The following is a 288358-nucleotide window of genomic DNA, read 5'->3' as shown; positions in this document are numbered from 1 at the left end:
AACCACACGGAAGTCCATGGCGCACATCATTTTTGTGATATGTTAAGATGCCAAAAACCTTCTTCTCCACTCTAATTTTTTCAGTATCCTGGCTCCAGACTCCATCGAATGATTTTAAATCTGGTCGTCTTTTTTTTTTTTCCATTGTTTATTCCTGCCGTGCCGTGGTATTTCTCCTTTCACCCTCTTGGTTTTTTTTTTTTAAAACCGTCGTCACCGTCACCATGCTCCTTCAGGCTCGGTCTGTAATGTCCCGAGAGGTTATCTGTCGGACGATGGAGTGAACCCATACGGTGGCTGAGCTATACAGCGACTGGGGTCACCCGAAGCTTGGTGTCGTACGGTGATTAGTCTCCCGTACGGTTGCTGGGAAGGTCGTACAGTGGATACTCGCCCTAGGTCGATGACCTCCGTCGACGGTGGTGCACCGTACAATGTCCCACCTCACGGGGCCTCACTACACAATGGTGCACCGTATGGCCCCTCACCGCACGGCGGTGCACCGTACGGTGTCCCACCGCACGGTCGTCTCCTGTGGTGGTTCCACCATACGGTGGCCCTCCGACGGTGGTTCCACCATGGCCACCGAATTTTTCTTTTTCTTTTTTTTTTTTGTACTTCCCAATTAATTTTTTTATTTACTTTTTTCCAATTTCCTAATCTAATTGTCCAGAGAGTCTTGGCTCGGGTCCTGTGTCTCTATGATCGCCCTTCATCCTTCTTGGTTTGCCTCGCCCGAGAGTCTCCCGCTTTGGTCCTGTGCCTCTAGAGTCGCCTGCCCGGCCTCTCGGGTCCCCCTCCTGACTCTCGGGTGTCCTTCCGGCCTCTCGGGTCCCCTCCACGCTTCTTGTGGTAGGGTTTCAATGATGCTGGGAAACCATTGAAGCGGGACTTTATGCCGCTCAAACCCTCGCACGCACAGGAATTATTTGAACGATGGGGGTTGGACTTTGTCAGACCACTCAAAGTTAGCCGTGCTAGGCGGTGCAGATACATCGTGGTAGCCACGAAATATTTGACTAAGTGGGTGGAAGCACGGGCTCTACCCGATAACTCGGCAGTGAGTACAACCAGATTTATTTATGAGCAAATCATTACTCGTTATGGTATCCCCATGCAGCTGACGAGTGACTGAGGTGGCCATTTTGTTAACCATGTTATTAAGTTGCTCACAACAGAATTTAAGATCTTCCATTCTTTGTCGAGTCCTTACTACCCTTGAGCCAACGGGCAAGCGGAGGCCACGAACAAGATCCTTGTAGGAGTCATTTATAAGTCGTGCAGGGTCGAAGGGGAAGATTGGGAAGAGAAGTTACCCTTCGTGTTGTGGGCTTACCGCACGACGTACAAAGTGACTACAGGACAAACGCCCTTCCAACTCATGTATGGGCAGGAAGCAGTGGTGCCCGCCGAATTCATGGTACCGAGTCTTCGTATTGCAATAGAAAACAGACTTGGCAATATGGAGAGCCTAAGGGAGCGACTTTATGCTCTAAATAAACTTGATGAGAAGCGGATGATGGCTCAGTGGGCAACCGAGACAACGCAGCAGAGGAGGAAGTTGTGGCACGATAAGCATTTAAAGCGAATGAAGTTCACCCCAGGACAACTCGTGTTGAAATATAATGGGCGAAATGAAATTAAACCTGGAAAATTTAAAGTGAGGTGGCTAGGACCTTACAAAGTTCGCAAAGTCGCAGCAAATGGATCGGTTCGACTGTGGACATTGGACGACCGCGAAGTGACCGAAGTCGTGAACGGGTCCAAATCGAAGGTTTACCACGAACGGAGGGAACCTGGACCTTCCAATCAGGGTGTTTGACAGTATTTTGAAAAAAAAAAAAAAAAAAGGAAAAAAAAAAAGTACGAGAAGGGACTGTACGAGAAAAAAAAAGAAAAAAGGGGACGACGGTGGAACCACTGCGCAGTGGCAACACCGGCGGTGGAACCACCGTGCGGTGGCAACACCGTGTGCTCGGACCATTGACGGTGGAACCACCATGCGGTGGATACCACCACCGTCGCAAGGCATAAACGCACCGAAGACACAAACGCAGCCGCATAAAAACACGCAGCCCCATGCTAAAGCACACCCGCATAAAAATGCAGCCCCAACCCACCACACATGCAGTCTGCCCAACAACAAGCACGGGGCAGGCACACGCAAGGCATACACAGCCATACACAGCCATCCAGGAGGTAGTTAAGGTGGTTACGCAGGTATTTCAAGAACATGCGGCTATAACCAGAAATCAGTTACGCGAGAAATTAATGGAGTCAGCTGGGAAACGGAGTTGGAAGAAGCAGTTGCAGCCAGATGAATAGAAATACCAGGGTCCTTTCGTCAGGTGTGCGTGTTGCAGGCAACACAATGGATACCAGCGCAAGTCAGAAGAAAAAGAAAAAGACACCACAACCTGCGACAAGTGGGAAAAATAATTTGACTCCTCAGAATATCACCTTCGAGGGATTAAACGGGTCTGAACGCAGGAAATGGTGGCAGGACACTCCTGACGATGATTTGGTGAAGCTGAACCTTTGTAAGGCAGAAGTGGAGTGGGCTATTTGAATGCCCGTGTTTCCTATCCGCGAGTATGAGGGTGCCTACGGTTCATGGTGGACACCTTTGACAGACACACACAGACGAGTACTTTTGAGTATCTCGGGAGGGATGTCACCATATCCTTCAAAGCTGTGGGCTTTACCAAAGTGTTCGGCATTCCAGGCAGACAGGGCAAGAAAATCGAGTTGAAGGCTAAGAAGATGAAGCGTGAGGAGAAAGAATATTGGATTAAAGTAGTATCCAGAAACTTGACCAGGGCGGAGCTGGACGACGTGGCTGATGCCACGAAGGGACGAGGAATGCGCAAGACCTTTGTTGTAGAGGGCCACTGGCGATGCATAATGGATGTCACTAAGAGCAGGTTGACGGGATCTGGTAGGGTGTCAGACATCACCCTCCCTTAGATTATGCTCATGAACGGGCTTATGAACGGCATTGTGTACGATTGGGTTGCGTTGCTAGCAGAGAGAATGTGTGGGTTCTTAACGATGCAGCATCGCACGTTTTATATGACCCATTATGCCATAGGACTGTTCTTGGAGGCCACGCGGGAAGCAGTGCCGGAGGCAGAGTTGGAGGTACGACCGCAGGGACCGTTGGCAGCAGGTGAACCTCCTATCATGCATTGGAGACACCTTGACATTGGGCACTCTTCCGCAAAGCGAAAACGGATGGTAGATACGGCCTCAGGGGAACTTGATAGTGGGAAGGAGACTTCTAGTAGTACAAAGGCTTCAGAGGCGGAGGATGAGGAAGATGATAGCAGCAGGGCGACGGAGGAGGGGAGGATGGATCCAACTGGGGAGAGGGTCCTTTTTGCCCCACCCTTGCTACCGATGGGCACACCTGTGATGTCATCTGGAGTGGGAGGCAACTCTATTTCGGCATTTGGGCAGAGCTGCACGCCAGTTGCACTTGGCCCCATCCAGCAGCGGGTAGCATCACCTCCGCAGGGTCGAGCACCACCTTCGGGACCGACCCCGACCACGGAGGCACTTACAGAAGACATGGCGGAGTCGTTTCCAGATGGGTCGCCGCATCGAGTAGTGGTAGATGAGGAGCAGGGACTGAGGGAGGTGGTTGATACGGAGCCTTAGGTGCAGTTGGATGTTGTTGGACCTGAGGCAGTGGTGACCATTTCTGCCTCCTTGTTGGAGGAGCTCATGGCTATGGTGACACACACTCCGGTCGTAGAGATGCAGCAAGTCCCGGGGATCCCCAGTACAGACCCGTCAGTAGTGGCCATGGAGAGCTGGCTGACTCAGCGATTTCAGATGACAGTGGTACCACCCGTGGGAGCTGCAGTATTCTCACCTTGTCGAGAGACTCCAGCTGAGGTAGTAGACTTGGACGATTCATTTGGCGAGGCACATGTACTAGCAGTTGGGAATGAGGCAGGAGAGGTCGTCTCTGCCATCCAGGAGCAGGGGGATGCTACACCTCTAGTGGCAGATGAGATGCTACAGGCTTGGATTGTGCGTGAGCCCATTGTGGAGAGTCGGGTGATGGCAATCGTCCGAGAGATTGAGCAGGTCTATCGAGACGCCTACTATGCATTAAGGTGTACGCAGCATGAGTCTGCGGTCCGCGAGGCTGCTCGAGTCGAGTTAGAGAGGGATGTGGCCAGTCAACAGGCCTCGTGGGCAGCAGAGAGGGCACAGTTGTTGGCGCAGCTTAAGATGGCCTGAGCAACAGGAGTTGGATGCAGTCACTGTCGAGTGGAGCCTGTTGCAGGCTCGATTGGTCTGTATGACAGAGACAGCGGATATGAAAGAGGAGTTGCTGGAAGCCGCGCATATGGTGAAGACGGCTTTGGAGAAAGTGTTGGTGGCGGAGCATGATGTGATTGCACGTACTCAACAGGTTTATGAGCTCCGTGCCCGCTTCACGGCCCAGACACCGTCATCTCAGCCTTCTACTTCAGGGACGCTTCCCCAGCCCCCTCCTTAGTCTTGTCTTGGATGTATATTTTGTATGGGTTACATTGTCTCCATTTTGTTGTTAGTCGTCGGAGACGACTTCTTTTTTGGGGGGGATGATGTTGTCGGGAAATATGTATATCTTATGTTTTGGTAGTAATGTTATTTGTTAGTAGTTAGTTAGCCAACGGGTAGGTAGTTGGAGTCGCGACGGTTGTGTCGCACCCCTTCAACTGTTATATATTGTACTACCTGCGGGTATTGAAGTATGTGATGTTTACGATTGACAATACTATGAACATTGGGTACATTCTGAGTTATTAATGGAAAGCTTATTCTCGTATTCATCTTGTACTTGCATGGTTCATTTCTACATTACTTCTGTATTCCTTCTGTTTACACAGTGAGGCAAACATCTGGCGTCGTTGCCTAGACATACTCGGGAAAGGAAGGAGCGGATGGCGTATGGACACGATGGGCCTAACCGTCGGTGAGATTAACCAAGAGGCTGACGACGCACAAACGAAACTCTACGACGGAGAGGACACTGCAACGAGGGAATTCTCAATCTTGCTTCAGGCGGCCATTGAGACCTACGTCTAAAGAGAGGCCACAGAGGCTGAAGTCCCAACAAGTGCCGCGTGGACTGCACTGGAAGTTAGCCCCACACTGAATCGGTTTATGAACCTCCTCCCCTAGTTGCTGGCACAGGCATCACTAGCACAACGAACTCGCCTGGAGGAGATTACCCGGGAGGAGCGACACCAATAACTCCTCCAACACTACGAAGAAAATAGTCATCACTGGGAAGCGGAGCGTGATGGCATGAGGCCAAGGGGAAATTGAACCCTGAACCCAGAAGGAATAAAGAACATTCCATATTATAATAATGGTGTCGTACTATTGACACAAATTGTATCCGACGGGATGAATTAATAAAGAAGTGTTCTATTTTCATGTATTATTGCTATTTATGGGGATGTACGGGAATTAATGCCCAACCTATTAAACAAAGATAGAAAGTAAATGCACAGAACATTATGAGAATATATTTAAGAACCAGTCTATGTATTAATTCAACAGTCCATGTACATCAAGTGCACCCAGATACGACTATCATCATGATACTTCGAAGGAAAGGTATGCAATATATAATACCCAAAGGGGTGCGACCAACCGTCGCGTCCAACTGCCCTTCGGGACGACTAACTAACTGACTGCTGTAACTCATTATTACCGACGACACAAACATAATACGACAATATGACATAATGATTATTCCCGGCAACATAAATGAATGAGGATCAAAGCATATGACTGTACTTTACAAGGTTGAATTCTGAAGTTGTATGTCATTTATTTGACGAAATGTCAGTCCATGATTATATATGTTTTTGAGCTTCAATTGTACTAGTGGCTGTCTATATTCTACATTGGTTATCACACTTCAATTTCAGGTTATTTATAAATGATCTTTATTAAGTTAGCGTTCAATGTCCCTTATAACCAATTGAATTAGGAACAAGAAGCTAAGCACTTGTAAGACAAGTGTTTCACGAAATTCCAAAGGGGTCAAAGACTGAAATTTCATACCAGAATAGGTGAGGGACATTACATAGTCGCTGCCCCATATTATCGATGTCTCTGATATCCTCTTACGATTGAAGTGGAAATAAAATCAATAATAATTCAAATATCTCCTATTGTTTCTAAAGTTGTGAGTAATATTATTTGGAGGGGATATGAACAGCTATCAGCGGCAATTATACTTGAAGTGAAGGGGAATCTACCTATATGGAAGCTTTAGAAATTAATTCATTATGCTTATAATATAATATTAATTTACTTTTAGTTGAATACTTCAAGAACATTATTAGGAATAAATATTAATAAAATAATAATATTAATAAGTAAATAAATTTCAAATAATCATTCGTTGGTAATTATTATATCAATTAATAATAATAATTTAGATATATATATTTATAACGATCAAAGAGGGGACATGACAATCACCAAGAATGTGGGCTGCCTATAGATATGAGGTGATGGTATATGGCACTTTGAACCAATCCTTAGCTTCCCACAAACACTCCCTTCTATCTGCAGCTTAATTATCTATCCTCTAAAGGTGTTGGTGTCCAACATAGCAGTCACTGTCGCCCCTATTCTCACCACCTAATACTACACCCTGCAGATTAGAAGGTAGCAACCAGCTGGAAGGGAAACTCATGTCTAGAAAGAGGAAGAAATACACACCCAACGTAATAAGTAAGAAAGTTCAGGCCCAACACTTATAGTCTAAGTTGCCAGTCCCAGTTCGGGATCGGATTCTGGTTCGAGATTGGGTTCGCAAATTCGTTCCATTTTTTTGGAGGGGGGGGCAGGGGGGTTCGGGTTCGGGTTCGCTTTGGGTTCGTCCGCACAAAAACATATAAAAATAAAAAAATAAAAAATATATACATATATGCAGCAGCAAATATATACAAATGGGATTTGACATCTAAATCTAGATCAAGTTTTGAATATAAATCTATGCAAGCATTGAAATCATTTTCTATTGGATTCAACTCTTCATCTCCTTGTGTCAACTCAACTCTAGGAAAGAATATAGGCTATGTAGGTCCACAATTTTATTTGAGTTACTACCTTCTACTCCATCATTTTGTGTAGATTTGGTGGAATTGTTAGAATTGTTCATGTTTTACAACATTTGAAGAAGTATTTATGTTGTTTGCTCTTGTTGTTGTGCCATTTGTTCCTAGCTATGTGCTATATGTTGTATTTGCATGAAGGCTCTGCAATCCTCATCCCAATCCAAGATCTTCTTACCCCTACCTTCAATTCCAGACCCTAACTATCATGATTCATCTTCTAGCTTCTTTCCAAGGCTCATGCTTAGTTGCATACACAACACACACTCAAAAGGTTGGCAGGTTTGTTGTCTCTAATAGCAATGTAATAACCCTAGGCTTTTGTAATGTCCCCACTTCCTGAGTGATCTACCGAGATGGAGATTCACCTATCATTCATCTCCACAGGTGAATTTAGTGGTTGGAGATGAGTTGCTTACCAAAGGAAGTTCTATAGTTAGTCATTTTTATGACTTTGGTAAGTTAATAAAATAACTTTATAATTTAAAGTTATATAAGTTACTTTGTTCTAAAATTAGAAAAAGTAAATAAGTTATAAGAAGTCATTAAACTTTATGTTTTCACCATGGCACATTTTCCAAAGTTGTTTATTAACCAAAAGTGGCCCCACTTTAATGACTTAACAACCCTCATGGCTGATCGAACTTATTAGAGGAATGGAGATTCTAAAGGAATCTTTGAAAGATGCCAAAAGAGGTCGAATTAGGGTTGAGGATGTATATAGGTGTTGGGAGATGTTTGGAGATTCATTATGTTTTATTTTATTTTGTGAATTTATCCATCTTCAGCAGGTCTGCACGGTTTGCAGAGGTCTGAGATTAGATTGGGGGCGGCAAACTTCAATTTGCAAGTGTTTGGACGGAAACCCATACATCTCTAGTTGGGCGGCATCATTTGGAGCCTCATAATTGGCCATTCAGGGTCATATTTCAGGGGTTTATTGCTTGTGACAGGGGTATATTGGCATTAATAACAGATCTGATCCACTTAAGGGGTTATTACAGCAGAATAATTGCATTTATGGCAGCCGTACCTCTCCAGGTAGCTGGCCATACCACCTAAGGAAGCCTCTAGCTTCCATTAAATAAATTGAGGGGTTTTGACTCCTCCATTTGTGCATGAATTCATTGTTGGGGTATATATAAGTGATCATAGTTGGTTTGGTGTGAAGGAAATATCAAATTTGGGCAGCAACAACAAATCATTGAGGAAAAGAGACATAATTTGGGAATCTTGCTTGGCAAGAATTTGGAATTCCAATTGGGTCTGAATAATTCTTCAATATTAGTTTTTGGTAATTATCCTGGAGTTAAATAAAGTCATTTGCAGACATTAGTAGCAACTGGAGGTGCTTGGTTCAGTCACAACTTCATTCCAGGCTCAAATTCCACCCTCAAATCCCAGGATTGGACTCCTGGTAGGCCTTGAACGGCTTTAATTATATCAAGAATCCTCTTGATTATTTATTTGTACTTGCTGCAATTAATAATCAAAAATCTGGAAACTATTATCAGTTCTATATTTATTGTATTGCATTTATTATTTTCCACGTATTGTCAAAAATCCAAAAAACTACAAAAAAATTGAAAATACAATAAACTTCTTAAAACACTTTTCGCTGGTCAAAGAATTTGAATTTGTAAACAATCAAGAGTTTGGATAAGAATTCTAGTCAGAGATCTTTCAGCTTTCTCTTAATTGCCCTACCCCATTAGAGTTTACATAGCCACACACCCAGTTTGAAGAGAAAATGACATGACAGTGAAGAGCTGTTTGTACTGAATTAAACACACGTGAAACACAACTATGAAAGATTTAAATTATAAACAGTTCAAAATCTGAATCAAATTTGTTATCTATGCACCTAGTATAGGGTGAATGATATCACTATTCTTTTACCTTTGAAAAATACACTCTTTTGAATTTGCAAGACATAAGAATCAAAAAGAAAACTTAAAACGAAACTAAAAAGTGGGTCAAATCACCCAAGTTCTCCTCGGGTTTTGCTGTTGGGGTCAAAATTCTCTGAAAAAGCATCAAAATTCTCCCTGGGTCCTACTGATCGAACCCATAGGGCAAAATACGAACCCTGGGCGAATTTTGGGCGAGCTTCCAACGAACTAACTTGAGAGATTCTCTCAACCACCAAGACTTATTCAATAACTAACTATGACTTATTCCAACTACAGTCCTAACTGAAAACAACTTGTAGTTGCTTTACATGTAATTACAAAAGTGCAAGTAAAGACTTGACTTGCAATTTACAAAAGGTTTTTTACATGTAACTTGCCAAAAGAAAAACTACAACTAAGAGATTACAATCCTGGAAAAATACAACTAAGTGTTGAAAAACACTTAAGCTGCAACATGTGAAGACATGAATCCTTCAAACTTCTGGATGATTATTTGCAGCTCATCAGGATCCGGTTCATTGGTATTTTTGGCCACGATCATGGTTTTCACGATAACATCGCTGCAACGAAGGATTGTGGCATTATCTCTCTCAAAGGAAGACTGAATTTCCTGCAAGTAACCTTGATAAGTCACTAGGGCTTGAATGGATACTACTGAAAATGGTTCACTTCTCCACTCTTGACGAATCTTCAACTGCAGATCAAAAAGAACCTTTTCTTCTACCAACAATTCTCCATCACGACCCATGATGGTGCAAGAAGCTTTTTGACAATGAGAAATCATATCCTGAAAAACTTCCATTCACAGCCTCATAGCATCATCAATGTCTTCAATAAGTGACTTCAGAACAAGGGCTTTGTTCTCCAAGAGCTCCTGATATTCCAAGTACACAACTCTTGAAGGAATTACCTGACGTTCTAGAAGAACACTTAACTTTTGCTGAGGAGTTTTAAGCCAAATAGTCAAGTTGTCTTCTACCTTTTCCAAGTTTCGTTTGAAAGTATCAAAAACTTGGTTCAATTGTTCTTCAATGGTCTTCAACTTGACCATCATTTGGAAAACCTCCTTCAAGACTTGCACACATAGATTATGAAGCTGATCAACCCAAGATTCCAATGCTTGTACCTTTTGAGCAGCTCTCTCAACTCCCTGTATTGATTCTCGCCTTGGTAGAACATGAAGGATTACTCACTTCACCAGTAGATTTTGTGATCTTACGAACAGCTGCAACAAGTTGTCTATCGTCCTCTTCTAGCTTGTCTTTCTTGGCTAGAAGCTCATCATACCGCTGTACTAGTGAAACTACAAAATACTGGGCATCATGATTTACTACCTCATGCATTTGCTTACCCAGTTCTACCCTTGTGACTTTGTAATCAGCAGCTGTCATCTCTTCATGTGGCTTATCTGCACGAGGTTCAACAATTTCAGCCACCTTCATCTTGTTGTTGCCAACGGTTACTCTTGAGATTGTCTTGGCCTTTTTAGCAACCTTGGGCCTAGACTACTTAAGTTGCTGATAATCAAAGGCATCAGGAGAGATTTCTTGCTTCTTCCTCTTTGGGGTAAAAGAACTAAGCCATGGAGGTAAAGCCATCAACTTTCCTTTAGTAGCAGATGTGAGCAAAGGAGAAGTGGTTTCTGTTTGAACAACCGTTGTCACCTTGGGAGAAGTATTTGTCTGGATGGCAACCATGGTTTGCTCGGTAACCAGAGTACATGAAGTTTGTTTCATAAACTCCTCAAAGCTAGAAGCAGAGGTATCAATCTCTGATAGGTGAATGCATGCAAGAGTATTCTCAAAAATTTCGAGTAGAATCTCTTGTTGATGATCAATAGGAGGCTCAACTGTTGAAATAGGGATGGTATTCTGAGGAGACTCCTCCACAACTATGTCAGGAGGAGATAGAGGCAGCTCCATAGAAACTGAGGGAATCTCATGAGGTGACTCTGAAGCTAGTGATCTAGGAGCATCGTCTGATTGCTGTCCTTCTTCTGGATCATCAGGATCAATCACGTGAACGTGAAGCCGAGGCTTTTCTTTTCCACGAATTGTCGCCTCCTCAGGAGGAAGTACTGTTGCCCGACTAACCCGCAATTTGATCCTAGTGCCTGAAGATGATGCACCTTCCTTGTTGTCAACATGAATCTCAGACTTACGTCCAAGAGGCTCCGTAGCAAAGTTCCCAGACTCGGACTCGGCTCGGACTCGGCAAGGCCGACTCGACTCGTGACTCGGCTATGACTCGGCGACGACTCGGCTATGACTTGGCAAAATAAAAAACCCTTGAAATTTAGAGATTTTTAACGATTTAAAACTTGTTTCATGCACCCATTATTGAATAAAGCTTAAAGACACTATAACATCATCAAATAGAAGCTAATTTGATCACATACATAAACATACATCCATCACATGCGTAGAAATGTAAATTGTAGCTGAAGGAAATAGAAAACATAGATATATAGAGTTATCTGAAATAACGAAAAAGAAAAAAAAATCAAACTCATTTCCAACTTTAAGGCTAGATTATAAAATCAAAAATTAAAATGCATAAGCCATAAACTTAAGAATCTTAAGTTTACATATATTTCTACCTGGCTGCAATTGTGTTCGAGCCTCTATGCACATGCTGCTTGAGAAGATTGCCCCTTCTCGATTATTATATTTATCCAGCTGGAGCATTGTACTTGAGGCTGTGCCATCAGTACACAACTTTTGAACCACTGTATACAGCCCACTAAGAACCTCCTCATCTGCCTTGAAGTCATCACGGAATCGAAATGCCGGATTGAGGTAATAGGCTGCTGCATGGATGGGCCTGTGAAGCTGGTTCTGCCATCTCCTATCAATAATTTCCAAAATGGGGCCATACTTATCCTCATCTCCTGCATATATGGACCTAATGGCCTCCTTGGCCCTATCCATACCCTCATATATATAGCCCATAGAGGGCTTCTCCCCATCAACAACTCGTAGGAGAACTATGAGGGGCTAAGTGACCTACACATAATGTTAAACAAAAACAATTAAGTCACAAATTAAATTAAAAAAAAAGAAAAATTGCAAAGTTAAATTGTTAATAAATTAAAATTAAATTACTAAATAGTAGATACTAGATAGTAGATACTAAATGTTAAATTGTAATAAATTTACTTGCACGGTTTCTCCACAGGGGGTCCAAAAATCTGGCTCATCAAAAATGCAATTTACCACATCTATCCCTGCAGTGGTCGTAGCATAGGATGAGGAAGTCCACTCCTCGCCAACAAACATACGCCTCAAAACCGCCTTTGATTTTATCAAGGATTTCAGTGTGAGGAAGTTTGAGGCAAACCTCGTGATACCAGGACGAGCCAACTCCTTTTGCCCCGTGTATTGCCTCATAATGCTAAGGACCAATGCATGATTGTAGATAAACTTGCTGATATTTTTGGCCCTTTCAACTATTGATTTCACCCATTCAAGCTTACCAATATCCTCCAACATGAGGTCAAGGCAATGGGCCGCACAAGGAGACCAAAAAATTTTCGGGTGCCTCTCCATCAAAAGTTTACCTGCAGCAATTTTAAGTTAATTAGAAATTTTGATGTGTTAAGAAAATTTTAAATAATCATAGATGCCTCTCCATCAAGACTTGAAAAGTTCAAAATTTACTTGCAGCAACATAACTTGCTGCATTATTTGTCACCACCTGCACCACATTTTCTTCCCCCACCTCTTGTATGACTTCCTCAATAGCCTCACATAAGTATGTGGCATTTTTCACATGTGAGGAAGCATCAATAGATTTCAAGAACATGGTGGATCCTGAAAATAGAGTTTCAAACTTTCAACAAATCAAAATTTAATTTATTCAATGCATTTAGGGAAGTACAAATTAGAATGAATCATGATCAATCACCTCCGCAGGAAACAAGAAAATTTAGGAGTGTTCTATTCCTCCTATCCGTCCAACCATCTGTCATGATGGTGCAACCCTTTTGGCTCCAAGACTGTTGGTGGTCCTCTAGCTCAACTTTCATATCCTCAACCATTTGTAACAAGAGGGGGCCACTTAACTCAGCATCGGTAGGGGCTTTAAACCCTGCACCACAAATGGTTATGGAATCTACCCTGCCTTGCCAATAAGGAGACCTGTCACAAATAGATTATGATTAGACAAAGTAGAGTTCAACTTCAAACTATAAATTTACTTTTAAACTTAAAGCAATCAAATAAAAAAGAATTACCTGGCTGCAATAAATGGAATGTTGCAAAAGTACCAAAATTTGCAAATTTGTTTTCTTGCAGCATCATGAACCTCCTTGTTCCAACCCATGCCCTCAAGCGAGGGTTGTGCCCCAGGAGTACTACGCGGCACAAAATAACTATCCAACCTGGATTTCTGAACTCTAGGGCCAAAGGTAATAGTGCCACCAGGAGGAGTAGAAGTAGAAGCACTAGCAGAAGCACTAGGGTGAAAGGGAGGCATGGAAGAACCCTCTCCAACATAGCCTACGGATGTGGATGCGGATGCGGATGCGGATGCAGATGCGGATGTGGGTGCATGGGAGCCAATAGCATTTAACTCTTCCAATTGCCTCTTCTTAGTTAACTTTTCTTGTTCATGTGTTTCTAATTGGACATAACAGAAACGTTTTGCCTCAGGAGTTTGTAATTTGCATACCTCAATATCATGGCCAGGTATGCCGGCAATATGGTATTTAAATCTATTGATGCCACCAAAATTAATTTCTTTACAAAAAAAACATTTTGTTTGATTTTTTTGTCTGCCAATAAAGTCTTCAGTATATTTCCAAGCCTCATCCTTTTTAGGCATTGTGAAAAATGAATGTTTTTTAAACATGAAGGCTGCTGCAATAAGAAAATTTAATAAAGTTATAAACTAATAGAAAAAATCAGCAAACCCTACTTTACAAAAAAAAAAAAAAAATTGTAAATACATGTTTACAATTTTTTTCTAAAAAAATGTAGGGTTTGCACTTTGCCATTATTCTACTTCTCTCATTGTAATTAAGCTAAAAAAATAAAAACATTCAAGATTTGGAAAGTTAACTGTTAAACTAAAAAAAAATTAACAAACAAATGAAAAAAATCCATTAACATACTTAAAAAAACAAGCAAAATCTACCTTACCTCTTTCAAATGAGTTGAGAAGTCTTGCTTTGGACTCCTTGATGCTCTCAATGCAAGCCTATGGCCTCCCCAATGTGATTTGTGGTCTCCTTGATGCTCTTCTTCCTTGCTGGTTGCAAACCTATGACCTCTTGTTTTCCTTCCTCTCTCTCACTTTTCCTCTCTTCTTCTCACAACTAACAATTAGAAGACCTTTTAGGGTTATATGAAAGAGAGAGGTAAAAAAAAACAAATGAAAAAGCTTTTATTTTTTTTGTTTTTTAAAATCCGAATTGCCCCTATCGCGCGGCCGAGTCTTGGAGCTCGGACTCGGCGAGTTTTGCCCAAAACTCGCCGAGTCCGAGCGGCGAGTCAGTAAAACTCGCCGAGCTTGGCTCGACTCGCCAACTCGGCGAACTCGCCTGACTCGCGGCGAGTCTGGGAACTCTGCTCCGTAGAGTCCTCTTCTTTTCCAACCTTGATTTTAATAAGTCTAACACCATGTCATAACCCCTCTTTGGACATTGGATTATTGTGATTAAATAAATACGATAATTAAAACATTTATTAACATTTAATAATATTGGAAAATCGTCTCATTTATGAGACTTCAGGATTTTCCTCTAAAGTGAGAGGGTTGTCATAACGCCACATCATGATGATGTAATTAATAATAGATTTTGTGATTCATCATAATAATAAATTATCATTTATTATGTAATTAAAAATTAATAAATATTTATTAAATCACCAAAACAAAGTATTTATTAATTAATTGATAACAATAAGTATTTATTAATTAAAAATTAATAAATGTGTAAATGATTTATAAATCAAAAATAGCATTAATTATTTAGTATGGTAAGATAGCTAGTACTTGATAGACTAAAGAAAAGGTAGAACATCCTAGGTTGGATTCATGTTAAGATAGTTTTGTCTATTAATTGATTTAGTTAAGTTATAAATATATTGGAAATTGATTAATTATGGTTAAAACTGTCCTGAACCAAGTAGGGGAATAATTTGGAAATGAGAAGTGCAGATCTGATTTAAATGATAAGTGCAGATCTGATTATGAGAGGTTGTGTCCCTTTCAAAGGGCGGAAATAATGAAGAGTTGCACTCTTTCAAAGGGTGCTGCTAATGGTGAAAGGGTGTATCTCTTGCCAAAGGGTATACATGATGAAGAGGTGTGACCTCTCCCTCACATTGAGAGATATAAAGGAAAGGAATCAAAAGCATCTAGTAAGATCACCATTGATCAGATTAGATCAGAATTGTTATCAAGTTCAAGGCAGTAACATTTGTGTTCTTGGTGGTATGCATGGGGATGTGCTTAATAAGTATGCTTAATATATGAAGCCCAATAATGTTCTTATGCAGAATTAATAGTAATGCTAATATGGACTGCAATATGTATGACAGTCATACTTAATTTCATATGTATATTCATAATACATAAGAAATATATATACTTACAGTTTAAATCATGTTATTACTTTCCGTATTTAAGAAGATGGGATTGAGATGTTCCAAAGAGGGGCAATCTAAATCCAAGCAAAAGATTAAGTCACAAGATAGGGTGGGGATCAGCGACCCATAAGCCTTGAGGGTATAGACCCAAGATAGGTAAGGGCTTAGATCTGTAAACTTTGAGGGAACCTATTGTAGTTGGTCTCTAAGCGCTTTGGTAACATATGTAAACCCTTCTCCCTTAAAACTGAAGTAGTAGCAAGGTTTGATATCTATATTAAGAACTATGAATAATGAAATTAATCAGCTAATGAGGAAAATAGACAAGCACTTGTTCATAAGTTATCGAAGAAAATCTATCAATTTTAGTATATTAAAATAGATCAGGTAGGGGACATTACAAATGGTATCAGAGCCATGATCTTGCCATCCTGTAGGGTAAGATCCAATCAATGAATTATTCTAGTCAATAAACAAAGGCAAAAACCATGACGGATTAGCAACGAGGGTTCCATGTCGTAAAATGAATTTAAAATATATTATTATCAGCCAAATAGATATTGAATTGGTATGACTTCAGAGTAATTCAAATTAGAATAGTGGATAACTAGGCATATCCATGTGGCATTTAAAATACTTAATATATATATATATATATATATATAATAATAATAATGACAAAAAAATAACAAATAACAAATAAGCTGGCATTTAAATTGAGAATAAATTAATCATAAATTCCATATCGACCATTAGTGAGGAAATGGGGTAGAGCAATGAGGTCAGCAGATGTTAGGCCTCTATCAGGTACATCACCCGCTATGGTGACTGTAGGTCTGCCATTAGTGAGGCCAAGGGGAAGTAAACCACTCTTGGGCCTGATAAGCGCTACGGGCGTCTCATTGCGTCTAAATCCTTTTGATCTCACTGAGGAAGTGAATACGAAGAAGGCTAATGCATACATGAATATTTATTGAAATTACAAGTCAATATTGAATTTCATTATTAATGTGATTTTAAGATAACAAGGATTAGTCCCATAAAGAAACCATGGATTAATTAAGTAATGATGAATGGATAAATTGCATACCCAAACCCAGTAAGATACAAGGGAATAGGGCCATGGGATAGCAGGAACTAGGCCTCTGTCAGGTAGGCAACCCAGTGTGGATGACCGAACATCTGCCACAAGTTGGGCCAAGGGGGAGTGTACCACTCTTGGGCCTAATAAGCGCTACGGGCATCCTATTGCACCTACTTCTCCTTGGTCTCACTAGGGAATGAGTATGGAATTATCTCATTGATAACAGTATAATCTTAAACAAATTGACTAATAATAGATGTATACTTCACATTCACCACTAGTGTGGGAGAGAGATAGAGCAATGAGGTCAACAGAAACTAGGCCTCTGTCAGGTAGGCAACCCGATGTGGATAACTAAAAGTCTCCCATCAATTGGGCCAAGGGGGAGTGTACCGCTCTTGGGCCTGATAAGTGCTACGGGCGTCTCGTTGTGTCTAAATCTTTTCTCTTTCATTAATGGCGAATAGGGGGTTAAGCATAGTCCATTTAATTAATACTTGAAGCAAGTATCCAAACATTGTGCTATCTATCCTCTTTGTCGATATGGCTAATCAGACTCATTATATTTACTCCATTTGAAATTCTTAAATACTCTACCTAAGATCACAAACTAGATTGAGTGTTTATGTTTTTGCATCAAGCTGGTGTTGATTTGTGTTTCTACTCATAACAAGAAAGAAATTTCACAATGTGTGTATTCACATGTATACTCCGTGTTTGCATATATGTATGCTTCGTGTTTTCCATGTGTATGCTCTGTGCCGTCCACGTGTATGCTTCGTGTTTCCCATGTATATGCTTTGTGTTGTTTAACTCATGTTGGTAGATGACTTAGTTGAGGAAATTAAAATAAACATTTGCTTGAGGACAAGCAAATTCGGGAAGGGCGGACTGTCATAACCCCTCTTTGGACATTGGATTATTGTGATCAAATAAATATGATAATTAAAACATTTATTAACATTTAATAATATTGGAAAATCGTCTCATTTATGAGACTTCACGATTTTCCTCTAAAGTGAGAGGGTTGTCATAACCCCACATCATGATGATGTAATTAATAATAGATTTTGTGATTCTTCATCATAATAATAAATTATCATTTATTATGTAATTAAAAATTTATAAATATTTATTAGATCACCAAAACAAAGTATTTATTAATTAAAAATTAATAAATGTGTAAATGATTTATAAATAAAAAATAGGATTAATTATTTAGTATGGTAAGATAGCTAGTACTTGATAGACTAAAGAAAAGGTAGAACATCCTAGGTTGGATTCATGTTAAGATAGTTTTGTCTATTAATCGATTTAGTTAAGTTATAAATATATTGGAAATCGATTAATTATGGTTAAAACTGTCCTGAACCAAGTAGGGGAATAATTTGGAAATGAGAAGTGCAGATCTGATTTAAATGATAAGTGCAGATCTGATTATGAGAGGTTGTGTCCCTTTCAAAGGGCAGAAATAATGAAGAGTTGCACTCTTTCAAAGGGTGGAGCTAATGGTGAAAGGGTGTATCTCTTGCCAAAGGGTACACATGATGAAGAGGTGTGACCTCTCCCTCACATTGAGAGATGTAAAGGAAAGGAATCAAAAGCATCTAGTAAGATCACCATTGATCAGATTAGATCAGAATTGTTATCAAGTTAAAGGTAGTAACATTTGTGTTCTTGGTGGTATGCATGGGGATGTGCTTAATAAGTATGCTTAATATATGAAGCCCAATAATGTTCTTATGCAGAATTAATAGTAATGCTAATATGGACTGCAATATGTATGACAGTCATACTTAATTTCATATATATATTCATAATACATAAGAAATATATATACTTATAGTCTAAATCATGTTATTACTTTCCGTATTTAAGAAGATGGGATTGAGATGTTCCAAAGAGAGGCAATCTAAATCCAAGCAAAAGATTAAGTCCCAAGATAGGGTGGGGATCAGCAACCCATAAGCCTTGAGGGTATAGACCCAAGATAGGTAAGGGCTTAGATCTGTAAACTTTGAGGGAACCTATTGTAGTTGGTCTCTAAGCGCTTTGGTAACATATGTAAACCCTTCTCCCTTAAAACTGAAGTAGTAGCAAGGTTTGATATCTATATTAAGAACTATGAATAATGAAATTAATCAGCTAATGAAGAAAATAGACAAGCACTTGTTAATAACTTATTGAAGAAAATCTATCAATTTTAGTATATTAAAATAGATCAGGTAGGGGACATTACACACCATTACCTTTAAGCCAAGTGTTGGTGTTAAGCCAAGATAGGCTGAAATCTTTCAAGAATGGAAGTGCATTCTTTATGTGACCATTGGATTAAAGGGAGTGGTGCTTCCTCAACCCTTCATGAAATATACTCTGGATCAAGCACATTCCCATCATCAATCATTCCTTGTGGAATGTCCACCAAGTTCAAATCAATAACCTGCTCAACAATAAGCCTGCAATAGTCCATCTTGAGGACCTCCACTTTTGTACGGAGATCTACCCAGATATCCTCAATACGATGCACATGTACGAAGGACTTTTTGATCTTTTCCTTCATACCCCGATAATCAAAATCTGCCCTGGACTTAAACCTTTTGAGCTTAATCTCCTGCATTTCAGTTTCCATAGCTTTGGCTTTGATGGATGTGACAAGAGAATACCGGCCAATCTTTAATGGATTAGTCGTAGAAATCCCCATTCCAACCTTATGTCTGACGGACTGATGAGTGTGTACAACCATGATCTGTCTTCCCAACTCCATAAGAATGATCTTATCGGTCGGGTATCTAGGAAGCATGTATGGTTGCCCACTATAGCATCTGACTCTCATATAAGTAAAGGTCGGGAATTGAAGAAACAAGCACCCATACTCATTCATTCTTTCCCATGCTTCATCTGACACCCTTCTGTTCTTTAGAGTTTTGTCAAACTGGCACACAAAGTAACCAAAGAATGCATATTGAACTCTTTTGAAATGTAATCTGCTGGGTCTCAAAGGCAACCAATCATAATATTCCCACACAGGTATAAGCGAGCGATCACCCTTGGTAGAAAGACCAAGGAAATGTCTAAGTGATGCTGCCAAATACACAAAGTATGAATTCATGTAGAAAGTCATGGTGGTAGGGACTGCTACAAGTTGCTTGCACAAAGTATCACTGATAATCTCTCCCCATGATATATGATGGGACTGCCTTATGAACATGATAAACTGATACATCCAGGGCTCAAAAACATTAGAGTGTTCAAGAACCACCATCCTGCTGAGGAGAGTAATGATGTCTCCAATTTCCCACTTAAAGTCACAACGATACAACTTAGCCCATCTTGTGAAGGCGGCTCGTGGTTCACGAATCCACCTGTAAATATTGTTGAGCATAGAATACCACTGAGAGGGGGGTGAATTAGTGGTTCCTAAATCTTTCCTCTTATCGATCTAACTTTAGACAATCAACTATTTACTTAACCACTAAACAGTCATACCGGTAATGCAAGAGAGAAAACCAAAGAGATCATTCACACACAAGAAATTCACAACACCATATTTACGAGGAAAACCCAATATGGGAAAAACCTCAGTGAGAAGAGTTGTTGGAGACTACTGCTCCAATCCAGCCTCACAGGTAAAACACAAACTTACAAAGATTTTAGGCACCAACCCAAGGAGCACCAACCCTTGCACCAAGCTTCAACTTGGTCATGTATATTGAAATACTATTTGAATACAATTGAGGCTTCTTGTTGCAAATGAATTCTGCAACTCTAGAATCAAATAACTCTCTGTTATCTTTCTCTCCCTTTCACACACAGTCTCTCAACACAATGTGTCACACTAGGATGCTGCTTGCTCTACCACACCACTGTCGGTAGAATCCTCCCACCCGTTTGCTTGCTCACTCACACTGCAACTTGCTCAGAACACCTTCTTAAGTTTTCTCCTTGCTCACTCTCCCTTCTCTTCTCTGCTCAATCTTCATAGCATCAACAACACCTTCTGTCCAAAACTCTCAATTTTTATTCTATGTTTCCCCACCAGAAATTCAATTCAAAAACCTGAGCGGTTAGGGTTTTCTCTTTTCGACACAATCTTCATGAGATCCAATCCCACCTATCTTGGATCAATCACCTGTCCTTGAAGACTGCACTTGCACACGGTTTTCATTACCCAACGCATGTTTTTCTCGGAGTGGCAATCACGAATCAGATCTTCCGTCATGAAGTCAAATGACACAAAGTGTTCCAGAGGTTTCCTTTATGAGAACGTCCTGAATCAGATTTGCTTTGCCTTGATTCAGGTGCCAATGGCTCCTTGATCTTCCTCTGTCATTCCTTCTTCCTCAAGCCGCAATCACTCAGATGCAACCCCGTGATTTGTGGCTTCTTCATTAATGGCGATTATCTGTTTCATTAATCTTGTCGATGAGGCTCCACCGACCACAACACACTTGCCACCTCAGCTCCACATGGCATCACACCGATCAAGACATGGCCTACCAACACACAGTCGGTCCAGCAAACACATACCGGTAAAACCCTTTGCCAGTAAACTGGTGTTCTTCTGTTAACTGATAGAGCATCATGTATCGGTTGCATATCTTCACCTCCGGTGGTGTGAGACAACTTTTAACATTCTGCCTCTTCATCATAAACAAGCAACCATCCTTCAGACCGGTAGACCTTCATTCTTTATGCTCACCCTTATGCGGATCTCCATCATGCCGGTTGACATCAATGACAACTTAGTGCCAAAATGCCAACAAATATGACGTTTGTAGTCTTTTTACCTCTTGACATAGTACTCAACTGCACTATCCTTTGAAATTTCCATATAAACAGGTGCTGGTGGTATTCTAAAGACTTTTTCAATAGTATCTGCATCAAGAAGGATTATCGCCTCACCATCATTATTTCTAATGGTTCTCGTCTCCTTGTCAAAGTGATGAGCGCAAGCAAGAACAAATGCAAGTTCTAGGGCAGCCATTGGAAAAGAAGACACATGATGGATGTGGCTGTCCAACAGCCACTGTGTTGACGTGTCTAGAATCGCATTGCTGCAAACTCCATACGGCCAACGCAAAATAGAATAAACCTGCTGAGTATCCTATCCTCTCTTGAGATAAGGAAGTCCTTAATGCTATTTTCTACGTTTGATCAAAGGGGACAACCTCAAGGTTTCGTTTGTCAGGTCTTGACTGCGGGACTGCTCAGTGGTTTGATGTGTTTATGCTGGAAACACAAGGGGGACTTACGATGAGATAGGCAATTGATAGATGAGTTCCCTGAAATCTTTATGATCTTTCTTATTAAATGATTTCAGTTGAGTTGATACTATTTTCAATGGGACTGCGGATTCTCTTGATAAAAAAAAGGGAAAAGGAGGGAAGGATAGGGAGAGAGAGATACATGAAATATAAATGTTAACTAAGACAGTAGATTCAGTAAACAGACGGACACCTCCAAATAACTAGACTAAGCATCACCAACTATTTAAGCACAATACTTGCATAAATCTAGTGCAATCTTCAAAGGAAAATAGGATTTTCATGTTATCAACTACAACATTAAAACATCTACATTCATAGTGAGTATTCAATAACCGAACTAAGCGTATGAAAGGTTCAGATTAACCATGCAGATAGAAAGGCAATCAGCCATTCCCTAATGGTGTGAACTGCGAGGATTCTATCGGATGTTTATTTGAAAATGCTATATAAAGGAAATAAACATAACTGAAAAATTTCTAAATTAATGAAGGAGACCATGCACTCACAAGGAAATTTGGAAACAGTCTTAACTTTGCATTAAATCCTGTAAATTTTCACCAGAGTTTTTGCAACAATTCAAGAACTTCTTACAAAATGAGGGAAAACCAGTCCCTTAAATAGGCTTCAGAAATGGATGAATGGCCAAGATCTAATCTAAATAAGTGGCCTAGATTCATCCATAAAACATGGCTGCCCATACCCATAAATGGGAGGCAAATATCAACAACCACCCCAAAGGGAGCAATAACTACCCCAAAAAGGTAATTATAACAAATCCAGAAATAATCCAAAAAGGTGCATACATAAAGTTTTAAATTTTAGCTGACTTGGAAGTCAAACATGACCTTTTGGCCAAAAAGTGCATTTTCAACATTTTAAAAGGAAAAAAGCACTTTCTAGGAAATCACTTTTTCTTTTCCATTTGTAGATTCCTTTTCCAAGAACTCATCTTCACCATGCAAATACTCTTGCCAAAGATCACGACCTACTACACGTTCCTCACGAACATACTCCTGGAACCTTATGCATAATTGGAATAGCAGACTGAATGGAGGCATAGGAGGATGACGAATTTTATACTGCATGCCTTCGAGGTACTGGTCCACGTGCTTCAAACCATCCTTCCAGCTGGAACGGTTATGCTCAAAGCACAACATGTCTGAATGGAACTGACCAGCAAAACTCAAGTCTCTGGCAGAATAGGTAATCCTATCCGTTCCCAATCTTTCCTCCTAGTCTGGCCGTATTACATCATCGGACAAATCATTTTTCCATCCTGAAACCATTGATCGGAGGATTGTCTTACAAAGCTCTTGCATGCCTCTCAGAATTGCCTCGCACACATCATTTTCTTTGTCAATGATTTCTCGTGTCATTTTTCATGGTGATAGTCTAGTACCATTCCTTAAGAGTGCTGATGCTATAAGGATCTAGGATGGCTGACAATGTAGGAACCTACGCATGGGTCCAGAAGAGAGCCCTCATGAGGGGGAGAGTTGTGGCAGCCACTTCGTGCATTCTGAGCGATTCGCTTTTTACCTCTAATAGCTTGACCAGAGTGAGCTCTCGATGGTGGGCCATCTCCTTTACTTCCTCAAGGATTTGTTCTCCCCTTCCTTTGATGCCTTGTATCCATTCCCTGACGGCCCTTACGGTATCCCACACTCCTTCAAATTCTGTTGTGGTCCTCTGTCCCAATGCCGTCGGGGAAATATGGGATTCAGAAGCGTTGTGTAATGTTCTCAGGAGCTGATTGATGTATCCCTCGGCCTGCTCAGCACGAGCCTGATACATGTTCTTTTCAGTTGTCATCTCTTCAAGCTGCCTGAGTATGTTCTGCACTAAATCCTTGAATTCTTCTTTTGCTCCTTAGTGGCTCATCCAATGGGGACAGTCATGATGCTATAATCTGCCAGTGTAATCCGATCTGCTAGCTTGTCTACAGGTGGGGTGGCAATGTGAAGAGTGTGGTTCCTTTGATCATCTTTAGACATTCTAGAATATGCTTTGGGCTTTTTCTTCCCCTTAGCTTTAGCTTGGTCTATGCACGAGAAGATGTCCTCCAAATCAATAGGTGGTTTGGTGGTGGCCTTGCGCTGGGCTCTGACAATCAACCATTCTTGAGGTACTGTATGGGCTGATGATATGGTTAAGTCTGCATTCTGTTCTTTGATGTTTTTAGCCGACCCATCACAGATTCGCAACTGTTCTTCTACCGAAGGGGTGGAGGAGGTGCCAAGTTCCTTGCTTGCAGCTGAATTTTCTCCCACTTTACTGAACAACTGTTTGGTGCCCTCGTGTGATGGTTGCTCTTCAGTTCTTTCGAGCTCGCGGGTCTCCTCTGTCCTTTGGTCTCCTTCAACGGTAGAGTCGTCTTTGATCGTATTGTGGAGTAGCAACTCAAGACGGCTCTGTTGCGTGGGTTCATGCACTTTGATCCCTTGAATGGATGGAATCTCTCCTTCCTCTATTTGGTTACCCGGTTCGGTTGATTCAATGGCTCTTAGCTCAGCTTCTAGCATGTTGCGCGCGGGAGGATCATCAACTTCAAACACATCAATGTCACTCTGGGAAGGCGGAGCAGATATATAATCTAATTTTACTACATCGTCGAACGAACTGGGGTCCTTTGATGATGAAGTGACCTCTAGTCTTCTTATAGGAATCTTTTCCCTTGTTCTCTTGAACGTCTGAGTCCCTCTGCAAGCCTTAGCCTTCTTTCTCTTCTCGGGTTTTTCAATTTCTTCCCTGGGTGCACTAGACGTTCCCTCATCTTTGGAGGACTGAGAATCGAGGCTACCCATTAGGTGGTAGGTGAACTGGACTCCATGAATTAGTCTCTCAATTTGCTGATGCAACCATTGGTCTGTATATCTTGCTGGGGCTGCCATGACTGCCTCAAAATCGGTGATCGGGTCCTGGGACCAATCAACGCCTTGCAAAAGATGCCTTACTGCCTCAAATTCCTGGACCTGGAGGCAATTCCCTGAATCTGTGAGTTGATCTGGGACCTGGCGGTATTCAAAGAGCCGCATTTGCTGCACACTCAGCCTAGAATATTCACGTCTCCGGACCTCGTAGTCATCAGAGCAATTCTTCCAATAGTCTTCAATTCATTCCTTTACTCTGTAATGCCGGCCATAGGCTCTCTTTGCCAAATTATCGTGATCAAAATATTTCCTCAGAAAATGCTCTTGTAGGCCATAAGAGGCCAGCTCTGCGAGGGATTCCTCTGCTAGGATGGGGGTTTTCAGGTGGACATCCTGGTTGCCTATAATCATGGGGAACGCGAATCCAGGCTCCTTTCTCTCTCTGAGTAAGATGCCGACCGGACGTGACTGCCTTGTGACCTCCATAAGAACTATTTTGTCGGTTGGGTACCGTGGAAGTCGAAGAGGGGCACCATCAAAGCATGATATTTGGATATAGGAGAACCTTGGGAACTGGATGAACCAGGCTCCGTATCTCTGTACTAGAATAGTAGCTTGCTATGAGAGCCTTATGTGTAATCATCCCTGCATTAGCTTGACCAGGCGCATTGTGAAGGCGTCATTGACGCGCTCATATTGGCCAACTGCATAAGCTGGGCTGCTCTTTTCTCTCTGAGCTATATCTTGGTAGTGCAGCTGCTGGTAACAATCATAGACCTTTACTTGACCAAGACCATTCCCGATTTCACCTTTCATTATCAAACCTGGCAGTGGCTGGTTCTTGACGAACATGTAGAGCAAGTAAGAGGTCATAGTGAAGTACTTTTTGCTCTCGAGTTCAATTAGCTGAGCATGGATGTTGTCGCTTATAATCTGGGCCCAGTCAAACTTAGACGTCCCAGTGAAGACTTGCTCTGTGAAATAAAACATCCACTCTTCAAAGTAGTTGGATTTAGGAAGTCCCATAACCCGGATGAGTAACGTGACCATATCCCCATGCTCATTATGTAAGTCACTTCTTGGGGTCTTTTTCCCAATTCTGGCGCTGGGAAGCCTTCTCTCCTTGTACCACTCTTCGTTGATCAGTGTTCTACATCTGGCCGGATTCATATCATATGCCCCTTGTGCTTCATCTATAGTCGTGGTCGTGGGATTGTTTGGAAAGGGAATGTCGAATGCGTCGCCAATGGCCTCAAGAGTGAAGTTGGCGAGAGTCATATTCTCGACGAGCACCAATCTGGAACCTGGCCGATAATGTCGGGCAGCTTCTACCACTAACTCGTAGTTTTGTACTGCTGGAGGAAATCCTGCCGCTTGGGCGATGCCAGTTTCTACCATTTGTCTAGGTTTGCCATATGCGTTAGGGGAGAAGACCCGATTCCTGAAGTCCTGGATGTCAATATGGCCTAGGTCAGTATCACCGACATTGTCCTAGACGCTCTGAACTTTTGACTCCCTCAATCCCCTTCTTTGATACTGGTACTTCATCCTTTCAACTTTGCGTGGGATATCTGATTTGGATGCTCGCGATGTCTCGGCTGTAGCGGGCGTCTTTGATGATTCCACCACCGATTTAGGCATTTATCATGCACAGCTGGATGAGGATTACGAGGCGATACAAAAGAAGTAAGGCGGGTTAGATAGAGAATACTCCAGCATTCAAGGATTAATTCAAAATTTAGATTGGAAACAGAGTGCTATTGCTAGCTGAGAGCCTGATTGAGCAAAATATTTATTCATGAAGCTTTTGATCGCGAATTTATACTTAAGCATTTTCAGGATTAATTTTCAAAAGGGACAAAACTCGAAAAATTCTCGTAAGTTTGAAAGCAATTTTTGGTTACATCTTAGGAGCAAATTCAAATTTCGATTGCTTTGCATGACACCTTGATAATCGGAAAAAGATGCGAATTTTGAAGACTTAAGCACTCTAATCAATTTTGCACAGGCATGCATCCAATTAAAAAAACATTTCAGATGATCAAGAAAGACAAAGCGTACTTACCTGATGAAAATGGATGGCGAGAAATTGCCCGACTTGCTGCGCAAAGACGAATGGATAGTTCTACAAATTTTGAATTCCAACGGTTATCTCTCTAATTCAAATTTTCGCGGTTTGGATTGGAAAAGAATTTGCAATGTTGTAAAGGACACCCTAGAATGCCCAGAAACTAAACCAACTGCTGATAGGAATTTAGTCAAATAGTTTGCATCCAACTCCTTATTTCTCTGTTTAATGTTTAAATCCCCTTATAGCTTCGGAAATGAAGTGTTTGTTTGTTTTTAAGTCTTTGCATAGATTTGAAATCACATAACATGAACTAGAAGGAAATTACAATAATATGCAACATGAAGATTGAACTACTGCTGATATGATATTATTTCCAGAATTATTAAAATCAAATACATAGCAGATTTTTCAACTCACTAAATACTCTAGCATTTTTGACATAATATTCCAGCAATGACCTCCCATCTTGCTGCTACAGTAACATGAATAGTGTCGCGCTACTGTAACGTGAATAGTGCTGCGCTACAGTGCTGCTACAGTATTAATTAGTCTTCAATCAGTCCAATATCTTCATAAAATCATCCCTTCAGAATGGCATAAGCATTGGTCAAGAAGTGGAGAAGGTATGAGCAAAACACCAAATCTGCCTGTAGCTGGAGATGCACCCAATCTGCTTGTTAATGAAGCTGATAGCAATGGATTCCAAAGGCCAAACCCCAAGGGAATGACGTCTAGAATGTCACAAGAGAGGATAGACGTCCTCTAATGCCAAGAACGGATCTGCAACTCACACATCAATTTCTTCTCATATTCAACATGCTGAATGAAGCCACAAAAGCTTCCTTTTATTCTTTCTCCAAGGGTCGACCCAACTCACTTGAGCAATGTGGGATAAAAGATGTACAATATAAAACAAATTAAAATATTCACTTATGTCTCCCTTGGGTGCCCCTTTGATTTGCACACATCCACATAAAATTAATATTAAAGTAACACTTTAATATTTTACAATTAAATTAAATGTTACTTTAATAACACTTCAGGCATTAAAATATATTAGCAATCAGACTCCGAATAGCGCGAGTGATAGCTCGTCGGAAAGCTCTCGCCGAGGAGTATCGAATCCAATCACCAAAACTAGCCTCCGTTGTGTCTTGCTGACTTACTAAAAATAGTAAGTATGCCTGAAACTAAGTAAATCAACTTCGTTTTGGCCCAACTGGAAATGACTAGGCCAAAACACTCCAGGATCCTCTTAAACCTTTCGTTAGCCCTCGGGACCATGTAGAGATAGGCTAACACACATACACTTGGTCAACTGCTAAAGTGGGGACATTACAGTCTGCCCCCCTTGAAATTGCTTGTCCTCAAGCAATCTCAGTCCAGTCTGCTGTATCACCTGCTCATTCTCCCATGTAGCATCTTCCTCGGGCAAGTCTCTCCATCTGACCAAATACTCCTTCACTATCCTGTTTCTGAGTTTCCTCTCTCTGGTGTCGAGAATAGCCTCAGGTACTAACACGAGCTTCCCCTCCTCATCCAAAGGGGGTAAATCTGCAGAAGGTACTACACTCTGACCAATGGCTTTCTTAAGCCTAGACAGATGAAATACATTGTGTACCCGACTGCCCTCTGGAAGCTCAAGCTCATAGGCGACTTCGCCCACTCTGCGAATCACCCGGTAGGGACCATAAAATCTAGGCTTCAGCTTCTTTGCTCCACTCCTCTTGAGCGATGACTGCCTATATGGCTGTAGCCTCAAATACACCATGTCCCCCACCTCGAAACTGCGCTCTACCCTATGTTGGTCAGCATACAACTTCTGCTGATTTTGAGCCTGCTGTATATTCTCCTTGAGCGCTCTCAAGATATCCTGACTATCCTGCAACTGATCCTTGGCTTTGGGCACTCTGCTGTCCCCCAAAGTCAAATCCATGAAGCTTGGTGCTTCATACCCATACAATGCCATAAATGGAATCATCCTGATGGTCATGTGATATGTGGTATTGTAACAATACTCCCCCATGTGTAACCACCTGACCCAAGCTCTCTGTTGTGCACTCACATAGTTCTGTAAATAACCTTCCACCCATTTATTTACTATCTCCGTCTGCCCATTTGTCTGAGGATGGTAGCTCGTACTAGGTGTAAGATCTGTACCGGACAACCTGAACAACTCCTGCCAAAAGGCTCTCATGAGCTTGCTATCCCTGTCACTAACAATAAATATCGGTAGCCCATGCAACCTAAAAATCTCTCTGAAGAACAAATCTGCCACCTAAGCTGCTGTGTAAGAAGGAATAGCAAAGAAGTGAGCAAACTTCGTCAATCTGTCTACCACCACATAAATGCAATCTCTTCCCTTCACTCGTGGTAAACCAGTGATGAAGTCCATAGAAATGCTTTCCCATTTCCTATCCGGAATGGGCAAGGGCTGTAGTAAACCTACAGGAAACGTGTGCTCTCCCTTATTCTGCTAACAAACTGCACACTCCCTGACATACCTCTGAACATCATCCTTGAGCCCCCTCCATGAGAACCGCTCTCGGATCTGCCTGTAGGTCTTGAATACCCCTGGATGCCCAGCTGTAGGCGCATCATGAAATACCCTCAGTATCGCCTCTCTCAACTATGATGACGGAATCAAATAAACCTTGTCCTGAAATCTAATCAATCCATCTATCACCTCATAGCGATCATCCTGTATAGTACCTGAAATCAACCCAGAAGCCCAAGTATCTCCGACATACTCTGCTATAATCTTATCCCTCCAATCTCCTGTAATCTCTGCAAGAGCACAAATGTGAGGTCTTCTGGATAAGGCATCAGCTGCTACATTCTTCTTCCCCTTGACAAACTCAATGTCAAAGTCATAAGCCTGCAATTTAGTGACCCACTTCTGCTGCCTGTCATTCAAGTCTCGCTGGCTCATGAAATACTTTATGCTGTTGTGATCCGTCTTGATCACAAACTTCCCTCCAACCAAGTAGGATCGAAATTTGGCCAAGGCATGCATGATGGCCAACATCTCACGATCATAAATAGAATAGCTCCTCTCCACACCTCGGAGCTTCCTACTCTCAAAAGTGATGGGGTGCTTCTCCTGCATCAATACTGCTCCAATCCCATCATCTGATGCATCACAATGAAGCTCAAAAGGCTTCGTGAAGTCTGGTAGAGCAAGGACTGGACATGAAGACATCACCTGCTTGAAATGCTCAAAACACCTCTGTGTTGCCCCTATCCACATGAAGGCCCCCTTCTTAGTAAGATCTGTCAAAGGAGCAGCTGACTGAGAAAACCCCTTAACAAACCTCCTATAAAAACCACATAAGCCAAAGAACCCCTTAAGCTGCGTAAGGTTCATAGGCGTGGGCTAATCTACAATAGCTCTAATCTTTTCAGGATCCATCCGAACTCCCTTTGCACTGATAATATGACCAAGGTACAAAAGCTCTATCATCCCGAACTCACACTTAGACTCCTTGGCATACAGTGACTCTCTCTCCAAGATAGATAGCACCTCCTCAAGATGCTGCAAATGCTCCTCCCATGTCCTGCTAAAGACCAAAATATCGTCAAAGAAAATCAAAACGAATCTCCTCAAATGCCCCCTGAACACCTGATTCATGCAACTCTGAAAAGTAGCAGGAGCATTGGTTAGCCCAAATGGCATAACCAGAAACTCGAAATGACCATAGTGACACCGAAAAGCTATCTTCTCGATGTCCTCTGCCCTCATACTGATCTGATGATACCCTGATCTCAAATCTATCTTGGTGAACAAGCATGCCCCATGTAGCTCATCTATCAGCTCATCTATCCTCGAAATGAGGTACCTGTTCTTAATGGTTTTCTTGTTCAAGGCACTGTAGTCAATGCACATGCGCATTGTTCCATCCTTCTTCTTAACCAAAACAACTGCTGAAGCAAAAGGGCTTTTGCTTGGCCTAATGTGCCCCATCTCCAACAACTCCTTGATGGCTTTCTCTATCTCATCCTTGTGTTTTTTTGGATGACGATACGGCGTGATCATAATGGGCTTATCCCCCTCTTCTAACTAAATGACGTGCTCTATCCCCCTATCTGGAGGAACGCCATGTGGAATACTGCCAAATACCTTGGCATGTCTATCAAGGATGTCCTGCATATCAAGCGGATGACTCTTAACCTGTGACTTTGGCGATGTTGGCATAATCAAGCACTCCGCTGCTTACTCAACATCATCATGTCTGAACAACCTCTCCATCCTCCTCAAAGAAACTACCCTACAACTGCCATCTGATAATCCTCTGAGTACCACAGTCCTGCCCTCATGCTGGAACCTCATCTCTACTCTCTCCTGGTTAAGAGTAAACTCTCTCAACGATGCCATCCAAGTCATCCCTAAGCTAACGTCATAATCACCCATGTCCAGAATATAGAACTCATCCCGAAGCTTATAACCATCTCCCAATTTGATGCGAAGATTTGTAATCTTCTGTGTGCATAGTAACTTGTGACCACTAGCTACCATGACTCGGAATCCTGAATGTTCTTCAGTTTGCCACCCTCTCCTAGCCACAAACTGTGAATCTATGAAATTATGTGTGGCCCTAGTGTCCAACAAAGCAACCACCTTCTGTCCCTGTATGGTGCCACGCACCTTAAAAGTAATTGCCTTTTGAGCACCTGTCAATCTAGCTAGGGACTTCTCATTCCCTGAACCCTCCTCAGTGGCACTGCTCTCACCATCAGACTCTGACTGCTGCTCCTCATCCTCTGACTGTGACTCCTCAGCAGAGAAGTACTCCATCTGGTTGGCCTTAGCCTTCAGAGGACACTTGTGAGATAAATCCCATGGTTCCCTACATTGAAAACATAATTTTTTCCGCCTCAACTCGTTCAGTGTCTCATTGTCTAACCTCTTTGATTCTTTATTCTGAGGCTGAGAATCCCTATGTAGAGGGTTATTATCCTTATCCTTCTTGAAGTGTGGATCCTTAGGAGTGAACTTACTCCTAGAAGCGGAAGGTGCAAGATCTCTCGCCTTCGGAATGGCATCCTCCAATGTGAGGGGATCATGTCCCTTCACCCAACCATGAAGAGGCTCTAACAATCCATCCACGAACAGTACAATCAACCTCCTCTCCGAAATGTCTGTAACCAACACTGATAGTCTCTAGAAATCTGAGATGTAACTGTCAATAGGACCCCACTATCTCAACTGAGCTAACTCCTTGAAATGGAGTTCTGGATCCTTCGTATCAAACCTGTCAATCAACCTCTCAGTGAACTCTGCGTATGTGTCTATCTGATTATGGCCCAATGTGACCATACCATGGTGCCACCACTCATGTGCACTCCCATCCAAGTGCAATGCAGCATACTTAATCGCATCCTCCTCAAGCATGGGATTAAGCTGGAAATAAGTATCTAATTTCTCGACCCATGTCCGTGCTGAAGCCTTCCCTGTACCATCATAGTATGGAATAGACAACTTTCCCAACTTCTTCCTCATCTCATAATTCTGTTGTCGGTTTCCTCTCATGGGCATATTCTTGAGTCTAACATCCATATATTCCCTGAATGTCATCTCAGCCTGTAACTCAGGGCTAGAGTCCCTCCAATCATCCATAATCATATCTTGAATCTCTTGCTGTGTAGGACCGACATTATTCTGGTCATTCTGTCTCGGAGGAAACTCTGGCATGAGTGGTCTCGTAGTAGAAGAAACTGCTCTAGCATATGTCCCAGTTCCCCTGTTAACCTATGCGTCTCCATTACCTCCATTACCTTGTCCACCTCCCTGGTTAGCATTATTACCCTGATTGGTATTATTACCTTGGTTGCCATTATTACCTCGGTTGGCATTATTGCCTTGATCTGCTCTCGTCAAATGTTGTGTAAATGCTATAGCCATCTGCTGCAATGTAGCCTGGAGCTCCCTCTGACCCCTATCAAGATCACTGAGCATCTCCCTAGTGCTAGGTTCTCCCCTTTCCCCATCTCTGTCACCCATGGCTGGTGCTGAAAAAGGGTCACCCTCCTCTTCAATCTCTGGTGAATTCTGTAGGTTTGTGTTTGACTTGTTTCTCCTCAAGTAATATTGATGTGCTAGAAGCATGAAACCCTCACAAGATGGCAAGAAAAACAAGTTCTGATACCACTGTAATGGACACCCAAGAATGCCCAAAAACTAAACCAACTGCTGATAGGAATTTAGTCAAACAGTTTGCATCCAACTCCTTATTTCTCCATTTAATGTTTAAATCCCCTTATAGCTTCGGAAATGAAATGTTTGTTTGTTTTTTACTCTTTGCATAGATTTGAAATCACATAACATGAACTAGAAGGAAATTACAATAATATGCAACATGAAGATTGAACTACTACTGATATGATATTATTTCCAGAATTATTAAAATCAAATACATAGCAGATTTTTCAACTCACTAAATACTCCAGCATTTTTGACATAATATTCCAGCAATGACTTCCCATCTGGCTGCTACAGTAACATGAATAGTGTCATGCTACAGTAACATGAATAGTGCTACGCTGCAGTAGCGTGAATAGTGCTGCGCTACAGTGCTACTACAGTATTAATTAGTCTTCAATCAGTCCAATATCTTCATAAAATCATCCCTTCAGAATGGCATAAGCATTGGTCAAGAAGTGGAGAAGGTATGAGCAAAACACCAAATCTGCCTGTAGCTGGAGATGCACCCAATCTGCTTGTTAATGAAGCTGATAGTAATGGATTCCAAAGGCCAAACCCCAAGGGAATGACGTCTAGAATGTCACAAGAGAGGATAGACGTCCTCTAATGCCAAGAATGGATCTGCAACTCACACATCAATTTCTTCTCATATTCAACATGCTGAATGAAGCCACAAAAGCTTCCTTTTATTCTTTCTCCAAGGGTCGACCCAACTCACTTGAGCAATGTGGGATAAAAGATGTGCAATATAAAAAATATTAAAATATTCACTTATGTCTCCCTTGGGTGCCCCTTTGATTTGCACACATCCCCATAAAATAAATGTTAAAGTAACACTTTAATATTTTACAATTAAATTAAATGTTACTTTAATAAAACTTTAGGCATTAAAATATATTAGCAATCGAACTCTGAATAGCGCGAGTGATAGCTCGTCGGAAAGCTCTCGCCAAGGAGTATCGAATCCAATCACCAAAACTAGCCTCCGTTGTGTCTTGCTGACTTACTAAAAATAGTAAGTATGCCTGAAACTAAGTAAATCAACTCCGTTTTGGCCCAAATTGGAAATGACTAGGCCAAAACACTCTAGGATCCCCTTAAACCCTTCGTTAGCCCTCGTGACCATGTAGAGATAGGCTAACGCACATACACTTGGTCAACTGCTAAAGTAGGGACATTACAAATGTCGAGTTTTAGACTAAGCGATTTTTTTCACCTTAGACGAAACGGCAATCTGAACTTGAATGTTTGGAATGGTTTATGTCAGCATTTTACTTTGGATGCAAATCGCGCGAAATTGCCTCTGCCTTTCAAAACCCTACACGATCCTCCCTCACGCAAACTTCAGGTGCCTCCACGTTTATCGCCTACTTTACTTTCTGTGCAATGATTTTCGGAGAAATGGGAGACTTCGGAGCATTCGAGGTTTTTGCCAGAACTGCCCTTGCTTCTTCGCGGCTATCCTCTAGCTTGCGACTTCGGTGGAATGGAGGTTTTCGGAGCCTAAACTACGTTTTACCTTGAAGGACTTCGTCTCTTTTTTTTTTCCGAACCTTTCATGCCTTTTGCGATTTTCGTTGCTTTCACGTTCTTCGACGACTTAACAAATTTCAGACCATAAGGCACCTTTTGCGAACTTTAAACTTTGAAATTTCAGAGCTTTGAATGCCTTTTGCGAACTTAAAGAAATTTCGGACCTTAAGGCACTTTTTGCAACTTAACAAATTTTGAAATTTCGGCCCCAATGTCCGAAATTAGACAACTTAAGTGAAATTCGGACCTTGGGGGGGGTTTTGCAAACTGAAAGGTAATTTTTGGAGCTTTGAACGCCTTTTGCAAATTTCGGAATTTTGAACGCCTTTTGGCGACTTGAAGTGTTTTCGGAGTTTTCCACACCTTTTGCAACTTAACAAATTTTGAAATTTCGGCCTCAGGGTCTGAAATTAGACAACTTAAGTGAAATTCGGACCTTGGGGGGGTTTTGCAAACTGAAAGGTAAATTCTAAAATTCTATCACCAAGGTCCGAAATTCGGCATTTTGGGCGATTTTGCCAAGTTTTTAACTTTTCTAAAATTTCAACCCCAGGGTCCGAAATTCGGCCCCCTGGGCGATTTTGCAAACCTTGGGGATCAGACCTTAGGCCCATTTTGGCAATTTTTTGTGAATTCCTCTCATTTTGGACAAAAAGTCCGAAATTCGCCCCCTCCTGGGCATTTTGGCATTTTTTAAACTTTTCCTCAAGAAGTGCGAGCTTGGGCACTTGGGCGAGTTTGTTAACTTTGGCATTTTGAAACGAAATTCGCTCCTTCTCCGGCTGTCGAAAATCGTCATTCGTTCAAATCTCGTAAACTCCGCAAAAACAAAAACCTCATGCAATCTATCTCATCGCTCTTACGCGAAAAATGACAATTTTGGGTCGTCATGCGACCTTCAGATGCGCTGCTCTTTGCTTGGCGGGCTTCGCCAACTTCTATCACCTTGCGCCTATTGGAGGCGATTTCATAATTTTGAACAATCTCTTGGAATTCGTGCCCGAGGGCTAGACTAGCCTAATGGAACCATTGGCTATTTTCTTTCATCATCACTTCACGGACCAGTCGCGGACTCGCTTGAAAGGACGCGAGACACTCTACGCGAAACTCAACAGGGCGAAGACGAAAGGCTCAAAAAAAGGGAAGGGGGACCCTGTCGGCGACAGGGAGCGTGTGCAACGCACAACACTCTGCATATTGCTATCCTACGGATCCTCCACCCTCTTAATGAATTCTGACATGTCCACATGCCCTATCTCCGTGTCTTTAATGCGATCTAAAGGAGAGGAAACTTGCGAAGGAACTTCATTCTGGTACTTGTCATATTTATACTTCATCTTCTTCGGAATGGGAGATGATGACAAATCTGACATTGAACGATAACCTCGTATACTGCGATGAAGACTTAAAAATGTTAAGGCAACATCATAATCAACTGCAACTAACATTTTTCCTTCTTCAAATAGGAAGAACTCCAACCCTTGCACTTCACAATTTTGTGAGAGAAAGATGGGAAATAAATAGGAATGATGGGAATTTTGAATTTGACCAATTTCGGATCTTGGGGAAAATTTACAAGTATACAAGTGGGGAAGAACGAACATGCAATCGGATTTTTAAAATCCGAACGCAAGTATACTTGTAAAACGGAAAATGGAGAAATGAGTGAAAAATGATATTTGGACTTGTGGGAAATGACGTGAACGAAAAGTACGGATATGGGCAACATGGATGGATAAAAATGGGAACATCTTGGGAATGTCATTTTCAAGAATATGGGAAGAATCTTCAACATGCAATCCGGTTCTAAAAACACGATTTTAGAAGGCATGGGTGTTTTTCATCTTTGCAACTTGGAATTTCAACAAAAGATGGTTAAATTCTTATAACCATAAGGGAAGATCAATTATTTTCATCCCACTTGTAATCGGGATTTAAAATCCCGAATACAAGTAAAGAGGGAAAATGGGGAAGAACAATGCAATTCACAAATTGCTTTGCAAAGGGGAAAATCTCTCTCACAAAACCGATATTCGGGGCAAAACCAACACATACACAAATTTACAACATAGAATGGAAAAACAAGAAAACAAGAAAATGAAACAAGAAGAAAATAAATCATACCTTGTTTCAATCCGGAATGTTTCTTCAAGGATGAAACACTCTTTGAATGAAGAAAACAATCCCTTAAATAAGCAATGAATGAACTCCCAAAACCCTTGCCACCGTTTTAGAAAAACATCTTCAGCAGCAAAAACGTGGTACAAGATGCAAGTAAATAGGGCCAAATCGCTAAGGAGAAACCACGTTTAAGAGTCCCAAAGCCAAACGCCCAAGGGAGAAGTGAAATCGTGGCACCAAAACCCCAAAATGCAGCTTGGAAGAATCACGTGGAAAACGGTTTTGAAGAAGTAAAATGTAGAAAATGAAGGTTAAACTGTTTACCAAACCAAATGCAACGTGTTCTTAATCTCACAAAAATCGCCTTGCAATAATATCGCCTCCTATTTTAATGCATTAGTAGCTTCTGCAAGATAAAACTTTCCTAACCCTTTAATCTCCTCTATTCTGTTTTGGTTCACTCATCTATGCTATTAGATTATCTGATTTATGCTTTCCGAACCGAATATGTTTATCAGATTGTAACATTGATCATGATTATGATATTGACATTGGATAAATATGGATTAGATTGACGACTTGCTTAACATAGTTAAGCGTCGATCTAAATGCTATCGGGCTAGTAACCCGATAGCATATTAATGTCGATTCATTTATGAATCAGCATTAATATGCTATCGGGGTATTAACCCGATAGCATATGTAATGCTATTTGTTATCGGGATAAACATTTATTCAGGCCATTAACAAAGCATCATAACTAACACCGTTTCAACTGAGTGTTAAGTATTAATGTTAGTTACCAAACATAACCGAAATCGGGATGTGCACCGATCAATAGGTGCCTTGATCGGTCATGTCTAAAAGACATGACCGATCAAGACATCTATTGACCGGTCTTCTAAAACATATAAAGCCCCGACATGAATCATTTGGAGAAGACATAGAAAAATATTAATGATCTCTCTCCTTCTGCCTACAACAAAATAATCAGATTATTAAACAATATAATCATATAAAATTCTCACATATATAATATGTTCTTCTATTGCAATTGAATAAAACTTTACATGGTATCAGAGCCAAGTTGATCGAACTTGAGGCTATTCAATTTTGTGAATAATTTAAGAACAAGGTTATATACTACATCACATTTCTCCAATGGCCAGCGCTATCAGATTCGAAGACAGACACGGAGGTGGCGATGATTTTTCAGCCTGGAAGTTCAGAATCCAGATGATCTTAAAGGAGAACAAAGTGGATTCATTTGTTCAAACTAAAAATGATCAACCTGAAAATGAACCTGACAAAATAGCATGGATTGAGGAAAATGAAAAGGCCATCAAAATAATAGTTGATGGGGTGAGAAACAACATAATGCCCATCATAAGAAAAACATCAGACAGCTTATAAAATGTTCACAGCACTTGAAAGCACATTTGAGATATAAAATGCAAGTCGAACTCTAGCATTAAAACGAGAAATAAATCACATCACCATGAACAAGGGGGAGACAATCAACGCCTACTTTATGCGGATATCAGATCTAAGAGATGAACTAGCAACTCTGGATTACGAGATCAAAAGCAAAGAGTTAACACTCATTGCTCTAGATGGGTTGCCTAGTGGATGGAGTACATTCATCCAAGGCATCAGTGCAAGGTCCAAGTATCCTAAGTTTGAAAGATTAAGGGACAATTGTCTCCGAGAAGAATCAAGATTGAACAAGATGGGAAAAAAACAAAAGAACATAGACGAAGACCTTCAAGTTCTAAACACTAGCACAAATAAGACAACCAAGAAGAAGCAATTTAGGAAGAGGAAGGGCCATCAAGGCAAGAACACTTCAAAAAGAGACCTATCACATATTCAATGCTATAGGTGTGATAAGTTTGGGCACTTTGTTGCAAAATGTCTAGAGAGAGCCAAACAAGCCACATTTGTCAGAGCAGGAAAATCTAAAAGAGAAGATGACTCCCAGAACTATGTCCTCTACTCAGCACTTACAAGCCATGCATCAAATAAGTCTAACTCCTGGGTGATCGACAATGGCTCATCCAGACACATTAAAGGGTTTAGAGAAGTGCTAGACTCCATGACAGAGGATAATGATGAGGAAGTAACCATCGGAGATGATTCCTCACATCCAGTTAGAGGAATTGGTTCCTGCACCATCAGACAAAGACAGGCATATCATTGCAACTCGAAGGAGTACTATATGTCCCTGGCATCAAGAGAAATCTAGTCTCCATATCAGCCCTAAAAGATAATGGATACAGAGTAACCTTCATGGAGAACAAGGTGTTGGCTTGGCCAAGAAATTCTTCCATCAAGAAAGCTAAACTCATTGGTCAAAGACAAGGCTATTTGTATGAGCTGTGCACAGAGCCCAACCTAGCCCTAATTCATGAAGCAACAAATGCAAATGAAGTTTGGCATAGAAGACTAGGCCACCTGAATTATAGAGCTTTATCATCTATGGGAAACCTTGTCACAAGTTTACCTAAGTTGCAGCAATATCATTCAGAGGCATGCAAGGGATGTGCCCTAGGTAAAAATATCAAGGGTGCCTTCCATAATAGTACTAGGAAGACAAGCAAGGTTTTAGAGTTAGTTCATTCTGATGTATGTGGACCCATGTCCGTTCCCTCTCTAGGAGGATGTTTGTAATATGTAATATTTGTTGATGACTACTCTAGGAAAACTTGGATCTACTTTCTGAAGTGTAAAGAATCAGAAGAGATCCTTAGTAGGTTTAAAGAGTTTAAATCCTTGACGGAGAACTACTAAGGAAATAAAATTAAAATCCTAAGGACTGATAATGGGGGGGAATACACATCAGAATTATTTAGAGATTTTTGTAAAAACTCAGGGATTAAGAGGAAGCTAACAATACCTTATAATCCTCAACAAAATGGGGTAGCTAAGAGGAAAAATAGGACAATTGTAGAAGTTGCCAAAGCCATGATTCTTGACCAAAATCTAAATATTAATCTTTGGGCAGAAGCAACTAACACTGCTATGTATATACAAAACAGATGTCCTCACTCACATCTTGAAGATAAAACTCCTTAGGAAGTATTTACTAAACTATAGCCAGATATCAGCCACCTGAGGATATTTGGGTGTCCTATCTATATACATGTACCTAAAAAGAAAAGACTAAAACTAGAACCTTCTGGAAAAAGGGGAATACTTGTAGGATATAGTGAAACATCCAAGGCCTATAGAATATATATACATGGTCAGAGAAATATTGAACTTAGTAGGGATGTAATCTTTGAAGAAGATTTAGCCTTCAAAAGAGCCCTAAGTACAATAGAGCCTAAAATCTATATCCCCACTCCTAACATAAAAGAAGATCCTACTCCTGAGCTTCAGAGGGAGAATTTTGAGGAAACTATAGGGGAAACTCCAATCCCACCTAGAGAAAACCTCAAGAAAAGACCTCTATGGGCCACCAAGACTGTAACAAAAGCTCAGAAGTTTGTTGCTCCTTCAGGAACCTTCAGGGAAAGCAAAAGACCTAATAAATTCACTAGCTATGTTGCTCTTATGAATGATCTCTCTAAAGCTGAACCAAACAATGTATCAGATGCACTTAAACATCAAGTATGGAAGGATGCCATGTCTGAAGAGTATCAGTCCATTATGAAGAATGATGTTTGGGAGATTGTTCCTAGGCCTACTAAAAATCTGTTGTTTCATCTGAATGGCTTTTTAAAATCAAACAAGCTGCAGATGGCAGTATTGAAAAGCACAAGGCCAGATTTGTAGCTAGAGGGTTCTCTCAAAGGGCAGGAACAGATTATGAAGAAACCTTTGCACCTGTAGCCAGATATACCTCAGTAAGAACAGTACTAGCCATTGCAGCAGCAAAAGGGTGGAAGGTGCACCATATGGATGTTAAGACAACATTCCTTAATGGTGAGATCTCAGAAGATGTCTACCTAGAGCAACCTGAAGGATTTGAAATTCAGGGTGCAGAGTCTCATGTGTGCAGACTCAAGACAACTCTCTATGGGCTTAAACAGGCTCCCAGGGCCTCGTATGAAAGAATTGACACCTATCTCTCTAAACTAGGCTTCTCTAAAAATGATGCAAATCCAAATCTCTACTACAAACAAAATAAAGGTGATATGTTAATATTGATTCTATAAGTTGATGACTTACTAATCACAGGAGAAGATCACCTCATAGATCAATGTAAGAAAGATTTATCTAAAGAATTTGATATGAAGGACTTGGGACTCCTTCATTACTTCCTAGGTTTGGAAATATGGCAAAATTCTGAAAATATTATACTAAACTAAGGAAAATATACCTTGGACATTTTGAAGAGATTCGGAATGCATAAATGCAGACCTATGACCTCTCCCATGGAAACAAATTTACGTAAACTTAAGGAAGCATCAGCAGAGTCACAATCCACTGACTCTACTCTCTACAGACAGATGATTGAGTCCTTGATGTATCTGGTGAATACAAGGCCAGATATTTCTTATGCGATCAATGCCTTAAGTAAGTTTATGTGTGAGCCTAAGGAAATCCACTTGATTGCAGTAAAACACATTATGAGATACTTATAAGGTACTCTAAACCTTGGTCTCAAATATGAGAAAATCGATCTAGACCTACACAGATTTACAGACTCAGATTGGGCTGGGAGTGTGACTGATAGGAAAACCACTTTAGGGTGTTGCTTCAGTTTAGGATCGACCATGATATCTTGGATCAGCAGAAAACAGTCTTCTATAGCATAGAGTTCCACCAAGGCCGAGTACATTGCAGCTTCCATGGCTGCTCGAGAGGCAGTATGGCTTAGGAAGTTGCTTGTGGGACTATTTGGTGAACCCTTGAAACCCACTATCATCCACTGTGACAACCAGAGCTGCATAAAGCTTTTATAAATCCAGTATTTCATGACAGATCTAAGCATATTGAGATTCCATACCATTATGTACGAGACATGGTAGACAAAAATGTGATCAAATTGGAATATGTTAGTACAGGAGATCAGACTGTAGACATTCTGACCAAACCACTTTCCAGAGTGAAGGTTGATCACTTCAGAAAAGGTTTAGGTATGATAGAAAGGTAATCTGCTTTGTAAATAAGATGTTTAATTGTAAACTTCTTTTGTCATGTTGGGACATTCTGGGTTTCACCCCCTGTGTTCATATCTAAGAGGTGACGATCTCTTAGATTATGAACACTTGTATGCAGACATCATAAGATGACGATCTTATGATTCTCTAAACCAGTTATCATGTTGGATCTCTGGTATGTCATGGACGTGTCATGATGGTGTTGTGATAAAACATTTGTATAAAATGTTTGTGCACATATCACAACCTGGATAAGATGAGAATCTAACCATCCTCATATGTTTATCCTTAGTATTGCGTGTTTAGGCAATACTGATATCACGTGTTCAGGTGATATCTTGTCCTAATGAGATGATGAATCTTTTATATCACATGGTTAGGTGATACTCTATGTCATATACTTAGAGTGATGTATTATATTTGTATCTTATGTCTTGATGATACTTCATATCATATGTATAGATGATATATATTCTTGGAGACTGACATTATGGAAAAGAAATGTGATGCAGATTACTTTATCTATCTTCCAAAGCTAAGAGGGAGTGTTAATGCATTAGTAGCTTCTGCAAGATAAGACTTTCTTAACCCTTTAATCTCCTCTATTCTGTTTTGGTTCACTCATCTATGCTATTAGATTATCTGATTTACGCTTTCCGAACTGAATATGTTTATCAGATTGTAACATTTATCATGATTATGATATTGACATTGGATAAATATGGATTAGATTGACGACTTGCTTAACATAGTTAAGCGTCGATCTAAATGCTATCGGGCTAGTAACCCGATAGCATATGTAATGCTATTTGTTATTGGGATAAACATTTATTCGGGCCATTAACAAAGCATCATAACTAACACCATTTCAACCGAGCGTTAAGTATTAATGTTAGTTACCAAACATAACCGAAATCGGGATGTGCACCGATCAATAGGTGCCTTGATCGGTCATGTCTAAAAGACATGACCAGTCAAGACATCTATTGACCGGTCTTCTAAAACATATAAAGCCCGACATGAATCATTTGGAGAAGACATAGAAAAATATTAATGATCTCTCTCCTTCTGCCTGCAACAAAATAATCAGATTATTAGACAATATAATCATATAAAATTCTCACATATATAATATGTTCTTCTATTGCAATTGAATAAAACTTTACATCCTGGATCCATTAATCTCTCCACAAAAATAGGGTTCTTGGGAATGAATGACAGGTTTCATTTTACATGTAATAGAGAAAATCGGGTTTTTATTGTCATATTACAAGTTTAAATTTCACTTTTCTTTCAACAAGGCAAAATCGGGTTTTATAAACCCAATTGCAAGTTTAAAATGCCTTCATTTTCACTTTATGGAGCAAATCGGGTTTTTGAGACACAATAGCAAGTTCAAAATGTCACTTTATTCCATTTCTAAGCAAAATCAGGTTTTTTGAGAGAGATAAACAAGTTATAATAACTTGTAAAGGGAAAATAAAATCCCTTCAACAAGTTTTAATAACTTTACACATGCAATAGGGGAATAAAATCCCCATTACAAGCAAAAAACACTAAAATAGGGATTTTATAAAAGAATTACAAGTGACTTTTAAATATGCAAATTAACTTGTAACTTATCAAAAAAAATCCCTATTAAGACTTAAAAAGCCAAAAAGCATCAAGGGGGAAATAAAAAGTAAGTTACAAGTTCTTTTTTCAATAAAGCGCACTTGTAATTAGCCAAAAATTTCCCTACAAAGACTAAAACAAAGGAAAACATTAAAGCTTGCAATTCAAGGAAAATTTCCCACCTACAGTCAGGGAGAAAAAACCCGAAATTGAAGGAAAAGACATAGCAAACGAACCTAGAATGTGATGAAATTTGAAACGTGGTTCGATGATGGACTGAGGATTAAGCCAATCCAAGGGTGAAGAAAAATTATGCCTTGGGAAGCGTGCCATAGAGTAAAATTTTCATTTTTTGACAAAAAAATTATGTAAAGGTCCTTCATTTTTGTTTAACAAAAATGAGGACAACAAGTAAGTCACTTTATTAAAATGAAATATGCAACTTATAAATATAATTAATTAAATACAAATTCCAAAAAATATTAATTTAGACAACTTAATTTAATTAATTAAGGGTTGGGGGCCTAGCTCGGTTGACGAGAACTTCCCCTGGTGAAGCACGAGGTCTAGTCTCCCCCCAGCCCACGTGGTACAAAGGACATGTGATGCCAGCATCACCAGTCACATTAAAAATTTTACCCGACACACTGCAATTTATAGGGGGGTGCTATACCCGATTCTTGCAGTCTCATGCTGCTAGGATCTACTGTCATAATCCAGCCTCACAATCAAAACTCTCATTACACTGTTTAGGGCACCAACCCAAGGAATTTTCTAATCCCCTCTGAGAGCACCAACTCTTTACACATTTACAATTTTCAAACTGAACACCAATTCAATATACTGAAATATCAAGATGTGAATGTCTAAATAATTATCTGAGTTATTCCAATCACTGTATGCTGCAACAAAATTGTCATATACTGACAAAATTATCACCAATACCTTACACCAAGTGATGTATTCAACCTGCAACTTTCAATCTCTGTATAATCAATACAAAATTCAGAGCTTCAAACATCTATATCACCAAGACCATACACCAAATGATGTATTCAACCTGCAACTTTCAATCTCTGTATAATCAATACAAAATTCAGATGAGAATATTCTCACAAGAATTGTCTTGCAATTTTTAAATCTCAGAAAAGATTATTCTCACAAAAATAGTCTTGAAACTCAACGATTCTGTTCACAATCTGAAACTTGAATACCCTGTTCACAAACTCAGAAGATTACTTTCACAAATATCATATGCTCTGAAACTTGATGATACTTTTCACAACTTGCAATTCAAATACCCTGTTCACAAACTTAGAAAAGCTTATCAAAGAATTTATAATAAGTTTCCTCTTCTTTCTTTTAGAATCAATGAATAATGCACCAATACATAGCACAAACTTACAACACTCTTTATGAATCAATCTGCCTCAAACTGTACCACTGCAATCATCTAATTCAATTAAAATTCCATTGGAATACTGCTGCAAACGATATCTCCAACAAACTTCGCAATGAAATATAACGAGTTCGCAATATCGTAAGTTCAATGCCTTTCCAACAATCCTCTTTTTTGTTTTTTACGCTTCAGAGAACACCCTTCCTTAACAGCCAGCAATCATAGAAATAGTTCTCTGAAAATATCAGTCTGGTATAATCGGTTGTGAGGAAGTTATAACAGTTTACTAACAAATCAAAAACTAACTTTTGTATTTAGTGCTTTAAATAAAATGAATATATCTTCTTGCATTGAACTCATTTACAACAGAATAGTTATGTTTCCATAACCAAAGTTAATCAACAACTACTCATAACCGATTCCAACCAACTTATAGTATTTAGACATCTTGATGAAGAAATACGTTTGTTCCAGGATGCTAGATGAAGATCCATATTAAGCACAGAATTCTCTTTATAAACCACTGTTCAAACTAAGGTAATGCTGCCAGTGTTCTGAGACAGAAATAAGGTATTTTACGTTTGCTGTTTCCAAAATAAGATCCGAACATTATAACTAATATTATTGCCTTTGCAGATCATTCTGGATCAAACTCAGATTGCAATGCAAACATATACAGATCAGATCAAGGCCAAATATTGCACAGAGATAGAAAGTCCAGTATTTGACTGGGTTGTGTATTGTCGTTGGAAATGTAAGATTCAATTCACTTGACATCAATGACAAAAATACCAACAGACATCATAATCGTCCCTTCCCAAAGATCGCTTGTTCCCAAGCAATCTGAACCTGTATGCCAATACTAGGATCCCAAATGAATTTGTAGAACGTGTCATAACCCCTCCTTGGACATTGGATTAAATAAATACGATAATTAAAACATTTATTAATTAACATTTAATAATATTGGAAAATCATCTCATTTATGAGACTTCACGATTTTCCTCTAATATATAATTATTAATGTTTATTATTATTTGTTATGATTATTATTTATTATTATTGTTATATATGATTATTATTTATTATATAATAACTTCAACATAATTTATATATTCAATAATAAATAATAATACAATTAAAATACAAAAGAGGAAAAAAAATAATAATAAAAATAAATATATATATATATATATATATATAATAATAATAAAATATAATATAAATGAGTTCGAGATTATTAGTTAAATACAACGAAGACTCATTTAAAGTTGACTATCTAAATAATGGAACATCGATGACACGTAAGATTAGTAAACGCTCATACAAAGATCGTAGGTCACCAAGCATCGTATATTAATATAGTAAGTGCCGCTAAACAAGGGAGGACAAAGATCGATTATTGGCATGACGATAGTGAATGGAAATCGATGGATGAAGAAACGGTAGTGATTACACACATTATGTTCATCGATTGGTTAGCCATGTTCACTGATCATAACAGAATAAAGAAACCATTTACATTCGACAACTCTCACCTATATTATAATCAACAAATAAAATATCGTTTGGACTGACTACACAAGTATAATCGACATTAAGAGTTGATTGGATAGCAATCATGATAAGCCAATATTGATTATGTACAAATCCGATTTGATTATGATCATGGCTGATGGATACGAATTAAAAGGGTAATGACATCGATCAAGTCTTAAAACAAAATTAACAAGTGATGCCACCTTTAAAAGAAGGCTGATTATCAGCTGAAGTTGCCAGCGATCTCTAAGAGCATTATGGGTATAATGAACTGATCCAAATGGGAAAGATATGACTCATCAAAGAGGTGCAACCTTTAAGAGATAGAAGTATAAATGAAGACTCACACATTCAAAAAGGGGGGGAGAAGGAGAAATCGTAGAAGGTCAGAATACACGAACCACAAGAGGAGATATTGGCATTTATAAGAGATGAAATATACAGCAGTTCAATTCAATTCTGTAGTTGTGGTATAGGATACATGACACAATATAGGATGTTCTATATATGCTCTGTCTGATTATTATAACCAGACATTGTTGGTCAAAGGGGGGAGAACTCAGAAAACATATATTAATTCAGCAGCATGATGTGGAAGCAGATTATAAAGGAAGGAATACCATGTGGGGGGGTCTTTGATCTGACAGATATCAGAATTAAAGAAAAAGGACTTCAATAGAAATTCAGATTTATTAGTATTAGAATACACTTGCCAAAGTGCTTCGTTGGCCCCACACAATAATTATAATAAAAGAATCTCCAAACAGCATTTGCAACAATTAGAAGGTTTTGAAGGTTTCACAATTTTTTGTGTTTTTAGCAGCAGCTCCACTAAATGGAATGGGACCCACTTGTAATACTTTGAAAAATTGGTTGTGTTTTTTACTTCAACCCCACTTAAGCTTTCACAAGGAATTTGTAGGTTATTACCAAAAGGGTCAATGAATGTCTAAGAGGAGTCAACAACATGTTGAAGATTTTTGTTTGGGAAAATTACTTGTGTTTTTTACCCATTCTCCACTACTTGTGAGATACCAATCAAATAAAAGCTGTAGTAAATCATGATCAATTGAAGTGTCAACACATGATTTAGAGAGAGTTATATGAAGATTATGGCATGGTATATATAAGGGAGACATATCAAGTACATTCATTAATTTAAGAAGAGGGAGAAAAATACATAAAAGGATAAGTAGGGGAAATTGGAGAAAGACACTTGAAGACTTTTATTTCTTGTTTTCAGATTTGAATCTCTCTAGTAGAGCATATGTTTATGATATAGGAGCACCACTCTCAAGTATATAAATGGAGAAAGCTATCAAGATAAGTTCTACCTTCTTTTAAGTTCTACCTTTTGAATTATTCATAGAAATTTAAGTTAAATATTATAGTGAAATGTCCTCAGATTTGATAATATTTAATTTATAAATGTATTATAATTCTCACTATAAGTTGAAATTGTTGTCTCAGGACTGAATTAGGGAAAATCCCAAGGAGGGACATTACAGAATGCTCCATCATATCTCTGTTGCACAAAGATAATACAACTGAACTCAACAACTCTATCAATCTTTTTATATTGTGAAACAATCTACCAATCATATAAATCCCTAGATCCCAAAGCCATATTAAGAGCTTGCCATTCCCAATACTTGATGGCTTCTGCTCTGCCATTCTGATTACAGCAGGAGAACCAATGTGCCAAGTATCTGTTCCCAATTCCTATAACCTAACATAATATACATCCTTTTCCTCAATGACCAACAATTGATCCTTCAAAATTTGCAATGTACTAGGCCTTAGATCAAACTCAGCCAAGGGATTTGGCTATTCACACAACCACTTTTCTGAATTGTCTTCACTAGCATAATTTTCAAAATCAGCTACCTCTCTATCATCACCTTTGCCATATTTCTACATTTATGTTAGGACAGCTCTATGCTCAATCAACGAGTATTTAAAATATCCATACCTTCGTACTATTGGCACCTGAATTTTTGACTTGCATTGGTTGAGTAGTTTTGTTGAGGTCACTCATGCAAATTCATGTGCCATCTGTATCTTTGATTGTCAAATGTTTTGCCTTTGTTTTCCATCTAATCATTGTTTGAGTAGTGTCATTGGGGGCACTAAAGCAAATTGTTGTCTTCTTTCATCATCCTATTTTCAAAGGAGGTTCTTTAGTTACAACACATAGATATTAGTCATCTTTTGACAGTTGTCTGCCGCTTCTTCGTGCTTTAGTGATGTTCTTCATGTTCCTAATGTTTTTGGGACATTGTTGTGGAGGCTTCTTACTTCATCTTGTTTTTTCTTTTGGAGAGGAGTTTCTCTCTTAGGGTTTCCTCCTTTTCTCCATTTGTGAGGGATGTTTGTACATGGGTACCTCATCAAGCCTTGTTGTTGGGACCCATTTTTCGCATCTTTGCATTAATTCGTTCCTCCCTATGTTGCACTTAAGGGAGGTTGTTGGTGTGAATAAGGTGTTTTACCTAACTAGTTCACCTAGTAGGTCCTATTCACATGTTAAGTTTGCTTAGGTCCTAGGAATCTTTCTAGAAGTCTTAGTTGTCTTGGTAAGATCATATCTTATCTCTTCTTATTTACTTTTTCTGTTCTTGGTCATTTAATATTTTTTTTGTTAGTTGTCTCATGTCATGGGATTAAGACACATGGCATGATCTTGTCTAATCCTATGCCCTACCTTGCCTATATAAGGAAGGTACCTCTTGCATTGTTAATCATGACATCATCTACAAGCTTGGATATTGTATCATATTGTGTTCTTGATTTGGTGGAATAGCATCTCTAGTTGTTGCTTCTCTCGTCTTTGTGAAAGTTATTTGTTGTTGTAGATTAATGATCCTGGGTGCTCACTTCAACATGGTATCAGAACGTCAGTCATTCCAACAATTTCCATGTGGTCAATAATACCTTTTGTGCATAATGAAAAAATTTAAATTCACTATAAATCTCCAAATTCCTACATCCTATCAATGAGACATAATCTCCTTAAATATAGAACGACAGGTGGCAAAATACCTAAAGGAATATTAGTAAGACCTATTCAAAACTACTATTCATAAATAATTATTAATCGAATAGTTTATTATATTATTAATTATTTAAATAACACATAATATGCATAAAGGTTTATAACCTTACATTAGAAAAATATAAATATTATAAAGGTGTGACCACTAATAACATTATGTTCAAACAAAAAATCTAGAAATAAAATCTTACTTTTCATATTTTCGCACCATGTTAATATTCTATTTAGAAGTGCTTCCAATCTTTAACCCAAGCACAATTGACTCTCATTTCCAAACAAAATATTCCACTTTTTGGTCATTTTAGACCCTTGTCACATTTACTCACCCTAATAAAAATAAATTGATCACAAGCAATATGAAAGTTGAGTTTCACATGGGTACCAACACCTTGCTAATTTTAAGAGAGGCTTAAATCATGTCTTGTTTTCGTTTGTGTTGTCTCACAAGAGGCAAATTAAAATGTTAACATCATGTATGGTTTTCTCACTCTTCTCTTCAAATGCCACTTGAAATGATTTTCTATCATTCCATTCTTGGCCTCTTAGACCCATGCTGTAATTTTTGCCTTCCTTAGATCACCTATGTGTTGTGACCTCTTCACACATCACCCCATTGCAAATGGGGACCCCCTTTTTTGCTTGCTTGCTTAGTTGCTTTTGTTGTGTAGGGTTTTGATCCAGCAGCAACTCAGCCTTGAAATAGTCTTGATTGAATAAATTCGCATGATTTAAGCAAACTACCAAAATTCCAAAATGGTAAACTTCACTCTAAACAATTGCCATTCATTGTGCTAAGGATAATAGAGTGCGAATCAACTTAGGTTGATAAGAAGTTTTAAATGAGACCATGCGGATCAACTTAAGTTGATGGGAAGCAAAAACTTGCTGAGTATGGGAACCCGCACATCAACTTAGGTTGATAGGAAGCCAAAAAAATTCGAAGTATGAGACCCTGTGGATCAACTTAGGTTGGTAGGAAGTCTCTAAGTGTGACTACGGATCAACTTAGGTTGATAGAAAAGTGAAGTTGCTTAAGTTCAAGTATCAACCTTCAAGGATAGGGAAAGGGCTGCGAATCAACCTAGGTTGGTAAGAAGGATCAATGAAGAACATTTCAACTTGGACTAATAACAAACCTGCCGCGCACCAACTTAGGTTGGTAAGAAATAAAGTTTTTATTAAGCAAGTTTAGCCATCGACAATGAGAAGGAGATGCAAATCAACTTAAGCTAATAGGAAGGCGATTTTCCTAAGATAAGAGGTGCGCATCAACCTAACTTTATAAGAAGATCGATCTTTCTAAGGCCATGAAAGGTGCGAATCAACCTAGGTTCGTGAGAAGGGTAAATAAAAGAAATTGAATGTAACTTCCAATCATAGAAGGTAAGACCCGACTATGCTTCAAAGGAAGAAAATTACATGTTGGAAGAGAGGAAGTTAATTTGCATTTAATTTAACCCTTTGGTGAATCTCAAAAGGCAAAAAATAAAAATCGGCCCATTAAAAAGATGAAAGATGAGACCTTTAAGTTGCAAAGGTGGAGGTAGAAAATCATTAAGTTTCAAAGTTCAAACCTCTAAGGGAGCAAGTTGGATAAATAACAAAATGAATTGAGGAGGATCCGAACTTAGACGGCTGGAAGTTAAAGCAAAATCGAAAAAATGATTAAAGGCAATTTAAAGTTTAACTTAAAAAATTCTAAATTTGCTTGCTGAAGTCGACCTTAAAAGGGAATACAATTTATTAAGTAATAAAATGTTTTCTTTCCTAGCAAAGTCGGCTTGATGAAACCTTGAAGAAGTGTGATTCTCGTTGGGAATTAAGAATAAATAACAAAAGAAAATTGTTTTAAGTTGCAAGTCGGCTTGCATAGAAAGTGAAGGGGTGCGACTTCTAATCCCAAGCCATATAAGTAAAGGGAGGAAAATCTCTTGGATAACACAAATGTAGATCACAAATTCGCAGAGCAAAGGGTTTGCACAGAAAGTGACTAAGGAAAATCGTTCAAGGTTGATAACATTGCATTAAGGAAGAAGTTCGCTGACTTTGGGTGCACAAATTCGCCTTGAATCAGCATCACGAACTAATTCCTTATAGCTGGAAAGAAAGAGTTTCAAACATCAGTTCGTGGAGGAAAGAATCAAAAGGCTGGTCAAAGACCAAGGCCTAAATCGCCTTGCATTCTAAGTGCTGATTATCTCAGAAATTGGATTATGAAGTCTTATCAAATTTTCCAGAAGTAACGAGAGAAAGATATATTTAATATTTCTGATTTTCTGAACGTAATCAGATTTCTAGATCACAAAACCCAGGTTTTTTTCATGAATTGAATGCATTATTACATTAATTTCAGAACTTAATAAATGATTCTAAGTTTTGCAAATCTGAAAGCATGTAGGTTCATTAATAAAATCAGAACTTAGTTGTATCATTTAAACATACTTCAAATCATCTAACTTCTAGATTCGTGCAGGAACATGTCGGGAGAAGGATCAAGAATGGATCAAATGAAGGCATTACTCAAAGGTTTCTATCCAGAATCTCAAATTACTTCAAGATAAAGGAAAATTGGAGACACCAACCTAGAGCAGTTCGACTTGACCAAGTTCAAGAGGAGAATGTTTGGCACACGTGAGCAAATGCCTTCCATCATGGCAACTAACATGATCAAGAATGGAATATGTCAAGCTGTTGGCTTCCCACCCGCAGTCCAATGCAATGAATTGATGGTGGAATGCGCAAGATACTACCACTCCAAAGAAAGGACAATAGTGGCACCCAATGGAATGGTCTTAGCACACCTTATAGAAGAAGCAATTAGAGAGACATTTGGTATCCCTCATCATAATGGGATGGTCGAATTGACTAAGCAAAAAATCAGAAGCCTTTTTTGAGAAAGCATCCGGAATATGTATGAACCTCATTACTTTAGATTGGATGAGTGCACCGAAGAAACCACAATCCAAAATACCAAAGAAGTTTGTATACTCTAATTTTAAAGAAGAATATGGTGATATGGTGTTCTTGCTGAATAGGATCATGGGGTGTCCACAAGGAGCAACATTTGAGATATGGATGTTTTGTTATGTGGAAGAGGTCTCTCTAGGCCTAAAGATGATAAATTGTGCCAAGTTAATTAGTGACAACTTAGATATCCAATTGAGTGGAAAGAACAAGAGTATTTTACATGAGCTCTTATGTGGTATATGCATTGGCTAGGCATATAAGGTATAAAGAATTGATATGCAAGGGAGAGGTAGGCATCAAGAAGGGACAACTCAAGGATTATGACTGCAATCCCCAGTTACAGCTACATGAGAAGCAACACTTCAGGAGAGTCAATGACGTATTCACGATGTATCTTACTCGGTTGTTGAAGGACTCCACATAAGACTATCAAAAGGAGCTATGGCATTGGTAGAAAAGTTTGGTTCGTGGTTTATCCAATTCCCCACTTTCTCATACATCAGGATTCAAGGATGTTCATATCATCCATATCGTCTTCCACGATATCCCACTGATAGGATGGTACTACTTCAAGTAGTAAGGCAGCTAACAGAGTTTGATTTTATCCAAAAGGAAAAGGAAAGGAAAGGAATTTCATACCCTATCTCAATTGGTGAACTGATGGAGACATGTTATTAAGCTCAAGCCGCCGAGACAACGAACATAGAGTTAGAATTTTATCAACTTGGTGTATACAAACAAAGATCACACTATGATCCTGTTGTGACCTTTTCACACATCACCCCATTGAAAACAGGGACCCCCTCTCTTCCTGCTTTCTGCGTTGGTTAGTTTAGGGTTTTGGCAGCATAGTGGGCAATTTTAGGTTTCCCGTGCCCAAGTCTTGGAATTTTGATCATGCCTATTGTTGTTCAGGGTTTTTGAAGTTATAGGATCACACACGTAAAGTTGAGATTTTAGATGATCCTATTTTTGTCTAAGTGTAGACCTTTTGAGCGTTAACGTGTTTTTGAACGTCCTCGTCGGTGATTTTAAAGTGCTAAGGTATTTTAAAACCTTTTGGAGTTGTTTTCTCGCTTCTAGGAAGTTATTCAAGTTGATTTTGCACTTTATCCCAATAGGTTTCCTTGTGTTTCGCTCAAATTTATGGTGAATTTGCCCAAGTCCAGATGAGTTTTATTGAGTTTTGAAGTTTCCTGGTGATTTTGAGTGGAAAAATCATCATTTTCTAGATGAAAATCCATATTCTAAGGGTTAAAAGGTCAAAATTCCACACTAGAGGTGCTTTTCCCCTCATATTCCTAACTAGCCATGATTTTCCCCACTCAAAATCTAGACTGGACATGGATTTCCCTTGGAATCCAGACATGCCTTGTTTTCCCCCATTCAGAATCCATACTAGGATCAATTTTCCACTAGATGACTGAGAATTTGAATAATTGTTGCGATTTTTCCTGACTACCTTTGTTTTTCCACTGGGAGTGTGGATTGTTAGGTCCCAGAGACAACTAAGAGGGGGGGGGGGGGGGTGAATCAGTTGTCAACTAATTTCAAACCAAAAACAACTTAACCAACTTAATGCTTAATACCGGTAAACCAGTTAAGTATGCCGGTAGACAGGGTTAACAGTTAATAGCTATACCGGTAAAGATTAATGCATGAAACATAAACACAAAGTCATCCACAACACATGACACCAATATTTGTACATGGAAACCCTGTAAGGGGAAAAACCACGGTGGGAAACCTTACCCACAATCAGATGATACTACTGCAGATAGTAAGTGTACATAAATGGGGTCTGCACATGCAGAAAGGCCAACAGCCTAGAGCTCACTGCTCAATCACAAAATGGGAGTCACACTGACTACAGTTGGATGGTTAAATCCAATAAGAATGTACTGCACAAAATAGCATCTTCATATGCTGGATTCAGTACCGGTGTAATGCTGATATGCTTTCACAAAAACCTAACTTCACCTTCAAATGATGTCTTCGTGTATAGCTCTCTTTAATCTCGCATATACCTTCACACAATTCTTTTCCGCATTCCACATTTGATCTTACAAATAAGATCTTACATTTATACCATAACCTAAGACCAATTTTAGTAGGTTGGCTCTACAAGATATTACAATAAAAACATTTTACAAACAATATAATATCCGATGCAATAACCGATTGAACATGTCGGCTTAATGCATTTACAACAATAATTAATCATTTCCTTAGCGTGCCATGCTGATCTGGAAAAGATAAACCTGTCTGTGTAACCCTAGGTAACCCTAGACCTATTTGCTGGTAAAAGCAAATATGAATATACCAATGAACAAAACTCCAGGACAAGATGTCCAAAAGATGTCTTCGACATTACCAAGTGTCTTCCACATAATTCTGAGTGCCAGTGATCATTATATCCTGCCGGTGAACCATATACCAGTAACTGTGCAATAGTTACTTGCTTGCCGGTGAATGCTGTTGGATCTACAAAGTGCTAGTGTTTTAGTAGGTGTTGACATCAATGACAAAACCATACGAAAATACCAACATGGATGAGGTTGCGGATGACTTTTGTGATGATTCCTGACATGGATCGATTTTCCACCAGAGCTTTTGTGACGAGATTTTGTGGATTTTTATGCAGATATTCATTCCAGACCCTAGGCGAATTTCCACTGAGAATGATTTTGATGATTTTGTGTCTAGATGAATGTCCAGACAAGGGTCGATTTTCCCCTAGGAGGATTTTTGTGCTAAGTGACAAAGTTTAAGTTGGAATTTTGATTCCAGACCCAAATCGATTTTCCCCTGGACCCATTTTTGTGCAAGTTGATGAAATTTTTGATAGGTATTTTTATCCCTACTTGGGGCGATTTTCCCCCAAAGGGAATGTTTAATGATTTTTAATGAATTTTGTTGGGATTTTTATCCCAATTAAAATTGATTTTCCCCTATTGGTCATTTTTTATCTAAATTTTAAAATCTTTCAATCAAGTGACTCGCATTTAATTGTTTTTTTTTTTTAAATGCAACGATTATTTAAAAATAAAAGACAATTAAGAAATGATTTGCAATGAACATTTAATGATTTTACCTTCTAGAAGCAAATCGGTTTTTTGCTAGGCAAGTATAAGTACAAGTTTTTTTATCCCACATTGCTTGTGTGGTGAAAGTTCAAGGTGAAAACAAGTTTAAAAAGAGGATGCCAACATTATTCTATTATTATTATTGCCAACTGTGTTGCTGATTTGAGAGATTTTTCCTCCAGTTGGCAATTTTGGTGAAGTGTCAAATTGACACATTGGAGCTTGAAGTTAATTCCTTGCTCATTTTTCCTCATTTCCAGCCCAAGGCGATTTTTATTGGCTGCCATTGGAGTGTGTTGAAGCTTCATTTTCAGACTTGTACGATTTTCCTAGAGGTGGCGCCATTTTTGGAGGAGGGGCGATTTTGGTTTGGAGGTGATTTGCCTTCATTTTTGAGTGATTTCCTTCATCATTTCTGACGCCTTGGCTGCAAAATTGCTGTCAGACACTTTCAGACCTGAGTTGTGATACCATTATTGAAATTTTCTACCTACATTGCTGGCTGGAAAATCAATTTTCAAACATACATTTTATTTCCAGCTCAATTCCAGCCTAGGCGATTTTGTCCAAAGGCTGATTGGAGGCATTTTTAAAGCTTTTCTGAGTTGTTGCAGGTTTGAAACTTCATTATAGGGCGGCTGTCCTCAGAAAAACTCCATTTCCAGCCACTTGTCATTTTTGGTGATCTTGTTTGGAAAGCATTTTTTATCATTTTCAAGGATTTTTACTACTTTGCAAGGTGTTGGTAAGTCTGAAACAATTCATTTTCAGACATGTCCTCAGAAAATATTCTTTTTACCAGCCATACTTACATTCCTGGGATTGATTGTTTTCACCATTGAAATCGGTTTTCATCAAGTTTGTGCACATTTGGGTGATTGCAACATGTTTTTAGAGATTAATTTGTGAAGTTGCAGGTTGTCTTCAGATTTGCTGGCAGCGATTGTTGACCTCGGAAGGTGTCTTCAGACATAGTTTTGTGTGAAAACACAACCTCACACCTTTCCTTAGTCATTGTTTGATCCGGTATACTCCTTTGCACTATAATTTGAATATAATTTCTAAGTATAAGGAGGTGTTTTCAGACTTTGGTCTGAAAATTATTGATTGTAATGAATTTCATGAGGGTTTTATACCCTAACCTTGTCACATTTTGCATTCTATTGTTGAAATCTATTGAGAGTGTGGATTATTTTCCTGATTTCCATACCCAAATTTGTCTAAATCATTAGGAAATCAAAATTTTTGTCAAGAATATTTTCCTAAGTTCTAACTTCTAGCTTCGTATAGGTACGATGTCGAAGTTTGGACTCAAGGAAAGGAGAGAACAACAGAAGATAGTTGAGACTGGATTCTATCCAGAATCCAAGATGTCATCCAGATGGAAGGAGGTTACAGACACGAACATGCATTTTGTTGGTGTTGGAAATAAGCCACACCCAGACCGACGATGGACTGGTCCAAGAGGGGCCAGTAGCTCAGTGGTAGAGCACTCCAGCAGCATATGGAAGGTCCTTGGTTCAAGTCCTAGCTGATCCATGTCTCAACATGGTATCAGAGCCAGGTCCAGGCTAGGAGCCCCAAGCACACGAGAGGTGTGGCTTAAGGGGGGGTGTTGGTGTTGGAAATAAGCCACACCCAGACCGATGATGGACTGGTCCAAGAGGGGCCAATAGCTCAGTGGTAGAGCACTCCAACAATGTATGGAAGGTCCTAGGTTCGAGTCCTAGCTGGTCCATGTCTCAACAAAATATATCTTTATTCGCACATTCAATTATTACAAAGAAGAGACCAAAGATGGTCGGCCAAGGATTACAATAGATCCGACAATAAAATGCCACTTCCTTGACAGTAGACGACATATTTAAAGGACTCGATGGTTGGTGAGAGGTACACAACTGTCAACCAACCGACACATAACTACCCAAGACTGACAACCCACTCAATACAATTAATTAATACCTTGTTAGATAACAAATATTATCAAACATAACAATAGGCAATTTATGCCAACAACATCCACCTTGCAACATTCGCATTATGTACATTGTGAATACATCATTCACTCTCTTATAATCTTCAATTCGATACAAGTTCAGTTGTGGATAGCACTCATAACTCCTGAATTGTCCTTGTCCATTCTTGACTTCACCTCTGCATATCAATCCCTTGTATGCAACAAATCGTGCAAGCAGGTATACCAAATAGAAAGTCATGGCGAATGACCTGGATCGCTCCACATTCCTCAGCTAAAAATCTAGATTGACACTTATGATTCTAGACCAATTTATCAATGTTCCTTTCAAACAATCTTGGATGAAATAGAACATCAATCCATCGTATATTGCACCCTGCGGCATCCCCATCACTCAGTTAAGCAGGAATACTAAATCACTATATTCCTCTTTGAAGTCTGTGCACATGAGTGTCTTGGGAGCCTTGGAATGATGAGTCCTAGGCTCGATCATCCATTCCTTGTTCACTACGGTTTTGCACGCATCCATCTTCTTCTTATATCAGTCTTCATATTCATCCTTAGTTGTATCTTTCATGTCTGCTCCACGTGGAATTCCAAACACCTCAGCAATCACATTCTCAGCAAGGTAGGCAATGATGGCACCCTTAGGAGTCTTGATCATTCGGGAGCGAGGATCATAACATAGTGCACATTCTAGGATAAACTCACTGCACTGTATGGATCGCGGAAATCCAACGGCCTGATAAATGGCACTCTTCATATCATAGAACATGGGGAAGGAATCTAGCTCCTAATTCCGAACATCCGTTGTCGCATCTGGCTCATGTTCAGGAAATGTGTTGTTGTGTAGCTAGGTCGGATCCCTTCTAGGGCTGACCTAGTGCACAAAATGCCAAGTGGCCTGTCGGCCTTGGCATTTGGATATTTCAGTTGTATGAGTCTAATTTGGGGCAGGCCCTATTTGGGCAAACCACTTGTGTGTAACTTGTGATTAAGTTAAATGTAACTTGCAACTAAGGGAGACTCACATGTAACTTGTAATATATAGGTCTGACCCTATCCTTGGCACCAAAAGTATGTGGCCGACTTGAGGTCTATTAGGAGGTATTGATTCATATATATGCAAGGTCATGATTGCATCAATAGATATAAATTGAATAACATGAAGGACATATAGTATGCTCGGGGGTGACGATACGAGCTTATCGTCTATGGTTGGGAAGGCAACAGATCTGATGTTTGCCTGTGGTTAATGAGCACTACCATAAAATCAACAAGGTATCAAAGCAGGTTCCTTCTATAGAGCCTAACCGCTTGAATGTAGATCCTGTGTTCTTCAGAGGGAGCTTGTTTTTCAGCTTCGGAGGGAGCCACATCATCATGAAGATTTGGTTAATGTATTTTTCTTTGTGATGGAGAAATTTGAGGTGAAAGCCCTTGTTAATGAGTTCTTTTCTGTGAGGGAGAAGTTTGAGGTGCAATCCCTTGTTAATGCATTCTTCTCTGGGAGATGTTTGAGGTGAAAGCCCTCGTTCCACCCTCTGCAAGTAGGCATGGTGGAGATGTATTCTTCTCTAGGAGAAGTTTGAGGTTAAGGCCCTCGTTCCACCCTCTGCGAGTAGGTATGGTGGATCCACCCTCTGCAAGTAGGCAAGGTGGAGATGCATTCTTCTCTAGGAGAAGTCTGAGGTTAAAGCCCTCGTTCCACCCTTTGCGAGTAGGCATGGTGGTAATGCGCCCTTCTTTGGGAGAAGGTTGAGGTGAAAGCCCTCTTCCACCCTCTACGAGTAGGCATGGTGAGCCCACCCTCTGCGAGTAGGTATGGTGGGTATCATGGAAGAATTTCCATGATGTGCTTGTTCATCCTCTAGGAGTAGCTATGGTGAACATATTATTCATGGGAGTAGCCATGGTGGTAGTCACTATGTGACTTGGTTATTCAGAAGGAAACCTCCCTAGCTAAGAGGGAGTGTTGTTGTGTAGCTAGGTCGGATCCCTTCTAGGGCCGATCTAGTGCACAAAATGCCAAGTGGCCTGTCGGCCTTGGCATTTGGATATTTCAGTTGTATGAGTCTAATTTGGGATAGGCCCTATTTGGGCAAACGACTTGTGTGTAACTTGTGATTACGTTAAATGTAACTTGCAACTAAGGGAGACTCATATGTAACTTGTAATATATAGGTCTGACCCTATCCTTGGTGCCAAAAGTATATGGCTGACTTGAGGTCTATTAGGAGGTATTGATTCATATATATGCAAGGTCATGATTGCATCAATAGATATGAATTGTATAACATGAAGGACATATAGGGTGCTTGGGGGTGACGATAAGAGCTTATCGTCTATGGTTGGGAAGGCAACAGATCTGATGTTTCCCTGTGGTTAACGAGCACTACCATAAAATCAACATATTTTACTGCTGTGTCTGGTATGCATTGTCATGTACATTATTATTTCCTATATTTAATTTACCAGTTGTAGTGGTAAACATTTTGGCAACGTTGCCTTAAAAGAAATCGGGTCAGCCTTGAGCGATTCATGTCTGTAGATCCCATCAAAGGTGAGAAGAGGCCACAGGGTGGTCAAGACCAAGCGATTAGGTGATCTGCTGACTCTCGGCCGGAGGGAGCACAAAGACGAGTTGAAGCCTGGAAGTACTCGGAGTGTTGGGACGCTGGAGGTGGACATGTAGAGGACGCATACGTGCCTGAGAGTGTAAGGAAAGCATCGAAATGTAGCGGTTGGAACAGTTCACTCAGGTCCAACACACCTGGAAGTACTCGAAGTGTTGGGGACGCTGAAGGTGGACATGTAGAGGACGCCTGCGTGGCCAAGAGTGCACGGAAAGCACCAGAATGTAGCGGTCGAAACAGTCCACCCAGGTCCAGCACACAAGGCAAATACACACGTACCTTCCGAGTGAAAACAATGTTGAACACCCAGGAGAAGCAGAAACTGTCGAAGTTCACCGGAGACGAGTCGGAGGACTCGGTACGACATTGCAAAACATGCATAACCATTTGGGAGGCAAATGGCCAAGATGACAGGGACTACTAGTTGAAGGCATTTCCCACCACCCTTCAGGGTATCGCCATTGACTGGTACACAGACCTCAACACCCAGCACAAGACGAGATGGAGTGATCTGAAGAGGGCGTTCCAGGAGGAATTCAAACTCTTGAGGGATGATAATGAGATCGTGGCCGAAATCTATAATACTAAGCAAGGGAAAAATGAGACTGTACGCGCTTACAACCGTAGGCTCAAAGAACTGTTGAACAAGATGGAAAACCAGCCAGCCCACAGGTTGAAGAAGAAGTGGTTCACGGAGGGATTGATACCCTCACTGTGCAAGAAGATGAAAGTAGTGCCTCCGTCCTCATATGTCGATGCGTACAATCGAGCGATGGACATCGAGAGTGAAAATAAGACCTCCTCCCGAGAGAAGAGGAAGATCGATGATGATGAGAGTACCGAAGGTAGCAGTGATGAAGAATCCAAAACGGTACAAGCCCTTTGACGAGATATGTTCAGAATGATGAAAGAATTGAAGGCTGAGAAAGGAACCAGCAATGAAGGTAATGAACTATGGTGTATTGAGTGCAAAAGGGAGGGGCACACGAAAGGTAATTGTCCTAGATATATGTTTTGTGAAATTTGCCAAGTGCTGGGGCATTCAATCAAGGAGTGCTCGTACAATTTGAAGATGAGAAGTACACAAGTACTCTTCACATAGGGAGAGTCTAGCCCATCGAAATCACATAATGTATCGCCAAGTGGTTATGGAAATCAACGAGGGCGAAACCAAATACAGTACGACTCCAGAGGATGTCCTATCATACAATGTCAACAATGTAGTGAATGGGGACACTTTGCGAGAGACTACCATAACAAGAAAGACAACATACAATTATTGTGCAAATGGTGTGGACCAGGTGACCATGAAGACACCAACTGCCCGAATCAGAAGGGTAATAATATGCTAGACGTGGAGGAACAAGAGGACGTAGTTTTGGCAATCACAAGGGCACAAACAAAGAAGGCGATGTATTCAAACTCTAGTACGGAAAAGGAACAACCCAAAGTAGAACAAGTGTTGGCAAAGGAACGAGTAACTTCCAATGAAACTACAATTATGTCATTGCGGGAGTTAGAGAAGAACATAGTCCGGCAGGTGCTACAAAAAATCGTACCCATCAAGGTGGCAGTCCTTCTTCAAACTATGCCGCAACTGAGAATGGCAATTGCCAACACAGTCAGTGACGACACAATCATCCAGAAACAATGTAAGCCACACGAGGAGGAACTGACGGGAAAACCATCAGCCGAAGGGAATGAGTCCAGTGATCCAATGTTGTTGACGGTGAGCATCGGGAGGAAGTCGACGGTCGTCGAGATGGAAATAATGGGGAAGAATTTGACAAACACCATTGTCGACGGAGGCTCGGGAGTAAATGTACTGCCAGAAGACACATGGAAATGTCTGGGGAAGCCGAAGCTTTGGCCACCAACCTTCCACTTGGTAGGTGCGACCAGCACGACATCCAGCCGTTGGGAACATTGATGGCACAAAAAGTAATGATTGGGACACAACAATTTTTCTTGGACTTTGTAGTCATCCGGATACAGAAGAAGGCGTACAATGCACTCCTTGGGAGGGGATGGTTGATTACTGCCAAGGCGAATCATAACTGGAAGCGAAACACACTCTCAATCGAGAGTGACGGGAGGAAGCACATCATTGACTTGAGGAACCAGGCGGTGAGTGAAGAACTGGCACCCTCGACTTTGAGTCTGAGCGTGGAGAGTTAGGTATGGACGAAGGGAGGAAAGGCATGAAACCCAACAATGAAGTGGTGCTCGAACTGGAAGATTGCTTTGAGGATGAGACGAGTTCTCTTAATGGATTACTTCATTGGCAGATGGAGGATTATGAAGCCTTCCACCCCGACGGTAACATGCTACAGATTGGTGAAATTGAGGAAGTGCAAAGTCCAACAAGCTCAAAGTAATTGTATGGGGTTAGGCCGTATAAGGAGAAAAAAGTTGCAAGAATAATGAAGCACATTATCTGTATGCTATAGGGGGTTGTATGAGAGAAGGCTGTACAAGTTGAAAGCACATCATCCGTACAACAAATCCGTATGGAATTTGGAAGCACACCATTTACCTCAAAAGGATCTATACGCCCTGCAGAATACTACCCAAGAAGAGTTCCATACCACAAATCCGTACAGAGGTGAAATTTAGAAAAGCCACAGACAAACCGTACATTGGCAGGGTCCGGGGTTGGACGAAGGGAATAAGGCTCAACCCGTACGAAGGAGTCCGTACGGAAGAAGACACTAAGGCAAGTAAAGACCAAGATGACATCACATCAAACTGCCAGGATGGAATCACCGTATGGACATCAAACCACCATGAGGTAATCACCACCGTATGGACATCAAACTGCCATGAGGGAATCACCGCCGTATGACCACCTTCTCCTTGCCACGTACATCACCTCAGAACCGTGCGTCCAACTGTACGACATAATTGTGGAATAATCGTATGGACTTCACAACGATCATTGCTTTGTATTGTATGGCTTTCAGCTCATTCCGTACAGCATGGCAAGTTCATCCATCTTGTACGGTATCACAAGTGTATTCCTTTCGTACGACACCTAGTGTATCGTTCCCTACTACCAACGCACATTTCGAAGTTCCAAGGAGTTATTGCCATACATCAATTATGTCACGTACGAATAGATCATATTGCCCACACCGTACCGAGGATACTTCATCTCGTACAGAAAAAGCCTATTGACGACACCATACGGCCAGAGCATTTCTTTTGCATCGTACGACAATGGTTGCATCCTGTACGGGAACACCAATCAGCCATACATCATCAACCTCAGCCTACGTGTGGAGTTCTCATCGTGTCATATATGGTACAATCCTCTCAATGCCACCGTTCCGTACAACAAAGTGGTTTCTTCACGACATGTTGCAAACATTGGTTAAAGCTCTTCTTTGGCTTCATCAACATTGTTTTTGGCGTCTTAAAAAAAAAACGAAAATCATGTGCACCATGGAGTTCCGTGTGGTTTTGAAGGTTGCAATTTGGTGTGTGCGCCAGGGAGCGCGAGGGGCGCTGCCCCAGGACCCTGCGAGGGGCACTGCCCCTTGACTCCGCTGGGGGAGCTGCCCCCAAACCCCCATTTGATTTGGCAGGTACTCTACAAGTTGGGGTTGTCCAGTCGAAGTCGTTAGTCTTCCCGAATATTACTTGATGTTTGCTTGTCATCTGGAAGACGACATTCTTTTTGGGGGGATGATGTTGTCCGCATAAATTACCTATTGTTATGTTTGATAATATTTGTTATCTCACAAGGTATTAATTAATTGTATTGAGTGGGTTGTCAGTCTCGGGTAGTTATGTGTTGGTTGGTTAACGGTTGTGTACCTCTCGGCAACCTCGAGTCCTTTAAATAGGTTGTGTATTGTCAAGGAAGTGGCATGGTATTGTCGGATCTATTGTAATCCTTGGCCGACCATCTTTGGTCTCTTCTCTATAATAATTGAATGTGCGAATAAAGATATATTTTATTGTCGTGTCTAGTACACATTGTCATGTACATTATTATTTCCTGTATTTAATTTACTAGTTGTAGCAATAAACAGTGGAGTCCATAGGAGGTTGTCCAAGGAGGCAACGGAGCTGATAGAGAAATATGGATCGTGGTATATATAGTTTCCCACTTTCACATACCTTAGGATTCATGGATTTCAATCTGAACCCTACAGACTTCCTAGGTATCCTTCTGACAGAGTGATCTTGTTGTAAGTGGTGAGACAACTTCTAGAGTTTGATTCTATCCAGAAGGAAAAGCACACAACGGGCATGTCATTTCCTATTTCAGTTGGGTAGACATTGGAGGTTTGTCAATCCGTCTTAGCAGCTAGCACAACAAGTGAGGAGCTTGCATTCTATCAATTTGCAACATACAAGAGAAGAGAAAGGTTTGATCTAGATGAGAAAGTTGGAAGGATCAGGGGAGAAAAGTTCATCCACAAGGTAGACAGAGAAGATTATTGGGCCAACCTGATGGACGAGCAGGCAATAAAGAGAAGAATGTGGTCCAGAATGTCAGTGGATTTCATGAGGAAGTGTAGACTTTTCCTCAATCCTGACCAAGTGTTAGATGACAAGGATCATACGCATCCACAATATGAAAATGAAATGAAGAAGGTGATTCTATTGCCTAATTGGTCAGAACCAAAAGAAATAGATTTGTATATATTGATGAGAGAGGTCTTGAGTTTCTCCCGAGCATGGGTGGATATTCAGATGAACAAATTAGTTGATATGGGTGTTACCTTCACTTATGAAAAGATGAAACCGGAGGAATCCTCTTCCGAAGATGATCAGAGGACTATCGGTGATATCAAGATTCATGCGGATGAGGAGAGTCAAGCTCCCAAGAGAAGGAAGAACACACCAGGAGAAGTCAAGGATAGAGGGAAGAAGATTAAGGAGGTTAAGAAGAAGAAGCAAAAGATTGTCATTCCTTCGCCTATCATTCCTTCACCACCCCTCAATGTCTCATCAATCAAGGAAGTTGAAGTGCCAGAACAAAACAAGGGGACTGAGCAATGTTCCAACACAATGATACTACCAGAGAATATTCAGGATTTGCATGCCATAGCGACATCTCCCCACCTAATGAGGATGATGATCAACCGAGATCCCCTACTATCCTTTTGGAGGTTAGTTTGGGAAAGAATGTATACGATTTGACCAGGGATAATCCTGATGATGATGATGATGATGATGATGATGATGTTATCTCGGCATTGAGAGGGCTTGATTGAGAGATGTGTCTTGATGAGGGTATGGAGATGGCCGCTATTCCTGATTGGCTAATGAAGAGTATGGAGAAAAGTAAGAAGATGATAGAGGCACATCCTATTGATGACATTGATGACTACTTAGCTAGGAGCAATAAGGAGAGAGAACCTAAGAGGGTTGAGATTTTGTCACACATAGCTAGAGATGAGATAGGAATGCGGATTGCACAAGTGGTTGTTCCTATTGGAGGTGTGACGGAGGACATTGCTACTCCCATGGATTTTCGGATTACTTTAGTTGCCCTTGGTTGTACTACAAGAGAGCAGGAATTTCAGGAGGTTGGTGATAACCTTAAGGCTATCAGTGCAAGATTGGATAGAGAAATTGAAGAAAAAGAGAAGTACAAAGAATAGAATATCAGACTTAGAGAGTACATTGCAGGGATAAGGTGTGAGAATCCCACCCTTATTTCCCCTATTGCAATTGATCGTGGACTACATTCACATTATGAGGTAGCGAGAGACACACTCTCAAAAGTGGAGAAATGGATTGAAAATACAAAGAGACAGGGGAATGATTTCCTTAATTTGTCCAGGCATTTGACAGGACAATCGGGCTCATATTCGGAATACAGTATTTGGAGGGAGTTTGAAAAGAATTTCGACCTATTCAGGAGAAGACTTTTCCACGCCTCAGAGCTTTGAAGAAGATTCCTAAGTCCACATTGGTCAGGGAGAATGTTGTGCACAATGAAGATAGATACGATTTCCATGGCTGGTATTGTTCATTAGCCGTGAAGAAATCAACTTATGAGAGCGCACAACTGAGTTGTGTAGAGATGGAAGGATCAATTCATGATATTCAGTTGAAGATCCTTGCCTCAATTGAGGAGTTATTGGGTGTTGATGTCAGTGAAGCCAATGGTTTACACTTGGCAGAATTAAGAGACAAAATGAAATTAATGTATTTCAATCAGTTAGACTCTTTGAAGAAGAGCCAGATAGATGATTTGGTCTCTTTGTTGATTCATGTTCATAATTTGCAGAAGCTTATGCCAGATTGGGAGAACACTTTGGGTGCTTGCTCGAACGCTTTGGACGTGATTGATTTACAGCAGGATACCTTACCCAACATTTCCATGGAGTTAGATTTTGTATTGGCTAGATACTTGGAGTATGCTAGGAGAGAGAGAGATGCAGGGAGGAATCTTCTATAAGATTCCCTATTTGATGACTAGGTTTCTTTCTATTGGGCCATATGTTGGTGGCTCCTTTTTTGATGTAAACCCTAATGAGGGCAACTCTAGGGTTTTGTTGGCATGATATTGGCCCTTGATTTAGTTTTAATCTTGGCCATCCATTTTGTATGAGACTCTATATATATCTTATTGCTTCTCATTTGTAAGAGAGAGTTTTTGTAGAATTGTTGGTATATGCTGCAGCTTTTGAATATAAATCATTGTTCGAATTGATGATGATTTTGTTTTTCAAGTGTTGTTTTGCATTCAAGGTTCTCAATTCCTCCAAGTTAGAATAGAATTTTAGAAAATGAATTTGTTTTCATCTTTGTTAGATTGAATGAAAGAATTGTTGAGTATATTTGTGTGGAATCTATTAATCCATACCACTAGCCTCTTGCTGATTGTAAGTGCGCCTTGTGTGGTCAACTGGAAATTTATGCAAACTTAACTTCGATTATTACATATCCATTGTTATGCATTAACTTGGATGATCTCAATGCTTGATGGTAATAGTCTGAAAATCTATGAAGTATACCTTAGATGATTGCACTAAGCTCATGTCAAAATCTGTTCGATTTGATGGTGAGACGTTGCCTAGTTTGATTCTACTAAATGTGTTCATTATTTCCTACATTCCTAGGCTTAGAATAGATTTCCTGAACCCTGTTCCTTTTTGCCATTCTTTTTAGTAGGTCTCGAGTCCAGAACTACATTGCTAAATCCTAAGTTATCAGCACACCCATTCCATATCATGATAAATGAAGTTAATTTGAACAATTGTGTAAGTCCCCAAGTGAAAACAACAATTCACATCGACCATTGAGTTACCCACTCGTCAAGACCTGATTGTAGAAACCTTTGAATCATTTTAGTTGATCTTATCCTTAGCATCTAAGGTGATTTTGTTCAAGAGAGGGTAAAGTGCTTTGGTATTTTATTTTGAATGTTATCTGCATAAAACACACATCAACAGATCCTTACAATAGAATACACATTATTGGAGGGAAAAGGTTTAAACAAAGAGTTATTATGGTAGACTATTGGGCAAATCTTGTAGATGAGTTTGAGGTTAGAAAAAAGATGTGGTCCAGGATGTTAGTCGCATCAAGTAGTGTAACATCTTTCCAGTTCTAGATCAAGTTGAAGATGAAGGAGAACGAGTATTACCACAATATGAACAGGAGAAGGATTAACCTATCTTAACCAAAGTTCCCAGACTCGGACTCGGCTCTAGCTCGGCAAGGCTGATTCGGCTCGTGACTCGGCTCGGACTCGGCAATGACTCGGCAAAATAAGAAAACCCTTGAAATTTAGAGATTTTTAACGATTTAAAATTTGTTTCATACACCCATTATTGAATTAAGCTTAAAGACGCTATAACATCATCAAATAGAAGCTAATTTGATCACATACATAAACATACATCCATTACATGCATAGAAATGTAAATTGTAGCTGAAGGTTTCTTGACTCCACCCAAAACAAGACCTTAATTTTTGGTTTTTATAATAAAAATTTCAATCATCACATACTAGCTATTAGAAACAACAAAATACAGCAAGTGTTCCAACAAAGCCAAGAAATTCTTAAGCCTAAGTTGCATGAATCGGGCATAAGCATGCTCTGTGCATGGAAGTTCAAGTGCCCTCATTTAATACCTACTATATTCCTGCAGAGTAGCTACAATTCCCTCCAACCAACAAGGGTGGGGCCATGCTAACCAATTACAGTTTCAATATATCTATGTTAAAAATTCTATTCCACCCTGCACTAAACCAGCTAGTACTGCTAGCACACCAACATTCTGCAGCATAAAATATGACTGGAAACTCATAGCAATCACTAAACTTTTAACTCCATATCTGATGGTAGAATAACACAAAATGGACTGATAATGAAAATTAATATATTCTTGATCCCTGAATAACCTCACAGAACTAGAAACAGTAGATCCCATAAGTGAAAAGCCTTATCATCCCTAAGCAAAATCTACATATCAGATCAAGTTACTTGATTTGGACGGTGCTTCCTCTAACTGAAACTTACCTTCAGCTTTACTCACCAGGAAAGTTCAAAATGTCTAAATGATGATAATAATATATTGGCACCCATTTCACTGTCAAGTATAACCATCTCCAATGTTGACTCTTACTTCATTCCAGTAAGATAGAACTTTGAAACAAAACCATAAATGTGTGTACTTCATAAACATTTAAAGGGGGATGTTTTTGGTACATAGCTGATGAACCATTAAGAGAAACTATATGATCAATAGAAAAAAAGGCACCATTCACGTTAAGGTAATAGATTAATAATCCATTGCTTCTGCTAAAACTAAAGATGCTAGTAAAGAAGCATGATTACAATCAGACGTTGCAGAAAGATCTCCAACAGTCACGTTAAATGTTAAGCCTTTTATAATGAAAGTCATTCTTACAGATTTCAACTATATGCATATAACATCGACAACTAGGAAATTAATTTAATCCTATCATGGAACTAGAACTTTTGAGAAAGCTCACATCATCTTCATCACAACGAGTCACGACCCTGGGACTCGGCGAGTTAGGGAGTGACTCGCTGACTCGGCGAGTCAGGCGAGTCACGCCCCCTGACCCGTCCAAGGCCGGGTCAGGGTCACCATGACCCGACAGGGGTCACCTTTGTTGACGTGTTTTTTATGACAGCGTCTAACACAGAATAAAGTTGCCTAATGGTCACTTCACTCTCTCTTGATTAAAGTACGATTGCAGGCTAAGATTGCAAGAAGTTCAAACAATCGACTCCAAGGTTCCTTTATGCTATGGACGTGACTCAGTTCGCTAATGTGATTGCTGGTAATCCAAGGGGCCTTACGTTTGCATCATTCCTTCACTTCTTTGTTGTGGCTGGAACTCCATCATCGGATATGGCAATTCTGCAATGCTATTGCTTCGAACGGACTAAAATGAACTGAAAGTAAAGGGGAAAGGGTTAGAAGGATCTAAATCTACTCCTAAGGGCAGTGATAACAATGAATAGTGCTCTGGTGGACAAATTTCAAATAAACCAAGCTCTGCTTCGCCAAGTTCAACTACAACTCTGCAAGAACCGGTGCAATCTTCTGAGGATATTGAAGGATTTTCAAATCGAGAAAGTGCATTTGAATACCCAAAACGGCGCAATCCAAACGACTGTCCACAACCGAACTTAGCACAAGTTTAGTGGCTCAAGCTAACTTTATACTGCAACTTACAACCAGCAATATACAAAAAGTATGAACCATGGAAATTCATCAGACACCATTACATTCTCCATTGAAATCAAAGCACTTTACTACTTCTAATCTAAGTGAGGAAGGTGAAACCATGCAAGTTTTGAAAAAATAACTCAAGTGGACACCATCAAAGAACAATGTTTCACTATTATTTTCTCAAAAACTTATCGCAACAATTTCATACAAAGCTCCCTCCTTTTACAAATGAGGGGTCACCCCTTTATATAGGCCTCAGGCCATGATTACATACAAAACCCTAATTAGAGTTTGCCCAAAAGATTCTCCACACATGATGCAACAAGGCGGGAATCTCCAATTAATAAACCATCATGCCCATATACAATTAATTCAAAAGTACCCAAAATAGCATCCATTGCACATTAAATGCACCACCTCTTTCAAATTTGCCCAACATGCGTTGAATATTCATCCATGCAAAAATCACCCCATTATGTCATAAATTCTCCATCATTTCCACATGCGGCGGCTGGATGCAACAGGAATCTGCCATAAATTCAACATGCAATGACCGGGTCGCCATTTGGTCAAATATTCCGGTAATGAATGCACCACTCTACTGCCACGTGTTCAATAGATCCTCGCCATGCAAGTGGACCCCGCCATCGTATATCCGCTCCTGCATATCTAGAATTGTTGGAGAGGGTAAATTCGATTCAGGAAGAATTTTCTTGAAGTCTCCTCAACTTTCCTTTCTTGAAGAAGGTTTTCCATCAATCTTCAACATCTCCTATTTTTTAGGAAAGTTTCCAAATTAGAGTTTTATGTCCAGGAGGGAGAGAATTCTACGAATCCAAATCTGTAAAAAGTTTTGAAATTTGGATGTGATTTGATGCCCAGGAATGGATTTTAAAAACTTTTCCTGGGGGAAATTTCTTGTTTAGTTCATCCCTGATTCCTTCCTTGCCTTAGAAATTTTATCTTCAATTCATCCTTGGATGTGATTTCTTGTTGTGGAGGAATTTTCCTTTGGAAAGAAATTTGTTCCTTACCCTTTCTTGGAATTTCTTCTTCTTGGGTGCAATTCTTCCCCGATGAAGGAATTCATCTCTTTGTGCACTGTCCATGCGAAGATCATTTTAGTGCACTCCTGTGTTCCTAGGCGGCATTTTACACTTGGTGGGGAATTCTTTCAATTCCATGGATTCCTTGCATCCCTCTATCTGGCGCTCCTTCTCTCACTTGGGTGCTCAAAATGCCTTGGTCAAGGATTCTTGCAATTTGCCTGTTTCTCCATGCACTCTTCATTCTGGCGCCCTCCACAAGGCTGGGGCGGAAATTCCTCCTGAGGAAGGAATTCATTGTTTTGTGAATTGTCCATGTCTTCTTTTCAACATCCCTATTTTTTAGGGATCCTCCTAAAATTTAGGATCCAGGTTCACTGGATGGAGAATTCTGCCACAATTCTGAATCTATAACAATTTCCTCATTCCGTCGAGATTTGGTGTCTAAAAATAACAAATTCAAAAATTTGCCCGAGGGGAATTTATTTTCTATTCCTCCTTGACCCCTTGGATTCCATGCCTTAGGCAAAAAATTCAACTTATTAAGTTGGGCGTCGAATTCACTGTGCCTTGGAATTTTTTTTCATTGTCCACGCCTTCCATGGAATGTCCAGTTTGGCGCCTAAGTCCACATTTGGGCGGATTTTTCATCTGGCCAAAGATTCATGGAATTTTCCTTCTATCCATGGGAATCCCATTTTGGTGCCCTTCCTCATGTCCTGGCGCAGATCACACTTAGCCAAGGATTCATGGATTTTTCTGTCTGTCCTTGCCTGACCCATTTTGGCACCCAACTGCATACTTGGGCGGAATTTTGCTTATGCCATGGATTCATGGAATTTTCCGTTTGCCCTTGCCTCCCTCAGTTTGGCGCCCAACTGCATCCTTGGGCGCAATTTTCACTATGCCATGGATTCATGGAATTTTCCATTTCTCCTTGCCTCCCTTAGTTTGACTGCCCAACTGCATCCTTGGGCGCAATTTTCACTATGCCATGGATTCATGGAATTTTCCGTTTGTCCTTACCTCCCTCAGTTTGGCGCCCAACTACATCCTGGGGCGGAATTTTCACTATGTGAAGGATTCATGGAATTTTTTCACAAGTTCCAAGCTCTTCGTCAGGATATGGATATGAAATATAACATTTAAGTATAAGTGGCATCTTAAGTGGCATCTTCAATATGTCTTTTTCCTTTCTTATACTTTTTCATAGCAATGACATAACCACTTGCTCCAAACACAAGAACCAATTACAACTACAAGAGAATGAATGAGGAACCTGGCAAGACTATCACTAGGTAACTTAAATGGTTTCCACGCCCCAGTGGCCAGCTCCACACTTACTAAGTCTGCTGCAGTCACTTGACTCCACGCTGCCAGGACTTGTTAAGCTCTGTCCACATCCAAACTGATTATGTTCATAAAGTCCTTCAACACTTTAATGCCCATGAACTCCTGCCTTAGCACTTAACTCGCCTCCCAACACTCCAAACGAATCTGCCTAAGGTGTTTGTGTGGCTCCTAACTGGCAGTTACACCCTAGTCATTGTGTGCATCAGCAACATTGATTCCTTATGTGAACTTCCAGAGGGGTCAAGTCTTGCTGATTGGTGTTAGCAGTAACACCCTTCCAAATTCGAACAGCTTGTATTACAATCTTCAGCGCCCAGTATAACCAGAAACTTCCATAATGTCCTGCAATTATTCTCTCCAGCAGGACATATATTGTCAAATCTGAAAGGACAAAGCTTCACACTAATTTAATGCTCAAATTTGTGTTTATTGCTGAGTGCCGTTGAAGCCCTGTTATGTGCAGATTTCACAGACCCCAACTCCAAATAACCCACGTCATACTTCTCTGTATTCCACGCCTTATCTAGCTGTAATGTCTGCACATTAAGTAGTCCAAATACTTCAAAATAGAACAATGTATTTCTGGACCTGTCTGCTGGATAGACTCTTCACCCTGTATTCTTCAATCACTGTCATTTGACTTTAAAGAATCTCCCAGGCCTGGTATTTCACAGGTGTGGGAAATGCCACCAATGAGGGATTTCGTCCCCAAAGGCCAAAGAGAATTCCAGTAGTGAATCCAGAATCCCAAACTCCAAGAGTTCATCAATTTCCAGATTTCACAAATTCCAACCTTTCCTCTTTCCAGCCACTTAAGCTCTTATTCATTACTTCACTTAGGCACGATTCCCAGTGCATAAGAAATGTGGGATAAATAACTCCCCTTTTAAAAACTCACTTCCCACTCAAGTGAAATTAACTGTACCTTTTAATTATAAAGTGACTTTATGACTTAATATTGTACTTTATAATATTTAAGTCACTTTTTAAAATTAAACCCCTTTTTTTCCTCTGAAAATGACCTTTCCAAAAATATAATAATATTTTGAGACTAAAGGTCACTGTTTCATGCACCCAAGATTTAAAACTTTTCGCCCCGGTTCCAATAAGCTATAACACTAAGGTTGAAATTGCATATTTTAATTAAATTTAACCAACCTTAGTAAAATAATTAAAATAACTCATTAATGCACCAAATTTGCGAAAACTAGTCAGAACACATCGGAATCAAGTTCCGATCACACCAGAGAGATCTTGATGATGAATAATAGCAAAACGGGGCCGATCAGCCGACTTGCTAAAAATAGACGGCTTCTCCAAGAATCTTGGAGACCAATCCAAAGGCCAAAAATCACTTCAGAAGTGGTGTATTACTCCACTAAATCAACTGAGTTCATCTGAAACATCAGATTACTCATCTGAACAAGCTGACGTGAGCCCAAAGTGTCAGCTACTAAAGCTTGCTAGAGACCCTGAAAAATTGGGGACATTACAAATTAAGACTGTGATACATATTGCAGTCCATATTAATATTACTATTAATTCTGCATAAGAACATCATCGGGCTTCATCTATTAAGCATACTTATTAAACACGTCCCCATGCATACCAACAAGACCAAGGGAGTTACTACTTGTAACTTAATAACAGTTCTGATCTGATCTGATCAATGGTGATGACACTAGATGCTTTGATTCCTTCCTTTTATATCTCTCAATGTGAGGGAGATGTAATGTCCCCAATTTCAGCAGACTTGGATTTTGTGAGATTAGCCTATTATCCTGACCCTCGTAGGCTAATGTGTTGGATAGAGGGTCTTTTGAGGATTGGTATCATCTCCAGTGTTCAGAGTGCTTCAATTTGGTCTTCGTTTGGCATCATTCGGACATCATTTGCTCTACTTCCTATTTTTAGTAAGTCTTGGGATGTTAGAGATGGACCCCTGCTATTTTTAGTAAAGGGGGTATGGTCATATGCAGCTTCATCATGTCAACTCCCAGTTCAGACGGCATTCAAAAATGTTGAATATTAATGGAGATATTAATGTTTATTTAGTTTAAATAAACATTAATGTTTTGAGCTTATATTATTAAGTTATAATATAATTTTATATTATAACTTAAGGAAGGGTCCAAGTATCATTAAAGGGGACCATTTAATTAATTAATTGTGGTTTTTTTTACCAAGGTGAAATATTAAATGACAAAGTGAAAATATTATATCATTAAATGTCATTTAATATCATTAATTGATTTAATGTCTTATTGGAGAAAATCGAACCTTCATGGGAAATATATATAAGGCTTTTGAAAAGAAGAGGAGGGCAATTGATCATTGTGATTTTTGATGAGAAGACTTGTCTCTTGGCTTTGGAGAAGAAGTTGGGGTTTCTGCAGCTTGTCAAGAGTATCGGCATTGGAGAACGTGAAGACTTCATTGCATCAGCAATCTGAGGGTGTGAGATATTCATCTGAAGTTGCTCCTAGGGTTGGCTTCATCCAAAAGTTGACATTGTGCTGATTGGGGATTTATTTTCAGATTTATTGGCATAGCTGAGGGCATATGTATATGGCAGACTGAGAACATCATACAGAGGGTTTATTTGCTGCTACAGTGTTGTGAACAGTGCGCTACAATACCCGTGAATAGCAAATCGCTACAGTACCGCGCTACAGTAAATGCTACAGTACCTTGCCAATTTTGTGGTCTTTGTGGAGACCAAATTGGAGATGTTTGTTCAGATTTATGATGAAGATTGAATAAGGAATCTTTGGCTGCTTCTTCTACATTCTGCAAACCCCTGTAGCCGCCTTCATCACCTACAGATTGGGGTCGATTGATATTCCAGGTGACATTCAACATTGATCAGCCACCTAGCTTTCATGCCAACTATTTGCTTAAATGCCTAATGGCTGTAGGTGTACTTTGGGATGCATGACAAGTGTTTGTCTTAATGTCTACTAGCTGTACTAGTTAATTTCAGTCATTCCATGTGTGTGTAAGGTCTAAAACAGCTAGCATATCATTTCTATAACAACTTTGCATTGTTAGAAGCTTTCCATAACTTCATTTGCAGCCTACAAACCCAAAGAAGACAAATAAAGAATTCACTACAAAGGCTTCAAACATTGTATGCCAAGTGTTTGACAATATTCCTTGGGGTTCAAATAAGCGAAACAAGGTCAGATTAGCCAAGGGATACTATAGGAGAAGTCACACCTCTTCATCATGCATGCCCTTTGGCAAGAGACACACCATTTTACCATTAGCACCTTTTTAAAGAGTGCAAGTATTCATTATTTCTGCCCTTTGAAAGGGACATAACCTTTCATAATCAGATCTACATTACTTATTTAAATCAGATGTGCACTTCTAATTTCCAATTTATCCCCCTCCCAAATGAAGTTCTCTTCTCTCTTTTATATCTCATTGTTGAGGGAGTCACAACTTTTCCTTTCATGTCTTTTGAACATTCATTAACTTAATTTAATTTTAATTAGTTATATTTAATTATATTCTTTTATATTTTAATTTAATTTTTAATATTTAAATTTTATAATTATTATTTATTATTTAATTCTATTTCAAAGTGGGGACATTACAGTCTCAACCTGAGCTCACTGATATCAACACATTAATGAAGGATGTGTTGGATAATTCAAGATGGTGGGTTGATCAATGTTGACAGGAATAATCATTATGTTATGTTGTTATATCATGTTTATGTTGTCGTTGGTAATAATGAGTTACGGCGGTCAGTTAGTTAGCCGACGGGTAGGTAGTTGGAGTCGCGACAGTTGTGTCGTACCCCTTGGGGTATTATATATTGTGTACCTTTTCTTCAAAGTAGGATCATGTTAGTCGTGTCAGATGTAATGTTATAAGCACTTATTGTACATGGACTGTGGAATTAATACAGAGGCTGGTTATTTAATATATTTCCATTATGTTCTGTGCATTTACGTTCTGCATTTAACCGTTTACCTGAGAGGGCAAACATTTGGCGCCGTTGCCTAGACGAACTCAGGAACGGAAGACACGGATGGTGCACAGACACAATGGGCCTACCCGTTGGTGAAGTAAACCCGAAGGCCGACGACGCGCAGGCAGAACTTTACATAGGAGAAGACACGGCAACGCCAGAATTTTCAATTTTGCTCCAGGTAGCCATTCAGACATACGTTCGACGAGAAGCGGCGGAGGCGGAAATCCCACCAAGTGCCGTGTGGACAGTGCTGGAGGTTAGCTCGGCAGTAAACCGGTTGATGAACCACCTCCCCCGGTTGCTTGCAACGCTACCAAGAGAACAGCCGACAGGTAACGGAACGAGATGGCGCCAGGCCAGGAGGAAATTGAACCTTGTAATAATCCCGACACACTGCTGATATAAATTGTGGCCGAAAGGCAAAATAAAAATAAAAATAATAAAAGTTTTTTTGTGTACATGGCGTGTGTTTGCTGTGCATGGAAGTGACCTATGCCCAATAGACTAAATAAGGACAAAAATAAAAAGATACAGAGTGACGAATGGGAAGTGGCAGAAACCGCGTTGAATCTCAGACAGCAGATAGAACGAAGGCGTAGGCTAAGGCAACTTGTCGAGGGACGACCGGCCGAGGGGTTGCCCGAAGGGAACCCAGGAGGTGTCACGGAGGTTGCAGAGGCAGAGATAGACGGAGAGAACTACACTGTCTACACTGTTGTAGGCCTGCCAGAAGGAGTCACGGAGGGTGCCGAAGGAGAACTCTACAGTTCGCCAGAATACCACCACAGGGTAAGAAGCCGCGAAGAGTTGGTGGAACAAACAAGGCGAAGTCTAAACCTGATCGACGCTACCAGAGACTTGCTAAAGAATTTGTCCATTTCAGAGGACAACCGGAGGGAGACAACCAACCGGAGGGAGACACCGGAAGGTGACGGTACGACCGAAGGTGCCGAGGGAGCACAAGGGTACCGTACGGGAGGCAATTTGTTTGGTTCGGTGTCAGCAACTTTTTCCGGAGGACCCACGAGTGGAGGTTCAGTTGCAGGAGGCAGAGGATCGCCAGGTACAAGCACACAAGGAATTAGAGGAGCGAGACCCAGCGGAGGGATGGCGAGTAAACAAAAATTGCCAAAGTTCACAGGGGAGGGCAAGGAAGACCCCTTACGGCACTGCCGTACATGTGAAACCATTTGGTCCACCAACAGAGTAACAGACCAAGATGACTGGGTACAGCAGTTCCCAGCCACGTTACGAGGAGTTGCCATAGATTGGTACTCCAATGTGGACAAGCAAAAAGTGGCCACGTGGGCCAATCTACAGAAGGAATTCACGGGGGAGTTTCGGTTGCTCCGTGATGACAATGAAATTGTAACGGAGATATACAGTACCAAACAAGGTACCAGGGAGACAGTACGGGCATACAGTCGGAGGCTGAAAGAACTCTTGGGTAAAATGGAAAGCCAACCCGCAGATGGATTGAAGAAACGATGGTTCGTTGAAGGGTTGAAATCATCCCTACGGAGGAAGATGAAAATTGTACCCCCGACATCATATGACAACGCTTATAATAGGGCGATGACCTGGAGAGCGAACACAAAACATCAAAGAAGAAGAAAAGTAATAAATCCTCATTCGAGGACGATGACTCTTCAGAGGAAAGCAGCAGCGACGACGAGGCTGGCAAACGGGTGCAAGCGCTCCAGAAAGACATGGAGCGAATGAGAAAGGAATTCAAAATAATGAGAAGCACTGGTCGGAACGAAGGGGACATATGGTGCACTGAGTGCAAAGAGGAAGGGCACACAAAGGGTACTTGCCAAAAGAAGGCATTCTGTGAGATTTGCCAAGTGATGGGACACTCCACCAAGGAGTGCCCATACAACATGAAAACCCGAGGTATGCAAATGAACCAGGTGGTGTTCATGGAGCAGGCCACAACATCCGCACCAGCGGGTACCGGCCAACATACTAACACAACGGCATCATCTGGAGGATACCAGGACAACAGACGCGGCGGCAGAAGGAATAGCAACAATACCAATAATGGAAGCCGTATCCAGTATGACGCCAACGACCGGCCAATTATCCAATGTAGGGCCTGTAATCAGTGGGGGCACTTCGCCCGTGATTGCACGAAGGAAGCCACCCCTCAGCACCTCTGCCGTTGGTGTGGGCCAGGCGACCATGAGGACGCAAATTGCCCGCAGGCAGGGGTTAATCTCCTCAACATTGAGAAGGCTGAGAAGACTCGTGAGAAAGAAGTACTGGCGATCACCCGCGCCCAGACGAAAAAAGCCACTTATCCCGACCCCTGTACAGAGGAGAGATTACGGGAGGCAAAGGCCAATATTGAACATGAGATGACGACCGAACGACGGGACAACGAGGTGGCGAGTACATCATCCCGTACGGAAGCGGAAAATAACATCATTGGGCAAATCTTGTAGATGGAGGTGCCAATAAAGGTAAAAGACCTTCTAGACTCTATGCCACAATTGAGGACTGCCATCCTCACCAATGTGCAAAGCACCGCATCGTCGAGTGCACCACAGGTAGGGGTTCCCGCCACCGTATTGTCGAGTGCACCACAGGTAGGGGTTCCCGCCACCGCTACGAAGAGTACACCACAGGTGGAGGTTTCCGTCAGCCCTTCGACTGACCCGATGTTACTAGCCGTGAGCAGTGGTAGACACCCAGCTGTGGTAGAAATGGGTATCCATGGGACCATTCTGAAGGACACCATTGTAGACGATGGATCTGGGGTGAATGTACTACTAGAAGACACATGGAAGCGGCTGGGGAAGCCCACCCTGTGGCCACCCACACTCAACCTGGTGGGAGCGAACCAACACGGCATTAAGCCACTCGGCCTGTTGATGGCCCAGCAAGTGACGATTGGTACGCAACCATTCTTGTTAGATTTTGTGGTTATTCCCTCGAAGAAGAAAGGCTATGACGCCATCCTGGGGAGAGCGTGGTTGATCAACGCGAGGGTAAACCACAATTGGAAGAAAAATACACTTTCCATGGAGAAGGGAGGGCAGAAATATACCATTGACCTACACACCCAAGATGTCGGCGAAGAACTAGCCTCTTCAGACTCGGACTCAGAGGACTCTAATAAAGGGGAAGGGGGTCCCAATGAAAGCAAGGGCAAGAACGCGATGGAGCCGAACAGTGAAAGGGTGCTCGAATTGGAGGGATGTTCTGAAGATGAGGTATGCTCATTTAACGGGCTCTTCCATTGGCAAATGGAGGATTACGAAATGTTCCAAAGCTATAGGCTTGAAGTAGAGGAACCAGAGCAACCAACAGAGGTGTACCTGCCGGAATACAAAGAATATTGGAAGGGACACGCCCCAAACCCTGGCGACGTAGATAATCCAAAGAGTGTTGGCCACGATTGGAACCCTGTATGGAAGACCGCAGTCTTCAAAATCTTTATTATCCTTCTTCTTCTTATGTACGGGAAGGAGACCGTGGTCCCTGTAGAATTTCTGGTTCCAGGTCTTCCGATGGCCATTGAAAATAAACTTGCCACCAATAGGTCCAAATTGAAACCCTACCACGCGAAGCGCGCAGGGAACCTGAGAGGCCGGACGGACACCCGAGAGCCCGAACAGACACCCAAGAGGATGGAAGGGGACTTGAGAGGCCAGGCAGGCGACTCAAGAGGCACAGGACCACAGCAGGCGACTCTCGGGCGAGGAAAACCGAGAAGGATGAAGGGCGATCCCAGAGACAGGGGACCCAAGCAGACGACTCTCTAAGACAATTAAATTAGGAAATCGAAAAAAAAAAAAGAAACGAAAAAATTTGAAAAAAAAACCGTACAGTCGTATGACAGCGACAGTACGGTCAAAAAATTTTGAAAAAAAAATCACACGGTCGTACGACAGCGACAGTACGGTCAAAAAACAAAAAAAAAAAGAAAAAGGGAAAATGGCCACCGTACGGTGGGACCAAGGTGACACCACCGTGCAGTGGAACCACCAACGGTGGCACCACCGACGGTGACACCACCGACGGTGACACCACCGTGCGGTGGAACCACCGACGGTGACACCATCGTGTGGTGGTCACACCGTGCAGTGGGAGCCACCGAAGGTTGTTGCCGAGACATGAACCCACCACCGCACACCGCACCGCCCGACCACCGCACAACACCGAACACCGCCGCACAGCAAGGGATAAAGGAGGAGGAAGACGCACCGCACGGCCCGACCACGCACCACACGGCCCGATCAACACGCACAGCAAGGGAGCGCACCTGGGGCGCTGCCCCTCGACCCTGCTGGGGCGCTGCCCCTCAACCCCGTTGGGGGCGTTGCCCCCAGACCCCCAGTTTATTTTGAGCTACAAAAGACCACGAGGAGTGTTGTGGTTGTCCATACTGTGAGAAAGAAGCCTGCAGCTAAGCATTGGCGGGGAAGCCATAAGCCGTAGAGGGAGACGGATTTGGAGGTTGCGAACAAACAGAGTTTGAGGGAAGGCATTGCAAGTCCGCGCAGTTGTATGACACCAGGGAGTTATTCAGTTCAGCTTTTAGCCTTTGGGGAGTGTGATGGAGGCTTTGAGGTGTCTCCTAGCATTTGTGCCAGCAGATTGTGGCCACCTCCAGGCATGACTGGTACGCTTTGAGGAACTCGGAGTATGTCTCGGCTGGACGTGAGGTTGCCTTGGTGGATGCACAGAGGGCTCGGGAGGAGCTGACCACCAAGTTGGAGGCAATAGTCGCGTGAGACTTAGTTCAGCGTACCTAGGAGTTGGATGCCGGGAGAGCAGCACGGGTGGCTATCGAGGACAAATTGGCTAGGGAGACAGTATCAATTGCGTAGCAGTTGGTGGAAGCTGAGACTGAAAAACGTGTTTTGCACACAAGTTTGGGTTAGGCACAGGAGGACTGTGATGGCAAAGGAAGCAATATTGGTGAAATCCGCACTTGAGCATCGGATGGTAGCAGAAAAGGGTTTTCAGGCAAGGACGCAGGAAGTGTATAAGATCTGGGCCCGACAGGCGTTAGTAGTTCCTGTCGTTCATCTCTATTTTGTATTAAGTCATCGGAGTCGACTTCTTTTCTTGGGGGGGATGATGTTGACGGGAATAATCATTATGTTATGTTGATATATTATGTTTATGTTGTCGTCGGTAATAATGAGTTACGGCGGTCAGTTAGTTAGCCGACGGGTAGGTAGTTGGAGTCGCGACGGTTGTGTCGTACCCCTTCGGGTATTATATATTGTGTACCTTTTCTTCGAAGTAGGATCATGTTAGTCGTGTCAGATGTAATGTTATAAGCACTTATTGTACATGGACTGTGGAATTAATACAGAGGCTGGTTATTTAATATATTTCCATTATGTTCTGTGCATTTACGTTTTGCATTTAACCGTTTACCCGAGAGGGCAAACAATCAACAAATCAAGAACTTGAGAAGCCAAGGGATATCACTCACATATGGCAAGATGGATGAAGATTCATCCTCCACAAAAGATGAAGCAATGAAGAGAAATGAAGTAAATAGTGAAGGAGAAGTTCCAATCTACAAAGAAAGGAAGAACACAAGTATCATAAAGGAAGTTGCCAGTGCCGAGCCTTGATGGAAGAAGTCAAAGACAAACACCACCTCCTCAATCACAAGCACTTCCTCAGTAGGAGAATTAGAAATGAATCGAATTTCAATTGAAGAAAGCAACTTAGGAAATGAGCAAAGAATAGAGCAACCTACTTGTGTCCAAGATAGAATATCACCAATTCAAAATTGTATGGAAGAAGAAAGGATAATCATGATGGAAGATCTAGAAGGTCATAACCAAAACACAAGCGAGAATCAAGATGAAGATGTCATTTCAGCCTCGAAAGGAATCAATGGAGATAGCAAATTGGAAGAAAGGATGGAGTTGTCTACAATTCCTGATTGGCTAAAAGAGAGGATGAAAAAGAAAGCAGTTGTAGAAGTTCAACCTATTGGAGACATAGATGATTTCTTTGCAAGGATCAATCAAGCTAAAGAACAAAAAAACGCACAAAAGTTCTCCCACATCTCCAGAGATGACTCAGGGTCACGAATATTACAAGTAGTAGTCCCTACTGTTGACAAGCCAAGAGATGAAATCACCACCATGGAGTATGAGGTAAAGACAATCAAAATTGGGTACACAACTAAAGAACAAGAATTTCAAGAATTGGATGATACTTTCACATCAATCCGACAAAGGCTCCACAGGAAAAAAAAAAAAAGACGGATAAGTTGGAAATAGAGAATGCAAGAGTGAAGGAATACATATGAAGGCTAGTGAAGCCAATAATATAAGAAGAGAGACTTGAACAATTGTTGCCATTTTGCTGTTGGATTAATAAAGACATTGAAGTGTGGTGTTTTCTATTCAATCTTTGAAGCATTTGCATGATTATTTATCTTCTCAATTCAGGATTTAAATTTTGTTTAAGTATCTAAGTTGAATGATAGAATGTTGTGTATGATTCATGGGGAAACTCCTAATCTATACCACTAGCAGTTTGTTGATTGCAAATTCACTTTGTGTGGTCAATTGCAATTCTTGAATGAGCTTAAGTTCAATTGTTATTCAATCATTGATATGCGTTTAGTTAATGGTATCTATGCTTGGTAATAATTTGAAAATTTACTTAATTTCCTTATTAGAAGATTGCATTAGCCTTTGTGGAGTTGTTCTTGTAAGTCAAAGGGAAGACTAATAGAGTTTCATCAGAATTGTCCTCTGTCCTTACATTCTTAGGCATAAATTAGTATCTCTCAACCTTCAACTTTTGCAATTTCTTTATCAAACATTTAGTAGTAGTAAGTAGGAGAGTTTTATTGCATATCATCCGAAAGGCATTCCTTGAAATCTAGATGTACATCCCTTAAGAAGTACGTAAGGCCACTTGGATTAACAGCAATCACAAGGACCAATTAAGCTTATCCACGAGTCAAAACCTGGCAGCAGAAACCTTGGAGTTGTCTCATTTGATCGCGAAGCATAGCATTTGAGAGACTTTAATCAAGAGAGGATAAGATACATTGGCATTTTATTCTGCATTCAATTGTGCTAAAAAACACATCAACACTATGTTGCTTCATTGATTAGAATTTTTGCCTTTGTGCACCCCCAGTTGCTTTGTTTATTGTTGGTGCTAGAAGCTTCACCCTATTGCCATATTATGTTTTTTGCTCCACATTTTACAAGGAAATAATGTTGAGAATTTATAAAATAAAAAATTTATGATAAGAGAATTTATAGAGCTGAAAAATGGGCTTTGTCTTCAAATATGTTTTTTCAGGTTCATCCATACAAACCCAAGGCACACCTAGTGGCAACTTGTGCCCGAATCAGCACTTGGACCCATTAAGGAAAAATACAGCCTTGACTTCAAATTAAGCCGGTTACTTAGGTTTTAACTAACACTAAACAACACACAGAAAAAGAACCTTTAATTTGACTTTCTAGTCCGGTGCTTGATTTAGAAATTAACCTTTCTATGGATAATGAAGAAGAATATTTCTTTAAACATTCTTCTCAAACCTTATCACCATTTCCTTCCTCCTTTTCCCTTGTCAACTTATTTGAAAGCTATTTTCCAAACCTTTTCTTGGCATACTTTATTTCCTAACTTCCTTGTTTTCTAGTTTCTTGGCTACTCCTTCGTCAATACCCATTCCAAACCCCTTCCTAAAGTTTATCCACATAGCTTTTCCTAACTCCACAAGGGCACGATTGACATGGGACTCTCCTTTCTCACTTGGATTCATCATTTCTCAACCAATATGCCATGCTAAAGAAGTGTATCTATATTGTTGTACAAATAATGAGCCATGTAGGAAATGAAAATCAGTTTAAACTTCATCTGGATATACTTGCAATCTACATTTCTTTCCTTAGCTCCTATATGGATATCAAATTCATAGGAGATACATTAGAACAGCCACAAAGTTTTAGGAAAGTGGATGCAACATTTAAGGGAACGTGGAACTGCATAGCAGTGGATGAGAATGATGTTATGTATGTCTTTCCTGTCCATGCTGGCAGTCCACACAAGGAGCCATCTAGAAAAGCAACAAAACCCCTACAAATAAATCCCATATTTCATATTCCATTGCCTGGTTAAGCAGCTGTCAAATTCTTTGCAATATCTGCCAAGATCTAGCAAAAAGTCTTCATGTCCTTTCCAAAGCCATAAAGGGTGTTCTGAGCTGTATGTGCAAGTGTTTACATGTTGAAAGCAAACCTTTGAGGACTTAACAAAAGAGAGTAAGGAAAGTGGTAAAGAAGGATGTTGTAGTGATGCACGACCAAATACAAATGCCAATCACTCTTGAGGAGGACAAATAAATTGGAGTTTAAATTTGCAGCAATGAGGCTAAAAAACCTGCATATTCCCCTTATCATGCTTCTCAGCCATCTTTTTACTTGAAAGGGCAGGAAAACTAAACCTTTTGACAGCTCTACATTTTTTGGTCGGTCTTGTTTACACACAAGAAAAGTAAACAATCCTACTGAGTTGTGCTCCCCCACTTCTCTTCCCCTCACTAATATGACCAACCCTCCATCTCTAGTCAGCATTCAGCATTCAAACAGTCAGCCTCAACAAACCCCTTTTTCTTCAGTCTACCCTAACCACTACTACAAGAGTTCCCAACCCATCCAGTAAAAACTTTCCTTTGCTTCCTCTTCTAATACCTTGCTAATTTCTACTTCTTGGAGGGGACAGAGACAGTAGTACCTACCTATCACCTTTGAAAATACGGTGATTTGTCAAAACTCTTACCTTCTGGGAGCATATCCTTTCCTAGCAAGGGGAGAGAGAAGGGATAGGTCATCAGAATAATAAACATCTTATTGGTATATCTAATTTCTTTTAAATGGTATCTATGAATTCAGAAAGAAAGAGTACATTATTGGTAGAACCAAAAAATTTGTAAACAACGTATATGATTTCAGAGAACGTCCTCTTATTAGTACAACCAAAATATCTTACACCGTGTCTATGCTTTCAGGCAACAAATGATACAATTGTTCCTTGGTACATTAATCCCAGCTCAAAAGCTAACCCTCACATCACCAACTATTTCTTGTTGGTGTTGCACATACTAATTTCTAAGTACTACTATTAAAATCTAGAGATGACAAATGTCCATAAAATCCGAAATATTTTAATCCATGATTGTTGATAGCTAAGTTAAAGAAATGGTAAAAAAAAGCAACTAAGAAAAGGGTGTTCAAAATTATAAACCTGTAAATGTGCCGAACGAAGGTCAGCTTCACAAAAGCTACAAGAAATTAAGCAAGCATCTGCAAGATTGAATTAGCAAAGACAAATTTAAGTTTTACAAACCTAAGATAACATACAAGAAATTCTAAAATTCTATCAATGTGCGAAAATTGTAAAAGAAAAATCCTTACATGCTAAGGAGAAAGTTTTGCCAGCCTTAGAAGTGCCATACTATATTATTCACATATTCTATTGGAAATAATAATATTCTATTGGAATGTCTAGTAAACTAAATAAAAAATTCAAAAATCCAAAAAAAATTAGGATTCTAAACATAATGGCATATACATTACCCTAGAGAAAAATAAATACAAAGTGTATTATCTGACATTAAAAAAGATTGATCAAAAGATATCTAACCATCTTAGTTTTGGCCCAACAGCAATAAAACATAAACTGCCTTGTCATTAAATAGCTTAATTGTATAAACCAAACAAAAAGGTCATACTTTTTCTTGGACTACAACTTTGCACTGTCTCCAGATATAGACTCTAGAATATTCTATTACTCAGAGCAAAATGGCCTAAAACAACAAATCGCAAGGACAAATATGAGCTTAGGTAGAGCAGGATGGTAACTCCTAAATAGAACTTCATAGACAGAAAAGGAGACACAAGGAACTTGCTCAAAAAGACTAAGATTTTGTATTCTCTAATAAAGAAAACACGATCCACAGTGTTGTATGAATTTCCTAGAACATCAAGAAAAATTTAGTTAACTTTGCCAAGCAGAAGGTGGGGTTTTGGAGAGGGAGCTGCATGAGAAGTGGGGAAGGTGGGAAATGAGGGAGGGAAGAGGGAGAGGAAGGCGTAGGGGCAGGACAATGTGATGAACCCTTGCTGATTCAATTCTTCAATCTGCTGTAATTTATTATTTTTTTGTGTTTTTGGTTATTAGAGATGGTCTTTCAGATATAGACAGAAGTTGCAAAAGGGGTTTCTTTAATTTTCAATACATATTGAAAGAATACATGAAATTAATCAGCTGAAACAATAAATTGGAGAATTTAGAAGCATACCCGTAGGTCCTAAGCCAATTTATTGAGATTAAAAGATTCAAACCAGCAACTTACAAAGTTCTAATTTTTATTCTGAAAACAATTCAGATCTGCTCTTATTTAATAATAAGACGCCCAAACAGTGAGAAGATGGCACCAATAAATGAGCAAGCTGTGTGTTTGGGAAAAGAGGCTTCCAAACCACATAAAATTATCAGTAATAACAGCAAATAGAAAACCTACAACCAATCTGCCTTGTAAGAAGCCAAATCTGCCCCAATTTGATTCAATTTGACTTCTAAATGAAGCCAACCAAGCTGTAACAATTCGATTGATCTTTCACAATCTCAAAGCTACTGAATTCTGAAGAATGCACGCTCTCCAAAACAGGTCCAAACCCTAGCTGCCATAGCCAAGTGCTCAAAAGAAATGTCAAATGCTCAAAATCAATTAATGAGGTCTAATTTCATCTTGGCTGCCTAAATACCCAAAAGGTGCAATTTTTGGCAATTAGGGTTTTAAAAAATCATAACTTGGTTTTAGGGTTCCCAACTTAACCCTAAAAGGGACGCCCAACTTAGGAGATATCAAATTTTCACTTAAATAAATTCAAGTGATGCACTTTATGATTTTATTTTAATATTTTATTAAAACATTAATTGCCTCCGAGAACCACTTAAAAATTCATATCTCCCTTACTATCGCTCAGAAACAGAATCCGTCAAAAGCTGGGGCCACAGTTCGCCATGCCAATGAAAATAGGACCATGTCTATTTTTGGCAGTTTTTCCCTAAAAAATAGGAACTCAACACTGAACTAGAACAAATAGACTGACCACTCCTCAAGATATTGCATAACCCCCTAATCCATACCCTGTTAGCCTACAACGGTCCAAAAATAGGCTAACTCCTCAAACCACTGTATGTGACTAGGATGGGGACATTACAGACAAGCAACAATTGTTTAATTGTATATATTTTTAATGATTAAACAATGAACAAATAAACAATAAATCTACATAGAAGAATAATGATGTATTATTGTACAAATAAAAAACAAACACAACAAATTTTACTTCTAGCTTCTCAATCCCATCACTTGAGAATAATTAATACTCTATTAAACAAAAATTAAGGTACCGAAAAATTATAATCAAGGTATGGCTGAATCTTGGAAGTGTCCTTCCCTCAATCATTTTTGATGAACAAGGAAGTTTTGTTCAAGGTTAGGAAATGTTTGATGGTGTCATTCTAACTCATGAAATGACATGCTCCTTGAACCTCTCAAAGGATATGGGCATGATTGTAAAACTTCGCAATAGTTGTCATGTCCTTTTTTTAGGTTGTCAATCGGAAAAGACTTAGCTTAATATCATATTTCCCATAGGCTATTGGGGTGATGTAAGGGAAATAATTTGATAAGTTAACTCATGTCCGAAAAATAGCAACAAATTATATTATTAAAAAAAGTTGTTTTAAAAGAGGAAACAAAAAGTATTGTAAGTCACAAGGTACAAAGTGATGTTATTTTGAAAAGTTCTTCTAGAGACTTCTTTTGGAGGGCAAAGGGAAAAATATTAAATTATTTTATTTTGTCAAAAGTGGATATAAAAGAAGGGTTTGGACAAAGGAGAAGGCATTCCAATTTTCATCAAATCTTTATTCTCTAAGGTTGAGATTCATTCATTTTTTCAAGGATGACAACCCTTGTATTCATTTGAGTAATTCCATTTAGGGATTACTAGTGTGCTGCAAATATTAGATTTGAGAAAGAAAACCCTCATCTTTGTTCGCAAAATTTCAATAGGGATTGCTCGTGTGCAAAAAGTTGCAAAAGTATTTCTAGTTTAGTTGATTTGGTGTGAAATTTGAAATGATAATTCGTTATATATTAATTACAAAAGAAACAAAGGCTCCTTATATAGAGATTAGAATCGATGCTTCTAAAACAAAAACAATCATGAACTAAAGCAATAAAAAGAAACTACACTAATTAAAAGACTAAAGGACCATTATAGCATTATAATAATATTACCTTAATACCCTCCCTTAATGGCCATTCTACTAACTACCCTACAGAAGACATGACATAATCTGCAGGTCATTTGGCCATGAATGCAAATAAGGTCAGCCTCTTCTCCTCTGAATGCTTTGCAACATGAGCCCATTGTTAAGACCCTACCTAGTTGGACTTCTAATTAGCCAACGCTTTCTATAGAACTTCTTCATAAGACCAAGAAACAAAAGCCATCCCTCCAACATGATGTTGGGTAACGAAGCCATCCCTCCCACTATCCAAAGACACGGAAACCAAGATCAACTTCTCAAACAACTTCACAATTCTGAAAAACCAAGATTTTGCCAAAAATCGTCAAAAACCTTTTGCAAAAAACATTGTTTGCCCTAGAAACCCTAAGTGCAAACCAAAACAAGCTGCAAGAAACCACAATTTTGTGGAAAAATCGGCAAACCCTCGATGCAATACTGAAATCACACATGATTTTGTGAAAAAATTGATAAAAACCTTCAATTTGTGAAAAAACAGTAAAAACCTTTGTTTTGTGGAAAAATGGTAAAAACCCAAAGAATAGCAACCCCTTTCATGATTTTTTGTGGAAAAAAAATTAGAAAACTCTCCAACTCACAAAGAACCCACAATTTTTCTGTGAAAAATTGTGTAAAAAATGAAAACCCATGATTCTAAAGAAAAAAATCATGCAAAAATAGGTCTGAGATGAAAAATTTTGTGAAAAAAATCATCAAAAAACCTTCACGTGCTGAAACCATAGCCACAGAGCTACTAAACCCATGATTTTTTTTTTTAAATCGTCAAAAACCAAAAAGACGTCGGTCGCCATGTCTAAAACATGAGCAAAAAACCCTAGGTTTGAGTGCAATCACCCATGATTTGCTTAAACCCTTGCCAAGTAAGCCACGATTTTCAGGAAAATCATAAAAATTTTGTAAACCCTCACACGGAATAAACCAGTCTTCACGTGGACAAAACCAAATGAAAAAAAATAGGTAGACAAATAGACCCATCACATCTCATGCACCCACAAACCCAGACCTCCAACAGAAAAAACCAGTCGTGCAGAAAGCAGTGAGTCGTCGCGTGCAAGAAAAGAGATGAAAAAAAACTTTTTGCATCAGAGATCACGGCCTTGCAAGTGTAGCGAATCAAGAGTTTTAAAGCTTAAAAACAAAACATCCGGGTTGCAAAAGAGAATTGATGAAAAAACAACCACTATTCTCTGAAACCCTCACAATCTTCACACGACCCACAATTTTTCAGACCTTAGATTTTAAAAACCCTCAATTGTGCAAATGAACAATCCACAATCTCTAACAGCAAACCACATTTTTTCCTTAAAAAAAGATTCAAAACAGTTCAAGTAGAAGCCACGATTTTTTTTTTTTTAAAAATCGCCAATAAAAACTTGCGACCTCTGCTAATACCATGAAATAATAATTCATATTATATTAATTACAAAGGAGGCGAAGGCTCCTTATATAGAGATTACAAATAATGCTTCTAAAACACAAACAATTGTGAACTAAAGCAGTAAAATGAAACTTACTAAACTAATTAAAATACCAAATGACCATTATAGCAATATAACAATACTACTTGAATAAATTTTTTTGTTTTAATTGTATTCCAGATTTGTGTGTTGTGTGAAGAATTTTCAAATTTTGGTTTGTCTTGAAAGTTATAGATCAAGTATATATTTTGGAAATTTATGAATTAAGTGTTTTCAATTGTTAAATAGATTGTGAAAGTCTACCAGCTGTGTAAGAATTTAATATCATTTTGATTGATAAAAATTATAATACTATCATTATTGTAAACCAACAGCTGCCATATCATTTTAAATAAAGGATTGCGGCATTCTAATGACTATTGTACCTTTCTATATTTATTAAGAGATCCTAGTGGCAGCTGTTTGAAAAGAAGCCGTCACTTTCCTAAAAGCATATTTGCCTTGAAGCACCATAATCTATGCAAAGGGGTGACGACTTAAAGGAAAATCTATGTTACCCCGAGTTTCCGGGACGGGGGGACGCGGGGACGGGGAAACGGGTTTCCGGGACGGATTTTTTTTTTCCTAGGGTAGGGAACAGCAAGGGACGGCGGTGGGGACATGTTGACGTGTATTTTGTACACTATCAAACACAGAATAAAATACCCAAGGGTACCTTATCCTCTCTTGAATAAAGCCTCCGAATGCTGAAGATGTCGCGAAAAGGTTCAATCAGGATGACTTCAAGGTTCTTGTATGTAGGGTCTCTACGTGTGGATAAGCACCAATGGTATGATGTGATTTGTTGGAATCACAAGGGGACTTACATTCCATGACTGAACGTCTGATCTGCTTTGAATATTGCTGGAACACAGGTTCTTACTAGCTTTGATTAAAAAAAGAAAAAAAGATGAGGGCGAGGAAAGGATCTAATCTTAACACTAAGAATGTAAGAGCAATGAATGATCTTTGATGGAATTCTAACTAAGTCTTGTTTTGACATCACAGGACCATCTCCACAAGGTTAGTGCAATCTTCGAAGGAAAGCTTTATGATGTTCAAATCATCACTGCAGGCATAGACACCATCAAGTTGATGCATATCAATGAAGAAGCGACAATTGAAGTTAAGCTTAAGCTAAATGATTCCAGTTGACTACGCAAGGCAAGTCTGCAATCAACAAACTACTAGTAGTATGGATATACGAATTCCACCATCAATCAAGCACATTTCTTCCACTCATCTAATAACATGAAATCAAATATGAGAAGTATAAAGACCATGCAAATTGTCGAATCGACCCATAAATTTCACCATTTCTTCAATGAAGTTACAAGTCTTTTACAACAACATCTTGGCAACAATCTTTGCCTTCTCTCTCTACTCTACTCTAATTGCTATTCTAATCACCTTCTAACTACTCTCTATTCACTAACTCTATTCTATTACTTCCAACTGCTTACTGCCTAATGCCTTTACAAATGAAATGCCAGGGCTTATATAGTGCCCTCAATACAATTCGATGGCTTAGATCAATTCGAGATCAATGGCCAAGATTTTACAATGAAAACCCTAATTAGGGTTTGTTACAACCATTACATAACATTTAATGCTTGACCAATGAAATAATTGTATTGCTTGGACACATGTCTTCTATGGAAAATTCAACCAATGGATAGCTGGGGTAGGTACATCGAAGTTTGTGCCACCTTCCATGAGTTAGGTACATTGAATCTGGACATGCTGAGGTGGACCACACTAACTGGAGAAGTAATGACTAGGATGCCACCTTGTCTGACACTTGTAACTTGGTAGATATTCGACTTGATGTTGTTGAGAAGCTAGCTTTAATTGATTCATCTGCTTCTTCAACGAACCCTTGCTCTGACTTCTTGTGTCCTTGATTTGCAGGATGATTGATGTACCTCACCTTGGAATGTTGGATTGGAAGAGGTCGCCCTTGTTGATGTTTGATCGAAGAAAGCCATCCTTGTCGATGCTAGACTGGAGGAGGTCGCCCTTGTCCTTGCTTGATCTTCTTGGAGGAGACCGTCCTTGATCTGGCTTGATTTTCCAACTTCGGGATCTCCATTTGATGCGTACACAAAATATTAAAGTTAGTCTTTTGAGCATCAAACCTCAAAGCATGAAATTTAAGACCTTTCAAAGGTAAAACTTAAAGATATTAATTTGAAAAAAGTCATGATAAATCAAGAACTATACATTTTCAAATTAATCATGAATGGAAATTGGATTTTCAAGACTTAGATTTTACAAAATTGCAATGGGATCACAATAAGTCTTGAATAAGAACTTCAAAAAAAGTAATTCTTCATACCTTCCCTTGAGTATTTAAGTGCAAAACCTTGAAAAATGAAGGAAGAAGACCGGATTTTGTTGGGCAAGATTTATAGTCCTCCCTTGGATGAAGTACGCCTCCTCTAGCTTGAAAAAGAATAAACTCCACTAGCCTCTTCAAAAATCTGGAAATTCGCCTTCAAATACCTTCAAAAAATCTGGAAATTATCCTCCAATCTAGCAAGAAATTCGCCTCTCCAATAGCCTTCAAGATGAATTTCGCCCTCCTTAGTCTCCACACTTTCACACTTTAGAAGGGATGAATGAATGATTTGAACTTGAAACAATGCCCCCCCTATATAGAGAGCTCACCTTCCACTTACCCATGAGGCCGACCTAGCAAATAAAAGGTGAAATAATAAATAAAACCTCAAAAGGAGTAGGCCGACTTGTCAAATAAAGGCAAAATAATGCCTTGTGCGCTCAACTTTTAATTTTTAATTTCACAAAAATTAATTTTAAATGCCTTTATAATAGAAATTTGATTTTTTGAGGCCCAAAATTAATTTATTAAATGCCAATTTAATTAATTTTTTCAAATATTCCAAAGTTAGCAATTTGGCATCTAATGTGATTTGGAGGATATTAACGCCCAAATATGGTAAAAAAAATAATGAATGCCATTAACTTCGCTCTGGTCCCTTGGAGAGGGACAGGAGCACTTTTTCATTTTTAGGCTAGGATTCTCAATTTTTCGAAGTCAAACCTTTGTTCACCATGCTTTAGAAGATCTTTCCCATCTCACACAACTTTGCCTTAGCATAATCTCGGAGGGAATTTGTCGTTTCATAAAAAGCGCCCTGGTCCTTCAGAGAGGGACAAGAGCACTTTTGAGTCCATTGCATGAATTCTTGATCATATCAACTTCAAATTATCCTCCAGGCGTAGAATATCACATTTCACTCCATCTTGAGCCTTGGTAATAAAAATATCCTTTCAAAATGCAAAGTAAATGGTTATATTTGGAAATTGCGCCCTGGTCCCTTGGTGAGGGACGGGAACACTTTTGCCAATTGTCGTCAAAATTTGCAACTCTCGCATCTCAATTCCACTTCAAGGCATTTTAAACACTTTTTCAAACTTGCGCCTTGGCCTCAATTTGTCCAAAATTGGTGAGAAAGGCTAGATAACATGTTAAGCACTCTGGTCCTTCAGTGAGGGACAGGAGCACTTTTTCAACTTCAAGCTTATCCGTCCTTTGCTAGCTTCCCAAATTATCTTCAATGGGCTAATCATGTCCTCTTCCATTCATTTCAATCACAAACTTGCCTTGTCTTTACAAGAAATTTACACGTTCTTGGAAAATCGCTCTGGACCCTTGGAGAGGGACGGGAGCACTTTTTGGAAAATCGCTCTGGTCCCTTGGAGAGGGACGGGAGCACTTTTTACATCTTGGCATACTTTTTTGTTCTTTAAACCTCTCAATTGCGTCTAAGGCATAAAACATCATTCGTCCTTCCCATCCAAGTCAAGTTTTGCCATAAAATATCAAACAAAGAGGAGAAACTTGAAAAAGTGGCATGGTCCTTCAGTGAGGGATGGGAGCACTTTTTGTCACTTGGGTTGATTTACTCCTTTGTAGACCACTTAAATTATATTCAATGGACAAAACATGCTTCCCTTAACCTCTTCAAATCATAAAATCACCTTAACCTTGCAAAGATAGTGCGAATTTGAAATTCAGTGCTCCGGTCCTTCAGTGAGGGACAGGAGCACTTTTTGCCCTCTTAGCCAAATTGTCTTAGCCAAATTGTCTCACTTTTCGTCTCGAAATTCCTTTGCTAGGGAAGATTTTATCTTACTTCATGCTATGAATAGAAGTTAATGTCCAATAAAGGTCTAAAATTGTGCATATAAAGAAAAGTGCTCTGGTCCTTCAGTGAGGGACGGGAGCACTTTTTACCTTCTAGGCAAAAACTTCATCATTTCATTGTTTTCAATCAAGTCTGGATGCTCTATCATGTTCGTTTCGTCCTTCACTATGCCTTTGATGTTTCAATTTGACCAAACAAGGCCAGGAATGGCTCAAATAAGTCTTTTCGCCCTGGTCCCTTTGTGAGGGACAGGAGCGCTTTGCCTTGGCCCCTTGGAGAGGGATGGGACCACTTTTTCCTTCAACCTTCAAAATTCACCATTTTTGTGCCTTCAAAATCTTCAAAATTATCAAGTCATGTCCAATTATCATTCCGGAAGACCCTGCACAAAACAAAATAGAAAAGTCGGTGACAAATATGCATAAAATAACATTTGTGCTCTGGTCCCTTGGTGAGGGACGGGAGCACTTTCGTCCTTTCTGGCTAAAATATTCAAAATTTAGGTCTCCAATCATTTCACAAGGCAGAGTTAGGTCATCTTCAAGGCCCGGAATCGGTTAGCAAGCTCTCGCAAAATCAGAAATTGCACTTAGAATGAAATTCGCCCTGGGCCTCTAGTGAAGGACAGGAGCACTTTCTCTGTTTCAGGCATCATCTTGCCTCCGAAATTTGATCAAAATTTACCTAGGCAAGAATACACAATTTCATCTTCAAAATGCTAACACTTAGACAAAATTTGAATTTTACCCCAAAAAATTCCCGAATCTAGACCTAACCTGGGACATATCTGACTTCCTAACAGACTCACCTTATCGACTCAATCTCAATCCTCGGGAGGACGCTTAATAACTTTCAAAATTTGACTGGACTCAGCTTGAAAAACATCCAAAAGAAACCCCTAAGGTTTAGCCCTAGCCCAGACAGACAACTCACTCATTCAAAACCCTAAAAGCAGAGAGAAGAACAGGCAAAACAAAAGCGAAAAGAGGGGGTCCCCATTTTAAATGGGGCGATGTGTGAAAACGTCACAACAGGACAGTGTTAGGGGTAAAAACGTATGTTAGTATGAATAATAATTATAAGTGTGTTATGTGTGGTTATGTTTTGTTGTTGCCGAGAGGTTCCCGTCGGGTAGTTGGGAGTTGGTGACAGTTGGCAACTTGGCCAACCGTCGGATCTATATATTGTTTGGTTGGAACCTTGACAGGGGGAGATTGATGTATGGACAATTCTGGACATTGGAATAAAGATATAACTTTCTGGTCTAATTATTAGCATTTGTCATTTATGTTATGATGTACGATTATTCTGTTCCATGAATGCTTGGTACGTGCAAGAACTACTGTGTTATCTGATTACTCACCAACTATACATTTAGGACTAAACATTTTGGCGTCGTTGCCTGAACGAACCTAGGGATAATGGGGCAGAAGCTTACAAACACCATTGTTGATGGTGGGTCCGGAGTCAACGTACTATCGGAGGGAACTTGGCGAAGCCTTGGCAAGCCTACTCTCTGGCCACCAACCTTCCACCTGGTCGGTGCCAACCAACACGGTATCAAACCCCTCAGTACCCTCATGGCACAAAAGGTGGTAATTGGGACGCAGCAGTTCCTCTTGGATTTTGTAGTCATCCCGCTGGAAAGGAAAGCGTACGATGCTCTTCTAGGAAGGGGGTGGCTGATCATGGCCAAAGCTAATCATAATTGGAAAAGGAATATGCTCTCAATCGAGAGTGACGGTCATAAGTATGTAATTGATCTCAGGAACCAGTCCGTCAGCGAAGAGCTCGCGTCATCAGACTCAGACTCAAAAGATTCCAATCGATGGGAGTGGGGCTCTGAAGAAGGCAAAGGAGGGAAAGAGCCCAACGAGGAAGGAGTGTTGGAGTTGGACGAGTGTTCGAAGGATGGAGCCAGTTTGATGGCGGGACTTTTTCATTAGCAAATGGAGGACTATGAGGTCTTCCACCCGGAATGTCCCATGCTACAAATATGTGAGTTAGGAGAATCAAGCGGGGGGATGGAGGAACAATCCTTTCCCCCAGAGTACAGTAGATATCAAGAAGCAATGGCAAGAGTGGATGACAAGCCAGCACACCAGTTTGAAAGGGATAAACCCATCAAGTACGAGGAACGAGATGTGGAGAAGATTAATCTGGGCAACGAAGCGGTACCTCAGGTGATACTAGTAGGAGATGACTGGAACCTGGTGCTGAAGGCAGCAGCCTTCAAGATATTTCTAGAATATAAAGATGTCTTCGCCTGGACCTACAAAGACTTGAAGGGGCTACCGTCGGAGCTGTGCGTGCATCGCATAACCCTCGTACCAGGAGCCCAACCGGTACGAAGGAGGCCGTACAGGATGAACAAAAACTACGCAACCAAAGTCAATGAGGAGATCAACAAAATGCTAGAAGCAGGGATTATATTCAAAGTGGAGACAAGTGATTGCGTCTCCCCAATAGTCATCTCCCTTAAAAAAGAAGCTAATCAGATAAGGATATGTGTGGATTTCAGGTACCTAAATGCAGTAACCATAAATGATCCATTTCCGATCACATTCACTGGCAGTATCCTGGAAGAAGTCGCCGGGCACGAGATGTACACATTCCTAGATGGATTCTCTAGGTACAATCAAATAAGTATCGCGGAAGAGGATAAGCTAAAGACCACATTTGTGGTGGAGGAAGGAGTGTACGCCTATAACCGCATGCCCTTCGGGCTATGCAACGCGCCCGCGACCTTCCAGCGAATAATTCTGCACATTTTTGACAAGATGTCAGTAGGGAATTTCAGAGCATTCCTGGATGATTGGTCGATTTTCAGCGATCAAGACACCCATTTGAAGGCTTTGGGAGAGTGCATGGAAATGTGTCGGAGGGCTAGGCTAGCCCTGAACCCAAAGAAGTGCAGATTTATGGTACCACAAGGGAAACTCCTAGGCCACATCATCTGTAAGGAAGGACTGAAGACAGACCCAGACAAAATAGGAGTAATTGTCAACATGGAAAGTCCAACGAACGTAACATGGAAAGAATTCACGTGCACGTGGACGCCTCCAACTTTACAAGAATTCACCTTCACCATTGTCATACGGCCAGGGAAGTCCCATGTGATAGCAGATTAGCTATCAAGGATCAAATCAAGAGAACCGACCGAGGGAGTAAACGAAGACTTCCCAGATGCACACTTGTTCCAAATTGCAATTCTACCGACCTGATATGAAAAGATAGGCCAGTACCTATCTACTTCCACATTTCCAAGTGAGATGCCTCTAGGGGAACGGAGGAAATTGGCACTAAAGAGCAAAACCTTCCAACTAATTAATGGACTTCTATACAGGATGGGTCCCGACCAAATCTTGAGGAGGTGTGTCATGGAGGAGGAAATTCGCGGTGTACTAAAGGAGGCACACGACGGATTCGCAGATGTACATATGGGACCAGATGCAACCGCCAGGAAAGTGCTTCTGGCAGGGCTATGGTGGCCAACTCTAAATACTGACGCCCGAGAGTGGGTGATCGGATGCGACACCTGTCAACGAGCGGGAAAACCTCTCAAGAGGGACTTCATGCCTCTCTTCCCTTCGCAGCCGCAAGAACTATTCGAACGATGGGGTTTGGACTTTGTAAGACCTCTGAAACCAAGTAGCCTACACCGGTGCAAGTATATTGTAGTTGCCACAGAATACCTCACCAAGTGGGGAGAAGCTAGGGCCTTGCCCGATAACACAGCTCTGAGTACGGCACGGTTCTTGTACAAACAAATTGTCACCAGGTACGGGATACCACTTCGAATCACCAGTGACAGAGGAGTGAACTTTGTCAATCAAGTAATCCGTACCATGACTGTGGAATTTAAAATATTCCACAACCTATCCAGCCCGTACTATCCCCGTGCTAATGGACAGGCAGAAGCAACCAACAAGGTGATGGTATCAATAATCTACAAATCGTGTGGGGTAGAACAAGAGGACTGGGAGGAAAGACTACCAATCGTGCTATGGGCCTACCGTACAACATACAAAGTCACTATCGGGCATACACTGTTTCAGCTCATGTATGGGCAGGAGGCAGTGGTACCAACCGAGTACACCATGCCAAGCCTTCGGGTGGCGGTAGAAAATCGATTAGGGGACATCGAAAGTATGAATGCAAGGCTTGATGGGTTGGTAAAACTGGATGAATGGAGACTGATGGCACAATGGGCGATTGAGGTGGCACAACGTCGGCGAAAGCATTGGCACGACCAGCATCTGCGGAAGGCCAACTTCTGACCGGGACAGTTAGTTTTGAAGTATAACGGTCGGAACGAACTTCGACCAGGGAAGTTCAAGGTCCGTTGGCTCGAGCCCTATAAAATCAGAGAGGTCGGCAGGAACAGATCAGTGAAACTCGCGACTCTGGATAACAATCCGATCAGGGACCCCGTGAACAGTTCCAAGTTAAAAATCTACAAAGAAAGAAATAAACCTATGATTGGGATCAACATGCTAAGATATGCCACGAGAGGACATTGGACCATTGGTCAAAACAAGGAGATCAAGGAAGACCTGGTAGTACAAGGGGAACCCTACTGGAGGGATGATGACTGGGCAAAGCCCTTATCGGCCATGGAAGAACGACTTGTACCAAAAAGGGTGGAAGGTGTAGCAGTGCCCAAGATTCACAAACATCTCACGAATGCTTTTTTCGGAGACCCAGCTGTGTGGGTACGGGTTTCAGGATATTGGAAAAAACGGGCCCCATACGAGGGAGCTTGGGAGGGGTACGTCGCATATGACATTGACGAGGAAGCAGAAGCTCGGAGGAAAACTGAGAACCTGCTTAAAAAGGTAGAGCCGGGGGACCTAGAGGAAGAACTCAACCTGGAAGAATATGGGGCAACCCTAGGACCATGTTTAAAAATGGTACTGAAGGCAAAGGATCTATTTGTCATCGCATCCGAAGTAGGCAAGGTGGAGGCCACACCTAACTCATTATATTGGGTGATTCCCAATTCAGCTGGACCACCGAAGATCGATGGAGAAAGAGTAAAATGGTACCACCAATACGAGGACCGATACATTGACGGCCGCTACAAGGGTGTAGGACCCGCCCCACTGGTGGACAAAATATGGGACCTGGAATACATAGGGACCTACTGCGCACAAGAATGCTACAGACGACTACCACATGTGTGTACATGGTTGCACGACTCGGAAATAAAAATGAGGACTCCCAACAATACATCAGGAGTAAAGAGGAGGAGCAATGAGGAGGGAGACTCCGAACGGGAACTAAACAAGAAATGGAAGGAGGATAAGGCGAGGAACGACGAACCAAGGAATCAAGGGAGGAAAAAGCAAGGTAATAGGCCAGCAAGATGGAAACAAAGGAGACAGGGAAACTCTGCGACCGAAAAAACAAATACAATAACCTGGCCAGTGACTCGCAGAAGGCCAACTAGAGGGCACAATCAGACCAAAAGGTACCTGGGGAAATTAAAGGCGAGGAAGCTAATATTGAAGAAGTCGGGCCAGATGAAAGAAGTAAGACGACTGGAAAAACAAGGGGCTTTGAAGGGTGAGGAGGAGAGGTACTGGAAAAAAGCAAGTAAGTCCAAGTCCCAATCGGCAGGTAGGAATAAATTAAAAAATCAAGCAAGTATAATTAAAAATAATAGAGAAAAAGTAAGACCGCTGAAGAAACAATTATTTTATATTAAATTGATAAGGCATTTTTACCTAACCCTAATTCTGGCAAGAGGAAAAGCTTATAAAAACCCCCACGAAGCCTCATTAGACACAACACAGGAAGATGAACCTGACAGTCAGACAAGACTGGGTGAATGAAAGGAAGTAGTATACCGTACAGATCAGTGGCATGCTGCGAGGACAGAAAACACAGTACGAAGCACGTGTACGGACGCACAAGAGGGGACAATTCCGTATGGTGTACGGAGTGAACGATCAAGAAGGTACGAGCATCTGAGGGCTATACCGTACGGCGTATGGTTTGTAGAGGATTGCCAGATTCTATCGTACAATGCACTGTTTACAGAGGTCATACCTACGACATACGGATTCAAGTTACGAGAGACTGGAGCCACGATACAGTGTACGAAATACACGAAGGGAAAGCATTAGGCTGTCGTACGTGTACGATATACAAAATTCATCTAAGTGGGAGCAAGTGTATGGCATACAGGCTTCGTACGGTGTACGGCACACTGCGATTAGGATTGTGGTACGTGGAAGAGCAGACCATTCGCCGTACGAGTACGGCTTAGGAGAACCAAGGGGGTGTCAATTTGAAGTACCATATGGCGTACGGTGCTACCGTACGACCATAACCCTCGAGTGTATACCCCCACCGTACGGTGCACGGCCCACTCCCGCCAGTACATGCAGAGCAGAGACATCCGTACGACAAACGAGATTAGCCAAACAGACAAAGACATCCGTACGGCCAACAGCATCAGCCAGACAAACAGAGACATCCGTACAGCAAACAGCATCAGCCACACCCACAAGGCAAAGTCCGTACGGCGTACGCATCAATCAGACAGACAGAGATATCCGTACGGCGTAAGGTACCAGGAGGACAGGCAAAGACATCCGTACGGTAGGCACTTGTCAGGACAATCAAGGAGGTCGTAGAGCAGGGAAACGGAGAGTGACACAATGGGCCGTACCAACTGGCGAGACAATCTGTCAGACGGTTATAATAACGTCTCAGGAAGGGGTATGGGCAGAAGAGTAGAGAAAGGCAATTGCAGTATAACCATGATTGCCACAAAGCCTGCCAGCAGCAGGAAAACCAGGAGCAGACCGAAGGCAACAAAGGACTCAAAGGAACTCACAGCAGCAAATGTAGCATTTGAGAGTGTGACTGGCAGTGAATGTCGTACCTGGTGGGAGGAAAACCCTCCAAACCATGTGATGAAGGAATCGCTTAAAAAAGCACAAGTCGACCACGCTGTGCAGATGCCCATATTTAACATTAAAGAGTTTGAGCCAGTCCTACGGACCATGGTATCCGGCTATAACCCACACGAACGAGCTTCGGTCATGCAGTTCCAAGGGTACACAATGCGGGTTTCATTCAAACCTGAGGATTTCAGGCACGTATTTGGCATACCGGATAAAGGAGCATCTGCTGCCAAACCAACCAAAAAACTCACCAGAGAAAAGAAAAAATGGTTGGACCTGGTGTGCAGAGACGACCTCATGGAAGAACAGTGGAAGAGCGTCTGGGTCGATAGCAGAGGAATGAAGCGTAGCTTTATCGCACCAGGAGAATGGAGGATGTTGATGGACCTGGTTAAAAGCCGCCTGATAGGGGCCAGTCGTGCCTCAGACATCGCCATATGGATGATTGGATTAATGAACGGGATCAGATGCGGAAAAGTGTACAACTGGGGGCAACTCCTGGCAAAACGCATCCACGACTTCCTGAGATTGGAACACAAAGCATTCTACATGTGCCATCATGCCATCAGCTTGTTCCTAGATGTCGTACGCCTGCAGGTACCGCTAGAGGGTTGGGGGACGTTTGAACCTCACGGACGGGTTGAACCAAATAAACCCACCATGTACTACTACATTCACCTAGACATCCTTGGCGACACAGCGCAACCCACACGGAAGAGGAGAAAGCTAGACACATCTATGGAAATTGAAGAGATTAGCAGTGCCAAGGATTCGGAGGAAGTGGAAGAAACAGAAGAACAGGAAAGTGGGGATGAAGGGTTCCATCTGTCGGAACACACCGCCATAGAGGAGGAAGAGGAAACACAGTCGTGCCAGCAGGAAGAAGATGAAGAAGAGGAGCAACAAGGGGGATTGTAGGCACAATGGAAGAGTACGAGGGTAAAGTTTACGCCCCCAAAATTAGCCTCGGCACACCTAGTACCCAAGAGGCGCTTGCAGTCGCCAGCCCAGTAGGAGATGTACGACCAGTGGGGGTACTATTACAGAAGATTAGAGAAGGGGAGCCGCTGGCACAATGACAAGTATTGTTGCCACAGATCAGTCTAGCCGTACTGGCAGCAGAAACTGGTACGGCGGCAACAAAAACTAGTACGGCGGTAGAAGAAACCGGTCCGATGGCAGCAGAGACCAATACGGTATCAGCTAACTTAGAGGCAGCCCTGGATACTATGACAGATGAGGATATAGACGCCTCGCTGGATGGATGGCTAGGATAGTTCGCGCTCGCCCCACACCTTCCCCCCTCCCCCACACCACATAACATGGCCATCGAGCCAGGCATGACTTCAGATAGAGAGGTCACTGTCCCAAATGAGGAGAGATCTACTGATAAAAAGCAGCAAGGGAGGGACGAGCAGAGCAGTGGCTCGGAGGGGACTCTCACTGGACTCCATATCACACCACCTGATCCGAATGACCCAGCAGGCTCACTCGGGCGATTCTTGGCGGAGCTACAAGGGCTCTCGGATGTTGCACGTGACATGGCTCAGCTTACTGGATAGGTGGAGGTCGGTAATTCAGCCGACGCTACACAGCTGTGTCATTTTATGGCCCAGGGGTGCAAAGAAGAGTTCACACAGCACTTTGAGCAGCAGGGATGGCCGGATAATAGTACACCTGAGATGATTCAAAACTGGACCCACGGGCACTTGATAGGAGGCTCAGGCACCTTAGGTAACACCTTCCGCAGTATGGAGGTAACTTTTCGAGAGGTGTACTTATAGATGCGGCAGCATCGAGTGGAGAAAGAGGCCCAACAGATGTATATAATAACCCTGGAAAAAGAGAGCAGGAAGCAAACGGAGTTGGCCACAGTAGAGAAGAGCTTGAGGAAGGAGATGGAAATGAAGATGACTACATGTGAGGCCCACTGCAGCATGCAGGAGAAGGAGGCACAAGCATTGGCAACCCAGGTGGCGGCGCTCACTTCACAGTTGGAGCAAAAAGATAAAAAGCTAATGGAAGCGGCTCAAATGGTAAAGAAAGCTCGAGAACGACAGTTAATGGCAAAAAAGAACCTGAAACTTCAGGCTGGACAGCAACCTCCTATGGCCACTACAGTTCTCTTGTCTGAGTTGTCTGGAAGACAACTACGTTTTTTGGGGGGGCTAATGTTAGGGGTAAAAACGTATGTTAGTATGAATAATAATTATAAGTGTGTTATGTGTGGTTTGTTTTGCTGTTGCCGAGAGGTTCCAGTCGGGTAGTTGGGAGTTGGTGACGGTTGGCAACTTGGCCAACCATCCAGTTTATATATTGTTTGGTTGGAACCTCGGCAGGGGGAGATTGATGTATGCACAATTCTGGACATTGGAATAAAGATATAACTTTCTGGTCTAATTATTAGCATTTGTCATTTATGTTATGATGTACGATTGTTCTGTTCCATGAATGCTTGGTACATGCAGGAACTACTGTGTTATCTGATTACTCACCAACTATACATTTAGGACTAAACAGACAGCTATATAAAATATAGGGAAATTTGAAATATTCGTATAAAAACATGGATAAAGCCTGCTTATATACACTATAAAACCTTAACATATAACGTTTGTGTTAAATAATTTAAATTGAGAGTTTGCATGAGAGTGAAAGTAAAACAAATAATCAAAATTCATTCATTAAATTTATGGGAAAGCCAGAGTACAAGTTTCCGAAAGTTTCCGAGTTTTCGGGATGTCCCCATTTCTGGGACAGGTCAAATTATGCCAGAAACGCGTCCCCTGGTAACACTAAGGAAAATAAATGGTGGGCTCCACTGTACCACTCCATCCCAGCCACACCCTACAGAAAAATAAATTTTTATTGTTAGCAGCTGCTTAGAAGGAATCACAGCTTCTAAGGGAGGCCAAATTTGACATAGGAATTAGTTGGTCTGATTTTTAATCAGCTTTTGGGAGCTGACTCGTCTTTTCGCAGCCAACTGTAGCATTCCTTTGATTATTATAAGTCTATATTCTGGTTTGAAGCACCTCATTTTAATATGAAAAAGGAGCAAAATCCTAGTGGTGTGGAGGAATATTTAATTAAGTGCTGCTGTTTCAAGGACTAAAAATGCTGGTTGGACTTCCAACTCTATCCTCAGGGCCAGCCAGACCATTTGAAAGTGATTCTTAATTATTTTTGAAGGTTGTCTCTGTTTCTGAGTTGCATCTGCAGTCTTACAGAAGCCATACAGCTGCAGAAAACAGTAGTAATTTGTAAGCGAATGCTTGTTTTTAGTTTATATCAGATTACCTGCCATCTCTGCTATTAATGCTTCTAAATTGATCAAATAGTTCAGAGCTTGAATGGTTATCTTTCAGTAGCTGGTTACAGTTGTTTAGAGCTGATATAAATCATTTTCAACAGAGTTGTGATAGTTAGAAATATTTTGCAAAAATTCAAAATTCATGCCTATTTGTTTATATTGTACAAATGGATGGTTTTCCATCAGTTTAGAATAATTTTGTAAGTCTGGGTGGCTATACCTTCAAGCCAATAGTTTTAGCATTTTATTTCCATCTTTACATGCAATACATTAGTGTCCCAACCACCATATGCTCTCACCTTGCCCACACTAGGATTTGGGTGATCAAAAAGTATGAGGGTTTGCATCTTTATTATAATATTGTAAAAATCTCAATTTCACCATATCCTCTCACCTTGCCCACATCGGGCTATAGGTGAACAAAAAGTATGAGGTTTATGCATTTCATCATGGATTTGTAAAATTCAAAAAAATTACTTGGAGGCATTACATTAACAAAGCTTAAAACATTCAATCAACTTTTCTTCAAGCAATCTTCAAATATTTTGGTTTCTCAAATGAGTAGTGTGAATAAGAAATAATAAATGATTCATTTAATATATTAACACAAAAGACGAAAGCTCCTTATATAGAGATTACAGACAAAATTTCTAAAATAGAAACAAAAGACAGAAGAGAAACATTCTAAATAAGAACAAATTACGAAAAGGAAATATCCTAAACTAACTAATTGAATGACCATTATAGAAACATTACATAATTACTTTAATGCCCTCTCTTAATGGTCATTCTACTAACTACACTGCAAAAGATTCGACATAATCTATAGGTCATTTGACCACGAATGTATAGAAGGTTGACTCCTCTTCAGAACGCTCTGTGACATGAACCTACTATTGAGACCCTCCCTAGTTGGACTTTTGATCAACCAACCACTCTTTGTGGAACCTCTGTATATGACCAAGTTTACCACAATAGTGACATGTGATATTCTTCTTGAAATTCTTCTCAAAGTTGCTTTGTCCTTTTTGCTAAGTGGACTTGTCTTTGCCTTTGTCCTTAGCAATAAACACCTGTTCTACACTGGCCATGTCACTACTACCACCAAATTGTTGCCTCCACCTGGCTTGCTGCAAGAGCTTATCGCACGGCTCATCAAACTTCAAGTCAACATCAGTGGATGCAATGTTGAGAGTTTTGATAAAGTGATCATAGGATCGTGGTAAGCTTTTCAACGTAATGACCACCATATCCTCTTCTTCCATCTTGTGACCAGTGGCCTCCAATTGATCGAGAATGTCTTTGATCTTCATGAGAAGATCCTACAAAGACATCTTGTTGTTGATCATGATCAAGAACACCATGTTCTTAATGAAGAAAGCTCTGCCTTTATCTGAAGTCTCATAGAAATCCTTCAAGTGTGTAATGTTCTGGACCTGTACGATGCAAATCAACCGTACGGTGACTGGGTGGACATACGGTAGGAGAGGAAGACCGTACGGTAGGGGATGGAGAGCACAGTGTACGGTGTAAATGCCATACGGTGGAGTGAGGGGAGGCATACGATATAATAGCCGTACCGTGATGTCAAGCGGCCGTACGGTGGAGCCCAAAGGGTCATAGGTGGTGAGGAGGGTGTATGGTGTGGCCTTAGAAGGTCGTACGGTGGTGAGGGAGGTGTACGGTGGGGCCAAAGAAGGTTGTACGGTGGTGAGAAGGGGAGGGGTGGTAGTACGGTGTGTGGCTGTGAAGATACAGGGGTACGGTGAACTTCAGCGGTTGTGTGGTGACCTTCCGGAGTAATGGATTCTGAAAATTAGGAGTCCCTATGCATGTAACCAGATTAACAGAGACGCAGAGAAAGTAAACAATGATAAAATTCAAGATTTGCCAGATCCGGAACGAGTACAATGACAAAATAGGGTGAGAGGTGAACCTCACCGAAACTGCAAATACCAAATAGGGAGGGTCTTTCACCTCCGATATGGCGGATAACAGAACTCCAACAGGAATTCGCACAATAGAGAAAAGATACCAAAAATTCGCATACCTACAACAATGAGTAACACGGACATATATATGGACTCCGGGAAACTTCCCGAAGGGTTACAAACGGGCCGACACGACCAACCAAAACTTGTCAAATCTAATTAAATAAAAGGGCCCAAAAGATTTGTTATTAAATTTGGGGCCTTACAACAAAATAATTAGATTTATTATTTAATTATATCGGGGACATCACAAAGTGACTCTAGATCTCTTTAGCAGTCTTGCCTGACGACACTTATGGAAGCATCTCATCGATGATTAATAACTTGACCAACATAACCACTTCACGGTTACACTCATCAAACTTGTCCTAGTCTTTGCCTGTCACTATGGGACGAGTAGTATTACCCAAAACAATTTGGCCTAGACATCGATACTCAAAAATAAAAAGCATCCTCTACTTCCAAGTATTGTAGTTCTTGCTATGATTACCTTCCAACATGATGTTGGTCAACGACGCCATCCCTCCCGTCCTCCAATGCACGAAAAATGAGGTCAAACTCTAGCAACGATCTTTGAAAAAATCAGTCAACCCTTCAGCAAGTGGCTAGCACAAATCTCGGGGCACTACTTAGAAAACAAAAAAACCCTTGATTTTATTGCAAAAATTAGTCAAAAAAGGAACCCACAATTGTTTCAGAAACCCTAGGTTTGCAAAATACAAACAGCAACAAAAATTAGATCCACCTAAGCACAAACACCCATGATTTTTTTGAAAAAATCGTGCAAAACAAGAAACTCCCTTCGAGGAAGTGAAACCTTAGGCGTGGAGAAGAATCTACCATGATTTTTCTCAAACCACGCAATTCTGCAAAGATGAATCACATGAAAAACGTCTTGAAACTTCGTGGAAAAGACAACCCAGGTGTACGGAAAAGAAGGGCCATCTCGAAGCAGAAACTCGTTGCCAAAGCCCTTGATCCATCACGGAAAAGGCGTGTTAAAAAAATCTTCATCACCAACACAACCCTACACGACTCTCATGGCCACAAACTCAAAGAGAAAATATCCGTTGCGTGCAAAGATTGCAAAAAAATAAGTCCAAATCATCACCAAAAAAAAAGCAAAAGATAGTCGCATGAACCAAGCGCTCAAGAAAGAGAATATCAAACCCTTGATTTTTCTTAACCTCTGATTCCATGATTACCAATAAACAAACCTATAATTTTGATGCAGTCAAGGTAGGGAGGTCCAATGAAGGGCAGCCCCACCTTGCAGCCTAAAACATAAATACCATGAAGGATACCGGTAACCGGTTGACACAACACAAGGTAGAACCAGGGAAAACAGAAAAAGAGAAATCTTTATAATAATTTAATGAATTACATATGCCCTCAAGCTTTACAGATGCTAGGCCACAGCCCGAGATAACAAAATGGTTCAAACAACTTGATTTCCTAATCCGATAGATCATCTGCCTTCAACTTTGTCCTCTGCTCTCTATCCGCTGATCCGGACCTCAGTCTGTCAGACCAAAACACCTCAGTGCCTCCAGAATTTACATCTTTTATGATTCTTATCCTTCGCGGATCTCCTCCTCCTTAAATCAATCTCTTTACTTCCCCTTTATACCATCCACAAGCCTCAACAACTTAACCAAGTCGGCCAAAATGCTCTGGTTTATGATGAAACGTGTAAACACAAACAAGTCGGCCAAATCACCAAGAACACATCCAAAAATGCTTAGAACTTTGAGCAGACCCCCACGAACATCGGCCAGGTCCAAAATAACACGCCCATATGATCCACAAGTCACAGAAACCATCCGCAACCCAATTCTTCTTTGCTCCACACACTGCAAGACCAACCAATAAGAACACACCAACACCAGACCAATACCGGAATCGATATCTCACCGGAATCAAATCCAAATGCCATGAATTTCGAATATGTTTAAGTCAAGGATCTCTAGATGCTAAATCCAAATCCGCAGCTTTAAATTCACAAATATGAAGAAACGCAACAATCTCTAAGGTTACCCCCTCGGTAATCAGCAACTCCACGATCAACTGCTCCAACCGGAAGAATTTCCCGGATGCCCCTGCATCAATTTTTTTCATAAAAAACAATTGATTCAAAAAAACTTCTAAAAAAAGATTTAAATAAGAACACGACTTTTAATAAAAAAATCGTAAAGAACTTCTAGAAATAAATTCAAATTACCCACAATTTTTTAAAAAATTCGTCAAAAGACTTAACCCGCTCCGATACCATGAAATAATAAATGATCGGTTGGGTATATTAACACGAGATAAAAGTTCCTTATATAGAGATTACAAACAAAAATTCTAAAATAGAAACAAAAGATAGAAGAGAAACATTCTAAATAAGAACAAACTACGAAAAGGAAATATCCTAAACTAACTAACTAAATGACCATTATAGAAACATTAGATAATTACTTTCATAGAATAAGCTTCAAGTTGTATTTCAAAGCCCTTCTTTTCAATATTGTTAAATGTATGTCCTATTGTTTGTTCTCTAGTTAAAGAAGAATTCACCAAGAAGACCCAATCTTCCCTTATCTTTTTGTCATGGTAGAGGAAGCTTGTCTATAACCAAGGAAGCTTGATGGCTGTGAGCTATCAATTCGGCCTTTGGAACAAACTCTCTTACCACCTCTTTTTGCAGATGACACCATTCTCTTTGAAATGGTTGTGAGGGAGGAAGCAAGGATAATTGAGGACACTCTCTCATCCTATACTAAGGCATCTACCCAACACATCAATTACCAAAAAAAAAAGGTATACTTATTCAACATAAGCCTTCATAATCAACAATCCCTAGCTGCCATACTAGAGGTTGAAATCCCAAGCACATGCCTATGAGTTTGTCTTTTCATAAGAGCAAGCAAAATAATAATGGCCAAACTTTTTGGACAATATTAAGAACAAAGCTGCAGCCTAGAGCAGAAAGTGGCTGAGCTTGGCTAGGCAATTGGTGATAATCAAATTAGTCCTTAAGTCTATACCAATCCAAAAGTACTTGATGTTGAAAGCTCCAAAGGGTTTCCATAAATATCTCAATCAGCTCATGAAAAACTTCACGTGGCAAGCGTTGTTAGAGGACGAAACTTCCTCTCATTGGCTGGTTTGTCTTCTCAAGAAGTCAGGTTATGCCAGAATTAGAGACTTCAAGACTCACAACATATCTTTGGGAACCAATAAAGTTTGGATAATCTATGTCAAAGCCCCAGATTTCTAGAGTAGACTTGTAAGGGCAATGTGCTTGGACAATAATAACCTAGAATGTTTCTTCTCCCTTGAGCCTTTTTCCAAGGGCTCCAATACATGGAACTTTATTTGAGAATACGATAGAATTATTTCACAAAATCTAACTTGGGTGGTAGATGATCACTCAAATTCATGAAATAGAGGATAAGCACACAGTTATAGTAAGGGGAGGTGGGGGGACAGGCGGGTGAATCAAAACAACAACATTTTTTTTCTTTTTCAAACTTAATATCATAAGTGTTAAAGTTTGGATCAGATTTGATATGTAAACAGTTATATATATATATATTTTTATTTTTTTTACTAACTTATATGTCAATGAACTCTTGAATGCAGATTGATGCACATATGAAAGGAATACAACTTAATACATAATTTGTATTAGAGTCTGCTATATGATGCAGAACGATATCTAAAAGACTTGCACTTATGATTACTTTACTTCCCTTATTAAACTCGAATTGCATCATTTCATATACCTTACGGTAAAGGCATTTCAATGGACAGACATGCCTCTACGTACATGGAGACATGTCGCTGAATAGACATGTCTCAACGTACGTGGAGACATGCCTCTTCATTGCGATGTCTCTAACCTAAGGTTTGTGCAAGGCAACAATATCTTTAATCGTTATTTATTCGGTTTAACATACAATCACGATTTCTCTTTATCGTTTAGCATTTAACGATTCCCAGAATCGTTTAATCATTGTTGTTATGTGTAACAACGATTTCCATGATCGTTAGGAGATCGACTTAAGTCGATATGCATGATGTTAATTATATATATCGGATTCTCTATAAGAAAGGTTGATTTATATTGATCAATGAAATGATCAATATAATCGACACTTATGGATGCGGTGCCCATATTCTGATTTGTATAAACAATAATAGATATTCGTACATATAATAATAATGACACTTATTATTATTATTACATATATTAATATATATATATATATACATGTCAACGATAATATACATTACATATATATATGAGACTTCTCCGATCGAAGCTATAAAATATCAACACTTCGTCTTAGCTAGGGAGGAGGATTACAAGTTTTATATGTATGTAGAAAACTACACATCATGTAGTAGAGATGATATCAGGAGCAATGGCCTACAAGTATCAACACTTATGATACTTACCAAAACTCAACATGCCCAATATGATATGTGCACTGGCATCAACCATATGATGTCTACCATAGGGATGTATGGAAATCATGGCACACTCATAGATATTAAGCACTTAATATCCACCATGATATATCTCAACAATTTCAGGATATCAACCTTATGATAAAAATTGTTATAACTAATATGCACTATCAATACATGTTCACAGATATCAACCATATGATATCTATCATGATAGATTTCAGAGTTATTGTAAAGTTGTCACCTTTCAATAACTACGGACAATACAAGTGATTATCATTCAGAGTCGTCACTTCTTAATGATGTACACAGGTGCCCAAAATGACAGAAGGAGTTTATATTAAACATTTTAGAATATATTAGTACAATAATAATGCTGAGACTCAAAACTCAGAATTTTACATTTCAACTATGACAAGCTTACCTTTGAAGTGTTCTACCTTTGTTTTGGCTAGAGGCTTGGTGAGAATGTCTGTTGTTTGATCTTCAATACTAATATATCTCAGCTGAATTTGTAATGTCCCCTTTTTAGCGCAACATGATATGGGGTGTCGTTAGCCTATTCTGACATGGTCCCGAAGGCTAACAAGGACATTGATGGGATCCTGAGGTGTTTTGGCCTAGGTGTTTTCGATTTCAGGCCAATTGGTGCTGCTTTGACAGGGTTTCTAGACACTTACTATTTATAGTAAGTTAGTCTCCAAGCAGTGACTTGAAATTTTTAGTGTTTCCCTGGTTGGCATAACTATCAGTAAAAATATTTGAAGGCGACAATGATTTAAAGGGATTATCAACAATGTTTTAATATTTAACGATAAAGTGTAAAGTTAAATTAAATATTCAACTTTATCGTTATTTTATAAGGTTGAGAATATAAAGTAATGTTTAAAATATTAAAAGTTCCCTTTAATGGTACATTGTGGGAAATAATATTTTATTCTAATTGTATTATCCCACATTTAGGAAATGAAGTGTTTGCATCCAGGGAGAAGATATAAATGGAGGTTGAGAGCTCTCTTTTGGGATATGCTGGGATGAATTAATGTTATGCTGTTGGATTTCGTAGAGATCTGATTATTGGGCTTGGAGGACGGAATCCCTCTTTGCTAGCATTCTCTTCGCTGTTGAAAGACACAGTCAGGAGGATTAATGGTGTTTTCATTCAGGAAACACATTGGGCTTCATTTGGTGCTCTCGCATGATGTTTTTATAGGGGTTTGAAAGTGCAGATTTGAAAATAGTGTTTTTGCTACAGTACCGCATGAATAGTGTTTTTGCCACAGTACTGCGTGAATAGTGTTTTTGCTACAGTACCGCGTGACTAGTGTTTTGCTACAGTGCCGCGTGAATAGTGTTTTGCTACAGTGCCGCGTGAACAGTGCAGCTACAGTGCGTGAACAGTGTTTTCAGCAGGTTCTATACTTGTGGAGTCCAGGTTTGAATTTGTTTATTATCTTATGGTCTGTAATATTCTTCAAATCTGATTTGTATGCTTGGAGTTGGAATTAAATAAATACCATCAGCATTAATCCTCTTGTTTTTGGCATTTGATATGTCTGGTTATTTTTATATTGAATAAACTTTGAAATCTTTACAATAAATATTAGTTTACCAAATTTATCCTATAGCAAAACAAGAACAAAAAAAAAATCCAGTAGTCAGCTTGCACGCCAATTGTTTGACAAAATTACACTAAGTAAAAAGGACATAAATTTAGTACCGAACAGGGGGGTGCCCATTACAGAATTACCTTTCTTTCCACCATGTCTCTAACATAGTGATAAGGTATTTCAATATGTTTGGACCTGTCATGAAATATTGGGTGAACTGAAAGCTTTATACAACTCTGGTTGTCACAATCGATAATGGTTGGGTTTAAGGATTCTCCAAACAATCCTACAAGGAGTTTTCTCAACCATACTGCTTCCCGTGCTCCCATAGATGCTACAATGTATTATGCTTTTGTGGAGCTCTGAGCAACTGAGGATTGCTTTTTGCTAAACCAGGATATCATGGCTGATCCTAAACTGAAGCAACATCCTGATGTGCATTTTCGATCTATCTTACTCCCAGCCCAATCTGAGTTTGTATATCCGTATAAGTTTAGATCTACATTTTTATATTTTAAACCATATCCAATTGTTCCACGAAGATATCTCAAGATGTGTTTTGCTGCGACTATATGTATCTGCTTTGGCTCACACATGAACTAACTGAGTGCATTCACAACATAACAAATATCTAGTCTAGTATTGACCAAGTACATCAATGATCCAATCATTTGCCGATAGAGAGTGGAATCTGTTGGTTCAGAAATTGTAGTTGCTTCTCTTAATTTGTGTAAGTTTGTTTCCATGGGAGTGGACATAGACTTACAATCCATCATTCCAAACATGTTTAGAATGTCAATAGTGTATTTCCCTTGATTTAGAATGATCTCATTAGTTTGCTGCCATACTTCTAATCCGAGGAAATAGTGTAGAGGCCCTAAGTCCTTCATATCAAATTCAGCTACAAGTTCTTGTTTGCATTTGATGATGAGATGCTCTTTGCCTGTTATTAACAAGTCATCAACATAAAGGATAAGAATTAACATATCTCCATTGATTACCTTAAAATAAAGATTCGGATCTGCATTACTCTTTGAGAAGCCAAGTCCGAATAGATAGTGATCTATCCTTTCATACCACGCTCGAGGGGCCTGTTTGAGCCCGTATAAGGCTTTCTTCAATTTGCAAACATGAGAAGTTTGTTCATGTACTATAAATCCTTCAGGTTGTTCCAAATAGACTTCTTCTTCTATCACACCGTTAAGAAATGCAGTCTTTACATCCATTTGATGGATTTTCCATCTTTTAGATGCAACAATAGCAATCACGGCTTTGACAGAAGTGTATCAAGCAACAGGAGCAAAAGTTTCTTCATAATCAATTCCTTCTTTTTGAGAGAAACCTCTGGCTACAAACCTTGCTTTGTATGTTTCAATACTTCCATCTGCAGCATGTTTGATTTTGTAAAACCATTTAGAAAATACTACTAATTTGTTCTTAGGCCTAGGTACAATGTCTCGGACATCATTCTTGATAATAGACTTATACTCTTATGTCATGGCTTCTTTCCAGGCTTGATGTTGGAAAGCTTCCTCCACAGTAGAAGGTTCTGAATTAATGATTTCACTCATTAGAGCAATGTAGCTAGAGAATCTATTAGGTCTTTAACTTTCCCTGAAGGTTCCTTTTGAAGTTGCATAATTTTCAGCCTCCTCAATCATCTTTTTGGCCCATAGTGGTCTTTTCTTTGTCACATTAGTGTCCCTAGGTTCAACCATGTAGTCCATAGGTTCAATGTGAGTGTTGCCTTCAGTTTGTTCGTGAGTCTCATTCTGAATCTCAAAGGAGTGATCCTTTTCACTGTATTGAGGGGGTTCATCTTCTGTTTCATTAACATCCTTAGATCTTTTGAATGCAACATCTTCTTCAAATATTATATCCCTACTTAGTTCAATTTGTTTTTGACCTGGGATATAGACCCTATAAGCTTTAGAAGTTTCACTATACCCAACAAAGATCCCCTTTCTCCCCGAGGAAGAGGGTTCTAATTTAGATCTTTTCTCTTTAGGGATGTGAATGTAAACAGGACAGCCAAAATTTCTTAAGTGACTTATGTTAGGTTTTATTCCTGTGAATGCTTCTTCAAGAGTTTTGTTGTCAAGAAAGGAATGTGAACATCTATTTTGATTATATACAGCAGCACTGGAGGCTTCAGCCCAAAAAGAGGTGTGAAGGTTTTGGTCATGCATCATGGCTTTGGTTGCTTCTACTATAGTTCTTTTTTTCCTTTCTGCAACCCCATTTTGCTGAGGGTTGTAAGGAACAATGAATTCCTTCTTAATCCCAACATTATTACAAAAAAATTTAAAGTTTTCAGAGATGTATTCCCCCCCATTATCTGATCGAAGAGTTTTTATACTTCTACTTGAGGTGTTTTCTACTAAAGCTTTGAATTCCTTAAACCTTTTAAGGACTTCATCTGACTCTTTACACTTTAGAAAATATATCCATGTCTTCCTAGAGTAATCATCTACAAAAATGACATAATACAAAAATCCTCCTAAGAAGGGTACTGACATGGGTCCACATAAATCAAAATGAACAATTTCTAATACATTTTTGGATTTACTTTCACTATTATGAAATGTGCCCTTGGTATTTTTTCCTAAGGCACACCCTTTGCAGATTCCTTCATGTTCTTCAGTTAGCTTAGGTATCCCTGTCACCATTTTCACTATTGAAGGTAAAGCACGAAAGTGAAGATGCCCTAATCTTCTATGCCACAGTTCACAAGTGTTAGAGGATTCATGAATAAGTGCTTGTGAAGGAGAGATGCAAAGTTTGTATAGGCAACCATGTCGAACTCCAATGGTGTGGGCCTTCTTGATGGTTGAGTTCTTAGGCCAGGCTAAGACTTTTCCATCCATGAAGGTGATTCTATATCCTTTATCTTCAAGAGCTGATACTCAAATTAGGTTGTGTTTGATGCCTGGTACAAATAGCACACCTGTCAATTGAAGGGCAATGCCTGATTTTAGTTGAATCGTACAAGTTCCAATACCATTCATTGGGTACATTGAATCATCCCCAATTGTGACTTCCTCACCAGATTTCTCTATCATAGTGTCTAAGTGCTCTTTGAACCCTGTTATATGCCAAGATGCCCCATTGTCTATTACCCAGGTGTTGAGGCTGGTTGATACTTGACTGGATAGAGCAGAGTAGAAAACAAGTCTTTCAAAGTCTATGTTTGGCTCACTGATTTCAGCAATTGAGGCTTGAGGCTTAGGTCTGTCAAGGCACTTTACAGCAATGTGACCATATTTATCACATCTAAAGCATTGTACTTTAGATAGGTCCCTCTTCCTTTTGAAGGATTGCTTCCTCGTTGAGTCTTTGCGTCTCCTCTTCTTGAAGTTATTCTTCTTTCCTCTTTTGTGAGTCTGAGTGTTTAGGACTTGCATTTCTTCATTTTGGGAGTTAATTCCAGTCCATCTAGTAATCAATCTGGACTCTTCTTGTATACAATCAGTCTTTAATCGATCAAATTTGGGGAGTTTGGATCGAGCACTAATTCCTTGAATAAAAGATTCCCAAGAAGTGGAAAGTCCGTTGAGTGCTAGCATAGTCAATTCCTTGCTATCAAATGTGTGACCAATAGTAGATAATTGATTTCTTAGTTCCGTTATCCTCATGAAATATGAAGTGATAGTTTCACTTTGGTTCATTTTGATGTGGTCTAATAGTTGTTTCAGAGCAAGCACCCTGCTAGCATTATTTATCTCAAAGATGTTCTCTAGTGTTGAAAACATTAGATAAGCAGTATCTAGTTTTGAGATAATTGGAACAATGTGATCTTTTACTCCATCCACCAATAATTTCATAGCTTTATCATTATTTCTTGTCCATAGGAGTTTCACGTCTTCTTCATCGGGCATGGGTAAGGCCTTTTCCACAAGAGTGTTTAATTCATGTTCCTTTAATGTGAGCATCATTCTAAACTTCAAAGATACAAAATTTGCAGATCCTTCAAGTTGGTCCTCTGGCCTAACTCCACTACCCATTTTGACGAATATAGAAATCTAGAGATTTAATGAAGTTTGGTTGTTTCCCTCCTATAAATCTGATCGGATCTTTTCTTCAAACTAGCTCTGATACCATGTTAAAGTTTGGATCAGATTTGATATGTAAACAGTTATATATTTTTATTTTTATTTTTTACTAACTTACATGTCAATGAACTCTTGAATGCAGATTGATGCACCTATGAAGGGAATACAACTTAATACATAATTTGTATGAGAGTCTTCTATATGAGGCAGATCGATATCTAAAAGGCTTGCACTTATGATTACTTTACTTGCCTTATTAAACTCGAACTGCATCATATCATATACCTTACGGTAGAGGCATTTCAATGGACAGACATGCCTCTATGTACGTGGAGACATGTCGATGAATAGACATGTCTCCACGTACGTGGAGACATGCCTCTTCATTGCGATGTCTCTAGCCTAAGGTTTGTGCAAGGCAACGATATCTTTAATCGTTATTTATTCGGTTTAACATGCAATCACGATTTCTCTTTATCGTTTAGCATTTAACGATTCCCAGAATCGTTTAATCATTATTGTTATGTGTAACAACAATTTCCATGATCGTTAGGAGATCGACTTAAGTCGATATGCATGATGTTAATTATATATATCGGATTCTCTATAAGAAAGGTCGATTTATATTGATCAATGAAATGATCAATATAATCGACACTTATGGATGCAATGCCCATATTTTGATTTGTATAAACAATAATAGATATTCGTTATTTGTATATATATATTCGTATATATAATAATAATGACACTTATTATTATTACATATATTAATATATATATATATACATGTCAACGATAATATACATTACATATACATATGAGACTTCTTTGATCGAAGCTATAAAACATCAACAATAAGCATAACAATTGCATAACAATAATAACTAAGATTCAACAACTATGCAACACAAGAACACGAGATTTACATGGAAAACCTTGGAGAGGGAACCATGACACAATAATACTTTTACATAAATTCTTCTTACAACTTTGCAGGCACCAACCTATGAGAGTCCCCTTAACTCAATTTGGGAGCACCAACCCCCACAATTGAACACAATTGAATTCGTAGGCACCAACCTACTAGAGAGACACCAATATCTATTTTAGGAAGCACCAAATTCCAAAGCAAAGTACCACCTTCTATGTAGCTCCTTCAATGGATGATGGATATTACAATCTTCATTCTTTCACTCCGTGATTCCCCTCATTCTCATAACATAAATGAACTTATATGATTAAATATGCTATATATATATATATACACAAACACTCCATTATAATTTTCATTCTTCATGCTTCCTAAAATGGTTAGGACTGTTTGTAAACCTGCCTTACAAATCTTCATATATTCTTGCTACCAAATATGCATAAATGTTGGGATTAAGGTGTCTCAACCTTTGCAAATCCTAACATTGATTTTGCTATATTTTATTATTTTAATTTATTAATTGCCCTCAAATGTCTAGTCATATAGTGGGACCCACAAGCTTGCTGGCATCCTACTTGGCAATGACTATATGACACATATGTTGTGCATGTGGAGGTAGGCATCCCACTTTGAGGATCTTGACAAGTGTTAGCATATGACAAATTCTATGACACATTCGACAAGTATCAGGAGATACTTTTTGCATGGAGAAGGTGGGTGCCCAAGTTGGGTTATGACGTGTTGTAAGAGAATCAACTAATAATAGTGAGTTATGACAGATTCTCTTACAACTATAAGTGTTGTAAGTTATGACAGCTATAATATGCCTAAGAGCATCTGTCATACCTCCAAATAGTGAATTTTGGGTGCCCAACTTAGGGACTTTGAATGGGGAGTCCTTTGGAGACATACATGTGTCATTTGCATACTTTTTGGTGGCTGAAAAATAGGGCCAAATGCTTTGCACGACCCCATCTTGTAACTTCATCTAGAAGCTTCCTCTTGAGTAGTATCTCTCTATAAAAGGTAGCCTTGGAGAGTATTAGTCATGTTCTTGTTTGCAAGTGAAGTGTTATGCTGCTGGAATTAATCCAGACTGTGAGTTGTTAGTTGTAGACTCCTATTGAAGAAGCTAAGTGTTGATATTGTATTGTAAGAATTTGTTTATTGGAATACAAAGAACTGTACTTTTGTGTAATGTCCCCACTCTAGTCAGTATTTATACCTTATGTGTATTTATTGGTATTGCTTCATGCATTACTTCATATTTATGTTTCAAGACTTGCATGTATTCATGCAAATGATTTATGCTTTCCATGTGTTTATGACTATGCTTTATGTGTATCCATAAATGAGCTTGTATCTTATGAGACTGCTTCATGTATTTTCAGTATGAATGTGTTTTTTTCTTTGATGCTTCATGTTTCAACGTGATCACTTCATGTGTGTGTGTGCCTTCCTTGAATCTGCTTAGTATGCCTTATTAGTACTTATAAATGTTTAAGGACTATACTCTAAATGGGGTGCATGTTTTAAATCACCCTAATCCCATCTTTTATAAACATGAAGGACAACATAGGTACTGTTGGAAGAATGTGTGCGAGTAAAATTGCTCAAGCCGTGCAATTATAGTATAAGAACTTGATGAATATACGTTCATTCCTTGCCTTGTCTCAAAAAGATATTCGTAGGAATAACCAAAATCATTTTACAATCACCATTGCTAGGGTTAGTTAAGGATCCACACATTGAGAAAATTTAGTTAAAACAATCATTGCTTGAGGACGAGCAATTTTGGGAAGGGTGGACTGTAATGTCTCCACATTGAAATAGAATTTAATAATAAATAATAATAATAAAATTTAAATATTAAAAATTAAATTAAAATATAAAAGAATATAATTAAATATAATTAATTAAAATTTAATTAAGTTCATTAATGGTCAAAAGACAGAAGGAAAAGTTGCGACTCCCTCAACAATGAGATATAAAAGGGAGAAGAGAACCTCGTTTGAGAGGGGGATAATTTAGAAATCAGAAGTGCACATCTGATTTAAATAAGTAGTGCAGATCTGATTATGAAAGGTTATGTCCCTTTCAATGGGCAGAAATAATGAAGAGTCGTAAGGTGCTAATAGTGAAAGGGTGTGTCTCTTGCCAAAGGGCATGCACGATGAAGAGGTGTGATCTCTCCCTCACATTGAGAGATATAAAGGAAAGGAATCAAAGCATCCAGCAACATCACCATGGATTGGATCAGATCAGAACTGTTATTTAAGTTACAGGCAGTAGCATCTTTGTTCTTGGTAGTATACATGGGGATGTGCTGAATATGCATGCTTAATATATGAAACCTGATAATGTTGTTATGCAGAATTTAGTAGCAATATTAATATAGACTGTAATATGTATGACAGTCATACTTAATTTCATATATATTCATAATACATGAGAAGTTAGTATACTTATAGTCTGAATCATGTTATTAATGTCAGTATTTAAGAAGATGAATTGAGTTGTTTCCAAGAGGGGCGGCCTAAATCCAATCAACGGGATGTTTCCCAAGATAGGGTAGGGATTAGCGTCCTGTAAACCTTGAGGGCGTAGTCCCAAACTAGGGTAAGGGCTTAGATCTGTAAACTTTGACGGAGCCTATTGAGTTTGGTATCTAAGTGCTTGGCAACATAGTCATCTCCTCCTTCCTTAAAACTATGGTAGTAACAGGATTGAACTTTGCATTAAGAATGATCCAATTAATTATCTAATAATAGAATTAGTTGCCTAGTATGGTGGATTGACAATTTATTGATGAATAATTCATAAATTATTTAAAACTATGGAATATCACAGATTTGATTTATGTTAAGGAAAGAGCTAAAAATAGAGTTGTCTCCTAATCAATTTTGTTTAAGTCATAAGTAGATTGAAATAAATTAATTACTGTTTGTAATGTCCCCACCTTGAAATAAAATTTAACGGTAAATATAAATAATAAAAATAAAATTAAAAAGAATAAAATTAAAATTAAAATGAAAATATAAAAGAATATAATTAAATATAATTAAAATTTAATTAAGGTAACGAATGGTCAAAAGGCAAGGAATGATAAGTTGTGACTCTCCCGAATATGAGGTATAAAAGGGAGATGAGAACTCATTTGAAGGGAAGAAGAATTTGGTGAATCAGAAGTGCAGATCCGATTTAAATAAGGAGTGCAGTTCTGATCAAGCAAGGTTGTGCCCCTTTCAAAGGGCAGATATAATGAAGAGTTGCACTCTTTCAAGGGGTGCTAATTGTGAAAGGGTGTCTCTTGCCAAAGGGCATATAAGATGAAGAGGTGTGACCTCTCCCTCAAACTGAGAGATATAAAGGAAAGAAATTAAAAGCAATTAAAGGCATCACCATCAATCAGATCAGATCATATGAGAACTGTTATTAAGTTACAGGAAGTAACATCCTTGTTCTTGGTGATATGCATGAGGATGTGCTTTATATTTATGTTTAATATATGAAGTCCGATAATGTTCTTATGCAGAATTTAATAGTAATATTAATATAGACTGCAATATGTATCACAGTTATACTTAATTTCATATACATTCATAATACCGTTAAAATGAGATGAGTAGTCATTACCGTAAGAACAATAATAATTACAAGAAAACCGTTCAATATGAAAAGACACAATTTGATTAACAAATTGGTTTGTTATGAAATGGCATGATTTGCATATGGTAAGATATGCGATTTGGGAAAAGGCATAAGACATGTTCCTTTGAACACAACCAATCCCTTCAATCAGCAAGGTATAAGATAGGGTTTGACATCATTCCAGCAAAAGGGGGATTAGATGGAGCAGATATGTTGATTATTCCAGTATCGATTATTGGAGCATTGACTGGAGCGCACAGCCTGGGTTGTTGTGGTTGAGAAAAGCGATGAAGGAAAGGCAGCGACCTTTCAAAGCGGACGCTGCCTCTAAAGGACATTGACCATTGATGGCAGTCTTACCACCATGATAGAAGAGGTAATCGAGGGAGAAAAAGGAAGAAGTAAGTAGTAAGACAAAAGCCTAATACCTGCTACAAATATATTCAGCCAGATATCCGAATTGGTATGAATTCTTGGAATGATATATAGCAAACTGTAGATGCATATATGCTAATTTTGCATGATAATATCTGTATATTCGCAATATTAATACCTTGAATATTTATGACTGATGTTGATAACATTCTGAATATTTGGTTGGCAATCTATCCATGTTTATGAATCTTGAAATATCCCAAACTAGAATTGGCACAATCTGATTGATTTGCCGATTGGTTTGTTCAATTGAATTCCTTGACCAGCGAGTAGTTGTTTTGGGTTTTGAAGAAGTTTTGAGTTTAATTGTGTTTTTAAGGTATTAGAGCGATAGAATGAATGATGCAACTTGGAAATGCAAGACAAGAATAAATATCAAAAACTGAAATTAAGTTTCAGAATTTCTTATCTCATTGCAGCAACTAATAAATTCAAAGAATGAACAATTTCTAACATTCAAGGCCAAATTGGCATGCCAGGTGTCCAGCGCTAGCCTGGTAGGAGTGGTTTTATTGCTTGAGCTGGTGAATTGGCCAATACATGTGTTTTTATTTGCCACCAATGGCACCAATGAGTTTTATTTGCCTCAATAATAATTACCAAAAACAAATTATGAATGTACAATGCAAATCCTTCAGAATCACCAGGCTAGATTCCCAAATTTTGACAATTTTCCTCAATGAAATGCTCATGTAGACCACCCATGTTCCCATTCTCCTAAAAAACCCTTGGATTTGCTGAAGTTATTTATTAACAATGAATTCTAGAACAAACTGTGCTGCTAAAACCCTCTAATTATTTATTTGACATCACGGGCCATGAATGGATGGTACAGCTCTGCTGTAGATGGTACGGCCAGCAATATTTAGCACTTATTTCACTGGAAATGTCCTCCAAACTGCTCAGATCTGTTGATGATTCTAACAATTTTCCTCAATGAAATGCTCATGTAGACCACACATGTTCCAATTCTCCTAAAAAACCTTTGGATTTGCTGAAGTTATTTATCAACAATGAATTCTGGAACAAACAGTGCTGCTAAAACCCTCTAAATTATTTATTTGACCTCACTGGCCATGAATGGATGGTACGGCCCTGCTGTATATGGTACGACCAGCAATATTTAGCTCTTCTTTCACTGGAAATGTCCTCCAAACTGCTTAGATTTGTTGATGATGTCTCAGACCTGCTGTAAATGTAATATCTCCTCCAAATCTTGACCCCAAACGGCCCGAAAGAGGATCCTTCAATGCTGCAAGTGAGTGGGTTTCCATCCAAACATTGTAGAAGATTGAGAGTTTCCGTTCCCAACCCGAAATTCCAACCGTGGCTTGCTGTTGCAGACCTCTCCAATGCTGAAGCTATGTAAAAATGAATTCAATAATGATGAAAAATGACCTCCAAAAGCCTTTTTAAAAGGCTCCAAACCCTAGGTCGTCACTTTTAGGGTTTCCATATTTTCAACTTATTATTTTTAATAAAATCTATGCCTTTCTTTAAAAATTGACCCCTTAAGCATTATACTTAATTATTATTATGTTTTCCCCTTTTTATTACAACATTTAATGCCTCAAACACCTAGGAAAAAGGGGGCCAACTTTTTGTAAGTTATTTTATTATAAAGTGATTATAATATCACCTTAATATAATTTATTTAAATCCATAACTTAGAAATATTAAAATATTTCCTTATTTATTCATAAAATGAAATCCGGGACTCAGATCTGAATTTCGTCTAAAGCACTGTGATCACTGATGTTGATCTAAGTACTACAGGCCAACTGACAGTTCCTCCTAAAAAGTAGGGACCTGCCCTAAAAAATAGGAACCTCTCTCCAAACACCTGTAATTGCTCAAAAGGATCCTACTCTGCTCCCTGGCCCCCCGGGTGGACATCCAATCAACTGTCAGTTCTCCCTAAAAAATAGGAGACCTACCTAAAAAGTAGGAACTGTCGTCTGAAGGTCCAAAACGGCTCACAGAGCTGCTACAAAGCTCTATGCCCCTCAAAATGAGTCCCCTAACCATCTGGTTGACCTACGGAAACACGAATGATAGGTCAACCCCCTACTCATCTCTTGTCGCCCAGAAAGGGGACATTACAAATCTGATCTTTGATGCTGCTGAAAATTATTTCTAGAGGGAGAACTGCTACTAAGGCACCCTCTCAGATAGAGGGAGAACCGCTATTAAGGCACCCTCACAAAATGACTTGATTAGGGAGAACCGTTATTAAGGCACCCTACATGATGATAATGGTAAGGGGAAATGCTATAAGGCACCCTACATGATAATATTGGGTAGGGAGAACTACTATAAGGCACCCTACATGATAATATTGAGTAGGGGGAACTGTTGAACAAGACACCCTACATAGTTATATTCTCCACGATCATAATTTATGTTTCTATTTCTGATATTGCTAGATGAATCTCTCTTTATGTTATAGCTACTATATAATCATTCCCTAGTGTAATTTGTAATATTTTCTGACTCTATTTTGCAGGTTTGACTACAGCAGAGGTTGAGGTACTTTCTCTTAACCCCCACACTAAGATCTGAAACACCATAACTAGGACATTTTAAGGTCATTTTATTAAGGGACATTACAAGTGGTATCAGAGCATGATCCTGCCATCCTACAAGGTAAACATCAATAAGACATTATATTCAATAAGAAGGAATCTAATAATACATGTATTTGTGTGTATGCTCTGTGTTTGTATACATCCATGTGTATGCTCCGTGCTTTATGTGTATACTCTATGTTTGGTTCATGCCTGCTATGTTTCTAGTATGTTTATTCCATGTGTGTTTTTCAAAGTTGTTTCATATTGGGAATCATTTTGGAACACTACATGATCATTGCTTGAGGACAAGCAATCTTGAGTGGAGCGGGCTGTAATGTCCCCCGCCTTGAAATGAAATTTAACGGTAAATATAAATAATAAAATCAAAATTCAAAAGAATAAAATTAAAATTAAATGAAAATATAAAAGAATATAATTAAATATAATTAAAATTTAATTAAGGCAACGAATGGTGAAAAGGAATGGAATGATAAGTTGTGACTCTCCCGAATATGAGGTACAAAAGGGAGATGAGAACTCATTTGAAGGGGGGAAGAATTTGGGGAATCAGAAGTGCAGATCTGATTTAAATAAGGAGTGCAGTTCTCATCATGAGAGGTTGTGTCCCTTTCAAAGGGCAGATATAATGAAGAGTTGCACTCTTTCAAGGGGTGCTAATTGTGAAAGGGTGTGTCTCTTGTCAAAGGGCATATATGATGAAGAGGTGTGACCTCTCCCTCAAACTGAGAGATATAAAGAAAAGAAATCGAAAGCAATCAGTGACATCACCATCAATCAGATCAGATCAGAACTGTTATTAAGTTACAGGAAGTAACATACTTGTTCTTGGTGATATGCATGAGGATGTGCTTAATATGTATGTTTAATATATGAAGTCTGATAATGTTCTTATGCAGAATTTAATAGTAATATTAATATAGACTACAATATGTATCACAGTCATACTTAATTTCATATACATTCATAATTTCATGTAGTTAGTGTACAATGACTACTATTATGTTTTGGTAATATGGTTTATCTCATTAATTATTAATTGTTGTTAGTTGTGATCCCCATAGCAACTATCAGGTCCTCTAAATAGATTTTGTTTCGTCAAAAAAGCAATATGATCTAGTTGGATCAACTCTGATCCTTGGCAACCATCTCTAATCTACTTTGGTAATGAATTCATGTGCAAATAAAGATATACTTTTACTCCTCTATTTGGTATACATCATTAGTTCTATTCATTATTTCAAGTATTCATTTGATCAGAGAGGAGAGTAAACAGATATCAACGAGATAAACTCAATTAGTAAAACATCAGAGCTTTCAAAATGAAGTCCTAGGTTCAAATGGTCAAGTAGTATTCATTTGATCAGATAGGAGAGTAAACGGATATCAACAAGATAAACTCAAGTAGTAGAACATCAAAGCTTTCAAAATGAAGTCCTAGGTTCAAATGCTCAAGTGAGTCAAATCACAATAAAATATTTCAATTGAGTAAAATACTCCATCTAACTTGTTGGGCATGACATGCCTCAATGGACGATGTAGGATGCAAAAGTTCACATGAATTTGCTGGAAGCAATTTACATCAATTCAGCAACTGTGTCAAAGATTAGCTAAAAGGGAGAATTTACCACATAAAATTAAAAAAATAGAGGCATTACCTTGCAAATTGGCACTTTGCAAATTGGCACCAGCTAGCAAAGCTCCTTGAAGAGTTGCACCAGTGAATTCACACCTACCATGACATGAATCTACAAGGTGTAAGAGAAAGCTCTACCAAAGAGATCATACAAGTAAAAATAACTTAGAACAATCACAAAGAATGAAAATATTATCTCAAATGTTATGCAAGCTTGAGAAATGTATAGGGAATACTTTCGTGGCTCTCAAAGTAAACAATGAAAGATAATGTGAAACTATAAATATATGCCCTTTACTTTCCTTAAACTAGCCAATAATATTCTTCTTTTTCATTTGTTTGTTTTGTTTTTAACTATCTTCACTGTTCAAAAACAAAAGAGACCCGCAACAATGACAATGAACAATTTCGGTGCTTTACAGTCTGCACAATACTGAAAGTATATTTTTTAACAAAAATGGTAACTGGCATAATTGGAAAATTTGCCAACCACTTCTCATTATCAGAAGAATTTACATTATCTAATAAATTGATGACCTTAACAATTGGTACAATGGTTGGTGCCCATGATTTCAGCATTAAGATTATTGATAAGAAAGACATTGTTTTCAAACAATACCATATAAGTCAAAGGTAGCAGTCTCAGATGCAAATTATGTAATTGTTGAGGTACATGATGACTGTTTGGCAGTTTCGTGACTTCGGTAAGATATGACCAACAGTCCTATTTCAGTACAAGTTAATCGGTATGCAAAGATTTGCATGCATGTGTGAATAAGAAGTTGTAGCTATCTGGTTATAAAATTGAGTTGTGAATAATTTTAGGCAAGTCGTAATTTTAAGTTTAAAAATCAAATGCCAAATTCCTAGTCTATTTGCTTACTCCCGCAAGACAGCATTATGAAAGTTGGAACCATCTGCCTCAGCATCCTGCAAAGATGAGCATTTGCAATTCAGCTTTCTCTGGCATATGGCATTGTCAAATTTCAGTTGAAATAGTTTAAACTTGAATTAAACATTTTCAAATGCACAAAGGAAAACAAAAACAAGAAGTATAAGCATAGTTTAAAACGACAAATAGAATGTGTGGAATTGATATGACATCAGCATAGAGAAATTAATAAATGAAAATATAAAATTGATAAATTTTAAAATAATAACCTCCTTAACAGTAAAAACTTACTCGAAATTTGGCAGACTGGAGATTGGTACGAGAAAAAAATACATTTTGAAGACTTGCATAGCTGAAATCAACACCTGACAAATCCTATACAAAAGATTAGGAAATAGGAATGTTAATAAATACCTCAAATAATTTATTTTTCATAGTAACATCAATTAATGAATTCATAATAAAAGCTAAATCTACTAAGAGCTGTAAAATCACATAAACACATTGCATTACAATCATATTCCACAAAAGATAAAGCTTCAGGATATAAGTTGGAATTTCTCAATAAATGGCACTCAGTCACCATTTTGGTTGACTTTTTTCTTCTAGTTGTATTAACGGGCAGGAAAATCATGGTCTAGTGGATTTGGAAGGAGTAGCATGTCCACTATATTTTGCTATATTGACTTGGCCAAAGCTATAGTGAAGAAATGCATGATGGACCAATGGTTTCTTCATTATGGTTGAAATTGGGGCACCTTTATGGACATATCCATTTCCTTTTCCTTATTTGATCAGTTATGAGAATTTCGTTGTGAAAAAAGAGACTAAGAAAATGTTCTTTTTATTTTGGAAGAATGTGAGCTCCCAAACTTTTTCCTTTTTTTTAGGTGTCTGTTGACGTGGCTAAAGTCGGATAACCAACTCCCTCCAGCCAACGCAAAATAGAATGTTGTTGAGTATCCTATCCTCTCTTGAAATAAGGGATCCCTAATGCTGTTTTTAATTGATCAACGGGGATGACCTCAAGGTTCCAATTGTCAATTCATGACTACAGGATAACTCAGTTGTTTGATGTGTTTTGCTCGAAATACAAAGGGGACTTACGTGGTTCGATCGAATCAGTTTCGGTCGTACAGGTTCCCTAAGACTCTATAGCCTTGACTTCATCGAATTTATCTTTATCATGATGCTATTAGAATAATATCTTTCTCTTTGTGTTATTAATGGTCATTTAAGTTGTTTCTAATTTCGCCTCTAGTTAATGATTGTTTCTTTTAGAAACATCATCTTTGTAACTCTATTTAAAGGAGCTTTGTCTCCTTGATTAATTGAACAACATCGATTCTTTGAAATCCATATGCTTTTGCATCTATATTATGGTATCAGAGCCTTGGTTATTTTCGAAATAATTTTTCAATTAAAAATTCGTCATGAATTTCTAACAATTTTTTTCGAAAAATTTATTTGTTTATTCGAAATTGCTACTTTGGCAGTTCATTTTGGCTGTAGCTACTAGGGTTTTCTGGCTATTTTCTGCCCTCTCCCGCAACCCGTCTCTCTTGCATTTCGTGAAACCACACGATGCAATTTTTTTCCCGCCTGCAATTTTTTTTCTACCATTTTTGGATGGAAGTCTGCATTTTCGATTAGGGTTTTTACCCTTTAGATCAAGTCGAAATTTTTTGTAGATTCTTGGTGGGTTTTTCGAGATCTCAATTGGGTCGTCATCAGAATTTTCTGGGTGCCTCGAGATTTTCGTGCATCGATTTTCGAGCCAGCGGATCCAAATTCTGACAGCAAATTCGTTCTGGGTTTTTTGCAAGGATTTCTGGGTTGTCTTCAAATTTTTTTGGGTCAGCCAGAATTTTTTTCTTGAAATTTGTGCCTGTCGTACTTCATTTTTTGAAGTCTACTTGCATCTGCCTCTATTTTTGCATTGGCATTCGAATTTTTTGAATTCCGTGCCAGTGCCTCTTCTCAATTTTTTCGTTTTCCGTGCATTGGGAAATGTTTAAGATGGCGTCATTGACCAACTTGATGTTGGAAGGTAGTCAAGTTTTGTGCACTTAGCATCTTCTTAGTACCTCGTTTTTTGTGCCTCGAAAAGTGTGAAGATGGCTTATGGGCATCGATGTTTGTTTCGGTTTTAAATATTTTTTTAACTGAAAAAAAATTCTGATGTGTTTTAATATTTTTTTCCCTTAAAAAAATTCTCTAGGTTTTTAAATATTTTGTCCCTGTAAAAAAAAATCATGGGAGGGTTTATGATTTTTTCCTCAAAAATTGTACTTTGTTGCAGTCTGTTTTTCGTCGCACCTGGAGTTGTTGTGCGAACATCTGCACTAGTCTCTTGTTTGCAGTCTATTTTCGGGCATCTTGCTCATCTGCAATATTTTGAAGGGTTTGCCGATTTATTCCTCAAAATCGTGACAGTTGTTCTTGGTGTGTCTCTGGTTATAGAGAGGGACAGTTTTCCAACATCAAGTTGGACGGTTGGTGTTGTTTTTGGGTATCTCCAGAAGTTCTGCAGTTTCTGGGAGGGTTGGTGGCAGACTCATCTCAAGTGGCAGAGTTAGTGGCAAGCTCTTGTCTTCTGTTGCAGCGTGTTCTGAGAAGAAGGGGGCAACCTTCTCTGTTATTTCTCTTGGTAGTTAGAACGATGACCATTAAGGGAGGGTATTAGAATAATATCTTTCTCTTTGTGTTATTAATGGTCATTTAAGTTGTTTCTAATTTCGCCTCTAGTTAATGATTGTTTATTTTAGAAACATCATCTTTGTAACTCTATTTAAAGGAGCTTTGTCTCCTTGATTAATTGAACAACATCGATTCTTTGAAATCCATATGCTTTTGCATCTGTATTAGATGCTGCTTTGGACTTCAACTTTCTGATAAAAAAGGAAAAAAAAGGGGAGAAAGAGAGAAAAAGAAGCTAATTAATCTATCTAAAACAGCATATTAGGAAAATAGACTGAAACCTCCTAAAACCAGATTCAACTTTACCAGCTAATAAAGAACAATTATGTAAAATCAGATGCAATCTTCAAGGGGGGTTAGATTTTCACGCTACTAAACATAAATGCAGAACTTTTACATCCATCCATTTAATATCTAATAACCGAACTAAGCATATAAGTTGGTTCAGACTAACCATACAAGGGGAATGGCAATCAGCCAGTCCTTAATGGTATGAACTCCAAGGTTTTTATCAAATACTAACCTGAAAATACTATTTGAAAACAATATACATAACAAAAAATTAAATAATGAAGAAGGAGACCATGCACTCACATAAAATTAAGATAGCTTTAACTTCCATTAATTTTGTATAAAATTCGCCAGAGTTTCAGCAACAATCTTAGAACTTCTTACCAAAATGAGGGAGAACAAGCCCCCTTTTATAGGTTTTCAAAGTGGATGAATGGCCCAGATTTAATTATACAAGTGGCCTAGATTCATCCTTACAAAAATGGCTGACCATACCTATTAATAAGGAACAAATATCTCCCTACCAACTGCTAACTAACTAATAACTACCCATCATAAAGTTACCCCCCAAAAAGTGCACCTACACGGAGCTCAAAATCTGCCATGAACTTGGGTAGTTGGAAAGAAATAACTAACTCTAGGAAAAAGCACTTTTTCTTTGACCAAGGTAGATTCTTTTTCCAAAAAAGTCAATTTCCCCTTTCAAATAATCCTTCCATTTGTCCCGGTTTGTTGCACGCTCTGCCCGAACATATTCTTGGAACCTTATGCATATAGGAAACAATTCCTTACTAGGAGGAATGGGAGTATTATGCATTATGAAATGGATTCCCTCGCAATGGTTGTCTACGACTCGGAGCTGCTCACACCATTCTAGTTGATGAGCCTCAAAATGCAGTACATCTACGTGCAGCCTACTGACGAATTCTATGTCCTTTGTAGAGTATGCGGTCTTATCAGTCCTTAACCTGTCACTCCAGCGTGATATTACATCGTCACCCTCCATACCATATTTCCAGCTGGTGACCAATGCCCTGAGGATATTTCAACCGATATTCTTGACACCAGATAAGGATTTCTTGCATTCCTCTTGCACTTTGTTGATGTTGCCCACCATGTCATTTTTCATGCTAACAATATAGTACCACTCTTTAAAAGTGTTGATATTATGGGGATCAAGGATTGTCTGCAGTGCAGGAATCCGAGCGTGAGTCCAGAATAGAACCTTCATGATGGGTAGAGCCATACCAATCGTCTCCTAGAATTGGAACTATTCTTTCTCGATCTCTATCATCTTTATGCATGTTAACTCTATATTGATTGCCATGTCAAGTACATCCTTGATTATTTTCTCCCCTTTAGCCTTAATGTCCTGGATCCATTTTCCAACTTCCTTGGCGGTGTCGCACACTCCTTCAAACTCAGCTATAGTTTTTTGTGCCAACACCAATGGAGGAATGTGGGACTCAGCAGTATGTTGCAACGACCTTACCAAGTGATCTATGTATCCCTCGACCTGCTCAGCACGAGCTCGATACATGTCTCGTTCAGTGGTTATCTCATCCAGCTGCCTACGTATGTTCTGTACAGAGTCCTTGAACTCTTCTCCCTCATGTTCCTTTGTCGCCTTCCCTAGCAGGATAGACGTGATGCTATAATTAGCCAATGCGACCTGTTCTACTGGTTTGTCCCTGGGCGGAGCAGCAATATGCATCGTCCGATTCCTCTGTTTGTCCCTGGTGATCCTGGACTGGGTTCTTGGCTTCTTCTTTCCTTTGGCCTATGGATCTCCCATCCAAGCAAATATATCCTCCAGGTTAATTGGCAGTTTTACAGCTGCTTTTTGTTGTGCCTGGGCTATCAACCAATCGTGAGGGACAGTTTGTCCTGATGTGACTACCAACTCCCCACCTTGTCCCCTAGATGCCTCCGCGGACTCGCTGCCTATCTATGGCTAATCAAACATAGAAGGTGGATTGGGTGTTGTATCTAGTCCTTTACTCACAGTTGAGTTTTCTCCCACCTCACTGAGCAACTGTTGTGTAGCTTCTAATAGCGGTTGCTCCTTAGTGTCATTGGGTTATGTTATGACGTATTCACACATCGCCCCATTGCAAATGGGGACCCCTACTTTTTTTCTTTCTGGGGTTTGTTTCTAGGTCTTTTAGGGTTTTGTCTATTAGCCTTTGCATGCTGAGTGTTGCCAGAGGGATCACTAAGATAGCAAGCTCTGTTTTAGCTAAAGGTCACTCAATGGATGCTCCGAGGTAGGGTCATCTTTGAAAGTCTTCCTTAGGAAAAAGTTTTGCTCTTGTTGCTAATTGTGTCTTGTTTGAGTTTGAGGAGGTCAATGAAGCTTGGTGAGTGAATATCATCTTTGAAGGTCTGAGTTAAGTCAAATTGGTGAGTGATGAAGTCTAGAATGTCATCCTGACCCTGAAATTTGACTAAGTCTGGAAAATCGAAGAATCCTCCAAAAACTAGATTTTGCATTATAACTCCTAGAGGTCCGAAACCACTCTCAAACATCATGATAGTATATATGGAATATAACTTAAAGTATAATACTTAAATGTTATATTCCATATATGAATCCTGACGGAGAGGCTAAAATGTCAAATTTCGCTCCTAACCCTTCCAAAGGGTCCAGAGCGAAATTTCACAAAGAACCTAAATTCTTCACCTAAATCATTGAGTGGTTGAGCAAAGTTGCAAGGATATGGAAGTAAATGGATCTAGGATCAAATCTAAGACAAAGTCAAGTCAGTTTGAAGGAGAATTGAGCCTAGAATAGGAATTTCACTCCTAACCCTTCCAAAGGGTCCAGAGCGAATTCCTCTATAAGACACTCTACATTGCCCAAAGCCATGAACTAGCTCATTCCCAAGCATTTGTGAAGGCAAACCACTTATTTGGAGTGAAGAAATGTGAAAATGAAGTCAGGATTTGAGCCCAAGGAGGAATTTCGCTCCTGACCCTTCCAAAGGGTCCAGAGCGAAATTCATATAAAACCCTATTTTTCACAAAATCTTGAGCTATGTGTCAACTTAAAGAGAAAATTTGCATGGTCATGATGGAAGGAAGCCTAACAAAGTGTGTCCAAGGCATGAAAAGGAGAAAGGAAGTAAGAAATTAGCTCAAAATGAGAATTTCGCTCCTGACCCTTCCAAAGGGTCCAAAGCGAAATCCTCATTTGACCCTGAATTTTGGCCTAAGGCGTTGAATTAAAGATTTTTGAGCCAAGTGGATGGCAAGTGGACATGAATATGGCGAGAGGAGGGTGAGTCTAATCAATTTTGACGATGGATTCGATGAAAGAGGTGAGAAATCAATCAAGAATGTGAATTTCGCTCCTGACCCTTCCAAAGGGTCTAGAGCGAAATTCTTAGAAGACACATTTTTCTTCCTTGTTTGCACTGAAAGTCTTGTTCTTTGGGCATGGTGAGGGTAGGTTGATATGTTCTTGCCTTAGGAAGTGATTGAAAGTGTTGAAAAGTGAAGATCTTGTCCAAGATTGTGAATTTCGCTCTTGACCCTTCCAAAGGGTCCAGAGCAAAATTCTTCATAAGCCTCATTTGCTTCCTTGTTTAGACTACCAACCTTGTTCCTGTTGATGTGTATTTTGTACACAATCATACACAGAATAAAATACCAATAGGCATCTTATCCTCTCTTGAGAAAAAGTCTCTAACTGCTGAAGATTCGCATAAAGGATCAGTTAGGATGACTCCAAGGTTCTAGTTAGTAGGGTCTCTACGTGTGGACAAGCTTCCAGCAGTATGATGTGATTTGCTGTTTCCTTCAAGGGGTCTTACGCATTCCGAAAGTTCAAGATTTTACTAAAACTAAAGAAACTTTCAAAAAATAACAAAAGAGTAGGGTTTGAAAGAGGTCTAGTCTAATCTAACCCTAAGAATGACTTCGTGTAGACAAGACTTGGCAAGATTCAACCAACTTCAATTTTGCCATAAGATAACAACTCAATTGAAATCGATGCGATCTTCTAAGGTAACAAAATGATATTCAATACATCAAAGATCAAAGACACTACCACGAAGGTACATATCCAAGATACAATAATGATTGAAGATTAAGGGACTCAAAGTATTCTCCAGTCGACCACGCAAGGCGTTCTTACAATCAGCAAGAAGCTAGTGGTTTGGATTACGAATCCTACCAAAGATCAAGTCTCACACAATGTCCTTCAAATTAACACACTACTTTGATTGAGCATGATTCAAGTAGATTAAACAACCATGAAGATAACCAAGAAAGTTGCAACAAAACACCATAACTTCAATATTTCATTGATTTCCAAGTCATCATATACAACAATTGCTTGAATTCCTTTCCTCAAAACTCAATCTTGCTACAAAATAAAATTGCTTCTAACTCTAATCTCTCTAATACAATAAACTCTCTGATATCTAACTATTGACTATTACCAAATGAAATGAAAAATCGGGGTATAAATAGCATCCCCAATTACAATGAAAGGTCCAGATCGAAAGTAGATCAACGGTCAAGATCATGACACCTAAACCCTAATTAGGGTTTGTTACAAATGGCCTCCTTTTTACTGAACAATATTAAATACATAGCCAAATATTAAATTTGGCACAAAAATCTAGGAGACAAACCAATGACAAATAAGATGCCATGTCATCTATAACAACCTTTCATCTAGAACCTTATTCCCTTTCCAATGTTCTTTTTTGGCATATGCAATGAATCTTGTCACGATTCCTTCGATTTCTGCAATTGGAATCTCGGGAAGATTCTTCATACTCTCTTCCAAGTGGATGACCTGATCGAATGCATCTAGAAGAGCTGCGTCCCAAGTAGATTCAAGTTCCTTTGTTCTTTCAATTAGGAGCATGGTGGCAAACATTTGATCATATTGCTCATCTGTAACATTTGCGTCCTTGCAAAAGATGACCTTGATTCTATCCTCTAATTCCTGCATATCCACATCTGTCTCGACCTCGATCCTTCTGCCAAGAATGGTACGAAGTACCTCAAATACTCTGTCCTGGATCGGATTGATCACCTCCTCAACTTGGCCACATCTAACACTGATGTCCTCGAAGAAAACACTCTTCATACGGAGTAAGGTTGACCACTGAAACAAACTGTGAGATTCTCCATCCAAGATCTTCTCTTGCGCTAAAACTTTCCTTGATGTGTGTCTAATTACCTTCAAGACGGGAATGATGACATCTTTGGTATGGGCAAATGCAGCTACTGTTATCATCAAATTGTGGATTATCTCAAGAACTTGGATAGCTTGATGAATAATCTTCATCATCCTTGTTACAAATTCTATGGCCACTGTATGAGATTTATCCATCCAAGTACTTGTACGTTGGACCATGTTCCTGAATCTTTCTGCCTCATTGATTGATTGAAGTGGAAGTGCTTGCACTGGTGATCTAGCTGGATACTGACGTCCCAAAGGTTCATTGATGTGACTGAAATAAGTCCTCCATGCACCGACCTCTCTCTCAAGCTTTCTATTCTTCTCCATTTCTTCTCTAAGCTTGTCTTTCAATGCCTCAAATGAATCGGTGGCATCATCTAAAGTCTGCTCTGCTGTAGATGGTCCTAGCTCAAATGTCTGTATATCATATTCCTCTGCTAGGATCTCACCTTCATATTTGTCTACTGCCGGTGTAGCTATCTACAATTTCCTGGATCCAGTCTCATCTCGAATCATCTTGGACATCTTGGTAGCCTTCCTCTTTTCTGTTACTTTGTGTGAACGTCCAACAAGGCTCTCTAAATCAATTGCATTGTCCTCGTCCTCTACTACGATCACCTTGGTTAGTCTTTCCTTCAACCAATCTGGGATAATCGATCTTGTTTCTTGAACTTGAATCTCTTTATGCACTATTTCTTCTTGTCTGGGAGGAGATGTCATTTCATTGTCTTCTTTATCTTCATCTAACTCATAGTCTTGGAGAGATCCATCTGGTGACCCTTGCTGTGCCTGTCCTTCTTCCTGCCTGTCGTTCTGTACCATCGATTCCATGGATTCTTCCACTTGAATTGTTCTCTTCTCTGGTCTAGAAGAAGTACCGGATGATCGATCTCTGTTAGCCTCTTGTTTCTTCTTGGAAGATTCTCTCTTTCCAGGTCTCTCTTTCCTCTTCGAACCTCTTGGATGGAGATTGCCCTCACTGGCACATCGAAGGTTACCTTCACCTAAATTTCTAGGATTAGGATTGCCTTCACTCACACTAGCTCCACCTTCAGCTGGTTTCTCTTCCAAAGTGAAAGTCATAGCTATGCCTTGTTCTCTCAACTTCTGATGTTGTATGTCAACCCATCTGCGAGTACAAGACAAGACTGGTGCCATCAAAGTATCTAGATCCATGACCTCGGGCTCATTCCAATCTAACCTTATTGTTTTGCTTTCTCGATCATAGGAAGACTGGATATGTCTGCCACTGTCCTGAGCTTGGTCGGCCACTCTATAAATCCGGCATTTCCTGATGAAATCCAAAGGCAATCTAGAATGCATTTTCCGTTTCACTTCAAGATCATCTAAGAGATTCATCATAAAATCTTCTATTTGGTACTCATGCCTAAACTTCCTACCGACTGTCTCCTCTAAATGTCCATGTGGATCAAAGCTTTCTCTCAAAGCAAAAGATGAAAAAGAATACAAGGCTAACTCCTTCTCTGCGTCATCCATGGCTAAAGCATTAGGACATACCTCAACTGAATTGCCCAAAATGATGGGTACTGGAACTCCATTCTGATGTCTGTGTCTGAATGCCTTCGCATATGCTGCCAACTGTCTTGTTACTTCAAGTAACACAATTCTGTCTGTCGGATATCTCGGCAACATGTATGGAGGTAAAGGACATCCATGCACTCTAATATAAGTGAACTTGGGAAACTGAATGAACCAAGCACCGTACCTCTTTATGAATTCTTGTGCATCCTGAGATAATCTGTTGTGAATTCCACCTTGCAACGTCTTGGTGATGTTCATCGTGAAAGTATCATTAACCAACTTATAGTTGCTCCCTGGCGGATGATGCAAGTAGGCATAGGAATCACAAGCTCTGACCTCGCCGGGTCCTCTTCCAATCACTCCTCTGTGAGGTAGTCCTGCGTACTCAACACTCCTAATCAAGGCATAGATGACATATGAACTCATGTAGAAGGACTTAGTAGCCTTGAGTCTCCTCAACTGTACGTCCAAGCAATGGCTAATCATCCTAGCCCAATGTATCGTACCCTTTCCCTGAACAATCACCTGGATGAAGTAGAACATCCACTTCTCAAAATAGAAGGCGTGAGGGGCTCCTGTAACTCGGTTGAGCATGGTAATCAAATCTCTGTACTCCTCCTGGAAATCAATCCTGTGTGGTGTGTTCGGGACCTTGCTCAGACGGGGACGACTCTTGAGTAACCAGTTCTTATTGATTATGCTTAGACAAGCATCTGGATCATCTTCGTACATTGATCTGGCTCCTTCTATGCTCTTGTATATCATGTCCCTGTGCTCTGGAAGATGGAAAGCTTCACTTATAGCTTCCTCTGAAAGGTACGCCAAAGTGTTTCCCTCTTTAGACACGATCGTTCTGGACTGTGGATCATAGTGACGAGCACACTCGATCATCAACTCATGGCACTGAACAGCTGGAGGAAAGCCGGCCGCCTTAATGATGCCACTCTCGATTATTCTCCGGGCGACAGGTGATGGCTTGCCAATGTAAGGGACCTCTCGAAACTTCTTCGTGCTGAAGTTACCCAAGTTGGTATCTCCAATGTTGCTCCACTTCGACACGATCTTGGTCTCCACTTCTTCGGTCTTTTGATCTTCTTTCATGAGAGCTGAACGACTGGTGGATGCTCCCGCCTTCGGGGTTGCCATACCTACACAACATTTCATAATAAGTAACTAGATTTTGCAATAAATAACATAGATTAGAGAGTAGATTTTAGGAAACTTCATGATAAGTCTTTGAGTTATCATTTCCTAAAATAAAACGATTGAGCTAGGAATTCAAAATCCAAAATTTAAGCTATGACGATCTAAAATTAAAACAATAAAACCAATATCGCCATACCTCAATAGAGAGCTAACTCTAGAATGCAAAATGAATAAAAATTCGCCTAGGCAAAATTGACGTTAGATAGCTTCGATGTGATCTTAAAATCAACGTTCCTCTTATCAACTTCGCCACCCTTCAAGTATTTGACGTGATCTCTAATGCATTTGACAAATTCGCCACCTTTGGTATGTCCTTGACGTGATCTCTTCTAAATGATCGATCCTTTGTCAATTCGCCCAAGTGAAAACTAGGTTCGCACTCCTCAAACACAATTCGCACTCCTCAAACACAATTCGCACTTTCTCCTTCAAGATCGCATGTAAGAGATGATAAATGATGATGTGAAAATGACGATCTTCATCTCCCCTTTATAGACGCTTCTCACCATAATTACCTTAGGCCGACTTGTGTAAAAATAAGGCAATTTAAATGATTTTTTAAATAAATAATAAAGGCCGACCTCTAAAACACCAAGCGCTCCTTTTGATTTTTTATTAATTTAATAATTAATTATTAAATGCCTTCATTATTATTTAATAAATTCGATTTTTCTCACAAGGCAAAAAAAAACAATTAATTAATTAATACCATGCGTTATTTTAAATGCTTTTAATTGAATTTTTTAATTTATTGATTTTCCTAGCATTTAAAATAAATTCAAAGAAATGTGTTTGAGCGCTAAAATTTAAAAATGCAAACCTTATCGCCCTGGTCCCTTGGAGAGGGACAGGAGCGATCCATCAACTTGTCTTGATTCTTGCAATTTTTGACGTCCAAAGTCTTCATCTCTACGTTGCATTTGGCATTTAAGTTGGGTCCTTCGAGCTTGAGTGTCTTGCTTGTGTGAACGAGTGCTCTTTGATGTGATATCGCCCTAGTCCCTTGGAGAGGGACAAGGGCGATCCTTGTCTTCTAGCTTGAAATTTATCGTTTTTGATTCTAACTCTTCATTCATTGCCTTCCAAATGGCGTTTTAGACCCTTTGCAACTTGTTTTGTTATGATCTTCAAAGGATAATAGGTATTTTGGCAAATATCGCCCTGGTCCCTTGGAGAGGGACAGGAGCGATCCTCATAATTTCTCCTTGACCTTTGTAAATTCGAGCCTCAATCATCTTTGTGAAGGACAAACAATGCTATTCTTTCATTCCATGCTCATTTCGCTTGAATTCCACAAGACATTTAAACGTTGGAAGGATCATCGCCCTTGTCCCTTGGAGAGGGACTGGAGCGATCTTGAAGCTCTAGCTAAAACGCATCATCCTTCAACCTTGGTTCCTTGTTCATTGCCTTTTAAAGGACGTCCTTGATCTTGCGTGAACTTGCCTTGACATGCATTTGAAGGAAAATGAAGGATCCTATGCAAATCGCTCTGGTCCCTTCCTGAGGGACAGGAGCGATATAGCCTCTTTGTTCAATTTGATGATCATTTAACGTTTAACCCTTTTGCATATCACCTTGTTATGATGCCTTAGACCTTGTGTGATCCGCAAAAACCTTGACCTCACGTGACTTTTGAAGGAATTAGCAAATATAATAGATATCGCTCTGGTCCCTTCCTGAGGGACAGGAGCGAACTTAGGTGTTTTGGTCTCGTCCTTGCCTTCTTCGACTTGCTATCGCCTTCATTGCATAAAACAAAGTCCCTTGATCCTTTCTTGGTCGCTTGATATATGATAAACTTTCAAAATTTATGCCTTTATGGAACTTTCGCTCTGGTCCCTTCCTGAGGGACAGGAGCGAAGTAGGGTATTTTAGTGCAAATTCTTCAATTTGGTGATCTTCGTAACTTTGTGCTTGGTTGAGATGCTTCGAAACGCCCTTGCCACCTTGTTCTTCGCCCTGGAGTGTCTTGAATTTGAAGAGGAGGCAATGTAATCATTATATCGCCCTGGTCCCTTGGAGAGGGACAGGAGCGATCCTGCTCTTGTGGGCTTTATTTCACTTTATCATCTTCGAAAACTATCTTCAACGGATTCGTAATGTTCCATTCCATTCACCCATGCCTTGGGGTCCATTCAAATTGAGCAAGAAAATCATCTAAAGTAAAAATCGCTCTGGTCCCTCCCTGAGGGACAGGTGCGAACTTAGGTATTTAGGTCCCTTGTTGACGTTTCATAATCTTCAATTTGCCTTCAACGAGTTAAAGTCACATCATTTCTTGCCTTCAAACTTATAACTTGCTTGATTTTTGCCCAGAACGTACCTTATGAAGAATTTCGCTCTAGTCCCTGGGAGAGGGACGGGAGCTACAAAGAACTTCGCCCTGGTCCCTGGCTGAGGGACAGGAGCGATTTTGGCATTCTGGGTCATTCTCCTTCATGTCGGCACTTCAAGTTATATTCATTTGGTAAAATGCATCTCCTTGGATCTCTTCAAGACGTCAAGTCGTTAAAATCTTGCAAGGACAAAGCAATATTTGATTTGTAGCTCCGGTCCTTCACTGAGGGACAGGAGCGATTTTGACTCCTGGAGGCACTTCCGTGTTCGTGAAATTCTTCAATTTATATTCAACGGAAAGATCACGCCTTTCTTCACCACTTGCAATTCGAAATTCATCTTGACTCTGCAGGGACAGTAAGATATTTGAAAACGAGCTCCGGTCCTTCACTGAGGGACAGGAGCGATTTTGCTCCTACAGGCCAAAATAACATGATTTCACAAGTTTAATCACTTCACAAGGCGAAAACAAATCATTCCCAATGCCTGGGATCAAAAATCAAAAAAGTCAAAATTTGGTCAAAATTACTCAATTGGACAAAAATTCACACTTCATCTTCAACACTTAGACAAATTTAAGCTCTGCACTCAAAATTCCAATTGAAAATAGACCATTTTGGCGAAATCATTGCATTCAAAATTTGCATTCTACAAAAGGAAGCTCAAAAGCTCTCAAAACTGACTGGATTCTAGCCTGAAAAGACGGCAATTAAAACCCTAAGGCTTGACCCTAAATCCAGACAATTGACTAACTAACAAAACCCTAAAAAACGAAGCGAAAGGCGAGCAAAAAGAGGGGGTCCCCATTTCAAATGGGGCGATGTGTGAAATGGTCACAACAGTTCCTTGGGTGTATTTGTAAGGGAAATGACATGTCTTTGCCTTTTGAAGTGATAGAATGTGAAGAAGTGAAGGATTTTGGCCTAAAACTAGAATTTTGCTACTGACCCTTCCAAAGGGTCCAGAGCAAAATTCCTAAAATCTACCTTTTCCTCTCAATTTTATGTCTAGCCAAGTGTGGATCAAGATTGAAGAGGTCCTTAGGCATGGTTTGAGTTGCTTATGATCACCAAACGTGAATGAATTGACCTAAAACTAGAATTTCGCTCCTGACCCTTCCAAAGGGTCCAGAGCGAAATTCTTGAAGGACACCTATTTTCCCTTGGAGATGGTCAAATCCTTGGTTTTTATGGCATAGATAGGTGTGGAGTAACGAGTCCTTGGCTTTTGAGGTGGTTTGGAGTTGAAAGAGTGAAGAAATGTGCTCAAAACTAGAATTTAGCTCCTAACCCTTCCAAAGGGTCCAGAGCAAAATTCCCAAAATCCCTCTTTTCCTTCCATTTTTGTGTCAAGCTAAGTGTGGAACAAGGTAGATTGAGCTTGGAAGGACCCCTAGGCATGCCTTTGAATTGATTGTGGCCACCAATGATCAAGATTTTGAGCTTAAACTAGGATTTCACTCCTGACCCTTCCAAAGGGTCTAGAGTGAAATCCTAAATAGGTCTTGTCCCTGGCCATGGTTTTTATCGAAATTCTCCTTTCTGGCCATTTTGAGGGTCAAGCAAATGTTGCATGCATGGGAGAAAGATCCAAATAGAGAGTCAAGGTAGATCAAAGTGAGAAGAATGGAGCTAAGTAAGAGAAATCAACCTAAAAGAGAATTTCGCTCCTGACCATTCCAAAGGGTCCAGAGCAAAATTCTTCAAACCACCTATTTTCTCCTTGTGTGAAGCCAAAACATTGATTCCTATGGCATGGTTGAAGGTGGAGTGAGGTATTCTTGCCTTGTAAGGTGAATTGAAGTGAATAAAGTAAAGAAATAAGTCTAAAACTTGAATTTCGCTCCTGACCCTTCCAAAGGGTCGAGAGCAAAATTCTCAATTTCACCTAATTTGCTCTTGACGAAGGTCAACGTATGAATTCCTAAGCTTTGGTGGAGAGAAGGCTAGCATGTGCTTGTCTTGGGAGGCATTTTGGAGTGGAGAAATGATGGAATTTGAGCTTAGTCAAGAATTTCACTCCTGTCCTTGGCCTAGGTCCAGAGCGAAATTCCCTATAGGTCCTGTCCTTGGCCTAGGTCCAGAGCGAAATTCCCAAAATCACCTAATTTGCTCATGATAGAAGCTAAAATATGAATTCCTAGGCTTTGGTGGAGAGAAGGCTAGCATATGCTTGTCTTGGAGGCATTTTGGAGTGAAGAAATGATAGAATTTGAGCCTAATTCAGGAATTTCGCTATTGACCCTTCCAAAGGGTCCAGAGCGAAATCCTTAAAAACTCCATTTTGCTCCAATTTTGCATCAAGCTTGGTATTGGTTGAGATTGAGGCATCCTTAGACATGCATCTGAGCGAGTATGGTCACAAAGTGAGAAGAATTTGAGCCAAGAATGCAAATTTCGCTCCTGACCCTTCCAAAGGGTCCAAAGCGAAATCCCTAAGTGGTCTAATATTTTGCCTAGGTCCTTGAGCAAAACCCATTCCTTGGCAATTTTGGAGGTTAATGACTTGATCTTGGTGAGGTAATGTTGAGAATGAGGTCTGATTGAGCAACTTTGTCAAAATTCGCTCCTGACCCTTCCAAAGGGTCCTGAGCGAAATTCTTATAGGGCATGTCCATGGGAAGGATTCTAAGGCAAATTCTATCTCGATGCCTTCTTGTTAATAATTTAAGGTAAGAAATGCTATGAGTAGGATATATATATCATGTGTACTTGATCATCTTTTGGTTTGTGTTGCAAGTGAAAGAAAATCAGGCCAGGACAAGGACGACCTATTCTAAGCCCATCATCATCAAGGACACTCCAAATGCACGGAGGAAGACTTCAAGTGTTCGAGACAAACATTGGGAGATTTCAAGTGTTCAAGGAATTGCAAGCTATCTCCAAAACCTTCACTTCGCCACAGTAAGGAACCACAAGATGACAAAGAAAGGCTTTGCCAGCACTTCAAGGCGAGATATGCTACCGGATGAAGAAGACTTGACCATAAGCAAGCCTCATCAAGCACAGGGGAGTCAAAGAGGTACATCATTCATCAAATTGAGACAGAAAAGAGATCAACCAAGACACAGACGTCAGACAAGGTGGCATCCGAGTCACTTTTCCTCCAGTCGGATTGGTCCACCTCAGCATGTCTAGATTCAATGTACCTAACTCATCGGAGGCGGCACAAACGTCGGTGTACCTACCCCCACTTCCTATTGGTCCTCACTCCTGGAATGTAATTTTCTAATTGGCTAGGAAGTTTGTTATGACAAACCCTAATTAGGGTTTCTATCTTGTAATCCTAGCCATTGATTCTAAGTCAATCAAAGTCGTCAATCTGTAAAGGGCTCTCTATATAAAGCCCTGGCTCCTCATTTGTAAAGGTTAATAGTTAATAGTCAAAGAATAGGAAATAGTTAGAGAGAATAGTCAATAATTAGTAACATTTTAGAGTAGAGTAGAAAGAGAAGGCAAAGATTGTTGCCAAAACATTGTTGCAAAAGACTTGTAAACTTCATTGAAGAAATGGTGAATTCTATGTGTCGATTCAACAATTTGCATGGTCTCTATACTTCTCAAATTTGATTTCATGTTATTAGATGAGTGGAAGAAATTTGTATGATCAACGATGAAATTTGCATATCCATACTACTAGCGGTTTGTTGATTGCAAACTTGCCTTGTGTAGTCAACTGGAATCATTCAGCTTAAGCTTAACTTCAATTATCGCTTCTTCATTGATATGCATCAACCTCACGGTGTCTATGCTTGTAGCCGTGATCTAAACATCATAAAGCTTTCCTTAGAAGATCGCACTAACCTTGTGGAGATGATCCTAGCATGTTAAAGCAAGACTTAGTTAAAGTTTCATCAAAGGTAATCCATTGCTCCTACATTCTTAGTGTTAGAGTTAGATCCTTCTCCAACCCTTATCCTTTTCCCTTTTTTTAAAAATCAAGGACCAATAAAGACCCACGTTCCAGTGATATCCAAAGTAAATCAGACGCTCAGGTCATCAAATGTAAGTCCCCTTGTGATTCCAACAAAATCACATCATACCGCGAGAGCTTATCCACACGTAGAGACCCTACATACAAGAACCTTGGAGTTACTCCGATTGATCCTTTGGCGAGATCTTCAACAATCGGGAAACTTTGTTCAAGAGAGGATAAGATACCTTGGTATTTTATTCTGTGTTCGCATGTGCATGAAAAACACATCAACGGGTTCCTTGGTTCTTTCTTCCTCCTTTTCTCCTTCAACTGTGGTGTTATCTTTGGTATCAACTTCCTCTTGCTGCGCCTCATGCCTGCTCCCCTGCGTGGGCTCTTGTTTGACAGTCCTCTCATCTAGCATAATTCCTCCATCCTCGACCTGATTTTCAGGCCTATCCAAACTAATGATCCATGTCTCTGCATCCTGTTCATTGGGTTGTTGTGGATCATTTGTCTCTAGTGGCTCATTTGCCTCTGCAGTAACTAGATCATTCTTCGAAGGTGGGGTAGGTAGATGATCAAGCTCAATTACTTCATCGTCCGAGTTGGGGTCCTCAAATGAAGTGGCAGCCTCTGGCCTTCTTATTGGGATCTTTTCCCACACATGGGCCTCGGGTGATTGACTGGGGTTCTTCTTGGTCCTCTTTGATGTTCGGGTTCCCTTGCTGGCCTTTGCTTTCTTTCTTTACTTCTCAGGCTTTTCAACCTCTTCTTCCCTTGCGCACTTGACGCTCCTTCGTCCTCTGAAGATTGCGAATCAAGATTGCCCATCATATTATAGGTGAACTGGGTCCCTTCATGGGTTAGTCTCTCTATCTGTTGGCATAGCTAGCTATCTGTATATCTCCTAGGACCTTCCATTATGGCCTCTAAATCTGTAATCAGATCCTGAGCCCAGTTAATGGATGGTGGGAGGTCTTTGACTGCCACGTAATCCTAAGTCTGCAAGCAATCTCCATAATCAACTATTTAATCCGGGACCCGACAGTACTCGAAAATTCTCATTTGTTGAATATTTAACCTTGAGTATTCTCATCGGCGGACCTCAAAATCATCTAGGCAGTTAGCCCAATAGTCTTCTATGGATACTTTACCCCTGTAATGTCTTCCATAAGCCTTTTTACCTAATCCAACGGGGTCGAAGTATTTCCTGGGGAGGTGTTCTTGCAAACAATATGATGCTAACTCATCGAAGGATTCCTTACCTTGCATAGAGTTTTTTACACATCATTCTTCCCTATGACCATTGGGAATGTGAACCCTGATTGCTTCTTCTCTCTGAGTATGTGTCCTGTTGGGTGCGTCTGTCTGGCAACTTCCAATAGGACCATTCTGTCTGATGGATAACGGGGAAGTCAAAATGGTGCTCCTTCGAAGCGTGAAATTTTGATGTAGGAAAAGCGAGGGAACTAAATGAATCATGCTCCATATTTCCATATCAGTGCGGTAGTCTGCTTTGACAGCCTTATGTGTAATCCCCCCTGCATCATCCTAACCATGCGCATTGTGAATGCATCATTCACGTGCTCATACTGGCCGATTGCATAAGCAATGTTGTTTTTCTCCCTTTGAGCTATGTTGTAATAATGCAGTTGGGGGTAGCAGACGTATACTTTCACCTGATTTGGTCCATTCCCAATTTCACCTTTTCGGATCAACCCTGGCAGTTGCTGATGTCTAGCAAACATGTAGACCAAGTAGAAAGTCATGGTGAAATATTTCTTCTCCTCTAGCTCAACCAGCTGTGTATGAATATTTTCGCTAATGATCTGAGCCCAGTCAAACTTAGTCTTTCCATTGAAGACCTGCTCTACGAAATAAAACATCCACTCCTCAAATAGGTTAGAGAGGGGAAGCCCCATGACTCGGCTAAGCAGTGTGACCATGTCCCCGTATGCGTCATTGAACTCGTTTCTGTAGGTCTTTTTGACAATCCTATTGCTCAGGGCTCTTCTTACTTTAAACCATTCTTCGTTTACTAGTATCTTGCACTTACTGGGATTCATATCAAAAGCGAGTTGCGCCTCATCTATGGTCACTACGGTGGCACCCTTAGGAAGCGGTATGTCAAATGCTTCTCCGATAGCCTCAGGAGTGAAATCAGCCATTACCATTCCCTTTACTACCACCATTCTAGTTTCCGGCTGATAGTGTTTTGCGGCGTCGACCACAAGTTCCTAATTTTGTATTGCCGGTGGGAAACCAGCAGCCTATGCAATGCCGCTTTCTACCATCCACTTGGGCTTTCCGTATGCATTTGGAGCATACACCCTTTCTCTGAAGTTTTGAATGTCTATATGCCCGAGGTTTCTATCCCCAATATTATCCCAGTTGCTCTGGAACTTCGACTCATTTATCACCCCCTGATACTGATATTTCATTTTGTCGAGCTTGCGGGGAATATCTGTCTTAGACGCTAGGAAAGTTCCTGGTGTGTCAAGTACCCTGGAGGATTCAGCATTCTGATTAGGCATCTATCCTGCACACCCAGAAATGAATTACGATATAGGTTAAGGTGAAAAATGCAGGTCAGCAGTCCCTGAAGACTGCATTAGCGCAAAAATTGCTAGACAACGAGATAGTTTAAAAATTGAAAGCACGTTTAAAACAGGCTAATTAAATCATTAATATTTTGCATTCCTTAAATGCAATCTGGACATTGAAGATCAGTTGGCTTCAGTTAGTTGTTGGTTTGAGCAAATTTTCAAAATGTTGCTTTCTATGTTGTTGATGATTGAAAGGTTGCAAATGCTTTGGCTTGCGCGTTTAAGTTTTTAATTTTGTTTGTGTTGATTGTTTTCTAAATGCGCGCTTTTGAAATGATGATTCTATGTTTTGCAATTTCGGCAAGAACCCCTAAATTTGCCTAAGTTTCAATTTTCGGATGGAAGGCCAAATTTGGGAGATGGTGATTATTGTTGATGTTTGCTAGGGTTATAACCTTCAAGATTTGCCTTACATACAAACCCTAGTTTAAAATATGACGATACCTTGCATAAATAAAACCGATTTGGGGAAATTATTGGCATACCTGGCAATACTGGAAATCTTTTCTTGGGTGCCCTTAGAAGGTAAAACTCGGCCCTATCCAAGAATGCGACCTCCTCCTAGCTCAGCTTTCACAATCAAAATTAAAACTCGAGCCCTTCAATTCTTGTGGCCGATTCTTTTGTTGGTCTATCACTTAGTAAAATTTGGCTATCTTAATAAAAAGTGTGACTTGGGTTTTCTTTAGGTCTGCAAGTTCGGGTATATTGAAAAAAATACTCAATCTCTAACTGACATCTCACCCTTAATAAAAATTTTGAGTATTCTGAGGTTTCCGTGCGATTTGGTCTAGCTTTGAACACCTAACTTCCATTTGGATGAAACTTGAGATTGAATCTATAAGTGTGCGATTTGTTCTCCTAAATGCCCCTTTCTCTCTGAGTGCCCTCAAAACAACATTTCAGGTTCTCTACCTAAATCGCACGATTTGGTCCTACAACCAAAATGTCTTCTTGAAACTTCGAGCTAACTGATCAAAATGAGCCATTTCTTGCTTGTTTTCTTTTTCAAGTTTGGACGCCTTGCAATCCTCAGCCTATTTGACCTATATGTGCGAATTTAGCTTAAGTTAAAATGCTTGTTGTATAAATTTCGGGTTGTTTACCGATTTCGGGCCCTTTAGACGTTTTGAGAGATCTCCTTAAAAAATACCTGTTTTAAATTTCGAGCTATTTATGAGAAATGAGAGATGTTCTTTATTTCGAGACTTTAGGGACTCAAAAAATGCCAAGTTCTCTTGTTTGCCCACTCCTTAGTGATTTTTGGGTATCCTGACTAAAATGCGCGATTTTAGATTTTACATTGAAGCGTACTTTGATTAAAAAATGTGAGTATTTTGGGTATTTTGTACGAACTTGTCTTATTCCTTTTTTCAGCCCTTGGGTCCAAATGTGCGACTTAGGTTCTTTTGGCCAATTTTGATCAATATGCGCGACTTTTGGTTGACTTAAGTTTTTCGGCCTTTTGAGCCTTTATGCGCGATTTTCAATTTTTCAAGTTACTTTCGGCCTTTGAGGTTCTTTTGCACGAAGTTTGGCTTATCTAACTTTTCCAGCCAATTTGAACCAAATTACGATTTTAAGTGACTTTTGGCTAAGACTTCCAATTCTCAGGCTATAGAGAGGAATTGTGGTTTTGGCGTGTTGAGTTCCCTTTTAACGAATTTTCACCTTTTGACGCTTATTGCACGGTTTAAGGATTGCGGTGGCGCTGAAGGAAGATTTTGGATTTTTCACTAATCATAGCTTCGCCTGAAAACCATAATGACTCGGAGTTTTATTAGTGTGTTAAGGTATAGTAATCAAAAAATGTCGGCATCAAGACATAGAAAATGATTCCCTTCCAAGTCAAATACAAGTCCTGATCAAATGATAAAGCTGGAGAGGAATAACCTCGGATTCAAAAGCACTTCATGAATAGATATCTAAGAAATGAGTCTAACATAAGATCCAAGATGTTGCTAGTGTGTGAGCAAAACAACACAGACGCCTTTCTCACAAATGGAGGCTCCCACTAATGACCGACTCAAAAGAAAACTGACTAACAAACCAACTCAAAGCAAACCGACCGACTCAAAAGCAAACCAAAAGCCAACGAACTAAACTACCTGAGCCACTAAAGAATCATGAGTCAAATGTCTCAAGGCAAATTAAGAACCAGGCTCAAAAGACCCCTAACTAACACACGAAAAGAAAACCTACTCTAAAGCTACATACAAGACTCATAGACGTTACACAACTCAAAGAAGGGAAGTATATACATGTATTTACATGATTTCTCAGGATATGCAACAGGAGCATGGCAAAGGTGATGGTTCTTAGTTGAGCAAATTCATCCTTAAATACAGAAAAGCAAGCTCTCACCATGCATCTCTCATATTCGGGCAAGGTTTCATGTAAGATGATCAACTGAGGTAACTCATCAGGACCATGATCCAAATGCAAGTTGTTTTTCCAAAACCCCCATAATCAAAATCGTAATAACTATCAAGGCTAGGATTAAGGAAAGAGACAACCTGGCATTCTTCGTGCTCGAATGGAACTGCATTGTTGGAAGTGAGGTCACCAGTTGCTTCAAGAGGTCGCCATTGATGATGAACCATTCCAGGAGCATTCGCAGTGTGTTGATCTTGATTTGGAAGCTCCATTTGAAACAAGCCCAACGCCCCTTCGAATAGCTCAACATTCTTTTCTTTCATAGTGACATCTTGCATAAACCATACATCTCCATGAAATTTTGTGAGCATATCTTCAAAATTTAAGCACTCCTTGATAGATTGAGCTTCAAACATTTCTAATTGATCGAATTCAATCTTTGGTGGCCTTTTATCTTCAAGCATAGTCTCAAGAGGCCGAAGTTGATGATGAATCACATCTCTCACAATAACTTGCTTATCTTGAAAAAATTTGGGCAGTGATTCCATTTGTACTTCTTCTATAAGATCCTTCAAAAGCTCCCTCAAATAACATGAGAGTGAGGAAGTCTCTGAGCGCCCCCTCGAATTGTTCTTCATATCTAAGCTCACTTATGATGGTTTGTATTTCCTCATTCAACATCTCAACTTGATTGTGTTCTTCAAGGGTGTTCTTTGAAACCTCTTGCATTTCATTCTCAAGGATTTCCTTTTGTAGCAAAAATGAGAATTCTTCAAGGAATGAGTCATCTTCATCTTTGATTGCTTGCTCAACGCTTGGATCTTCCCTTATCACTATTTGAGCATTTTCAATTGTTTCTTCAACTTTCGTTTCATGGCATTCTTCTTCAGGTGCAAGGCATAGTGAGCTACCCATTGCAATACATTGATCATCAGGTGCATTTGTATCGTCGACATGCAACTGGCTTCCTTCACAATCAGGTGGTGTAGTGATATCTTGTTCATATGTTCTTCTGAATTCAGCTACGAGATGTGCACTCCACGATCTGTTCACGATGCACTCTTCTTTGGATAAGGTTGGCATTCGAAACTGATATCTGACTTCGTTGATGACCATTTCACACAATGAGCAAGTAAATTCAGAGTGAGGTGCATTGTGAATCCTACACCATAATGGTAGCAATATGCCTTCTAAATGTATTTCGCCATTCAAAATAAGCTGACTCTTGACCATCCACAAAAAGCTTGTAAAAGGATCCTATTTCTCTGGGACACTGAAACTACCTTCTTCTACTTCTGGCCTAGCAGCATCGAAAAAGATCTTTCCTTGCGTTGTCGATTCTATCCTTGATAGGTATTTCAAGCAATGCATCTCATCATGTTCATTTGTCTCATGGATTCGACACTGTCTTGGCCTTGCAAACTCGGACAATCTCCGCAGCTACAACTGTGTATTCAATCTCCACCAAAGTTGAGGAAAATCAACTTGTTGCTCATCATGAGACTGTTGTTGCTCCATTAAGAAATTTTTCATTTTTTGATTTTTTGCTTTTTTTCAATTTTCTGCTTTTCACTTTTTTTGGATTTTTTGGTTTTTTACTTTTTTTGGATTTTCTGGAATAAGAGAGATCTTAAATATCTCAGATTCAACTCGAAAGCTCAACTGGTTCCAACTTGCTTCCTTCTTTTCGCAAGTCCAACTGACGACCTAGCAATCACCTCCTTTCTTTGTACCAGCTCTATTGAGCGTTGAGAAAAGGCTCTACATTGATCTTCCTTGGATTCAAGAGTTCGCATTCGTCTTCATGGCATCCTTTCTGCTTCAATTTTGTTGAGCATGAAAGAGAGGGTAAAAGCTCTGGATAACTCCTCTAAATGTGACTTGATAAAATTTGGATTTCAGTTGCTTAAGTGTTCATCGCAATCAGCCCTCCTAGCGCCAATTCTGTTGATGTGTTTTTTATGCACATGCAAACACAGAATAAAATACCAAGGTATCTTATCCTCTCTTGAACAAAGTTTCCCCAAATGCTGAATATTTCGCCTAAGGATCAATCGAGGCAACTCCAAGGTTCTAGTATGTAGGGTCTCTACGTGTGGATAAGCTCTTGTGGTGTGATGTGATTTTGCTGGATTAACAAGGGGACTTACATTCGACTGCCTGAGCGTTTAATCTGCTGGAACTTGAATCCTATCTACTAGTTGGAAGATAAAGAATGGCAAAAGCATAGGGTTAAGAGAATTTATTCTAAGACCTAGAATGCAAGAAGATGGATGAACAACTAAGTGGAGTCCTACTGGGCTGGGTCTCACCATCAGGTTGAACAATCCGATACCAACTCAGTGCGATCTTCCAAGGGATGCTTCAAATATATTCAAATCGTCCACCATCAGACACTGATCACCATTCATGTTAATGCATGAACAATAGACGCGTAACGACTCGAGATTAAGCTCATTCTATGCCAGTTGACCACGCAGGGCGCCCTTGCAATCAGCAAGAGGCTAGTGGTTTGGACTAGGCGGATTCCATGTGAGTGCATTCAATAACTTCATTCAATCTAATTATTTACCATCTAAAATGAAGATTCAACAAGAAACCATGCATATTGCAAAGAAAAAACACACTTCACCTTAACTTCAATGAAAATGGAGTTCATTTACAATCAAGGCAACAATTCCTTGCATTCTCTTACTAATCTACTCTAATTGCTATTCTATTCACTATTCTAGCTACTAGATCTTAGCTATTCACTATTCTCTATTAGCTAACTATTAACCAACTATTAACCCTTACAAATGAAGAGCCAGAGCTTTATATAGGGAGCTCTTTACAATTAATGGCTCTGATCGATTTACAATCAATGGCTAGGATTACAAGATGAAAACCCTAATTAGGGTTTGATACAACAAACTCCCTTGGGCAATGAGAAAATTTCATTGAAAATTTGAGAACCAATAGGAAGCAAGGGTAGGTGCCTCGAAGTTTGTGCCATCACTGGTGAGTCAGATACATTGAATTTGGACATGCTGATGTGGACCTATCTGACTAAAGGAACAGTGACTGGGATGCCACCTTGTCTCACATTTGCCTAGTCAATGAATGTTGAGCAATATTTCATGATACTCAATGCGGTGATAATGAGAAGCTAACTTCGATTAACTCTTCTGAAACTATCTGCTTCTTCAACGTACCCTTGCACTGACTTTGATTGATCCTCCTTTGTCCTTGATGTACTTGATGGATGACGTACCTCTCCTTGACTCTCTTTCTCTTGATGAGGACTCTTCATGGTCAAGTCACTCCTCTTCTGGTAGTGCACCTCGCCTTGAAGTGTTTATAAGATCTTTCTTCTCTGTCATCCTGTGATTTCTCCGTGTGGTAGAATGAAGTCCTTGAGGATGGTTAGCTTTATTGTTTGCAACTCCTAGAACACTTGAAGTCCTTCAACTTAGAAGCACTTTGAATCCCCTCTCACGCATTTGAAGTGTCCTTGATGGTGATGAAACTTGAAGAGGTCGCCCTTGTCCTGGCCTGATCTTCCTCCGACTTGATTTGATGGACCTGCAAAACAAACAAAAATGGTGTCAACCACTTATGACATATTCATCCTAACATGGTGTTTCTCACTTCAAACCATTAACAAGAAGGCATTAAGATCAATTTCTCTTTAGACCCTCTGGAAGGACAAGACCTATAATTAGATTTTCGCTTGATTTTCCTTCATAAAACTCCATTTCTCATCCTTTTCTCATCAAAAACAAGTCTTTAGCCCTCGAAAATGCTTAGGAATGGGTTAGCTCAAAGGCTTAGGCAAGGAACAAGGCTTCCTAAAGAAATTCGCTCTGGACCCTTCGAAAGGGTCAGGAGCTTAGGTGAATTTCGCTCTGGACCCTTTGGAAGGGTCATTAGCGAAATTTGCATTTTAGTTCAAATTTCATCATCTCTTTGCCTCAAATCACTTCTCAAGGCAAGTATACATCAATCTTCCCTCAACTACGCCATAGGAACCAAGATCTTGGTCTCAAACAAGGACCAAAATAGAGGTTTGGGAAATTTCGCTCGAGACCCTTTGGAAGGGTCAAGAGCGAAATTTGTCTTTTGACATTATTCACCTTCCATTCATCATCATTATGCCTTGAACTTAACTTATCAAACCTCCTCCTATCATGATCAAGTCAATTTGCCATCAATTTAGCTTAAAACAAGGTTCTTTTAGTGCATTAGGCAAAATAGAGTCTTTCTAGAAATTTCACTCTGGACCCTTTGAAAGGGTCATGAGCGAAATTTGCAGTTTTAGGCTCAATTCTCATTCAACTTGCCTAGGACTTGTCCATTCCCCCTTATCTTATCATACTCAAGCCAACTTGCTCTCAAAGTGGTGTCTACTCAATGTTTTTGACAAGAAATTAGGCTATCCTAAGGATTTCGCTCTGGACCCTTTGGAAGGGTCAGGAGCGAAATTTGGTAAATAGGGCTTGTCCTTGATAAATTTTCTCTTAGCTTGCTTGTTTAGCTTCAAACCATCTTAGGAAAATACCTTGAGGGCAAATTGCTTTAAAGTTGTGAGGAAAATGCATGCTTTTGAGAAATTCGCTCTGGACCCTTTGGAAGGGTCAAGAGTTAATTTATTCCTCTAGACCCAATTCTTCCTTCTTTTCACTCATCTTGCTTTAGACTAGTCTTTTTAAATCCTTTCCTTGCCATGTATGTCCACCATTTGATGTCCCTAGTGAAGAAATAAGTCTTTTGGAGGATTTCGCTCTAGACCCTTTGGAAGGGTTAGGAGCTTAGAAAAATTTCACTTTGGACCCTTTGGAAGGGTTAGAAAATTAGAAAATTTTCGCTCTAGACCCTTTGGAAGGGTCAGGAGCAAAAATTGCAATTATGCTCAAATCCTTCACTTTCCATCACTTCACTTTGTTTCACACATCAATACTCTCTCAATTACTCCATAGGGACAAGGTTTATGAGGCAAATTAGGACCAAGAAGGGAGATATAAGGAAATTCGCTCTGGACCCTTTGGAAGGGTTGGGAGCAAATTTGAGGAATTAGTCTTAGACACCATCCAAACACTCAAACTTCACCCTCAATCACATTGTTCTCACCTTAGGACACGCCAACAAATCACCTTAAGGAAGTGCCTAGTCAAAATGTCGAATGAAAAGTGCATCTTAACAATTTCGCTTAGGTACCTTTGGAAGGACAGGACCTATCTAGGAATTTCACTCTGGACCCTCTGGAAGGGTCAAGAGCGAAATTTCTCTTTTTGCACAAATTCCTCACTTTTCCTCGTTTCACTTGGTTGCAAGTCATTCACAAGGCCTTAGCATTCTCACTCAAACCATGGGAAGAAGGTTCATGATCCAAACTGGGGAGCAAAAGAGGATTCTAAGGAAATTCGCTCCCGTCCCTTTGGAAGGGTCAGGAGCAAATTTGGCATTTGTGCTCAAATTCTTCATCACTTCCTTGGCTAAATGCCTTAGGTCTTAAAGGCAAGGCCACCTTTAGATTTTCACTTAGACTTATGGCAAGGTACAAAGATCCCTCTATTCCCAATCAAGACTTAACAAGCTCCCAAGCCTAACCAAGAGGAAACTTTCAATAGAGACCATGACCCGAACCACCTACTGACCAATTTGAACCGAAGCAGACCACCCTATCCTAATGAGCCCTCTGGCGACCCCTCAATGCAAAGACTAATAGCCAAGAACCTAAAAGACCAAGAAAACTAACCCAAGAAAGAAAAATGTAGGGGTCCCCATTTGCAATGGGGCGATGTGTGAATACGTGTTGACGTGTATTTTGTACACAATCATACACAGAATAAAATACCTAAAGGCATCTTATCCTCTCTTGAGAAAATAGTCTCTAACTGCTGAAGATTCGCATAAAGGATCAGTTAGGTAGACTCCAAGGTTCTTTGATGTAGGGTCTCTACGTGTGGACAAGCTCCAGTGGTATGATGTGATTTGCTGGAATCACAAGGGGACTTACATTGAACTTCCGATCTGCTTTGCTGGACACAGGCTCTGACTAACTTAGATTAAAAAATGGAAAAAGGATAAGGGCAAAGAGAGGATCTAATCCTAATACTAAGAATGTAGGAGCAATGACTTGACCTTTTGATGAAACTCTAACTAGGTCTTGTTTTGACATCAATGGAACATCTACACAAGACTAGTGCAATCTTCTAAGGGGAGCTTTATGATGTTCAAATTATCACCGCAGGCATAGATACCATCCAAGTTGATGCATATCAATGAAGAGGCAACAAATTGAAATTGAGCTTAGGCTGAATGATTCCAGTTGACTACACAAGGCAAGTCTGCAATCAACAAACTGCTAGTAGTATGGATGTACGAATTCCACCATTAATCAATCACATTTCCTCCATTCATCTAATCATCTACCATCTAAGATTGAAGACTCAACAAGAAACCATGCAAATTGCAAGAAAACGACATATTTCACCATTACTTCAATGAAAATGGAGTTTGTTTACAATCAATGGCAACAATTTCTTGCCTTGTCCTCCTATTCTACTCTAATTGCTATTCTATCAATTATTTACAACTCTCTCTAATTCTATCTAAAAATCCTTTTTACAAAATGAAATGCCTGGGCTTATATAGTGCCCACAATACAATTTGATGGCTTAGATCAATTCAAGATCAATGGCCAAGATTTTACAATGAAAACCCTAATTAGGGTTTGTTACAACCATTACATAACATTTAATGCTTGACCAATGATAAAATTGTATTGCTTGGACACATGTCCCTTCTAGAAAAATCGACCAATGGATAGCCGGGGTAGGTACATCGAAGTTTGTGCCACCTTCCATGAGTTAAGTACATTGAATCTGGACATGCTGAGGTGGACTTCACTGACTGGAGGAGTGATGACTGGGATGCCACCTCATCTGACACTTGAAGCTTGCTAGATATTCAATTTGATGTCGTTGAGAGGCTATCTTTAATTAACTCTTGTTCTAACTCCTTTTGTCCTTGATGTGCAGGATGATGTACCTCGCCTTGGAACGCTGGATTGGAAGAGGTCGCCCTTGTCTTGGCTTGATCGTCCTGGCGAAGACCGTCCTTGATCCGGCTTGATTTTCCTTGAAGAGACCTCCATTTGATGCCTACACAACATTTCAAAATTAGTAACATGATTTTGCAATGAATAGATAGAGAGCAAATTTTAGGAAACTTAATGATAAGTCCTTTATTAATCATTTCCTAAAAACAACTGAGCTAAGGCAAAACAAAATTTCAAAATCCAAAATTAAGGAAATGACGATCAACGTTCAAAATCAAAACAATAAATCCATATCGTCATACCTCTTTGAGAGCTTAACTCTAAAATGCAAAATAAAGGAATTCGCCTAGGCAAAATTTGAAATTCGATAGTCTTGATGTGATCTTCAAAAGAACGTTCCTCTTATCAACTTCGCCACCCTTCAAGTCTTGGACGTGATTTCCTCTTCAAGTTAGCAATTTCGCCATCTTTGATATGTCTTTGACGTCCTAGGCAACTTCGCTCAAATGGAAACTTCAAGTTCGCCTCTCCTTTGGATAGTAGTTTCGCACCACCTTTGATTGAATTCGCTCCTCTTCTTGAATGATAATTTCGCCCTTCCTTTGTATGAAATTCGCTCCTCTTTTGCCTTCTCCAAGTTGCATATGAGAGATGATAAATGATGATGTGAAAATGAAACAAACACCTTCCTTTATAGGCGCTCACCTTCATATTGACCTTAGGCCGACTTTTTGCAAAATATAGCAATTAAAACGATTTTTAAATAAATAATAAAGGCCGACCTTGACAAAATAAACCCAAGCGCTCCCTTTTGATTTTTATTAAATTAATAATTAATTATTAAATGCCTTTATTTTTAATTAATAAATTTCGATTTTTTACAAAGGCAAAAAATAATTAATAAATACATACCATGCGCTATTTAAATGCTTTTAATTAAATATCGATTTTTTCTAGCATTTAAATAAATTTAAAAAATGTGTTTTAAGCGCCAAAATGAAAAAGTGAGAAGATACGTACCTCATCGCCCTGGTCCCTGACTGAGGGACAGGAGCGATCCATCAATTTGGTCATGATTCTTGCAATTTTTACGTCCAAGGTCTTCATCCTTACGCCCAAATCGCCATTTTAGCTGGGTCCTTTGAGTTAGATTGACTTGCATGTGTGAATGAGTGCCTTTGGATGTAATATCGCCCTGGTCCCTTCCTGAGGGACAGGAGCGATCCTAGTGTCCTGGCTCAAATTTGCAAACTTTTGATCTTTGTTCTTCATTCATTGTCTTCCAAAGGACGTCCTTGACCATGCCTATCTTTGCCTTGTCTTGGTTTTGACGGAACATGAGTGTTTTAGTAAAAATCGCTTTGGTCCTTGTCCAAAGGACAGGAGCGATATAGGCTCTTTGTGCAAATTGGTAGCATTTTAACGTTCAACACTTTGGTATATCACCTTCAAAAGACGCCTTAGACCTTTTACCATCTTGCAAAACCTTGGCTTGACGTAAATTTTGAGAGACTTGGCCAATATAATCAATATCGCTTTGGTCCCTTCCTGAGGGACAGGAGCGAACTTCAAGTTTTTAAGCTTGTCCTTGCGTTCTTCAACTTGCCATTACCTTCAATGCGTGAAATGACGTCCCTTGATTCCTCTTGGTGGCTTGATACTTGTTAAACTTTCAAAATCTTGGTCTTTATGGAAATTTCGCTCTGGTCCCTTCCTGAGGGACAGGAGCGAATTAGGATATTTTAGAGCAAATCCCTCAATGTGGCGATCCTTGTAACTTTGTGCTTGATGGAGATGCTTCGAAACGTCCTTGGTACCTTGTTCTTCGCCTTGGAGTGTCCTGATCTTGGAGGGACGGCAATATAATCATCATATCGCCCTGGTCCCTTGGAGAGGGACAGGAGCGATCTTGGCTTTGTATGCTTCACTTCACTTTGCTAGCTTCCAGATTTATATTCAACGGGTTCATAATGCGTCCTTCCATTCATCCATGCCTTGGAATCGGTCGTAACTTGGCGAGAAAATCATCTATAACAAAAATCGCTCTGGTCCCTTCCTGAGGGACAGGAGCGAACTTAAGCATTTTGGTCCTTTGTTGGCGTTTGATAATCTTCAATTTGTCTTCAACGAGTTCGATTGACCTCCTTTCTTGCCTTCGAACATAAAATTTGCTTGGTCTTTGTCCAGATCGTACCTTATGAAGAATTTCGCTCTGGTCCTTCAGTGAGGGACAGGAGCGAATTTGTCCCTCTAGGCAAAAACTTCATCATTTCATTGTTTTTGATCAAGTCTGGATGCTCTATCATGCTCATTTCGTCCTTCACCATGCCTATGATGTCTCGATTCGTCCAAACAAGGTCAGGGATGGCTCAACTAAGCACTTTCGCTCTGGACCCTTGGTGAGGGACACGAGCGATTCGCCTTGGTCCCTTGGAGAGGGACAGGAGCGCTTTTTCGCTGTGGACCCTTGGAGAAGGACACGAGCGAAATTTGACTTTTCGCACTCTCAATCAGGACAATTTTAATGGAATATAACATTTAAGTATAAGTGACATATACTTTAAGTTATATTCCATATATACTTTCAGGATGTTTGAGAGTGGTTTCAGACCTCCAGGAGTTATATTGCAAAATCTAGTTTTTGGAGGTTTTTTCAGTTTCCAGACTTAGTCAAATTCAGGATCAGGGCATTCCAGACTTAGCCAAATTTCAGGATCAGGACCTCACTCAGGCCGGACTTGCTATCCTATGTGATCCCCTGGGCGACGCTTCAAGTTATATTCATTTGATAAAATGCACCTCTCTGGACCTTTTCACATCGTCAAGACGTTAAAATCTTGCAAGGACAAAGCAAAATTGGATTTGTAGCTCCGGTCCTTCACTGAGGGACAGGAGCGATTTTTCCCCTGGAGGCATTTCTGTGTTCATGAAAATCTTCAATTTATATTCAATGGAAAGATCTCGCCTTTCTCCATCACTTCCAATTCGTAATTCATCTTGACCCTGCAAGAATAGTAAGATATTTGAAAACGAGCTCCCGTCCTTCACTGAGGGACAGGAGCGATTTTGCTCCTACAGGCCAAAATATCATGATTTTACACATTTTATCACTTCACAAGGCGAAAACAAATCATTTGAAATGCCTAGGATCAAAATTCAAAAAAGTCAAAATTTGGTCAAAAATATTCAATTGGACAAAAAATCACATTTCATCTTCAACACTTAGACAAATTTAAGCTCTGCATCAACATTCCAATTGAAAATTAGACCATTCTGGCGAATTCATTGCATTCAAAATTTGCATTCTAGAAAAGGAAAATCAAAAAGCTCCCAAAACCGACTGGATTCTGGTCCGAAAAGATGGTAATTAAAACCCTAAGGCTTGACCCTAAATCCAGACAACTAACAAACTAACAAAACCCTAGAAAAAGCAAAGCGAAAACGAACAAAACGAGCAAAAAAACATGGGTCCCCATTTGCAATGGGGCGATGTGTGAAAACGTCACAACAATACGTCACAACACATGGCTACAACCTCAGCCTCTCTATTTGCTTGGTCGACCCAATCAAGGTCCTCATCACTAAAGATAAGATCCATAGCATAAGTGATCCACACAAGGTGTTAGATGTGAGAAAAACCCAACAATAGAAGGGGTGTGAGGAATGTGCATATAGGCAGTGCATCCAAATACACGAAGATGAGAAATATAAGGCTTTACCCCTGTCCATGCTTCTTCTGGTGTGATGCCATCAAGAGCTTTGGTTGGTGCGCGATTCAAGAGATAAACTATTGTGCGAACAGCTTCAACCCAATATGCACGTTCTAGTTGAGAATCATTCAACATACTTCAGACCATCTCCACAATGATGAGATTTCTTCGTTCAGCAAATCCATTTTGTTGAGGTGTGTATGCTGTAATCAATTGACGCCGAATTCTATTTTCCTTCACGTACGTGGAGAATTTTGCACTGGTGTATTCCCCCCCTCGATCTGAGAGGAGGGCACAAATACAGTGATTCATATCTTTCTCCACCTGAGTGCGAAACTCTTTGAAATAGGAAATAGCTTCATCTTTATGCTACAAACAATATACCCAAAATTTCCGTGTGATCATCAACAAAAAGCTGAAAATATTTGTATCCTTTATGAGTAGGTGTCATAGGGCCACACAGATCGGTATGCACCACCTGCAAGGGTTGGCTTGCACGATGGTCACTGGGATAGAAGGGTGATGTAATGTCCCCGATATAATTAATAATAAATTTAATTACTTTATTGTAAGGCCCCAAATTTAATAACAAATCTTTCGGGCCCTTTATTTAATTAGATTAGGCAAGCCTTAGTTTGGTCGTGTCGGCCCATTTGTAACCCTTCGGGAAGTTTCCCGGAGCCCATATATATGGTCGAGTTAGTCTTTGTCATAGGTATACGAATTTGGTATCTTTTCTTGTTTATGCGAATTCCAATTGGAGTTCTGTTGTCCACCATTTCGGAGGTGAAAGACCCTCCCTACTTGGTATCTGCAGTTTCGGTGGGATTCATCCCTCACCCTATTCTGCTCTGTGTACTTGTTCCAGATCTGGCAAATCTGGAACCTCATCATTGTTGAATCAAATATTAATTCTAGGTGCATATTTAATAATCTAGTATACATGCATGTCAACTAAGTCCAAGGATTCCTAACATTAGACCAACCCCCTTCACGCACACAGGTTGAAGCCCACCGTACACCCCCTTCACCGTAAGATCACACTCTCTCCTCACCACCGTACGGCCTGCCTTGGCACCACCATACGACCTTCTCAACAGTCACCGTATGGCCCCCGAGACACAGGTGACCCCAGTCACCGTACGGCCACCCAACACCGTACAAGTGACTCCTAGTCACCATATGGCCACCCAGCCATCGTACGGTAGATCAGCCCTTCGCACCATACAAGTCCGGAACATTACAGTGGTATCAGAGCTGGTGATTCTGCCAGCCTGTTGGGAGAATCATGGCACCGAGTGAAGGATTGATAGATGCACTGAGGGAGTTAAGCAGTCAGCAAGAGCTCTGCCAGATCCTCGCAAGAAGGCCTGCCATATGTTCTCTATCCCAGATTTCGGCAAATTCGAAGGAACATCTGTTGATTGAATACTCCAAGAATACATTGCATGCGAGCTGATGGATGGTCAAGTGCAGGATGACAGATACAAGGTGGTTGACGATATCATTTATTGCAAGGACAAAATCTATTTGGTGCCCGAGTCCAAGATTAAGGAAAGAATTCTAAAAGAAATGCACGACTCTCCCTTGGCCAGCCACCCGGAATATATGAAGGTCTACAGACAAATCCGCGACAAATTTTCTTGGAAGGGCCTTAAAAATGACGTTCTGCAGTACATGCGTGAATGCTCCACCTACCAGCAAAACAAATCTGAGCACACCTTACCTACTGGACTGTTCCAGCCGTTGCCAATCCTCAACCAAAAGTGGGATAGCATCTCGATGGATTTCATTATTGGGCTTCCCATAGTGCAAGGAAAGGATTGCATCTTTGTCGTGGTAGATCGTTTGACCAAATATGCCCTTTTCTTTGCCATCTCCACCAGATGCCAGGCAGTTCAAGTGGCTGAGTTGTTCTTCCATGAGGAAGAACGGCATCTACATAAGAAGAACCTATTGCAGATGAGTTTTGAGATTCCAGACCATCATTGGGAAAGGACTAATTGGCATGATGGCATGATAGCTTGGGATCCGGGCATCGATGTGTTTGATGATTGGCTTCAAAGGGATCTTGGCGACTCCAGGCATGGCAACAATTATATCAGAGTGGAGCAACGGAAGTTGGAGGGAGATTTACTCTTCTCGCTTACTTACATGTGCGTGCACGTGGTCATGTTGCGGCATGGAGATTTCAAATATGGCTATCGGTGTTCACGCCTGGTTTGGGACCCTGGATCTTTGTAGTGGGCAAACCATTTGATGATGGTTTGCTTGAGGGCAAGCAATCTTTGGGTAGCGAGGATTTGTAATGTCCTCGATATAATTAATAATGAATTTAATTAATTTATTGTAAGGCCCCAAATTTAATAACAAATCTTTCGAGCCCTTTATTTAATTAGATTAGGCAAGTCTTAGTTTGGTCGTGTCAGCCCATTTGTAACCCTTCGGGAAGTTTCCCAGAGCCCATATATATGGCCAAGTTAGTCTTTGTCATAGGTATGCGAATTTGATATCTTTTCTTGTTTATGCGAATTCCAGTTGGAGTTCTATTGTCCACCATTTCAGAGGTGAAAGACCCTCCCTACTTGGTATCCGTAGTTTCGGTGGGATTCATCCCTCACCCTGTTTTGCTCTGTGTACTTGTTCCGGATTTAGCAAATCTGGAACCTCATCATTGTTGAATCAAATATTAATTCTAGTTGCATATTTGATAATCTGGTATACATGCATGTCACCTAAGTCCAAGGATTCCTAACATTAGACCAACCCCCTTCACACACACAGGTTGAAGCCCATCGTACACTCCCTTCACCGTACGATCACACTCTCTCCTCACCACCGTACGGCCTGCCTTGGCACCACCCTACGACCTTCTCAACAGTCACCATACGGCCACCCAGCCACCATACGGTAGATCAGCCCTTCGGCACCGTACAGGTCCAGAACATTACAGGTGCTCTATGTTGTTTTCCAGCTATACAGCTAGAAGAAACAACACTCGACTTCTCAAGTGATGGAAGCCCTTTGACCATGCTTTTCTGATTGAGTTTTAGCAAGTAACTTGTGCTCAAATGACCAAATCTACAATTGTGGTCAAGAAATTGATTAACAGAAAGAAGATTTTTGGTAAGTCCTGGTACGTACAAGACATTAGTAAGCCTACAATGATTTATGCCAAAATTCAAAGAGATGTCACTAATACTTTTAATGTCATGGTCGGTATCATCTCCAAGAGTGACTGTACCATGATGGGATTTCAATATGAGAAATCACTCCTTCTGTCCAGTCATGTGCTTTGTAGCACCTGAGTCCAAATACCATATTGAGGTGGATTGTGATCCATCTTTTGAAGTGTGGGCTGAAAGCACGTATTCCTCGTCCGAAGAATCATCTGCTTCAGCAACATTGCTTTGTTGCTTTTGTTTGTTCTTTTGCTCCCATTGTGGTTTGCCACTTTGAAAGGGCTTCTTTTGATGTGATTTGTCAGATGATCCTTTGTTGAAGGAGTTATACCAACAATCTTCACATCATGTCCAACTCTTTCACATATTGGACACTCTCTGAGGTCTGGATGTTCGTGTCGTCGTGGCATGATCCTCCTCACTATGAACTTGGCTGATAGACTCTTCTCTCTGAAGTAGATTCACTCGCTTCTCAAAAGTGGGTGTTGTCTCAGTGACATTCAAAGTTGTCACAAATACCTTGCATCTAGAGGGTGCTGCTGCATCATCAATTGTTTCAACCAATGCTTGTAGCGACGCTCTCAACTCTGCAATCCTTTTGATCAAGGATTCTAATTGTTCTCCATTCTTCATCTTCAGGCTGTGTAGCTAACTCTACAAATTCGGGATTTTATTCTGATTCTTCACCTCATACACCGTCTTTAGCTTGTCCCATGCATCTTTGGCTATGGACGAATCACGGAGAAAGGGCTGAACATCATCAAACACACTAAACAAAATGATCAATGTTGCCTTTATATCGGCTTGATCAATTTTTTTCAGTTCATAAGCATGTCTTGTGGCAAGTTGTGGTTCCACTCACCACATCCCAAACTTCCTGAAACTCGAGTTGAGTTTTGAGTTAGGTTTTCCACACGGAATAGTTATTCCCGTGTAGTAGCTAAGAATGTGGAAGAAGGAATTTTGGAGAACTTCTTGCCATTGTTGTTAGTGAAAGAAGATGCTCTTTGAAATTATTTTACATCATTCAAATCATTTATTCACCGTAGAGGAGAGGAACAAAATTGAAAAAGAACACCCCTCTAAGTCGTAGAATAACCCATTATGACAAGTTGACATTTTAATTAACACCTTAGTTGAGTTGTAAATATAAAACTCCCTTACGAGTTTATGACAAAAAATAAACTCCACTAAAATATACCACAACTAGAACCAAGAAGATATAACACTAAAATATACCACAAGTGCTATATTTTACATGGTACATAATTAAACCATCTCTAAAAAAAAAGAGGATCCCTTTGAAAGACCAAAACCATGAAACATAATACCTCCTATAGTGCAAGCTGTGAGCGAAACATCAATTACTTCACCAATTTCGTTGTAGGAAAAGAAGAATCTCATTCTACTCTCCCAATCTTGGACATTGACCATTACCCTTGTCATCTACTTGTCATCGTCAACCGGTATACTTTCTATTTTGTACAAGGGCAACCCTTTTGACTCAATTATGTAGTTGACATATCAATCTAGTTACTTCTGATCCGATTAGTAATGATAAGAGGGCTGCTTGTAGAACGAAAATGCGGCTAATAAATCTCGATCTAATCAAGACTGGTAACCTCTACGGATGGAAATAGGGACAGAGTCGGCTTGCAAAAACTTGGACAAGGAGATATAGCCCAATCTGATCAAAACTGGTGGCCTCTGTGGATAAAATTAGGGACAAAGCCGACTTGCAAAGAATTGGACGAGGAGATATAGCCCGATCTGTGGTCTCAAAACGTCGAAACCAAGACAATAACAAAAATGCCACGCAATAGAAGAAAACCCGCCATTTAGCAAGAAGACTCAATTCAATGAAATGCCACAACTTTGCCTTGCAATCACGATTTCCCCAGTCAAAATGGAAAGACAAGAAGTCTAACCAAGATCAAATATTATGCGCTACAATATGGGCATTTTAAAACCCCAATATTCTCTCCTTATCATAAGCGTTGAATATGATCCCTCTCTGATAATAGATACTTGCTCTTTTCCAGCATCACGATGGGATCATAGATATTGTAAGCCGAGAGGATCCAAGGAGGGAGCTTTTGTACAAGCTTCAATAGGAAACACAACCTTTGCACATTCCACTGCGCAATTCAGGCATCCTTCACCCACACATTCTTATGATCCAACCACCACTTCTTAGGAGAATTGATTCAATGCCACGAATGGGCGTGGAGGAAGATAACAGCCTCGTGTCTCTTCCACAGCCACAACCTCCAAACAAATCACAAACCCATACTCCCAATGCAGAAAAAAGTGCCACTATAGAGTCTTCACGAGCACCCACTTTGAATCTGTTGCCAACGGAATTCTCAAGCAATCCACCAGCTACAATGTCAAGGCAAAATGTGTTGCCGAATGTGTTCAAAGATTATGGTCAAGACGACAACAATTCCACACCTACACTTCTCTATTACCACCGTTATGGTTGGGCGCTTCTATTCCATAGCCATCATTATTGGGCCAACTTTGCCTAATTTAACAATGATTGAAAGCTGCCACTCAAGGAGGAGAACAGGCAATTTAAACTCCTAGTATGGTGCCTGCTCTGATACCAGATTGAAGATCATAGGCTCGAATTATAATTCATTACATTGGAAACATATATTTATACAGAAAGATAGGTGAAAACTCGTGTCTCCAGATGTGACAGGTTCAAGAAAATAGTAAAAAATTTCTAAATTATGCTATCAAACAACAACAAACTTATAACAAACAAAACAAACAGATGCAAAAATGATGGAATAAACAACAATAATGTGTCTCTACTTTATCATAGTTTAATTTTATCTATATTCAAATGCTACGATATTTGTCAATACCATCAATATGTTGTCAAACATGGTTTAATTTTGTGTCTACTTAACTATGTCAAATCTGTTAATTTTGTGACTCAGACCAACAATCAAACTTTCAGTATTTAATTATTTGCTAACATTAAGTAAACTATAAACAGGTAAATGAAAGAGAGAAAGCAAGTGCACAAGAGACCAACACAATTACCCTGGGAAAACCTCTAAGGAAGAAAAACCTAGAACTAAAGACCCACATGTCAGATTATGTATTCAATCTTGAATTGTAAGAATACAATACTTAGCTGGAATCTTCAACCTCTTATCAGATCTGCTCCTTTTGTCATATCAGATCTGCACTTCTAATTTCACCAAGTCTGCTCTTTAATGCACTCTCTAACAGAAATTAGGAACACCAAAATAGCTGTCTTCCTTGAATAAGTTCGCCCAGTTCACTTCTTAATTTCGCACACCAAGTAGCAGAAGAATTTCGTTGATTCCATGAATGAATGATTGATTTGGTCTTGGCAAATGATCTTTATTTATATGACAGATAATTTTCAAGTCGGCCTTAATTAGAATTTAAGTTTGGCGCCAAAATGGTTTTAGAGTGGCGTGTCATTGTAGGGCAGGCCCTGTTTAGGGGCACGCTACCCTCTTTAGGTCCAGCCCTACAGGTTAACCTTGAAAGGGGAGGCCCAGTCCTTTAGGGGTTCGGATGTTGCCTTTAGGCAATCCGAACCCCCTTTCCTAGTTACAAACAATACTCCCTCTTAACTAGGGAGGAAGAGAATACATAATTTGAACCTTTAGAGTTCCATCTAGCACACAAGCATAGAATTACATCTTCCACCTAGCACAGGAGCATAGGATGGTTCTAGCACACAAGCATAGAAAGTGTAATACACAAGTGGGTCTTTACATAATTACAATTTTCCATCTAGCACACAACCATAGAATGGATCCTTTCATTCTTGCACACAAGCGAAGAATGAACAAAACTCTGCAGTAGAGAATCACTGAGATTGAAACTCCCTCTCAACCAGGGTTTCATTTTCCACAATACCAAGTTTGTCTCTGAAGTATTCAAACTTCACTCTGGATAAGAGTTTGGTAAGAATATCTGCAACCTGTTCATCTGTGCTAATATACTTCAGCTGAATGGTGCCTCTTTGCACCATATCCCGAATGAAGTGATAATGAGTTTCCACATGTTTGGACATGTCATGGAACACAGGATTTACCGACATCTCTATACAGCTTTGATTATCACAATGAATAGTGGTAGGACCACTAGGTTGACCAAATAATCCAACTAGAAGTTTGTGAAGCCACACTGCTTCTCTAGATGCAACAGATGCTGCAATGTACTTGTTGGTTGAAAATTTTGTACACTCGGGGAAATATACAAAATTATGGTTTCAACCACAACACATGAGTAAAAACTTTCCTAATTAAGGGAAGGCTCCCCCTATCTAACTACAACTTTTGAAAATAAAATAGGATGGGACAGCAATCTTTCTTCTTCTTTCAAGAAAGACAATATCCTTTTCTCTTCACAGAAAAGGATAGCGATTGGATATAAACAGCAGTAACCACTTTCAAATGAAATGAGAGAAAGGGAATGAAGTTTCTTGAAAGTGCAAAGACTTCCGTCACATCCTTCGAGACGGGACGACAATATCAAGCTCAGAGACTTGATTATATGAAGTCCTATCTACCCTTTTCTATACTAATACTATAAAGAACAAGTTATGACAGCTCAAAGACTAAAAAACGCTATTCTTTTCTTCTTTAAAACAATGAGAAGTAGTGTAAGCTCAAAGACTCACAGCTATTTCCCACATAATCTATTCCTAAATTCTCTTAAGAACAAGTGAAAGCACAAAGACTTGCAGCTTCTCTCAACAAAATATTTAATTTAATCTATATTAAACTCAACTACATGCAGCACAAAGACTACAAATCAGATGTGATTAAGCTTTTTAGGAACACTTGCAAGAAAGATAATATAGAACACTAACTCAAGAATGTAGCACAAAGACTCAAAGCTTGAGCGATTTCCTTCTATTCCTTTCAATTCTTGAATTTACACATGAAAGCTCAAAGACTTCTTTGTTGTAAATTTGGCAGAGTTTTTGCTTGCTTTTCCAAAAGATAAAAATTACAATAGACCCCTCAAGTATTTATAGAGGAGGAGTCTTGAGAAAAAGGTGGGAGGACACTAACTAACATGAGAGATTCTCTCAACCACGAAGACTTATTCAATAACTAACTAAAACTTATTCCAACTACAATCCTAATTGGACACAACTTGTAGTTGTCTTACATGTAATTAGAAAAGTGCAAGTAATGTGTAACTTGCGTTTTACAAAAATACTTTTACATGCAACTTGTCGAAAGGAAAACTACAACTAAAGATTACAAAAGTGGAAAATACAACTAAGTGTTGAAAAACACTTAAGTTGCATTACGTGAAGACACGAATCCTTTAAACTTCTGGATGCTCATTTGTAGTTCCTCGGAATTCGGTTCATGGGTGTTCTTGGCAACAACCATGGTCTTTACAATAGTGTCATGACACCGGAGGAGCGCAGAGTTGTTTTTATCCAGGATAGACTAGATTTCATGCAAAAAGGCTTGGTGTTTCAACAATATCTAAATTGAAGCGATCGAGAACTGTTCGCTCCTCCATTCATTATGGATCCTCATCTGTAAATCAGCAAGAACTTCTTCTTCTGGAATCAGCTCTCCATCCTGACTTACTATGTTGCAAGAAGCCCTTTCACAATGTGAGACAATATCTCGGAAAACTTCACCCCGGAATCTCTTTGCATCACCGATCTCCTCAATGAGGGATTTAAGAACAAGGGTCTTGTTTTCCAGGAGTTCTTCAAATTCCAAGTACATGATCCTAGAAGAGATGATGGCATGCTCCTTCAAAACACTCGGCTGTTGTTGGGGCATGGTACGCCAGATTTTCAAGCTTTCTTCAACAATTTCTAGATTCTTTTTGAAAGTATTAGAAGTCTGATCCAGTTTCTCCTCAATGGTCTCTAACTTAGACATCATCTGAAAAATGTCTTTCGTTACCTGTGCACATAGATCATGAAGTTGATCAACCCAGGAATCCAATGCTTGTACCTTCTGAGCAGCCCTTTCCACTCCACAAATTGATTCTTGGGAACCAAAAGAACCTATGGAGTTACTCCCTTCAACAGCAGGTTTTGTAATTTTATGAACGGCTGCTATAAGTTGTCGGTTTTCATCTTCTAGCTTGTCTTTCTTTGCTAGAAGCTCATCACACCTTTGCACCAACGAAGCTACGAAGAACTAAGCATCATGTTTAATGAGCTCATGCGTTTGTTTGCCCAACTCTATCCTTGTAACCTTATAATCAGCAGCTAACATTTCTTCGAGTGGCTTATCTGCAATAGGTTCCACAATTTCAGCTACCTTCATCTTGTTGTTGTCAACAGTTACTCTGGAGATAGTCTTGGCCTTCTTAGCAACTTTGGATCTGGATTGTTTCAGATGCAAGTTTTACTTACTTTGGATCTGGACTGTTTCAGGTGAGATTTCTTGCTTCTTCCTTTTTAGAGTAAAAGAACTGAGCCATGGAGGCAAAGTCATCAACTCGCCTTCAGTAGCAGTTGTAGGCAAAGGAGAAGCAGTTTCTATTTGAATTTTTGTGGTCATTCTGGGAGGAATATTTGTTTGGACAGCGACCACGTTTTGCTCAGTTACCAATGGGCATGAAGATTGCCTCATGAATTCTTCAAAACCAGAAGTGGAAGTATCTATTTCTGATAACTGGATGCAAGTAGGAATATCCTCAGGAACTTCCAACACACTCTCTTGTTGATGATCAGGAGACGGCTCGTATGCTGAAATGGGAATAGCATTCTGAGGAGATTCATCCACAACCAAATCAGGAGGAGAAAGAGGCGTCTCAATGGAAACTGGAGAAATGATCTCATGAGGCCAGCCTGAAACTGGAGACTTAGGAGCATCATCAGATTGCTGCCCTTCTTCTGGATTATCCAGATCGATCACCTGAACATGGAATCATGATTTTTCCTTTCCACGAACTGTCGTCTCCTCAGGAGGAAGCACTACTGCACGACTGACTCGCAACTTGATTCTTGTGCCCGAAGATGATGCACCCTCCTTGTTGTCAACCTGAATCTCAGACTTACGTCCAAGATGCCCCGTAGAATCATCTTCTTTTCCAACCTTGAATTTTATAAATCTAACAGCATTATTTTTGAACCATGCGTTAGAGTTAGCCAAGCTAGGCTGAAATCTCTCAAGGATGGATATGCACTCTTTGTGCGACCATTGGATCAAAGGAAGTGGAGCTTCCTCAACCCTCCGCAAAATGTATTCAGGATCAAGTATGTGCCCATCATCAATCATCCCTTGTGGGATATCCACCAAGTTCAAATCAACAATTTGCTCAACAGTGAGCCTGCAGTAATCCATCTTCAGAACTTGGGCTTTTGTGCGGAGATCTACCCAGATGTCTTCAATGCGATGCACATGCACAAAGGATTTCTTGATCTTCTCCTTCATACCCCTGTAATCAAAATCAGCTCTAGGTTTAAACTTTTTGAGCTTGATTTCCTGCAGTTCAGTCTCCATGGTCATAGCTTTCACAGATGTGACAAGGGAATACCGGCCAATTTTCAATGGATTTGTGGTAGAGATCCCTATTCCAACCTTGTGTCTAGCAGACTGGAAAGTGTGGACAGCCATGATCTGTCTTCCCAACTCCATAAGAATGATTTTATCAGTTGGGTATCTGGGAAGCATATATGGCTGACCACTATAGCATCTGATCCTCATATAGGTGAAGGTGGGAAACTGCAGAAACAAACATCCATATTCACACACCCTTTCCCATGCCTCATCTAATACTCTTTTGTTTTTAAGAGTTTTGTCAAACTGACACATGAAATATCCGAAGAATGCATCTTGGACTCTTCTGAAATGCAATCTGCTGGGTCTCAATGGCAACTGGTCATAATATTCCCAAACTGGTATAAGTGAGCGATCACCCTTGGTAGAAAGACCTGGAAAGTGTCTAAGTGATGCCGCCAAGTATACCAAATACGAATTCATGAAGAAAGTCACGGTGGTAGGGACTGCTGCAAGTTGTTCACACAAGGCATCGCTGATGACTTCTCCCCATGAAATGTGATGAGACTGCCTTATGAACATGATGAACTGGTACATCCATGGCTCAAAGACATTAGAATACTCGAGGCCCATCATCTTGCTGAGAAGGGTTATCGTGTCTCCTATCTCCCATTTGAAATCACAGCAGTACAACTTCGCCCACCTTGATAAGGAGGCTCGTGGCTCTGTTGACGTGTATTTTATACACAATCATACACAGAATGAAATACCAACAGGTATCTTATCCTCTCTTGAGAAAATAGTCTCTAACTGCTGAAGATCTGCAAAAAGGATCAGTTAGATGGACTCCAAGGTTCTTTTAGTGGGGTCTCCACGTGTGGACAAGCTTTTTAGTGGTATGATGTGATTTGCTGTTTCCTCCAAGGGGTCTTACGTATTCAAAGCTCGAAGATTTTACTAAACTAAAAGGAACTTTCAAAAAAAGCAAAAGATAGGGTTTGAGAGGTCTAATCTAGCCTAACCCTATGAACGACTTAGCATGAATGAGATTTGGCAAGACTCAACCAACTTCAATTTTGCCATAAGATAACAACTCAATTGAAATTAGTGCGATCTTCTAAGGTAATAATGATGTTCAATGCATCAAAGACCAAGGACACTACTACGAAGGTACATATCCTAGATACGAAAATGCTTGAAGGTTAAGGACTCAAAATGTTTTCCAGTCGACCACGCAAGGCGTTCCTACAATCAGCAAGAAGCTAGTGGTTTGGATTGCGAATCCTACCAAATATCAAATCTCACACTTAGTCTTTCAAATTAACAAACTACTTTGATTGAGCGTGATTCAAGTACATCCAACAACCATGAAGATAACTCAAGAAATTTGCAACAAAACACCATAACTTCAATATTTTATTGATTTCCAAGTCATCATATACAACAATTGCTTGAATTTCTCTCTTCAAGACTCAATCTTGCTACAAAATTGCTTCTAACTCTAATCTCTCTTACATCAACTATTGACTATTACTCTATTCTTCTATTATACTATTCACTATTATTAAATGAAATGAAAAATGGGGGTATAAATAGCATCCCCAGTTACAATGAAAGGTCCAGATTGAAAGTAAATCAACGGACAAGATCATGACACCTAAACCCTAATTAGGGTTTGTTACAAATGACCTCCTTTTTACTGAACAATATTAAATACATAGCCAAATATTAAATTTGGCACAAAAATCTAGGAGGTATCAACCAATGAGAAATAAGATGTCATGTCATCTGTAACAACCTTTCATCTAGAATCTTATTCCCTTTCCAATTCTCTTTCTTAGCATATGCAATGAATTTTGTCACGATTCCTTCGATTTCTGCGATTGGAATCTCGGGAAGATTCTTGATACTCTCTTCTAAGTGGATGACCTGATCAAATGCATCTAGAAGAGTTGCGTCCCAAGTAGGTTCAAGTTCCTTTGTTCTATCAATCAGGAGCATGGTAGCATACATCTGATCATACTGCTCATCTGTAACATCTGCGTCCTTGCGAAAGATGATCTTGATTCTATCCTCAAATTCCTGGATATCCACATCTGTCTCGACCTCGATCCTTCTGCCAAGAATGGTACGAAGTACCTCAAATACTCTGTCCTGGATCGGATTGATCACCTCCTCAACTTGACCACATCTAACACTGATGTCCTCGAAGAGAACACTCTTTATATGGAGTAAGGTTGACCACTGAAACAAACTGTGAGAATCACCTTCTAAGATCCTCTCCTGCGTTAAAATTCTTCTGGATGTGTGTCTTATTACTTTCAAGACAGGGATGACAACGTCCTTAGTATGGGCAAATGCAGCTACTGTTGCCATCAATCTATGGATAATTTCAAGAACTTGGATAGCCTGATGAATGATCTTCGACATCCTTGTAACAAACTCTATGGCCATTGTATGAGATCTATCCATCCAACTACATGTATGCTGGACCAGGTTCCTGAATCTTTCTGCTTCATTGATCGATTGAAGGGGCAATGCCTGCACCGGTGATCTAACTGGATCCTGACGTCCCAAAGGTTCATTGATGTGACTGAAATATGTCCTCCATGCACCGACCTCTCTCTCAAGCTTTCTATTATTTTCTACTTCTTCTCTAAGCTTGTCCTTCAATGCCTCAAATGTGTCAGTGGCATCATCTAAAGTCTGCTCTGCTGTGGATGGTCCTAACTCAATAGTTTGTATATGATAGTCTTCTGCTAGAATCTCACCCTCATATTTGTCTGCTGCCGATGTAGCTATCTGCAGTTTTCTAGATCCAGTCTCATCTCGAATCATCTTGGACATCTTTGTGGCCTTCTTCTTCTCTGTTGTCATATGTGAACGTCCAACAAGGCTCTCTAAATCAATTGCACTGTCCTCGTCCTCTATTACGATCACCTTAGTCAATCTTTCCTTCAACGAATCTGGGATATTCGATCTTGTCTCTTGAACTTGAATTTCTTTATGTACTATCTCTTCTTGTTTGGGAGGAGATGTTACTTCATTATCATTATCTAAATCATAGTCTTGGAGAGATCCATCTGACGAAACATGTTGTGCCTGTCCTTCCTCTAGTCTGTCATTTTGTACCATCGACTCCATGGACTCTTCCACTCGAACTGTTCTATCTTCTGGTCTGGAAGAAGTACCTGGTGCTTGATCTTTGTTGGCACCTAACTTTTTCTTGGAAGGCTCTTTCTTTTCTGATCTTTCCTTTCTCTTCGAACCTCTCGAATGGAGATTGCCCTCACTGGCACATCGAAGGTTACCTTCACCTGAATTCCTAGGGTTAGGATTGCCTTCACTAACACTGGCTCCACCTTCGGCTGGCTTTTCTTCCAAAGTAAAAGACATGGCTATGCCTTGTTCTCTCAACTTCTGATGTTGAACGTCTACCCATCTGCGAGTACAAGACAAGACTGGTGCCATCAAATCATCTAAATCCACGGCCTCGGGCTCATTCCAATTCAAACTTATTGTTTTGCTTTCTCTATCATATGAAGATTGGATGTGCCTGCCGTTGTCCTGAGCTTGGTCGGCCACTCTGTAAATCTTACATTTCCTGATGAAATCCAAAGGCAATCTAGAATGCATCTTTCGTTTCACTTCGGGATCGTCTAGGAGATTCATCATAAAATCTTCAATTTGGTGCTCATGTCTAAATCTTCTACCGACCGTCTCTTCTAAATGTCCATGTGGATCAAAACTATTCCTCCAAGCAAAAGATGAAAAAGGATACAAGGCTAACTCCTTCTCTGCGTCATCCATGGCTAAGACATTAGGACATACCTCAACTGAATTACCCAAAATAATAGGTACCTGAACTCCATTCTGATGTCTGTGTCTGAATGCCTTCACATATGCTGCCAACTGCCTTGTTACTTCAAGTAACACAATTTTGTCTGTCAGGTACCTCGGCAACATGTATGGAGGTAAAGGACATCCATGCACTCTAATGTAAGTGAACTTGGGAAACTGAATGAACCAAGCACCGTACCTCTTGATGAACTCCTGGGCATCCTGAGATAATCTGTTGTGAATCCCTCCTTGCAACGTCCTTGTGATGTTCATCGTGAAAGTATCATTGATTAACTTGTAGTTCTTCCCTGGCGGATGATGCAAGTAGGTATAGGATTCACAAGCTCTGACCTCACCGGGTCCTCTTCCAATCACTCCTCTGTGAGGTAGTCCTGCGTACTCAACGCTCCTGATTAAGGCATAGATGACGTATGAACTCATGTGGAAGGACTTAGTAGCCCTGAGTCTTCTCAACTGTACGTCTAAGCAATGGCTAATTATCCTAGCCCAATGTATTGTACCCTTTCCTTGAACAATCACCTGGATGAAGTAAAACATCCATTTCTCAAAATAGAAGGCATGAGGTGCTCCTGTAACTCTGTCGAGCATGGTAATCAAATCTCTGTACTCCTCCTGGAAGTCAATCCTGTGTGGTGTGTTCGGTACTTTGCTCAAACGGGGACGACTCTTGAGTAGCCAGTTCTTGTTGATTATGCTTAGGCAAGCATCTGGATCATCATCGTACACTGATCTGGCTCCTTCAATGCTCTTGTATATCATGTCCCTGTGCTCTGGAAGATGGAAGGCTTCACTTATGGCTTCCTCTGAAAGGTACGCCAAAGTGCTTCCCTCATTGGACACAATTGTCCTGGACTGTGGATTGTAGTGACGGGCACACTCGATCATCAACTCGTGGCACTGAATGGCTGGAGGAAAACCGGCCGCCTTGATGATGCCACTCTCTATTATTCTCCGGGCGACAGGTGATGGCTTGCCGATGTAAGGGACCTCCCGGAACTTCTTCGTGCTAAAGTTCCCCAAGTTTGTATCTCCAATGTTGCTCCATTTAGACACGATCTTGGTCTCCACTTCCTCGGTCTTCTGATCTTCTTTCATGAGAGCCGAGCGACTGGTAGATGCTCCCGCCTTTGGGGTCGCCATACCTACACAACATTTCATTATAAGAAATAGATTTTGCAATAAATAACGTAAATAAGAGAGATAAATTTTAGGAAACCTCATGATAAGTCTCTAGAGTTATCATTTCCTAAAAAAAAAACGATTGAGCCAAGAGATTCAAAATTCAAAATTTCAAAATTTGAAATACGACGATGAATGAATAAAGCAATAACAATTAAATCGCCATACCTCGATAGAGAGCTAACTCTAGAATGCAAAAACAAAATTCGCCTAGGCAAAATTTGAGGTATAAGATAATCTTCAATATGATTTCCTCAAAATCGACTTCGCCACCTCTGGGGAGAACGTGATCTTCAAGTATTGTCTTAGACGTGGTCTTAAATGATCTTCAAATTCGCCTTTGGCGTGGTCTTAGATGGATCTCCAAGTTCGCCCTTGGTGTGGTCTTCAAATTCGCACCACCTTTTGATAACTAAGCGCCACCCTTGGATGAATGAAATTCGCACCACCTTTGGTCTTCAACGCAATTCGCACTCCACACAAGATGATACTAGCGCCACCTTTGGTTTGAAATCGCACCACCTTTGAACACACTTCGCACTATATTCGCCTCTTCTTGATTCGCATGAAGAAAGGTAAAAATGATTATGTGAAAACGAACATTTCATTCCCCTTATAAATAGCGCTCATATCCTTTCACCCCTTAGGCCGACTTGACAAATAAAACCATTTTTTAAATGATTTGCAATAAAATAACAAGGCCGACTTGCCTAATTGGGCGCTTCAAATCGATTTTATATTAATTAAATAATTAATTATTAATGCCTTGCGGATTTTAAATGAGAATTTCGATTTTTAATAAAGGCAAAAAAAAATAATTAATAAAAGATAACGCCATATTAAATGCTAAATAAAAATGGATTTTCAATTTTTAAAATCGATTTAGCATTTAAGGAAAATTTGAATTGTTTAATTTGGCGCCAAAACTGGAAAACAAAGGGACGTACCTCATCGCTCTGGTCCCTTGGAGAGGGACAGGAGCGATCCATGATTTTGGTCTTGATTTTGCATTTCTTACGTCTAACCCCTTCATCTCCACGTTGAAAATCAATCATCTTGATGGGTCCTTCGAATTTGATCATCTTGCATGCGTACTTAAAGGCCTCTTGAATGCTCATCGCCCTTGTCCCTTGGAGAGGGACAGGAGCGATCTCCAAATTTCTACGTCCATCTTGCATCTTTTAACTTCGATCTTTATTGTTGGCGAATAACACCCTTTGTTCGTGTCCTTTGCGCTTATTCCATTTGTCTTCATTATGTGTTTGGACGCATTTAAGGGACCATCGCCCTTGTCCCTTGGAGAGGGACAGGAGCGATCCACGTTTTCTCCTTAACCTTGGCAAGTTTGCACTTCGATCTTCATTGTAATATCTTCTAAACGTTGTCCCTTACCTCGCTTAACCTTGCTTCGCTTTGATCTTGAAGGAACGAGAGTGTTTTTAATAGCATCGCCTTGGTCCTTGTCCAAAGGACAGGAGCAATGTGAGGCTTTCACATTATTTGACGATGTTTGGACGTTCAAAACCCTTGCGAATTATCTTCAAACGATGCCTTGGACCATATGCTATCTTAGGACGTCTTGACTTAGCTTGATCTTGAAGCAAAACAAGGAATCCAAAGCAAATCGCCCTGGTCCCTTGGAGAGGGACAGGAGCGATCTAGTCTCCATGCTCAAAATGATGATCATTTCACGTTCAAAACTCTTGTTTATCATCTTTTTACCATACCATGGACCCTCTAAAACATTGCAACGTCTTGTCCTTACGTAAATTTTGCATGAAATGGCCAATGCATCTAACATCGCCCTGGTCCCTTCCTGAGGGACAGGAGCGATCTATGTTATAGGGTGTCAATTTCTTCATTTTAACGTCCCTTGAGTGTTTGCGCATGATGAAGACGCTTTGAAATGTCCCTCGCCACCTTTTCTTGACTTGTGTCGACCTTGAACTTCGGAGGAACGACCTTGAAATTGCGTAGGGAGTATTATCATCATTGTATCGCCCTGGTCCCTTCCTGAGGGACAGGAGCGATCCTTCCCTTGTGGCCACTATCTCACTTTGCCAGGTTCCAAGTTTATATTCAACGGATTCGTCCCTCTTCACTCCATTCGTCCATGCCTTGACATCATCCGTAACCTTGCAAGAAAACCAATTATATCAAAAATCGCTCTGGTCCCTTCCTGAGGGACAGGAGCGAACTAGGCATTTAACACTGTTATGGACGTCCCAAAAATCTTCAATTTATATTCAATGCGTTCATCTCATGTTTTCCCTTGTTTTTGAACGTAAACTTGCCTTGACCCTTGTCTGGATTTTGCATAATGAAGGAAATCGCTTTGGTCCCTGGGAGAGGGACGAGAGCTACAAGGTACCTCGCCCTGGTCCCTTGGAGAGGGACAGGAGCGATTTAGTCAATATAGGTCATTCTCCTTCGTTTTTGCATCTCAAATTATATTCATTTGGCAAAGCATCTTCCTTTGGACGTCCTCAAATCATTAAGTTTTCGAAATCTTGCAAGGACAAGGCGAAATTTGAATTGTAGCTCCGGTCCTTCACTGAGGGACAGGAGCGATTTTCCTCCTGGAGGCATTTCTGTGCTCATGAAAATCTTCAATTTATATTCAATGGAAAGATCTCGCTGTTCTCCATCACTTCCAACTTGAAATTTGTCTGGGCTCTGCAGGGACGATGAGATATTTGAAAATGAGCTCCCGTCCTTCACTGAGGGACAGGAGCGATTTTGCTCCTACAGGCCAAAATAACATGATTTTTCACATTTTAACACTTCACGAGGCGAAAACAAATCAATTCCAATGCCCAGGATCAAAATTCAAAAAAGTCAAAATTTGGTCAAAATATTCAATCGGATAAAAATTCACATTGACGGTCAACACTTAGACAAATTCAAGCTCTGCATTAACATTCCAATTGAAAATTAGACCATTTTGGCTAATTTATTGCATTCAAAATTTGCATCCTAGAAAAGGAATCTCAAAAGCTCTCAAAAACGGCTGGATTTTGGCTTGAAAGGACAAAAATTAAAACCCTAAGGCTTGACCCTAAATCCAGACAACTAACTGACTAACAAAACCCTAAAAACGAAAGCAAAAACGAGCGAAAGACAAGCAAAAAGAGGGGGTCCCCATTTGCGATGGGGCGATGTGTGAAATGGTCACAACAGGCTCTTGGATCCACCTGTTGATATGTCGTTTACAGTCTTTTTCTCTCTTCACGTAATACTCAGCTGCACTTTCTTTGCAGATTTCCATGTAAATAGGTGCAGGAGGTATTCTGAAGACCTTCTCGATCGTATCTGCATCAAGACGGATTATAGCTTCGCCATCATCATTTTTGATGACTCTTGTCTCTTTGTCAAAATGATGGGCGCAGGCGAGAACAAACTCAGGTCCTAGGGCAGCCACCAGGAAAGAAGATGCATGATGGATATGGCTGTCCAACAGCCTCTGTAAGTTATTATCCTGTTGATCTTCTACCCTCTTGACGAATTCCGACATATCAACGTGCCCTATTTTCGTATCTCTGATACAATCCAAAGGGGAAGAAACTTGGGAAGGTGCTACCTCGTTCTGATATTTGTTATATTTGTACTTCATCTTTTTTGAAACTGGAGATGCCGGCAAATTTGACATTGATTGTGAACCTGGAATATTGTGATAAAGACTTAAAAGAGTTGAGGCAACATCATAATCAGCTGCAAATATCATTCTTCCTTCTTCAAATGGGAATTCAAATGGGAAAAACTTCGATTCTTGAACTTCACGATTTTGTGAGAGGAAAAGGGGAAATATATAGAAATGGGAAAATCTTGATTTTGACCAATTTCGGATCTTGGGGAAATTTTTGCAAATATACAAGTTGGAAAGAACATACATGCAATCGAGGTTTTAAAACCCGAATGCAAGTACACTTGTAAATTTGCAAATGGAGAAATGTACAAAAAATGAGAATTTGACTTGTGGAAAATGACAGAAATGAAAAGTACGGATATGGGAAACATGAATGGATAGAAATGGCAAAATCTGGGAATGTCATTTTCATGAAAATGGGAAGAACTTTTCAACATGTAATCCAGTTTTTAAAAACCCGAATTTGAAAGAGGGGGGGTATTTCACACTTTTCAATTTGGAATTTTAACCAAAAATGGTTTAATTCCTTAACCGTAAGGGAAGAACAAGAATTTCCAGCGAACTTGTAATCGGGATTAAAAATCCCGAATACAAGTAAAGAGAGAATATGGGAAGAACAATGCAATTCAAAAATTGCATACCAAGGGGAAGATCTCTCTCACAAAAACCGATTTTTTGGGGGAAGAACAACATATTTACAAAAAAGCAACTAAGAAGTAAAACTAAGAAAACAAGAAAATAATAAAATGAAAAAAAGAAAGAAAAGAGAACATACCTTTCTTCAAACTGAAAATGCTTCTCCAAAAATGCAATCAAACTTGGAATGAAGAAGAATATCCAATAAACAGAAGCAAACCGCAATCCCCAAACCCTTGCCACGTTTTTGGAAAAAAGTCTTTAGTTGCAAAAATGTGGTTATAGATGCAAGAAAATAGGGCCAAATCCTTAGGTAAATACCATGTATGAAAGTGTCAAAGCCAAACGCCCAAGGAGGAGATGAAGAAATGGCATTAAATCCTTCCAACACGCAGCCAAAGGAGGGTCTCGTGGAAAAAACGTGGCAACAAATGCTTCTTGAATGGCTCATTAAATGACGGAAAACTTATCACAAACTCCACGCCTAGGTAAAAGAGGTAAAAACGAACTAGGAGATTGCAGCTTCATGAAGTCTTGATCCCCCAAAATGTGGCATTTTGGAAACACGTGGTTGCTGATTTGGATCAAAAAACCAGTAAATGCAAACCCCAAATGGCGTGATAAGTGTTTACAAATGCATAGGAATAGGGTGAAATCCAAAATGCCTCTCCTTCCTAGAAGATCTCCATAAAAATCGCTTGAAAACTTCAACAAATTTGCTTCCAACTAAAAATCGGATTTTTGGAGAAAAAGACAAGTTCGAATTTGCACGTAGTGCCTCGCATGTATCTCAGAATGTGCTTGGCTGCAACCAGGAGAACAAGTTTAGGCAAGCTCATGAACTGACTGAGGGCATTCACAGATTGACTAGATACATCAAGGATCCAATCAACTACCTGTACTCAGATGGATCTGCAAAATCAGAGTTAGCTGCAGAAACACTTAACTTCTTTAAGTTAGATTCCATAGGAGTAGACATAGGTTTACAGACCATCATTCTAAATCTTTCAGAATATCAATAGTGTACTTTCCTTGACTTAGAAAAATTTCATTGGATTTTTGTCATACTTCTAACCCTAGGAAAAGTAATGCATTAGACCTAAATCCTTCATTTCAAATTCGGGGGCTAATTCTTTCTTACATCTCATGATTAATTTATTTTCACCAATGAGAAATAAATCATCCACATACAAAACCAAAATAAGCATATCATCATTACATATCTTCAAGTAAAGGTTAGCATCAGCATCATTCTTACGAAATCCTAAGCTTAGTAAGTACTTATCAATTCTTTCATACCAAGCACGAGGAGCCTATTTGAGCCCATATAAGGCTTTCTTCAACCTGCAAACATGAGAATCTATTTTATGAATTACATAACCTTCTGGTTGCTCAATATAGACTTCTTCCTCAATAACACCATTGAGGAAGGTTGTCTTAACGTCTATTTGATGCAGCTCCCAAACTTTAGCTGCAACAATAGTTGTTATAGATCTAATAAAAGTATATCTAGCAATAGGAGCGAATGTTTCCTCATAATCTATTCCTTCCTTTTGAGAAAAACCACGAGCTACAAATCTAGCTTTAAATTTTTCAATACTACCATCACCATTATGCTTAATTTTAAATAAGCATTTAGAAGAAACAATAGACTTACCTTTGGGTCTGGGTACAATGTCCCAAACATCATTCTTGATGATAGACTCATACTCTTCATGCATGGCTAATTTCCAAGCATGATGAGTCATAGCTTCTTCGACATCGTGAGGTTCAAACTCAATGATGTTACACATTACAGAAATGTAGTTGGCATGATTTTGAGGCCTCTTGCTATCTCTGAAGGTTCCTCTAGGAGCAGCAAATCCTTCAGCATCTTCAATAGTGTTTCTAACCCAAAGTGGCCTCTTCTTGCTTACCACAATATCCTAAGGTATATCTATAGAGTCCATGCGTTCTGTTGGATCATCCTGAACTTCCTGATCCAGGAGATCAATGGACTCCTTTTGTATCTTAGGGTTAGTATCAACATTTGATTCTTGATTTTCAATCACAATATCATCATTATCAGATAATGAACCTTTAGATCTTTTTGTGAGATTTTGCCAAGATCAAGAGCTCAATGAAAAGTACAATAGAGACAAAATATAGGATAAGAATAAACTGTATTCTCATCAATAGATCAATGATCAAACGTTCCATTACATACAATGTAGATGAGCCTGCTTATATAGGCAAGGCTAGGGATATGTGAGCACACAAACATGACATGTGGCTCAATAAGAAACAAGGGTAGGTAGGAAATAGGTGTGGGTAGGTAGGAGAAACAACACCACTAAATGTGGAGTGTAACAACAAGATCAACACCATAAAAGGTGGAAATTCTTCTACACACACCATCCCAATGTGGCACAAACACCCAAATGTCTCATACCCAAACTACTATGAAATGCATTTCCTAAGTAAACTTAAGTAAGTGTAATAATATCCAAGATGAATAATTATTTACACTAACACCCCCCCTTAAGTGCAAATTAGGGGAATGCACTTAAGTCTACAATGCAACTAAGCAATGCAAGATGGGTTCCAGCTACTAGGCCATGTTAGGTACCCATGTACAAATGCAAATGCATGAAAACCAATGCAATGAAATCTCTCACAAAACGGGGAAAGAAAGAAAAACCCAATGGGAAAAAACCCTCCCCCAAAAGAGAGATGAAAAACTAGATACAAAGAACTCTCATAGAAGTATGTGAAGGACAAAACCCCATGCGAGGAAGAAGTCCCCCCCATATGAGAGAAGAAGAGAAGCTAGGAAGCCCCCCCTCAATGTGGATTCTGCACCAATGATAGAAGCTCGATGTATGAAGAAACTGCTCCACGAACGTCGAACAACATTCCTCCCCTTAGGAAGAAACAAAACCAAAGGTGTATCCATGAAGTCTCCCCAATCATGAAGGGAAGATGTATGAAGAAAACTCATGATGAATGGAGCCTCTGAAAAACGCTCAAGTATCCCCATGTCGATGCTGAAAGATACCCCCTCCAAAGGTGGTAAACTGTGCCACACTGCTGAAAAAGGCACTCCAAGATCTAGTGGAGATGGATGTAGAACATGTCCCAAAGACTCACATGTCTCCTCAAAAAATAAAGAGACCTCCAACTGTTGTACATAAGTATCCACAATCATGTCAACCTCGAAAGAATGATCATGTAGAGAATGAACAAGATGGTCGAAGTGTTCCCTCGCAACAATCGAAGAAGGATCACCTTCATCAAAGAGAAGATGAATGTCATCAATGATGTCTCCCAAATCTGCAATGTAGGATTCCACAAACAAATCTGCAATGTGTGTCAAGTAATCATCCCATGAATCTCAAGCTGGAAGACAATGAATATCCTGTTGCACTGAATCACATGAAGGCAAAACTGTCGCACTATCTGCATTATCAGGTGCAATAGGTGATGTGATATCAATATGAGGAGATGAAATACAAGGCTCAAGAACGGGGTCACATGTGAGAATCCCCATGTTCAAGTGCGCAAAGTTCTCAAAAACTGAACCATCACAAGAAGTGTGATCATCATGTGTAGAATCATCAAATGTGAAATCGTCATCATCAACAAAATCTGAAAAGGAGTATAACCGAGATGCATGATCAACCACCCCAGTCGCAATGATAGCTCTAGTCTCCAAGTCTCTAATGAAAACTGACTTAGGTGTGAACTCCACAACTCTCTTAGTTGCGCCATGTGTGATTTGATAGATGGAAAGGAGATTGTTTGTCAAGTGGGGTACTGTTGACGTGTCTGAAATCGCATTGCTACAAACTCCATACGGCCAATGCAGAATAGAATAGCCGACTGATTATCCTACTCTCTCTTGAGATAAGGAAGTCTCTAATGTTGTTTTCTAAGTTTGATCAAAGGAGACAACCTCAAGGTTTCTTTTGTCAAGTCTTGACTGCGGGATCTCTCAGTGGCTTGATGTGTTTTTGCTGGAAACACAAGGGGACTTACGATTGACTGGCGATTCTATGGATAAGTTCCCTGGAACCTTTTACGATCTCTCCATCAGATGATATTGGTTAATTTGAAGCTGTTTTAGCAGGACTGCAAATTTCCCGAATAGATAAAAAGGGGAGAAAAGAAAGGAAGGATAGGGAGAGAGAGAGAGATGAACTGTAAATTCTAACTAAGACAGCAGATTCAATCAAGCAAACAGACACCTCCAGGAAACTAGATTAGGCATCATCAGCCATTTAGACACAATGCTTGCATAAACTTAGTGCAATCTTCAAAGGAGAAACTAGATTTTCATATTACCAAATACAATATTAGAATTTCTACATTCATGATATATATTTGATAATCGAACTGAGCATGAAATGGTCCAGATTAACCATGCGGAAAGAAAAACAATCAGCTGTTCTCTAATGGTATGGACTATGAAGACTCTATCAGATGCTTGATTAAAAAGCTGCTATGTAAAATGAATAGGCATAATTAAAAGCTTTCAAAATTAAGTGAAGAAGGAGACCATGCACTCACAAGGAAACTTGAAAATAGTCTTAATCCATTGTATTAATTCCTGCAAATTCCTTCAGAGCTTTCGCAACAATCCAAGAACTTCTTACAAAATGAGGGAAAACCAGTCCCTTAAATAGGCCTCAAAAAAGATGAATGGCCTAGATTAAATCTAAATAAGTGGCCCAGATTCATCCATAAAGCAGTGCTGCCCATACCCATAAATGGGAGGCAAATATCAACAACTACCCCAAAATGGGTAATAACTACCCAAAAAGGGATAATTACAACAATTTGGAATAATCCAAAAAGGTGTATAAAAAAGTTTTACAATTTGTTGACCAAAAGTCAACTGTCACCCTTTTGGGACAAAAGTGCACTTTAAGATTTGGGGGGAAAAAAGCACTTTTGAGAAACTACTTTCTCTATTTCGGTTTCACACTCTTTCTTTAGAAACTGGTCCTCGCCATGCAGGTATTCCCGCCATAAATCACGACCTGCTGCTCGTTCCTTGCGAACGTATTCCTGAAATTTGATACATAACTGGAAGAGGAGACTAAAAGGTGGCATGGGAGGGTGGCGAATTTTGTACTGCATGCCCTCGAGATACTGGTCTACGTGCTTTAAACCGTCCTTCCAGCTGGAGCGATTACGCTCGAAGCACAATATGTCTGAATGGAACTGACCAGCAAAACTCAAGTCTCCAACGGAATAAGAAACCTTATCTGCTCCCAACCTTTCTTCCCAGTCTGGCCGGATTACACTGTCGGATAGGTTATTTATCCATCCTGAAACCATTGATCGGATGATGGTCTTACCTAGTTCTTGCATGTTCCCGAGAATTACCTCACATGCGTCGTTTTCTTTGTCAATAATTTCCTGTGCGTCGTTCTTCATGGTGACGGTCCAGTACCATTCCTTGAGAACACTGATGCCATGGGGATCTAGGATGTCAGACAATGTGGGAATTTGCGCATGTGTCCAGAAAAGAGCTCTCATGAGGGGAAGGGTAGAGGCCGCCACCTCGTGCATGTGAAGGGATTCCCTCTTTACCTCCAACAGCCTGACTAGAGTGAGCTCTCGATGGAGAGCCATTTCTTTCACCTCCCTAAGGATCTGTTCTCCCTTTTTCTTGATGTCCTGTATCCATTCCTTGACGGCCTTTGCGGTATCCCGAATTCCTTCAAATTCAGTCGTGGTCCTTTGTGCCAATGCCATTGGGGGAATGTGGGATTCGGAGGGGTTGTGCAATGGCCGTAGGAGCTTATCGATGTATCCCTCGACCTGTTCAACACGGGCCCGATACATATCTTTTTCCGCTGTGATCTCCTCGAGCTGTCTGAGTATGTTCTGCACTGAATCCTTAAATTCTTCCTTTTCCTGCTCTTTTGTAGCTCGTCCGATGGGGACAGTCGTAATGCTATAATCTGCCAGTGTTATCTGATCTGCTGGCTTGTCTACGGGCGGGGTGGCAATATGAAGAGTGCGGTTCCTTTGTTCGTCCCTGGTTACTTTAGAATATGCCCTTGGTTTCTTCTTCCCTTTAGCTTTTGCTTGATCCATTCGTGAGAAGATATCCTCTAGATTGATGGGTGCTTTGGTGGCGGCCCTACGCTGAGCTCTGGCGATCAGCCACTCTTGAGGCACTGTCTGGGTCGATGATAGGGTCAAGTTAGCACCCTGTTCTCCCACGCTCTTAACCGGCTGACCACAAACTCGCAGCTGCCCCGCCATCGGAGGAGTGAAAGAAGGAGGAAGCTCCCTGCTTGTAGCTGAGTTCTCCCCTATTTCACTGAACAATTGTCTGACATCCTCCTGTGAAGGTTGCTCCTCGGTTCTCTCGGGCTCATGAATTTCGTCTATCCTTTGTTCTCCTTCGACGGTCGAGTCGTCCTTGGCTGTATTAAGGAGTAGCAATTCGTGACGGCTCTGCTAGGTAGGTTCATGCACTTCGACCCCCTGGGTGGATGGGATTTCTCCTTCTTTTATTTGGTCACCCAGTTTGGTCAACTTGGGGCCTTTTGGCTCGGTGTCTAGTACATCAGGTGCAAGAGGATCATTGGCCTCGAATGCATCGATGTCGCTCTGGGAAGGCGGAGCAGGTACGCAATCCAACTCTATGGCATCGTCGGACGAACTGGGGTCTTTTGAAGATGAAGTGGCCTCTGGCCTCTTTATGGGAATCTTCTCCCTTCTTGTTCTTTTGGACGTCCGAGTTCCTCTGCAAGCCTTAGCTTTCTTTCTTTTCTCTGGTTTCTCAGTTGATGTCCCTTCGTCCTCGGAAGACTGAGAGTCAAGACTGCCCATCAAATGGTAAGTGAACTGGACCCCTTCATGGACTAGCCTCTCGATCTAATGATGTAACCACTGATCTGTGTATCTTGCTGGGGCTACCATAACTGCTTCGAAATCCGTGATTGGGTCCTGAGACCAATCAACGCCTGGCAAGAGGTGTCTTACTGCTTCGAATTCTCGGACTTGGAGGCAATTTCCTGAGTCCGTGAGCTGATCTAAGACCTGACGGTATTCAAAGAGTCGCATCTGCTGCACACTCAACCTAGAATATTCCCGTCGCCTGACTTCGTAGTCATCGGAGCAATTTTTCCAATAGTCTTCAACTGACTCCTTTGCTCTGTATCTTCGACCATAGGCCCTTTTTGCCAAATTATCTTGATCGAAGTATTTTCTTGGGAAATGGTCTTGGAGGCCATAAGAGGCCAGCTCTGCAAGGGACTCCTCTGCTAGGGTAGGGGTTCTCAATTGGACATCATGGTTGCCTATGATCATAGGAAATGTGAATCCAGCCTGCTTGCTCTCTCGAAGTAAGATGCCGGCGGGGCGTGATTGTCTTGGCACCTCCATAAGGATTACTTTATCGGTTGGGTACCGTGGAAGTCGAAGGGGGGCACCATCGAAGCCAGCTATTCGGATGTAGGAAAACCTTGGGAACTGAATGAACCAGGCTCCATACCTCTCCACTAAAGTGGTAGCTTGCTCCGAGAGCCTTATGTGTAACCCTCCCTGCATTAGCCTGACCAGGCGCATTGTGAAGGCGTCATTGACGCGTTCATACTGACCAACCGCGTAAGCCGGGCTGTTCTTTTCCCTTTGAGCTATATCCTGGTAGTGCAGCTGCGGGTAGCAATCATAGACTTTCACCTGACCGGGCCCATTCCCGATCTCACCTTTCATTATCAATCCTGGCAGTGGCTGGTTCTTTGCGAATATATAGACCAAATAGGAGGTCATGGTGAAGTACTTCTTTGTTTCGAGCTCAATCAGCTGAGCGTGGATGTTATCGCTTATGATCTGGGCCCAGTCAAACTTAGACTTTCCGGCGAAGACCTGCTCTGTAAAATAGAACATCCACTCTTCAAAGTAGCTGGACTTAGGAAGTCCCATGACTCAGCTGAGTAAGGTGACCATATCCCCATGTTCATTATGAAAATCACTTCTGGGGGTCTTTTTCACAATCCTGGTGTTCGGAGGCCTTTTCTCCTTGAACCATTCTTCGTTAATCAGTGCCCTGCATCGGGCCGGATTCATATCATATGCCCCTTGTGCTTCGTCTATGGTTGTAGCTGTGGGATTATTTGGAAAGGGGATATCAAATGCATCACCAATAGCCTCAGGGGAGAAGTCGGCGATAGTCATATTTTCCAGAAGCACTAATCTAGACTTTGGTTCGTAATGCCGAGCAGCTTCTACTACTAATTCATAGTTCTGGATTGCTGGAGGAAAACCTATCGCTTGGGCAATGCCACTTTCCACCATCTGCCTAGGCCTGCCATATGCGTTGGGTGAGAAGACGCGATTCCTGAAGTCCTGAATATCAATATGGCCAAGGTCGGTGTCACCAATGTTGTCCCAGACGCTCTGAACCTTCGACTCCCTTAATCCTCCCCTTTGATATTGATACTTCATCCTTTCAACCTTACGCAGGATGTCTGATTTGGATGCTCGTGAGGTTTCGGCTGCAGCGGGTGTTTTTGATGATTCCACCGCCGATTTAGGCATCTATCCTGCACAGCCGGACGCGGATTACAAGGTGATACAAGAACGGTAATGCGGGTTAGATAACAAAAGAAGTGCTCCAACAGGCCGGGATTAATTTAGAGTTTAGTCCGGGCATGGAGCAATATCATTTTAGCTAACAACTTGATTATCTTTAACCGCAGCATATTCTTGAAGATTTGTGACTACGCATCTATACTTATCACTTTCGGACTTTGGATTAATTTTAACAGAGGCAAAACATGGAAATTTTCTTGAGTTTGAAAAGAGATGCAATTTCTGGCTAAACCTTGGGAGTGAATTCTAAATTTCGAATGCATTGAACAACGCTTTATGAAAAAGAGATGCAGACTTCAAGAATTCAAGCATTGTGATCAAATTTCACGCATTTGTCTACTTGATTTAAGCATTTTCAAATGATCATACGCGATAAAGCGTACTTACATGATGGGAGCAGATGGCGAGAGATTACCCGACCTTGTCGCGTGAAGTGAACGGACGATCCTGCAAAGTTTGAATCCCAGCGGTTATCCCTTTGATTTAAATTTTCGCGGTTTGGCGGATGAAAGAGAATTTATCAATTTTAAATGGTTTTACCCTTGGCAATCTGAATTTAAATGGTCGAGGGGGGGGTTGATGCAGCGTCTTACCTTCCTATTTTCGGACCTTGGAGAGTTCTTTCAAATTTTGAATTGCATTCTCTCTTCAACTTTAGATTTTGACGAATTTGGAGGTTTCGGAATTTAACTTGGCTTCACCCAGCCTGCACGAAATTCGGAGCTTGAACGTTATTTGCAAACTTGGAGATTCTCAACCCGTTGGCGAATTTCGGAAGTCCCTGGGGTTTTAGGCGAGCTGGAGATGTTTTCGAAGCTAGAGACGTTTTTTGGAGCTCTTCAAAAACCTCGGACCTGAGCGCCCTTTTCGCATGCTCCCGCAACTTTGGAACTTCGGAGCTGGAGGCGGATTACAAACTTCGGCAAACCCTGGAGTCACAGCGCCTATTCAAACTTCGGCGATCTGGGAAAAAACTTCGGAGGACTCGCCGCCTACATTGGGTGCTTTCGAAACCTCGGAGAGTTTTTAAAACATCTCGCACTTCAATTTCGCGATTTCGGACCTAGGGTCCGAAAATAGCATTTCGTGATTTAAACTTCGGACCTTGTTGTGACCATTTCACACATCGCCCCATTGCAAATGGGGACCCTTGCTTTTTTGCTTTTAAGGGTTTGTTTTCTAGGTTTTTTAGGGTTTTGTTAGTTAGCCTTTGCATTTTGAGTGCTGTCGGGGAGATCAATAGGGTAGCAAGTCCGGCTTGAGTGAGGTCCTGATCCTGAAATTTGGCTAAGTCTGGAATGTCCTGATCCTGAAATTTGACTAAGTCTGGAAACTGAAAAACCTCAAAAAACTAGATTTTGCAATATAACTCCTGGAGGTCTGAAACCACTCTCAAACATAGAAGGAAATGTCACTTATACTTAAATGTTATATTCCATAAAAATTATCCTGATAGAGAGTTCGAAAAGTCAAATTTCGCTCCTGTCCTTCACTGAGGATCCAGAGCGAATTTCACTCCTGTCCCTCTCAGGAGGACCAAGGCGAAGCGCTCCTGTCCCTCACCAAGGGACCAGGGCGATAATACTTATTTGAGCCATTCCTGACCGTCTTTGGACGAATTGAGACATCAAAGGCATGGTGAAGGACGAAATGAGCATGATAGAGCATCCAGACTTGATCAAAAACAATGAAATGATGAAGTTTTGCCTAGAAGGTCAAATTCGCTCCTGTCCCTCACTGAAGGACCAGAGCGATTTTCTTTATATGCACAATTTTAGACTTTTTTTGGACATTAACTTTTATTCATAGCATGAGACAGGATGATATCTTCCCTAGCAAAGACATTTCATGGTGAAAAGTGAAGCATTTGGGCCTGGAGGACAAAAATCGCTCCTGTCCCTCACTGAAGGACCGGAGCTTGAAATCCAAAATTGCCTTGTCCTTGAAAGATTTGAACGATTTCGCGAATTGAGAAGATCAAAGGAGATACATTTTATCAGTTGAATATAACTTGAAAGCGCAATCATGAGGAAAATTGACCCTAGAAGCAAAATCGCTCCTGTCCCTCTGCCAGGGACCAGGGCGAATTTAAGTGTGAGCTCTCGTCCCTCACTGAAGGACCAGAGCGATTTTCCTTATAAGACAGGTTTTGGGCGAAGATTAAGTAAGTTTTGAGTTTGAGGCAAACAAGGAAGGTGTAACGAACCTGTTGAAGACAAATTGAAGATTGCAAGACGCCTGATGAACTCCATATTGGCCTAGGCGCTCCTGTCCCTCAGTCAGGGACCAGAGCGATTTTTGCCTTAGACCAATTTTTCGCCAAGTTAAAACGAATTCCAGGCCAAGGATGAATGAAAGGGTGCACAACGAGTCTATTGAAGATAATTCTAAGTTGTGGCAAAGTGTGATTGAACCTAGAACATCAAGTTCGCTCCTGTCCCTCAGCCAGGGACCAGGGCGAAATGGTAGTTATCTTGCCTTCCTCCCAAGTTTAAACCACTCCAAGTCAGGATACAAGGAGACAATGATGTTTGAAGTGTCTCGACGAAGAACGAAGTTACAAAGACCGCCAAGGACGAAGAATTTGCACTAAATGTCCAAGATCGCTCCTGTCCCTCAGTCAGGGACCAGGGCGATATTCATTATACTAGCCATTTCTTTCGAAAACTACGTCAGGCCAAGGTCGTACAAGGTTGCAAAGGGTCAAAATGTTCTTAAGAAGACGATGTGCAAAGGAGTTAAATGTCAAAAGGTGATCAAATTGAGCCTAGAGGCTAAATCGCTCTTATCCTTCAGGCAAGGACCAGGGCGATTTTCATTAAAACACTCATGTTCCTTCAAAAATCAGGTCAAAGTCAAGGTTCGCAAGATCAAGGATATCATTTGCAAGGTGATGAACAAGGAGTAAAGCTTGAGAGATAGCAAATGTTGGCCAGAGCATGAAGTTCGCTCCTGTCCCTCACCAAGGGACCAGGGCGATATCCACCTTAGAGGGCATTCATCCACCAAATCAAGACGATCAAGCTCGAGTTTTTTGGCAAACATGCCAGTTTCAACGTGAAGATGGAAGTTTTGAACATAAAAGCAAGAAGAATCAAGATCAAGGTGATAATTCGCTCCTGTCCCTTAGTCAGGGACCAAAGCGATAGGTTTGTGTCCTTACCTCTTCCAAATTTGGCGCTAAAACATTCTTTAGATTTTATCAAATGCTAGGAAAAAATTGATAAATTTGAAATCCAATTAAAGTTAGTATTTAAAATTAGCGCATGGGCCTTTATTAATTAATTTTTGCCTCTTAAAAATCGAGTTTATTTAAAATTATAGGCATTAAATTAATTAATTATAAATAAAATGGGGCGCTTGGGTTTTAATTTTCAATTATTTATAAAAGTCGGCCTTTGTTTTTTATTTAAAATTGGTTTTTAATTGCCTCATTTTGTAAAAGTCGGCCTAGAGGTAAATGAGAGGTGAGCGCTTATAAAGGGAGGGTGAAAATTTCATTTTCAAATCATTATTCAATCATCTCTTACATGCGATTTGGAGAAAGCAAAGGTGGTGCGAAACATCTTCAAAGGGGAGTGCGAGCTTGAAGTTAGAGTTAAGGCGAACTTGCCAAAAATATTGAAGATCACATCAAAGACCCCAAGGGTGACGAAGTTGATAGGAGGGACGTTCGCTTGAAGATCACGTGGAAAAGGCTTCAAACATTAATTTTGCCTAGGCAAATTCCTTGTTTTGCATTCTAGAGTTAGCTCTCAAGTGAGGTATGGCGATATGGATTTATTGTTTTGATTTTGATTGTTGATCGTCATAGCCTTCAAATTTTGAATTTTGAATTTTGAATTGTAAATTGTAATAGCTCAATCGTTTTTTAGGAAATAATAACTCAAGGATTTATTATGAAGTTTCCTAAAAATTAATCTAATCTATGTTATATATTGCAAAATCATGTTTCTAATTTTGAAATGTTGTGTAGGCATCAAATGGAGATCTTCTCAAGGAAAATCAAGCCAGATCAAGAACGATCAAGCAAGGACAAGGACGACCTTCTTCCCTCCAGCCTAGCATCGACAAGGACGGCACTAACGTCATCAAGGGCAACCTCTTCCAATCTAGCGTTCCAGGGCAAGGTACATCAATCATCCTGCACATCAAGGACACAAGAAGTTAGAACAAGGGTTCGTTGAAGAAGCAGATATTTCTAGATGAATTAATTAAAGCTAGCTTCTCAACAACATCAAGTTGAATATTTACCAAGTTACAAGTGTCAGACGAAGTGGCATCCTAGTCATCACTTCTCCAATCAGTGAGGTCCACCTCAGCATGTCCAGATTCAATGTACCTAACTCATGGAAGGTGGCACAAACTCCAATGTACCTACCCCAGCTATCCATTGGTGGAATTTTCTAGAGAGGACATGTGTCCAAGCAATACAATTATTTCATTGGTCAAGCATTAAATGTTATGTAATGGTTGTAACAAACCCTAATTAGGGTTTTCATTGTAAAATCTTGGCCATTGATCTCGAACTGATCTAAGCCATCGAATTGTATTGAGGGCACTATATAAGCCCTGGCATTTCATTTGTAAAGGCATTAGACAAGAGAGTTAGTAGATAGAGAGTAGTTAGAAGTTGATAGAATAGCAATTAGAGTAGAGTAGAGAGAGAAGGCAAAGATTGTTGCCAAGATGTTGTTGTAAAAGACTTGTAACTTCATTGAAGAAATGGTGAAATTTATGGGTCGATTCGACAATTTGCATGGTCTTTATACTTCTCATATTTGATTTCATGTTATTAGATGAGTGGAAGAAATGTGCTTGATTGATGGTGAAATTCGTATATCCATACTACTAGCAGTTTGTTGATTGCAAACTTGCCTTGTGTAGTCAACTGGAATCATTCAACTTAAGCTTAACTTCAATTGTCACCTCTTCATTGATATGCATCAACCTGATGGTGTCTATGCCTGCAGTGATGATTTGAACATCATAAAGCTTTCCTTCGAAGATCGCACTAGCCTTCTGGAGATGGTCCTGCGATGTCAAAACAAGACTTAGTCAGAATTCCATCAAAGATCATTCATTGCTCTTACATTCTTAGTATTAAGATTAGATCCTTTCCTCGCCCTCATCTTTTTTCCTTTTTTCAAGTCAAAGCTAGTAAGAGCCTGTGTTCCAACAGTATTCAAAGCAAATCAGAAGTTCAGGCATCAAATGTAAGTCCCCTTGTGATTCCAGCAAATCACATCGTACCACAGAGAGCTTATCCACACGTAGAGACCCTACATACAAGAACCTTGGAGTCATCCTGATTGATCCTTTTTCGCGATATCTTCAGCAATCAGAGGCTTTATTCAAAAGAGGATAAGGTACCCTTGGGTATTTTATTATGTGTTAGGCAGTGTACAAAATACACGTCAACAGACCTGAGGTCCGAAAATAAGCTTTGCGTTTTACTTTTCTTCTTCTCAAGGGTCCGAAATTCGGACTTAAGTGTTATCGGGCTTTCGGACCGCAACGCGTTTTTAAAAGATTTCACACTTTTTCAAAACCTCGGACCTGGGGTCCGAAAATAACACTTTGCTTCGTTTTATCCTCAGGGGTCCGAAAAGAAGGATTTAAGTGATTTCGGGGGTTGGAGGCGCTTTCGAAAGATTTCGCACTTTAAATCTTATCCCCAGGGGTCCGAAAATCGGGACCTAAGTGCCTTTTCGGACTTTCGGACCTAGTGCATCCGTTTTAAACTTTTCGCCTTTTATTAAAGCTTTTCTTCGGGGGTCCGAAAATCAGGACCTAAGTGCCTTTTCGGACTTTCGGACCTCATGCGTCCATTTTAAACTTTATGCTTTTCTTCTCTTCTGTGTTTTCCTTTTGACGTCTCTTACCCCAGGGGTCCAAAAATAACACTTTTGCCATATTAAGAAGACCTCGGACCATTTGGATGTTTTAGCGAAATCGAGGCACTTCCCAATTTCGGAACAGGGGTCCGAAAATGGACTTTTGAGTGATTTCTGGGTTTGAAGCGCTATCTTCGTAACATTTTAAAAGAACTTTGTATTGCTTTCGAACCGAGCAGGGAGCATCTACTTTGAAATTTTCGCTCCAGGGCCCGAAATCTGCCCCTTAGACAATTTTGGAAACTTGCACGGAACGTCGGACCTCCCACTAGCTTTGCCAGGTTCCACAAATCTGGATTTGGGAGCCATCAGAATACTAAGGCACTCGGCCAGGCAATTCGATCTTTCATCAGCAGGCGAAAATCATCTCTCGCCCAAACCTTGCAAAGGTCAGGTGACAAACTTCATGCAATCGGCCTCATAGCTTTGGCTTGGCGGGATCCGTCAATTCCTACCATCTTACGCCTATCCAAGGCGATTTTCAAAATTTTGGAACAAAGCTCTTGGCGTTCATGCCCGAGAGCTAGACTAGTCAGGAGGACTCATCGGCTCATTACTTCAACGTCAATTAGTTTACGGATTGGTCACGAACTCGCTCGAAGAGACACGAGAAACTCTGCTTGGAACCTCAGAAAAACGATCGAAAGCTCAAAACAGGAAAGGGGACCCTGTCGGCGACAGGGAGCGTGTGCAACGCACAACAGGTACACACAACACATCATTGAAGGAGTTATCCCCAATGTCAATAGATCATTTCCCAATCACATCCATGTATGTATGATTGCCCATCAAAATATGAGGCATGGTGCAAGGCTCAAATGTAGAGAACATAGACTGCGAAGATGCCATATGATGAGAAGCCCCTGAATCTAGAAGCCATCTCTCTGAATCATGACTGATAGTAGCACATAGAGCTTTTCCTTTTCTTGTCCCAAAAGAGTGAGTCTTCCCACTTGTAGAAGCCATGAATGCTTGCCCTTTTCCTTTTGAATGTGAGGAAGTGGAAGTTGATGAATCATCCTTCTTGTAGATATTAGGCAAATCAATGTTATGCTTTTTGATGATATGTGTGAACTCATCAATCTTCTTAGAATGGCAACGACGCTCCTCATGACCAAACTTTTTACAATAGGCACAAGTAGGTCTCTCCCTCTTTGGTGAGTTATCCCTCTTGGAAGAGGATGAATCTCCTTGTTGTGGAGCAGATGGTGCTTTGTCCTTAGGCTTTGATTGCCATTTCTTCTTGTTTGAGTTGTCCTTTCCTTGATTTCCTTTGTTCCCTTGATTTGCCACTAATGCTTGAGACTTAGAAGCCTTAAGAATGCCCATGATTATCAACTTAGTTTGTTCCATCATCAACATTTCATTGAAAGCATCAAATGTAGGCATTGTGTAGCTTGAACCCATTGTCATCCTATGGGTTTGGAAACTAGAAACAAATGCTGCATATTCTTGTGGAAGCTTGCCTATCAAGTTGAAGATCAATTGAGTATCCTTCTTATCAATGCCACAATCTTTGAGTTGTGCCCTCAACTCATTGGCCTTAGTGACATAATCTTGTATAGTATCAAAGTTATTGGGATCTAACATGGTGAGATCACTATCAATTTGATATCCCTTAATCTCATCAACTTGACCATATAAGTCTTGAAACTTTTGCCAAGTTTCCTTGATTAGAGTACATTTCTCAATATGAAAAATGAGATCCTTTGATACATACTTTCTTAAGGTACCAATTGCCATGATATTTTTAGTGAGCCAATCCAAGTGACCAACTAGATCAACCTTAGGATCAGCAGGAGCAACAATAGTTCCATCAATGTAATGAGTTAGTCCTTTTTCCATAAGTTTACTCCATGCATCAATTTTCCAAGTAGCATAATTATGAAGAGTTAAGAGAGGAAACTTAGAAGAACCCATAGCAGCAAAAAGGAAGGAACACAATAGCACAAAAGCACAAGAGACACCCCCCCAAATTCACTCAATCAAAGTACCCCCCAAAAAATGATGATTTTGGCACTTTATATGTAGTGTGTGTACAATAGGCCACTTGCAAACAATGGCAAGGTGGAATTCTGATTTTATTTTACAACTGTCCCAATAAGCTGAGAACTTCAAAGCAAAAGATCAGAAAGATAGATCTATGCAATACAAATGCCAAATTGGCCAAATAAGACCATATGATGAAAGTACAATTTCTATCCACAATTGCTGCAAACTGATAGCATATTCTGAGAGTAGACAAATAAAAAATGCACTTTCAAAAAAAAGGGCACCTGAAAAGGAGTTCGTATGAGCCCGAACGGAGACCTGGAAGTTGCAGAAACACGGATTGGACAGGTACAATCACCAAAAACTAAGAATTCTGAAAAATCGTACCATCAAAATCAGAAAATAATTCCACCACGTGAAAGTACACGAAATTCTAGCCCATTTCAAAAATAATTGCACCAAAAAAGGAGCAATAATGAGCAAGATATGGCCATTTGAAGTTGAACTGCAAAATCAAAAAGCTCAATGAGAGGGGCCTGCAAATTTTTTTTTAAATGATGACGTCAACGGACTGTGGGGTTAAATTTGACGGCCGTATGACCGTCGCCCAAACTTCACGACTGACTAGGCACTGACATGGCGCTGACTGTGCAAGTGATTTGGCAGGTGATGTTGCAGCCAACTAGGTTGCTGACGTGGCAGAGTGATTTGGCAGCCAACTGGACTACTGATTGTACACTGCTGACGTGGCGCTGACTGTGCGCTGCTGACTGGGCAGAAGGTACAGATCCCAAAAATAATTTTCGAAAAAAAAAAAATTTCTCAAAAAAAATTTTCAAACTCAAATAATTTTCAAAAAAATAATATTTTTTTTGAAAAAAAATCCGAAAATTCTGTACCATACCGCCCAAATTGGGCAAAAAATTTCCTCCACACCCAAAAATCGATTTTCGCCAAAATAGGTCAAATTTATACTCAACTTTAATGGAAATGGCCTCTCGGACGCAATGGTGAGGTCGAAAATGCTCTAAGATGCCTCCAAAAAAATGCAGTCCCTCGGATCCGAAAATAGAAGTCTTCCACAATGTGTCCAAAAACCAATCAATGAAGCCCCAATGGCTCTGATACCATGTGAGATTTTGCCAAGATCAAGAGCTCAATGAAAAGTACAATAGAGACAAAATATAGGATAAGAATAAACTATATTCTCATCAATAGATCAATGATCAAATGTTCCATTACATACAATGTAGATGAGCCTGCTTATATAGGCAAGGCTAGGGATATGTGAGCACACAAACATGACATGTGACTCGATAAGAAACAAGGGTAGGTAGGAAATAGGTGTGGGTAGGTAGGAGAAACAATATAATAGTCCACATGAGGTGGATCACCCACTGAATGTGGAGTGTAACAACAAGATCAACACCATAAAAGGTGGAAATTCTCCTACACACACCATCCCAATGTGGCACAAACACCCAAGTGTCTCATACCCAAACTACTATGAAATGCATTTCCTAAGTAAACTTAAGTGTAATAATATCCAAGATGAATAATTATTTACACCAACACTTTTGAATGCAATATCTTCTTCAAAAGTTACATCTCTACTTACCTCAACATACCTTTGACCTAAAATGTAGATCCTGAAGGCTTTGGAAGATTCATTGTATCCTACTAAGATGCCTTTCATTCCATAGGGATCCAACTTGGTTCGTTTTTCTTTAGGCACATGAACATACACAGGGCTCCCGAAGATCCTTAAGTGGCTGATGCCAGGTTTGATTCCTATAAAGGCTTCTTCAGGAGTTACATTCTTTAGAGCACGATGAGGACATCTATTCTTAATGTAAACTGTTGTTTTGGATGCCTCCACCCATAGGAAGGGTTGCAGGTCTTGATCATAAATCATGGCTCTTGCAGCTTCAACAATGGTCCTATTCTTTCTTTCAGCAACTCCATTTTGCTGAGGATTGTAGGGAACACAGAACTCCCTCTTAATTCCTATCTCAATACAGAAATCATAAAAACTACCTGAGGTGTACTCACCTCCATTGTCAAACCTTAAACATTTAATTCGTTTTCCAGTAGTATTTTCAACCAAGGCTTTGAATTCTTTAAATCTATTTAAGACTTCTTCAGACTCTTTAGATTTAATAAAGTAAATCCATGTTTTCTTAGAGAAATCATCTATGAAGATAACATAATAAAGGAAACCGCTAGGAGATGCTACAGACATAGGACCACATAAATCTGAATGAATAAGTTCTAACTTTTCTTTAGCCCTACTATCACTTTTATGAAAAGGGCTCTTCACATTCTTACCCATTGCACAACCTTTACAAGCATCATCATGAGATAAACTAAGTTTAGGCATACCTTTAACCATTTTACCAAGAGTGGGAAGAGCTTGAAAGTGTAGATGTCCAAGTCTTCTATGCCATAGCTCGCATGATTCAGGGGCCTCGTGAATGAGAGCTTAAATTGGATTAGCTGCAAGCTTATACAAACTATCACGTCTATTACCAATAACATGAGCAGTTTTGAAACTAGATTTCTTAGCCCAAGCAAGTACTTTCCCTTCAGAAAATGCTATTTGCAAACCCTTATCTTCTAAAGCAGAAATGGAAATAAGATCTTTTAATTCCAGGTACAAAAAGAATATCACTGAGTTGTAAGGAAATATCATAATCTAGTTTTAAAGAGGTAGTACCAGAACCTTTTACTGAGTATCGAGCATCATCACCAATTACCACATGAAGGTTGGTATCCTTTTCAATTAGATCTGAAAGATGCTTACGGTAACCTGAGATGTGTCTGGAGGCACCACTGTCAATTATCCAAGTATCACTGTCCGTAGGAACGTTGCTTGATAGAACACAAATAAGAAGATAGTCCTCATTTTGTTCAGCAACTTCATTTAAATTGGCTTTTGTTTCCTTAGGATCATTCTGACAATCTCTAGCATATTGACCATACTTATCACATCTGAAACAACGAATATGGGAGGAATTTCTTGACTTCTTCCTTGGATCGTAGGAGGAGGATCTAAAATCTTTGCTTCTCTTTTCTTTCTTCCAATGCCCACTTTCCTAGACTTCGCTGTGAGAACATGATTATCATCTTTGTGAGAGTTCTTGAGTTTTCCTCTTACCTCAATTCGAGATTCCTCTTCAATGCAATCAGATTGAAGACGATCAAAGTTGGGACGTTCATCTCTTCCACCAATGCTACGAATGAATGGTTCCCATTCATCATGTAGACCATTTAATGCAATCATGACAAGATCTTTATCTTAAATTTGGCAATCAAGAGTACTTTGCTTGTCCTTTAGTTCATTGATCTTCATGAAGTAGGCCATGATTGAGTCTTCTGTTGGCGGCATTATTGTACACGGGAATAACATTAGTTAATTATGTGTAATTGTTTTGGTTAGTTGGCAACCGAGGGGTGGAGGTGCGACGGTTGGCGCTCGCACCCCCTCGGTTGCCAACTAACCAAAACAATTACACATAATTAACTAATGTTATTCCCGTGTACAATAATGCCGCCAACATCTTCTTCTTTCATTTTGATGTGAAGTAGTTGCTGCCTTAGAGCAAGAGCCCTGCTGAGGTTGTTGACTTCATACATCCTTTCCAAGTGTTTGATCATTTCCCTGGCAGAAGCAAATTTTGATATGATGGTGACAAGATGGTTCTTGACTAATTCAATTATGATCTTCCTAGCCTTGAGAGAGTCTTTCTTGATCTGCTTCAGTTCTTCAGCATCTTCAAGAGGGGACAGCCTTTCTTCTTCTACAAATTTAAGCAATTCATTCTCTTCAAGAATCAATAAAATATGGACTTTCCAAGCAGCAAAGTCAAGGGCTCCATCAAGTCTATCTTCAGCCCTCAAACCTGACATTTTAATCTGAAAACAAACAGCAACTAGATGCAACAAATAATTTACTGAAATCTGAAGTTAGTAAAACCTTAGCTCTGATACCATGTTAATTTTGTGACTCGGACCAGCAATCAAACTTTCAGTATTTAATTATTTGCTAACATTAAGTAAACTATGAATAGGTAAATGAAAGAGAGAAAGCAAGTGCACAAGAAACCAACACAATTACCCTGGGAAAAACTCTAAGGAAGAAAAACCCAGCACTAAAGACCCAGAGGTTAGATTATGTATTCAATCTTGAATTGTAACAATACAATACTTAGCTGGAATCTTCAACCTCTTATCAGATCTGCTCCTTTTGTCATATCAGATCTGCACTTCTAATTTCACCAAGTTTGCACCAAGTCTGCTCTTTAATGCACTCTCTAACAGAAATTAGGAACACCAAAATAGCTTTGTCTTCCTTGAATAAGTTCGCCCAGTTCACTTCTTAATTTCGCACACCAAGTAGCAGAAGAATTTCGCTGATTGCATGAATGAATGATTGATTTGGTCTTGGCAAATGATCTTTATTTATATGGCAGATAACTTTCAAGTCGGCCTTAATTAGAATTTAAGTTTGGCACCAAAATGGTTTTGGAGTGGCGTGTCATTGTAGGGCAGGCCCTGTTTAGGGGCACGCTACCCTCTTTAGGTCCAGCCCTACACGTTAACCTTGAAAGGGGAAGCCCAGCCCTTTAGGGGTTCGGATGTTGCCTTTAAGCAATCCGAACCCCCTTTCCTAGTTACAGACAATAAAATCTTAAATAAAAATTTCAATGTACACACTACACATCACAAGGATCTTTCAATTCAAATTAACAAGATAAAAAATGTTAAATCTATTTTATTTTCGTGAGGCTTCCATCCAAAGAGAGTATTTTACTGTTATGATAGGTGAATGGTCTATATTTTGAGGTTATATTTTAGCTTGTTGTGTCTACTTCATATTTTATGTCTACTTTATCATGGTTTAATTTTGTGTCTACTTCTTATCTTGACTTTTTGCACAACTAAATTGTTATTGTGAAGATTAGTTGGTTATTTGCTCCAAAAAACATTTGATGGTCCATCTTTTTCTAAAGTGATAGTCTTGTAAATTAGTTCTATTGAAAGAAATAATCCATATTCTTTGCTAAATGGCTTGAATATAATACTAGTTTAGGCTCTCTATCATATCATTGCTTTGCTTGACAAATATGGCAATGCTATAGTTTTATGTTTTTTACAGAGTATCATTACTAGAAGTGAAGAGGTAATGTTATGTGTAGGTCAAGTCTGTCTTTGTAACATTTTATTGTTCTCTCAAGTTGTACAAAAACCCTTGGCTACATAAAAACATCAGCCTAATGTTTATATGTAACCAAGTATTGCACCAAGATGTCCAATCTTTGCGACATCAAAATCTTGGTCATTGTGATTTTGTATGCTTATCATGATATTATGCATATTTATCCTATACCTGTTTCACTCTTTTGTGTCTATCTACTAGTTCTACTTTATATGAGTGAGTTCTTTGACTAAATTTGAAGGTTTGGTTTAATAGCAAAGCCTTTGAATGTGATTTGGTCTTGTACCTAGGGCTAGAATAATTGGAAATGCATAATTCATGCCCATTTGACTCTACCAGTTATTCAAAAATGGTTTCTCTTTCATCAATTTATTACATTCTCATTTGGATGATATATCCTTTGAAGTTTCCTACTTGAAAATTTTGCAGTGATAAAATGTTTTTTCTTTTATCTTTTTGGGATGTAAAAATGTTTATTGTAGTTGTTCTTACTAAGTTTCCGAAGGTTTCAAAGTTTGTTATGATAGTGCAGTCTCTATGATTAAACAGTCTTTTGATATTAATAATAATGTAGAATGCAGTGTTGTTAGTCACATTTTTGTTGTTTGTAACTAGGAAAGAGGGTTCGGATTGCCTAAAGGCAACATCCGAACCCCTATCGGACTGGGGCCTTCCCTTAAGGTAACGTGTAGGACTGGACCTAAAAGGGTAACGTGCCCCTAAACAAGACCAGCCCTATATTAATCACGCCACACTAAATTAACTTGGCGCCAAAATACATATATTCAATCAAGGCCGACTTGGGGTTATCTGTCATATAAATAAAGATCAATTGCCAAACTCAAATCATTCATTCATTTTTCATGCAATCGGCGAAATTCTTTTGCAACTAAGTGTGCGAAATTGAGAAGAGAATTGGGCAAATTTATTCAAGGAGATCAAAGGCATTTGGTGTTCCTAATTTCTGTAAGAGAGCAAGCAGACTTGATGCAGACTTGGTGTAATTAGAAGGGGAGATCTGATATGATAAAAGGAGCAGATCTAATAAGAGGTTGAAGAGTCCAGCTAAGTATTGTATTGGTACAATTAAGATTGAATACATAATCTGACCTGTGGGTCTTTAGTGCTGGGTTTTTCCTCCTTGGAGGTTTTCCCAGGGTAATTGTGTTGGTCTCTTGTGCACTTGCTTTCATTCTTTCATTTACTTGTTTATAGTTTACTTAATGTTAGCAAACAATTAAATACTGAAAATCTGATTACCGATCTGGTTCACAAAACTTAACAATTTTACCATTCACTCACATCATACAACAAGACTAGAGTTTTGATCGCATATCATTCAGTGAACTGTTTTATTGATAACTTAGCAATAACTTTATTAACTTCATACAGAACTTATCAGAGAATCATTTAGTGGCAAAGCTTACATGCTACACTGCATTCTGCTATTTCAGAAAATCTATTTATTTGGACAATTCATGGGCTAAACTCTCTATTTTTATTTTCTCTGAATATCTCTATGCTATGGAAATGCCTTTACAGTTAAAACACAAGTAGTTTTTGTCTCTTTATCAACATTTTTTTACATTTTTTTAAATCCAATTTTTTTCTAATTTTGTGGCTCATTGGCTATGGTTCCATGTATGTTACACAGTAGTTTGAAATGAACAATCATGAATGTAGAATGTAGAACGACACTTTCTAGAATAAACCATTTGCTAGCTATTGACACAACTTGAATGCATGTCCAAATCCAATTAATAACATAATCCTAAAACATGAAAAAACCATCATTTTGTTTGAAAACACAGCTTATTATCAATTTAGAAAGGTCCAACCAGAAATTTTTGTTCCCCAAAGCCTCACTTACTTTAATTATATGCATTTAATAACATAATCATGCATGTGGAACAATACTTTCTAGAAAAAAACAATGTGCTGATTATTGACAGAAGACAAATATATGTTCAAATCCAATTAATAATCCTAAAAGCCAGAAAAAAAATAATAATTTTGTTTGAAACACAGCTTATTACCAATTTAGAAAGGTCCAGTCCAGAAAGTTTTGTCCCCCGAAGCCTCAATCGATTTGATTGTATGCACTTAATAACTTCTTTACGTGTCATTTCAGGTTTCCCCTCATCATCTTCCTTTTTTTTATTCAAAATAATATTTATATCCTCAATTAAACCCTGGGATCAATAAGAGAAATATTTTAGCTACAACAACCTTAAATATATATTGCGTACGTTAAATTATTGAAAGGCCTTCTCATTTCAGTTCAAGTCATTGCCATTTGAATTTAAATGTTTAGAAAAACTGTAAGTTTGAAATGTAATTAACTAATTATAATCTTCAACCAAAGTTGAGGAATGAAAATGCAAAAAGAAATGACTTAATATAGTGATTTAATCTAGATAAGTCTTTCATCTTTACAAGTCCTTTTTGATGACCAGAGTCAACTTTCATTTCTAACATCTCTATGTTGGACATTTAAAAAGTAACTTCAAAAAGATGCATTTGCAGATTATTAAATCTTGACAAACTAACACCCAAGGTGTAGTCAGAATACTTATTTCATTAATTGTCACCTGAAATTTTTAATAATGCAAAACCCACATAAAATTACCACTGCTTAGATTAACTCTCTTTATACTGTAGAGGCCTAATATATCAAATCTATCAGATGATCAGATGACAAGCAATGCTAGATAACATTTACTTTAATCAATATAATTGCCTATTGACAAAAAGAACATATATGTTTATTAGTTCTTACTAGATTGGAATGAACCTCTGTGGATTTCCCATTTTGTTTATAATATTGTATATAATATACTCAGGAGAATAATTAGTTTTTGCATCAGAATTCACCTGGTTATATTTTTTGTTATATCATGGGAGAAACCCTTTGCTCTTATACTTTTGTGGACTTCAGCTAGTAGTAACTTTATTTTTATTAACTTGGTGAAACAATAAACAGTTCTTGATTGCTCTACAGTTTTAGTTGAAATTTTGCACTACAAAATTTGCCCATAAATTTGAACATCTTGTGTTTTTTGATATGCACTAATCCTCCCCATGATTGCTAAATCTTCTCATCAAAACCTAGAAGAGATAATCACTCTTACAAATCTGAATTAGAGCTTCTTCAGCATCCAAAGCCTGCAGGCAATGTTTACTGAGATAGGTCAATAACCGGAGAGGGTACTGTCACTTAGATGATACATGTCGAGATGGAGAAATTAATTGTTACAAAAGCAGAATTCCATACAATGTTTGTGTTATACACTTTCACCTCTTATTCCAAGTGTACAGTCCCTGTGTAAATTCCAGTTCAACCACTGAGTTTCCTGCTCTAACTGAAGAAGGGACTTAGCTGTTCTATTATTCAAACCTAATCCTCCTTTCTTTTCTTCTACAGATCTGATTGTGTTGAAATATCTAATTAGAAATAGGTAAGGAGGGTACACTAACAACTCTAGTATATCTATACAACTATTTTGTTATAATGTCCCCTACTAGGAGGCTGCCAGTTTCCCAATAATTAACACACATCACTATATATTACTAAGCCTTCTATCAGTTCATTAAGCTAGAGAACCATTAGTATTCATTACAAAATCGATAGTTACTATATTTAAGCCCCAACCCTTACTACTTCCTAATCATCAACCCTAACTAAGCATGGGGAATTACTTGTTAGGGCGCTAGGAAACCACCTCCACAAACAGGCCCAAGGGTTTCAGGAACACCTGTCCATACCACCTCTTAAGGCTCACCTATTTTGGGATGGAAGTACTCCGCCTTTCCCTCAACAAAACCAACCTATCCCATGAGGGGCAATAGAGAATGTTTAAGGATTAGGCTATGAATATATTAATACCTTATGTATTATGAATATACATACATATGTTAATTTTAAGCAATCAGATGTTAATTTAACCAATTTGATTATAATCAGACTGTGAATAAACAGTAACAGCAATAAAACACAAGACACAAGACACCAATACCCTGGGAAGACCTCCCTCCTGGAGGTGAAAAACCCAGCCTTTAAATGTGATATGTATTATCTCAAATATAGACAGTTTACAAGGCAATGATTTATATCAGATTGCTGTTCAAGAAATCAGTGATGAATGCAGCCCTTCATTAACAGCAGATGATAAGGAGGAGCAGCAGATGTTTGGATCTGATTTGCACAAGAGACCTTGACATGAACTTTGACAACTTCGCCACAATCAACCTTGAAGAGTTTGCATAATCGCCTTGCACAAGTTCGCATTAGGAAGGATCGCTGCTAGGAGAGCAGATAGCAGAATATAAAATGATTGTGTGTACAAATGACTTCATCTTGGAGTAGTTGTATATCAACCTTAGGCGCTAATCATCCTCAAGTCGGCTTGCATGAATAATGTTATATTGTTATTGTATATTTCCCACGTTGGACATTTGGGTCCAGCCCAATAGTTATTGAAATGCCTTTGCACGTTACATTTTGGGCCCAGCCCAATGACACATTGAATTGCCTTTCCATGCTACATTTTGGGTCCAGCCCAATAACACATTTACATAGAAGATAATACAAGTGTATTTTAATTGTCATTGACAACATTAAAATACAATGGGTATCCGAGCTAGCTACTATTTCAACAACATATACAGATAGAATACAACATGACCAGTATATAAATCTGACTCTTCTACTGTTAACTAATATAACTGCTACAGCATATGTATTAGACCCTACATTGGCCCTTTTATTCTTAATAGAAATCAGATATAACATTCTGTAAATCAGTATTAATTCATGAGTAAGTTACAGCATACCCAAATGGCTGCCACACAATGCTTGCTAGAAAATATTACTTGTTTCTTTGTCGAACACAACTGATGTATATACACACTTATGATCTCTTCGATATTCCTCTCCTTGGAATGGGGATCCCTTTATATCCCTTGGCTCCATTGAAAGAACATGCCTCTTCGTCGTTAAGTCCCACGGGATATATTCCTTCGTTCATGGCTCTTTACCATCGTGGGAGTTCAGTTATGTTTAATCATTCCTTAATGCAACCAATAACAATTCAAGCTTCTATTCTCTTGTAATTGAATGCTAATCCCAGCCTCAACAAATATTACTAACAGATATAATTGATCCAATTTCATTATCAACTGCATATGACCTTAATATCCATTTGACATTTGAAACCAATCAGACTGAATTAATCCATCGCCTAGCATAAATCCATTTCTGGTATTGTTGCTTTGATAGCGATTTGTAGGTGAAATTGTTAAGTATTACTTTGTAAGACAAATTCACTTACAGGCTTATTATCGAGGAAAGATCAAGAGCATGACATTTGTATGGAGATATGTAAAACTAAATATTGACTGTATGAAAATTCCAATTGTTGAAATTCTTGCAAATGGAAGTGGCCAATAATCCACACCAGATTGTTTGATGAGATATGAGAGTATACCTGCATCAATCCCAATGGATCATACTTCTTACTGTTTAGCATAAGAGAGTTTGTTTGTATCCCCAAAGCCCACCATATTTTAGATTTTATCACTCTACCCTCATCATTTTTTGTAGAACAAAACTAAATCTGTGAGAAATCAGCATTTGTTGGGCACACCTACACCTCTTATATTTCATGACAAGATCTGAGTATTTAACTACAATTATAATTTGGATGTAACAATAATCAAATTGAAGATTGTTAATCTCACAACCTCTGCCTATCAAATTTGAGAGAAAAGATTGGATCTTAGAATAAAAGGGATGCTTATCTAGCTGTGATATGGAACCTTATAATTAGAAGTTGTTAATGTCACAAACTCCACATATAAAATGTGAATAAACAGATTGGATATTGAATAAAAGGAGTATGACCAGTTGTGGCATGGGAACTAGGAACAAAAATACAGAATATTGATAGTTAGAAATTGATATGTTGTTTCCCAACACTGTTGACAAATATCGATATGTGCAGCTTAATGTTTGAAAACCTTTTATATTTTTATCTGCTCCCTACTACTACAGTTTTGTTTTACTGTAATAAGAAAACAACAATTCTAACAGATATCTTTCATATCCAATGTGTTGAAGGTAAAAGTAATATTTTCTACTTATAAAACCTTATAATAGCTCGATCAATTTCTCCAATTGTTATGCTACCTGATGAATTAAATTGTATGATTAGAAATACTACTATGTTATTGATCTTCCAAATATTTTGAAACAAAAAAGATAAAGAACAGACATCAAGTCCTTTCCAAGTAACTGGAGACAATAAAGATTGCATACAAGTAGTTGATAGTATTCTGCCTCTCGCAGAAGCTCTTGATATCCACTGGTATCAAGAATGGGAACCACACCATCACGCAACCAATTCAATATATGCCGAAAATGCGTTCCATCCCTATCAATCAATAAAGTCCCCTACAAAGCCTTAAATTTCATCAATAAAAACACACTAGAAATCCAAAGGAAACTTATCTCAACAACCTGATTGAATGCTAAATACAATTTAATTTTAAAACAAGAAAACAAGAATGGCACAAACAGGAATTCAACCACAAAAAACAATATCCAATTGAAACACCATCACAAAATTTTATATCCACAATTTTCACTAGAGACTAATTGAAGCAGACTAGTTTAAAATCAATTTGGAAGAAACTCTACCGTAGTTAAAAAGGCAGATATGAGCAAGCCTTTTTCAAAATTCAATTTTCCAATTATGAGTACATGCCACATGGTAAATTAATTGCTTCTAAATTTTTGTTAACAGAACCAAACTAATTCATCTATAAGGTTCCATATAGTTGTGTAACTTGTGCTAACACCTAGCCAAAATGGACCAGCTAAGCGTCCAACTCAAGACATACAAAAGACTTGTCCAGGTAATACAATTCAGCTATCAATTCTTTGATGGTATGAGATTTCAAGTAAACCTTATGTAAGGTTACTATTTTAAATTGGAAAGCATCAATAAACTAAAATAACCTATGTTCCATGGAGGCACATTCCCCCCCCCCCAAGAAAAAATGACATATAGGGGACATATAGTCATCCCCATGGCAGCCAGGGACATTTGAGGCGTCCCTTGACCATCCTGGGTACACCCAGATGTCCTGATGTCAAAATGACAGTTCACAATATCTTTTTTAAAAAAGAGCTGGCCAAATATTCAGTTTTAAAAGGGGCATGGGACCTTATTCAACATTAATCCATTCAAAATGATATTGTGTATAAATTTTAAAACATTTTTCTATTTTGCCACTGCTGTTGTTGGAGAAGATTTGAGGACCAAGAAACTGGAATGTTTTTCCCATTGAACAGAGTACAAAGCTGGATTCATGCAATTATCATAGACTAGTTCAAGCCTCTAGGTTCATGCATTTACCTGGTCACCACTTCCAACAGTGATTCAATAATTCAGTGATAACAAATATTGGCATACTGTATCCAGTATTATTATTTTCAGTCAATTTGATCAGGTATTTTAATTTATAAATTTAAAATTCTTATTTTATATTAAGATTGCCCCAGCCCCATGCCCCTTCATGCTTCAAACATCTACTAGTATTAAGGTTTTCCTACTCCACTCTGATCAATGTATAATTCTAATAGTAATAACAGTATATATTAATATTACATGTGTATGCACACAACCACATACATATATACAGTGATACAGTTACCTATAACACTTATTGAAGTGGAGCAGGTAAACCTTAATGATAGGTGTTTGAAGCATCATGGGGCTAGGGATAGGGCTGTCCGGTGTCCATGGGACTGGGGTTACAGGCAAGGGCTATTAAACTGCCGTTATAATGTTGTGTTTGATCTTGAACTTGTAGATCTCTCTCTCTCTCTCTCTCTCTCTCTCTCTCTCTCTCTCTCTCTCTCTCAAAACAGGTCCCTTGCCATCCTGCCATCCCCCACACCAGAATGCCGTGGAACTTAGAAAATAACTTATGTATGATATTTTTGGATAGTTGAATTTAAAACCTAACCAAAATGGATTGGCTATAACTCAAAAGCTAATACCTTCAAAATACTCGTTTGGATACTCTACCAAACAAGTTGTCAATGTTTGTTGTTTGATAATTCAAATTAAACCTTTCATGAGGTTAATGTATTAAATTTGTTAGCTTCACACAGCCAAATTATTTTATATATGAACTCCTAGATAGTTGTGTTTAGTAGGTAGAAAAAATGAATCGGCTATGAATCCAACCCAGATCTCCCGAATTTTGATTGTCAATCGGCACACCACATTATGTTTTCTACACATTGGATTTGTAGTTTCTTACTCCTCAATAGGATGTAAGTCCAAAACCTTTAGATCAATTGGTTACTGCTTGTCATTGTGTGAGAAAAACTAATACTTTCTCTTGCACTAGTAAATGAGGGATTTTTATTTGGATGTTCGCACCCTCACCAAACAAATAAAGTGTCCCCATGGACTGTAGCATGACTATGTGGCAATCTAAGTTGTACTAGATAAGCATTACACAATTGACTTATAACCACCAAAATACATAAGTGTTTAAATTTCTAATTGTCACGTATACCAACCAAAAACAACAATACAAATCAGCATATCATACCTTACATGCATACAAAATCAGGATTTCTAGCATCAAAACACAAATCCTAGGAATCAAACGTCCAATCAACAAGGAATAGAAGATGGGGAAGCCAACATGATGTGATTATATCCCTACTTGCCAAAGGAATTTCCACTCCAACCATAATCTTGGACATTTGTATCACAACTTTGCAAAATAACACACCACCCAATTGCATCCCCTTTACAACACAACAGTTTCCATTGAGTCACCAAATTAAGGGAATTATCCCAACAGCAGGATGAACCAATCACTAAATTTGATAAAAGATTCGAAGAGGTAACACGGAGACTGGAAGAACCTCTCAATGACAAGTAGAAAATGGAATGGTTCCTTTCTGCGGTAACACCAGCGTTAAGAATGGCTTTGGAGTAAAGATACTTCACTACATATTCAGAATTAGTGACACAGCCTACTGGACAGAGAACCAATCATGGTACAAGACCAAAAAGGAAAGAGAAAACATAAAATTGGAGCAACTACAGTTAGAGATTGAACAGCTACAGCTGAGACAGGAACTGATGAAGGAGATAGGACCACAAACATATGGCATTCTTACTACAGTCGTAAGGAGATTAGTTAAAAGAAGGCAAATGTGCTAAGATTAGATCTCTGCATAGTCAGAAACCAAATTTTGTATATTGCGGCACTTGTGGACAATGGGACGACCATGAAATGACAAATTGCCCATCCCAAAGATTCCAAGTAAGAGAAGAACCGAATTGTGATAGAGATATGGTGTATGTGAAAGAACTAGTGGAAAGCAAGCTATATGCCCAAGATAGAGGATACAGAGTACTGCCAAGGCAACAAAACTAGAGAAATGTCAACGCAATTCAGAATCCGGAGCCCTACAACAATAATGGATCATTCTGTGGGGGAAGAGGCCAAGACCGAGGAAGAGGAAGGCAATCATATGCTACCTATTTCAATTGCGGCAAAATGGGCCATTATGTAGCCGAGTGTTGGATGGAGACGAGGAATAAAAGTAGATTTTTTGGGCTAGAAAACCATGACATATTCAATTGTGAGAAGGCACGCCAACATTACATGAGTGCAACACCGGCAGCCCAAAGCAATAATCCCAGAGCTCTAATGCAAACAGAGGGGCCAGGCTCCTCCGTAAGGTACCCAAGACCCTTCCAAGAGAAACAAGGAGATTTTGCAGGCTGGTAGAGATGAAGGTTATACTTTAGAGTAAAGCAGCATGGAAGAAGAAGACTACTGCATTTAGCCTAAGCCAAAGAAGAAGAGAAAAGTCACAGTAGTAACCAGACAAGTAACTAATACCGGAAAGCACCTAGCAGTAACAACTAAAGAGAAAAGCTCAGAGGAGGAAGAGTTCCACCCTACCAAGCAACAACATGACCAAATCATCAAACAGACTAGAAGGATAGTATAGAAGGAACAGAATAAAGAGAAGGAGCAAAACAGTTATTTTACTGAACAAGAAGTGAGAATCCCCAAACAGATGGTGCAGATAGCGGGACAGAATGACTTATTGGCGAAATTGAAACAATTCAGCAAGTACTGGAACAAGAAGTCTACACCACAAGTCATAACAATGGGGAAGCGTTGGAAGACCAAACCAATTATGACTGACCTCCAGATTCATCACAAGAAGATCAATAGAGTTATGGTGGATTTAGGGGCGGATGTGAACCTGCTCCGAAAAAGGATATTGGAATACTTGGCGAAACTGGCACTTGAACCAATCCTCTACAACATATTTCTAACAAATGGCACCAGTATGAAGACATTGGGTACCTGGAAACATGTAGAAGTCAATGTTCATGGTATAATAGTATAAAGCAATTTGTAAACTTTGAAGTAGTAACAGTCAAGGAGACTTTCGATTCATTTGATGCACTGTTGGGACTAAGATGGTTTGTTGATTCATGAAGAGTAATAGATGCCAGAAAGGAAGAAATATCACTTGTAGATAATAGGACGATACTACACATTCCTTTGGGAAAGAGTCTTAAAGAATCCTATGTGGAAGAAGTTAATGTGAAAGAATATGAAGATAATGACCGAAATATAAACACTACAACAAAGCTATCCATCGCTGATGTTTGGGAGGAACCTAATTGAGAAGAAGATATAGAAGTTAATGAGACAAATGGGACCACAAATAGCAAGGCAGTACTAGAAGCATGGATAAATGATGAATCAGAAATGTACTCTCACAGGATGTTTGGCTCCCAAAGAGTATTCATGATCAAGAGGTTACTGGAAGAAGAGTCACCCTAGGAGGAGGTACCACAACAAAAATGCGTCAGTGCAGAGAGAAGAAAAGATGAGGTATCTCTTGTTGTGACATTTTCACACATCACCCCATTGCAAATGGGGAGCCCCACTTTTTGTTTTTTAGGTAATCGTTTTGCTTCGTTTGCTTAGCTTGGCAGTGGCTTCTTAGTTTTTAACCTTTGCTCGTGAAAGGGTATGCGTTGTGAGTATAGGATGTTTACCCTCTCGGGTGAATAACTTAAAGTACACAGATAAAACACGTAATGCAGAATAATAATGCCATAGATATCAGATAAAGTATAAGAGATGTTATTCCACTCATAATTGTTGTCCGTCAAAATTGACATCCTGCCAAGTGTCTCAATGGAAGAGTTGGGCCCCATAATGACCAAGTTCATTGAATTTGCTGCCAAGGAAAAGGATAAGGGACACCCACTTCTAGAAGAAAGCTGGATTAATTAGTTGTTCATTTCTCATTAGTCCATTTTGGATAACTATGCTAGTTTTCCCTAATTAGGTCTGTTGTTTAACCTTGGCCATTGCTCTTAAATCAATCCAAGTCGTTGCTTTGTAATAAGGGAGTCTATATAAACCCTCCTTATTTCATTTATTTCATATGAGAGACTTCGGAGAAATTGTTGTAGTGACACTTCTTAAGAGCTCAAACATAATTCATTGTTCAATTGTTGGTGAATCTTGTCTACTTTTGCAAGTAAGCATGGTTTCTTTGCTCTCATTAGAGTAGGTTTTACTTTCAAGTTGTTAGGTTTTATTTCTTCAAGTTGTGGAATGATGTGTTCATACTTTTGATAATTGGATGATTTTCAATTATTGTGCAAAGTTAGCATGAACCAGTAAATGAAATTTAACTTCTATTACTATATTCATTGTTCAGAAAGTTGGTGAATATAAGTCATATGAAAATCTTTTGAATCCCTTAGAAGGTAGCACCTCTCTTGTGTAGTTGTTAAATTTGGCGAAGCAAGAATTGGTTTTAATTCCACGTTTGTAGTTTCCATCTCCCAAGTTCATAGGATTAGCTAGGGTTAGAATTATCTTCTTAAAATCCTCATCTTTTGCCCTTTTTTTTCCCAAGACTAGTGGAAATAGGACTAAGTAGAACTTATTAAAAATCGTTCCAAAAAAAAAGGTCAGGAATCAGTAGAATCTTTAGATTGATATTGTGTAAGTCCCCCTTGAAATAACCAGAATATCACAACGAACCAACTGAGACTATCTACATGAATCTAGAACCTTGGAGTCGTCTTTGTGATCACACAATCCATCCGTTTAGCACATAGAAGATTTTGATCAAGAGAGAATAGGAGACCTAAGTGGTGAGAAAAATTCATTGGTGATTGTCGAGATGACGAAATGATTGAAGGAAAATCATCCAAAGACGAGCAAGCACAATACAATTAATTTTTCTCTTATTGCTAACATTTAGAGTGTTCATGAGCTCCAAGATTTTGCAAAGGCAAAAGGTAAACTTGCACGAGGAAAGGCCATGGAAGTCAAATGTCAAAGTCTTATGAAGAACAAGACTTGGATTCTTCCAGATCTTCCACCAAGGAAGAAACCCATTGGTTGCAAATGTGTGTACAAAGTCAAATATAAATCTGATAGTATGCTTGACAAGTACAAAGCACCATTGGTGCTTAAAGGATTCTCGCAGAGAGAAGTTACTAATTATGAGGAGACCATTGCTCCTACAGAAAAGATAAGCACAATTTGCTTGATTCTAGCCATGGTAGCTTAGTTTCATTGGAAAGTATACATGTCTCAGCCTCAGGGATTTCAGGTTGCAAAAAAGGAGCATCAATTATGCGAATTGACAAAGGCTCTTTATGGCCTGAAATAGTCACCCCAGCCATGTTCCATAAAGATTGATAGGTATTTGGATGAATAGGGGTTCCAAATAAGTCCATCAAATCCTAACCTTTACGTCAAAAGCAAAGATCATGATATCATCCTTCTGGTCATTTATGTGGATTGATATCATCATCGCAAGTAGTGAGACACATTTGATCGAGCAAATCAAATGAAATTTGAGCAAGGCTTCTGACATATACTTAGGCCTCCTACATTATTGCCTAGGTGCGGAAATTTGGCAAATAGGTGGTTGTATTTTCCTTTATTAGTCTAAATATGCTAGGAGTTTGCTATACAAGTTTAGAATGACAGATTGCAAGATCTCATCTACAACTATGGAGAAAGGGTTGAAGCTTTCAGCCAAAACTAACTGAAAAGTGATCAATGAATCTGCATTCAAGCAACTAACGGGCAGCCTTATCTATATTACAGCCACTAGAGCTAACTTGATCAATGTTGAGAGTTACATTTCTAGATTCATGGCACCACCTAAGGTAGAACATTGGATTGCAGCAAAGAGGGTACTGAGATACATGAAAGGGGCACTTGACTTTGGCATTCTATATTGTAGAATCAAAGATCCTAGGTTGGTTGGATACACATATTCAAATTGGATGGGTTCTGCTATACCCAATGTGTGGCTTTGGTGGCCACATATCTGAATGGGGTACTTGAATGCTCAAGTACTTTGGCTAGAATGCCTGTGTGGCCATCCTTAACGCCCATGGGTACCACTCTAGCCATAAGTCCAAGCTTTTGGTGAAGTACCCGAACATTGGAGCACCCCATTCAACACGTGGCCGCCAAGGCCCCACACTAGGCATTCCTACGCTCAAGACATTAAAAAAGAATGGCAAATCCATGGTTCAAGGTGATTTTAGTTTGATATGTTTTGTTTTTAGTGAAGCCTTAAGGTGGAGTATTAGAATAATATTAAATAATTATTAGAAGATAAGGCTAACAATTGTAATAAAGTCAACTTAGTGACAAGTGTGTCTTTTGACTTTTTTTAGTTCGCTTTTTCTAGTGTTGGGTAAGTCATGTCATGTTTATCCTTTTGCATGGTTTCATCCTCCATTCTCTATATAAGAAAATGAAGAACTTTGTAGTCAGCATCATGTTATTTAATAGAATATTAAATATTATGTTTTCTTCATTTTTACAATATTACATGCTTTCGTGATGCAATAACACAATCTAGGGGATATCCTTGGTGAACTTTAATCACCATTATCATGGAGAACCATATCATGCATGCACAAGTCTTGCACATGTGACTGATAACTTAAGTAGATTCATTTGTGGAAATACTATATTGTTGTTATCTTCAAACAAATATGCAAGGATGTTGTTATCAGCTTAATGAGAGATCTTGTAGATAGCTGGTAAGTTCTGCCAATGAAAATTTTCTCACCGACTCATGAGTTATTAGTGAATTTTTATGCACCTTTTGGTCAAGTACTCACCAATAACTCATTTGTGATTTTTTGGCAAGTTACTTGTGTAAGAACTCCTGCAAGGTTCTAACTCCACCCAAGTGCAAACTGATGTAGTTTTGGTTTTGGTTTGCAATTATATACTTTCTATGGTATTTTTTCCAATATATAAAATGCAAGAACAATGCATAAAATAAATTCTGAAGGTAACTAATTGTCTGCAACTTAAATCTAAATGCAAGAAGCTGTAAATTATTCGACAGCAGCAACACATGAAACTTTATTGATTTTTACAAGTTACCACATTACAAAATCATTTCTTGCAAACACTGGGAATAACCGGTAATTAAAAGAACCTGGTAGTGGATGTTGCTGCTCCAATAGCGAAGACTACACCCAAAATGCTATGCAAGATGTCTATGCTGCCCAAGGCGCCCAGCATGGAAGAGAAACATGCATCAAATGGAAAGCGATCTGCTGTCAGCAGTAGCACTCACACATGCTGCTGCTGGGAGCATATTCTCTGTAAAATCCCATTCTATATGCATCAAATCTGCTGCTATTACATAGATGTTGCAAGGGGATGACATTACATGCCTTCTACCCCAAGCGATTTGACACAAATGAGGACCACGACCTAGGCTGGGTGATCCCTGCTGACTGTAGCAGCAAATAAAGCTTGATTTCTGAGTGATAATGGCTGCCAAAGATGGAGCTGAAGGTCTGCAACTAATTATGCTTCAATAATCTCCAAACCCTAGATGAAATTCCTTCTCTTTTGAGCACAATTAGAACTTTTGGATGAAGTCCTCCACAAGCAATGATTTGGTTGATCTCACAACCTCAAAATTGCAAAGACACTGAAGAGTTTTCCTTCTCCAATGTTGGAAATGACTGAAACCCTTGTGTATTTCTACACACAGCTCTCATTATCAAAAAGCACTAGTTTATAATATTCAAGAATGAAAAGGCATTTGCTTTTTGAGTCCTTTTATAACCTCAATCTCCTTAATAGCATTTAAATCCACTTTAGGGTTTGCATAATGACTGTATTTAATATCTTCATAAGTGGGTGCCCAAGACTTGAATTATTAGATGCACATTAATATAATTTAAAATGATATTTTATATTTATCTTTTGACTTTATCAAATGCATCAATAAATAGGCCTCAAATACTAAAAATGATTGATTGCACTTTAAGTCACTTAATTGAGGGTCATGGCCCCATTGCACATAAAATGACTTTAATAACTTTATAATATGCCTTTAATGATTAATTATTAATAAAGTTTTTCTCGATTCCAGAGAGACAACTACTACATCCACTGCACATCCAACTGCCTTACTAAAAATAGGAAGGGTCCCTCTCAAGCAACCACTGACTTACTATAAATAGTAAGTGTGTCAAACTGAACCAAACGAAGAGTAATCCTGAACACTTCTAACCTCCGGAATGGGAATAAGCCTCCTAAACTGCCAACTGGAACCCTCTAGCCGTCGATCTTAGCCTACGAGGGCCAATAATAGGCTAATCCAAACATAAACCATATCATCCCAAAAAGGAGACATTACAACTTGCCAACCTCATTCAGAGTGCAAGTACTCACAAGTCAAATGAATTTTGCTAAATTTTTAATCTATGCTCTCACCAATCAACCCAGTTTTAACTCATCATTTCTTCAATAAAAAGATGAATGTGCCTCAAGCCACCCCCTTAGTGCCTAAGGAATCAAGGGCTTCTCTCCAGATTCTAGTATATCTTGTTCTTTCCTTTCATTGTTCATGAAAGATTATGTCACTTCTTTACTAAGAAAATATCTTGTACACTCCTACATAGTAGTAGAGCGAATTTCTACATTATATGAGGTGATAGTGGTATATTTGTTCAGTAATCATATTAGAACCTGTAACTGTTATCACTTGAACCTGCACCCCTGTTTGCTAAGCTATCAACTCAGCAGGCTTGTGACACATGGGAACCCTCCTAGGCCTGTGGGTTGCCTAAAAAATGGAGTGAACCTCCAGAGTAAGCTGGTTCTTTTCAGATTCTGCACCTAAACTAACAATTTCTTCAGGGAAAAGAGTAAGGAGGAGAAAATGTAAAACTAAAATTTTGAATATAAGGTGATTGCACCAGATGGTATTTTTGAAATCTTACTAAGCAAAAGACACACAGTACAACAATGATAATAAACCCTTTTATACACTAACCAACAACCCATGACCCTTGCATCAATGCTTCATAAGCAGGTTGGATAATCACAGTCCTAAGAGGGAAAAAACCTTTTCACAACCTAAGACTATTAATCATTAATACACAGCTAATGACCTGCAAGTAGTATATATGTTTCTGCATAAGGCATCAAAAGGAAATGTAAATTTTAAGGGGGGCAAAAACCAACCACCAAAGAACTGACTAACCCTGAAGATGCAGTAACAGAGAAAGATGAAGAGTAGAGGAGTAAACCAAGCTATTATCCTTGCCAAACAGGTATCACCAAGCTTTATAAATCCTGAAAATGTGTTACAAAGACATCCCTTCCTGCAGAGAGAACTAAAAAATTACAGTCTGCTCCAAGATGAATGAATCAGAACCCTTACAAAAATGAAGGCTCCCAGTATATATGCCTTTTTCCAAAGTTATCAAGAAGACTCCACCTCCTCATTTTAGGTCGAGCAAACTCAAAAAACCTACTTTTTGGGCCTCAAAAATATCTCAAAAGGGATAAACCTGAGCCAAAAGGCTAAGTCATCCATTCTGCAACCATAAAACCTCATAAATGCAACATAAATGACCCTGAAATGCCTCTGACAGGCCTGCAAGCCCTCATAAATGCAAAAATATCCCTCCCTTTGCCCAAACAAAATATCTAATAAAGTGATTTTTTTTTTTAAAAATTATTATTATCTGGTCAGGCATTTGTTTGACTTTATTTTCATTTATATTTAAAGGTCTTAATAACATAAAAATAATAGAATCGTTTTATTTAAAGTGACAAAATAAATAAATCACTTTAATAACACAATTTTATTATTTTTATTTATTAAATAATAAAATGTAATAAAAAATATATTTAATAAAAGTGTTTGATTAACACTTTAATAAATAAAAAAATTTATTATATTTTATTATTTTTTAAATATAAAATAAAAATAAAATCAAACTTTATGTTTGGTCAGAAAATAATAAATAATAATAAAAAAGAGAACTTTAAAAGCAATATTTGCTTACATTTCCTTGAGGGCGTATTTGAGTTTTTAAATGAAAAAAAAAAAAAAACTTGCTAAGAAATTGCAAGGGGGGACTAAGTGATAGAAGATCACTTAGGAAGCAAAAGATTTTACAAAATGTTTAAAGTGATTAAAATCACTTGGAGGCATATGCGAACCTTGCCATGTGGCTTCCAACAATTAACGTGGCATAGAAGAGAGGAGAAAGAAAGCGAAGGAAACATAGGCGATTTTTTATGAAGATATTTTAGGGAAACAATAACCCTAAAAGCTCATTTTGCTTCTTCACTTTTGTCTTTCGACAATTCTGGAAACTGGCTCTGCATCCTTCTGGGCGCCGCTTAGGGTTTGAGCTGGGCGTGGAAAGAAGAAAAAACGTCGGTTTCTTCTCTGTTCTGGGTGCCGAAATGAGTGTTGGGCGCTCCTTTTGCTTACGGCCGGCTCTTTGACTGCATTTTTGCTAGTTTCGGGCTCATTTTATGGAGCCGCTGGAAATCTGTTGCGTTTCTGAGCGTTTTTTTTTGGGTATTCGAAGTGACTCCTTCCTTGCTGGGCGCGATCCTTCCACTTTGCATCCGTTATTCTGCACAGGTCCGCCATTCTTTACCAATTCTGGAAGGAAAAAATGCTTTTCAACGTAATATGCATGGCTTTCCTCTCTGTGTCTTTCTGAAGTATTTCATGGCATTCGAACCTGCTCGGCATTTGCTTGCATTTTTTTTAAAAATCCATTTATGTGATTTGTTGCACCTTTTGTAAGCTACTTTCCTTGGTACTGCAGGATTATCCTTCCTCTCTTTATCTTAATTATGAGAATAATACTTCGAATTTCTGTGTTTTCCATTTTTCTGAGCACCATATTGAAGTTTTCGATGAGACCCCTTTGTCAGCTCATCCCAATGCGCATTTTTGGTCTATGTGATTCTCAATAGAACAGTGGGGTCGAAGTATATCCTTCGCTGTGACCCACGTACTGACTTCCAGGGATGAATTAACCTGACCTGTGTTCTCAAAATTTGGAGTGCCTCCATCAAAGAAGTTCCATTCTGCAATACATGTTTTAAAGTTGTCAAGAGCATGCAACACTTTTGAAGCTCTTAATGTATGAGCCACTGGCATCAGTCCAGATCTTCTAAACACAAGACTTGAAGGGAACCAGGCTTTATTTTTCTCCTTATACGTAGTAAATTGAACATTTACATAGAAACAATCTTTGGGAAATTTCAAACCATTTTTATGTAGCCAAAACTGTTTCGATTCTTGGAAACCCTTGCTTTATGGGGGCATTTTACTCGAGCCTATTATACAACCTTCTATCAAGGAAGGAAGCACAAAACATTTTATCATTTCGAGGCCTGAAACATCCCACAAGTTACATAACCAATCTGCCAAGTTGACTTCACTATCAAATCTGTCTTCCATTTCCATCGGCAAGAAATCCCTGATTTGCATCATAGCTGAGAAACTTCAACTGCTGGGCTTGGTTGGGTTTCGTTCTGGGACCCTTATGCAATATTGCTGCTTGTTTCTGAACATAAGAGAAATTCCTGAAAACATGAAATAACATATCGGACATCATCCTCTGAGGTCTGGTGATGCGTGACAATTCTGAATCTGGTTTTATTCTTTGAAAAAATAAAAACGCCTTTGTCCTTTAGGCTCTTCCCATTTGTTAAAGATGCTGCAGTTGAATGCAGTGCATTCTTGCTTGAACTAGGTAATTCTGGAAATGAACTTTAGGCAGTGTAACAGGACTATTATCATCTATTGTTAGTTTTGGGGTAGCAAGCCCACTTTCCACATATCGTTCATCTGCTTGGGTTTGTGATTGCAAACCTAAACTCTTAATAATTTCATTTCCACTCTACCTAACATTCTTAATAAAAGGAAAACCAACTTTGTTTATCTCAGCTCTTTCAACTGCTTGATTAATATCATCTGACAAATCTTTCCAAAAATCAAATTCTGAGCTTATACTGCTATCAGTCAATTTCATTGTTCCTTTATTACCAGGACTACTTTTCCCTTTAGAAGATTCATTTTGATCTGAAAACCCTGCATCTCCAACTGATTGCAAGAAAGTGTCGCCTTTCGTACCTTTCTTATGGGATGAGATTGTCTAGCATACTGATCTTTGAAGTCTGAACTGTCTATATCACAATCATAATGATCCTTATGACACAAATTCAGTGATTCTTTTCTTCCTTTCTGTGGCTTGTTTTCCGGAGTTTTACCACCCTTGCAATGAATTTCTTGAGGTTTGGAATGTCTCATGAGAGTAGGATTTGACCACTGCCTTCTATGATTAGACTGCTGAAAATTCTGCTCCACATCTTCATCATTATTTTCAAGGTGATCATTGTTCTTAGGTGATTGAGAGCCATCCAGAGAATGTAAGGTACTATCACCCCTATGCTGCTGTAGCTTATATGGATGCATACCTACAGAACTGGAAGTGTAAGTTTTATCAATTCCATATAGCATATCTTCACCAGAATCATCTAGAGAGTGTAAGGTAGCTTCATCCCCATTCTGGTGTGGCCCAAGTGACCGATCTCTTATAAATCTAGCAAAATGAATTTCCTTGCTCGGATAAAATATCTGTTTCCTAGAACTGTAAGTCCCATTCTACAGTTGATCATTTTCAGATGGCTGGAAGCCATTAGATGTTTCATTAGACCTCTGTTTACCCATATTACTCTTGTCCTTATTACATACTTTCCTGATGTCATGTTCTTCCTCAAATGAACGTTGTTCATTTTCCTTTTCTCTTCTTTGAATGGTTTTCTTACCATGAAGCTGAACATATCCAGGAGATGGACAATCTCTTACCGGATAGATGTTTTGAGGAACGACGGATATTTCAACATCTGAATCTGAATCTGAGTCAATATAAGAATCAATCATATCATATGATGTCCGATGTCCATCTCTTGATACGGATCTGACTTTATCTTCAAACAATGGCTGCCATCACCCGAATATTAGTACCATAATCTGAATATTTTCTGACAGTAACTCCACCCTCTGCTTTGACAAAATCATCAGTATAGAATACCCCTGCTCTATTCTCATTTTTTTATTTTTTATTTTGAAGAGACAGCTTTAAAATGACCTGATCTATTGGGCATAGGAAAAGTACTATCTGCACTATTATTGTAATCAGGATAAAGACTGTTAATTTCAATGGGATAATGACTGGAAATTGAATGTCTTCTCCTTCTTATCACCAGCCCTGACATGATTTGATTGTATGAAACCTTGATTTTCCTCACATGAGCTGGGCTCAAACCTTGTGGGAGCCGCATTCGTCTCCACTCATCTTAGTGAATTTTATGACCAGCAAACTGTCCTTTTTCCTTTTCCTGCACATGAAACAAACCTGTTAGCAAAAAATGCATATGTATGGTGACCTTCATTTTTGTCTGATTTTTTGCCTTTCGAGATTCCTTTGTGATGCGAGCTATATGCATTTGATGTACGTAGGGATCATATATATATATGCGTGCATTAGTACATATGTCAAAAATGCAGCCAGCTATTGCTTAGAACAAAATGTTCTAACACATTGTTTGTTTCAACCTCTTGCAGATATCAGAAAGAAAGCCTCAACGGACCAGGGTGGAGCAGCAAGACAAAGGCGACGACGAGCGTACCTCAACTGTTCCAGTCATTCAGGCAATGACTGGTTCCATTCTTGACATGCCTTTTCCTCATTTTTTCCTTTGTACTTGTGCATGTATATATGTATATTTCCTTTCTGCACTGGATGCACGTAGCTAGTCCCACGGCTCTTTGTGTGGGACGCAATTTTGAATATGAATAAAATACTTTTCTCTTGCAATGAGATGTTTCTCTCTTTGTTGTTACAGAATAGAAGTACTTAGAAACACCATCTTTAAAACACAAAAATAGAGAATAAGTATACACTAGCTTTCTTTTGTTCATGCTAGCATTTCTCAACCTATTTTTCAGCCAGGAGCGAAAAATAGGTAACAGTAACCATATTAGAAAAACAATTCCTTTATTCCTCTTTTCTAGTATCAATAGTAATACTACAAAAGAGGACTAGAAAACCACCTTACAAGCATCAATTGTGAGAGGTGATGAAGATTGGAAAGCATACTTCAAAATTTTAATAGAAATGATGGTTTAGGTTTAAGTAGATTGTGCAGACCTATTATCAAATAATTAAGGTTCCCTCATTTTAGGAGATGGCATTCAATATTTTCAATTTGGTGGGTTACAAAATTAAATATGTTTTTGTTGGTTAACAGATTTAACCTTTCAAAATATAATCAATGACTCACTCCAACCCAAACTAAGACCAATTGCAACCAACAGTTGAGCAAACCGTGATGGTTCCTCTTTGAATTTTGATATGAAGGTACAGCTCCCTTCGTTAGATAAAATGTGTGTTTTCTGGATATGCTTTTGACCGGAAAGCAATAAAGGCAGCTAACATCTGCTCATAGCCATGACACAGATGCGAACAGCAGATTTATAAACGGAGGAAAATAGAAAATGACACAAAGTTCATTCTCTTAATACTTCTAGAAAATGATTCGAAGAGAAGATTTAAAATCCAAACAATTCAGAGTACAAAGGCTCTGTAATAATTGTATGCATAATCAAAGATGACAGGGGAAAACATTAGAGAATAACTACATCTGCTCAAAGACAAATCTGCAGCCAAGAGAAACATATATAAACACACAGTTTTAGAATGCATTCCCTCTTTATCTCTAATGTAAAAGAAATGGTGCTTAGACCATTCTTTCCCTGTACAATAGGATCAGGAAAACCCAAAATACGTTCTTCTCCTCTACCACAATAACCTCCCCCAAAAGACCCCCCCTCTCTTGAAAATCATTCCTTAAAAATAGCACTCGGTGACCTTTCAGTTACTTATAACTGATTCTTGGAAAAAAAATAAAAATCTCTTCCTTGAGTCTTTTTGTTTCCAGCATACATAATATTTAATTCACTATCTTTTAAAAATCATTCATCATGAATCTCTAACTTAAATTACAACAGTATTTTGACCCAGTGGGATAGTGTCCCCACCACTTCGATCTTGGATCTCAACATTCTGATCTAATGCCACAGTGTTACCAACCACTAAATCTTGATACTCAGAAATCTGATCTGGCACAACTCTATGCCCAACTACTAAATCTTGATGCTCCTCATTCTGATCCGGTGCAACAATAATCCTGCCCATTGAATCTTCATGCCCAGCTGTAATAGCTCCAAGTCTAGATGTTCTCCATTTCTTTCCAATCCATGCAATAGAAAATGACTTAACCATAGAGGAAAAACCTTCACAAGCATAAAAGGTCAACTATTTTCTTAAGGTTCTGCTGCATTTGAACAGCATGTGCTGAAGCATGGTCAAGAGCAATCGAGTCATCAGGTGAATTATGCCACATATTGAGCAAAACATGATGGTATGTGTGAAAAACCATTGAAGGCTAGGCTAGCTGACGATCGCAAAAAACCATATTGGCCTTTATAACATGATTGCAAAGATAGCCTTGCATTGACCACGAACAATCACAAAGTGCAACTTCTGATCCAGGATTCCAGACAACATGTGTTTGTGTGGGATCACTTTGGCTGATAACCATTGCAAACCGGAGATCTTGATCATCTAAGATAACATCAGTGTCGGGAATTTGGAGTGCCCTGTACCATGACGTGGGACTTATGTATTGTTATCTTATGCTTCCAAGCAAGCCGCTCTCTTCTGCATACCGATCAAGTCAATAGCAAGAGTGCACTTCAGTAGTTAGTTTGTGTACCAACCAATCAAAGCGCGGACATGCACTCATGTCCAATTCATCAAATAAGCTAGTCTTCAGTCCAATATGGTGTGCTTCAATTGCTCCACATGTCTCCTGACTTGCAATTGGGAGAATTCTCATGGCAGCAAGCCACATCTCTATTTTGGGCATCCACTTCAATTTAAAATATTTCAAAAGACACTTTGGTCTACAAAATCCTGCACAAACTCTGAGATGGCGTCTACAGAATCAACCCCTGTCCAAGGACTATACATGATATGCCCAAGGCGCTTAGACATCTCCCACCGTACCTCTACATTGCTACACTTCTTTGTGATGTTCTTAAGCCATGTTCAATGGACATGCCACATGCAGAGCAATATAGGACACTGAAATACATCTCTGATGGCAGCAATCTCTGTGGTTGCATCATCAACTGTAAATCCATTCAGCTTCCACAAGGGATACTTTGCACGAATTCTATCATTAAGTGCACCCATCCATTTTCGGACATCATCACTAGCAGAACTAGGTGTAATGACCCATGCGACAGGGAGAGCATGTTGGTTTGAATCAAAGACAAGAAGAGTGTACAAAGGATACTTGAGCTTATTGATTCCAAAAGTTGTGTCGGCTACTATAATCCTGTTGTTACCAAAGCAAATCATTTGCTGCAACTGCCACTCTGTTTGAATCCCCAATATGAAGGGATCTGTATCAAAAGAATCCTGGAAGAAAAACAAATAATTCTGACATCTTTTGATCCACTTCCGTATACTCAATAGATCATCTGGATCCAATTCATACGAAGACCTCTAATAACCATCTCTAATTTCTGTACAAACTTGGAAACCAGGTCACCTCCATTAGCAGAACCACCAAATGTCTCTGAATCTTCAATGTGTTTCTGCAATATACTTTCCTCTGAAATTCCCAAATATATCATTGACATGGCTTGTTGGCGAAGCTCATTTGGGACATAGGGATGCGTCATGGTTCGAGGTGCAAGAGCATTCCTGTCAAGGGGTCCATGGCAAACTGAACCTGTACGATTAACATGTTGTTGCTGGTCATATACAATTACAGCAATAGATGGTTGGCTAAACAAGCGTTTAATTATGAAGTCACACATGCAACCTCACATTGCTTGTGGTCGTACAGACCGTTTTCTTCCACCTGTTCTAAACTTTCTGCTAGGCAACGCAATTCCGTCCTTCTCATATCAATATTTCAAATTCTCAACCAGATCCTACACGAAAGAAATTGATACTCCATAACATTGATAAATGCTGCATATAGGATATGGGGGAAGATTAACCCAACAGAAATGAGTCTCCTATAGAATAAAAATCCTGTCTATTAACCCCCTCATTAGGAGCTCGGTACACATATCATTTGCACTTATTTGGGAAACATTTTGGCTGAGCCGCTTCCTGCGAGCTTTGGAAACACACGGTGTGGCAGCGTCTTCATCTTCACTAATCGATTTGCAAGAGTTATCGGAAGCCTTGATGTTTGTTGCAACCGTGTCGGGACTTTTCGAGGGTTGGAAAGTATGGATATCGCCCGACAATGTGTGATGTTTGTGAGTCGAGAGATTTCACAAACTTGAAACCATATGGTTTGGTTCAGGAGTTCGAGGATGGTCCGACATCCCGATTACTCATTGGGAAGTCGCGGCAAACTTTCCACATCCGCTGTTGCAAAAGTGCACCGACACCAACTTCTGAACCTTTACAAGTGCTGATCACATTGATATTTGTGCTTCTTTTGATGTCGGGTTTAAAACATGTTTTGTTTTGTTTTTTCAATTGAGCAAATATGCTGATATAAATCTTACTGCCTCTTACATTAGCGGGAAGTCAGAGAAGACGCATATTCATAATCTAGAGGCATGGTGAAAATGATCGAGAGCGACCAATACAAATAACAGAGGCTTGACTCAAAAGTTTAAATTTGACCGAGTTCAAAAACCGTGGTAACAGTTTTCCAACAGCTAATTTTTGGATTTAAAATTTTCTCATCATTACTAGAGTTATCTATATGGGGAGCTATTGACTACTGTTCTTACTTCTCACACAAGATCTATATGAGGAGCTCTTGACTACTGTTCTAACTTCTTAAACAAGATTTATACAAATGATGAATCAGGAGATGTTATTCCAAACATCAACTAAGAATTTGTGTCCGTTGTTTCCAAAAGTTTTATAAAACTATTACGGAGTACAGAAGCCTTGGAATTTTTCAAATTTTAATATCTTCCAATACTTGTTTTGAAGGTCAAAGATATTAGACATCATACAAGCAAGTAGAAGAATTATATGTCATATACATTTCATTTTCTTAATGGAACACTACTGTATGAGTTAAGAAGGGCAATGCATATTAAATTAAGATTTATGACATAGCCTACAAAAGTAGGCAAAGCACATACACTTTGAGGATCCCTGAGTGAAGGAAGTCGACCACTAATCATTGCAGCCAATGTTGAATTTGGATCTCGCAGTGTCAATGTATCAACTTTAGTTGTAAATTTTCTGCCACCTAGCATGTTAAAAAATAAGTATCCTCTTCACACAAACAAGATATCAGAAAACCAAGTAACAAAAGGAAACAAGATTTCCAGCCATTAAAACTTTAGATTCCTTAAAACATTTTGGAAGAGAATCAATGAAGAAGAAACAAAAAAAATTACCAAAATCCCCATGATAAAATAACTTTTAGGGTGACATATCACCCCTTTGCAAAGGAACCTAAGGACTTGGGGATCAATGCTTTGTAAGAGGAAAAAAATGGAAAATTAACAAGATACGCAGGTATTAAGCATCCAAATAATGTACAAAAAGGAAACATTTAGTAGAGTGTTTCTCGAAGTTTCTGGGATAGAGGAATGTGATTTCAGGGACAGCAAAACAATTCCTTTTGGGGACAGCTATTGAAATTATATAACAATCAATGCTTAAAATAAAACAGCTGATAAAATTTATTTTTAATAATACTGACAACTTGATCCAGAATCAGACATTGAGATTCCATGATTAATGATTGAAATGCATAAACTGAAACTCATACGCATTAAGAAATTTGAATCCAATGATCAATCTGATATAGTGGTACTTATTATTCGTATCATATCATCTCATAAAGTTGAAGATACAAAGTACAAAGTCAAACAGTAATTCATTGCCGTATGCTATTGTCTGAGTTAAAGACTTTGTACCAGTTTATGTATCGTATAGTAAGCAATTATACCATAGTTCAAGTCACAAGTAATTAAAGCTGTACATGAGTCGAACGTTTGCTACTTTCTAGGTTTGTTTTTTTGAATGACTTTTTTAAATCAACTTAAAGCCTGCAGCCAGCAGCCTGCTAATGGATGAGCTTTCATGGCACTAGCAATCTCGTGTCAGCCAAAAACAATGACCATTCAATTTTGGCTTGTTTGTTCCAATTTGTTTGTGTTTTAGGTTTCCTGTCCATTTTTGGTTTCGGCTGATTGGCTTCAACAGTTCCTTGTTGGGGCCCACACACTGGTTGGGCCATTAGAACTCCTTGGAGTGTTGTCTTTATGTGGGATCTAATTAGTTTGCTTGACATTTCCCTGTGGCCATGTGATTCATCTTCTACTCAGTCCAGCTAGAACTGGTTCTGACTTTCCCACCCACGTGGCATTTTTTTCTTAAATCTTTTATTACTGTTGTTGAGCCTACTTGGCAAATGATTCAACCTTTATGTTGGGCAATCCAAGTGTGTTCAAGAGTGTATCACCTGCAGTTGTGACAGCCCCTTTATGCTGGGCATTTTCAAGGAAGTTGTGAGCATTACGATCATGGTAATTTCTAATAGGAATACACCTATTCTTGGTCCATCACTGCAATTTTCTGACAGGCATACGCCTATTACTAGCCATGGGTTTTCTGTCTAGCAGTGCTCATTTTCTGGTTGAGAAATCCTATAACAATATCAAGACAAAGGCAAGGATAATCACAGGTAGTAAGGAGATCATAGAAGTCAATGAGCTGGGAAATCATTTTCTACTGGTCTTTGGGGAACTGCAACAACCAAGAAGGTGTTGACGTGTATTTTGTACACAATCATACACAGAATAAAATACCCAAGGGTACCTTATCCTCTCTTGAATAAAGCCTCTGATTGCTGAAGATGTCGCGAAAAAGGATCAATCAGGATGACTCCAAGGTTCTTTGATGTAGGGTCTCTACGTGTGGATAAGCACCAGTGGTCGTTGTGAATGCTGTTTCATCAAGGGGCCTTACGTTTTCCGGGCTGCAGGAACAAAATTTCCTAAAACTAACAAATTCTCAAAAAGATCAAAAGGTAGGGTTTGCAAGGGATGAATTCTAATCTAATCCTAAGAATAACTCAATGTAGGCTAGACTTGGTAAGATTCTACCAATTTCAATATTGCCAAGACATAACAACTCAACTGAAATTGATGCGATCTTCTAAGGTGACTAATGATTTTCCAATTCATCAAGGATCATAGACACTACCATGAAAGTACATATCAATAGTTCAACGATGATTGAAGGTTTAAGTAATCCAAATATCTCCAGTTGACCACACAAGGCGTTCTTACAATCAGTAAGAAGCTAGTGGTTTGGAACGTGAATCTCACCAAAGATCAAGCCCAACACTTAGTCCCTCAAACTTAAATACTTCTTTGACTGAGAATGATTCAAGAAAGTGAACAACCATGAAAATAGCCACAAGAATTGCAATAAAACACCATGACTTCAATATTTTATTGATCTCAAAGCCAAAATAGACAACAATTGTTTGAAATTCTTTCTTCAAAGCTCAATCTTGCTACAAAATAACTTTCTTCTCTCTAAAGGCTCTAATCTTCTAACTTCTAACTATTTTCTAATTATTTAATTTCTCCTTCTATTACAAAATGAAAATGAGTGAGGGTATATATAGCATCCTCAATTACAATGAACGGCCCAGATCAAAAGAAGATCAACGGCTGAGATTCTGACACCTAAACCCTAATTAGGGTTTATTACAAAAAGTCCCCTTTTTATTGAACAATATCAAATGCATAGCCAAATATTTAATTGGCACAAAAATCTAGGAAACATAGACCAATGATAATTAAGGTGCCACATCATCTACAACAACCTCTCTTCTAGAACCTTATTCCCTTTCCAATGCTCCTTCTTAGCATATGCAATGAATCTGGACACAATTCCTTCAATCTCAGCAATAGGAATCTCGGGAAGATTCCTCATTCATTCTTCCAAGTGGATAACCTGATCAAAGGCCTTGAGAAGAGCTGCATCCCATCCAGGTTCGAGTTCCTTGATTTTCTCAATCGGGAGCATAGTAGCGAACATTCTGTGATAACATTCTCATCTTTGCAAAAGATGACCTTGACCTTTTCTTCCAACTCTTGAAGATCCACAGCTGTCTCAACTTCAATTCTCCTGGCAAGAAAAGTACATAACACCTCAAACACCTTATCCTGAATTGGATGGATGACTTCTTCAACTTGATTGCATTTGGTGCTGATGTCTTCGAAAAGAACTTCCTTCATCTGGAGTAGAGTTGACCACTGGAGTAAATTATGAGCTCCTCCATCCATTATCTTTTCTTGTGCTAGGATTTTCCTTGGTGTTTGCCTGATTACTTGAAGAACAGGAATGATAACATCTTTAGTATGAGCAAAGGCGTCTACTGTTATCATTAGGTTGTGGATGATCTCAAGGACCTGGATAGCTCAATGGATTGTCTGCATCATTCTAGTTGCGAATTCAACGGCAACTGTGTGGGATTTGTCAATCCAAGAGCTCATAAGTTGAACCAAACTCTTGACTCTCTCTGCCTCGCCAACTGATTCAAGGGGAAGTGCCTGCACAGGAGACACTGCGGGATCCTGACGTCCCAAAGGCTGATTGAGATGGCTAAAGTAGCCTCTCCAAGCGCCGACCTCTCTCTCAAGCTTTCTATTCTTTTCCATTTCTTCCTTAAGCTTGTCTTTAAGTGCCTCAAATGAATCGGTTGCCTCATCCAGTGTCTGCTCAGCGGTGAGTGGACTAAGTTCAAATGTTTCTACATCATATTCTTCTGCAAGGATTTCACCTTCATACTTGTCCACTACTGGTGTAGCTATCTGCAACTTCCTGGACCCTGTCTCATCTCTGATCATTTTGGACATCTTGGTGGCCTTCTTCTTCTCTGTTACTTCCTGGGAATTTCCTACAAGGCTCTCTAAATCAATTACATTATCTTCATCCTCAATCACAATCACCCTTGTTAGTCTCTCCTTCAACCAATCTGGAATGGCAGATTTTGTCTCTCTAACTTGTATCTCTTTAGGTAATGGCTCTTCTTTTCGGAGAGGAGATGTCACTTCATCATCATTCTTGTCTTCATGTAGCTCATCGACTTGGGGAGATTGACTTGATGAACATTGAGATGCCTGCCCTTCCTCGTGTTTATCATTCTGTACTATTGATTCCATAGACTCCTCGATTTCAGGTGTCTTCTTTTCTTGTCCTTGACTTGTCCTTTTTTCATGTCGAGAAGATGTACCGGATGAGCGATCTCGATTGGCCTCTTGCTTCTTCTTGGAGGGTTCTTTTTCTCAGGTCTTTCTTTCCTCTTCGCGCCTCTAGGATGAGGATCGCCTTCACTTGCGCTTCTGGGATGAGGATTGCCCTCGCTTGTGCTTCTAGGATGAGGATGGCTTTCACTTATGCTTGCTCCTCCTTCTCCCGACCTTTCCTCCAAAGTAAAAGTCATTGGTATGTTCTGCTCTCTCAACTTTTGATGTTGTACATCTACCCATCTGCGAGTACAAGACAAAATTGGAGCCATCAAAGCCTTCAAGTCCACAACCTCAAGCTCGTTCCAATCTATCTTTACTGCCTTGTCCTCTCTATCATAGGATGACTGGAGATGCCTGCCACTGTCCTGAGCTTGATCGGCCACTCTGTAAACTTTGCATCTCCTGATAAAATCTAAAGGCAATCTGGAATGCATCTTTCTTTTCACTTCTAGATCACTTGAGAGATTCATCCAAAAGTCCTCTAACTGACATTCATGCTTGTACTTTCTACCAACTGTCTCCTCTATATACCCATAAGGATCAAAATTCTCTCTTAAGGAAAAGAATAAAAACGAATATAAGGCCAACTCCCTTTCTGCATCATCTAAGGCCGGAGCATTAGGACATACCTCAACTGAATTCCCTAGTATGATAGGCATAGGAATTCCATTTCCATGCCTGTGTCTGAATGCCTTCGCATAAGCCGCCAACTGCCTAGTCACTTCAAGTAGTACTATCCTATCTGTCGGATATCTCGGCAACATATAGGGAGGTGAAGGACACCCATGAACTCTAATGTATGTAAACTTCTGGAATTGGATGAACCAAGCACCATACCTCTTTACAAGCTCTTGTGCATCTTGAGATAGCCGATTGTGAATCCCGCCTTGCAATGTCCTGGTGATGTTCATCGTGCAGGTATCATTGACTAACTTGAAGTCACTTCCTAGTGGATGATGCAAATGAACATAAGACTCACACACTCTGACTTCCCCGGGTCCTCTTCCGATCACTCCTCTGTGAGGTAGTCCTGCATATTCAAAACTCCTGATCAAGGCATATATGATGTATGAGCTCATGTGGAATGACTTGGTAGCCTTTAGTCTTCTCAACTGCACGTCCAAGCAATGGCTAATAATTCTAGCCCAATGAATTGTTCCTTTTCCTTGAACTATTACTTGGATGAAATAGAACATCCACTTCTCAAAGTAGAAGGCCTGAGGAGCCCCTGTAACTCGATTGAGCAAAGTTATCAAATCTCCGTACTCCTCCTGGAAGTCGATCCTATGTGGTGTGTTAGGAATCTTGCTCAGGCGAGGACGACTTTTGAGTAACCAATTCTTATTAATGATGCTCAAGCAAGTGTCTGGATCATCTTCATACATGGACTTGGCTCCTTCTAAGCTTTTGTAAATCATATCCCTATGTTCTGGAAGATGGAGACCTTCACTTTTAGCCTCCTCTGAAAGGTAAGCCAAAGTGTTCCCCTCCTTGGATACGATCGATCTTGATTGTGGGTCATAATGGCGGGCACACTCGATCATCAGCTCATGGCACTGGACTGCTGGAGGGAAACCGGCCGCCTTGATGATGCCACTTTCAATTACTCTCTTTGCGACAGGTGATGGTTTTCCAATGTAAGGGACCTCTTGAAACTTCTTCACACTGAAGTTTCCCAAGTTGGTATCTCCAATGTTGCTCCATTTTGACACGATCTTGGTCTCCAATTCTTCATTCCTTTGATCTTCCTTCATGAGAGCTGGACGACTAGTGGATGCTCCTGCCTTTGGGGTCGCCATCTTGACACCTACACAACATTTCATAATGAGTAATATATTTTGCAATTTAAACATATAGAGTAGAAAGGAAGATTGAAGCTTTTAATTTAGGAAACTTCATGATAAATCTTTGAATTATCATTTCCTAAATTTAACTACGCAATTTGAAATTCGAAATTCAAAATTTCAGCATGGGACTAGGAAGATCCCGCCATACCTCCACTTGAGGATTATTTCTAAGAAATGATGCAAAATTAGGAAAATTCGCTAGGGAAAAGGTAGATCGAAGTCCTCAAAATGCGCCTCCTTTATCAACTCCACCACCCCTAGCCTTCAACAAAATTCGCTCCAACTTAGACCAGATTTCGCACCTTTTATTGCTTCTCCAAATCGCACTTGAATGAATGATTGAATGATTGATTAAAATGGTTCAAAATACCCATGTTATATAGGCGCTCACCACTTCCTTTTCCCATAGGCCGACTTGGTAAAATAAAACCCAAAATAAACAAAAAAATAATAAAAGAAGAGGCCGACTTTAAAAATATTAAAATGATACCTCAAGCGCTCTATCTTTTAATTTTTTATTTAATAATAATTAATTTCGAATGCCTTAATAATAATAAAAATCGATTCTCCAAGGCTTAAATTAATTATTAAATACCAACGCACCTTTATTAAATGCCAATTTAATTAAAATATTTCAAGGTTTTAGTGAATTTGGCATTTAATACGATTAGTTTGAAGTAAGCGCTCAAGCCTGGGGAAAATAATGGATATCAATATCATCGCTCTGGTCCCTTGGAGAGGGACAGGAGCGCCCATGCATTTTAGACCTTGCATTTCTTTTTTTTACGTTCAAAACCTCACCTTTGGCGTTCAAAATGGCATTTTTATTGGGAACTTTGAGTTTAATTCATTCGTTCTTCAGAAGGAGCGCACCTTAAGACATTTTCGCCCTGGTCCCTTGGTGAGGGACAGGAGCGATCTCACCCTTTGTCCTTGGTCCTTGTCTTCTAAATTGCCAATTCAAGTTTGGGGGTAAGCAATGATCTTCATCGTTCGTTCAGTGCATGTTCAACTCGTTTTTTGCAAGGCAAAATTGACCCTCTTAAGATTTTCGCCCTGGTCCTCCAGTGAAGGACAGGAGCGATTTTTGTATTTGAGCCTAGGATTGTTGATTCTTGGAGGCGATTCCTTGTTCACTATCTTTCAACAAGCATTCCCTGTTTTGTATCACCTTGTCTTGGCGTGGTTTTGGAGGTAAATTGTTGATTTTATAGAAAATCGCCTTGGTCCTTCAGTGGAGGATAGGAGCGCCTTTTAGTTTATTGCACAATCTCTTGACCACATCGACCTTCAGTTACTCCTAAGGCATAAAACATGATCCCCATTCCATCTTGAGTCTTGGAAACAAAAGTAGCATCTCAAAATGTTAGGCGATTAGGCATATTTGAAGATTTCGCTCTGGTCCCTTGGTGAGGGACAGGAGCGCTCTAGCCAATTTTCATTGAATTTTATGGTCTTTGCAACTTCATTCCTCCTTGTAGAACTTTAAATATCATTGCAATCTCGTGCCTTGGCCTAGATTCGTCCCAATTTGGGGAAGAAGGCTTGTTAATGTGTTTTTCGCCCTGGTCCCTTGGAGAGGGACAGGAGCGCCTTGGCAATTATAAGCTCACTTGTGCTTTGCTAGTTTTCAAAATTATCTTCAGTGGACCGATTATGCCTCCCTTCATTCATCTCAAACATGACACTTGCTTTACCTTTGCCAGAAATTTGCCTTGTGAGAAAATCGCTCAGGTTCCTTGCTGAGGGACAGGAGCGCCTATTGCCATTTGGGTTGATTCTCTTCTTTGTGGCCTACTCAAGTTATATTCAACGGGCAAAACATACTTCCCTTGACATCTTCAAATCGCGAAATCACTTTAATCTTGCAAGGAAAATGCAAATTTGGATTTCAAGCTCCGGTCCTTTAGTGAGGGACAGAAGCGCCTTTTGTCTTCAAGGCCAAATCTTTTCGCTTTTCATCTCAAATTTCCTTTGCTGGGGACGATATCACCTTTTTACAATCCATGAACGAGAGCCAAAATCCAGAAAAGGTCCAAGAAGGTGTGTACAAAGAAAATCGCTCTGGTCCCTTGGTGAGGGACAGGAGCGAATTCATCTTGCCAGACAAAAAGTTCAACCTTTCATTGCTTTTAACTAAGTCTGGATACTCCATTATGCTCATTTCATCCTTCATTGTGTCCTTAATGCTTCAACTTGATCAACCAAGGCCAAAAATGACCAAAACAAATCATTTCGCCCTGGTCCTTCAGTGGAGGACAGGAGCGAATTCATCTTAATCCTTCAAATTTCATCATTTTCAAATCTTCAAAATCCTTAAAATCTTCAATTCACGTCCAATCATCTCCCCTGGAGACCCTGCACAAAACAATTAAAGGAAGTTAGAGACAAATATGCACTAAATAACATTTTCGCCTTGGTCCCTGGGAGAGGGACAGGAGCGATTTCACCTTTCCAAGCTAAAATATCCACAATTTAAATCTTCAATCACTTCACCAAGTGTAATCAGGTCATCTTCAAGGCCGGGAACCAGTTAGCAAGCCTTCTAAAAAACAAGATATTGCACTTAAAATAAAATTCGCCCTGAGCCTCCAGTGAAGGACAGGAGCGATTTCTCTGTTTCAGGCATCATCTTGCCTCCAGAATTTGACCAAAATTTACCTAGGCAAAAATGTACAATTCCATCTTCAAAATGCTAACACTTAGACAAAATTTGAATTTTCCCTCAAAAAAACCCTGACTAGACCTAACCTGAGGCCTATCTAACTTCCTGACAGACTCGCCTCATTTCAAAATCTCAATCTTCGGGAGGATGCTTAATAACCTTCAAAAATTTGACTGGACTCGGCTCAAAAAACACTCAAAAGGAACTCCCAGGATCTAACCCTAGCCCAGACAGACAACTCACTCACCCAAAATCCTAGAAGCAGAGAGAAGAACAGGCAAAACAAAAGCAAAAAAAAGGGGGGTCCCTATTTTAATGGGGCGATGTGTGAAATGGTCACAACAGAAGGGACATTGGAAAATTTCTTTGTTGTTTGTAATGTCTTGTGGCTAGGCTGCATGCCTATAGGAAAGTGTAAATATTTTAATTGTAATCCTAAATTTCTGAATTATTGTTACTTCATACTACACTTGTAGATTGTTTTGTGTGTAAAGCTACCATGATTGGTTGCTGTTCAATTTTTTTAACTATATCACTATACTCACTCTTCAAATCTTCCTCCTGATCCTTCTCTAAGAAAACACACTTTATATCCTTTAGGTCTTCCTCTTCATCCGGCAAATTATCAGTCTTCCCACCTCTTATCTACAACAATCTTCCTTTAAATTTTCTTCATTTCCTCATCAATAGTCATATATGCCATCTGCAGCTCTTCTTTCTGCATTCTTTCTCTCAAAATGTTTTCTTCTAGAACTTCAGACTCCTCATGTTTTACCACAAGCATTTTTGTCTTCATTTGTTTTAGTTCGATCATCTTTAATACCCCATTTTGCATTACCGCACTCTTTTTCAATCTCACTTATCATTGCTTCCGTTCTCTCCACAAGTCTTCTACCTTCATCTTCTTCTTTGTTTTCATTCTTATCAGTACTTAAGCTTTCATATTGAAACCCTATTAGATTATTGTCCTAAAAAACATTATTGAACTGCTTACAAATCATACATTCTATATATTATTTACTTGCTACTGTTTCTTCATGGAAACATCTTGATCCATCTGGTCATGTAATCTTTTGCCTTCCTCTAGCACAGCAAGACTCGATTCTACCTCTTCTTTGTCATTTATTTTTTATTGAATATGACCTTTTTCGAAAAGGGGGCAAAAATTTATTGAATCAGAAAGAACAGAACGGCCCAACAAAGAGAGCAAAACTTGAAACACCAATCAAAAGGTGACCCAACCAAGGCCACAACTAACCAATTATATCACCCATGACAATCTTATCAAGCATTTGAACATAATCCGGGGGCATTTTGCCCCATTCCCCAAAATTCCAACCATCAAGACACTCAAAAGCCCATTTAGCCAAACAATCAAATGCCTTACTCCACTCCCTTAGGACATAGCAAAAGGAAACTGACTCCAAAGAGTCTCTCACACTAAGAATATGACTGACTCACAAATAATCTTGCACCATCCAAGAGCAAACCCTCTTTCAAGTGCAGAGAGAATAGCGTAGGCCCCCATAAAATTATTAGTTTGCTGCCCCACATAAGCAGAAAGGATAAAAATCACGTTGCCCAAACTATCCCTTCCAATACCTCCATTCCTCGTATGCCTAGGATTTCTCTAGAAGAAACATCAATATTAATCTTCAAGTCTCCTAGGGGTGGAGGAGACCAATTTCCATCCTGCTGGACCTTCTTCTTAACATGTCGACACTTAGCTTGTCAACACTTCCTAAAAATGGGATCTCTAATATCCCCACCAAAAATATTCAAATTCTGAATCACAACCATGTCACCAGGATCCAACTCAACAGAAAGATCACACTTTGCCATCAAGGTTTCCTGGATAATATAAATAATTCTCCACCACACCTATTGCACCAACACCTTCTTATCCAGAAAAATCCTACAATTTCTTTCCAACCACAATTGACATATAATAAAAGGACCAACATCCCAATCTACATGGAGAAAAGTTGTCTTAGTTGGAGGTCTGCCAAAGCTATTCTAGAACTCAATCATAGAACTAGCATGAACACAAGCATGTTTCCAGGCTCCCCGCCGCTACATTTCCTAAGAGAGAGCACATTGAAAGAAAAGATGTGAAGTATTTTCCTCATTAATGTTGCACAGAACACAAACAAAAGGTCCTTGAAACCCTCTTTTTGAAGATTCTTCCAAGTACGACATCTATTTTGTACAACAAGCCACAAGAAAAAATTACAATTGGGCCAAGCAAACCTATTCCACGCCTACTTCCACCAAGGAAAATTCATCTTCCCATAAGTCAATCTATCCAACTCCATGTAGCCTGAAGCCACCAAAAACTTCCCCTTCGGATCTAGACCCCAAGCTAAAACATCCTTCTCCTTCAAAGAGTTACATATCCTTCCTGACAAAATCCGAGTCAGCTCCTCCCAAGCTTCCAGTGATCCCCCAAGAAGCCATTCATGCTGCTCTTTCCATCTAGCCACTTCCACTTGCCCCAAATTCAAGGTAGTTCTGAAATCTTCAACTCTACCCCAACCTACTTCAAGGAAGCTATCACATAAAGATTGTAGTTGTGGGAATCACAAAATAACAAATGGGTACCCATCCCAAGAATCATGTCAAAACAGAACTTGAGCTCCTTTATTGCAAATCAAAAAAAGCCCTTGCTTAACTAATTGTGCTCCCCTCCTTAGAGTGTTCCAAATCATGGAACCTTTACTAGCCATATTGAACTAGGGAACATCCTTGCTATCTACTCCCCACAAATACTTTATATTAAGGATTTTGGCCCAATCCTAGTCTTGATTGATGCACCATCTCCAAAAGAGTTTTGCAGCCAAAACATGGCCATTCATGCATGTTTGATGTAAACCAAGACCACCATCCTGTAGTAGCCTACAAATAGAATCCCACTTAACCAAACTCCATGTTGAAGAAAGAAAATTACCTGTCCACAAAAATTGTCAGGTAGGGGCATCAAATTTCTTAATAAAACTTGTCAAAGCAGTCTGCACAAAGCATCTATAGATAGGGAGTGCCTAAACCACATAATTCAAGAGAGTCACTCACCTCGCAGTTGGGAGCCATCTATAAGTCCAATGGCTGATCTTCTTGCGAAGCTTATCCAAGATATCTTGCCAAATTCCACAAGGCAAGGATTTAGTTGAAAGAGGAACTCCAAGATAAATAAACAAAAGAGCACCAATTTGAAACCTCAAAATCGTAGCAATCCTGACCCAAATGAGAAGAGGAGTATTAAAGAAGAAAATAAAAGATTTATCATGATTAATCTTTTGTCCTGAAGCTGCCAAATAAATATCCAGAGTCTTTCTGAAGTTAGTTTCCTCAATAATTCTAGCAACACTCATCAAAGTTGTGTCATCCACAAATTGGAGATAAGAATAAGAAGGAAGTCCATTACCCCAAATCCAACCCTAAATCAATCCTTGCCTTACACGAGACTTAATAAATCTTCCCAGCCCTTCTGCCATTAAAATAAACAGGTAGGGGGAGAGGAGATCACCTTGCTAAAGACCTCTAAAAGCTCGAAAAAGCTCAATAGGCTCACTGTTGATAAGAACAACAAAAGAAGACGACGTGATACAACTCATTACCCAATTAGTCCATTCATTTCCAGAACCAAAAGTTGCAAGCACTTTTCTCAAAAAAGTCCACTTGACTTTGTCATAAGCTTTGGCCATATCCAATTTTATAAACATAGTCTTCTTCTTAGAAGTTGCCATAAAATGAATAGCTTATGTCGCTATGATAATCCCATTGTGAATTTGTCTTGCAGCAACAAAAACCCCTTACTCTTCATTAATTAATTTACTTAGGCATAGCTTAAGCCTTTCCGCTATCAACTTTGTGATTATTTTATAAATCACATTACAAAGCTATAGGCCGAAAGGAGTCTAGAGAGTTAGCCCCTTCCTTTTTTAGGAATAAGGGCAAGGAATCATTCATAGCCCTTAACATCTATTTGTTTCTATGAGACTCCTACACCACCTCCAAGAGGTCAAACTTAATAATCTCCCAAAATTCTTGATAAAATTCTATGGGAAAGCCATCGGGACCAGGAGCTTTACGCTATTTCATTCCAAACACTTCTTCAACATCAGATAAAGAGATGTGTCTCGAAAGGTCCCCATTTAGATTATATAGGGGAATTGTTAGAAATTGCATCTATATTGAGAGGATTAGCTCCAGATTATACAAGGGGATTGTTAGTGTTGAAGAATAGCGTTGGTTAGTAATCCGATCTGACTGAGTCATCTAAACAGCTTAGTTTACAAATTAATTATCTATTGTTATGATGAAATAATAATTAATATCAACTATTATATGATTTGATTCTATGAGATTATTATATATGAATCAATTCATATATTAATCGATTCTATGTAATGCTTATTATATATGAATCGATTCTATGTAATGACTAAATATGAATCGATTCTTTGTTAACCCATGTTAACTAATTTAGTCTTTGGACGTGTTAATGCATGACCGTTCTAAGGAGGAAGAGATGTGTTGGTTAAAGAGAGACATGCTGATTGGTACAGGCATAATGTTAGTATTTAAGTTCGATCTCTCCCTTCCATTAGAACATCGATGAGAGAGTAACACAAAAAGAATAAAATACAGTCCCACGTCTACGTATCAGATTTGTCCAGCATTATCAGTAGATCATGTTCTTCGTACAATCATCCCCTAGTCAGCATTACACAATCAACAATCAGTCTGAGTTCTTCCCTTGTGCTGTGATTCCTTTGTGTACCAGCAGATCATCATTGATAGGGTAGATTGAACTCATGGTTTGAACCATATTGAATTATCCTAAGAGGTGAGACTAATTCATTGGCAGATAATTTTGAAATTAAAATCTGATCACCAAAATTTAACATGGTATTAGAGCAGGATTGAGCAAAGATCAGATCAGATTAATATAAGCAAGATTATCTTCTATTATTGTCTTCAAGTTCATCTATTTCTATCAACGTCAAGATGGTGAATGGAATTAGAGTTGAGGACAGGCTTTAAGGAGCATTAAACTTCGTATCTTCGAAGTTTAGAGTTATGTTTAACTTGGGGGAAAATGAATTAGACGAATTCGTGAAGGATGTCGTACCAAAACCAAAAGAAGAGGATGAGAAGCTTCAATGGAAGAGAAAGAACAACAAAGCAATGAAAATGTTGGTTGATTCTGTGAAAGATCACATTGTGCCAATCATCTCCAAGTTGACGAAAGCATGTGACATGTTCAAGACATTAGAGGAGATGTATGAGATCAACAAACACAAGTCGAGCTCTCGCACTGAAACAACAACTTAACCACATCAAGATGACGAAAGGAGAATCCATCATATCTTACTTCATGAGGATTATTGAATTGACAGATCAACTCTCTACCATTGGATACACTATCAATGGCAAAGATTTAACCATGTTGACTCTTAATGGTCTCCCTTCATCATGGGAGTCATTTATTCAAGGAATAAGCGCAAGATCAAAACTCCCTACGTTTGATCGATTGAAGACAAACTGCATTCAAGAAGAGTCAAGATTGGCTACAAGAGGTATTGGCCAAAGCTCCACAAATGAAGATATTCATGTTCTTGTCGCGCACTCCTCAAAGAAGGGTAAGAAAGGACACTCCAAAAGAAAGAAAGATGAGGAATCAAATGGTGCTCCTACACACAAAAGGACATTTCAGAAATCCAATGCTTTAGATGTGACAAATATGGTCACTATGCAATGAAATGTCCAACCAAGACTATGCCTCAAACTTCCATTGCGGATGTTGGTGAGACTATTCCACAAAAGTATTCAGATGGATTCATATTCTGATTTGAAAGAGATAAGTTTTCTTTTGGTTGAATAATGTTCATGAATTTAATATGTAGTTTTTCTAATTCATGCAATTACATTATGCGTGCTATTTGTGAAACAACTTTGTCAGTAGATGTTCGCTTATGACAAGTTGCATTTGGATATCTTGTGTTTTAAATTTCTTCAATTTACTATGAGAAATTCGTCCCTTACAATTAGGACATCTTTAGAATAAAGGTTTGTTGCTTTTCAGGCTATAGAGTTTTGAAGTTCTATTTGTGATGAAGAGACTGAAATTCAAGAGGAATATCAGAGGACTTTAGTGGAGATTCTGAGATTTTGCGTTTCCATTTTTTATAAAACAAATATCTACCTGCAAAGGTGCAACAGTTCACTTGTGAAAGCCATAGAGGCACTTGTGCTGGTAATGATAGCATCTAGGTTTACAAAGCCAAGATTGAGACAAGAGGGCTCTCTCAGTGAGAGGGAGCATACTGAAAGGGGATTTTGTTCTAAATCTCAAGATTATCATATTCCTGCCTAGGGCTCGATCTTATGACAATAGATCCATGGTGGTTTTGGATCTAGCACTTCCAACCGTATGAGGATCATACCAGATAATGAATCTCCTAAAGAAAGATATCTTCCATGATTGGGATCATGTGAGCAGGGGATGCTTCCGTGACAGAGGGAGCAGCTAAGAGGATGTGCTTCTATTGATATCTGAGGATCCTGGTTATATTGGTTCAGAGGGAGTGGACCATGTCAAGATGTTTTCTCTAGTGATCAGTCAAAGGACTATGATTCATGAGATGGAGTCCCATTTATGTAGGCTGGAAGGCCTTTATGCTGACTTCTAGGTCATGATATTCCTGGATAAATGAATACTTGGTGAGCTTGGAATACACCAAGAGTGATGCAGACTCCCACCTTGTATTTCATGAAAGGTCAAAGCATGTGGAGATCAAGTATCACTATGTTAGAGACATGGTGTAAAGGTATGCTGTTCACTTAAGATACTATGCGAAAGGCTTTCTAGAGACATGGTGGAAAGGTATGCTATTCACTAATGTACTCTTATATTTGAGAAAAGATGTTAAAGTGTAAACTCTTGATTAATGCATTTCTCTTTTAGAGAGACTTGAGGTGTAAGCCCTTTTCTCACCCTCTGATATGGTTCATGGTGAATGTCATGTGTGTGACTCCATGACAAACATCACATGAGAGAGTTTGTGATGATTTTCTTGTACTTGTGTGTTTATCCTTTGGATGAGCCATGGTGAATGTCATTGTGAGGTGACGATCTCACAATGATGAACACTTGTACATCTCACCATTATTGTAAGGTGACAATCTCACAATAGTGGTTGCATATATCATTATGGTGGATATCACGTGAAGTGATATCAATGGATATGCCATAATGATTGATATCACGTGAGGTGATATCTATGGATAAACCATAATGGTGGATGTCACGTGAAATGATATCTAAGGATATGCCATAATGGTTGATATCACGTGAGGTGATATCTATGGATAAACCATAATGGTAGATGTCACGTGAAGTGATATCTATGGATATGCCATAATGGTTTATATCACGTGAGTTGATATCTATGGATATGCCATAATGGTGGATATCATGTGAAGTGATATCTATGGATAAGCCATAATGGTGGATATTACTTGAGGAGATCTCTATGGTGGATATCATGTGAGGTGATATCCGTAGATAAGCCATAATGGCGGACATCACATGAGGTGATGTCTATGGATATGCCATGTTGTTTGTTATCACAGTGAGGTGATACCTTTGTGACTCAGATCTTGAGTAGAATACCTCCCTAGCTAAGAGGGAGTGTTGAAGAATAGCGTCGGTCAGTAATCCAATCTGACTGAGTCATCTAAACAACTTAGTTTACAAATTAATTATATATTGTTATGATGAAATAATAATTAATACACATTGTATATGAATCGACTATTATATGATTCGATTCTATGAGATTATTATATATGAATCAATTCATATATTAATTGATTCTATGTAATGACTAAATATGAATCGATTCTTTGTTAACCCGTGTTAACTAATTTGGTATTTGGACATGTTAATGCATGACCGTTCTAAGGAGGAAGAGACGTGTTGGTTAAAGAGAGACATGCTGTTTGGTACAGGCATCATGTTAGTATTTAAGTTCGATCTCTCCCTTCCATTAAAACATCAATGGGAGAATAACACAAAAAGAATAAAATACAGTCCCACGTCTACGTATCAGATTTGTCCAGCATTATCAGCAGATCATGTTCTTTGTACAGTCATCCCCAAGTCAGCATTACACAATCAACAATCAGTCTGAGTTCTTCCCTTGTGCTGTGATTCCTTTGTGTACCAGCAGATCATCATTGATAGGGCAGATTGAAGTTATGGTTTGAACCATATTGATACTATCCTAAGAGGTGAGACTAATTCATTGGCAGATAATTTTGAAATTAAAATCTGATCACCAAAATTTAACAGTTAGAAGTTTCATAAGCAGATTTGAAGGAGATATGAGAGTAGCATTATAGCAGACTTGTGAAGAGAGTCTTGTGGCAGATCTAAGATAATCCATAATCTGTTAATGTAGCAACATTGAAGGTGGAACCGTAATTGGAAGTCGGTGCCTCCTAAAGAAGAGATTGGTGTCTCTCACTAAGTTGGTGCTTAGCAGTGAGGATTGGTGTCTCTAGTAGGTTGGTGCCTACAAATTGTGGGAGTTGGTGCTCACAAACAAAGTTATGGGTCGGTGCCTCTAGTAGGTCAGTGCCTACAAGCATTGTAAAAGAAGATATTTATATATAAGCATTTATTGTCGTGGTTTTTCCCATTAGGGTTTTGTCACGTCCCCTTCTTGATCGTTATATATAACCTAAACAAAGCAATTATTATTTATTAATTAATATAAAATAATATTTATCAACGAATGATTATTTGAAATTATTAAATAGGTATTTTAATATTATAGTACATTAAACAAATATTACAATCTCTGATCTTTCTAAGAAGGTATGCAACCGATAATGTTGAAGGCAATCCATTTAACATAGAGCGGAACCACAATGGAATAAATAACGGGGTATATTACATGTCGATGATTGAATTGTATGTCTTGATCGACAATCACTATTCATCGGTCAGCATGATAACTATAGATCAAATAGAGGTGATATCGATAATCGGCAGAGCCAAATTGATTGTCCTTCATAATCAAAAGACAGATCAATCATATATGAAACTCAATTCTCATTGATATTCGATAAAGAGTTATTATTAAATTAAGTATGCCAAGAGATAAAGAACATAACGATATCGTTATCACACCAAGAATCTCATCAAGAACAAGTATTACAGATCGATCATACATGAAACGAGGATGTGAGTAATTGATAAAGCAAGACACAATTGGGCAATAAGAAGGAACGATGACTAATTAATAACAATTAGTCTATGTGCGTAATACAAGATTGGTAATTACAAACCGTAACTAAACCGCAGTAATTAAGAGTAGTACGGACACTTAATGATAGCAATCAGACAAAGCATGAAAATGGTACAATTAAGGATAATTAACAGATCAACATGATCATTAATTAAAGAAAGGGGTACGATTGCATTAAGAGAATCGATCTTCTATGAATAGGGGTGATCTAATTACGTGGAGACATAATTAAGAAAAGACATATCTCTTGATTGCAACCTTTCCCAACATGCAAGATATAAGATGGAGATCGAACTCCTTCAGAAGGGGATCATATCTTTATTATATCCTATTCAGATTGCCCAACTTGACCATTTGACCTAGTGTCCAGAACTGGCTGCATATACTTCAAGATTAATAGTGTCGAGATCACCATGGATCAGATTAGAACGGAATTGTTATTGAGTTACAAGTACTGACATTTGTTTCGGGCTAGTATGCATAGGGATGTGCTTAATATGTATGCTTAATATTTGATGCCCGATAACATTCCTATGCAGAATTTAATAGTAATATAAATCTAGATAATAATAATAATAATAATTATTATTATTATAATGTTTTATAAGTTCTGCATCTGCAGTAATATAATGATAATATCTCAGAATAAATAATGTATATCAATGTATATAAAACTATATGTATATTAATAATAAATATTAGTATATAAATCAGATGGAATGTTTAAGATTATATCAGGAAGAAGCCTATATTCTTTGTTATCACTGATTGGATTCATGTTAAAGATAGTTTTGTCTATAAATCAGATGGAATGTTTAAGATTATATCAGGAAGAAGCCTATGTTCTTTGTTATCACTGATTGGATTCATGTTAAAGATAGTTTCGTCTCCTAATCAATTTAGTTTAAGCCAAAGTATGTCGAGATGGATTAATTATGGTTAAAACAAGCCTAAACTTAGTAGGGGACATTACAAGTGATACGACAAGAAGGGAGACGGGAGGATAGCAAGCGGACTACGGTCTAGGAGCTTCAACAACAGACTGCAGAGTGCGACAGGTAAGTGATGTTTGCGGTTCACAGAGGATATATATGTGTGTGGACGTGTGTGCCACACACACACATATATAGTAATGAATATTTTAATACATGTTAATGAATAGTTCTAGATATATGTTAATGAATATTTGTGAATATACGTTAATGAATAGTCATGAATATATGTTAATTTTTAGATGTTAATGAATTTTCCTGAGAACAGGTTAATGAATATTTTCTGAATATATGTTACCGAATACATGTTAATATAGGAATATGTAAATGTAGATTATGGAATGAAAATGATAATGAATTGTAGAATGTAATATGAATGATGTGGCTATATGATGGAAGCTATTGGGAAGAAATTCCCTTAGTCTAAAGCAGGGGTTATGATAATCCCTGGTGTTGACGTGTTTTTTATGACAGCGTCGAACACAAAATAAAGTTGCCTAACGGTCACTTCACTCTCTCTTGATCAAAGTACGATTGCATGCTAAGATTGCAAGAAGTTCAAACAATCGACTCCAAGGTTCCTTCAATGTGTGGACGTGACTCAGTTGGCTAATGTGATTGCTGGTAATCCAAGGGGCCTTACGTTTGCATCATTCTTTCACTTCTTTGTTGTGGCTGGAACTCCATCATCAGATATGGCAATTCTGCAATGTTGTTGCTTCGAATGGACTAAAATGAACTGAAAGTAAAGGGGAAAGGGTTCAGAAGGATCTAAATCTATTCTTAAGGGCCATGATATCAACAGTTACTGCTTTGGTGGACAAATTCCAAACAAACCAAGCTCTGCTTCGCCAAGTTAAACTACAATTCCGCAAGAACCGGTGCAATCTTCTGAGGATGTTGAAGAATTTTCCTATTGAGAAAGTGCATTTGGATACCCAACACAGCGCAATCCAAACGACCATTCACAATCAAACTTAGCACAAATATGGGGGTTCAGGCTAACCTTACACTGCAACTTACAATCAGCAAGATGCAAAAAGTATGAACCATGGAAATTCATCAAACACCATTACATTCTCTATTGAAATCCAAGCACTTTATCTAACAACTGAGAAAATAAAATTCTACTCTAAGCAAGGAAGGTGAAACCATGCAAGTTTTGAAAAAATAACTTAAGTGGACACCATCAAAGAACAATGTTTCACTATTATTTTGTCAAAAACTTATCGCAACAATTTCATACAAGGCTCCCTCCCTATACAAATGAGGGGGTCACCCCTTTATATAGGCCTCAAGCCATGATTACATGTAAAACCCTAATTAGGGTTTTCCCTAAAAGATCCCCCACACATGATGCAACAAGGTGGGAATCAACAATAAATGCCCATTATGCCCATATACAATTAATTCAACGTGCCCAAAATGGCATCCATTGTGCATTAAATGCACCATCTCTTTCAAATTCGCCCAATGCGCATTGAGTATTCATCCATGCAAAATTCACCCCATCATGTCATAAATGCACCATCACCTCCACATGTGACGGTCGCATGCAAAAGGAATCTGCCATAATGCCTCAAATGTGACGACTACATGCAAAAGATGCTCCAATAATTCTGCATGCATTGACTTGGCTGCCACTTGGAGAGAAACCCTTGGAGAGAGAAAACTTTATCTGGGAAGAGTTTTCCTGAGATTTTGAATTTTCCTTGCCTTGGAGAAGATAATTCATCAATTCTGCACATTTCCTATTTTTTAGGAAAATTTCCAAATTAGGGTTTTGTTGTGCGTTGCAAACACTCCCTGTCGCTGACAAGGTCCCCCTTCCTGTTTTTGAGCCTTTCGTCTTCGCCCTGTTGAGTTTCGCGCAAAGTGTCTCATGTCCTTTCGAGCGAGTCCGCGACTAGTCCGTGAAGTAATGATGTTGAAAGAAAAAAAGCCAGTGATTCCATTAGGCTAGTCTAGCCTTTGGGCACGATGCCAAGAGATTGTTCAAAATTGTAAAATCGGCGTAAGGTGGTAGAAGTTGGCGAAGCCCGCCAAGCAAAGAGCAGCGCGTCTAAAGGTCGCATGACGACCCAAAATTGTCATTTTTTTTTCGCGTAAGAGCGATGAGATAGATCGCGTGAGGTTTTTTTTTTTTTTGCGGAGTTTACAAGGTTTGAATGAAGGACAATTTTCGCCTGCTGGTGGAGGAGGAGCGAATTTCGTTTCAAAATGCCAAAGTTAACAAAACTTGCCCAAGTGCCCAAGCTCGCGCTTCTTGAGGAGAAAGTTAAAATCGCCAAAATCGCTCTAAGGGCGAATTTCGGACTTTCAAGCCAAATTGAGAGAAATTCTCAAAGCTGGCAAAATGGGCCTAAGTCCGAAAATTCTCAAAGTTGCCAAAATCGCCCAGGGGGCCGAATTTCGGACCCTGGGGTTGAAATTTTATAAAAGTTAAAAGTTGGCAAAATTGCCCAGAGGGCCGAATTTCGGACCCTAGGTTTGGAATTTTATAAAAGTTAAATTGGCAAAATCGCCCGGGGGGCCGAATTTCGGACCCTGGGGTTGAAATTTTAGAAAATTTAAAAGTTGCCAAAATCGCCCAAGGGCCGAATTTCGGACCCTAGGGTTAAATTCTCAAAAATTCAAAAGTTAACAAAAGCCTCAAAAACTCCGAAAATTACCTTTCAGTTTGCAGAAACCCCCCCCCCCCAAGGTCCGAAATTCACTTGAGTTGTCTAAATTCGGACCTTGGGGCCGAAATTTGAAAATTTGGATAAGTTTGTAAAATGTGCCTTAAGGTCCGAAATTTGGATAAGTTTGCAAAAGGCGCCTTAAGGTCCGAAAATTACCTTTCAGTTTGCAAAACCCCCCCCCCAAGGTCTGAAATTCACTTGAGTCGTCTAAATTCGGACCCTGGGCTGAAATTTGAAAGTTTGTTAATTTGCAAAAGCGTTGAAAACTCCGAAATTCCAAAAGGCGTTCAGAGGTCCGAAGTTCTTTAAAAAATTCGTCAAAAGGCGTTAAGTCTCTAAAAGTCGCCAAAACCGTGAAAAACTCCAAAGTTTGCAAAGGGCGTCCAAAGCTTCGAAATTTCAAAGTTTAAAGTTGCAAAAGGTGCTTTAGGGTCCGAAATTCGTATAACTCGCAAAAAACGGAAAGCCCCAAAAATCGCCAAGGTTTGAAGTTTGCAGAAGCCGCGTGAGTGCCGAAAATCGCGAAGGGATGGAGTATTGCGCGAGAGTAGAGTTAGAGAGTTTTAAAGTTTGCAAAATGTCCAAAACGCCGAACTTAGGTGACAAGCCAAATGGTGCGAAAAGTTCATTAGTTTTCAAAACCTCCCCAAGGTCCGAAGTTCGCCATAAATCCTCAAAGTCGTAACGCGTCGGGCAAATGAAGGAATTCGAAATTGGTAAAACCCCTCCATTCCTCCGAAGATCATAGCGCCATAGCTCCGAAGTTCGCGATTTGGGAATGAAGCGTGAAGTTTAGAAGTTTGCAAAACCCCTCCATACTGCCGAAGTTCGCGTAAGGGAGGATCGCGTTCGATTTTGAAAGGGAAGCCAGAGAGTATAAATTGCATTCAAGGTAAAACGCTGACATAAACCATTCCAAACATTCAAGTTCAAATTGTCATTTCGCTAAGGTAAAAAAAAAAAAAATCGCTTAGTCTAAGCTCGATATTACAAATTCTTTTCCAATCCAAACCGCGAAAATTTGAATTGAAGGATAACCGTTGAAATTCCAAAATTTGCAGAACTGTCCATTCGTCTTTGCACAACAAGTCGAGCAATTTCTCGCCATCCATTCTCATCAGGTAAGTACGCTTTGTCTCTCTTGATCGTCCGAAATCTTTATAAATTGGATGCATGTCTGTGCAAAATTGATTAAAGTGCTTAAGTCTTCAAAATTCACATCTTTTCCGATTATTAAAGCGTTATTCAAAGCAATCGAAAATTAGAATTTGCTCCTAAGATTTAACCAGAAATTGCATTTTCAAACTTACAAGAATTTTTCGAGCTTTGTTCCTTTTAAAAATTAATCCAAAAAGTGCTTAAATATAAATTCGCGATCAAAAGCTTCATGAATAAATGTTTTGCTCAATCAAGCTCTCAGCTAGCAATATCACTCTGTTTCCAATCTAAATTTTGAATTAATCCTTGAATGCTGGAGTATTCTCTATCTAACCCGCCTTACTTCTTTTATATCGCCTCGTAATCCGCATCCGACTGTGCAGGCTAAATGCCTAAATCGGCGGTAGAATCATCAAAGACGCCTACTACAGCTGAGACATCGCAAGCATCCAAATCAGATATCCCACGCAAAGTTGAAAGGATGAAGTACCAGTATCAAAGAGGGGGATTGAGGGAGTGCAAAGTTCAGAGCGTCTGGGACAATATCGATTATACCGACCTAGGCCATATTGACATCCAGGACTTCAGGAATCGGGTCTTCTCCCCTAATGCATATGGCAAGCCTAGACAGATGGTGGAAAGTGGCATGGCCCAAGCGGCGGGATTTCCTCCAGCAATACAAAACTATGAGTTAGTGGTAGAGGCTGTCCGGCATTATCAGCCAGGGTCCAGATTAATGCTCCTCGAGAATATGACTCTCGCCAACTTCACTCTTGAGGCCATTGGCGATGCATTCAACATTCCCTTCCCAAACAATCCCACGGCCACGACTATAGATGAAGCACAAGGGGCATATGATATGAATCCGGCCAGATGCAGAACACTGATCAACGAAGAGTGGTACAAGGAGAGAAGGCTTCCAAGCGCCAAAATTGGGAAAAAGACCCCAAGAAGTGATTTTCATAATGAGCATGGGGATATGGTCACATAACTCAGCCGGTTATGGGACTTCCTAAATCCAACTACTTTGAAGAGTGGATGTTTTATTTCACAAAGCAAATCTTCGCTGGGAAGTCTAAGTTCGACTGGGCCCAGATCATAAGCGACAACATCCACACTCAACTGATATAGCTTGAAACAAAGAAATACTTCACTATAACCTCTTATCTAGTCTACATGTTTGCCAAGAACCAACCGCTGCCAGGTTTGATAATGAAAGGTGAAATCGGGAATGGGCCTGGTCAGGTAAAGGTCTATGACTGTTACCCGTAGCTGCATTACCAAGATATAGCTCAGAGAGAAAAGAGCAACCCAGCTTATGCAGTTGGCCAATATGAGCGCGTCAATGACGCCTTCACAATGCGCCTGGTCAAGCTAATGCAAGGAGAATTAGACATAAGGCTCTCAGAGAAAGCTACTATTCTAGTACAGAGATACGGGGCCTGGTTCATCCAGTTCCCAAGGTTCTCCTATATCCGAATAGTGGGCTTTGATGGTGCCCCTCTCCAACTTCCACGGTACCCAACCGACAAATAGTTCTTATGGAGGTCGCAAGGCAGTCACGTCCGGCCGGCATCTTACTCAGAGAAAGCAAGCAGGCTGGATTCGCGTTCCCCATGATTATAGGCAACCAGGATGTCCATCTGAAAACCCCCACCCTAGCGGAGGAATCCCTCGCAGAGTTGGCCTCTTATGGCCTACAGGAGCATTTTCCGAGAAAATATTTCGATCACGACAATCTGGCAAAGAGAGCTTATGGCAAGCGGTACAGAGCAAAGGAATCAATTGAAGACTATTGGAAGAATTGCTCTGATGACTACAAGGTCCAGAGACGTGAATATTCTAGGCTGAGTGTGCAGCAAATGCGACTCTTTGAATACCGCTGGGTCCCATATCAACTCACAGATTCAGGGAATTGCCTCCAGGTCCAAGAATTTGAGGCAGTAAGGCATCTTTTGCCAGGCGTTGATTGGTCCCAGGACCCGATCACTGATTTTGAGGCAGTCATGACAGCCCCAGCAAGATATACAGACCAATGGTTACATCAGCAAATTGAGAGGCTAATTCATGAGGGAGTCCAGTTCACTTACCACCTAATGGGCAGCCTCGATTCTCAATCTTCAGAGGATGAAGGAACGTCCAGTGCACCCGGAGAAGAAATTGAGAAACCTGAGAAGAGAAAGAAGGCTAAGGCTTGCAGAGGGACTCGGACATCCAAGAGAACAAGAAGGGAAAAGATTCCTATAAGAAGACCAGAGGTCACTTCATCGTCAAAGGACCCCAGTTCGTCCGACGATGTAGTAGAATTAGATTATATACCTGCTCCGCCTTCCCAGAGTGACATTGATGTGTTTGAAGCTGATGATCCTCCCATGCCCGACTTGCTAGAAGCTGAGCTAAGAGCCATCGAATCAACCGAACCGGGTAACCAAATAGAGGAAGGAGAAATTCCATCCATTCAAGGGATCGAGGTGCATGAACCCACTCAACAGAGCCGCCATGAGTTGCTGATCCACAATACAACCAAAGATGACTCTACCGTCGAAGGAGAGCAAAGAACAGAGGAGACTCGCGAGCTCGAAAGGACTGAAGAACAACCATCACATGAAGATACCAGACAGTTGTCCAGTGAAGTGGGAGAAAATTCAGCTGCAAGCAAAGAACTTGGCACCTCTTCCACCCCTCCGGTAGCAGAACAGCTGCGAATCTATGATGAGTCGGCTGAAAACATCAAAGAACAAAATGCAGACTTAACCATATCATCAACCCAGACAGTACCTCAAGAATGGTTGATTGCTAGAGCCCAGCGCAAGGCCACCACCAAACCACCTATTAATCTGGAGGACATCTTCTCGTGCATAGACCAAGCTAAAGCTAAGGGGAAGAAAAAGCCTAAGGCATATTCTAGAATGACTAAGGATGATCAAAGGAACCGCACTCTTCACATCGCCACCCCGCCTGTAGACAAGCCAGCAAATCAGATTACACTGGCGGATTATAGCATCACAACTGTCCCCATTGGACGAGCCACTAAGGAGCAAGAAAAAGAGGAATTCAAGGATTCAGTGCAGAACATACTTAGGCAGCTTGAAGAGATAACAACTGAAAAGAACATGTATCGGGCTCATGCTGAGCAGGCCGAGGGATACATCAATCAGCTCCTGAGACCATTACACAATGCTTCTGAATCCCATATTCCCCTGACGGCATAAGCAAAGAGGACCACAACAGAATTTGAAGGAGTACAAGACACCGCAAGGGCCGTCAAGGAATGGATACAAGGCATTAAAGGGAGAGGGGAGCGAATCTTCAAGGATCTGCGTGAAATGGCCCTCCATAGGGAAGCTATTGTTATCAAAATGTGTAAACTAAAGAAAGAATGCTATAATATTCATGAGGCGATGGCAAAGACTTTGCCCCTCGTTCGGGCTTTATTCTGAACCTGTTCTCAAATCCCTGCAATTGATGCTATTATAAATCCTTATAGTATCAGTACCTTCAAAGACTGGTACTGGACCCTCGGCATGAAGGACAACATGAGGGATAGTATCGATAAAATGCATGATAAGTGCGATGACACTTTATCAAACGTGAAGGACTTTGGTGAAAGGATCCTCAAGTCCATGGTTCCTGGTTGGAAGAACAATATGGAGGATAGTGAGGTACAGGCGCAGTGGGAGGACTGACTCATTCCCAAAATCACGTACTCCATAGGGGATCTAGATTTTGCTTCCGAGCTTCAAGCAGACATATCATATTTTGAAAATCACAAGTCATACTGGAGAGAGGAACTGGAGAAATTAGATGGCCTCCTACAAGGTATCAGTTACAAAATGTTTAATCCACCTCTACCGCCAACAATCGAATTATTCAAGTTATGCTTGAGATTTCAGGACTACGTTCGGGTAGAACGTGCAGCTGATCGGGATATCTGGGGAGAATATTTGCACGACGAAGTCGAGTTTGTCACCGAAGAATCTAGAGCTGGAAAAGAGAAATTGATTTCCTATAAAGTGCTTTTTTCCCTCTAAATCTTAAAAGTGCACTTTTGCACCAAAAGGTCATGTTTGACTTCCAAGTCAACTAAAATGTAAAACTTTATGTATGCACCTTTTTGGATTATTTCTGAATTTGTTATAATTACCTTTTTTGGGTAGTTATTGTTCCCTTTGGGGTGGTTGTTGATATTTGCCTCCCATTTATGGGTATGGGCAGCTATGTTTTATGGATGAATCTGGGCCACTTGTTTAGATTACATCTTGGCCATTCATCCATTTTTGAAGCCTATTTAAGGGACTGGTTTTCCCTCATTTTGTAAGAAGTTCTTGAATTGTTGCAAAGGCTCTGGCGAAATTTACAGGATTTAATGCAAAGTTAAGACTGTTTCCAAATTTCCTTGTGAGTGCATGGTCACCTTCTTCATTAATTTAGGAATTTTTTCAGTTATGTTTATTTCCTTTATATAGCATTTTCAAACAAACATCCGACAGAATCCTCGCAGTTCACATCATTGGGGAATGGCTGATTGCCTTTCTCTCTGCATGGTTAATCTGAACCTTTTATATGCTTAGTTCAGTTATTGAATACTCACTATGAATGTAAAAGTTCTAATGTTGTAGTTGATAACATGAAAATCCTATTTTCCTTTGAAGATTGCACTAGATTTATGCAAATATTGTGCTTAAGTAGCTGGTGATGCTTAGTCTAGTTATTTGGATGTGTCCGTCTATTTACTGAATCTGCTATCTTAGTTAAAATTTATAATTCATGTATCTCTCTCTCCCTATCCTTCCCTCCTTTTCCCCTTTTTTATCAAAGAGAATCCGCAGTCCCATTGAAAACAGTATCAACTCAACTAAAATCATTTGATAAGAAAGATCATAAAGATTCTAGGGAACTTATCTATCAATCGCCTATCTCACCGTAATTCCCCCTTGTGTTTCCAGCATAAACACATCAAACCACTGAGAAATCCCGCAGTCAAGACCTGACAAACGAAACCTTGAGGTTGTCCCCTTTGATCAAATGTATAAAATAGCATTAGGGACTTCCTTATCTCAAGAGAGGATAGGATACTCAGCTAGTTTATTCTATTCTGCGTTGGCCGTATGGAGTTTGCAGCAATGCGATTTCAAACACATCAACAGGTTCCACGGTCCAGGAGAGAGAAAATTCCCTCACGACTCCAAGTCTACCATCATTTTCAAATTCGGATGATTCTTGATGCCCGAGAATGGATTTTTCAATTTTTTTCCTTGCGTGAGAATTTCTTGTTCAGTTCATCCCTGATTCTTTCCTTGCCAAGAAATTGTTTTTTTTTTTACCTTCAATTCATCCCGACGTGGAATTCATGTTGTGAAGGAATTCTCCTTTGGAAAGAAATTTGTTCCTTGCCCTGAGGAAGGAAATTCTTCATACCTTAGCCAATTTTCATGATTTCCAAGAACTATGTCCCGAAGGAAGAAATTTCAAACACTTAGTCAATTTTTCACCTTTCCTGGAATTCTGTCCTGAAGGAAGGAATTTCCGACACTTAGCCAAATTTTCACCTTTCCTGGAATTCCTTCATCTTGGGCGGAATTTTGCATTGGCAGAGGATTCAGTGAATTTTGTGAATCCTCCATGCCTCCTTCATTCTGGCGCCTGTCCTTCATCTTGGGCGGAATTTTGACTTGATGGAGGAAATTCATCCTTCCCATGTCCTTCCTTGATACCTGGATTCTCGCATGCCTCAGACAAATTTTCAGTTTTCCAACTTAGGCGTGGATTCACTCTTCATGGTGGAATCATCATTTCATCCTTGATTTTTTTTCATTTTTTACACCCTCCATGGGTATACCATTTTGGCGCCCAATCACTCCCTTGGGCGGAAATTTCACTATGTGGAGGATTCATGAAATTTGTCCATCTATCCTTGCCTGACCCATTTTGGCGCCCAACTGCATCCTTGGGCGGAATTTTCACTCTGTGGAGGATTCATGACATTTGTCCATCTATCCTTGCCTGACCCATTTTGGCACCCAACTGCATCCTTGGGCGGAATTTTTACTCTGCGGAGGATTCATGAAATTTGTCCATCTATCCTTGCCTGACCCATTTTGGTGCCCAACTACATCCTTGGGCAGAATTTTCACTCTGTGAAGGATTCATGAAATTTGTCCATCTATCCTTGCCTGACCCATTTTGGCGCCCAACTGCATCCTTGGGCGGAATTTTCACTCTGTGGAGGATTCATGAAACTTAGTATAAGTGGCATCTTCAATATGTCTTTTTCCTTTCTTATACTTTAAGTTATATTTCATATATATTGTCAAGATGTTTGAGAGTGGTTTCAGGTCCATAGGAATCATAATGCAAATTCTAGATTTTGGAAGATCTTCCAAATTTCCAGACTTAGTCAAATTTAAGGCCATTTTCGGATCAAGATGACATTGGTGGATTGATGTGAATTTCTGGACTTGGATGATTTTGCATGCTTTCCTCTTCTGGAATAGGAGTTCCAAACTTAACCATTTTTTACTCAACTTGTCTGCCTTCTGACTTTTCCGGATTTAGAAATGGTCCTCAGGAACGTTCAGTCTTCAGCGTCTTCAGAGATATTCAGCTTTCAGTGTTTTCCTGTGAAGATCCTGCCAAAAATAGATTTTCCCAAATAGTAAGTGTTTCAAAATGTCAAAGTTAGAGCCCAAAACAGGATGCAGGATGACTTACTAAAAATAGAAATTTACTAAAAATAGAAATTACTAAAAATAGTAAGTTTGATTTTTGGCAAAATGACGACATTCCGGGACTCGGAAAAATCCCTAAAAATAGGAACTTTCTAAAAATAGAAAGTCGCTCTGTTTTGGTTCAAATTTTACTGAGAGGTTCCTTGAAGGGTCCTGATTCCAATCATATGTTCAGTTTTTCCAAAGCCCTAACAGAAACCCCTAAAATCTAGGACAAAAGGCATAAACCGAAAAAAAGACAAAACAGGCCCTAGACTTCACCAAACTCGCTCAAACGAAAAGCAGACTTAATCAATATGACCCCCAAACACTTGCAAAGAAGAGAGACTGATGAGACTGCTATGAAAAGAGCCCAAAAAACAAAGCCAAAAGACTGAAAGGGCATAAAAAGAAGGGGGGTCTCCATTTGCAATGGGGCGATGTGTGAAAACGTCACAACACCTGGTAGGCAGTATATACTGAGTATCTATATGCATATATGTTATGGCTTGGTTGACAAAGTTCATCCAAGAAGAGACGGATCTGGCTGGTCCTCTCTGGTAGACTTGGATGATGAGATGCATCATCCAAGGCAAGGAATTGATCATTTATGATGGTCTTCCTTGGTATGGCTTGGGTGTAAGAAATTACATCCAAGACAGGAATCGAATTAACATTCGATTTCTTGGTATGGCTTGGGTGTAAGAAATTACATCCAAGACAGGAATCGAATTAAACTTCGATTTCCTGGTATGGCTTGGGTGTAAGAAATAAATCCAAGATAGGAATCGAATTAACCTTCGATTTCCTGGTATGGCATGGAACCAAGATGGGTTCCAAGAAGGCAAGCTTCATAGCCGCCTAAGGACATGTCCCAGTACTGCACTTGTATCCCTTTTATTAAATAAGAATTGAGATTAGTTTTAATTAAGCAATTGAAGTTTAATTGCAAATTAGATTATATATATATATATATTTGTTGTATTCTAACAATCTGTTTTGCAAGGCAATGATCTCTAACTAGTAGGGACATTACAGGTTTCCACGTAAATTTTGTGATCTTTGGTGTCCTTATTTGTTTAAGCTTTCATATGTGTTGATTAATTTTTAAAAAGGCATTACTATTATTTAATCAAGTTTTAAAAGGATAAGATTTATTAATATACTGATTCACACCCCCTCTCAATATACTCAAGTGTGTAATGTCCCCTTTTAGGATTGCCCTGAATCTTGCCCTTGTAAATATAAAAGTCTTCTAAATTTTACCCTTATTAATTCTGATATTAAATATTGATCCATTAACATTCTTGTCTTCTTTGATCTTATGGATGGTTCCTCCAATTCCCCCTTCTCAATTGAATTAATCTCTTCTTTATATCTTCATTTTGGTAAGTCACAACTCTTCATAAGAAATGAGTCATCACTCTTCATTGCTGCCCTTTGAGGATAATAAATTATTCTTCAAATTGATCTCCCTTGGATGTCCTCCTCAAATGAGGCTTTCTCCTTTTTATATCCCTCAATGTGAGGGAGAGGTCATACATATTCATTATGTATGCCCCTTTGGCAAGAGACTCGCCCTTTCCACTATTAGCACCCTTTGAAAGGGTGCAACTCTTCATTATTTCTTCCTTTTGAAAGGAACACAACCTTTCCCATTCAGATCTGCACTTCTTATCTATATCAAATCTGCACTTCTGATTCCCCAAATTATCCCCTTAAATGAGGTTCTCTTCTCCATTTTATATCTCATGTTTGAGGGAATCACAACTTTTCATTTCATGTCTTTGATCATTCATTAACTTAATTAAAATTTAATTATATTTAATTGTATTCTTTTACATTTTTATTTTTATTTTATTCTTATCATTTATCATTAAATTGTATTTCAAAGTGGGGACATTACAAAGTGCTCTTCACTAAATACAAAGAGATTCTGTGATGTCCCCATCTAAACTTGATAGAATTTAAATGATAAATAATAATACGATTAAAAATGTTAAAATATATAACCAAACAAAAGAATATAATAGAATCTTAATAAACAAAGATTAAGTATATAATTTATTCATTAAATATTAATATTAATTTATTATTTTACAATACTATATTATTGCAAAATAATATCAAATTACCAATATTACAACCAAAATAATATTTAAAGATATGTAACTTATTGAGGAACCATCAATACATCCTCTCCGCATAACTAAATCGGATCATATTACATCACCGCCTAAGCCCTGTCGAAGACAAAGGCAAAGGCGGAGGTTTGGTCATGACGTGCCAATGCTGTAGGATCATGGTCAGTGTTGGCCACTCGAATATGATCGGGAATGCATCATGGAAGATGAAATACGATACGTAGGGAGCAAAACGTATTCATGATTGAGAAAATGGCAGGTTAATAATCCATGAAGAAAATTACTTCCACAAGATGCCTACACGACGGAATTAGCACGGGAGGAACAAACATCAATGAATATCGAGTATTGCCAAGAATCATATTGGCACCAAGCAGAGCTACGTAGGAATGATGGACATCCATCATCTGGAGACATGTGACGTCAATTACCGTGGAGGGAGGTGTTTGTGAACATAGACAATTACCCGTAATCATTCTTAAGTCTACCGTTATGATATGAAGAGACCAGAAGGGATGAGCATAGAGGGTGTCAAAGGAATAGATAGCATTTATGTTGTTAGTGACAACGGTTACCGAAACTATCAACTCAATAAGGAATTAATAATTATCATTAGTCTAGAGTACAAATTTTAAAGAATTCTCACAAGGTGCGATTAGTATGAGGAAGAGACTTGACGGAGGGACACATCTTGTAATTCAAATTGCAACATATAAGAAGCCTTTCGAAATCACTTCAAGGATCATCAGAAGATTATTCTTTTTTATCTTTTCATCCCTTACAGACCTGCTCTGTTTAAAGCAACGGGCCTTTGGCATTTGGGCAAGGGTATAATAGCATGCCAGGGATAACATACACCGTTGATAGCAAGCTATAGACATAAAAATATTATTCACGTCCTCAGCCTTCGCTGCAAGTAATTAATTACATATAAGAAAGAACAAGTCGTTGCTATAATCAACATATTAGACTCCGTTGCATATTTTGTAAAGAAAACACATAAGCCATCTGTATCGCCTTGGTGACAACTTCCCAGCCATTACTACATCCATAATCAGATTGGTCAAATTTGGTAGCCATCGCTGAAAACAAGAAATAAAGATTTTTTCATTAGATGTTGCATATCATCATAAATGATAATTAAACTTCTACATAGTGTAATTCAGAATAATCATAACAGACATAGTTGTTGATACATTAACTACGGAGTTGCGTCAGGGATTGAAACTGATTTGAATTTACTTTCCAATATCTGCTCAAATAAGAACTCAAGCGACATAGCCGAAGAGTTACTGGAGTACTTGTCCTGGCTTTCTTAACTTAGCCAACTAGGGGACATTACAGATTCACATTAGCATCTAAGTAGCTTATAACAGCCAGGAAAGAGATGCGACTTGGACTGAGCAGGATTCACATTCCAAGAAGGGACATGAGCCTTAAGTTAACTTGCATGTTGGATTAATCAATCAAATCTAATTAGTTAGAGGTGTTTTTATATAATAAGCTTCTTTATATTTTTTATGTGTTGGTAAATGGTAGTTATGTAACTACCACAAAAACTTGTTTTGATGAGACTATTTAAACCCTTCATGAGAAGTGAGAAACCTTTTCTATTTCATGCAAAAAAGATTGAGCAAGTAAACTATGAGTTATATTTGAATATCAATGCACAAAACTTTGAAATTTCTATTTTTATTCAGATTTAGATATCCTATGGCTTCAGTTCTCTCAGTTACCTCTAGTCCTGAAATGGTTATCTCAGTTGCATGAATTTTAATCAACCATATCTGATAAATTGTCATCATGTTATTCTTCTTGTTTCAATGCATGAGTTATGAAGCTCAGTAATCTACATCTTTGATTCATACAACTCATTTACTTATTACTTTGCAGTTTGCACACTGAATATTGGAAATCATTAACACGTGAATCAAAAAATCTATTTATCTGAAAGTTGTACATTTTGTAAATTCTATACTTCATAATTTTTGTCTTGTGAATATGTGATAATGGTAGCTGTTGTGTTGTAAACACACACGCCCCATTCCAAATGGGGAACCCCCACTTTTTCTCTTGTTAGCTTAGTGTTTTGTTTAGTTGTCTTTAGCTTCGCAATAGTTTTAGTCTTTTAGCCTTTAAGAGAGTTTTATTTTGACTTGTCAATTCGGAAGAGAACTTTGATCAATTCTTGAAATCACCTTAGAATGTAATCTTGTCCTTGGAAATGGGTAGGTCGAGTCAGAAATTCCAGGCCTAGGATAAGGACTGAATGTGTAATCCATCATCTAGCCTAGGAAGATTCCTTGCTTGAGATTGGATGTGCAATTGATCCAAGGAAAGAAAATGGAATTTGTCCAAATTCAAGACCAACAGTGTGATCAAGTTAGGAATTCAAGTTTCAAATCCGGAATCCATGAATAAACATCAAGACTAAGAATTGAGTGAGAAATTTCACAAAGTGCAAAAGTCAATGTTGTCAAAAGTTGCAAAAATGTTGTCAAGGTTGTTAAAATTGTCAAAAATGCAAAAAATGTTGCAAAATGTTGCCAAGGAATATTGTCAAGAAAATGAAAATTGAAATGCAAAGTGTGGAAAATGAAAGAAAATTCCAAGGAATGTGATATCAAGACAAGGAAAATTCCTTGTCAAGATCGGATTTTCCAACCTTGACAAGAGAAAAGCAAGAGAATTTTGTGAAAATCCTTGGACAAAGTTGTAAATTTCAAGTGCAATCCTTGATATGGAATTCCAAGATGAATTATTAGAATTCTAAGTGAAATGGGGAATTCCTAAATTCAAAGATTAATTCCATGATTGGAGTAAGGAATTTCACAACTAAAGTTTAAATTCCGTGATTGAAATGTGAAATTCACAAAATTTGTTTAAAATCCTAAGGTGAAGTGTGGAATTCAAAATTAAAGTGATAAATTCCTTATTCAAATGTGGAAATCCAAAATCAAATGTAGAGTGCAAAGTTCAAATGTGGATTCACATTCAAGTTTTGATTTTTCCTTAGCAAGTTCATGGATTTCCTTGGAAAATTAATCATAGCATTCACTTGTCCATGTACAAGTCAATTTGGCGCTCATAATTCCTGGACAACCTTGCTCTAGCGCTTGATAGTCCTTGCTCTAGCGCTCAAGTATCTTGGACAACCCCTAAAATACGCTCAAGTGTCCATGGACACATGGAAAATGTGCTCATTCTATACTTGCACACATGCTAATGTTGCTAGGGTAGAGTTTAGGTCATCTTTCATGTTAGAGAAAACATCACAATTCATCCATTGATTGTGAAGAGAGGAGATATCACACCATAGTGATATTCAGAGATATGGTTCAACAATGAATATCAAGTCTCATGATTCTCACCATAACTCATAGTTATCAAGTAAGGTATGTGTACTGGCATCAAGTCACATGATGCCTACCATACTGATAATGATTTCATGGCATGTCCACGAATATTATGTTCATAATATTCACCATGAAGATCTCTATCATAATTATGGTTTATTTAATGATATCAACCAACAGATATCTACCATAATGTCTTCGAGATATATATACTATCATGACATGTCCACAGATATCAAGTCACATGATATCCATCAAGATAGTTAAATTGATAATTGTAAAATCGTCACCTTACAATATCAATTTGAAACAAGTGTTCATTATTGAAAAGTCGTCACCCTTCAATAATGTTCACAAAAGGCCCATGCAGTCATGGAGTCACACACATGACAAATAAAAGAGTTTACACACTAAACATCTTTAAATATATTAGTATATCAGAATAAATGAGACTCTATCTCAAACTTAAATAACATTTTCAACCATACCAAGTTTATCTCTAAAGTGTTCAATCTTGATCTTGGAGAGAGGCTTGGTAAGAATGTCTGCAATCTGATCACCTGTACCAATATAATTCAATCGGATCACATTCCTTTCCACCATATCTCGAACATAGTGATAAGGAATCTCAATGTGTTTAGACCTGTCATGAAATACTGGATTCATTGAAAGCTTGATGCAACTCTGATTGTCACAGTAGATGACAGTAGGATTTAAGGGCTGACCAAACAGTCCTACAAGCAGTTTCCGAAGCCATACTACTTCTCTTGCTCCCATGGAGGCTGCAATGTATTCAGCTTCTGTAGAACTCTGAGCAATTGAAGACTGTTTTCTACATATCCATGAGATCATTCCTAATCCTAAACTGAAGCAACATCCTGATGTGCTTTTCCTGTCAACTACGCTTCCAGCCCAATCAGAATCACTAAATCCATGTAGGTCAAGGTCTACATGTTTATACTTCAGACCAAAACCAATAGTTCCTCGAAGATATCTCAAAATATGTTTTGCAGCAACAAGATGTATTTCCCTAGGTTCACACATGAACTGACTTAGTGCATTAACAGCATAACATATATCAGGTCTTGTGTTTACCAAATACATCAGAGATCCAATAATTTGTCTGTAGAGGGTAGGATCTGCAAACTCTGATTCTGCAGTTGCTTCCTTTAGTTTGTGCAGATTTGTCTCCATAGGTGTGGTCATGGATATACAATCCATCATTCCAAATCTCTTGAGTATATCAATGGTGTATTTTCCTTGATTAAGGATTATACCGTCTGCCTGCTGCCAAACTTCCAATCCAAGGAAGTAGTGAAGAATTCCTAAATCTTTCATATCAAACTCAGAGGCTAATTATTTCTTACATTGAGAAATACAATTATCCTCTCCTGTGATTAGTAGATCATCAACATAAAGAATAAGAATTAATAATTTACCATTGATTACCTTGTAGTAGAGATTTGGATCTGCTTCATTCTTGGAAAACCCTAATTCCAAGAGATGGTGATCAATTCTTTCATACCATGCTCTAGGGGCCTGTTTCAGTCCATATAGAGCTTTCTTTAATCTGCAGACATTCGATTCAGCCTTATGAATCACAAAACCTTCAGGTTGCTCCAAATAAACTTCTTCTTCAATCTTACCATTTAGAAAAGCAGTCTTAACATCCATTTGATGGACTTTCCATCCTTTAGATGCTGCAATAGACAAAACTGCTCGAACAAAAGTGTATCTGGCAACAGGAGCAAATGTCTCTTCATAGTCAATACCGTCTTTCTGTGAGAAACCTCTAGCAACAAACCTTGCTTTGTGCTTCTCAATGCTACCATCTGCTGCATGTTTGATTTTGAAGAGCCATTTAGAAGATACCACAGATTTGCCTTTAGGCCTAGGCACAATATCCCAAACATCATTTTTCAGAATTGACTGATACTCTTCTGACATAGCATCTTTCCAAACTTGATGCTTGAGCGCATCTCCAACACAAGAAGGTTCTGCATCAATGATCTCACTCATCAAGGCAGTATAACTAGAAAATAGGTTAGGTCTCTTACTTTCTCTGAAGGTCCCCTTTGGAGCAGCATAATTTTCAGCTTCTTGAAGCATCTTTTTAGCCCAAAGTGGTCTCTTCCTAGTTTCGGGATAATTTTCTTCTAAAGGTAAGCCTTGAACTTCATGCTCAACATCTTCAGGGGTCTCCCTCTAAATCTCAGGGGTGGAATCCTCATCCAAGCTTGTAGGAGGATCTTGGTGTTCTAATTCATTAGATCTTTTGGACCTCCTGAATGCTATGTCTTCCTCAAAGATGACATCTCTGCTTAGTTCAATTTGCCTTTGACCAGGTATGTATATTCTGTAGGCTTTAGAGGTTTCACTATACCCAACAAATACTCCTTTCTTTCTAGAAGTTTCTAACTTTGACCTCTTTTCTTTAGGGACATGAATATAGATTGGACACCCAAACATCCGGAAATGACTTATGTCAGGTTTGTTGCCAGTAAAGGCTTCTTTAGGGGTTTTATTGTCAAGAAGAGAATGAGTACATCTATTTTGAATGTACACAGCTGTCCTAGATGCTTCAACCCAAAATGAGGTTTCTATATTTTGGTCAAACAGCATAGCCCTAGCAGCTTCTACTATAGTCCTATTCTTTCTTTCAGCTACCCCATTTTGTTGTGGGTTATAAGGTATAGTTAACTCCCTCTTAATCCCAGCATTTATACAATAATCTTTAAACATATCAGAAGTGTATTCCCCCCCATTGTCTATTCTTAAGGTTATGATTTTCTTACTTGTCATATTTTCTGCAAGAGCTTTGAATTCCTTTAATTTATTCCCCCCCATTGTCTATTCTTAAGGTTATGATTTTCTTACTTGTCATATTTTCTGCAAGAGCTTTGAATTCCTTTAATTTAGAAAGGATTTCTTCAGACTCTTTGTACCTTAGAAAATATATCCAGGTCTTCCTAGAATAATCACCTACAAATATTACATAATATAAAAATCCCCCTAATGAGGATACAAATATGGGTCCACATAAATCAGAATGAACTAATTCTAATACATTTTTGGATTTACTGTTGCTAGAATAAAAAGACCCTTTAGTATTCTTTCCCAAGGCATGCCCTTTGCAAGCTCCTTCAGATTTTTGACTTAGCTTGGGTAAGCCGATTACCATCTTCTCTATCTTAGGTAGGGCATGGAAATGAAGGTGCCCTAATCTTCTGTGCCAAAGTTCATTCGAATCTGGAGTCTCATGAATCAAGGCTAGAGGTGGAGTGGAGCAAAGTTTATAGAGGCTCCCTTGTCTTACTCCAATGGTGTGGGCTTTCTTGATGGTGGAGTTCTTTGGCCAAGCAAGTACCTTTCCTTCCATAAAGGTTAATCTGTAACCCTTATCTTCAAGTGCAGAAACTGAGACAAGGTTTCTCTTTATACCAGGTACAAATAGAACTCCAGACAGCTGTAGGGATATGCCTGACTTTAGGTTGATATTGCAGGTTCCTATTCCCATAACTGGATAATTTGAGTCATCACCAATTGTCACTTCTTCATTTGAACTTTCCACAAGTGTATCTAGGTGCTCACGAAATCCAGTGATGTGTCAAGATGCTCCGTTGTCAATCACCCATGTGTTGAAACTGGAGGTGACTTGACTAGAGAGGGCTGAGTAGAAGACTAGCTTCTCAGAATTACTTCCTTTCTTAATTTCTGCCATTGAAGCTTGTTGTTTGATCCTGTCTGGACACTTCATTGCATAGTGCCCATATTGGTCACATCTGAAACATTGTACTTCAGAAATGTCTCTCTTCTTCTTTGAAGACCTCTTCCCATTTGAGTTGTTGTCCCTCTTTCTCTTAAAGTTCTTCTTCTTTCCTTTCTTGTGGGAATAAGAGTTTAGAACTTGAATGTCTTCATTACCATTGTTTTGTTTTATTCCTCTTGTGACAAGCCGAGATTCCTCTTGAATGCAATCGGTTTTCAATCTATCAAACTTGGGAAATTTAGAACGAGCACTAATTCCTTGAATGAACGATTCCCATGAGGTAGGAAGTCCATTTAGGGCCATCATAGCAAGTTCTTTGTTGTCTACTAGATGTCCAATAGTGGATAGTTGATCCCTAAGCTCAGTGATCCTCAAGAAATGGGATGTAACTGTTTCTCCTTTATTCATCTTTATATGGTGTAGTTGATTCTTTAGGGTGAGAGCCCTGCTAGTGTTGTTGATTTCATAAATGTCAACTAGTGCTTTGAACATCTGAAAGGCCGTCTCATATTTAGAAATAAATGCTACAATGTGGTCTCTTACTGAATCCACAATTACATTAAGGGCCTTCTCACTGTCCTTGCTCCACTGAATTTTCTTTGTATCATCAAAGGGTTCAGGAATTTCACTTTTGACATGGGAGTCAATTTTATTTTCTTTCAAAACAAGCATGATTCTGAATTTCCAAGATACAAAATTTGATGCTCCATCTAATCTATCTTCAAACCTAACTCCGGTTGCCATTAGATTTATGGGAATGTGATCTTAGTAAGAGCCTGGTGAAAGTTTATGAGATAGTTACAGAATTTTAATATGATCTTCCTTAACTTGGCTCTAATACCATGTTAAGTTCTTTCAAAATTCTGTGATCAAAATAGAAGAGATGGAGATATGATCTGAAAGTTGTATTTTATCTGCTATAGCATGTTTTGAAGATGCACAACACTTATTAATTTCAGTGTGTCCATCCTCCTCAATGTAAGCATGCTATATAAGTGGACGAGGGGTTACGTAGTGAAGAGATATGTCTTCCCACATGGGAAGACACATCTCTTCCCTACGTACCTCTGACCACAGTATATAAACTAGTCACCATTTACTTACCCGATCAGAAGGAGTGTGGCTTGTTTGAGAATCGCTTTACCACCCGATACCATGAACGGTGTATATATATATATATATATATATATATATATATATATATATATATATATATATATATATATATATATATATATATCGGAAGCATGAAATAGTACGACTGACGTTACAAAATTTAACAGCAGCAGGGGCGATTTTGAAGACAAATCGATTTGCCATTGTGAGGACTCCAAAACAAAGGATTTTGTTTGCTTCTTCAATTACAAGCTTTGGCGATTCTATTCAGGTTCGTTTGGCATCATTATTCTCATGTAATTTTCAGTTGTATGCAGACCTCCATGGCTGCCATGTGCCTTCAGACTTTCTGAGAATTTATTGTTAAGTTGCTAGGAATGTTGGCATTTGTTTTGTCATTGTAATGAACCAAATTGTCTCAAGAATAAAGGAGTGATAAGGTTGGATTTCATTTATACATTGTCTTATGGTTTCATGCCAACTGTTTGCTTAAATTCCAGTCAGCTGTAGGTGTGTAATCTTTGCATACAAATTCATATAATTGCATTGGAAAAGCTCAAAATAAGTTGCATAATCATCCTAGGAGTTATATTGTTGTTTAGTAGATGTTTGCCAAAGTGTTTGATATAATATCCCAAGCCTAGGAATCTGAATTTCTCATCATAATCAACAAGGGATATTACATAGTCAGCCATCAGAAGTACCAATGTGGCTAAAGGACCGAATGAGAAAAGATCCAGGAGAGGATGATGATCCGGCAGTAGAATCTTCTCAATCGGATAAACAAGTAGAAGAAAAGAAGACAGCCAAGAAGTTCTCTCGGATTATAGAAGAAAATCAGGATCAAGAATTCTACATGTTGTTCCTAGAGTAGACAAGACGAGGAATGAGATTACTCAAAGGAGTTTGATGTAACAGAGATTGATTTAGGACCTACTTCAAGAGCCCAAGTCATTGAAGATTTTGATGATTCCACTCAAGCATTGAAAGATCAAATCAAGAAATTGGAAGAAAAGTACAAGAAGCTAACAACTGACCATAAAGCCTTAAGTGGATATGTGCAACGCCTAATGAAGCCAATTAGGTAGGAAGATGAGACATTTGTTCCACCCACTGCCCTTCCAAGGGAATCAGTTGAAGGCCTTGAAGAAATGAAGGTAATTTCTCAGGGAACTAAAGATTGGTTGAAGAAAATTCACAAAGAGGTGGATACATTCATTGAAAACTTAGTGCAGATGTATAATAGGGTTTTGGCCATCCTTAGTTTCAATCCAAGATATTGATCACGCTTGGGAAGACACTCATATCTACCAAGACACGACTATTCCACGCCTAGGAGCATTGATGGGGATTCCTCAAGACACATTGATGGAAGGAGTGATCAGGGAAAAAGAAGCATATGACTTCTCTAGATGGTACTGCACAGTGATATCAAGAAAGGAAGCCTTCAAGAAATAAAATGAAGAATCAACACGGCTAAGGAGGATACTCAAAGAAATTTAGATGGAAATCCTCTGCTCAATGAAGGCATTGTTTATGCAAGAAATGGGAGATAAGGAAATGACTACAAATAATTTGAAGAGCAAGGTCAAGGAACAACTTTTCATGGACATGTATTCTTTCTCGGAGAGTCGCATGGATGATATTTCCGTATTAATCAATTTCATGAACAAGATTCAGGTACTCAAGCCAGCATGGGAGAAGACTCTCAGCCAGTGTGAAAAGGATACAACAGTCATGGAGTACAAGCATGAGACTATGCCAAGTGTCTACGTAGATGAACTGGAGATAGTGATGTCTAGGTTCGTTGAATTTGCCAACAAAGAAAGATAAGAGACACTTCTAGATGATGAGTTGTTTGATGCTTAGTTGGCATCTACTTATTAGTTCCTTACTCTAGTTCTTTTTGCATAAAAGGTGGTCATTTACTTTGAAACCCTAATTAGGGTTTGCTCTCGTTACCTTTTGAAGGCCTATATAAACGGATTTACCCCCCTCATTTGTAATAAGTAGAGATATTGTGAAATTGTTGCTACGATACTCTCAAGATAATAATAATCCATTCATTGGTTCTATGGTAAATATTTGTGTTATCTTGAAGTTGCATGGTTTCCTATCCTTCAAAGTAAAGTAGAATTTGTTTCTCTCAAAGTTATTTAGTGAATGAAAGATCTGATAACGTTGATTAGTGGTGAAATCCTTGCTCATACCTTTGATGAATAGATGATTTCTTTTCATTGTGTAAGGTTAGTTTGAGCTTATTTTTTTGCGGATGTTTAACTTCTATCCTTAGATAAATATTGTTCATTCTCATGGTAATTATTTAAGGTATGGAAATCATAAGCACAACCTTTGAAGATTGCGCCCACTTTGTCTAGTTGTTTCTTTTGGCGAACCTAAATGTGGTTTGATTTTGCCTGATCATTCACTATCTCTTAAATTCTTAGTAGTGGAGTACAATTCCTAACCCAATCCTCTTTTCCATTTTTTTCAAATTCCGAGTTTCAAAATCCAAAGAAGAGAACCATCATTGCTATGCCTTTTGTAGCATGCATTCTTGGAGAGTGCATAATTCCAAGTCCTCATTGTGATCGAAGAACAACAAAAGCGTAAGTCCCCTTGGATTACCAGCATACATCAGACCAAACAAGCTATACACATCATAAAGTTGCAAGTTTGCATAGGAACCTTGGAGTCACCTCTATGATCTTCGCAATCTTAGCATACGAGGGGTCTTTTCTCAAGAGAGGATAGAGTGTCCTTTGGAAACTTTATCCTGTGTTGGTGTGGTCATAAAACACCCATTAACAGATCTAATGTGGATGAGTTCAGCTTTACACTCCTAGGGTGGCCCCCAAATGAAACAATTGTAAGATGGAATCTTCATGTTGAGAACCAGCAACTTGAAATAATGGCGAGGACTATTAGTTGCCATAGACATGAGCCAAGGGCCACTTTGAGAATGATTCCAGATGTTAGATCGGTTGCCCTCAATATTTCCAGCATCGCACGCACTTCTCTTGCAGCCAAAGAAAAGCTTTCAGTCACATGGAAGATTTTAAAGCCAATTATGACCGTTGAGGAGTTTGTAGCTGGATCAAGGTCATTCCCAACCATTATATTTCATATATTGTGCCTAAAGAAAGTTGCACAACAGGTGGTTGGATTCCAGTACATATAGAGCTACAAGAACTGGACTAAAAAGTAAAAATCATCTTGGAATTAAAAGAAGTGAGTAACTAATATGTTATGTGGTTGCGTAACTTGGCCAACACTGAGCAACACATCAACTAGAAGAGCTTGTCAATTGAAGATGCTTGCTAGGCATGATATGAAATTTATTCAAAATCATCCATAAATATCAAGCATTAGGAAAGACACAATTCAAAAGTTTGAAGCCAAGTTACACCCCTAAACATAAATGTTATCACGTGTGATCAAGTTTATGAGTAGAAGAATGTGACACACTTCACCATAGTATTCTTCTAGACATATAGTATCTTCTTAAATTTTCTACTTTTGTTATGTTGGCCTAATCAGGGATTATGGAATTGGCCCAACCTAATTATGTTTCTAAAAATATAAGTAGAACTTTAATCTCAAGTCATCATTTGTGCAATTCATATTTGCATCGTTGTATTTGGAGGTGTCCCCTCAAAGTGGCTCTAACTTATCATTCAATAGTTCAGTACTTTAACATTGTCCCTTCATCCATCTATCTTATTTTTTTCGCTCTGTTTATTTCCCTAGCATTTTTGTGGATTGCTACTGCTATCTCTGTTATTCTATTTATGCAATATAAAATATCAGAACACTTAGTTTGCTAAATCAAGCCCTTAGTAAACATATTGAACCTTGGAGAGGCTATCTGCTACCATTCCTAGGCCCAATCACAACTTCGTCGTGCTGGTCATTCCCGAGTCCTATATGTGGTCACCTGCCACTGCTCTTCCTAGACTCCCGCCAGCCACCTCGTTGAAAAAAAAGAACTCTAATTGGAAGGCCTCTTGTTAATTCAATCATTGTCGTCTTTTTTCTAGCTATTGTCAGTACCCCAAATTCAGCAAGGTTCAAATTTCAAAAATACTTAGAGTCCCTGGAATCTTCATTACAAGCAGATTTCAAAAATTCAAAAACCGATCTCTGTTTTTTGTAAGTTCAACTTGAAATATATCTTTTGGGCTTTCTAAAAAACAAACTATGAGGACGTGCTATGTCAAACAAACCACGGGCTTGTGGTAAATTGAACCAAATTACCATGATGATGACGTGAAAATCTAAAGGTATCCATCAAAATACATTGTACCAATGAGAAACGTGGATTGATTGAATTGGGTATGAACGAAATTTTATTTTAGGCGGTCCTTCTAAAATTTAGATGAAATTATACAGGGCGTGAAATAGATGAGAATCAAAACTTATTTGGGCATTGCTTCCAATTTTTATATGATAGTATACAGGGATTAAATTGGGTATGGAAAAAAGAAGAGTAGATTACAAGAATGAAAATTAGAGAGTAGAAAGCAATACCTATATCGAGGCGAACGATGGAAGGGTCTGAGTCCATGACAACAAATACAATGACGGTTTTCTTTCCTTCAACCGCAAATATCCGTATTCGGGACTCAACGATCTATTGTATTTGAAAACGCGGTGAATTACGGAACTGATTGCAAGCGATTTAAAAAACTGCATTTGTTAAAAGTTTTTTCCTCTGTGATAGAATCCAACATGAATTATGTAGTAAGAGGTCATACTTCAATAAAAACGTCGCTCGGAATTTACTTTTAGAATGGAGGACTTTTAACCAGGCTAATAGACCAAGTTATTTCACTCTTTATTTCTTATTTAAAAAAATTCCTCCAAAGATTTTATTGAAAAGTTATATCATACTACTACTTTACACTAGAGAACAACAAATATTGTATGATGAAGGTAAAAACTCACAAATATTGTATGATGAAGGTAAAAACTTAAAACATAAGGAGCTTCTTTTTTTTTATCGGTAATATGTTTTATCTTATTATCTTATAAAAAAGCATTACATTGTTCACATGGATTATTTCAAATGTCAAACCACCCCAACTCCCATCTAAAACCACTAAGCCACCCTACAAAACCAAATTCAAAACCACCCTCCAAAAGACCACCAACACCATCCTACATCCAAATTACAGCCAAAATACAATTTTTCAAGCTCAAAAAATGGTGCTCTCTATAGTATTACTAAACAACAGTAGCTAATAGAACAAGTTTGTATTGTATTGTTGAAAAAACATATGAAAATTTGAAGTGTCCCACAAAATTTAAAACAAACTATAACAAAGCAGACAAAAACAGAGCTACTCGGGCCTAGCCAGATTCATCTCATCCCTCAACCGCAGCATTTGCCTCTACACCTGTCCTACTACCTCTAATGCTCGGGAGAATTGTCGTCCATCAACTCCACACTCATGCGTCTAGTCATTGGGCGTTGCCTCCTCCCACCTTCTTCTTCCTCCCCTGCCTCCACACGGGCCTACCTAATAACCTCCTCTATTTCCATAATTTGCACGTACAATTTCAGGGCCTCTCATCCTTTGCTCGCCATCTCTCGAAACTTGGCCTTCACCTCTTGACGTCGTCTGAGGAAAGGGATATGCGAATGTCTGCACCTAAGTTTTTGATGTTGTTCTGAAATACCTTTGGCCACATCAAACCCCAAGCCTGGCACCGGCCATTCTAGTAGAGACTCCAAATTATCAATATATTCCTACGGAACTATAGCTTTCATTACCCTTCGAACTTTCACACACAAAGAATCTAATTCCAGCCTCCACGCCATGATGAGGGAGTAGATATCTGCCCTTGTTCGATATCTATGAGCTATCACTGCCAATTCTTCTCCCAACACTAACTAAACCGCCTTTAGGAACAAAGGTTCCTTCAAACAGAACATAGTCATCAACCGTCTCTCTGAAACCGACCCCAGGAATGCAGGCATCATTTTGGAGGTTCTCGATGTAAAATTGGCCTCCATTGCGTCCACCAGCCACAAAACCACCTCCCGCTATCAAAAACCACTTCCTTGGACCTAGAAAGACATTCACAAGGCGCATTGAATGAGATATCATTTCCATTATGCCTATTAATGCAAATATCACAGCTTTCGTCATCGTTGCAGAGATATTCAACATTAATTGCCAATATCAGTTGAGATGGCCTCGACACTCAAGCAGAGAAATAACACTCATCTCTCACGCTTCATCTTGATCATTTGTACTGTCCAGTACCACCGTTTAAACTTGTCATTGTATTATGTCATCATCTCAACCCCACCACCTCGTCACCCATTTGTCGAGTTCGTATGCCACTTTGGATAAACAATCCGCTAAAACATTCCCTCCTCTTCTAATATGAGAAATACGGAAATCTTGGAAATTAATTAATTTTGATCGAATCAAATCTATGAATTTGTTTAGCCTCCAGTTCAGGGTTTCTCCTTTCATAATTGCATCCACTACTACCGTGGAGTCGCCTTCCAAATGCACTTTCAGAGCCTTAATATTAACAGCCAATTCGACTGCTAATAGAGCGGCCTGCACCTCAGCTTTATTGTTAGTTCCATCTTGTAGTCTTTTTGCACCTTTGAAAAGAATCAACCCATCTGCATCACGAGCAATGCATCACGCCCCAGATACACCTGGGTTACCTCTAAAAGCCCCATCAAAGTTGATTTTAATCCACCCTCGCTCTGGTTTAAATCACACTTCCTCCTTAGGCCCATTCACCTCACACAAAGGATGAACCCATGAACGGGTACTCAAAACATGACGGTTGATATGAGTGTTAAATAGGAAAATAACTATAATTTTTTATTTTATTTAGGTTAGTTTTTTATTAGTATATCTATCTTAAGAAAAATATAGGTAAAGTATGTCGAAAGATATCATATTTGTTCATTGTTTCGCATAAAAATTAAAATATATTATTATATTGTAATTTATATTAAATTAATATTATATTATGATATTGTAATCAATATCTAATTATTATTAAGGTTATTATTTTTTATATTTTTATATTTCTATTAAACTCTTCACCAAAGCAAAAAAATTATTAAGACTAGTTATTATCATGAATTTATTATATCTTTATATTATTAATATAATATTAGATTGACATAATTACAAAGTTAACCGTAGGTATGATGGAGATAGACAAAATTGATTAATAGTTAAACTAGAGTGAGTGGTAATTGAGAAGAGAAAATAAATAAAATGATTTTTCAACTTTCCATGCATTTAAGTGTCACAAACACATCAAATTTAATGCTTTTGGTTTTTATTATCACATATTTGTGCATCCATTATGTGAGTGTAATACACCCTTGGCGTAACAAGTTAGAAGATTTCATAAATAAATTTAGTTTTGGGGTGGTAAGGAGTATATTTATTTGGTCAATTATGTAGCAAAAGGTAAATTATGTTATGATCTAATTTTAATGGTAGAGACAACTTGAGGTTTAAGAGATCATTTCTAGGTCTAAAGCCCATTTATAAAGATGTTGGGATGCAAGTGAATATAGATAAAACAAGAATTATGATTTTCTTTTTGAAAAGGAAGAAAACTCTCTTAAAGTGATGTTAGAATACTAGCCTCTTGAACTCTTAACTTTTACAACAGATTTGATTGGGACACATGTAAGAGGAAAATGATGTGAGGAGGATGGAGAGCTCTTTATGCAAGAATGCAAGAATGCAAAATAATGAAATTGAAAGACCAACAAGATCCTATTCGATTTCTTTGTTGTATTGCTGGTGTTATATGTTTATGAGATATGCGCTAGTGGAACATCAAGTTTAGAATGGGTACGAATAAAAAGGATCAAAAAGTGTCTAATCACAAACAAATTCATAATTAAGGCTTAAGTACCATATAAAATTATCCTTGCAAAGATGGGAACTTTCCTTTAAAAGCAATTGTTATGAATAAGTTTCTATGTTATTGAAAACAAAAATAGAATAAGAAGATCAAAAGGTAGCCTAGGAGTACAAGAGATGAAGAGTTGCCCAGAAAGAAAAAAACATGGATAAAACACCATCACAAAAGGATGAATAGATTAGACATCAACCTAAACAAATGCTTGAATCTTAACACAAACATTAAAAAACCAAGTGAATGAAAAGTTTAAAATATTGATGTTGACGAAGAAAACAAGCAAGAATTGACAATTATGTGTTGCATGGTTTGACCCATATTACAAGCATTGTGAAAGAACATATATGATTGAAATCAAATAGAGTGTAAAGATCCTTATTGCTCAACTAAGGGTTATCTCTCATAAGCTCAAATATGAGATAGAAAAACTAGTGGCACTTAAGGAAGAGCGGCAAGGAAAGGTTATATTTTTTGCACCATGTGTATAGTAGACGCATAAGAGTGTTTATTTTTTAATGTCTATGATAAAAGAACATCTTAATCGAATATGAGAAAAATTAAAAGTCAATCTTCTAATGAAATTATTTGAGTAAAATAAATATAGATGTTTGAGAGAGTTCTAACATAAATCAACAAAATAAGGAGCATCCTTCGAATAAATACTAGTTAGCCTACTAATCTTTTAGTAATTATAAAAACCGATGCAATTGATAGTCCAATAATATTGGGAATATGTCTTAGCCTTACATATTAATATTCAAATATAATTTTTAAGATATGGAGATCATCTTTGTCCCCAAAACTTTCCAAAATAGGCTTTGAGTGGCTAAAGCGTAATACAATGACATGGATCTTTTAGAGATATTGTAATAAGCCTTGCTGCAATTTATATTAGATTTGAAACATAAACTCTAAGCCAAGCCATATTTACAAATTATAAATAACAGTAAAATTAGGCATATCAAAAATTGCACCAAAATACCAATTAACACTCTAAATCTCAATGGAAACACAAATAGATGATTTTAATACAATTTTGGCAATAAATTCCTCACAAATTATTGTTGATAACAGTTCACATATCTGCCACAAAAACATTACAAATATACTCCAAAAATAGAGCTCAAATACACCATATACTCACTAGAACCCTCACACAAACTCTCAAAATCACAAACATAAGTCTACAATAGAAATACATATGAAATATAGCATCTCACAACAATAAATACATTATGAAATATGTTTCTAGCAACAACAAACAATTTGGAATTAAACTAAATATAAAACCACATTGAAACTAATACAAACGCCTTAAACAACACATAATAATGAAGCTCTTGAAGCATAACTACAACCCCTAGCTGAGATTGTCAATGAAGACCCTTAGACACGCTACCAATAAGCCTAAAAGATTATTGGTTTATCAATCTGGAAGATCACATCTTCATTGGTTTATCAACCTCGGAAGGAAAATAGCATAAACCTATTGAAATGACAAAATAGAATGAATCAAATGCAAACAAAAATCTAAATATATAACAAACACATTCAAACAACAATTTGGATTCCCAAAATATGCTTCCATGCCAAGTTTGTATCTCCTTTTGCCATTTATCCATTACCTTCTAACGTTCTTCTTCTAAAATGCCACTTGTCCAACTTTTTCTTCTACCTCCAATAACCTTTTAACAACCAAGATTCTCTTTACCTAACCTATGCCAACTTTTGGCATGTCTATTATTTCAAATGATATTTAATATTTGTCATTAATTCTTATTTTACCACTTTGACTTGAATAGAAAACTTTCTCAAATTTTTTGTAGGTTCTAATTTACTATTTTTGGATAACTAGACTTACTATAAATAGTAATTACTATTTTTAGAAGGGGGACATGATAAGTCCTCCCTCCCAAAGATTTATTTTCCTCGAGTAGTGAAGATTTGGATGGTTGAGGATTTCTGACCCCTCTCATATTGCATCTTCGATTAGCAAATCCTTCCATCTAATTAGGTGCTCTATAATATTCATGTTTCTTAGCTTCTTTTCTCTTGTCTCCAAAACCTCCTCAAGCATCAAAATCAGCTTTCCCTCATCATCTAATGGTGGTAGCTAGGTGAAACCACGACTTGTTGTCCCACCACTTTCTTGAGACATGAAACATGGAAGACATTGTGTATCTTGCAATCCAGTGGAAGCTCTAAATTATAGCCTACTTCCCTTATCTTTTTCTTGATGATCTTATATGGTATATAAAACCTGGGCTTGAGCTTTTTTGCACTACTTTTCTTCAAATAACCTTTCTTATATGAATGCAATATTACAAAAAATAAATCTCCCACCTCAAAAACTCTCTCCATCATCTTCTTATCTTCATACACTTTATGTTGATTATATGCATAAAGCAAGTTATCTTTGATGAACCTCAAAATCTCTGGACTTTGTTATACAAATTCATTGAATACAAGAGCTCTACTATTTGAAAACAACAAATTAGTAAAAGAGAGTACACCATAATCATAGAAAGATTGAAAAGGAGACATATTAATCGACATGTGATAGGAGGTATTATAAAAATATCCTCCTAAATTGAACCATTTTACCGAAGCACTTTTTCTGATTATAAACATAATTCCTCAAACATCCTTCTATTCATTTGGTAACAATTATGTTTTCCCATTCATTTGTGGATGATAGCTTGTGTTGGGAGTGAGTTTTGTGCCTGTCAAATCAAAAAGTTCCCTCCAAAAATTACTAAGAACTATATTGTCTCTATCACTGACTATGTTTCTTAGCAAACCATACAATCTAGAAATTTCTTTGAAAATCAACTCTACTACTTGGGAAGCTTTAGATTCTATTGTAATAGGGAGAAAATGTACATATTTTGACAGCCTATCAACCACCACAAATAAGAAATATTTACCTCTAACTTTAGGAAAACATGTGATGAAGTCCATGGAGATGCTTTCCCACTTACACTAAAGAATTGGAACAGGTTGAAGTGATCCCATAAAAAAATTATGCTCACCCTTGTTCAACTGACAAACTATGCATTCTCTTATGTGGCTAAGTATATCTTATTCCATTCAATTCCAATCAAACCTCTCTCAGATTTGCCTATATTGACATTTATAATACCCTTGATTACTAGCCAAGGGTGTATCATGGAAAGGGGTGGGTGCAAGAAGTTGGGTCCCAATTCCGCGGAAGTTTGTGAGAAAAAAGGTTTGCCACTAGAAACGAGTGCCCATTTTTTAAGAAACGAATACCCGTTTAGCTTCGGGGCCCCAGCCCATAAAATTAAAACAGGTGCATGTTTTGAAAAATGGGTGCCCATTTAGGATCAGGCTACCGTAGAGAAACGGGTGCACGATTTTTAGAAACGGGTACACGTTTTTAGCACGTTTCTAAAAACCGATACACATTTCTTAAAATGCTACAAATTTCAAAACGAGTGCATGTTTTTTGAATTTTAAATAACAAGCGCATGTTTCATAAAATATGGAGCGGGAAACACACCTATGCCTCAGTTTTGGCTTCAGGTTAGGCTTGGTGGGACCAAGCCTATGATTGGACCTCCAAAAAATGGCTAAGGCACTAGAATACCAGATTTCTGCCTTGCCGTAATTTTTTGAAAGTCTTCTTGATCATAATTTTTGATGAATGAAAACCCATTAGATTTCTCAGTCCTGATTAAAAAAAGGTAAATTTCATAGTGATATGATTATTTTTACTATTTTTGCATTATTTATTAATCAAAAGTGGTACCTAAATGTAAAATAGTGAGTTTCAGTAAAACTTTAATAACTTTTTTTTTAGGTTTTTTGGAAAATAAATTATATGACATCAATCTATATACAATTCTTTTGAATATATATATATATGAAATTTTCATCAAATTATGGTGGTCGTACACCAGATGTTTTTAAAATGTACTTTATAGTCAATTAAAAATTAATAAAAAAATATGTATTCAATAAAAAATAAGAAAAAATATCCTCATCAATATTTGGTGTCATAGGTATCCTTTCCCAAAAGGATTTGTAAAAATTCATTTATTTACGTCAAAATATGGTGGTCGTACACGTGTGGTATGGTCCTGAAACAGGCATTTTGAAAAAGTGGTTTTTAAACATGCCTACTAAAAAGCAATTTCTACCATGTGGGTATTGAAATAAATTACATATTTGAAAATTAGACTCTGAATACTACATTTTCTATTAGTGAAGTTTTTTCAGATTCAATTTCTAAGTGCCTCAAATTTTGAAATCCATCGACATAAAATTTGAAAAATAGGGAAAACATTTCCACTTTTTGCCCAAAAGTGGGACTCAACTTCTCGCAACCACCCAAAGCTCTCAATATCTTTTCCTTCACTTTGGAAACAAACACCTCAATAATAGTGTATTTTTCATCTTCCATCTTTTCTCCCAAATTTTTAGAAGCAAAATAATCATTAGCATACTCATGGATTACATGGAATTCCTCCAATTAGCATTAATGGTGGAAAGAGAGCACAATGTAAGCTTTCTAGAAAGGGCATCAACAACTACATCTTTCTTCCCTTTAACATACTCGATATAAAGTCATATTCTTGCAGCATACTAACCTAAATCTTTTGATGATCATTCAAATCCTTTTGGTTATGAAATTATTTAAGACTATTGTGATCAGTCCTAACCATGAACTTTTTGTGTACAATAAATTGCCTAAACTTGTCAAGTGCATACATAATTGCCAACATTTCATTGTCACAGATGGAGTACCTTTTTTCCAACTTGCTTAGTTTCCTACTCTCAAAATCTACTGGGTGTCCTTTTTGAAAAAAACAACTCCAAAACCTTCCCATAAGCATCACACTCAACAAAAAATGGAGGAGAAAAATTAGGAATAGCAAGCATGGGACATGAACTTATTACCTCCTTGAGTTTTTCAAATATTCTTTGAGCCTCTTCAATCCATGCAAAAGCTCCTTTCATGGTTAAATAAGTAAAAGGGGTAGCAAGCTAAGAGAAACCTTTAACAAATCTTCTATAGTAACTACACAACCAAAATAATCCTCTTAATTGAGTAAGATTGGTTGGTGGAGGCTAATCTAGGATTGTCGGAATCTTTTATTGATCAACCTGCACTGCTTCAGAACTTATGACATGTCAAAAGCATAAGATTTTAGTCAACCTAAAATCACATTTTGATAACTTGGTAAAAAAGGATTACTTCTCTAAGATGCCCAAAATTGTATCCAAGGGTTCTAGATGCTCTTTCCAATTTTTATTGTAAATCAATATATCATCAGAGAATGGTAGAACAAATTTTTTAAGTTTTCTACAAAATACCTTATTCATGCAATATTAGAAATTCATTGATGCATTTGTGATCTAAAGCACATGACAAGGAATTCAAAATGTCCATGGTGGCATCAGAAATTGGTGTTCTCCATATCCTCTTTCCTCATGCAGATTTGGTGGTATCCTTACCTTAAATCAATCTTTGAAAAATAAATTGCTCCATGTACTTCATCAATGAGTTCATCTATCCTCAAGATAGGGTATATATTTTGAATGGTATTCTTGTTAAATGCTTTGTAATCTATGCACATCCTTATTGTTTTATCCTTATTTTCACTAGAACCATTGATGCAACAAATGGGCTGGAGCTTCGCCTTATGAGGGCCATATAAACAATTTCTTTGATAGTCTTCTCTATTTCCTCCTTGTAACCACTTGGATGACAGTAATGAGTTGTAATAATAGGTTTGACACCTTGTTCTAATTTAATTCTATGCTCAAATCCCCTATTAGGAGGTAACCCTAGGGGTAAATCATTGAAAACAAGACTGCTTATCAAGAATTGATTGAATTTCAAAATGATTTTTACCTTGTTTCTTAGAAAAACTTGTGAAGTGGACCAAAATTTCTACTACCCATGCTACTTGTCCTTTTTGAAAAGTCATTTATAGCCTCTTGGCTGGAACCACTTTAAGAGATCAATTTGATAAGCCTCTTACCAAAATCTCTTTCCCATTGGAGTGAAATTTGAACTCCGGAGTTTGGTGGTTCGTATAGTATCCTCCAATGGAGTGAAACCATTGAAATCCCAAGAGAGTGCCAATCTCTCCAATTCCTACCACATAAAAATCATCACATAGCTTGTCATCACCCATGTCATTTTGGTTTGTTGAACTACTCGGGTGTAAGGTGTGATGAAACCATCAACAACAACGACATTGAAACCTTCAAACTCTTTAGTCTTCAATCCTCTTTTGAGCACGTAGCCCTTATCTATGAAGTTGTGGGTTGCACCACTATCAATGAGAATGATTTTTCTTTGACTAGTTACAACTCCTTGGACTCTAAATGGATGATATCTAGGTGCTCCAAGTAGGGTTCTTATAGTGTCTCTCTTTATTTATTTTTCTTCTTCTACTTCCACCTCTTCCTTATTATCGTGGAAATCTTCATTATCATCAATGTTAGAATCTGAAACAACTTTAATGAAATAAAATTTTCCCTTACCAAATCATTGGTGCCCCGGAACCCATGGCTCTCTACGAGTGAAACAAAGCTTCTTCCTTTAGAGCTTGAACTCGGTCACTTCATCCATATTCTTAGTGGTATTGCTTGGAACATTATTTGGTGGAGGGATTGAAGGAACCTTTTTTCTTAAAATTCCATTTATATTTCCAAAGCTTTGGTGGCTTGGATTGATAGAAAGAATATTTCTTTCGCATAGACAAATTGAGCTGCAAACTTCTTTTAATTGATTCCTACAAGGTGGAGGGTGAAAAATCCTTAAGCATACCCCTTATAGGTTCTTCAAGACCTTCAATAAAGAGGTATACAATCCTCTTTACTGACATGTTAGACACCATGACAACAATATTCCGAAAATTGTCAACCTACTCATTGAGAGAGTTTGTTTACTTCAATCTAGACAATTCTTTAAAATACTCCTCTTCATCTTTGAGCTCAAATCTATCTAACAATCTCTGATTAAAATCATCAAAATAATTTACCTATTTATGACCTCGATTGGTCATACCATGGTACCACCAATCATAAGCAACTCCTTCAAGATTCAATGTGGCATACTGAATGGAATCCCACTCTTTCATGGGACCGAGGATGAAAAAGGTCTGCAAATTTTGTAGCCATGCTCTAGCAGAGATTCTGTAGAACCCATCAAAGGTGGGAGTTGAAAGTTTATTTAAATTTCTCTTGATCTCTTTCCCACTCTAATCTTGTTCTCCCCTCCTCTGGTCCTTTTCACGAATCTCCTTAAATTTCTCAAATGGAACAATTGCTTTAAAGGATCCAAATTGTTTGGCTTAATCCTCATACAATTTTGTAGCTACTTCAACTGAAGATGTTTCTATTGAGATATCAGGGGCAAATCCTTCTCCTTCATTATCATATAGGAAGATATCTTTGGTTGTCTTCGAATTAAGAGTTGATCTCCTAATTTTAGAGTTACTTCCTACTAATCCATTATCTTTAGTACCCTTCTTCTTTTGTTGCGACCACATTTGTTCCATAGAAAATGCCAACTTATCCATAGTTGCAAAGAACTTATATACTTATATTCATCCTTTTTTTGCTTTCCCCTTCCTTCTTTTGTTATAGTTGTCTATTGAGGAATAAAGTTTTCTACTAAAAATTTATTTTGCTCCCGCCTTAGTTATCTGACCTCCCTATCACTAAAAAGCATCAACCACACAAAAACCATCGGGATGGAAATATCACAACTCTAATACCACTATAATAACCATCGCTACAATTTTATATCATATTTGAAACATAAACTATAAACCAACTCATATTTGTAAATTACAAATAACGATGAAATCAAACATATTAAAAATTGTACCAAAATACCACTTAATACTTTGAATCTCAATGGAAACACAAAATTATTTTAAAATAATTTTGGTAATATATTCCTCACAAAATAATTTTGATAATAATCCCAATATCTACCACAAAAGCATTACAAATAGACTCCAAATATGAAGCTCAAATACACCATATACCCACTGAAACCCTCACACAAACTCTCCAAATCACAAGCGTGAGTTCATAAAAGAAATAAATATGAAATATAGCTTCTCAAAAAAACAAATACATTATAAATATTCTTCTAGCAACAACAAACAATCTATAACTAAACTAAATACAAAATCACATTGAAACTCATACAAACACTTTTAAAAACACAAAACAATGAAGCTCTTGAAGCAAATTTGCAACACCTAGTTAGGAATATCTCTAGAGACGCTTAGATACACTACTTGCAAGCCTCAAATATTCTTGTTTTATTAGCTTGGAATATCACACCTTCATTGGTTTATTAGTTTTAGAATGAAAATAATATAAGCATATTGAAATGATGAAATAGAACAAATCAAATGTAAGCCAAAATGCAGATATATAGAAAATATATTCAAACACCACTTTGGGCTCCCAAAATATGCTTGCATGCCAAATTTGTAACTCCTTTTACCATTCATCCATAACCTTCTAACATTCTTATTCCAAATTGTCACTTGTCCAACTTTGTCTTCTAGTTCTAACAACCTTCCAACAACCAAATATTATCTTTACTTAACCAAAGATAACTTTTTGGCATGTATATTATTTCAAACAATATTTAATATTTGTAATTAATTCTTATTTTACCACTTTGACTTGAATAGAAAACTTTCTTGGTATATTCGTGGGTTCTAATTTACTATTTTTGGATAACCAAACTTATTATAAATAGTAATTGTTATATATTTCTCCTAAGAGAACTTTTATCATGACAAAATTCTATTCTAGAATCAAAATTTAATAAATAAATAATAACGACCATATCATAAATACAAATCACTTATTGAAAATAACAAGTCGTAAATTTGACACATCAACCAAAGATTGCAAGAGTGGAGTTCATCGTTTTAACTAAGATTTCAACATCTCAAATCACGTGAAGATAACCATCTCTTGTCAATAAAACCTAAAATATCAATGATATCTCGGTGCAACAAATGATATCAAAGAGCTCCATGATACCAACAACCATTGTACGCGATCATCCATCATCAAATGATGAATTCATATCACTACCAAAGATTCTATTGACCCATGACACTAATCTATTTAAGAATCATTATATTCGTCTCCTAAAAGAAAATCAGTCATGGTCAACACACACTCAATCACAATACCAATAGTTCGAGAGAATAAACTAGAACCAAGATCTCCAAGAAAAGAAGATACAACCATGACCAAAACATTAGGGATCAATACCACACCAACAAAACACAAGCATTAAAATCTCTCACTAAAATGTGTAACCAAGCTATCCATGATATTGCGATAAGCAAGCTACAAATCTCAACAACTAACTATCTAGCACACTCTAACCATCCTCCATCCTTTCATCTACAATATATCAATGCACAAATGACCATAGACGGGGCCAAGTAATTTTTTTGCATAAACATTGAATCCATCTCATAGATATGGACAATTCATATTCAAGTTATCACGTTGCAACCAATGGGTAGATAATCCACAAATTGCATAACCCAACTATGCCAAACCAATGAAACATGCAAACTCATCATCACATCAATAAATTGAAAATGGAGATGACAAAAAAGTTAACATATAGATCTCAAGACTCAAACACCATTTCATTTGCATATCCAATTTCCTAAAGGAATTCACAATCAAGTTATATAGTCAAGGAACCAAATAAGCATCTATGGGGTAAGATAAACCTTCTAAAATTGAACCACGCCATCACAAATCAATCACATGCATGATCATGTCATGTCAAATCTCAAATGCACATGAATATCCATGACACCATAATCATCACCAAGACTATATTTATACTCAACTATCACTATAGAAAGATTCCAAGTCTTTATGCATGTCAATTCATGTCCTTAAACCAAAAGACAACCTACATATCTATCACCATCAAAGTCCAAATTATGAAAACTCTTGTAAACCTATATCAAAAAGCACCAAATCTAGGAATCTATTGTACCATCGTCTAGATCTCATAAAAAACATGCAGTCCCTCAAAATTTGTCTCTTGACTTGTTCATATGCTCACTGAATCACACCCCAAACAAGCAATTAAAAAAGTACAATACTATCTCTACTCATCCAAGAAAAAAGGTAAGCTAATCCACTATGTATTATGTTGTAAATACTTTACATTGACTATTCAAAATTGAAAAATTGATTATGTACATGAAACTCGTGACTAAAATAATGTTCCAAAGAAATGCCTAAATTCATGGCACCAAAAATTGGCACAACTAGTAAATATAGAAGGAAAACCTATACCACTATGTAGTTCTTCGAGAGATTTTTTTACTTTCAAAATTCAAAGATATAACATTGTGGGTGAAATTTATGCCCTTAAAAAAAACACTACTCCATTAGGGTCTAAAGTGCAAAGGGGTTGTATGGTTTTGTACAATTCTAGCATAAGCAACAACACACATGTGGTGTCCCGGTCGCAACACATGGGTGAAGGGTTTGACCGTAAATCTAAAAAAGGTTTTGAGAGCATTTTAAGTTTTCTTTAAATATCACAACCTAGCTAGGGCAATGTCTCATCCCCTAGCCAATCAGGGATTAACCCACTGAAATTGAGTATTGATGCTCATTGATTAGAAACAAGTACTCTATTGGTAGTGTTTGTTGTCATAGGCTTGGGGGGTTTTGGGGACCCCCAAACTTTAGTATATTGATTTTTGTAATAATTTCTCATCATTTTAAAAAACAATTTGTTCAACTATGCAAACTCAAAGACCTTGAGATCATACAATCAAGGGACCAATTTTTTTTTGTATTTTTTAAAGTGTCCAAAATAGACTAAATTTTATGTTAATCCTCAATTCTAATGCCTCGTGGATCCAATGGTTCTATAAAACAATTTATACAATATAAGAACATGACTTTTTTTATCAATGAAGTGCTAGGATTTGTAGCCTAGCCCTAGCTCTAGGTGAGGCCACAAACAAGAGGCCTCATCCCCGACACTAACACATGTCTTCCTCCTCGTCCTTCGCATCCTTCTTACCATACATAATCCTCCACCTTGAGTAACAACTTCACCATCGTCTCTACCACTAGCACCATCTCCACCATTAGAAACACCACCACCACCAACACCATCTCCACCACTGGCAACACCACCATCGTCTCAGTCGCTAGTATCATCTCCACCACCGGCAATACCACCACATTGTCTCCACAGCTGACAACACTACCACACTGTCTCCATCACTAGCACTATAGACACCTAAAATGGTCTTGTCTAATTAAATAAATATTTTTATTTATTTAATTATGTTATCCCAAGTCTTCTATTAATTAAATAAATCTTTATTTATTTAATTAATTCATTAATCCTCTTCTAAGCCTTCCTCATTTAAATAAATACTTTTATTTATTTAAATTGTCCTTTTCTTAAATTAAATAAATATTTTATTTATTTAATTGATCCCACTTCCTCTATTAATTAAATAAATCTTTAATTATTTAATTAATTCATTAGCCTTTTCTACCCATGACACATGTCATTCATCTCTTAATTCCTACACTACCTATCCTCTCATCATTTTCTTATTTCTTCTACCTACCCTTTAATCCTAGTCGACCATTTATCTTCACACCTCTCAATCTTATCCATCCATTTCCTAAATTTTTCTCTATATAAGAGGATGCTTCCTTCATTGTCAACCCTAATGCAGCTAATCATCTAATCGTCAAATCAAGCTTATGCAATCAATCCTTCTTGCAATCAAGCTATCAACCACAATCTGTTCTTTGTTGAGCTCTTGTGCACACATAAAATCTGAGACCAAATATATCAAACAAGACCAATGGAGATAGGATACAATGGAGATTGAAACCCTACTTGACATGTGAATGGTATATGTGGTTTATTTTGTTTATTTGCATGGTATTAGGTATCTTCATTTATGTATGGTGGATCATTTTCATTGTTAGGCTAGGGTTTTGTGGTTGGATCCTTGTTAGTCTTTCAATATTGTTGTTTTCACTATCCACTTTTCACCATATACATTTTGGCACGCTCGGTGGGACTCTTGTCCCTTTTATTTTCATACCTTGTTTGCAGATCTTGTGTTTTTTAAAGTTGCAGGATCGACATTGCAACGATTTTGCGTTTTTCTGCATCAACGACATATTTGATCGAGTTTGCGTTCTATTTCCGCGTCAGTGACTATTATTTTTGTGTTCCTAATATTTTGTTGTTTTTGTAGATTTGTAACCCTAAAATTATGTTTGTGCAACATATTATCACATTTTTGTCTTATTATCACGTTTGTGTTGCATATTGTTGTGTTTTTGTTTTGCACGGCTTTTTGCTCAGTTTGCAGTTTCAAGTTTCTAAAATTGTGTATGTGAGTTGTTTTGTAGTGTCTGTGCAGGTATCTATTGCATCTACATTTTGTTCTCTGTTTTGCAGGTCTCAAATTTGGGAAACTATGTCTATGTCTCATCTGTTTGCATCTGCGTTTGGTATAGTTGTGTTTGTGTTTTCAGTTTTCCATTTTTGCTTTCGTTTAGGGTTTTCAAATTTGGTTTTTAGATCTAACCTCTTTTGATCCGACTAACAAAGTGGTGGAGCTATTTAAAAGGAGAAAACCTCTTGTCGAAGGCCCCTATTTCACGAAGTCTTTTGGATCTAAAATTTACCTAACTTGTGTGCTTGCAGGAGGGGTATCATTTCAAAACTACTAACAAGTTTGGTGCAGGACCTTGGGCAAAGATTTGATTTTGAAATTGCTTGCTTTGTTTTCTTTAAATTAGCAAACACTTCAATTGGTGCTTTAAAATTAACAAGTGTCTTTTGTGTCTTGAGCAATAGGCTCTTTGTGTTTTACCTTTTAGTGGGCCTGCCTCCCGAGTAGCCCATAAGACCAAGTGAGAGGGAATGACCCAAGTGGTAACAAGCTAAAACCAAGCTCTTCCAAGCCACTATAAAAGTGTTTGTGACGAAAGTTGCAAGAAACGATTGTTACATGTTGCTATAACAATGTTATGACTCCCCATAAACCCTATAGAGCGCAACCTCTATAGACTGGGAGGACTTCCATTTAACGGAGCATAACACGTTGTTGATTATAGCCACCCGAACAGAGGCCCTTACTAGACACCATTTTGTATTAAAAACCAAAAACCTTCTAGTTATTGCCGCAGGAGGTCAGACCTCTGAAGCGTCTCAAATTCTTACAATTCTTAGTAGAGATACAAAGTTCACCACAGGGAGTTTTCATGGGAACTGGTGCTTGGCTGCCTTAGAGAAGTGAGTGTCGGGGGTGGAGCCAATGGGGTCAAGCATCTAAGTATTCACTCTGAATTGCGTAGCTCGGGGTAAATCCCCAAATGAGATTCAACAACTATTGTCGCGGCCAGCCCTAGGATTTGTGCTTGCATGATCAAAACACTCAAACATTTTCAAACAAAACAAATAAACATTGTGTCTACCGTGTTTTCAAGTGTATGAATTTTTTTTTTACATCACACTTCACATTT

The 288358-nt window shown here is 39.0% G+C and overlaps 1 protein-coding gene across 1 annotated transcript; it reads right to left on the bottom strand.

Moving 5' to 3' along the window:
• Positions 1-85428: 85428 nt before the first annotated feature.
• On the bottom strand, positions 85429-271643 carry LOC131037740 (FH protein interacting protein FIP2). The gene is made up of 8 exons (XM_057969934.2): positions 271397-271643; positions 226975-227084; positions 207631-207765; positions 203351-203506; positions 126982-127065; positions 126682-126728; positions 125821-125894; positions 85429-85541 (listed from the first exon to the last, which is right to left on the bottom strand). The coding sequence occupies exons 1-8, from the start codon at positions 271431-271433 to the stop codon at positions 85429-85431; spliced, it is 756 nt and encodes a 251-aa protein (XP_057825917.2). The 5' UTR covers positions 271434-271643.
• Between the last annotated feature and the right edge of the window lie 16715 nt (positions 271644-288358).

This window comes from Cryptomeria japonica, chromosome 6, assembly GCF_030272615.1.
Source record: "Cryptomeria japonica chromosome 6, Sugi_1.0, whole genome shotgun sequence".
NCBI lineage: Eukaryota > Viridiplantae > Streptophyta > Pinopsida > Cupressales > Cupressaceae > Cryptomeria > Cryptomeria japonica.
Note: the sequence above shows the minus strand (reverse complement) of the source record. Positions and strands in the feature narration are given on the sequence as shown.

Bases quoted from the DNA above. Each gene is read 5' to 3' on its own strand.
- LOC131037740 (XM_057969934.2), bottom strand. From the start codon at position 271,433: ATGGACTCAGACCCTTCCATCGTTCGCCTCGATATAG. The intron at 127,066-203,350 runs GTAATAAGCTGT...TCTTTTGTATAG, and splicing joins GACTGGACCTTTCTAAATTG to GATTTGTCAGGTGTTGATTT. The intron at 125,895-126,681 runs GTAAGCAAATAG...ATGTCATGGTAG, and splicing joins CATAATGCTGTCTTGCGGGA to GTGTGAATTCACTGGTGCAA.